Here is a 231,280-nt window from a genome sequence, read left to right as displayed (position 1 = left end):
AACAAAAAAAAATGCAATGATTTGTAAATCCTTGTTAACCTATTGTCAGTTGAAAACAGTACAAAAACAAGACATTTCATGTTCAAACTGATAAACGTCATTGGTGTTTGTAAATATACATTCTGAATTTTTTGAAAACAAAAACAGTTGAATAGGTGCAACAAAAGACTGGAAAAGTTGAGGAATACTCAAAAAACAGCTGTTTGGAACATTCCACAGGTAAACAGGTTAATTGGTGCCAGATGTAAGCATCATGAATAGGTATGAAATGGGCATCATCAAAAGGCACAGTTGTTCATAGCAAGGATGGTCACTTTTTGAAAAACTGCGTGGACAGTCAGTCCAACAGTTCAAGAACAATGTTTCTAAAAGCATAGTTGCAAAGACTGTATGGATTTCACCATCTACAATCTGTAATATCATCAAAAGATTCATAGAATCTGAGAAATCTCTGCATGTAAGAGGCAAGGCTGAAAACCAACACTGAATGGCTATGACCTTTGACCCCTCAGCTTGCACTGCATTAAAAACTGAATTGATTGTATTACTACATGGGAACACTTTGGAAAAACATTGTCAGTAAACACAGTTAATTGCTGCATCTACAAATGCAAGTTCAGACTCTACCATGCAAAGTGAAAGCCATATATTAACAACATCCAGGGCCTGAGCTCATCTGAGATGGACTGACACAAAGTGGGAAAGTGAGCTGTGGTCTGACCGGTTTCACATTTTCACATTTCAGATTGTCTTTGGAAATTATGGATGTCATGTCCTGAGGGCTAAAGTGGAAAAGGACCATCCAGATTGTTACCAGCACAAAGTTCAAAGCCAGTATCTGTGATGGTATGGAGGTGTGTTGGTGCCCATGGCATCATGGGTAACTCTCACATCTGTGAAGGCACCATGAATGCTGAAAGGTACATACAGGTTTTGGAGCAATATACTGTAAAACTTCAATTAGTAGCCCCGGCTATTATTTGCTTAAATCACTGAAGTCAACAGGTTTATATTTGGGACAGGCGTCTATATGGGACAGGCCTCTACTTCCTAACACGCAAAACTGCTGCTGCTCAGTAAAAATGGGAAAACGATCAAATTGTTTATTTTAATCAGAATAAACATCACTTGTATAAAGATTAGGCTTTGAATAACTTATTAATTACAAATAATTCTTTTAATCTAGCTCCAACAGAGAAGGCATCAGAGAGAGAGCATTACGACACTCTTTTTATAGCAGCCGAGGAGCATCCGACATACTGACACAACACCACTTTATCCTGTTAAAACTATATTCACAACTTGGATTAATTTTTATGAAGGTCATCAGTGAACCCTTACAGACTAAAGGAATATGAATAACTTACTGGGTAATCAAGGAATGGACACATATTCTGACTTTATGACAGCTTCATAGGAAGGGAGTCACATTTCTTTTTTTTATCGCCATACCAGTAAATCTGAATGAATTACCGTCTTCTCTTGTGCTCATGGTTTTGGTAAAATGAACTGAACAATTGAATTATGGACAATCTAACTGAGCTAACCATGTGTATATTGATAAAAGCTTAAACATTTATATTTGTGGGCATGATCTAAACAGCTATCTTACTTTAGCTCAAGAGTGTAGTCAACAACATGTTTTATACATCCGAAGAACTTCTATAAAATGAACTGCATGGTAAACAGACCAGGTGTCTTATTGAGACAAGCCTTTATTTGTCAAAATGTGGAGCCACACTAGGCTAGTACTGGCCTGCATTTCTCTGGCCTTGTTATTCAGTAACAATATCACTGTACCCTGGCCCTGTGATTAATTAGGAGGTACTAAGTAATTTAAAGTGTTACTTGATATCTGTCTAAACAAGGTTTCTCTACTCAGACTGAAACTGACAACACTGAGAGCTTGCCATTTTTTTATTATTAATATATAGAGTTAATGAACTCTGTCACTGATACTGTTTGTCAACAGGTTTGATATAAATCAAGACTGGATGCGGCCATCAAACTCCTGTCTAGGTTAAAAAGTATTAGCAGTGCTTTTGAGCACACTGGACCAGAAAAGGACTGTAAGATAAGAAAATACTTTTACTTTCAATATTGACATCCAAAGTCACATGAGTCAAACTCAGGTCGCACATTTGATTACTTTAGGCTTGACTTGACAAAATCAAAAAAGACTTACAACAAAAAGACTTTACTTGGACTTGAGCCCTCTGACGTGAAAATACTTGATACCTTCCCCCAAGTCCAAAGATTCATTTGTGCTACAAATCAATTTCCCATTATTCCTGATTCAACTGGTGTTAGGGGAGCTATATGTAAGAAATCGAAAGCAAATAGTCATAAAATCATCCTAATATGTCACAGAGACTAAGGAATAATGTTCATATAACGTACTGATCTCACCGAGAACAATAGTACAGCCAGAATATTCGCATTTTTAAAAAAAAAAAAAAAAATCCAGTCCGCAAATCATGTTATATGCCATCAGCGTTTAAATCAATATCTGGACTAATTTTGGATTTTTTCTCACATAGGAGAAAAGGAGGACTTGGATATGACAGATGCAACTTGGAAGCAGTGTCATACGAGAATAAAATACTCTGGGAATGCTACAAACATGAGGGCTCACCTCACACACCACCATCCAGAGATAGCATCAGCCAATAACGGCTAAGCTAACAATAAACCCACTCCGCCAAAAAAAATTAACCAATGCTGGGCACACTTATTTGACAAAACTGCAATCCAATTCTGAGAGAGCTAAGAAAATAACACAATCCATCACCTACTTCATGTGTAAAGATCTGCGTACATACAGCATTGTTCGAAAACGAAGGCTTTTGTTATATGCTAAAAACACTAGAACCCAGGTACCTGACTCCGTCCTGGCATTTTTTTCACACAGCCGTACCCAAGCTCTACAGAGAAGTGAAGCATAAAGTTGAGGAGTCTTACAGCGGGAAGGGTGGCAATAACTTGTGATGCCTGGACTTCAAGGTCAGTGGATTCATATGTGACTATGACGTCACATTATCTCACAGAGGACTGGCGACTGCTGTCTCACGTTCTCTAAACTAGTTGGAAAAAAAGGTAATGAATCGCAGTACATTTTATTGCAATACTAAGCATATTGCAATATCGCAATAATATCATATCATGACCCAGGTATCATGATAATATTGTACCGGTGGTCCTCTGGCAATTCTTACCCCTACCATTTACAAAGGTATGGCTGTAATCTCAGTGTGTTACTTCAACACAAACAGGCAGTGTTTGCAAAAGACTAAAACACTCAGGGCTCTAGTTTCCCGGCGCAGCGCAGGGTGGCGAACCCCGCGCAGAGCTAGTTTCGAGCAGCGCAACCGAGGCGCGCTCAGTTTGGTAGTTTGGCAGACCGAGGTGCACTGAGATGGGTGTGGCGGCGCAGCAGGGGGAGGTGTCGACAGATCCAGCTTGGCGCAGTGACAGTTTTGTGCCAAAAAGCTTCACCGAAGGTGCGCTAAAAGCTCGCCAGCTGAAACCAGGTCTACTGTCAGTGCAGGCGGAGCGCAGCCGGTGTAAGCCAAAGTTTGGCTGACCGGCGGACAGTGCGCACACGTCACCAAAACCTCACAGGCAGGTTTCCAGAATATCAGGCACATTAACAATGCAATAAATACCCAAAAAAACCACTATTCAATGCAACTATCTGCAATCAGCACATAAATGTATCTCTATATTGACTGTCCCGTCACATCTGGTGTCAGATCAAAGGGGATTGGCACGTTTGGCACGCGTAATGGAAACCCAACCTGATTTGATTAACACAGCTGCAAACTAATGAGTTCACATCCCTCTCAGCCAACCACAAACAGCCACAGCATCAGATAGTGAGTATATATTCAGCATCTGTCATCTTAGAAAAGTCAAAAGAAAAGAAACAGAGTGAGACTGCGAGAGAGAAAGAGAGAGCGCGCACGCACGAGAGAAACGCAACATTGATTTACAATTGTGGTGACCTCCTCCCAGGCTACCTTTGCATCATCAGCCTGTGGAGGACTGCTCGCAGTTCTGTATATTCGGACACTGCGAGCTTGGACCTCCCGGACCAAAACATCAGTTTCCTCCTGGGAGAAGTTTGGCCGTCTGACGCTGCTGCTTTCTTCTGCCATGGCGAATTGAGTAAACTCTCATTACGCCTTCGCGTGGCGCATTTAAGGGCGAGGAGAGGGGCTCATTTGATTGGTGTGATGTGTGTAAAACCCACTCCACGCCTTCTCTCCTCCCTCTTTCCGACTTGCACCGGTAGGAGGGACGGAGGTGGGATAGAAAGAGGAGTAGCTGCGCCAGGCGCACGGTGTGCCAAACTTGCAAAATCCGCCTGGCCACACCCAGGTGGCGAAGCGCAGGTGCGCCGCGCCTCCGCCGCGCCCGGTCTGTGAAACTAGAGCCCTCAGTGTTCCTACACAGAAATAGACCACTAAGAACAAGGACGGACAAATAAAGATAGGGAATATTTGCTCTGTATTTCAAGTTACTATTTCCAGCAATTTCATCAACATCAGAGAAAATTTGAAATTATAAAGAACACCTCACCATTCCCCCAGCTTTACCAAAATGTCCACATAGATACAAGAAATATAAGATACTAATGCACTTTTGTTAACAATGACATAAATATCCCCTGATTTTAATGACCCTATGACATGTCCTCCAGTGCCACCCTCAGGACAAACTTTACACTCTACACTACCACTGAGACTAGTAAGGCTGTGAGCAAAGCAACATAATCAGTCTGTTGTTTCTTCAGTCCAGCACTTTGTATCATGGTGCTGCTTCATTATGTGTGGAATATAGAGGAAGAGGAAACGTGCAACTGCTTCATTCATTTCAGATACAGTAGGATGACACACTTACAGTCTGAGTGAAGCACCTGCTGCTCTGTGTGCACTATGTGGACATCTGGTCCATTCACTAAACCAGGACGGCTTATTGTGGGATGTATCAGTGAAATCTTTTCCTGTTTTACATCTCAATAGACATCTATCTGCTGCTACTTGCCCATCTGCTTTTATGATAAGGTTTGGTAATACTGTACCCATGTTATATCCTGTAGCCTTCTAGTCCATTTTAAAGACAGTGAATGTTTCAGATATACAGATGATGATAAACTGATGTATGACATCCACCCAGAGTGAGTTGTTCAAAAAGAGGGAGAGATGTTACCACCAGTGCCTTATAAGGTGGATAGCAATGTGAATATAATCTGCAGTGTTTGGCAGTGGATAGCATCTTATACTGACAACCTTCATGCTAGAGTTCTGCCAAGTATTCAGAGTTGTCTCATGACATTGTCGAACAGCGTTTTGACTATCATTACACCTACATTACTTATAAAGTTCTCCCACAAAAGAAAATGAAAAACATCCAGAAAGGGTGAAAAAACACTTTCCTAGCTTCTTTGGCAAACTGTGACTGAGATCTGTGAGCTATGGTCAAAGTTTCAAACAAAGCTAGTAAGTGACTTTGAGTAGAGATTTTTGTGTTTGTTTTGTGAAACCGTTACATCCAAGTTGAAGAATGAACTTTCCCACAAAAATGCATTAATGCATTTTCTACACTGCAATGAGAACATCTTATTCAAATCAGTTTAGGTCAAAAGATTTTTTAATAATAATTGGCAGAACATTTGATTGATATTTTAGTTACAATATCATTTTTTACAGAATGTGAAAGAGATTCTCAGAGAACTAATACTGTACATTTTATAAGGACTTAGTTTTTATTCATGTTCTGAATTTATTCTTTCTTGAAAATATTTTATAACTATTCTCTCTCTCTCAGTTCAATTCAAATTCAATTCAAATGGCTTTATTGGCATGATATAACACTGTACATAATGCCAAAGCAAGCGTTTGGAATTAAAAATAATAATAATAATAACAATAAAGGAAAACAATATTTACAATAAATTAATTATAATCTATACTGTTGGTAAAACTTGAATATGATCGTTGTGAGTGCCACTGGTCTATTCAGGGAGGTAATGTTGTTTCTAGAGCAGCAACACTAATGTTAAAAGAGCAACATCACAATATAAACTCAAGACCACATAAACGGCTGTTGCTGTTTCAGCTTGATAGTAACAATTTGCTATTAACTGGAAAGTGCTCTGTGCTTGTCTATAACAATATTAGCGGCAGTGAATAAGAGACTGCGGATAGAGCATGTTAAAATATCCCTTTTCTACATGTTTCCATCTTTATGCTTGCTGAACAGGTGTATTGATAAAGTTGTGACTTTTACCTCGTGGAGGTTTCATTGTACTCACAGGAACAAACATAATTATCAACTCAAGTTATTGTCACTTCCCTGTCTTCACTGTGGCATCTCTACTCAGTGTTTGTGTAACTGTGTGTGTGCGTAAAAGTGGAGCAGCAGCCCCGACGCACAGACAGCAGGAGGAGAGACTGCTGTCATTAATACAGTCATTAATAATTTAGCACCAGGTCCCACTCACTACTGGCGAGATTAACAGGGTTAAAGCTTGACACATCTGTGGGAAAAAGTGTTTACTAAAAAATCAATCTCGGAATTTATGAATCGATATTGGGTCATTCAAATGAAGATCGTTTTGAATCAGATGAATCCATTAATTTAACCTAGCCCTATAGCTTACTCAAAAAAGTGGTTGAAAATGTCCACAGATTGAAAAAGAACAATGAGGTCCATGAGCTCCTTACCTTTCGAGTTGAGGAAAAGAACAACTGCCATATAACAGACAGTAAATGATTGTTATTGCCATGTTATGCCATTGTTATTGGCGATAAAGTGCTGAAAACAAGTGTTATATGTCATGCTGTTGTGTTACATGTCACACCACTTTCGCTCCCGCGATGCCAGCATGCTGTTTAAAATCACACAGTGGAGCAGCATGATGCACCATCATTTGGGTCTGTGTAAAAATGCAAAGGTAGCATAAAGAAGGGACTTTGTAGTGGCTCTATAGCGCCATCTCTGTGTTTATTCAGAGCCACGCAGTTAAGATCATTATCAATTTCATGTCTGTGCATCCTGTATAGAGATCAGTGAGGGATGTCTGTAGTGTCGCTTAGCACAAACAGTGGAGGCAGGGGGAGACCGCTAGCCTGACTCTGTCTAAAGAGAAAAAAAAAAAACAGCTGAGCATCAACCTTTGCATTGTTTTACATCACCCTCCCAATTCGGCAGTCTATTTAAACTGCAAATCTTCCCAGTTTTCCCTTTGCCTTGTCAATGCTGCTGCTGTCCTGCAGCGATGAGGCTGGAGTCAAAACCCTAAAATCTAACTGCAGTATGTTCTGCTGTTAAAATAAGCATTTGAAACCTGAGTTTGAAATCACTGAGTACAAATGCAACATATTCATGGTTTGCTGAAATATACAGTACCAACATTTTATCAACCAGGCTGGGAATATTGTTGTCGGAGCCAGGGTGGGGTTTTAGTGACATCTCTCCTAACCTTCCCTACCCCCTCAGTTCAGCCCTAAACACTAAAGTGGTGAAGTGATGAAGTGATGTCTGCTGTCACAGACAGTGTGCAGGAGGAGCACTGTCACACACAGCAGGTTTAAGTGTCCTTCATGCCTGACATGAAGAGGATGGCCTTCTTTTGAGTTTTTACAATTAACACAGGACAAGACATACTTTGCACATCCTAACAATACGCACTATGTAATAATCAATACTTTCATTTGTTATTTGTTTGTTATAAATACTGTTATAAAACTTTGTGATGTAGATTGAAGAGAGAACTTTAAAATGTAAATGTCCTTCATGACATACATGACCTGCTGCGCTAATCCCTCATCCTCCCGTTGTTACCACCAGCTCCATCAGCTGAAGGAGAAGTCTGTGGATGGCAGATACTGGTGAGGATCAACTCTGTAATCTCAGTAGAGTCAACTGTAAGGTGTAAACGTCTCAACACAAGCTCTACTTAACATCTTTATTGGAGCTTTCAGCTGCATCTCACGGTCATCATCAGCGATTTGCTCAGCTGTCACATAGAGCTTCTTGTAACATAATAGCACAAGGTTGTATGTGGGTGGATCTCTAACCCCAGTCTCTGTTCAAATGCATATGCAATTTTAATTTAAGAACAGCAGATAGAGTGTTAGTTCAGCCAGCAATAAATGAGACAAACTAAGTAAAACCACACACAACATGCAGTGTGTTAGTAAGGTGTAGTTTCACCAGGATTTATTTGTTTTATTTATTTGGATCCCCATTAGCTACCACATTAGTAGCAGCTACTCTTCCTGGGGTCCACACACAAAATTACATTGCATAGCATTAAAACACATTACATTACATTAGAGTACATAAGACAGTTAAAAACTTATTACAGGCAAAATAACATAATAATTCTTCCTGATACCTCAGGCAACAACGTAGTTACAGAACAATTTCAAATTTGCAGCACAATAAACAATAAAACAGTAAACACTTTGTCCCATAGACCCAAGAAAACTTAAACATTGTATGTGTCAACTGTAATCAGAAGCAGGTTTCATGAGACGTTTCTTTCATTTCCTTTTAAAATCTGATTTACTTGTTGACTGTGTGAGTTTTAATGGAAGACTATTCAGCTCTTTCATTGCTCTGTAAAATACTGTGTGTTGCATTGAATTGGTATTTGAGATGGGAAGCACAAAGAGACCTTGTGATGCATGTTTGATGTCGTAGGAGTGTATGACAAAGCTAAAAGTAAGTTGGTTGTACAAGATACTTGGGACCTTAGTAGATGAGATGTTTTAAACAAACGAAAGCAGAGAGATAAGAAGTCTGTCTTTCACTAATGGCCATCCTAAAGTGGCATGCATTTTGTTGTTGTTGTTGTTGTTTGTTGATGTTTGTCCTTTTTGTACAACACAGAGCAAAACATGCAGCTCTATTTTGGAGCAGTTGTAATTTTACCAAATCTTTCTTGGCAGCACTAGACCAAACCACTGGACAATAATCCAAGCGAGTGAGGACCAGTGTTTGAACAATTTGAACATCTCTTGATGACCGACAGACTTCTTCCCATCGCCGCAACAATCTTATCTACCTGCTTTGACCATGTTAATTTACTGTCCAAAATAATACCAAGCAATTTTGTCTCCTTTACCTGTTGGATCGGCGTTCGTTTAACTGATAAATTTAATTGAAGCTTATTTTTCAATGCAATATGTGATCCAAATACAATGCTTTTTGTTTTTGATAAGTTGAGAAGTAATTCATTGCTATTAACCCATGTTATTACAGATTGTAATTCTGAGTTCATCATCACTGTTAGATTATTAATTGCTCCTGCTGGCATATATAAGGTTGTGTCATCTGCATACATATCTGCTGTTGTATGATTTAGAACAAGTGGTAGGTCATTTGTGAATATGGAAAATAAACAGGTCCGAGGCAGCTGCCCTGCGGTACACCACACTGTAGTTGTCCCACCTGTGGAAAAACTGCCATTATAAAAAAAAACATACTGTTTCCTGTTGGACAAGTAGCTTTAAAACCATTCTGTGGCATTATGTGTAAAATTATAGCACTTGAGTTTGTTCAGTAGTATGTTATGATCTTTTACATTGAAAGCTGCACTAAATCTAATAAAACTGCACCCACCAAGTTTGTATTGCCAACAATCATCTCTTAACTCTGTTAATGCTGTTCCAGTTGAATGTTCTTGATGGTAAGCATACTGAAAGTCTGACATTAATTTATTCACTGTAAAGAAGCATTGTATTTGGTCAGATACTATTTTTTCCAGTAGTTTGCTGAGAGTCTGCAACAGACTGATTGGACGACTGTTTTTTCCACTGAAAGCCTCATTTGTATTTACTGGTAGAGGAACTGCTTTAGCTTCATTCCACCACTCAGAAAATACACCCCTTACTATACTGGCATTGAAGATGTGGCAGACAGGACCAGCCACCGAACTGGCCACCATTTTTAGGAGTTTACCATCCAAATTATCCTTACCTGCTGTTTTGTCATTATTGATACTTAGTAGTAGCTCTTGCACTTGTTCTACATTACTTTATTTAATTCAAAATGACAGTTCTTACCTTTCATAATTCGATCCTCTATATTGGAATATGATAATGTGTTACTTGTGGATGACATTTCACTTCTCAATTTATCCACTTTATTAATAAAAAAAAACTGTTGAAATAATTGGTGATCTCACCAGGCTGTGTTAAAAATGATTCACGAGTATCATTTATTGATACTGGAGTTGAACTGGACTTTCTGCCCATTATGTCATCTAAAGTGCTCCACAGTTTTTTCCCATCATATTTACACTCATTTAGCTTTGATTTAAAATTCATCTTTTTATTTTTCCTATTTATACTGGTGACTTGGTATCTCAGTTTACAGTAAGTCTGCCAGTCTTCTTTGTTGCCAGTCAGGTTTGCCACACCTTTTGCTACATCTCTTTTAACCATACACTCTTTCAAGTTTTGGTCAATCCATGGTGCTCTAACATTTTTTACAGTGAATTTTTTTTAACAAAGCATGTTTATTAATAATTTCATAAAATACATTCTCAAAAAATTTAATTGCCTCATCTGGATTCTCCTCCTTATATATATCAGACCAACATATATTTTCTACATCTCTACTGAACCATTCATGACAGAATCTCTTATAGGATCTCTTATAGACCACCCTAGGCATCACCTTAGGTACTTCTGCTTTTCTTGAAATGGCCACTATGTTGTGATCACTACATCCTATAGGCACTGATACTCCCTTAGAGCAGAGGTCAGCAGCGTTCATGTAAATGTGATCTAAACAGGTTGATGTAATTTTACCAGAGCTATTTATACAGATGTGTGTATACTTTTTAATAACTTGGGTTAGAAAACATGCATTAGTTATAGAGACAACTTTGTTTTTTAGTGAGCACTCGTGATAACCAGTTGATATTAAAATCTCCCATCAAATAAACCTCATTTCCAGTATCACATGCATCATCTATCATTTCACAATTTATCTAGATAGTCATTCTTAGCACTTGGTGGTTGATAACAACATCCTACCAGTAATGGTTTGACATGTGGTAAATGAACCTGCAACCAAAGAGCCTCAGTGCTGTCTGGCATAAGGTCCTGTCTTTGTTTAGTTGGAATTTGGCTCTGAATGTATAAAGTGACTCCTCCCCCATGTATGCTCCTGTCTTTCCTATAAATACTGTATCCCTCTACATTCACAGCATTATCAGACCCTGTGTGATCAAGGTGTGTTTCTGAGATAGCCAGAATATATTGTTTGTAATTAATAAATCAAACAGAGACTGCAAATATTAACATGGGCTAATTTCAGTCCTTTCCTAGGTAATTTTGTTGATATTGACATGGTTTATGGATATGACGGGTCATTTCACTCTCCTGAAAAAATCGTATGAATAGTGAATAACTAGTCCATACCCACTGGAAGCTTTGTCACCTTCTACCTATGCCAATCCTCAATGCCTATGTGCAGTTTCACATAGATTGACCATGTCAGTGAGTAGAAAAACATGGGACAGACAGAATGACACACTGACAGTTTCCATGATTATGTACAGCATACCATGCCATGACTTCGTCATACCAAAAATTAGAAAAAAACAACAACATTCGGCCACAGGGGGAGCCACAGCGACTGGTCGCATTTTAGCCATTTTTAAGCATTTTTCTGTTGTTAGAGTTAAATTTCTCCAGTCACCTTGAGTCATCCTGTTCTACATATCTACTAAGTTTAAAAAAAATCGATATGGCGGTTAGGCCTAGATAAGAAATTGGCTCTTTAGTGCCCATTTTTTATAAATGCTTCTATCAGTGCAAAACAAACAAACAAACAGTTATAACTCTCATATGAAGCAGTATTATATCCACAGATTGATATTATGCACACACAAACCCTGGTCATACAATCTTCATACACATCTGCCTGATCTAAATCCAGTGAAATGTTTAGTCACACACATTATCACACCCATAGATATCCACTAACTGCTGTTTCATCATTTCAAACATTAACTTCTCCACATATTACCCATAATGTCTTTGTTTGCATGTAAATATGCAGACTCCGCAGACCTTTTCATTGACACCTCACCTGAGCCAGTAGGACTTTCCAGTGTAGCTATGGTCTTGATAGCCAATGAGGGTCTGAGCTGAAATGGTGTGGATCCCTGGAAAGTCAATTCATGGTGTTGTACTGACGTAGTGTATTTTGAAAGAAGACAATGCATGTAACAGGCTGGAGTTGAAACAGCATTCCAGAACATCAACAACCAACACACCAAGGGTACCTTGCATGTCATATCTGGACATAGAAAGTCCATGAGCAAACGTTGGTATGTTACGAGGTCAGAGTGAGAATGTGTTTTAGAAAAACATGTATAAAATGCTTATTTTCTGTGGTATTGTTACCTGCTTTGAATTTGGATAAAGTGAATTTGGACAATGTGTTTTCCAGTTAATACCTCCCAGTCACCTGCAGCATCTTTTTTCCACGAAAATATTCAGGTGAAGACATAAAAACTTTTCAGTGTGTAAAACTCACACAACTCAATGACAGAAACACTTAACAATGATTCTGACCGTTGGGGAGAAACTTGAGAGTGTTACTTTTCAAATGAGACCATGCATGTACATGTACTTAGGTTGGATATGCCTTGGAAAGGCATTTTAGGTGAATTTAGGTTCATTTTACGGGACCTTTAAAGAGGTTTACATCATCATAGTCTTACTATAGGAGTGTTTTATAGTGTAATCAAAAAACAACTACAGAAATATTATATAGCTACTATACTAGGCCTATAGTACTAGTATGTGAAATGATATAGAAAAACGATACAGTTCTACTGAAATATTATAGGGCTACTATAGCTAATAAAATAGCACTACAGAATAACTACAGTAATACCATAGCTGGTGGAAAAGAGTACCTCTCATCAACAGACATGGTCAAATGTGCCAAAACAACACTTTGTAGCAGCCAAATAAAAGACAAGGGAGAGGAGAAACCTGAGAAGAAATAAAGAAGGTGATAATTTAGCCATTGAGCTCAAAACTTAACTCATAATATAACAAATGGGTTTTTGAGAACCAGTACTGACGCTGATATACAGGGAGTTGGCGCATACACTGAGGATATTACATTTAAGTCAAACTGCAGTCTATCTGTGTGAAGGCCCACAGGTGTGGTCACTTGGCAGGTGCACTTTTTGGGGAGGAAGAACAGCGGTGAGGGAGGAGAGAGAACATTAAAAGAATTTCAGGAGAAGAGAGGGAGGTAAAACAGAGGTGCCAGGCAGAGAGAGAGAGAAAGAGAGAAAGGACCCACAGGTTCCAGGCAGCTGGTGTAATTACAGAGCGGCAAGCACACAGAGAGAATAAAGGGAAAGAAAAAACGAAAAGTTGTCCAAGTTGTAGTGTTGGTCTCCACCTCTTCCCTGCCTCTGTTCAGCCCTCAGCACCTGTCTGCCAGCTGGACAACCCTCACTGGAAAGTTTCCCACTTTACCTGAACAGGTTTGCTCCCATCATTTTATTTTGGTCTTGATTACAATGTAAACTTCAGATGTAGTTTATTGGGTTACACTGTATCAGTAACTGTGTATCATGTGCGGATTCCACTGCACCTTTAGGGCACCAGGCCTTTGTTTTTTGTTTATTTGCATGTATTAGGTGATTCTTAGGAGAAGAAATCCTCTTACAGTCAGGGTATAGTCCGACCAGTACTCTCTCACTACATGCAGACAACAGTTGGCATGGATGATAAATGAGGATCCAGCAAAACACTTTACATACAGCACGTAAGCTAAAAGGACTTAAACGAGTCCCATTTTAAAGGGTAACTTCTGTATTTTTTAACCTGGACCTATTCTCCCATATTTTTGCTTCTGAGTGACTTATCAGAACAACACATCAGAAATTTCCAGCAGTTGCAAACAGGTTGCAGTGTAATCCTGCAGGCACCTGAGGACCGTCAATGTATGTTCACTGTAAATGTTTGTTTTTGCCACTGACAACTGTCTGACAAGATTAAAGAAAGGATCCCTACTCAGACTGAGATCCTCTTTGTTCAACTAGAAACAGCCCAGTAATTTTATCATCGTAAAAACACACTTCATTCAAAGTCAACAGAAGCAAACAAAAACTCATAAAAACCACCTTGGTTCAGCGTTTCACTATTCCAACAATGACCAGCTCTGGTTTGGTTAAATGAAACCCTTAACTCACCCAGTTAGATGTAAAAATATGCTGACTCTATACACAATAAAATTACTGTTTATTTAAATGGAGTCTGGTGGGTTTGGCAATGGTGAGTTGGCTTCTGTTTCTGGTTAAACAATAAGGATCTTACTCTGGATCTTAAAGCTCAGTTCAGACCAGTGATTCGTGACAATACAAAACTATTTTAGAACATTGCAGAGAAAATTTGCAGCGGTGCAAACTGGCCCGTCTGAGCTTGACTTAAGCCAGCTGATGGTGTCATTGGCAACTCAGCTGGTCAAATCGCCAGTGCCTGGTTTTAGAATGTAAAGCATGTCACCAGTCTGAACAGCCAATCAGCTTGTAGTGAAGTCCACTGGTCAAGTCAAAATGACCGCAGACAGCATATTTGCTTGCTGCAGCAGGTGCTCCGTCCCACCAAAATCTCTGTTTCCCCAGGATTGGACAGTTGGTCGCTACTGCTGCTCGCTGTATGTGCTTATGCCCCCTCACACACACATTCTCACTGACTGATTAATTGGTGCGAGTTATTTATATTATTGTAAGCGTATTTATTATGAATACAGTCCATCTGATGCTCGTTTTATGTTTTTCACTGTTTAATGGCTAGTACAAATGCAGCTGTAGCCAGTACCTTACTATCACTATCCTCATTCATATTTTAAGAAGCTACAAATTATATGCAGCCACAAAATAAGCCTGAAAAGCTGAACAGAAGTACAGAGAGATGTTGCATAGAGATGATACACCATCTCATCTAGTTTTTGAACAGAAGCTGAACTCAGAAGCTGCAGTGTCATTCTGTGGTTTGAATGGTTTTAACTGGGATCAATGGACAGTTGGTAGGTCTTATCCCACAAATGTAATTATGCAATCCTTATAATTAGTCTAATCTAGATTTGATTAAATGACATTGGATATGATTTAATATGGCATTTTCTATTAAGTTCCCTCAAATTTAAAACTTGTGTTTCCTTGCGTTGGACACTTTGTGGACTGTGAAAAACATCAGTGAATCAAATGAATCGAGAATAGGTCAGTGGGTACTAACAAAATAAGAACAAATCATGGATATGAACAAAAATAAGAGAAAATATGTTTGTATATTGCTTCCTGTGTGAGGCCAGCTATCGCACTGTGAGTATACAGTATACCCAGATCGTGTGACGGCATCAGCTGTGATGACAATAGCAGTGAAAGGTTATTTGGTTATTTTAGTAGAAAGTGGAAATGGCCTTTAGCTTCAGTGTTTGAGCCACACAATAGACTGAGCAGAGCCACAGAAAGCTAATAGCCTATGTGAGTCTGTGTAGGTGCTGTGGAGCTGGTTCACACACACACAGCTGCTGCCTCAGGGCATCATTACTACTGCTAGACACCAGCAGGATGGATTCACAATGTCACTGGGAAATTCCCCCTCACCTTTGAGAAGAAGAAAGTCACAGGGAGCTGCTAGTCACCCGGAGTGTTGCTGATTCATATGCCTGGGAAAGTCTCCAGCAGGAAGTGACTGAGTGGTCATTGTCCTCTGGACTGTCAGGTATCAGACCTCACAGTGCTTCACAGGACATCTTTCTAGGATTTTATTGAAATATTATTTGTTGATCTATGGGGCTGATGTCAGACTTGTGGCTTGTGCAATGATAACTTGAGTAGTTGTAAATCCTTTGGTATCTGAAGCAGGCCAGTCATTAGGAAATACCAGCAGGGGGACAATATTTTTGAAAATGGGTTCCTCATCCACACCCAATGGACAGGGAGATCAAATCAGGAGTGATCTATTTTTTTTTTCTTAATTTATTCGTGCAATCTTGATGGCTACTTTAATCATATATTGGGCAAACTGTGTGCAGAGCAATAATAGTGTAATGAGTATATGGCTGTCAGCTCTCAGTTTTCTAGTTATACCCAATTTATGTAGTTCCAGGATGGTTCAGGGACCATAGTATGCAGAAATTTTTAAATACACCGTTTTGGAAAAGGGACATTGTTCCTTTCTCTTTCACAAAAATTTAGTGTAACTTTGGAGCATTATTCACGCACCTGATCCATGTCGGGGGGAGTATTAAACACACATTAAAATGTTCTCAGTCAAAAAGAAAGTCCAGAGTGCTCAGAAGGTTCATCTAATCATGTGATGAAGGTGCTCTTTGGTGGGAATATAGACGTCAAAAAAAGGAAAATCCAAGGCACTCTTCTTTAAATGTATAGAAAGCCTTTATTCAAAAAATGGCTGTTTCATTTAGAAAAAGTTAAAACATGATGAAAGTGGGTAACAGCCCACGCGTTTCAGCACCTTCCACCCTGAGGAAGGCTTTTGTGCCGTCACATGATGCAATATGGTATGGGGTGTCGTTTGTAAAGTGGCTCGCACTGAAATTAACAGCAACATTTTGCCACATTTAGCTTCAAACAATATTTAAAACAATTTTTTTAAGTCACTTTTTACCACATTTACAGCAATATTTGAAATATGTTACATACATACATCAGCGTGATAAGATTCTACCTAAAATGACAGAAACCATGTTTGGGGAAATTTTATTTGATGTGTACTTTGAGTTTTTAGTGTCCCCTCTGAATTTCAGCAGTGCATCATAGGCGACAGCGACAGTATCCACCATAGAGCCACTGCAACACTCAGGAAGTTTGTTTTCTAACTCGCGTAGTGTATGTTCTTTATGTAAGCTATATGAAACTAGCTAACGTTAGCCCAGTAGAGATTTGGTGGAAGCCTGTAGATGCATTTACAAAATATTAGCGACATTTTCTTTAGTGTTTTGTAACGTTACTATGTCCAGTGGTCAAAAACGAAACATGCTAACATAAGGAACATATGCTACACGAGTTAGAAAACAAACTTACCGAGTGCTGTGGTGGCTCTATGGTGGATACTGTCACTGTTGCCGTTGCCAACGATGCACTGCTGAAATTCTGAATTGTGGCCAAAATGCCCCTTCCAGTGTTTTCAGCTAAATCACCAGACATGTTATGGAGAAAATGACCGACAGTGGAGTGTACCCATAAATTCTGTACCCTCCATGTTAGCAGATGGGACACTAAAAACTCAACGTACACGTCAAATAAAATTTACCCAAACAAGGGGCGCCAGTAGTGTAGTGGACAGTGCCGGCGCCCCATGTACAGAGGCATCGCCTCGCTGCAGCGGCCACGGGCTTGAATCCGGCTCGCGGCCCTTTGCTGCATGTCAGTCCCCACTCTCTCTCTGTCTCCCCATTTCACTCTCTGTCCTGTCAATAAAGGCAAAAAGCCCATAAAAATAATCTTTAAATTCTTTTTTTTTTTTTTTTTTTTTCGCAAACATGGTTTCTGTCATTTTAGGTAGTTCTTATTACACTGATGTATGTTCAGGTGTTCATTTTCTCCGATTAGTTTGGTTTTAATTTGTTATTTGAACATAGTCAGCCAGGCTTTTATTTTGGTACTTCAGCTGACCGGCAGTGTGTATTTGCATATTAGCTAAATATTTAGTTTAAATCAATCAATCAATCAATTTTATTTATAAAGCCCAATATCACAAATCACAATTTGCCTCAGAGGGCTTTACAGCATACGACATCCCTCTGTCCTCACAGCGGAATAAGGAAAAACTTTTAAGATTTAGATTTAACATTTAGACTTAGATTTAACATTTAGGTTTAACATTTAATATTAAGGTTTAACATTTAATATTTAGATTTAACTGTGACATTATATTTAACATATTTCAAATACTGCCGTAAATGTGGTAAAAAAGTGACTTTAAAAAATTCACAGCACTTTTTTAAACGTTGTTTGAAGCTAAATGTGGCAAAATGTTGCTGTTAACTTCATTGAGAGCAACTTTACAAACAGCACCCCATACCATGGCCACAGAAAATGTCTTCCCATAGACTTACATTGTAAAAGAGATGTCTGTAAGTCAGTGGATACCTTTTTTAAGAGTCACAATCAGTGTTGGTGAATATATTACGTTTTAGCAGTTGACAAAGTAATTTAATACTTTACCAATAGAATTTCAAGGCGTAATACATTACCATCCAAAGTAAACAGTTTATTGTTTTTATTATCCATTCATCCATACTGATTCACTTCCGCCTGTGTGCCAGTTGATACATCTGGGACTATGTGTATCATGTTCACTGTGTTTCCATGAATACACCTGCAACGTGTACAAAGAATCCAATTCTGCTTTTGCGTTCTAAGGCTGTTAGAAAGTAGCAGGGATAAGGAGCTGGCCTCCAGTTTCTTTTTTTTCCTCATCCCGATGATCAGCACATCTAATCGGATGTGTATACATTTACATCCCCAACAACTGCAGAGCAACGGCGGCACACTGTCCTGTTGTTATGTATATCGCTCTCTCTGGTGCTGCTGTAGCTGACCGTATTGTATTAATTTGTGCTCGTCATAGTGACTTAATTGCACACCTTTATGTTTGTTGTGCTAATGTCAATATTTGTTTAATATGTTTTATGTCACAGGCCCAATATAAATCTGTATCTCATAATTATCAGACTTGATCCACTGCCTGACCCTCAGTGTGTCCGAGGCTATTCATTTATTTTAAAAGGTGTAGGATATTTAATTGTTCTATATCATCACACTATTATTAATATAAGCAGGGGATTTTAATACAAAGTGGTAACCACTGTGTGTGAATGCATGAATAGGTCAGACCTGTGCAGCACTGGATTTGAAATGAACTGTAATAAACAGGAGCTTCTGTGCTTTGATTACCTGCTGTGAAAGAACATGACCCTCATCCATTTAAAATCAACATTAGTTCTGCTGAGCTCATTTTGTTGAAAGTAATATGAAAGTAGTGTAATAAGTAACATATTACTCTACACAGAGAGTAATATTGTAAAGTAACCTATTACCTTCAAATGAAGGTAACTAGTAATATGTAATATATGACATTTTGAGAGTAACTTGCCCAACACTGGTCACAACCTCTTCGAAATGACTTATTCTACTTATGGGATTTGAGCCATTTGGTCCAAAAACATTTCGTCAGGAAGAGCTCTTTCGAAAAACTGATCAAAAAACAGGAAGTTAGCCACTTAAGCGCACGAGACTGGTGGCTGAGCACAGCCACTGGCAGCAGGCTGGCAGCAGAAGCCTTGCCTGTATGATGCGTCCTCCAGCACTAATTGTACAGTGCAGTACATCAAACTTGTCGTACCCAAGTTTATTAGATCCATGTTGCACAGTGTACCTTCACTAAACTAATAAAATTGCTAAAATCTCAGTCTGTTGGAGGCTTTACTGCACTACAAGTGGAATGTGTCTGCAGCTATACATGCTTCTTTAATTCTCCTGGTGGTAAGTTGCACACATAACTCATTATCCATGATCCTGTTCTGCCTGTTCGGCTGTCCCTTTTGTTTCAGCGCTGATATTGCCTCGACAACAGTGCGAGACAACTCTGTCCCCCCATTCTGCAATTGTACCTTTTATACAGAACCGTGAGGCAGGAAAGAGGCGTGAAATTCACGTCTTGAAGGGGCAGTGTAAAAGGGGCTATATACCCATGTACAGCTTTTATACAGTACCCATCAGTCTGAGATAATGAGGTCATTTTCATGCAGATCTTATACCAGATGGTAAAAGGGAGCTTAACCCTGAACATGAGGCTTTTCTACCAGTTGATCTACTCTACATTCCAGCTGTGGTGAGCTATGAGGATGGACTTCGCTGAAAAATAGCACACCTCTTTAGCTGTGTGTGTAAAGATGACTCTAATGAGCACAAGGAGACGTGAACCAAGCTGACATACTCTGGACAAGCAGACACTTTTATGTGTGATTCCTTCCTTCTGTTCCTCCTGCCTGACTGAACCAGCATCTGTGATCATCCATGCTACAGCAGAGAGTGGGCACCCTGATCCACAACAACCAGCAGCTCTGTTCAAAGGCCCTGCAAACACTGGCTGGTGTGTGTCTCCCTCTGTGGCTCTGCAGCTGGAGCATGCCTCACACAGCTCCAACAGGCCTCTGCAAACTGACATAACCTGTAACAACAGACAACTGAGCTGCACTGTATGATTTCATAAAATGTCTTTCAAATCAAATAGGTTCAAAACATGTACTGTGTGGTAGAACTGCAGTGATGGAGAAATCTACCATTGAAAAAAAAAGAACCAAAGTAAGTGATATTATTTAGTAATATTATTAGTGTATCTGTTGCACCCAGACCAAACAAGTAAGCAATGCAGTTATTTAGTTGTAACCTCTCTGTCCAACCAATTTTGTATCTTCTACAGATTATAAAACTTCATGAGCCAAGAGAATTCATAGATACTGCTCCCATGACATATGCTGCTATGTAACCAACCCCCCAGAGGGAGCACAGAGCTTACACACTGCAAAGTGCATGGCTTGGAGACTTAAGAAGCAGCTTGTGGCCACTTCTTCCTGAATGTATTTTAATGAGGGCCCATCACATCCTGTAGAAACAGTTAGTATTGACATTCACCCGAAACAACAGTGAAAGCAGACAGACAGACAGACAGACAGACAGATATATTCAGAAGTAAATGTGGTTTCAAAAGTTGGTGACTCAGTTTTATTGTCATTATGCAATACAGGATTATACACTGAAATGCAGTTGTAATCCCCTCCACACTACACACAGAAAAATAAGTTAACAAATGTATTTAAATTTGAATAATGTAAAATAATGAAATAGGCAATAAGACAGAGAAAAAAACATGGATATGTAATATAGGTAATATGCAAGTTATAGTGCAAAGAAGACTGTAGGTAGTAGTGGGAATGAGGGTAGTGCAAAAGTAAAGGCAATGCGCATAAGAAGACCAACATAATATCATTCCGAGATGCAGCGCGATGTACAGAACAGTGTATAATCTAGAGATGTTAAGTTAAAATCCAATATCGTGCAATATTTAGTGCCGCCAGCAGATGTCATCATAATACCACATAACCAACAGGAACTTGTCTTGTTCTTTCAATAGCCAACCGGTTTTCCCTGCGTTCACAGTGGCTCGTTGGTCTAGGGGTATGATTCTCGCTTTGGGTGCGAGAGGTCCCGGGTTCAAATCCCGGACGAGCCCATGTTTTGGAAGGTATGTAATATGCATGCAAAACATCTTTTGGACCTCAGAGCTGTGGGTCGAGCTCATATCTGTCCAGCTCTACTGACACAAACTGTCACACAAACTGTAACACAATCTGGCACTTGTGTTTACAGCAGCAAAATTTAATTTTTTTGTGTACAATTTTATAGTTATTATACATTTGCAATTAGTTATTATCATTGTACATTTTGCCTGTATTAATTTCTATGATTATTTCTTTGATAGAAATAACACCATATTGTCCTATTTTTGCATCTATTATTGACCACTTTGCATCTGCATACTAGTACCCCAACTGATACCACTAATACAACTGCTCTCTACAACCACTTTTGTAGCAGCTACTGATACTAATGCTATTATGTACCAAAATTGGTAGTCAAATACAACTTATTTGTTAGTTTATGTGGTTCCATGCTTCCATGTTGTTTACACCAAATCCAGACTCATCAGACCAGGCAATGTTTTCCCTATCCTCTGTTGTCCAATTTCGGTGAGCTCGTGCAAATTGTAGCCTGTTGTTAGCTGACAGGAGTGGCACCCGGCGTGGTCTTCTGCTGCTGTAGCCCATCTGCTTCAAGGTTTGACGTGATCGTTGACAAGATGGTCTTCTGCAGACCATGGTTGTAATGAGTTGTTATTGGGGTTACTGCTGCCTTTCTATCATCTTGATCCAGTCTGGCCATTCTCCTCTCACCTCTGGCGTCAACAAGGCATTGTCGCCCAGAGAACTGCTGCTCACTGGATATTTTCTCTTTTTGAGACCATCCTCTGTAAACCCTAAAGATGGTTGTGCTTGAAAATCCCAGTAGATCAACAGTTCCTGAAATAGTCAGACCAGCCTGTCTGGCAACAACCATGCCACATTCAAAGTCACTTAAATCACCTTTCTTCCCCGTTCTCATGCCCGGGTTTAAACTTGAGCAGGTTGTCCTGACCATGTCTACATGACTAAATGCATTGAGTTGCTGCCTCACGATTGGCTGATTAGCTATTAAAATCACTGACAGGTGAAGTGAATAACATTAATCATTTTGTAACAATGCAATGTTCTGCTGGGAAACCTTTGGTCCTAGCACTCATGTGGATGCCAATTGACGTGCTCCACCCACCAAAACACTGTTGCAGACCAAGTACCCCCCTCATGGCAATGGCATGGCAGCTACTGGCAGTATGGCATGGCAGTAGTCCCCCCCCCCAACTAGCAGGATACACTATGTACCATGCCAAAAAAAAAAAGCTCAGGAATGGCCCAAGGAATGTGTCACAGCTCAACGTGTCAACCTGGCCTCCAAATGAACATATACATAAGCTGTATAAAGTAAAGCTGACACAGACACAACAAAATTCCTTAAAATAGAACCTTTATTATATAAAAATGCTTTTGATACAAAAAATGTCACAAGTGTAAATTACACAAAGCATTTTTAACTGAGACAACAAATACAGGTTTTTAAAGGAGTTTTACTGACACAGTGGTTTGAGGCGGGGCCTACAGCCCTTTATATAAATGAGTTGTGCTGCTCAGAGAGTTCCCACTGACACATACAGACATGACTTCAGCTATGTTATCTGGAAATCCATCTCCAGCCAGTCACCGCACTGCAGCTGTGATGTCACCTGGCAGGAGATGGATTCATCAGGAAACAACAACAAGCTTACTGCTAGTTCTTAAAGTTCCCCACCTCCCAGAACGTCCCTACAACTTCTCTATCCGAAAACTATACTGTCTACTCAGCTAACACAGATAAACCTCTGCTAGGCACACACGGACTGTTCATGTGTACAGTCACCTCTGCTAGGTGCTTGGAGGACTAAAGAGAAATGTCCCTGCCTGAAGCTTTGTTAGCATTACACTATTGAATGACATGAGAATATCCCGTGGGCACACACGTTGCTGTAATACAAAGAGGGCAGCAAGGCCGGCTCAGAGGAAGCTCAGTGTGTTCTCTTCTGATGACATGGCACACTATGCTAGAACTCACTGACAATAAAACCATTCCCCAACTCTTGTAAGCCTGAGCTAAAGTTGATTTATACTGCTATAACACCACAGCTGAGGTGAAAAACCAAAACTTTCCCCCTCTTCTTTTTTTATTTATTTATTTATTCCCAAGGAAATAATAACATCTATTTTCTTCTGTAAGTGAACAATATGTCTTTCCACTTTTTATGGCAAGGTCTTGTGTTGGTATTAGTATAACAATAAGTGCTGGACAAACACTAGACCACAACAGCACATCATGAGAATCACTGAGCTTCTATCTGAGTGGGCCTCAGAGGTGGGAGAATAACAACGAAAACACACTGACACACTGCATGAATTGGAAAAAGCTGTAATGCCCCGATAGCGCCCCCTAGGGGCTACAGTGTTCAGTAGACCCATGATCCAGACGTTTTGGACAGAACCAACACTTACATGATGCTGCTGCCCTTAAAGCCATAAAGGTAGTGGGACCAAATGTAGAGTCTGTCCCAAGAGATGATATCTTAAGACTGACTTTACACTAAAAACACTTTGAGTTAGTAAATTATTTCAAATCCTGTAGGCCAAACAAAATTCTGATGTTGTGACACTGCCTTGTACTCACGTCTGGACTTGTCATTTAAAAAGACTTAATTGCGTGGGGCAGTCTGGATTTGAATTCATCTTTTCTTTAATCAGAAGGGGATCATGTTCAAACTTAAACATGGTGTTTAGTTGCTTTTTAAAATCAAAGGTGTTCATCTTCTCAGGATGTGGCTGTGGCTCAGAGGTAGAACGGGTCGTCCACTCATCGGAAGATCAGCAGTTTGATCCCCAACTCTGCCAGTCTGCATGTCGAAGTATGCTTGAGCAAGATACTGAACCCCATATTGCTCCTGATGGCTGTTCCATCAGTGTGACTTGGGGTTTGTCGTGGTGACATTTCTTATCATCAGCAGGGTTCACTGGTCAGATTCACTGTATTGGAGGAGGTGAGCAACTGCACAACTCAAGGCCTCAGTATGCTTCAAACCACATGCTTGTTGGACTGTCTAATAGTGTGTGCGCTTGTTTTCCTACAGCTGTGGCACAATTCCACAAGCAGTGATGACAAATAGCGAGGGAGGAACATACCTCTTAAATGGAAGGGACAACATTTTAAAGAAGAGGCGTCACCATAAACAAATAATAGATGGGTCAGAGTTTATTTTGTTGGCAAGACAACAATGCCAGAGAGAGAAATGTTAGTAGTAGCATGATGTATTGTACTCCACTAATTAGGGCTTAAGGGATTTTCACACCGTCATGTGGTAACTCGCCACCTCCAGTCATTTCAGTGAGGGGAAGGCAGCAGAGGGGAAGCCGTTTCCAACTTGGCAGTTGCTGCCTGGCTTTGGCCGATCAAGTAGCAAGCATCATGGAGGCAGAAAGAAGACAAGATTTAGGAGCTGATAACGTTGGGGTCTTATCAGGTCAACCAGAAAAAAAACAGGGCCTGGGATAACATTTCTACCAAAATTTCAGATGACTGGTAAATTTTCCAAATATGTAGACATCTTTGGTAATTTCAGTGATTCCGTTGTCTTGCTACAGTATGCAGCTACAAGCTGGCTTGCATTTCTGCTGGTGTTTAACACCTGTCTGTCATTGCAGCTATGGACCCTGGCATGGCAGCGGCAACCGTGTTAAAAATGCTTTGCTTTTTGGAGGAACTCTCTTGCAGATCAGTGGTTGATAGAGTGGTTACTGCACGGTGTTGTGAAGACAGCGCAAGGCTGTAACGGCACTATTGAGTTATTGTTGTGTTTGTATCAGCCATGTGGTCGAGGTAGGTGTACACGCCACACTTTTGCCCAGTGGACATAGCTACTGTGATGTCAACCATTGGTTTGTGGACTCCAGTTTTGCAGCCTCGAGTTCGCCATTTCAGCCATCACCATCTTGGTTTTTTAGAAGCAGAAGACACCATGTTTGGTTGACAGGCTGGCGCTGTGTGGAGCAAGGGGTGGATCTGACTGAGAAGATGAGGACACTATCAGCTTGTCACACGCCCTTAGTTGTGCGTAACTTTAAGCCTTAATAAAATGTAAACAGTTGAGTTACATAAAAATTCACCCCCAATACAGTTGTGATGAAAGGGGAAATTAGCTATAGAGAGCAAAACTGTTTTTGTACCAGGCTGTAAACATGTTTATTTCTACTGTTAAGTTGGGCATTTCAGCATGGGGGTCTATGGGGACTGAGTAGCTTCTGGAGCCAGCCTCAAGAGGCCGTTCAAAGAACTGCAGTTTTTGGTACCTTGGTGTCGCTGCTTGCTTTTGCCACATGAATAGAGTGGGGCATCCTGGGTATATGCCAGCTGAGACACCTTTAAATGGTGTGCAGACTCCACCTACTTGACCCCCCACAGACACGCCACTTATGTGATGGCCAGGTGTGTAGAGGCATGGAGGTAGGCCAGGTCACCACATCGAGACCACAGAAACACAAAAAAAGAGCTCTTGAAGAGAGATGTGGGAAGATGTATTTGAAGCATACTGAGACCTTCAGCTGATTCCTGGAACAGCTCTGAATATAATGCCTCAGCTGGAACTCTTTCACTTTTCTATTTCCAAAAAGACTCCTTCAAACCAAACATGGCAACTGACACAGAAACATACATAATGATCTACACACAAACAGAAATACAAATAACAAAAGTCGCTATAAGAATAATTTGTTATTAACTGTATAATAGCTTCATGATCTACTGTCAGTATGAGAGTGGTACTTTTGGGCTTTCTGTGTAATTATAAGTCATAGTAACTGATAGAGTATGTACACAATAGCAGCAAACATACTTTTGGTAAACGGGATGATGAGGGTGAAGAAGATGTGATGGAAGAGGTTCAGATTCACAATGAAAAGCGTTCACTTCTCACAACTCAATCACTGACTTCATTACACATACTATGTACAATAGCTTTACACGTTGATATTCATTTGGTATGTTGTTGTCACACGGTGATTTCATGGGACAAAGGGGGGACTGTTGGCAGATCAGTCTTTGTCTCTGGGTTGACTTCAAAAAAGCCCCAGATTCAACTACACACTATTCACAATTTGAAATGTGAGGGACACAATTTCAACACAATGTACAAAAGATTTCACACTTTGATCTTGGCCCTGTTCCATCCATCCCTCAGTCATTCATACACATTAATTCAGTCAGCATCTACAAATTGATCTGATTTCCTACATCAAGCCGAACATTCACATGTACTCATGTACACACCCATTCATCATTCACTCATGCATACATCCACTCACCTATCTGTCGTGTGTTTCTCTTGGAGTGGTGGATCAGCCAGCGTGAATAAAATAGTAAAATAATTCCTCTCTGATTTATTTTTGTTCATATTATTTTAACACTATATACAGTCCTGCCGTTGGTCTGCCAACAAGGGCGCCGTGAGGCAGAAGACAAATGGTGTGAGGCTTTCACACAACAGCCGTGCCTACTGCTAACTCTCTCTTGTTCAATGCTGAAGAGTTTCAGGGAGGGCAAGAGCAGCATGGGGCGAGGAGTTACTGTATATTCGGACAGATGGAAGTCTCAAAAATTTGTAGTCAAGAAGTGGCCCGACAAAGGAAGTTTTTTTTCCCTTTAGATGGAATGAGAATGTAAGAGGGAGCTGCTGGCTGTATTCACTCATCTCTTTTTGTGCCCTGCAGCGAGGCAGGGAGGGCCTCAAACCTTCAACCTGCCATGACTGAGTGAATGTTAGAGCAGGAAACATGGAAGACAGACATACAACTGATCAGATGATGGTCACCCTGAGAGCTCCAAGATGACTGGAATGATGAAAGGACCAATGTGGGACAGAGGGACCTTGAACAAGGCACTTGAGCCTAACCAGCTGATATAAAGCAGCACGTGTGAGCCGGTCAGGGCTGGAAGTTGGCACATGAGTTCTTTCCCTGGTAAAGCGGCCCAGATGAGGCCAGTTCTTATAGCAAGTGGACTGCATCCTTCCTTACAGGGCTCCGGGGCTGCTGGAGGGTCACGAGGAGTCGGTGCAGGGCGAGGGAGGAGGCGGGCACAAGTGGAAGTAAGAGCGCTCGGTGGAAGGGGAGGGCGGGCAGCTCTCCTCAGCTGACAGGTACTGGGAGCGGGGGGTCGGAGGTGGAGGGTAGGGGTCCGAGTCTGAGTTAAGGTCCATGTAGTACTTGTTGTGTTTGCCGTGGCTGCCGTGGCCCGAGGCCTTCCAGCGGCCTGCTGATGACGCCAGCCCAGCCGGTGGGTGATGAGGGGTGTAGTCGCTGTCGCAGACGTCAGTGCTGCATGGAGTAGTAGGTGGAGCTGCACCACGGACTGGGTGATAGGGTCTGATGGGGAGGAAATACAGAGTTTGTCTAGATAAGGGTTCATGTTCAATCCCATTGCCATTCATCTTCAGGGTATCTCACATTCCATTATTTTCCAGACTTTTCAGACCATATTTGACATCTCAGTACAAAAAGCTAATGTTTATCATGTAAATAACTGGTTTTAAAATCGAACTGTTAACATTATACTATTATAATGTTTACTATTATATTGCCAAACAATTGCCAGAAGATTGTAGCTACTGTAGCTCATACAAATCCATTAACACCAAACCCTGACAAGTTCATCTCTGCCCAAAGAAGAAGTAAAGTAACTGGTGCAACCTATACTGATATTATTTCCCCTAAACATATTAAGTAAAAGATATTATACCATGGTCTGGGTGAATACTGATTCTGATTGGCTACAAGATGTCCATTAAAAACTGATAAGGGACACCTAATACATATTAGTATCTGTTATCTGTTTACAAATAATTTCCACCACGAGTGTCGTCCGTCAGTGCTTCATCCTCAGATCACCACAGTAGGGAGACTGCAACACACCCTGCGGGTACTACACTGCCCCTCTGAACTTAAGCAATCATTTCACATCTCATCTGCTATTTAACTGGCTACTTCAGCCTGCGGCCCACAGTAATATTACACAGTAATGTTACACACAGCGTGACGCTTGTTCGTGAAAATCTTGATATTTATTGGGGACAATGACACGGCTGGATTGCTGGCTAGCCTTGTTGTTAAACATACTGTAAAATTAGATTTACTGTTTGTCAACTGTATGCAATGTTATTGAGTCTGAATCTTGCTAGCATAATGTTAGCTTTCTGGCTAATAGCTGAGCCAAAGGGTTCCATGAGCTGGGCAGACTAGACTATCTCCCATTGTTAGTGATAATGGACACCTTGTCAGGCATTATCCCTTATATTGTTGTGTCTATTGGGGACCCAAGATTAGTGTCACCAGGTCAGTATCTGACCAAATGTCTCCCCTTCTGTTTCTGAGATATGACTTGGAGTAATGGCCATAAAAGTGTTTTTGCAGAGCATTATGATGTCCATCTCACAGTGTTCAATGCGACGTACCCTAGGTCACAGTTACCTTTGACCTATGACCACCTAAATCTAATCAGTTCATTGTTGAGTCCAAGTGGATGTTTGTGCCAAATTTTAAGAAATTCCCTCAAGGCGTTCTTAAGATATCGTGTTCTTAATTGTAAACTGAGACTACCAAGGAGCACCACAGAACGCCACAGGAGATCTTTTCTACTTGTGGCCATCAAACTGTATAACTCCTGCCCCTTCTGTAGGGAGGAGAGCTGAAACAGAAGACACTGACAACGATATAAGCCTACATTAGGTGCACTAGAACTTAAACATAATGTACAATATTACTTTTCAATATCATGATCACTTGTTAGGGTTGGGTCGGTTCTCGTTAATACCAATTCGGTTCGGTACTCTGTCTTGGACCCTGTCTTTTTTGAGACTGACCAGACCGCATACCCGCGCACCAGTGTAACACAAGACTGCTTGGCATGTATTTTTCACATCACGGGGATTTTTCACCGACGTTTTTACAGTTTTTTCACAAAAACCGGTCCGTTTTTTTTTCTCACACCGACCCAACCCTATCACTTGTCAGTGAAGTAATATTGTTTTCTCAAAATCATGTGCAGCACTACTTCTCAGTCTTATATCATATACAATAGAACATTGATTATCAGGTGCAATCTGCATTTTCCCACCATTTGAGTTCATTTTAGTTACTCTTGTACTTATCTTACTTATGTTGTTACTCTGCTAGACATTGCTTTTTGCTCCTTAAACACTCTTATATTGTATATTGTATATTTTGAAAATTTTGACTGACACTTAAGACTATTGTTTTAAAAACTGGGCCCAGAGTGTGACCCTGAACCCACTGGTTGTTCTGGTTGTTACTGGTTTTGTGAACATTAACTGTTTCTGTAATCTGAAGCGTTCTCTGGCACAAGAATTTCCTTCGGAATAAATAAAGTTATATTGAATGGAACTGAATTGAATTCACGATAATGGGATGTACGCACACACGTACGTACAGACAGACGGACACCCTGAAAACATAATGCCTCTGGCCACAGCATTGAACAGTCATAAAAAATTTAAATAAATTAACTTTCAAGGCATCAGTGTTTATTTACTGTGTCCATGGAAACAATGATGAATGTGCGGCTTTCTCACGCAGAAAACTACGTCACTGCACAGCTTCTAAATATTCAAGCTCAATATCTGACTTTAACTCAATAACGTCCATGATTTGGTCATGGATGTTCAGATTTGATTTAGTTATAAGGCACTTGGGTCACACAGTATATTTCTTTTTTTTTTTTTATAATTTTTTATTTAGAAAGAGCACTTTCAAATGGCAATGTCATAATCAGGTAAAATAATCAGCATAAAACATATATATACAATGACATTATCAAATAAGTAGTCACAGATCATCTGAGTGTATCTCCATATAGCTCTTTCAGATGTTTTTGAGCCTTTATGTAAACATTAAGTGTGAATTATTTACAAGAACACGGGGGGCCTTCACATTGGAGAGGTATAGAAACAGAATATCAGTACATCCATATAACAAAATAAAAAGTTCAGGTTAAAGGTCACAAAAAATTACCTAGGTCAATACAACACTGTTTGCCTGACCTTTTCCAATAATTTAAGAGAAGTCTGGTCTTATAGGTTTAACATACTCAGTCCATTTGCTCCAAATTTTGTAAAATCTATCTTTCTGGACTTGAAGGGAATATGACAGCCGCTCCATTATGTAAATTTCATAAATAATGTCTATCCATCCATCTATAGTGGGTAAGTGGGGTTTGAGCCAATTTCTCGTAATAACTTTTTTGCTTCCAGCCAGGAGAATTAGAACCAACTTTTTATCGTTATTTCTCCATCCGTCAAATTGAATATCTCCCATATAAACTGTATCCATAGTAAAAGGAATATTGACTCCAAATATATTGTTAATATGTTTATGGATTTCTTGCCAATAAGGAACAATGACTGGGCAGTTCCAGAAAACATGATAATGATTGGCGTCGTCCATCCCACATTGTCTCCAGCAGCTGGAACCCCCTCCCCCATGTCTCTTTTGTAAAGGTGTAATAAAAAACCTAGCAACGTTTTTCCAACAGAATTCACGCCAATTAGTGGAGCAAGTTGAAGAGTCCATTGTATGAGACATATTCTTTTCCAAGCATCCTCTGTTATAATCAAATTGCCTTCTTTTTCCCACTTTTCTTTTATATACCACGTATTTCCTGATTTGGGATGGAGTACATCTTTATATAGTTTAGAGATAATCTTAGTACACGGAGATTCTGATACTGACAAAAGAATTTTCAGAATTCCTGTTTCTACTTTACCTACATTTGGTCTCAGATTCTGGTTGAAATAGTTTCTAACTTGGAGATATCTATAGAAATCCTTTTGCTCAAGATTGTATCTCTTCTTTAAGAATTCAAAACTATGGAATGTCCCCTCCTTAGTAAATGAGTAATAGTTTGTTAGGCCTTTAGCAGCCCATTTTTTAAATCTGCCATCAGATCTGTTTGGAATAAAGTCAGTGTCATAGGCACACCATCGCAGTAGTTTAATTGAGTCATTTAAATTACAAGTTTTTACAATTTCCTGCCAGGTTTTCAATAATATATTTAACCAAGGGTTGGTTATGTTCAATTGTTTATTTAAAAGTTCATTATCTGCAATAGTAGCTTCAATAGGTATCCCTTCTAGTCACACAGTATATTTCTTCCATTGCTTTTAATGACATTCAGCTTGCTCTGGTCCAAACTCTCTCAAGCAGTGATGACATTTTGGCTGCGCTGGCTGCTTGCTCCAAACACCATAAATAACACTCTGCTTATATGATCAATTTATTTCTAGAAATTCTTAATTTCATATTTTAGAAAATAGAACAGGGGCAATAGTCTGGAAAAAGAATATTTTTCTATACTCCCTTTTAATTTTTATGTATCCAGACCAGGAAATTACTGAAATCAATTACCATACTTTTCTACACTACATGGTCTCAATTGTGCATCATTTAAGACACATTCCTACAAAATTATGCCTCACATTTTTCATGTCTTTTAAAAATTTAGGATCGTCACTAAAATTTAAAATGAAGTTGTGTAGTAATGAGCAAACTTTGACTGAACAGCATAGGTTTGCAATGTCCTTGCAGTGGGCTGTAAGATATTAGAAGAGATATATAGCAGGACATATAAAAGCAGCAAAGCCCAACATTAAACTAACAATGGGCCAACCCTTGATGCAGTTTTGTCAGCTGTTTGCTGGTGAGATGGAACTGGTCTATGTGAGACAGTGAGTGTGCGTTACCTGTATGATCTGGTGGTGGACGGACTGTTGGAGGAGTAGAAGATCTCTGTGTTGTAGAGAGAGCGGTCAGTAGCTGGGGACGGAGGAGGGTTCAGGATCTACAAACAGAAAATATATGTGTTATCTGACTGTGATCAGGAAACAGCTGACAGCATGCACACAGTGTGTGTGTGTGTGTGTGTGTGTGTGTGTGTGTGTGTGTGTGTGGACCTGAGGATAGAAGGCTCCCTTGGTGGATGATGAGCTGCTGGATGAGGCTCCAGTCACGTGGTTCCTGTCATAGAGAGGGGCTCCACTGCTGCTGCTGCCCATCAGACTCACTGAACTCATCATAGACTTCCCACAGGAAATACCTGCACACAGTGTTAGACATTTTACTAACACCATTGCAAATGAGTCATGTTTTAAGTACAGCAATAACACCACTGCTGCCATGTGGCTGATCTGACCTTGGAAGGTGCCATGCTGAGAGCTGCTGGGGGCGATGAAATTGAGGGGCACATGGGGTGTACCACTGATGTACTCGTGGGGAAAAGTTCCACTGGGGCCTTTGTAGCGTCGACACACCACACGCTGACACACGAAATAAGCTCCTCCGATCACAAAGACGAGCAGGATGATGCAAATGACTGGAACGATGGTGTTAGGCCCAGTGTTAGGGATGCCACTGGAGGGGGGAGACACATACTCTGCACATGGAAAATACAAAGATACAAAGTCAGGGAAAAGTTTTCAAGTACTTAACCAGAAATACAGTATGCTGTATTTTTAAATGGTTTTACCACAGGCAAGCTCATCTGATCCGTCAGGGCAGTCTGAGTAGTTATCACACTGTTGTTTCTTTGTGATGCACTGGTTGTCACCACAGCGGAACTGGTTGGGAGGGCAGATGGCTGGAGGAGAGCAAGAAAGAGGAGGACACACAGAGATGGAGATGCTTGTCAGTTTCTTATTAATAATAAGTTCTGGTTGGATGGTATGAATAAAAATGAATAAAAACTAGGGCTTCATTTAACAGCAGGGAAACAATACATATACTGTGCAACTGTCAACCACATATGGGTACTTCACAAACGTCAAGACCACGCCCCTTTTTGGGTGGTAGAAAACTGATTATCTGAAAGATAGACGTCAATGCAATCTGATGTGTTTAGATTATAATTTTGACACGTTTGTATGCATTTAATTCTTGTTTTATGAATATTACTAACAGTGCTGGGGATAACGCGTTACAGTAATATATTACATTTTAGCAGTAACAAAGTAATATAGCACATTACCAACAGAATTTCGGGTAATATTATTGCATTTACACTGCTCCACTTCTGCCGACAGTGTGCCGACAGAAAAAAACATCTCCCAAAGGTTGTTGTGTGTTGTCACATCACTACCTTATTAATTCAGCCTATGGTCACTATAGACTACATCATAGAAGGGTGCCGGTGATCAGCACATCTGGGTCATGCTGTACTATAAGTTATCATGTTCAGTGTGTTTCCATTAATATAATGACGTACAGCATATCCCATTTTGCTTTGTGTCTTAAAGCTCCCTGAAGACAGCAGGGATAAGGAGCTGGCCTCTGGTACGTTTTTTTCCTCATCCCAGTGATCAGCACATCTGGGTGATGTTAGTATATGTTGGATGTGTTTCCATTCACATCCTCTAAAACTGCGGATCACGCCAGCACACCATTCCATTCTTACGCATAACTCTCAGGTGCTGCTGTACCTGACGGGCACACCGGGAGCTGGCAGATGGGTTTTCCAGCTCCATACTATTAGTTTGCACTCGTCATAGTGACTGACTCATACGCCATTCTGTTTGTTGTGCGAACCTCATTATTAGTTTATTGTGTTTCATATCATAGGCCCACAAATATTTATCTATATCTCAGACATTGATCTATTCAAGGCTTTTCATGTATTTAAAAAGGTCTAGGCTATTTAATCGGTCTATATATTCTTTTGGTTTTTTTTTTTCACTTTACTACAAAGTGGTAACAACTGTATGTGAATGCATGAATGGGTCAGACCTGGTCAGCACTGGATTGGAAATGAACTGTAATAAACTGGATCCTCTGTGCTTAGATTACCTGCTGTGAAACAACATGACCCTCATCCATTTAAAATCAACAGTAGTTCCTCTGCAGCCATTTTGGTCAAAGTAACGCAAAAGTAGTGTCAAAAGTAACTTATTACTCTATACAGGGTGTAATGGTGTGGTGTGGCGCAGGGTGGCGAACCCCACGCAGAGCTAGTTTCGAGCAGCGCAACCCGAGGAGCGCTCAGTTTGGTAGTTTGGCAGACCCAGGTGCGCTGAGATGGGTGTGGCGGTGCAGCAGGGGGAGGTGTCGACAGATCCAGCTTGGCGCAGTGACAGTTTCATGCCAAAAGGCTTCGCCAAAGGTGCGCTAAAAGCTCGCCAGCTGAAACCACGTCTACTGTCAGCGCAGGGGGAACGCAGCTGGTGTAAGCCGAAGTTTGGTTGACCCGACAGTGCGCACACGTCACCAAAACCTCACAGGCAGGTTTCCAGAATATCAGGCACATTAACGATGCAATAAATACCCAAAAAACCACTATTCAATGCAACTATCTGCAATCAGCACATAAATGTATCTCTATACCGACTGTCCCGTCACATCTGATGTCAGATCAAAGGGGACTGGCACTGTTTTAACGTTTGGCAGCGTAATGGAAACCCAACCTGATTTGATTAACACAGCTGCAAACTAATGAGTTCACATCCCTCTCAGCCAACCACAAACAGCCACAGCATCAGATAGGGAGTATATATTCAGCATCTGTCATCTTAGAAAAGTCAAAAGAAAAGAAAGAGAGTGAGACTGCGAGAGAGAAAGAGAGAGCGCGTGCACGAGAGAAACGCAACATTGATTTACAGTTGTGGTGACCTCCTCCCAGGCTACCTTTGCATCATCAGCCTGTGGAGGTCTGCTCACAGTTCCGTATATTCGGACACTGCAAGCTTGGACCTCCCGGACCAAAACATCAGTTTCCTCCTGGGAGAAGTTTGGCCGTCTGACGCTGCTGCTTTCTTCTGCCATGGCGAATTGAGTAAACTCTCATTACGCCTTCGCGTGGCGCATTTAAGGGCGAGGAGAGGGGCTCATTTGATTGGTGTGATGTGTGTAAAACCCACTCCACGCCTTCTCTCCTCCCTCTTTCTGACTTGAGCAGGTAGGAGGGACGGAGGTCGGAAAGACGAGTAGCTGCGCCAGCACGCACAGTGTGCCAAACTTGCAAAATCCGCCTGGCCACACCCAGTTGGCGAAGCGCTTGAGGGACAGTAATCCTTTACACCTACGCAGTCTGAACTTTAAGTCTGTCCTTATGAAGAGAAAACTGAAAGATGGTTAGAAAGGGAGGCTGAGAGCTCCACAGACTGTTTTAATTCTGTACTGGATAAAATAAAATCTATAAAAGTACTGTGTTTTAGGAATACTTGAATTCTGCTGATTCAGAACTTTATTTCTCTGTATTGGTCATAGAACCACAAAAGGGATGGTGTAACTGCTAAAAGGTACATGTCAACAGAGCTACTGTTCACAGTTTCAGTGTGTTCAAGTGTGAGCCTACTTTCACAATCCTGTTCATCAGAGTGATCTGCGCAGTCCGGTTCACCATTGCAGCGCCTTTGAGCATCGATGCAACCTCCTTTATCACACTGGAACTGAAAGGCTGAGCAGACGGGGCAGTTCTCTTCATCACTGCTGTCATCACATTCAGGGAAACCATCACAACGCCAAGCCATAGGAATACAGTCGATCTCTCCTGTGGAGCACGTGAACTGCTCTGTGGAGCAGGTGGGAGGCTCTGACAGTGAGAAAGAGAGAGAGAGAGAAAGAGAGAGAGAGAGAGAGAGAGAGAGAGAGAGAGAGAGAGAGAGAGAGGAGGCAACATATGTTCATAGTGTGGAGGAGGAGAGAAGAGGACAAAAGGACAAAGAGGGAGAAGCTGTGAGATGAAAGGTGTGAACACTGAGTTTCACAGAGACCGAAGCCTTCAGTGTGTGAGTATCCTGGCACAGTCAGACTGTCCACCTGGTGAAATGTACTCATGTGGTGTAGCCAAAAACAGAGCAGACAGGAAACAGAGTGGTCTGGGCTGTAAACAAAAACTGTGGGAGCTAGCGTGGCTAGCATGCTAACAATAGCAGTCCACAAAGTTGTTAATTGGACAATGGAGAGCCTTACAATTTTGTGTGTCAAAGTTTCATCAGACTGGACTCTGCGCCAGGCCAAGGGGGCAGGTCAATTTATGACTAACAGCGATTGTGTTTCACCCATCTCCACATTGAAATGAATGGAGAGACTGCCATAACCCTTTTAGTGTTTTTGTTGCTTACCCCCACAGTGCAGCAGGTCCTGCAATAACACCAGGTGCATGGGACAGGAGCAGCGAGGTGTTCCGTCACCCTTAGCAATGCAGATGTGAGAACAGCCCCCGTTGTCACGGGAACAAGGGTGGGATGCTGGAGAGGAGAAACATTCATTACATCATTACACACTTTCCTGCCAAACCACAACTCAACAAAGCTCCACGAATACAGCCTGCTGCTATAAACTACTCAGTACATGTGGCAGTAAGTAATGTTAAAAGCCAAAGCCAGAAGTCCATCCATACCGAACTCTTGCGGATCCATCTCTTCCACAGCATGGATGGAAGTCAGATATGATATCCGTCCCTGTATGCGTGTGCGTCCATCTCCAGTCAGTTTGTCCACCCTCTCTATCATCTGCTGTTGCCGGTCGATCCAGTACACATGATCTCCTAGGACTGTCAGCCCCATTGGCTGGAGAATGTTGGAATCCTGGAGGACGATGCGATTGGCTCCTGGGGGAGATAGTACAATGTTATATGTCTCTCTGCAGGTCTGCAAGATCATTCTCTGTTGTAGCTGACAGTTTAACTTCACCTAATGTATTCTTTCTGTCTAATATCTCTGTGACAGTCACATCCTCTTGTCAATCTGTCATAAAATGGACTGCTTTAGTCCATGATTGGTCTTTTTAGCATTTAACTTCATGTACAATCATTCAGTCTTTACTGCAATTACAGTACAGCACTGCTCTGATGACAAGACATTTGTTAGCAGCTGACCTGTAATATTTACTCCAATGCCACAGCAGACACAGCTGGACTTGTTTACAGATCTCCTGTAGCAGCTCTACAGAGTGAAGTTCTTCTTTTCACTCTTTGGTAACATTACTGTAAACTTGCCCACAAATGTAGCCTTATATGGCAATTTTATGCTAAGCAATAATGCTCATGATGAAATCTCACAGAGTGCACCTCCTAATAAACAGGTGGAACTCATCAGTTTGAAACAAGCTGTTTAGGTTGTTGAGTTCAGAGAGTTTGGTGAATTCAACTCAGAACTTAACATGAGAAAAACTCATACATATCTTTGACATTTCTTGTTAATTACAGATATTGTTTGAATTTCGATGGCTGTGGTTGGATGAGCCAATGTAAATAAAACAGAGCACAATGGAACACAGGGTTTGTTTGTATATGACCAGAGTCACTGACAAAATCTTTTTAGCCCTTGCACAGATAGACAAAACAGCTCTGCAGTCTGTGTCTGTCTGTGTTATTTGGTCTCAGTTCAACAAATAATATCAATCTGTGTGTGGAATGGCTTCAGTAAATGTCTGTTTTTGGTCATGTTTTCCATGTGGCTGCATGAGGCTATGAATAAGTCATGGGAGTCTGGGGCCTCATTACAGAAAAATATTCCAAGTGCTTGTCCTAACTTAAGTTTCCAAGATACGAAAAATCCTATCTTCCTATTTCAGAAGCAATTTTAATCTTATGGCTGTGTCCTCTCCTATTTCAAACCTCTTATCTTGTCTTAACTTAACTTAAATCCTAATCCTAAATATAATTTTGATTCTTCCAGCTGCACCTCCTGCTCCTGTCATGCCTGCATCTATGTTCAGAATGTGCACAGACTACCTCTATCTTTGATTAGAATGTACTGGTAGGCTAGGCAAGATGGACAAGACATAATATCAACAACTCCCACTTGTCACTGGCTAGCTAGCTTTCTATTATGGACAAAATAATAGACGTTAAGTTTTAGCAATGAGGAGTCAGAGGCACTAATCATGTTGGTGGAAAAGAGGAAGCCCCACCTTTCTAGAAGCTTTCTTCTCAATTATTGAAATTAATTATTAATCCCAACTGATATGAAGCATATATTTAAAGAGGCAACAGATAGGATTCGGGTTGTTTTTTTTTAGCTTAGCGCCACCTAGCGTCAGTGGTGTTGCGTTGCACTGTCGCAACGACCGTGGGGATCAGAGATAATCAATAAAATGCAGGCTGTAAAGCCACCGGTATACCTTTATGTATATGTAGAATGAGAAGGTGCGTGGACACCCAAATAAATGAGTAAAGAGACTAAGCAACAATTATCAGAAGAAAAAACAAATAGTAATGCAAATAATTATACCAGAATGCACAGTATCAGTACAAACAACAGTAGACACAGTGGAATTAAACCAATACACACATGTAAACAGTCACGATTCTAGAATAAACGGTACCTTATGGAAACGACGTTGGAGCTCAAATTGAATGGGAGATAAAGCTCAGTGTTCACTTAGCTGGTTGATGTCTGTCGATAGCTGCCTCCGTGAGAAGAGAACAGAAGGAAGGGGTGGGGGTATCACTGTCAGAGGGCTGCCGTAGAATGGCAACGAAGATGTCAGCTGACCAACACTCGCTACCCGTCCCTGGTTACGGCAATTTGCGATGCTGGCCAGCTAGGAATTACCTAGCAGCCAGTGCAGTACAGTCCTCTCTCGTCTAGCTAACATTTAGCCGTGTTACTTACTGATCCATTAGAAAGAAAGCTAGCTGGACACCGGTGTTGAGGCCTCTTTGGTCACGGAGCTCCCTCCATCTCTTGAACGCCTGACTGAGGTTTACTCTTGTTTTTCCTCTTCTTTTATCACTCTCCTTTTTGCTCTTCTTTGCCTCCTCAGACAGACGTTTTTCCACTTGTCTCCAAACTTTGTCCATCTGCCATTGTGCTCAGGACTCAACTATCTCATGCCCAACTCCTCATAAGGACCAGCTCCAGTCCCTGAGCAAAGCAGATTTTTTTCCGCGAAATTTCAGCACCGATAGCAGAAGCTTATTACAAAGTTTGCAAAGCCACTAATTAACCTATGTAAACGGTGATAGTCTGATTTTTCTGTTGCCTCTTTAAATTTAAATCATCATCATATGGTTTCAGTAGCCTTTTTGTTCTCCATCTTACTGTACAAACTCATGAACAGGCAGATTCACTCCTCACTGAATTTCATTGAATGTTTCTGGACGTTATGTGAGCAGGCATTTGAGTTATTTCTGTTTTCAGTAACTCACCTGTCAGGTCACTACTCTCGATGCGTTTAAGGTCGGCGTCTACCCAGAATAGTTTTCCTAGTTTGTTATCCAGAGCCAGAGCGACTGGTCTGATCAGCCCAGTGGTGAACAGAGACTCTCTCTCTGTCCCATCTAGACTGGCTCCTTCAATCTTAGCTGAGCGTTCTTGCACTGTGGTGAAATACATGTACCTGCAGAGGGAGACACAAACACAGAGGTATGCCATTAAATTCACAGATAAACAGTTCTAATCATCATTTTCCTCCACACACAGAGTACAACATATGTTCATGAAACTTATTTTGTGGAACAGTGAGCTCACCCTTTCTCGGCATTAACCACAATGGCCCGTGGCTTGTCAGTGTCATCCTTCAGGACCACACCCACGGTGTGTCCATCCATCCTCTGGACATTGATGGTGTTGGTTGTCTCACAGGTCCAGTAAATATGGCGACTGTAGGGGTCCAGGCTCAGGTCATGAAGCTGGTTATCTACTGGCTGAACGCTGCTGCTCACTATCATGGAAGACTGGAGGCAAACACAGCAAGGTCACAAGTTCAACATTTGACTCATACTGATATTTAGTCATGGGAAGCTTTACAAACTGCTCCCTGTCTCACTACTGCAGCAGATCTATTAATCTGCATATAACTACAGTGTTTATTTTTCTAGGAAGCTGTATGAAGTCTACCTCAACTTCAAGTTGGCCTACAGCAGAACATTATCTTTAGTGAAGGCGAGGACACATTTAGAGGACACATTTACTGTTGAGTTGATTGTATTTTTACATGATAGCAAGCAGCTGAGTTCAAGGAGATATATGTTGAAGATCTGACACTTGTGTATCAAATGCAGTCAGTGCCTGCATCAGGGTGAATTTTACCATGGCTCCATCATCTCTGGCCCTGCGGATGTTCTGTCGTCCATCCAGCCAGTAGACCAGCCGGTCCAGCGGGTCGTAGCTTACAGCTCGGACGTTCCTCAGGACGTGGATGGGCAGGATGATGTCAGGACTCTGCTCTCCCAAGACCATCCTGCTGATACTGGCCTTCTGACTGAAGAGCAGGAAACTAGAGGGAGCTGTAGACAGAGAGTCAGAAGGGATGCAGGGATGGATGAAGGAATGAAGAGGAGTGAGTACATGGAATGAACAATGTTCACAGGAAGGTCCAAGTTTGCTCAACACATATTGTGAAACACAAAAACCCAGGGTCAAAACACACACAAACACACATCATCCCATCAGAACAGCTGAAACCGCTCTGAATGATGGTCCCAAGAGCTGAGGAAGTGTTGACTGCCTCCACTCTTTGGAAACAACACAAGTATGCTGGCTTCCCCAGCCTGTGTGTGTGTGTGTGTGTGTGTGTGTGTGTGTGTGTGTGTGTGTGTGTGTGTGTGCGTGCTCGCACGCAGATTTTCACATAGTTTGTGTGCTGGCAGTTGAGCAAGAGGCAACTGGGATTAATCCTTTAACCTTTTACTTCAGTCATTTCTGTTCTTGACTCCCAACCAAGCTGCTGAAAAATGAAGCCAACATGCCACAACCTGCAGTTACTCAAATGGCCACTTGAGGCTGTCTCCAGAAGCCAGTCAATCCTCATTCCGACCTATTTCCACCAGATGCGTGTTGGTTGCGTCTCCGCTCTGGCACGGCAGCAGAGCCGATAGGATTCAATTCTAGTCAATGTGTGTGTTTCCAGATCGTGCAGGGCAGGAAGTCGTGCACAGAAACACAATAAAACATCCGGTTAATTTTCAAAATAAAATACACAGTGTTCATGGCGGATCATATTTCCTTGCACTACACCTTGAAAACTACATAATGGGCAGAGGCAGGCCTGAAGTCAACAGGTCAGAGGTTTTCAGACGTCATTTCACCCCGTTGACACCATGGACGAGGAGATATTAATCATGGCAGTGCACCAAGATGTCTTCCATCGGAGCTGCACTGCTCCGCACAGCAAACGCAGCCGGTGGGTATTGATGGACAGCGGAGCACGCAGCGGATAACCAGCGCTGCCGTTCTGCAACGGACACGCATCCAGTGGAAATCCGGCATTAGTCTTGCATAGCCAGATCTATCTAACACTTTGCCATCACTGGAGAAAGGTCTGGCTGAAATCATCATAATAACCCACTGAGGGTGGAAAGGTACTGATTGTTTGTATTTCTTTAAACCAATCACAATCATCAGTTTTGGTCAGTATAGCTAATTTAACCATTCATGACGACTGTACAGGGGTGATTTTTTTTTATAAAACTCATCCATTTAAATTTTATTATGGCTTAGGAAATGGAGGCGTTCCAACACCTCGCTGACCAAGTGACAGACGTGGCGAAAAAACATCCAGACTCCCTGCTCATCATCCTAGGGGTTTTTAACAGAGCAAACCTCTCTCGAGCGTCCCCGATACAAACAGCACATAAAATGCCCCACCAGGGACTCTAACACACTGGACCACTGCTACACAGTTAAAGGACGCTTATTGCTCTGTCCCCTGTGCAGCTTTGGGGCTCTCTGATCACTGTCTGCTCCATCTTATCCTGACCTACAGGCAGAAATTAAAAACTTCTAAGCCTGTAGTAAGGACTATAAGGAAGTGGACTGAGGAGTCAAAGCTGGAGCTACAGGCCTGCTTTGACTGCACAGATTGGAGTGTTTTTGAAGCTGCAGCCACAGACCTAAATGAACTGACTGACACTGTGACATCTTACATGTGACATCAACTTTTGTGAAGATATGTGTGTGCAGACCGAGACAACAACAACAAACCCTCATTCACACCCAAACTCAGGCAGCTGTGCCAGGCCAAGGAGGAGGCCTACAGGAGCAAGGATCGGGCCCTGTACAAGCAGGCCAGAAACAAGCTGACAAAAGAGATCAGGTAGCCAAGAGGGGCTACAGTGAGAAGCTAAAACCCACTGCTTCTCAGTCAACGTCCCTGCGTCAGTTTGGAGAGGCCTGCAGGACATTACCAGCTACAGGAGACCATCCCCCCACCCTGTGGAAAACCTCTGATGAGCAGACGACCTGAACAGCTTCTACTCCAGGTTTGAAAAGGCCCTTTTCACACATTCCAACCACAGAAAGGAATTACCTGCACCCCCAGCTCCCCCTCCCCCCTCTCCTCTATCCCCCCGACCTGCACTAAAGGTCTGTGAAGAGGATGTGTGTCAGCTCTTCCAGAGACAGAAGACCAGGAAGGCTCCGGGACCTGACGGTCTGTCTCCCTCCTGCCTGAGAGTCTGCTCTGACCAGCTGGCCCCTATCTTCACTCGGGTCTTCAACCGATAGTTGGAGTTGTGTGAAGTAACCTCCTGCTTCAAACGCTCCACCATCATCCCGGTCCCCAAGAAGCGTTCCATCACAGGATTAAATGACTACAGGCCCATCGCCCTGACATCTGTGGACATGAAATCCTTTGAAAGACTGCTGCTGAGCCACCTGAAGGACATCACAGGCCCGCTGCTGGACCCCCTGCAGTTTGCCTACCGGGCAAACAGGTCGGTGGATCATGCAGTCAACATGGGACTGCACTACATCCTGCACCACCTCGACTCCCCAGGGACTTATGCAAGGATCTAGACACTGTCCGGAAAAGGCCCAGCAGAGGCTGTACTTCCCGCGACAGCTCAGGAAGCTCAACCTGTCTCAGGAACTGCTGATCATGTTCTACACAGCGCTACAGAGCACTGTTCGCCAAAACCACCCCTCACAAAGACAATTTCTTCCCCCAGGCTGTCACTCTGATGAGCTCATAAACGGTCACAGAGTGGCAGGTGAAACAACACTGCTTCCTTGTATATTGTATATATTCAAAAATAATTCAATTATTTTTTTATATTTAATGAATAGTTGTATATTTTTTGTATATTGTATATTATAGTATAGAGCAAGTCTACTGGAGTCAAATTCCTTGTATGTACACACGTACTTGGCGAATGAAGCTGATTCTGATTCTGATTAAAGACGCTTTGAGTGACAGTTTGTCTGTGAGGTACCACAGTCTATGGGTCAGATCCACCCAACTCCACCCTCTCGATCACATATGGTCACTTCTCATGCCAAAAAATCTAGATGCCGACAGCCAAAATGCCAAAAAACATGAATCCACAAACCAATGGGTGGCATCACCGTGGTTATGTCCGTTATTTCTACACAGTAGATGCTCCCTACTACAGCTGCATGGCAGCAGAAAGGCAGGGACAAGGTCCATCACTGGGCTAACACACGATCACTCACACACAAAAAATTCCAGCCATCTCACTGTTGATGTTTTTTGCAATTCAACTGTGAACTGAATCTTTACAGCAACTCAAAAGAGGTGAAATAATTTAATGTTTTAAATACAACGGCCAATTTCAAGGATGTTCTACAATCAGTCATTCAACAGCAGCAGAGTGGTGAGTCTGACATGACTGCTGTTGTCCTGACGTAACAAGTGTTAATTTATCAGAGAATAGCAGCAGTCACATTACTTGAAAATCAGCTTTGATTTTAGAAAAGCAGTACTGTATTTAAATGCCATGTTGAAGAACATCTCAACTATACTCATTAAAAGGATGGGGTGTTTCTCATTTGTTTTAAAAACCAGTCCTGGAATTTATCCTTTGATTGTCAGACATACTAGTGTTTCTCTCTGTACTTACAGCTACAGTTTCGTCCATCGGGGTTTAAAGTGTAGTGGGAGGCACAGCGGCACTGGGCACCAGCAGGCGTGGCAAGGCAAAGATGAGCACAGTTGCCGTTGTTATGGGAGCACTCGTTGGTACCCTCCTGACGGGAGGAGTGGAACACCAGAATGTCCAGCATCAGCTCAAGCTGGCCCTGGGGACACAGTGATGTCACGGCAAAAAAGATCAATCAATCAATCAATCAATCATTCAATTTTATTTATAAAGCCCAATATCACAAATCACAATTTTCCTCAGAGGGCTTTACAGCATACAACATCCCTCTGTCCAGTATCTCTGGACTGGATTGATATTTCAAGCAAATGTTTAATGATCATTTTAATGCCAAAAATACAAAGTATGAAGTGTCTCCCCCAGATTTTAATGAAAGTCTCTAAAAGAACAAATTAGGAGCACAATAAAAGTAGAAATCAAACATACTGGTTACTGAAGTTGCTTACACTCGCCTGTTCCCATACCTGCAGCACCACAGTGCGGTTGAGTCCGCTGCGTTTGTCTGCTCGTTCAATACTGCGCAGGTTAAAATCTGTCCAGTAGATAAAATCTCGGTACTGAGTCAGACCGAAGGGGTGAGGGAGGTCGTCTACGATGATCTCCCTCTGAAGGCCTATACAAGATATGATAGAGGTTAAAAACATCAAAAGAATTACTGGTACTGATAAAAGTTTAGGATACATGTGGCATCATGTGTTGTGCAGAGTCAGATTCACTCTGCTGAGAGATGGCCTGATGGTGGCACTAGAGGAAAGGTCATGAAGTCTCCAAAATCAATAAGTTTTTAATTTCGTTTGGTGTGAGAATGTGAACAGCAAATCTCATGCAAATCCAGCTATTAGTTAGAGATTAGTCTGACAAAGATCAACCGACACATAAACAGTAAATAATCTGCACTCATCGGTGGAGCTGAGAATTATAACTAGAAAGTCTTGAGAATGTATTAGTTTTATTTCCCTCTGTCTCTGAAGATAAATGGAGGTATCTCTGGTTGATAATCATTTTCTGGAAATTATTTCCACAACATCAGCAGCAAATACCCAGTGGTTGTGCAACAAAAATATACCATTAAATGGATCTCAGTGATGCCTATATTGCCAAGTACATAATGTATTTGATGAACGGATTTCCACTGTGCATCACATATTGCAATTTAACAATTTAGCAATCTTGTTTTGACCAAATAATCTTATCTCAAGGTTCACTAAGGCTAGTGACTGGACCTTAAATCTTTTTTAAACTACTATGTCCAAGGTCACAAATAAACTTCCACCCTCAATTCAGCAATGTAATCAATAACCAGGTTCATGCAGTATGTTAAAGACACAGTCAAATAACAAATACAAGTTTGTGTCAATTGTTTAACTACCTCTTGTTTTAGCAACTAGCTCACACTGCCTATCATATAAAACTGCAGTTGACAGTTTGCCAAGGTTGCAGTAGCTAGCAGAGAGCTATCATGGGTCAGAGGTGTGTGTTTGAATATGAACAAGCAAAACCTCCGTTGACAGAGCATGGTCTAATTTATGAATTTCATCCTCATCCTTATCCTCATCATAGGAAGGACCTTATCCAACAAAGCAGGTGACGGAGGAGTGGGTTGAGGTCAGCAGTCCTCTACACAGCTTCATACTGCACCTCTGTATTTGCGAAGCCTCGCCCACTTTTGAGGGTTTCCTATCAAAATGGTTGATGAGTTTTAAACTCAGATGAGGTCAGCAAATGCAAACTTGTGGCCACAGAAACATGAAAAACTAGAATTACCGCCTCATGTTTGTATGCCTCCACAAACTAGTTGGGTTAGTTTACATCCATGTGTGTCCAGACTCATATGTAGCCATGACAGTAGACAATTCCTCAAATATGGGAGGAATATGCTGCAAAGAGGGCGGCATGGTGGTGTGGTGGTTAGCACTCTCGCCTCACAGCAAGAGGGTTGCCGGTTCGATCCCGGGCGTGGGAGCCCTTCTGTGCGGAGTTTGCATGTTCTCCCCGTGTCAGCGTGGGTTCTCTCCGGGCACTCCGGCTTCCTCCCACAGTCCAAAGACATGCAGATTGGGGACTAGGTTAATTGATAACTCTAAATTGTCCATAGGTGTGAATGTGAGCGTGAATGGTTGTTTGTCTCTATGTGTCAGCCCTGCGATAGTCTGGCGACCTGCCCGATGTCAGCTGGGATAGGCTCCAGCCCCCCCGCGACCCTCAAGAGGATGAAGCGGTTAGAAGATGAATGAATGAATGAATGCTGCAAAGAAGCTACAAATTATAAAACATGCATGATTCAAACACCCAGCAGCACAGAAGTTCTATACAAGCAGCACAGGTGGATTAGTGTCACCAGTATCTGACCAAATGTCTCCTCTTCTTTTCCTAATGGCCAGAAAACTGTTTTTGCAGAACAATATGATGTCACAGTGAAGCTGCATATTAAAAGTCATTACTTCACAATTTTATCCTATTAGACATGAACATTTTGTCACATATAAATTCTTGAGCTATGACCAAAAACATATTTTGTGAGGTCACAGTGACCTTTGACACCAAAATCTTTATCAGTTCATTCTTGTGCCCAAGTAGACGTTTGTGCCAAACTTGAAAAAATTCCCTCAAGGCGTACTTGAAATATTCCATTCATGAGATCAAGACGAAGAAAGTCACGGTGACCTTGACCTCTGACCACCAAAATGTAATCACTTCATCCTTGAGTCCAAGCGGACCTTTGTGCCAAATTTGAAGAAATACCTTTGAGCCATTCTTGTGATACTGTGTTCACAGTAATGGTACAGAGAGACAGACAGACAACTCGAAAACAAAATGCCTCCGGCCACAGCTATCACCGGTGCAGTGGCATAAAAATACAGCCAATCACATGATGACTGCAGGTCATGTTGTATTTGGTGGTGGTAATGAGGCAATGAAAAAAAATGTCAGAAAGATGTTGCCAGCCTGCGTACACTGCTGTAACTGAAGCCAAACCTGGGGCTCATTTTTGGTCACAAACTCATCTTTGTCTAAATGAATGCTTGCATGTTAAACAAACTATTATATTTTATTTAGTTTGGAGTATATTTGGAGCATGTTTGCTTGATTGGGTTTCTCATAGCTCTTAACTTCATCTCAAAATTTAACACCCATCACACAACTATATGTTTCAAGACTTAATGATCATAAATTTTGAATATCAGATTTTTTTAAAGGATTTTTAAGGATCTGTAGGAACCATGACTGTAATAAATATATTTTGCTACCAATTATTTGATTAAGTTCATTTTAATGTGTGCTTTGAGTGTGCAATGAGGATTACCCTACTCACACAACCAACACCCACCATTTAGTTAGTGTGAGTGTTTTTTTTTTTTTTAGGTGGAAATTTTATGTTATGAAATGAGCCATAACCCTATTGATGTTCAAAGAATATTAGGATAGCTTAAAGTATGTTTTTGTGTCCAAACCTTGCATGTTGGTGCTTTCGATCATACATGTGTCCAAGTCGGTCCAGTATAGTCGATGGTCTACATAGTCAATGGTCAGTCCGTTGGCCCGGCCCACTTTATCCACCAGCGTTGTGATGGTGCTGCCATCCATGTAGGCTCTGGCTATACGAGGTCGACCACCCCACTCTGTCCAGTACATGTAGCTGTGGAGACAAAACACTGTTTCAGCCCGGGACACACACGCCTAAACTATCCATCTCTGTATGTGAGAGAGTTACGGTAGGTTCCCTAAAATCAGTTTATTTGGGGTTTTTTTGGATAAAATATTTACGTAGGTGGTTCATCTATTCCAGACTGAGAACCTGTTTCCATTTTGTAACATTTGTTTTGTTAAGTTCTGTGAAAGCAGACAACTGTGCTGTTGTCTTTATTAATGTGTGAGCATGGCTATGTGATCATTAAATGACATCAGGTGCCTCCAGGCGTGCGTGCTGACAGCTCTGCACCATGACATCATCAAGATACCACCAAGTGAGTGACATGTGTTAGGGAATTTGACACGCTGGCACAGGTACTTAGCACCCACATAAACACACAAACACACACAGGGGCAAATCAGAGTGTCTGGGGGTGGTTTGGCCTGAGATGAACGGTGATTAACAAACAGGTTTAATAGCATCATCCCTCTCAGCTGGAGGTTATGGGTGAAAAGAGGCAGGATGCTGGCTGTTGTACCCACATACCAGCACAATGACATCACTACACTCTCACTACCTCAGACAGAGTGAAGAGGCACGCTACATGAAGTCATTGGCACCAACTCACCCTTGAAAGAAGCGGCCCTTCAGCATAATACAGGTGTCTGACAGTGAATCACCTCCACAGGGCTGCTCCGCTAACTGCTCAATCAAATGTTCAGCTGTTCAAAGCGGGCCACATGCAGCCCAGAAGCAACCTCCGAGTGGCCTGAACAGGGATGGGTACCGAGACCTGGTATTTAACCACCCAGGGCAAAATTAATCAAGACCGTAATAATAATAATAATAAGCTCCAACATTATTGGCTCTTTTATCGTTACTTTTTAAAGGTTTGGTTTCATGTATTATCATGCTGCAGCCTCTCTCCTGCCCTCTGCATGTCAGGGCTGACCCCCTCCACACACACGCAGATACACAGACACACAGACACAGAGAGAGAGAGAGAGAGAGAGAGAGAGAGAGAGAGAGAGAGTAGGGGGGAAGAGAGAGAGAGAGAGAGAGAGAGAGAGAGAGAGAGAGAGGGAGAGAGGGAGAGAGAGAGAGAGAGAAAGCGAGATGACGGAAATATAACTTCAAGAATACGACATTGACGACAACTACGCTTGTTACTGTAAGTAAAATACAACCTCTCCCAGTAAAACACCAATTCTTTATCAATACGCATGATCAGCATGTGCAAAGCCATATTTCAGTCTGCTCTGTCCACAGTCTCATTCACCGCTATTGTGGTTTACGACTGTGGTCTACACAAGTACATCGTGCTAACAGGGCTAACAGCAAATTGTTAAAAACAAACTAAAATGAAAGCTGTCTGTATGTAGTAGAGGTAGGAGTAGTACAAGTATCACATAATCTGAAAATGTACCTGAGGCAGCCAAAATGCAGACAAAATGTAGCCGAGGCAGCCAACCTGTAGACAGTACGTCTCCTCAGTAGAGGGGGGACAGAGAGCAGACTGAATGACTGATACTGATGTCTGTGTTCTTCATGCTAAGATAACATTTTTTTTTTCACCCAGTATTGTGATGGCAGGAAGAATATTTATTTTATTAACATGATAGATTTGTTTACAGCGAGATATTATTGAGTTTCTATAGTGACTTTGTTGTTGCAGACTTGATAAAACTATATCCTGTGTATTTGACCTAAAAGGAAAACTTCAAGAGGTGAGGTGTGTGCATGTATGTGTGTGTGTGTGTGTGTGTGTGTGTGTGTGTGTGTGTGTGTGTGAGTGAAGGAGAGAGGGAGATGCCAGTGGAGAGACAGACTGTGTTATTAGTTACTATAGTTAGTGTTTCTGCATTATGTTGAGGAGGGATGTGTATATATATATATATATATATGTCTACATATATATATAAACCCCCCAAAAAAAGCAGATTGATAGGTTGCTGAAAATGTGGGAATTGGGAAGTAAAATGACCAAGCTGTAGGTTTGTGAGGTTTTTCATAATTTAGCAACTTTTACCAATATGTCAACCAGATTTTTAAATTGTGTTGTTTCCATTCTCACCCGTTGGCTGGGTCCAGTGCTAATGATCGTGGGTTGTCCAGTGAGCGTGGGTTGTCAAGATCCTTACAGACCAGAACCTGCCGGTACTGGCCGTCCAGCCGGGCCACCTCGATGCGGTTCGTGCCTGTATCAGCCCAGTAGATGTTTCGACCCATCCAGTCAACTGCCATGCCCTCTGGGTAGTCCAGTCCGAACTCAATGACATGTTCTACAGAGCTGCCATTCATATATGCTCTGCTGATTGTCTGAGAGGCATAGAAATTCAAAGTCAAGAAATGACCAAAAAATCCTTAAATAAGGAATCAGGTCAGATAAAATAAACAATAAAGTGCCTACATGTATTCTGACTGAATTATTTCTCATACTTTTTTTTTTTTTTTAACAGAAGTACACATATACAACCCTACTTATTTTATATAATGTTTTTTTAAATCAAAGTGTGTTTCTGAAACAACATAAATTCCAACTCAGACTCCAATAAATTTCCACTGCTCAGCCTACCTTGGCTTGTATGTCTGTCCAGTATATTCTTCTTTCAGAGACATCAAAGTCGAGAGCAGAGGCCTCTTTAACTCCTGTCAGAGGGATGGCCACATCATTGCTGTTGGTACCCAAAGAGATACTCCGGATGTTGTCCCTGAGGAAAAAACAGCATTTTGCAGATTTAATGAAGGTCAGGACCTCACCAATTCATTATGTTTTCACACACAATCATTGATGTTCAGAGTCATGAAAGGCAGGGCTATAGTCAAGACTGCTTGCACTTAGACTGAGAAGTCCAAGCTTAAGCAGTTTTGAGATCGAGTCGAAACAGGCTTGAAACTAAGTCAAGACTGACACAATGAAAAATTTAAAGAAATAAAATGAATTCTGACTTAGCTATGATGACAAAAATGTAACACAACGTCTACACAGGAGGAGTAGTGTGAGTCGCATGTCTGCTGCTGCAGACAGCAGCTGTCTGTGTCTACACAGGATGTGTTCAGGCACCATACTGAGTGTAGCTCACATGGATTTGGCCCAGCCCATAGGTAAAAAGAAGTGACCTATTGTTCTCATTTTCAGGTTCATACTTGTATTTAAGGTTCCTACAAGAAAATCTTTACTTTCATGGTAAAAAAAAAAACCTTTATTTTCCTTATACTGTCTGTGCTGAAACACCTGTTTTCACCCTCTGACATTCTTTTCAGCGCCTGTGTCTTTAAGTCCGACTCCCGAAAAAGCCCAGTCTGCTCTAATTGGTCAACGTCTTCCACATCTCAGCATCTCTGCACCATCATTGCAGCAGGGGGTGACTGTCATGGAGAATAGCAGCGTTTTCTGTTATGAAAAATCCCCAATAAAAGCTTCTACCGCACAGGTTTCAGCAGAAATATGATCCGAAATCAACATCAGCAACATGTTTCCCCAACGTTAGCATGTAGTGTAGTTACATGTACGTTAAAAGTGTATTTTCAAAAGCGAAGTGACTGTAAAGGAGAAAGCTGCATTTTTTTAACAGTGAAAAATCCCACATTAAAGCTTCAAAATACAACTAGCCATGTTCCAACAGGAATCCGATCTGAAATCAGGGAGAAATGTACAACACTGGTAACCAAGATTACATGTTTCCCTGACGTTAGCATGTAGCTTCATGTAGCAGTGTATGCTACATAATGTAAACACTTGGAGCAGATGGCCATGTAAAGAAATTGGGCACACTATGACATCATACTGTAGCCAGAGTAGAAAAACTGTTGGAAACAGAGTGTTCGTAAAAGAAGGAAACCTGAGGCTTTTGCTCACAGGCGTTAATTTTACATAAGTTTGCCTCATTATTTGAAATTTTGGCCAAGTTTAATATAAACATCCTTCACCGTAACACTATATATGACACAAAATACAGTACAGCAGAACAGGTCCCCTTAATAATGTACATGTAAACTTCAAGCTGGTAGGCGGTCTGTGCTGATAACTTGATTGATTAAAATAAAAGCATATCCATTCCGCCAGACATGCATGAGACAAACAACAGAAAAACGTGTATGCCTCTGTTCGTGTATGCCTTCACTGTTCTGCTGTACCTAACAGCGGCCTTTGATACTGTGGACCACAATATCTTAATGGCGTGGTTACGGCACCTAGTGGGCATTTGTGGTAGTGCTCTGGAGCGGGTTAGGTCTTGTCTGGCAGACAGAATTATGTGTGTCCTGCTCTGCTCCTCTGTCATATGGGGTTCCACAGGGTTCAGTTTTAGGGCCCCTGCTTTTCTCACTCTATTTACTGCCTCTGGGTTCCATCCTTAAAAAGTGTGGTATTTTTTTTCCATTGTTATGCTGACGATAGTCAGATATATGTGCCGTTGAAGAAGAAAGATGCTTTCTCACTTAAACCACTTCTGTTACGTCTCGAAGACATTAAAGCCTGAATGGCCCTGAACTTTTTAAATTTTAATGAAAAGAAAACAGAAGTGATGGTGTTTGGTCTCAATGGCTCTTGTGGACCTCCCCCCTGTTGACTTGGGCCCCTTGGCATATTATGTGAAGCCAACAGTTTCAAACTTGGGTTTTAAGATGGACGGTGATTTTAAATTGGATCGGCAGATTGGTGCAGTAGCTAAGTCCAGCTTTTTTCATCTTAGGCAGCTGGCAAAGGTTAAGCACTTTCTTGCACAACAGCACTTTGAAACAGTAATCCATGCCTTCATCACATCTTCGCTGGATTACGGTAACGCACTTTATTTTGGAGTCAGCCAGTCCTCCCTCGCACGTCTCCAGTTGGTTCAAAATGCTGCTGCTCGTCTCTTAGCTGAAGCACGTAAGAGGGATCACATAACTCCCATTCTGGCCTCCCTCCACTGGCTGCCTGTGCACTTTAGAGTTCAATAAGATTCTTTCATTTGTTTTTAAATCTTAAAATGGTCTTGCTCCGCCTAACCTCTCTGAGCTGCTCCATCCCTATGCTCCTGCTCGGTGCCTCAGGTCAGCTGATCAGCTGCTCCTGGAGGTACCGAGGTCCAAGTGGAAGCTCAGAGGGGATAGAGCTTTTTCTGTTGCTGCTCCCAAACTTTGGAACGACCTACCTTTGCGCATCAGACAAGCCCCCTCACTGTCCATTTTTAAAACTCGTCTTAAAACCCATTTTATCCCTTGGCTTTCAACTCAGCATGAGACTCTGCTCTCGTTTTAGTGTTTTTATTGTTTATGTTTGCTTTATGTCAGATGTTTTTATGTTCATGTACAGCACTGTTTTTAAAGTACTCTATAAAAAAAGTTGAGTTGAGTTAAGAGTTATCTGTCTATTCTACTTTTTTAACATTCATATTCTTCATATATACTTGTATATCTTTGAGATATGTTGCTTTGTTAACTGTGCTGTATCATTTACCTGATGTTTTGTACATGTTCACCTTGTCAACTTAAAAACAAAAAATCAGTCATATCAGCAGAAATTAGCATGTTGGCCGATTCCGATATTTCATTTTAAACCCATTATCGGCCAATACGGATGACGTGTCGATATTATTGTGCATCCCCACTTTTCAGTTCTACTGCAGGTTGACAGGTAGGTGTACCTGTTGGTGAAGAGCAGGAAGGCCTCAGGCACCACACAAGTCTGCAGGTCTGAGAGAAGCTCCATCCCCATGGGACAGGCACAGCTGACAGCCTGTCGACACCAGAAACACAGATGGCTGCATCCGCCATTATCCACCGCACAGCCGTTTGTACCTGGACACAGATCGAAGGAGGGAAACAAGATAAAAGACGTAAGATGTAAAATGTTTGACATATTTTTCTTACTTTAATTTTTGCTCCACGTTTTACTGTTGTTTTGAAATTAGCTGAAAACCTGTCCTTCTTACCATATGTCTCTGTCACTTTAGTGGCCTTCAGCCCCATTAAATCCGGCAGCTGATCGATGATGATCTCTCGTACAGCCGTAGCTTTGTGGACCCTCTCAATGCTGCGTCTTTGCCAGTCAGTCCAATAGATGTAATCACCAAGCAGAGTAAAACCAAAGATATGAGGCAGCTTGTCCTCCAGCAGAGTCTGTCTGTTACTGCCATCCACGTTGATCACCTGAGACAGGAACAGATAGAGGAGACAGGAAAACTTTCAGAGCTTTTCCAAGGCAAAGCCAACTCATTCTTACAGCCTTACATTCTTCGTGGTCAAAACACTACGAGCCACGAAATACAAAAATATTTAAGGGTTAGACTTTACAATTGTAGGAGAATAAAAAGATTGAAAGTTGAAACATTTCCACTAATGTCCCAAAAAACTTGTGTGTCATAAGCACCAAATCTACCAGCTCCATGGCTGTTATTCTGTAGCTGACCCTGACCTTTGACCTCCCAGAGGAGGTATCCATGTCCATCCAGGGAGTAATAGAAGAGCACATGCAAAGAAGGGGTAACGAAGCTGGGGAAGAGGTGGAAGAGGAAAGAAGAGCTGGAGGAAACAGGATGGAGTGAGATACTGACTGCTGAAGCAAAAGGCAAAAAATGGGACTGTCCACAGGAAGTTATGTCTACCAAAATAGCTGACATCTACAGTGCGGGACAAAATAATGGAAACACCAGCTGAAAAGTGATTTTCAGCAAGAAGGGGAATTCCACCCATTTTAACATGACCATATTACTCTTTCTGCCAGGAGAGCCTTACAGTACAGTACTGTGATGACCAGCAGAAAGTTCAACCTGACAGGCTCATCTGCGTCAGGTCACAAAAAGCATATACTGACAGAAGTGGCCCTGGTCTTTATCAGTACAGTAAAATGTGATTGTGATGCGAAGACCTGAACTTGATTATCTGGAAACAAATTGAGTTTGTTGTAATGTCTCCATTTGAATGGAAAGTCAGGAGGACCAAGAGGGTGTCACCATTTACAGAGCTGTGAGAGAGCTCAATCCACTGCAACTTACAGCAACACAAAATTAGACAAAACACAAGAAAACCACCTCACCACTTTGACAACACAGACATGACATTTAAATAAAACACTGCAAATAAGCTAAACACAAGCAGATATAGATATTCACCAATTTGACAACACATCTGTGGCATGAAGACATTTCTGCAGAAACAGAAAACAATACCAGAGAAGTTTCCTGGGAAAACAAAAAGCTTACAGACTGGAGCTGAATCGATCACTCACTTAATCAATTCAGGGCGGCAGCAGCTCAATCCATAGGGACTGGAGGGTTGCTGGTTCAAATCCCCATGCAGACCAAAAATGGAGTGTGGACTAGTAGCTGGAGAGGCACCAGTTCACCTCCTGAGCACACCAAGGTACCCTTGACCAACAAGGTGCCCTTGACCAAGGGGACCTGTCCAAGGCAGCCCCCTCACTCTGATGTCTCTCCAGTTTAATGCATGTATAGGTCCTGTTTGTGCATGTGTGTGTATTGTATGTCTGGCCTGTGAGTACATGCCAACAGACTGAAAAAAATTGAAAACTGCCGATTCCGCTTTTTGCAAAATCCAATTATCTTTCTTTTTAACAACTGTAATTGACAGCATACCCAAACATATTTTAAACATTTGTTCAAAGCCAATGGAGACTTGACTTGAAATAGTAAAAATACATATATGCTATCAAAGTTGAGAGTCTTATTAAGCATTCACAAAAATCTCAGAAAAAAAATGTTCATTTCTATAAGAAAACCTAGTTCAAAAACAGCTCACTGGGTTGCTCAAACTAGCACTCGATTGACAGCTCCCTTTAGGCTCAAGTACCTGTATTTTCCTTTTAATCATTTGCATCAAATGATTTGCTGCCACAGAGTAAGATACCGAATCTATCACATGGACCCTACTTGGTAAGAAAGCTAACTAGATTAGCATTCTCCATTCACTAACATGAAATAGTTAGCATTAGCATTTCTATGTGCATCTTTTGAGCTGATAATCAACTACCCAAGCAGTCCGCTCTTAACTAATCAGCTAACTAGCAGACCTGGGTAGATGACCCATACTTGTCTTTTTATAGAGTTATACCTCCTGGACTAAGTGTTTATGCATCTTCCATGTACTTACATGAAATGGTTTGCATTAACTTTGCTCATCTACACATTTAAGATACTTATCAGCTCAATAGTTACAGATTTGTGTGGTACAGGCCTACTGCAGTCTGCTAGTTGGCTTAACACAGTAGCTTTCAAACCATGTGCTGCATGCACTTACAACTGTTAAGCACAGGCTGCAGCAGCTAATAATAATACTATTTGAAAATTCGAAACAGAAATGGTCAGAAGAAATTTCGTGTAAACCAAAACTGAGGATGCATAGTCTAATTAAGCATATGTACCACTCTGAGCACTATGTCACCCTTAACCTGACCAGAGCTCAGATGTCTGTCTGTGCCCAGTTAAGATGTGGTATCCTGCCTCTGGCAGTGGAGACTGGACACTTTCAGAAAATTTCACTTCTGTGATCTGGGAGAGATTGAAAATGAAATACACTTTCTGTTCTACTATCCATTTTATCACAATTTCAGATATAAGCTTTCCTTAAATTGTCTGCAGAATTTCCTGATTTGTTTTCCATGACTGATGAATGTAGACGTGAGTTTCTGTCTATAGACAAAGTGTTTCAGTTAGCTCGTTTTGTGTCAAATGCTTAGGCATTTTAAAGATATGGTTCGTACCCGGAGTTGGAAATTAACACCAGCCACCAGCCAAATGCTGGTAAAATATGCAGGTGGCTGCTAGATTTTTCTTCACTCACTGGCCACAAAATCAATGGTAATCTATTGGGTGGCTGGTAGATTTTGGAATCCATCAGCCACAGAGGCAGGTTGACAAAAAAGGTAATTTCTAAACTTGTTTGTGCCATGATATTATTGCTCTTGCTAATAATGCTTTGTAGTGTAATGTAAGTTTATGTGGGCTCGGCATCTTTTTTTATATGAGAGTTAAATAAAAGATCTGAATCTGAATCATTGAGTGTCAGTTACTGTCTGTGCTGCTGTTTGCAACATGAACTGTGATAAATGTGATGGACACAAGATCAGCTGCATCTGAGACTGTCCTGTTGGTCACCAGTCATGGCCGATCAAGCTGAAAATCAGCTGATTCCAGTCACCAGCAGATCAATTGGTCCATTTCTCATTTTCTTTGACTTACATTACAGTAAATGGATCTTTGAGTTTTGAAGTGTTAGACGGTAAAAACAAGACGTTTGAAGACTATACTTTGGGTTTTATAAAACTGTAAGAGACATTTTTTACTATTTTCTGAAGATCAATTTGATTCACTTCAATTTCATATATAAAGCTCAATATCACAAATCACAATTTGCCCTGCAGGCTTTATAGTATAGACATCCCTCTGTCTTTGGACCCTCACAGTGGATAAGGAAAAACTCCCCTAAAAAAAAAACAAAAACACTTTAACAGGGAAAAAATGGTAGAAACCTCAGGAAGAGCAACTGCGAAGGGATCCCTCTTCCAGCAAAGTTTAACCGACAACATGATAAAATAATAATCAGAAAAATCATAAAGAAAATAGTTTGTAGTTGCAGCCCTGCTGACAACACAATAAGCTAACAATGTTTATTTATGATTCAGATATAAGCCGCTCACTAATTAGTTGCATGTTACTACTGTTTCTGTATTAAGCATAAAACCAACAAGCACGTCTTTATTGTGGTCTGTTCCACAACCACTTGCTTCACTCACATACCTGACTGCTAATACTTTGTTAAAGGAAACTTTAATATCAGTTGATCGCTGAAGGTGCAAGGTGGCCGAATTAAACGAGGAAAGGATGAAAGCTGCTCTGAGTGAAAGTTCCATGTAAGTTAGAGATTCTTGTTATATCGTCATTTACACGAAACAGAAACAGATGGAGACAATATTTAATCCACTGCAAATGTCCATGCTGATTACACACAACACTAATACACACATAAATTAAAACTCACTATTTCTCAGTACCTGTCTGTCAGTTTTGTATACGTGTGTGTATGTGTGTGTCACAAGGCATCTATTACTAGACCGATGAAAACTGATACAGGCAGCCCTGCCAACAAACCCCCCGCTGTGTGTGTGTGGTTGTGTGTGTGCATGTTTCTACGAACAGAAAGTGAGAGCTGCAATTGACAAGGCTGCAATTAGAACTTGTGTCCAGCCCTCCTCCTCACCGCCTGTGCTATTACTGGACTGGCGTCGACTGAAATAGACACACGCTTTTATTTTAGACACACTCCAGTCATCTGCAGCCTGCTTGACGGTGTGTGTGTGTCTGTCTGTGTGTGTCACACGCTGCCTGAAATTCTTCAGAGTGCCATGCCAGAGATTTCACAAATGGGAGGAATTCTGTTGGACAGTTTGTGACAATGCTTGGCAATAGTTTAGTGCAGATTAGATGCTAGGTGCTAACCTTAAAAAGCACAGGGAAGGAGAAACTGATTCCCACACATGGTTAAAACATGGGCCGGTCTGTGAAATGTAACTGCTATCCGTGTGTGTGTTTATTTTTCTTGCTGTGGTCTGGGTCACACAGTGTGAGTACTGGAGGGTATAAGGCCATGTTCAGACTCACAATAAAACTGCACAGAGGGCTCTGGCAGCAAGGCAACATCATCCAGCAGAGCAGTGTGTGTGCCAATCAAATGCATGCAAGCACACATTTCCAGTAGATTACATTGTAACATGAGCCGTGTTATTCTACTGTTTACCTTGTGATCATAGAGACAGCGCATTAAAATGATTATCTTCACATGAACATGTGTAGCTTGTGAAAACACATTCATCTCCAGAGACAGTAACTACTATCTATCAATAAACCAAGCGTGGTTTAGGACTTCTAAATCCTCACCCAAATTTCCAGCGCATTCAGTGAATCAAGTAAGTCAGCTGTTTTGTTCACTGACAGATGATCCTTTGGTTGGAGAAACAATCACCCAATCAGAGCTTTGTTGACAGGATTAGGAAAGGGGACGTCATCTGGTTTACTGCCTGGCTACATTCATGAAAAACAGAGACAGAGCTAGAGAAGTGCACACAGTAGAGTGCAGATCTCCACCAAGTAATTGTATTTCAGCTGCCCGAGCTGATCACCACCACTCCAGACAATTCTTGTAATTCCAGCAAACACGGTGCAGTGCGTTTCAGAGGATACAATAAAATTATAAGGATGAACGTATTTTTAATAACTTAAGGACAGCCCCAAATCTTTGACTTACTTTGTCTGTAGGCTACAGAAAGACAAAGTAACATTAACAACAATAAACACAATTTCAGCAAAGAAAGAAAGAAACAAAGAAAGAAACCATTTAAATACATAGCCTAATTACTTACTTATGGCAGAAGCACAAATATCAAGGAAAAATTACCTTATCAACACATCAGGCAGGCAAAACACTCCGCTTCTTAAACACTCAGTGGATCATAACATACCGGGTATGGAAGTAATCTGCAGATGCTCCGCTTCCAAATGAGACCAAACTTTTCTACTGCTGTTAGTTTTTGAGCCACAACAAAGACAAAAATGCAACAGCAACAAACAGTAAGGATTGTTGTTTTTAGACAAGATTTCCAGAAAACTTGAGGAGTGATGAGTCTACAGTCAATGGCAGTGTGAAACAGTCCATAAAACAGTTTTGGTTTTTTTAAAAACTGTGAATCACCGCAGCCACGAGATGTCCTTTAGCATACAGTCGTACATCTGCACACAAAATATTAGGCTGATTGGTCCGATAGTTTGTGAGATTAGCTGCAGACAGACAGAAACACACACATGGCCTCTAGACTACAGCCAGTTATAGTGTATTTCCATGTCAGAAATGTTCACCTCTGTGTAACTCAAGCAGACTCTAGAGGAATTCCACAACAGTGAAAGTGACTCTACTGGGTGACTTGCCAAGACATTAAACCTGTGCTGAAAACGGATGATGACAGAGAATTTGTCTAACCTGAAGGAGTAGAGACCCAGGAATTGCTTAATGTTTCTAAGTCCCTTGGTTTTTCTGAAACTGCATTAGCACATTGCTGTAGCCTGTAACAGAGACATGCAACTTTAGGGGTATGGGTGGGTGCGGGTTTTCAGAAATGGACCCATGCAGGACTCTGGCCTGTAAGGCTTTGGGTGCCAGTGTGGCGGTGTCTTTCAACATTCATTCATTTTCCACTTATCCTGGTGCAGGGTCACAGGGGGGCTGGAGCCTATCCCAGCTGACAATGGGCAAAGGGCAGGGTACACCCTGGACAGGTCGCCAAACTGTCACAGGACTCACACACAGAGACAATTAACCTAACCTGCATGTCTTTGGGCTTGGGGAGGACCTGGGGAAAACCCACACTGACACAGGGAGAACATGCAAACTCCACACAGAAGGGCCCTGAACCAGGATTCACCCTGGCACTCCCTTTTTGTGAGGCAACAGTGCTAACCACTGCACCACCGTGCACCCCCAACATGTTTTTCAAATTGTAGTTGCTTCCATTTAAGTTTCCATAACGTTTTAATCTTCCATTGTGGTCCCACTTTCCAGACAAAAACACTGTGTGGCCTGCAGCCTTCACTTCTCTTGTTGTGAAATCAAAGGAAACCTTACTCCACCACAGTTTACCAGGCTTTTCTTTACAGACTATCCTTCTGTTTAAAAAAAAAAAAAAACTGCCAACCATATCTTTTAATAAACGAAAACGTTTTCTGAATTTAATTTTCAATCCCTCTTTTTTGTGGATGACTGTTTCTAAGCAAAACATTACATGTACATGCTCTGGGGTTTTACCTCTAATACTGTTCATCATATTCAAAAACCAACATCAATGTTGTGCTAATAATATGGATTTGTAGGAGGTGCATATGATACAACAGCTGGCTTAATAAGAATGTATTTCCATATGATATATATATATGTATGTATACATATATATATGGTTCAGATTGCAGAGCCTCTGTGATGTTATATGTATGTATATACATATATATATATATGTATATACACACATATATATATATATATATATATATATATATATATATATATATATATATATATATATATATCATGCTTAACAGCTGTATGCAAAATTAAAAAAAAAAACATGATAATGTTTACAGAGTCCAAAATTAACTTTTTTTGACTCTTTTTGTATCACATATACATTTGTTTCAGTACATTTCATTGAGATAATAAACTATTATGTTGAACTGAAACTTAAAGAAGAGGCTGGAGCAAAATTTGAATCAAAATTATTATTGAGCAACTCATCCCCACAGCCTCAGTATGTAGGACTCTGACTGTCAAAGTTACAAACATAAGGAGTGAGTTGTTATTTGCTTCTGTGACAATATAATTAAGAGTCTGCTGTCTCGGTTCCGATTGCAGAGCCTCTGTGATGTTTTTCATTACCTTCATAATTATGGGCGCAACTCATCATCCTCAACTCAAAACGGAAGCTAGCAGCAGGCAGTTGGCAAGCGATAGTTTAGCGGCTCAGCTGATGTCCTGAACGGTAAACAGTGCAGCAAACCTCAGAGAGCTTCAGACTGTCAGTGTCATAGCACATAAAACATATCTGTAGTGTGAGTGTGTATGTGTCTGTGCGTTTGTGTGTCTGACAGCAGATCAGTGCTCCCCTAAAGGACACCAAAAGGTGGCAGAGAATCAGCATATTCCATGATTATTTTAGTACAAACATTTACCCACTTGTGTGGCAGATAGCTTTGCAAGATTTACTCACCAAACGGATTATCTACCCACATTTGGATCTTGGCGGGTGTTCATTTGGAACCCTGGAAATGTGTTCCTTTGTAAGGCATTACATCAGTTTCACAAAATTTCGCACATGTAAACTAAATTCTCCATAAATGATTTTGTTAATTGGAACGATGAATTTTGTAAAGATATGCTGTATGATATGATTTCATAGTCACCATATGATTCCATTAAATGACAATGCACAATAATATTGAATTAAAGCCCAGCCTTAATTGCTTTCTTTTTGAAATAAGAAAACAGCTCCAAAGTAATGTTTCCGACAGAATTTAAGTCTAAATGCCTGTTTCCACCAAGCAGTACAGTATGGTACGGTTCAGTTCAGTTCAGAGCACATTTTTTTCAGCCCCACTGTGAAAAGTTGTGGATGGTACCAATGGCACCGTTCCTTACCATCCCCATGTTTGGTCACTCCTCTGTTGGGGTACCTAGCACACAGATCTGGTACTAAAAGGTGGAGCTGTGGACATTGCAGTCTGTTGACTGGTCAATAGAGGACAGTCACTCTGCTCAGGGCTGAGTTGTGGCTGGTTTGAGGCTCATGTAACCACTGTTCATACCGTGCCAAGTTTTACATAAATAAGTTAACTTTAACTATGAAATGAAAGGATGTTTTGCTGCTTCACGCAGCAGCTGTAGACTGAGAAAAAAAAAATTTCAATTGACTGGGTCAACTGCCAGCAACTTTTAAGGTGGAACGTTTACTAGTAATGGTGCATGAGTTGACAATTTGACTCCATCAGGACACCTTAAATTTCAATGACAACTTAGACCATTCCAGTAGTTTTTATTGTATTGTTTTTCTTGTCCTCTTAAGTAGTGAGTGGATCTTCAAGTGTTAAAAAATATATACTAACTTTGCCTAGATTATGTGAACTGCATATATATTAATCCTCACTTGGACAAAAAAAAGGGTCGCGGAGCATTGTATCTGTGGGTTACAGCAATACTAAACCACTACGCTTGCCTGAGAAGGACTAGATGCACAAACTCGATATTTTTAAATATCCCATCGACAGAGACTCTCACTGCAGCCTGTTCGATTTTGTTCTAAAAATGTTGGCGTGCAACCCTGTTTTGTGTACAATAATCAAGGTGCAGACTTGCCTCTGTGTCACCGGTGATGAGGAAATACAATGAGTGCTGGACAGAACCGTTAAGGTGGACCTGGAATGATACCGTTAAGTTTCACTTTCAGTGCGCCTGATGATCTGCTGCTCCACCTGTGCCAAGAGTGTGCACTGCGCTCCGATTATGGTGGTTACTTCTTTGTATCTTTTACTTATTCAGTCTCACTTTCAAACTCGGTGCAGACTAATTTGGAATGATGTTTAAGCGCTGCTTTGGCAGAGATGGATGGTATTTTGTTGTGGCACGTCAAAGCATTTCATTGGCTAAGAGGCTTACATTAGCCTGGTCAACTAGGCATTGTTTTTCCATTGCTGCTGATTGAAGATGGAGCCGTAGTACTATTCTGTCAGTTTTTTTGTGAATGTGTGATTTTTGTTCACACCTTATTTAATAGCTATTATTATAGTTATTTACTGTTATCTCATTTATTTATCTTTGCCTGCCCACACTCACCCTTTTCCCACATGCATTCTCGCATTCACACACACACACACACACACACACACACACACACACACACACACATAAAACACAACACCAGAACAACATTTTGCTCTCCTGTTCAATGGTCAATCGCCCTGTCTTGTATCCGCTGTTTTGTCTGGTCTGTACTGTCTTGTCAATGTTCTGTCTTTTGTCTTGCAATTAATTCAAAAATAAAAATTAAATAAATAACTAAAAAATTACAAAAAAGAAGCTGGAGCCAACAAATACCCGGGACTACTGTAGAGCTGTTTGACCCGGGTGTGAATGCCGATTGTAACCTTTCCCACTACAAACAAAAGCAGAATGTTAGCGGGTGCTAGCCGTTTTTTGTTGTTTTCTTTTTTGTGCAGTGGGAAAGAGGCTTTAGTAATGCTAAAGGAGATGAAAAGGAAGAGAGAAGTAAAAAGAAACAGTAAGGAGAGCAATGAGAACAAACGGTTTCAGTAGAGCATGGACACCAACAGACACTGACTCATCTGTCCACACACATGTACACACACACACACACAAGAAGTGCTCGTTTGGGGGTTAAACTCTACTTTGAGGAAACAACTACAGAGACCATTTTAGCCTTCAAACCAGAGCCAAACACAACTCTAAATACACTCTGATGTACTTCCACAAAAAACAAAAGGCACTGACTGTAAAGAAGGATGAGTGTGATAACAACCGGAATGGTTTGATTTAATGTTTTCATCAAGTATTAACTCTGTATTTGTGTTGCTAAGAACCCACAAAAATATCTAAAACAAAAACATGCTGACTTCGAGTGAGTGTTGTTGCTGTGATGAGGAGCAGAGTATCCAGCTATCTGTTTAGTGAATACTCATTTAAATATCCATTCAGAGGGTGGGGGTGAGCAAACAGAAAATAAACCATTCACTTTGATGGGCCTCTGATCCAAGGGAGGTTCCTGACCCCTCCACAAAAAACCTATTCATTTATCACTGTGACACAATTAGACATGGCCATCCCAGTGAAAAGATGGCAAAGAGACTCCCTTTCTCTGTCCTCTCCTCCTCTCTTGCTTGCTCTTTCTCTGCACTGGCTTTTTCAGGAAGAATTATGCACTGGGAGTGTGATTTTTTTCCCCCGTCTTTTTTCAATTTGGGTGTGAGAACGTCTCATTTCTTGATGGACATGGGGGGAAAAAAGGACAAAAAGACAGAATGAGAGCAAACAGAAAAGTAACAAAGGTCTCATCGGACACGCAGGGAGAAGTCAGACCGTCGCAGGACAGTTCACATACGCTCACACACACGGATATTCTCTGATAAACATAATGAAACACAGGATGAATGGGATCCTGGGGAAAACAGGAGGGTCACAGTGTTTCACCTAGAACGCCAAAGCCTAACATCGACCAAGGATTGACTGAAACCTTTGACTGCTTACTGTGCGTCCATATGTGAAACTCCAGTCCACCTCAACTCATTCACTATTATTTCAATTCTAAAGGATCACCTGACGGTAGCAGTAATAAACTACATCATTTCAACTCTGGGAGGCTTACAGAGAAGTTATGAAGGGTTGCAATAAACGATTATTTCAACTACCCTTTAGAGTTGCTGATTAGTTGTTTAATCTACAAAAGGTGAGAAAACTGTTTAAAACAGTCCAAACCCTCACACAAGAGGAGCAAAAACCAGAGAATGTTTATCATCATTTTCTAAATAACTTATGTAACTGATTAACCGATTCATCAATATAAATTAATTGCCAAATCATTAACAGCACTAAACTGACGAATGCATCTTTCTGAGCAAGATTCTGCTTCAATCATACTGCGCAATGTGATACTTACTCATCAGAAAATTACTTCCCCCATTTTCACCAAACACATAACCTAACAAATGTTATTCAAAAGTTTTTAGATGAATTTCTTTGGAGAGGAATGGATGTATTTTGAGATTTTCCCACCAGGGTTCCCATGGTAACAAGAGGTCTACATGTAATGTTGCTATGGAGACAATGAGCACTGATTTTTGGCCCTAATTTCTTTTGTTTGGCAGAATAATCTTAACTCAAGGTCAACTTACTGGCTTTTTCCACAGCTCTCCTTTCTTTCATTTGAATTTGAATCTGCATCATGAAAAAATATGCTACATTAGCTACTTGTAGTTCCTGTTTGTACTGTAACCATGGAAACAGATAGCTATTCCCGGATTACTTTGATGCTGACAACAACATCTGAACATGGTTCTGAGGCAAGATCGTAAGGCACGAGGAGCACTGATGTTTATATGATTTCATTTAACAGCAATGGACATCAAAAGCCCCTTTTACACTGCCAGATTTTTCGCAAATGTTGGGCCGTTCTGCCAGCAAGCTGCGAGCGTTTAAATACACAGAGGCAGAATGGTGAGTTGATCCGAAGTGCCCAATTTTCCGCCTCGTAGGTCATACTGGCTGAACCCTTTTAGTTTAAAAAGACCGAGATGGCCTTCCGCAACGGGAGGGGCTGTTGAAAACTTGTGGGAGGAGCTGTTGATGACGCTGCACGTGCGACCCACTGGTGGTGGATAAACAGCAAACAGCTGATAGCAGGAATGAGCAGCTAGTAGCAAGAGGGAAACACAAACCTGACAGACACTGTAAAGATGAGCAACTGAGGAGACAAGGAATTGCGCACCCTCCTTGCCCTCACAAACGAAGAGGCCATTAACCGTCAGATGACGGGGACGGTGACTAACGGACAGATTTACAAGAGAATCTCCACCTCACTAGCGCTGCCTGACTAGCCGTGGCTTCCCTCCCGCGTCACTGTTTACGTTAGTCAAAAAACTAATACACCCTGACAAGACTTTTTTTGTGAGCAGGAGAGATCAATGGATATGCTTTTGATTTTACACTTGAGATTTCACTGAATTAATTTTTGTTGCTTCATCCTACATTTTCTGTTTTCTGGTATTTGGGCATCAAATTTACTGTGAAGGATGTGCTTCCTATGATTGTATTCCTCCAGAAGTATAATGTTTTCCTCCTCTGACCAGTATGCTATCTTGTCTTCTTTTCTTCTGACATTTTTTCACTATCTAACTATAGGCCAACTTTGTGTTGTGTCATACTTAAGGAGAAATCTTAAGGTGTTTTGTGCAACAGGTCCCTGAGTCTTGTCTGTACGCTCTCTTAACATAAACATAACATTCATTAATAAAATACATTATAAAAATTATTTATGTGTATGGTCAGGGTCTTAAACTAGCTATACACTTCTGATTGTTAAATTGGAAACGCTACTAAAAAAAATGTAAAGTGTGGTGAATAATTTTGACTTTGAGGTAAGCAACAGTTAAATGAGAATACACATACAGTATGCAATGTTGGCGTTTACTACTGTTGCCAGACAGGCTACTTTGCCGGCAACATTCTTTAGGTTAGCACTCCTTAATTTCTTGCTTACCCATAAATTCAGTGGCCCTCGTTTACAAAACAAAGATAAGACAGAAAACTGAGCATGCCATCAGCTGAGCATTTATCAATGTGGACGTGAGCAGAGACTACAACCAAATCTCAGGTGTCAACTGTTCACAAATTTGAGTCAGCATAGACTTGCTGGGTGCCATAGTAAATTTGGCTGGGTTGGAGAATTGTTATTAAACCATATGCTGACAGGCAACTAAGAATTTACAGCAACATAAATCACTTAATCACTTAAAATCGCCTGGCTCTGTGAGACTGGCTGCAGACTTCGTGAGGGCTGAACACCAGTGTTTTTTTAAACACTGAAAACAATTTTTATCAGTTACCGTTAAAACATTATCAAAACGTTGATCATAAATGCCTCTGTGCACGTTGGTAGCTCGCACGCCATCTATAGGGGCCCACGCCACAGTGTCTCGCACTAGTATAAACAAAGCCTAACTCAGTATACAGAGGAGAATGGCAACAACCACTGCCTTGTCCAGCAAAACTGTGCAGCTCTCATTTTCTGTTTGTGGCTGTAGTTGCTGTGGAGTTTACATTGTGTAAAATTTACTTTCCCTTGAGTAAAATCTTTTATTCTATATTCTACCTACTTGGCTGCTACTGCTGCGACAAAGAATTATAAACTGAGGAACACTTTTCACTCAGCTATGATGCCACTGCCTGTAAATTTGTAGCTTATATCACATATAGTATAAGAACAGGGGTCCGTTTCACAAAGCAGGTTTAGTGAAAACTCAGAGTCTGTTAACCCTGAAATGAGGGAAACTCTGAGTTTTCCGTTTCAAAAAGGGAGGTAACTCAAACCATAGAAAGAGGGGTAACTCTAGCCTGTTTCAGAGAGAGAGGTAACTTAAGCTCTCGGTCAGTTACCGTAGTAACAGACTCTATGAACCTAACCTGGTCGGGACCAGGTTTTTCTCAATGAACCTCGAGTTTCTCTCTGTCTCCGCCCTCTTTCAGAGCCACACACTCCATTTGATTTCCTCATTCATTCAGTCAGCAGGCGAGTTTTGGCGTAGCCTAATTCTGCCGTCTGTCATTAAAAAAATCATTAAGAAAATCAGAGTCAGTATATTAGAAGTCCATTAGGCACAGTAGGTGGCGACTTTTTTCACTAACATGACATGTCCTTTTGATAACGATCCCGTGGATGAAGGTGCAGCATTACTGCGCAGAGAATTAAATGTTCGTCGGGAGATGGTTATCAGGCCGCGCAATGTTCTAGCATTTCCACACAATTATCTTTTTGAGCTGTACCGCTTTCATGTCACAGTCCATCATCTACATACACAACCTAATCCGTCCTTACATTTGCAAAATTACCAATCGTAGTCATGCTCTCACATCCCAGCCTATATTGAGTGTTGCGCTCATAGACTGTATAAAAATGCGCTGCGTTTCTTTGCAAATGGAAGTTTTTGTACAATGTCGGAGATGCTGAGCACTTGAGTAAGGCAACTGTATGCAGGGCGGTCAGAAAAGTGTGCTCGTTTTACAGGCATCTGCCTTCTTTCTGTTGGCTGAGTAGAAGTCTGTGTTAGTTTAAATAGGCTTAATTATTTAACAGAACATGATATAGATGAGAGAAGACATGTGTGTGAAAACAGCATTATGTTGGGGATAAAACAACTGCACAGTCAAACAGCCACTTAATATTTACTTTACAATGTAAAACATGATCAAAATGAGGTACCCCCATGAGATTATGCCGAGGTCTTACCTGTTTGAACAATGTTTTTATATTTCATCCTAAACTGCTGCCAAGTGCGCTTCTCCCCCGCGGGATTGCACCTAAATGAAATAAATTAATAGGCTACCATTCAAGCAGTTTTCCCCTGTAATATTATTGTGATTGCAAAGGACGACATTTAAACTTATGCATTCTCCCACACCGTCTCCCTCTCTTTTGCAGCTGCAGCGGTGTTAGACTTCTTTTTGAAAACGTGTTCAAACTCGCCGTATGAGCGCATTAAGATTTCTAATTCTAGTGGAGTGAAAAACGCAGCGCTCCTCTTCCCCGTTGCCATGGTGACTCGTCGAATCAGGGCTCCATTGATGCTGGCTTTTTATAGTTGTGGTGCACGCGCTTAACTCCAGGTGAAACTACTCCGAGTTGATTAAACTGATTCAAATCAGCTGTTCTGGAACCGGAAACTCAGAGTTTCCTATCTCAGAGTAGATCAACTCAGAGTTCAGGATTAGACTCAGAGTTTGTTGAACTTGTTTTGTGAAACGGACCCCATGTGTATTCGATCCAGCTTCTCACACTGAGGAAACTTTTGTTATTCCTAATCGAAATGTGTTCATTTCAAAATGTGGCAATATCTGAGAATTTTCTATTTGGTATTTTATTAACAGGACAAATGAAAATATCACACAGATGTTTTTATTCCACCAACACTGAAATTAATAAAATAGGAATCAAAAATATTTAGCCCCTTAGCTGGTAACATATTAGTTACATGACACTGATCCTAAACTGCGCTGGTCTGTGGTCAGAACACACACATCCATGGCACACACCCAAAAACACACAGTGCTATCTGTTTTCTAGATAAGCAAACAGAGAAAGTAAAGACACCCTCTGAGTGTTTACTTATGTGTGTGGGTGTTTCATAAGGGAGGAATTTTTCAGGAATGCGCAACCTGAGACTAACCAATGTGTGACAGATGATACACTCAAGTCATCCAAGAAGAAAACTGGTTGATAATAACAGCCCATTGAGTTCCAACTGCCGATGGCCGCAGGTTAATCTTTTTCACCACCAATAACCTTTAAATGCTTTTTTACTTTTTTTCTTTCTGTTTTTTGACAGGGATGATACAATTTAACATAGTTCCATTGGCATTATGAGACTGATGTGTTGCACAGAGATTTTATAGCTATTGCTAATTTTCAACTCTTGTCCCTGTTTGGGCTTTTGAATATAGGCCTACGTTATTAAAAATGCACAGTTTTAAACATCATAAAACCACAATATAATATAAACATGGAAGGCACAATAAAATACATATACCACAATCCACATACTACAATACACATACCACAGTACACACCATACATACCACTATGCATCAATGCACTTACACTAATGGCCCTTAGAAGTTTGAGCGAAAGTAGCTAAGAGTGGGTACAGCTCTGGTTTGCTTTTAGCCAGCACTTGACCTTTGCTGTTAAGGATTTTCAATCTGTAATCATTTTGATTTCAGTTGGTATTGTGTTCTAGATTTGACAGCCCTTTATGGAAAAAGCAGGTTGTCCAAATTTAGCTTTACAATATGGTATTTTGCAATTGCCATTGACACTGCTCGTAACGCTATTACAGTCTTGTCTTTGAATAAATCTGGAAAGAGGCTCTGGCCTCCACGACATTCCCCCATCCGAGCACTTTACATTTTCAATAAAATATTAATCTGCAATTTCTGTGGTAAGTTTTGGTCTACAGGCAAACTGCTGCAGATGAAGGAGTTGACTGGTGTCTTGACGGTGTACTAGTTGCTTTGCCATGACCTTCTCAAGTACCTTTGAGAGGACCAGAAGAACAGATATAGGGCGGCAGTTACTAGGGTTGGGAATCTCTCTATGATAGACGATTCGGTACGTATCTAGATACACGGGTTACGATACGATTCAAAAACGATATATCTTTAATACAGAACGATTCGACACAGTGTAGGAACGTTACGATTCAATACGATTCGATACAGTGTAGGAACGATACGATTCGATACGATTCGATACGGTGTAGGAACATTACGATTCAATATGATTTGATAGGATTCTATGGTTAACATTTGTTGATGTAGACATTCATCATATATTATAAAATAAAGAAGCCAATTCCATAAAAGTGACATTCTTACAGTATTTTCAAATTTGTAAAAGACTGTTGCTGTATGGCACTGGCAAAAATAAAATAAAAAGACAAACAACAACAAAATCACACATTGTCTGTGTTTTTGTATGTATCTTATATGGACTTGAGTCTGGAATAAAGTTTATTCTAACGCTGTACAACATAAACATAAAGCAGAATAAAATAATAACATGCAATGCAGGGGCAGAATCTGACATCTCCTGTTATTAGTTGATATCATAAACTGTGATGACTAGCAGCTTATCACTGACAGCATGTCAGACTATTTCTCTGTGTTTGCTACACTCTGTGTTTGTCATTTATAAAAAGATAAATCACTTTTCTATAATACATCAATGATATTTCAATGGAATCAATTACTTATTCATACTTCAAAAACAGCATCAATAAGTGATTAACATAGGGGGGATCAAAATAAAATAAATAAATAAAATCAAAATCAACCAGCCACCCTCCTCCCCTGACAAGTAAAGAACAGTCCCTAAAGTGCGCTGAGGTTTGTGGAAATGTGAACGGCTCATTTCTCCTCTGACACGTCACATACCTGTGTGCTGGTGCTGCCACAGCTCGGCTGTTCAGGTATTTTTGGGCAGTCATGACAACGACAACTTCTTGGACCTGGAGCCCGGCTTCTCAGTCGCCGCCGCGGAGCACTATGGCCTCCGTATTTGACAGGAATACGTATTTCTGTCTGTGTCTGTGACCCCCCGTTCAACCCACAACCGGCAGGATTCGCCTTTAGTTTCTGCTGCGGCTTGGCTGCTCCCTGGTTTATCCAACCAGCATTAGCTTCTGTTCCTCATCTCCACCGGTCAAGCTGGCGCTGATGTTCACATCCATTATCGTTGTCAGTAATGCCTGCTGCCGGCTCTCGCGTTGTTTTAGAGATGCAAACTGTTAAAGCCAGTCAACCGATTGCTAGTCTCGCGATACCTGATCCATGACTCTACAATCGATTCATCTAAGGATTCATGACTGATTTGTATCGATTGAGGAGGCTGCTACCGACACAGCCATATCTCTCGCTTGTCAAACCGGATATCCAGTCGTATCAGTTAATCTTTCCCAACCCTAGTAGTTACACATCAGATCAGAATCCCCTAATTTAAGAACTGGTGTAATGACTGCCTTTTCAAATCATTTGGGAATTTGCTGGTCCTAATTGATAGATTAATAAGAGTGATGGGTCTTATCAATATAGAACTGTATTTCTTAATGGAACACATGTCCAAATTATAAATGTCTTTTGCCTTGGAATTTGATCATTGTTCTATTCTAAAAGTTTCAAGAATTCCCTGTCCTGGTTATTAAATACATTAGTTTATTTGATGTTGTTTGTGTATGCTAATACTACTTCCAAAACCTCTTCATGTTCCCTTGTTTCCTGATTAGGGACTGTATGTCATGTCATCTTTCAAGAGTAATTTTAGAGTTAATCCACTTTATTGAGTTAGTAAATTACAAGTACGGTCATTTTATTACACTGTGTACTGAATTGGGAGTTAGGATGGGCATTTAAGTAACTTCCATATTCCAGCGCTCACATTAAATTATTGAGTACTCAATAAAACAAAAAATGTAAGGTAAGAACTTTCTGCGCTGCACAGACTGTAGACATTAGCTATGCTCCACAAGTTTACAGTTACATAGCTTGCACTGCACATATTCATTTATTTTGTCAAAACACAACCAATTATTATTATTATTATTATTATTATATTATGCCTAGTTGTCATTCTGCCTCTTATGTTAGATGGAGTGACGTCTGACTGAAAAAACTGAACTGTGAACTTTTCTGTGGCTGCACAGATCTCTCATTTTTGCTATACGGATCTGTGTAGATATTGCTAGATAGCAGTTACATCACTGCATACTGTCCAAACTAGAATAACCGCTTTGAGAACTAGTTTACATACATGTCTGGGAAAGCATGGATTCTTCACAAATCTTCCCCCCAGCAGCATAGGTGATCTATACAGTCAGCACTGTTTCAAGGTGGACACCCAAGATTAGTGTCACCAATTCAGTATTTGACCAAATGTCTCCCCTTCTGTTCCTGAGATATGATTCTGAGTAATAGCATATGTCAAAAAACATTATGATGTTGCAGTGAAGTTGACTTTTTACCTTTTGGATATAAAATGTTATTTCTTCATCATTTTATCCTATTAGATATTTGTGTGAATTTGTCATATTCAATGTATGAAGTCTTGAGTTATGGCCAAAAACATGTTTTGTGAGGTCACAGTAACCTTCACCTTTGACCACTGTATTCTAATCAGGTCCTTGGACATTTGAGCCAAATTTGACAGAATTCCCCCATATCCCAGATACAAGACTGAGATAGATGCAAGGTCACAGTGACTATGACCTTTGACTATCAAACTCTAATCATTCATCTTTGACTTAAAGTGGACATTTGTGTCAAATTTGACAAAATTTCCTCCAGGCGTTCTTGACATATTGTGTTAACAAGACTGAGACAGATGAGTTCACTGTGACCTTAACCCCGACCACCAAATTCAGTTCATCATAGAGTCCAAGAGAACGTTTGTGCCAAATTAGAAGAAATTCCCTAAGGACGTTCTTAAAATATCACATTCACAAGAATCAGACAGACAGACAGACAGACATACAAACAGCTAGACAGACGAACAGCCCGAAAACATAATGCCATCAGCCACAGCTATCAAAGGTGTGGAGGCCAGAGCATGTGAGCGGAGCGGAGCTGGAGCGGAGCGGAGAGGGTAGCGGAAGGATTTTGTGTTGAGCGAGGAGCGGCTATTTTTTTTTAAAAGGTGGAGCGGAGCCTTATCTCTCACTCCAATTTCGTTCCGGTCGCTCATGCCCCACCCAGAATGCATCTTTGCACCTGCACACACCCACACTATTTTCTTTCAAAACTATGGAGTTTACTGTGTACTTCAGAAAAGAAACTGAGAAGAGAAGCAGCGGTACCTTGGAGAACAGTCCCTCACTGCGGGGAGGCGAGAGGACTTCCCCGGAGGTCGGCCACTTAACCTGGTCCGTCTCCTCTACAATTTGACTTATTTCCACCCTGCCGACAGCGGTACCGTGGAGAACGGTCCCTAACTGCGGGGAGAGGGGAGAGGGCTTCCCCGGAGAATACCAAGCTCATGTTTTATTTGTGAATAGAAGATTACAGGTTAGGGTAGTATGACGCAGTTTTTTTGAGCGGAGTGGTGAGTGAGTGGAGCGGGATAAAATTTATGATGAAGTGGACCAAAGTGGAGTGGAGAATGCGCAGAACCAAGCGGAGCGGACGAGCGGCGCAAAGTTACAGGTCTGCGAGCGAGGAGCGGAAATTTTCCGCTCCGCTCACATGCTCTGGTGGAGGCATAAAAATAGCAACAAAAATTTAGTAAAGGTTATTGAGAATTAAAACATAATATACTCATTATCTTCAAGACACTCTTTTGTTATTACAGTACAATAACATTGAGGCCATTTTATGGATTTTAAGTAGCTGTAGTTTTATAACAAATAAGCTGACTTGACCTCTATTGTGTGTCTCATCCACATGGGACACAACAGAAATAAACACACACAGCTGTGGGCTAGTAGCTCCTATTGCTTGCTCACCACAACACTGCTTACATCAGACCACAATATTACCATTCTAATAGGAGACATAAGATCAGCCACAACACACACACACACACACAGATGTGGGCCAGAGGCTGAGCTCCCAGAGGAAATGAGACATGCAGCTACTGTCACTTTGTGGTTACAGGGATGGAGGAGAGCATACAACAGGGAGACAGACAGAGAGAAATAGGATGGAAGAAACAGGGAGGAGAGAGAGCTGGCAGGACACTGTGGAAACTCTGAGCAACAACAGGTGTTTCTGTTATTTCTCTAACCTGAGAGTTACACACACACTAAGCTCAGTCAGGAGTCTGAGGAAAAATCAAACTCTCTAATGATTATGGTATTTCATAAAGGACAGACCTGATTATGATGGAGTGATGTGTCTCATACTACGTTCTATATATGATAAAGTCAAGATCAGCAGATGCATTCCAATACAAAACCCTGCAACTAATTATATACAGTATCTATGAGGCCTGACTCCGGTGGTAAATATGCTAACTATTCCATGTTATTGCAGTCCCGACCAGAAACACACCCCTGTAAACCTCTGTAATAATAGATGATATAAACAGTCTTGATTGGACTTGATCTGACTTGTCACTGAATTTCAGTGGCAATCTGTCTAAATATTCCAACCACGAGAAAGCTCCACACTGATTTCTCTTGTCATAGAATTTACAAAAAAGAAAAACACAAAATCAGGGCTGCACCATTTTATCAGCCCAACATCATTATAAGCCGATATTCCCCTCGTCATCAGCCTATCAGCAAAGAAGATGACATTCACCAATAGCAAAGACAAGCTCAACTGAGTATTATTTTACACCACTGTATCCAAGTCTAATGCACACACATGGTATACATTCCCTATGGCATATACAATTCACATAGCACATAGAGCGAACTGGGGCTAAGCTCAATTTCACCTGTTATAGAAGGACTGGTATAAGTTTCAGATATTCATCAAGCAGTTCCAGGTGATTGGTCAAACCAGTGAACAGACAACTTAGTTTTCTTGCTGCCTGTCAAGGAGTTGGAGCTTATATGCTGCTCCATTCTTACTTCTGCCAGTGTTTTAAAGAGAAGCTCCACCATTTCACAAAGCCGTCTCAAATCGTCTTTCACGGCCCTCACAGGGGATAAAGCATCAGGGCAGCACAGAGCCACTCAGAGGGGCCAACGTCCACACAAAACTTCATTTCAGTCTTTTATCTAATTGATCCATTCAGCTATGCTCCATTTGCCAAGCAGCTATAGAGTAGACCCAAACCAAACCACTGATCATCACTGTTTCAGGAAAAGCACTGAAAGAGAAAAAAGTCAAGTCTTGTTGTGTCAACATACATATGTTACATTTGTAGATTAAGATTAAGTTTCATCCTTCATACCTTTTCCCTTCACAAATGTGAGATTTATTTTCAATTTTTTTGCAGCTTTTTTCATTTATACTTCTTATGTTGAGGTTTGAACTGTTGCTTGGACAAAAAAAAACATTATGAAGGTGTCACTGTGGGCTCTGGGTAAGTGTAACAATCTCTGACTATGTCCAGATTTACAAACCAAACAATCAACTGGTTAATGGAGAAAATTCTCTGCAGATTAACCCATAATGAAACTAATCATTAGTTAAAAGTTCAAAATGAGTATTTTTACAGGGTGGTATTAAGTTACTTTTACTAGAGTAAAGGATATAAACATGTCCTCTCCTGCTCCAAACCCCTCTGGTCAGGGTGAAAGACTTCCCTCACATAACATACCTGCTGCTGTGAGAGAGCAGGTCAGATAATAACACACTGTTAAAATCCCCAAACGCGAGCTGAGCAGGAATGGAAGGCCAAATGGGTCACTATCTCATGGCGTGCGGATGCACACAGCAAGGGCACATACACACACTCACAGATAGTAAACTTATGTTGGGACAGCAGGTGGGAACATTCATTACGCACCGACAGTACCAAAACCTCGTACAAATACAAGGAGAGCCTGAGCATATAAAGCTAGCAGCGCATGTATTGTCTCCCACAGTGGTGACTGTGTGTGTGCTTAACGGCCCGGAGCTGACAGTGTGTCGCTGGTTGTAAACATGTTCACTACTTATTGCGTTACTGAAAATTTAACTGACGTGTATCACACAGATAAAACGCTACATGGGGAAGTTTATGATGCCGCTGAACATACTGCCATTTCTCCGAGGAGAGCTGCGGACAGGAGGACAGAGCTGTGGTAGCATGGGCACAAATATCAGCCAGTGGGTCTTCTCCTGCTGCGACATACACATCATCATATTTTAAAAACAAAACTCACTTCGATTCAAATCACTTCGCAATGTCTAGAAAAATACAAATATTAAGGTGTATCGTGTTACTCATCTGCAGGGCTCCAGACTACTAACGTTAGTATTTAATCGGCTTTTGCAACCATGGAGCACCACTACAGCTGCAAATATTAAGAATTTGAACTGGAGAGCTGTTACTTCGTTTCCAGCTTACAGTGAATAAGTCCTCATGTTTAACAGTGCCACACTCACAGTTTAACTTAATGAGATGAACGATAGCATGAGTTTAGAGGAGATTCCAAAATATTACAATATATATCACGTATCGTGATATAGCCTAAAAATTTTGCTTTACTATTTTTAAGCCATATCGCCCAGCCCTAGTTCTAATGGTGTTCTGCACACAACATGTCCTGGTGCAGTTAGTCATATGCTCATAGTGTCATGCAGAATGCACTATATTTATAGTTAATACATTGTAGCTTCAAAATAGTCTTGGTGGTCTTATGTCAACCCCTAACCTGATGGCTTACGGTCATCTCTGTGGTCTGTTCTTGTTGCTAAATTCTATAACCATTTCCACTTTTCAGGTGAGCTAAAGGTGACGTTTCTGTATTTGCTTATGTTTTGTCAGTGGATTGAGGTGTTTATCATTGATTTCACTAAAATCACTGTAATAATCACTCTTTTAACAAGACAAAATAGTTTTGCTCATCAATTTATTTGATTTTTGTTTTTGTTGTTTTTTTCATTTTTGAATTCCTAAATTAATCTGACCCATATGGGTTTCAGTGTGGGAGTAAATGGGAGCATCACAATAATCCCACTCAGGCAGGAAAAAGGAAGTAGCTCCAGGACTGGGTTTGTACATAGTACATAGATTTGCTTCCTGTGAGGCTGCAATACTAACTGTTACTTGCTATCAATCTTCACCTGATGAACATTTTCTAGGTAAAAAATGGGGAGAGTTTTGTGAGCTTGTCTCTGTTGCTCCTGTTTGACCAGCCAAGGACAACCATCATACCAACCACCCCCCTGGCTTCTCTCCAGCTTCTTTGCATTGAACTTGTCCGGCAATTTCATCTTGAGTTTCAGGGACTAGATTTCAGATATGAGGGCCTCGTTCTCCCTGGTCTTCAGCTGTAGCAGGACTTGGGGCATGTCCACCTGATCACGGAGCCTCACCCTAAGTGGTGGGCAGCTGTCGCTGAATAAATTAGCTTTTTTTCTAACCTGAAGCTTCCTGCTCAACTCCAGGATCTGATGCAGCAGAGCAGCATTTTCCTGGCACACAACCTCTCTCTGATCCATGACAGTCTCACACTTTTCCTCTTTGGCATTGAGTCGACAGTTTAGCAACTCATTTCTACCATCATGGAGCTTGTGTTTCATTTTTTTCATATTTTGTCCAACTCTTCCCTCAGTTTTTCTACCAGCTCTTTGTCGATAAGTCTTTTCTGCTCCATCTCTGAGGCCTTCGGCTGCAACTGCAGTAGAAATTTTCCTCTCAGAGGTTTTCACTGTGCTCCTGATGTTCTTGTTGCAGGGTATGATATTTTTGCCTCATGGCTTCGATCTCAGCCTTTAATGTTTTGTAGTTTTTTAGTCAAGGTTTTGAGTTGTGTGGCAAACTCTTGAACTGCAGCTTCTCAGAGCTCCTTTTTAAGCTCCATGGTTTCTTTGTACTCATTAATCAGTTTCCGCCTCATTTTTTTGCTTCAAAGCCTCTTTTTCCTTTTTCTCTGTCAAACACATTTTGTCCAAGAACTGAACTTTAACTTTTAAGATCTCACTTTTACTTTTTATTGGCACATTGGTAAATGTCGAATCTCACCTTGTTAACTGTCATCAGTCTATTAGCAAAAAAAGGTGACATTCACTGATGGCAGTGGCCGATATTTTCTCTTGTGTCACATCGATTTTGCGTTGGCTAAAAAGCGGGGCTCAAGACTAACACTGTCACAGTGTCCCGGGGACAACAGAGAACGTGTTTGCGATGACAGAGATTGCGTTGGATAATGTGAGTTGTTAGCTTCAGCCACAAGCTGCTAGGTTGCATTCTGTTACATTTTGATGTATTAAAGCTGTATTCAGTAAAATTGAGTATTGGATGAAGGTGAATTATGACCAATTTTGGGCATTACATATTGCTATTTACCTTCATTTGACAGTAATTAGTTACTTCACTATATTACTCTCTGTGTAGGGTAATGCATTACTTATTACACTACTTTGGCATTGGTTTATCTGTGTGCTCCGTCATTGTAGGGGATGTGAATGGAAAAACATCCAGCATACAAATGCATATCCAATGGCACCACCCTGATGTAAATGGGGAAGCCAGGTCCTCATCCCTACTGCTTTCAATTAGCCTTAAGACACTGCCGATCACTGGCACCCTTCTTCTATGTTGTCTATATTGACACAATAACCTTACAGGGATGTTTTTCTGGTGGTGCACAGGCAGAAGTGGGAAGGTGAGAATTAATAACAAAATGAAAATGATAAACAGTTTATTTCAGGTGGTAACGCATTATATGACACTGTATATGCAATAATATATATATATATATATATATATATATACATATATATATCTGTGTATATATATATATATATATATATATATATATATATATATATATATATATATTATAAATATATTATATAAATATATTATATTGGTTTGTTACTGCCAAAACATAATATATTACTATGAAGCCTAACTTTCGTAACATGTTAACCCCAACACTGATTATAAGATAAATACAGTACGATGTGTTTAAATGTAATCTTGTAAAATGTAGTTTTTGGCAAGAAACCTGAATAAATTTGTTGATGTTTTCACAGCAATATAAAACAGATAAAAAGGTACAGTAAAAAGTAAAACAAAGGTTATATTAAAGGTTGTTTCATAAATGTGTATGATTGAATTTGTGCTCATTTAAAGGCAGTGTAATGAAGGACTGAGTAGCTTTAAAACGGTTTCTTTTTTTGTAAATGAGGATTCCTGTTTTCTCTGTTACAAAAGGGGGAATGAATAAACAAAATAAACAGCAACAAAGAGACACCACTGGTTATTCGACATCAGTACCTGCATCGGCCCAGAACTTCACATTTCGGTGCATCCCTACTCGCATTCTGTTGCTGTTTCACATGGATCATTTTATTGCAACTATTTTGTTGAGCTCCTAAATGTTTTGTCTCAGGGCTTCAGTCTGTTGCTTCATGGTCTTCTTTCTTCCTTCATTTCTTCCTATTTTTGCTTTTAATTCTTTGACAGTTTCCTTAAGCTAATGAATACTGTCCTGCTGGATAGAAATCTGTCAGATCATAGCCTCCTTTTCTTCCATCGGTATATTACACTTGTCCGTCAGTGCGTTTCCATCTTGCAGCTTTGCATTGAGCCCCTGAATCCTGATCTTTAGGGGCCTCTGTTTTTTTCCACTGATGGCCTCCTTGTCTACCCTGTTTTTCTTTTCCTGCTTCTCTGTTTGTTGGAGCAGACTCTGGTATTCACCGTGCAGGCCCTTGTTGGAAGACGGAGTTCTTTCAAGTGTCAGAATAACTCGAGGAAAGTACAAGTGCCTAACATTATGCTGAAGTACAGTATTTGATAAAATGTACATTACACCACTGACATTAACACATACTGTCTGTCTCAGCTGGTGTTGTGGAGACTTAGCATGTTTAGCTGGACTGTGAGAGAAACAAGACACAGGCAGGGAGGCTAGCTATTGAAACAAGGTGCAGGGCCTTAAGCAGGGGAAATTCCACCATACACCTCCCTGCTCTCCACCTCACACACACTCACAAGCAGTTACCATATGGCTCAAGAGTGAGATTGAATGGCGCTACACACAGTCAATCTGCATAATCACAACAAAGCAGCCGTTTAGTGTGTGTGCAGAGAAAGCAACATATCAGTCAAAGCAGCGAACTCTCTCAAATATACTCACACACACACCCCACGCACACGTGCGCACACGCACACACACACACACACACACACACACACACACACTCCTCTTTAGAAGGGGGGGCGAGCGGTAACTTCAGAGGTTTTTTTTCCACAGAGGAGGGGGAGGGGTGGGAGGTTGCAGAGGGGGAATCAGATTTCTTTAAAAAAGACCTGAAAACACAGTGGGAGAGAGAGAGAGAGAGAGAGAGAGAGAGAGTCTTCAGTCTGCCTTAGTCATTTATCATTCTCTCTCTTCTTTCCAAAGGTAAAATGTTGGGCACTATTCAGTTTTCAGCTGTTTGGCAGGCTGGCTCCACACACAAACAAGCCACTATTTGAGTAAATAATATGATATATTAAAGATACTGGAATTCATACTTTCAACTGAGACTCAAAATCCAAACCATGTCCAATTTGCTATTATACAAGAGCAAGGAAGACTAATTCCCACATTTGAGAATCTGGGCACACTAAAAGCAGCTTTGCTTTAAAGGATTATCAAAATAACTGCTTACTTGTTTTCTTTTGATCAACTACTCAATTAATCAATTATTCATTGCAGCTAAAAAAAAATCAGTGTAGTCAATATTAGTTCACACTTTACTTTGGCTGTTATTACAGCCACCCTGTCTTATCTTTGATCTCCCTCACAAATGCTCCCTTTCCACCAAAATTAGCAAATTAGTGTACGTGGGTTTTTCAAACATGAGAAAACCCCTTAAAAATAATAGACTCTTCTCCCATTGCCAGTGGACCAGAGTTGTGTAGACGGCTCTGCAGCAGATGAGTATGCCTCTCTGTTCTTTTTACTGGTGTGTCACATTCCACATCATGGACAGTCCAGAAAACAGGTTAGTAATCAACAGAAAGCAGCATGGAGACCACTGAAAACTTTACAGTGGTTACTTCTATTTATATCTCTTACTATTCAGTCTCTGTTTTAAACTCAGTGCAGACTTGAAACAATGTTTGAGTGCAAATTGAGTGGAGCCAGACGGTAATGTGGTGGCATGTTATTGCATTTTGCCAGTAAAGGGCTAAAATCAGCGCATTCACCTGGGTGTTGTATTTCCATCACTGCTGATTTGAGCTGGAGTTGATAAATACCAATTACCGATTATATACTGATTGTAACTTTTCCCATTACATACAAAAGCAAGATGTTAGCGGGTCTTAGTGGGCTTTTTGTCCAGTGGAAAAGGGGCTAAACTAACTCTATGGACAGATAAACACATTCACAGATGGGACTGTCAGGTTCAAGTGTGACAAAAGTCAAATTGCCAGAATAAGCTATGTTCACATCATGTTGCTTGTACATATTTCAGAAGATTTCACAAACAGCAATAAACACAAAAAATGTATTTTTCAGCATGGTTACTTTTCATGCTTATGCTATATTGTGTTACACATGGGCTGCTGTGACCTCTCATAGACTGGAAGTTAATCAGCAAAGTAATCACAGACACTTGTTACCAGAGGTGTGGACCCGAGTCACATAAGTCATATGACTTGGACTCTTTAACTCTAATGACTTGTGACCTCACTTGAACTTGACCCTTTCTACTTATAAGTGCTTGATACCTTTTCCCAAGCCCAAAGATTAAAAAGTATGTCATTTGAAAAGTGTGCCATTAATCAATTAATTTCCCGCGCTTTTCTGAATCATCTAACATTAACACTATTCATTTCCCAGATGATCCGCTTTGTTTGAAACAGCCCGGCAGCATCCAGTCACGTTGCAGAAGAACCCTTAAGAACTAATGTTAGGTTACTGAGTGCCAGTTGAGAAAAAAGCTATAATTAATTAGTCTACAAAAAATACAGTGGTCAACAAAAACGCCAACTGCAGAATGCAAAACATGGGGATCTAAAATTACAAATGGAGATGCAAAAACTTCTAACAAACTTGTTTTAACAAATAAATACAAATTTTAAAAAGCATTTGTGGTTGTTGTAAATTTAATATATTATTACTCTGTTGGTAGAATGGCATCAGATGTGGTGCACAAGAGCATCACAGCTTGTTTAGGACTTTACAACTCAAAGTTTAGGGCTTGAGACTCGACTCGGGTCTGTCAGCCTTAACTCTGGACTTGACGTGGGACTTGAGTACCAAGACCTGATACTTTTCTTGTGCCTAGTAAAGCAGTGACATGGTCCCACCCCTGCTTGTAACATACTTTACCATGGGTGTTCAGCAATTCTAGAAACTTTTTGGAGGAAAATATAATAAAAATAATGCTTTATAACATTTTTGATGTTACAACACCAGACATTGCTAAAAACTAATTGTTTGAATTGTTGGATACCAGGGAGTTAAAGGCTAAAGTTTAAAAAATGATGCTTTGTTGATTGTGTCTCTCTGACCACTGAAATTTCAGCAATATCTGTCCCAGTATGAATGTGGCTGCCTCCTGAGTGTTGCTGAGTTTTGTTGGCCATTTGTAATTCAGCCAGTAAAACCAAATTAACTGTCTGATCACCTGATTGCTCATTTTTCTTAACCTCCCAGATTGAGCAATTCATTTAGTAAGTGTGGTGGTATTATTACTGATAATGGACAAAAGTAAGAATTAGTATTCAACTCAACTCCCAGTTAGTCTACAGTTCTGTCATCAGGATGTAATTTCAGCAAATGTGGCATCGCTTAAAATCTTACGGTTGGCATTTAGCCTTAGCTTTCATACATGTGTGTGACAACAAACGCTGAACAAAATTAGACTACACACACACACACACACACACACACACACACACACGGGAGAGAGAGAGAGAGAGAGAGAGAGAGAGAGAGAGAGAGATGTAGGCAGACATACAATGGAAATGTCTTCACACCCAGCAGCAATTTCTTTTCAACAGGATAAAAACAAGGCTGAAACGTTAAAAAAAAGCCCTTTGAGGTGGGTCCTTTCACCCTGACAGTGAGAGAGAGAGACGCAGAAAGAGAGAAGGAGAGAGAGCAGCCACCCCTTTTCAATTGGTAAGCATTCAGCCAGAAAGCTCAGGCATTCACTATTCTGTTCTAGTTTTCTCTCTTCTTCTCTCAGCTGCTATGAAAATATGTTAACACTAGTAAAATTGTCCAATTCTGCAGACTCCACAACAACCACCAAATCACAGTGACGATAACCAGATAACATCAGAGACAAATGTTGAGGAAAAAATGTAAAGAAAAAGAGTACTGACTAAAGAACAGTAACAAGCTGAGAGTGGGTAAAATAATACAGGCAGGAAAACAGCACAAGAGGGACACAGAGGTACTGTAATGTCTAAAAGAAGAGACAGTGTGTGATATTGACAGAGTTCAGGAGAATACCGATCACCTGCTTTGAAGGAGCTATAATAGGCTTGGGGAGAGGGGGAAGGGCAATGAGAACAACAACCACCCCCCAGCCCTGCCTCACTCTGATGTCCTCTGCTTCTCAGACTGTGTGTGGAGACCTCCTGGGCTCCAAATCTGACAAGTTAATGCGACTGTTACTACTTTCTCAAGCAACTAACACATCAACAAAATGCACACAAATGTCTACAGAAAGTGTGAAACATGTCAGAATTCTACCTGTGTTTTTTTTTTTTCTACCATGTTACGTTTTAATGCCTTTGTTCATTCTGTGATGTGAAAACATTAGACCTCCACACATTCAGAGAAATAAAAAGCGCGCCCTGGTTATACTTCAGTTATAAAATCCTAGCATCTCTCTTGCACGGCTGCTGATATCACTGTTAGCTGAAGAGTCAGTCACAGTGGACAGTAGTAGAGGAAGCTGTACAAGCATCTGGTGCAGAGCAATTCTCAAAACATACAGTACATTCAACAAAAAGATGGCAGTGCCGAGCCCAAACCTACTGTTCTAAAATAGTACTGACCAAAAGACAAACTGACTAAATGACAAGATGATAGTTGGAAGCATGCAGTCATTTCCTAATATGCTCCCTACAGTCACACACCAGGAAGGAGTCATGGCAATAATGTTACTGCTTTAAAACCAGCCACACAGCCATAATATCACCTTATGACATGGTACTGTATTTTCCCCTTCGGGGGTTGTAGCACCCAGAAATGTAATCATTTCCTGAAAATTGCACTTAATGTGATCAAATATGTAATAAAACCCTATAATGTAATAATTTGACCAATACTGTAATACCTTTTAGGTGTTTTTTTTAACTGATGATGTAATAATTTTCATGGATGATGTAATAATGTAAAAAAAAAAAAAAGTATGCTTTTTCTCAGAGGTGTAAAGAGGGAAAGTACACAACATTTATAATACTGTTAGTGTCATGTTAGCCGACTGAAAACATATTGACACTGATTTCATGTTTGGAAATGTAAACTCAAGGCTTGATGTAGCATTTGAAATTTACAAAATGACAAGTGGTACATTGTTGTCCGGCAAAGATGCACTGAACTAAAATCCCTATCAATGGCAAATGAATCTGCCCATACCCATGCTGACTGGTTGTTGTGCGGGGATCGTCCATTAGACCTGAGTGGATCTCAGATTAGACATCATCAGAAGATGAAAAAAGTGGCTAACGTTACACATGACAGCAATAAAGGAAAAACAGTTGATTCAATCTCCATGAAATGTTCTTGTAAAAATCTCTGCATAGGTAGAGGAAAGTTTACACACCCAAATAATAACCTAGTAAATACCAATAATGATCTTACTTAAGAAAACTAAAATTAGCGCCCTGTGGTTGTATGCCTCCCAGCAAAAGTCAAGTTTCTCTTACAGGTTACATCCACGACTATGAAAACATGGATGCTTCACACACATCTCTCCCCCAACAGCACAGAAGATCTATACAATCAGCACAGTTTCAAGGTGGACACCCAAGATTAGTGTCATCAATTCAGCATCTGACCAAATATCTCCACTTCTGTTCCTGAGATATGACATTGAGCTATGGCCAGAAAAGCATTTTATGCAAAACATTATAATGTCACAGTGAAGCTGACCTTTGACCTTTTGGACGCAAAATGTCATTATTTTATCCTATTAGACATCTGTGTGAAGTTTTGGCATAATTAGAATATGAATTATTGAGTTATGGCCAAAAACATATTTTGTGAGGTCACACTGACTTCAACCTTCGACCGCAAAATTTTTATCAGGTTATTCTTCAGTCCAAGTGAATGTTTGTGTCAATTCTAAAGAAATGTGGAAGGTCACGCTGACTTGACCTTTGACCACCGAAATCCAAACAGTTCATTGCTGAGTCCAAGTGAACGTTTGTGCTAGATTTTAAGAAATCCCACGGCCACGGCTATCACTGGCACGGAGGCATAAATACATTCAAGCACTATAATCAAACTCCCTCAATAGTTTAAGGAGGATAACAACAAGCAGGAAGAAGGTAGAGTTTGGTGTTCCGTTTAAATGCAATGATTTTTTATTTACTGTCAGCTAGAGATCCATTAACAGCAACCCGTCGTTACACCCGTACAGTTTTAATATTTGTTTTGGGTATCAGTATCAGTCAGGACATTTTATTACATAATTAGTCAGGTTATTACATTATTGGGTTTTATTACATTTTTAAGTGCAAAATGTATATAATTTCAATTATAACAATGCTTAACTCAATATTACACTTTTAGGAAGTGATTACATTATTGGATGTTTCAGGGATCTTTGCGGTCAAAAGAGTCAAGTGTTATTTTTAAAAAGATAATTATTTGATCAAACACATATTTTTTTGTTGTGGCCTCATACTCAGCTTCTTTCTTTTGCTACATCAGAATGGAGACTACAATATTCAGCATTTTCACATATGGCAGAATGTACAACAAGTCAAACTAGACCTGTGCAGTCCATACCAAATCAGACCAGACAAGAATGAGACAGGCCAGATCACATCAGACCAGTAGAGACCAGACCAGATGACAACAATCTTACACAATGGTGTGTAAGTCCAGCCAGCAGTTGCATAACTCCACATTCCCCTGGATCGCTATTAAAACACACATGCACGCACACAAATCTCATTTCTCCTCAATCCACCTCTTCTTTTTCTAATTTCTCTCCTTCCTTTCTGTCCTGTTTCAGCTGTCTCCAAGTTGAGAAGTAGTGAGTGAAACCATACACAGAAGCTGTATAGATTGCTGTTAGACATACCTCTATCTTGTCAGTTTTAGCATCTCCCCAGTATAGCTTTCCTGCTGCATAATCGATAGCCAGTCCATTGGGCCAGCCCAGAGAGCTGTTGAGCAGAACCACCCGCTCTGTCCCATCCAGGTTGGCCCGCTCGATCTTAGGATGCTCGCCCCAGTCAGTCCAGTACATGTAGCTGAAAGAGACAGGGGCAATAAGACAAGATGAGGCTTACCTCCAGTCCCAGGGACATTATACACATTTACCATGTATATTAGTCTATCAATTTCAGTTTTCAAAGATTCTTGAGTAGAAATGTGCATTGCTACTTATGGACGTCAATATCGTACTTTAAAACACACAGACAAGCTATTACCAGTAAAATTTAATGCTATGCTAGTTTGAGACTTTTCCTAACTTTTCCAAACACTTTAATCAGTCAGATTGAATTAGTAGTTGTTGATGCTGCTTGATAAGGCCAGGTATTTTCCCTCTCCAGTGTCATCCCCAGTGCTGGGATGCAGTGCTATAGCCAGTCACTAAAATGTATGAAACATTGGAATTCTTAATAGTGCTTGGTTTGTCTTTTATCCCCCAACATAAACATTTAACCCTATGGGCCCTAGGCCTTTTTGGGGTATTTTTACTGCCTTTACTTTTAAGCTCATATCACAGTCATTATAAAGGCTACATACACATGCTATATCTTGTTGTTGTTTTTTTTCAGGACAATCTGGGCTAACCAGATTTGCCATCATGCCATGTCCTTCTATGTGCCTGTATTTTATATTCATTTTTATATCAATGAAAACAAATCTGTGTTACTAAATTCTTACATTTTTACATGTATCTTAGCATAGCAAGTTAGAAGTAGAAAATTCTGCCATATATGAAGAGGGGGGACTTTCTGGAATCTGGCAATATAAGAACCATGATGCTGGGACATTCTGTCACTTCACAGCTGTCCAAAACATGTGGTTTGTGCCAGGCGTGATTGCCAGTATTTTTTCATTATTGCAAGAAATTCCACTGACTCATTCACAAGTCAAAAATGCGTTTTATCTGAAAGAAACATGCAATATTTACATCTAAGATAACAGAAAAATAGTTAACCAAGTGCAAAGATGTCCTCCAGGAAAATATTTGTTTTTCAGTTTCAGTTATATATTGGGGGGACATTTTGGGCATTGGTGGGGGGGTACGTGTCCCCTTCAATGTATATGGTGACTACGGCCCTGTCAGCACGCATAATTAGGCCTCAGTTGTCTGGGTGCGAAAAGGTGAAGTACGCTTGTCTTGTCATACAAAGTTTGATGGAGTGTCAACTGGACAATATGGAGATATTTGCATTTTGAAAGCCGGACTACAAATGTGGATAGACAGGGAGAAACACACGCAAGCTTAAGATGTGGTAAGATACAATATTCCTCACTATATGAAGTGACTGATAACAACATCTATATCATGGATTGTAAAGAAATTCGTCAGGTTTTTCTTTTGTAGACAGTTGATCTGGATTTATAGCGTGATGGGATGACAGCACAATGATGTGTGTGGTATCACTGGAAAGCTCTGCTCCTGCGCTTTCATGTGATATGCGTGGCATTTCTGTGCAAGCCTGCGTTCCCGAGTAATCCATCCAAGAGTAATGTGTGTGCAAAGCTGTATGAAAGCTCTGTTATACATCATTTTATTGTAACTTTATCAGTTTTTTTCGCTGTGAAAACATTGGGTTACCGACAAGTGGCCTTGGCCTTGTCGGAAAGCTACAGTCCCACTGTTTCATGTGATATGCGTGGCTTCTTGCTATGACACACGGTCGCGGAGAAAATCCACAGAGAAGAACAGGTGTGAATTTGGACACATTATGCGTCGTTTGGGCCCACAGGGTTAAGGGCTGCACAAGTCTTGTCCACACTAGGGCTGACTTTAAAGTACACAGAAATTTGTTTCTATTTACTCTACTCATTATTAGACTTGCACCGATTACAATTTTTTGGGCCAATAGTGATTTCCGATTTGCAGAGTTTGGATGGCTGATTCCCATTTTGGTCGATTCCAATTTCATTTTTTTCAAACCACTTTACAGCACACAAGATATTGCAATATTTTATATCTTTGCTTTATTAGAACATTTTAACCAAGATAGAACCAGCTTTTCAATAATCATCTCAAACAAACAAATAAAAACAGTGACACAGGTTAAGACGCTGTATTTGACCGGCGTTTTAAATGGGCATATTTTAGACTGACCGGCCGGTCGCAGGCCATGGCTGATCACGTGAAACCCGGCCCGATTCCGAGCACTGCCGATAAATCGGTGCAAGTCTAGTTATTATACTTGATTAACATTAAATGTAATAAGTCTAAAAAAAAATACTGAAATCGAGCATTCGTTTTTAACTACAGAGCATCAGCTCTCCCCAGAAAGCTAAACCCCCCCCCAATCAAAAAGATTGGACAACATGACCTCAGAGTCCTCAATGGTAGCTACTGCCTTGCAGAGCAGGTGAACTCTAATACATACAAACATGCTAACACCTACCCATTAATGGGGTCCAGGACAATAGCTCTGGGTTCATCCAGGTTCTCCGAAATGAGAATTTTCCGAGAGGTTCCATTAAGCCTGGTAACCTAGAATAGCACATGATGAGACACATACATATCAATACAACATATTTACAGTATTACAATGTTTGTCTTCATCCAGCCTGTTTGATCATTTTCTTTGATTGTCTTTTGTTTTTTTCCATACATAAGAATCACCAAATGATGGATGTTTTCTGTGTTAAGCTGCACAGGGATGATCCAGTGAGGCTTTTCACATTTATTTTACAATATCAAAGTATAGCTGGGTGATTGGTCTAAAATAATATCGCAATATTTTTGGCAATATCGCGATACACAATATATATATATCTCGATAATTTGAAATCTCATCTAAACCACTGTAAACTACTACAATACAAAATTATTAAATCAACTACAAGTACAATAAAGTTTAATAAAGTAGCTACTGTCAGAATAAAGTTAAACAAAGTACAAAGTTAAGTACTGTTATAATTAAAGAAATCAAAACAGAACCACTCTCCTATAGAACAGGTCTATACCTTGTCCTTTTATTAAACAAACTAAAGAGGGGCGTCAGTAGTGAAGTGGATAATGCCAGCGCCCCATGTACAGAGGCATTGCCTCACTGCAGCGGTCACGGGTTCGAGTCAGGCTTGCATCCCTTTGCTGCTTGTCAGTCCCCACTCTCTCTATGTCTCCCCATTTCACACACTGTCCTATCCATTCAAGGCAAAAGCCCACAAAAAATTATCTTTAATCAAACTAAATAGCCTTGTTTTATTTATTTTGTTTACACAAAGGCATGTAATTTCTGTTTCTACATGGTGGTGCATTTACAATTCTCCTCTGCTCTCTGCATCGCGCATGGCAGAGTTCCACCCCAATGCGCGTGCACACACACACACACACACACACACGCAGGTGAGCACACTCACACCAGCGGACAGAGAGCCCGCCTCGGTAAATATGTCGCATCAACCACCTGAAAAGCAGACAAAAATATCTGCATTTTTTAAACACTCCCAGGGTGGTGAAGATGGTGGGGAAGAAATGTTCAGATGTTAACTTCAACGTACAGTTCAAATAATTGTTCAGTTGTTATATTGATTGCTGTCATTAAAAGAAACACATGAACACCATGATTCCTTGTTTGTGTCCGTGTCCATCTGCCCCCCAAAGCTGTAAACCTAGGGGAAACACTGCTCAAATGACTCAATCGGGGGGTTTTAAAATTCCACAAACTAGGTTTCCAATACGCACAATACAGAGAGCCCTAATATAAAGATGTACCTCAATGCGGTCAGTGCCAGTGTCAGTCCAGTACAGGTTTCTGGCCACCCAGTCCACAGCAATGCCATCTGGGTGGTTGATCTCCGTGGTAACCAACATCATGGCATTGCTGCCATCGATGTGGGATCGCCTGATGGCCCGAACCTCATCATCTGTCCAATAAACGTAACCCTCAACTGGGTCATAGTCGATAGCTATGGCATGGCGAATGTCATCAACCTGCACGAGCAGAGGAACAATGTTTAAGAGTGCAAGACAGGACTGATACATTTGCGTGTGTGTGTGGGTGGTAGGGTGGGTGTGTGCGTGTGCGTGTTTGTGTGTGTTTACCTGTAGTACTATGTCAGTGAAGTCTGGCAGGTCCAGTGAGATTCTCCTCAGGTCAGTCCGTCGAGCCAGCAGCAAAACCTGCTCTGCTCCTATACAAAACAGACAAGTTTTATTAATTGTTAAGGATCAATGCATGTTGATTTCTAACAGCCAAAGAGTGCTCCCATACACACACATATATATATATATATATATATATATATATACACACATATATTATATGTTATTATCATTTTTAAATCTGCATTCACATACAGATATCTTATAGAGATTTGCCAAAATGACCGGCGCACAAAGAGGAAGTCTTGGTTCAGATGTCCCCTGGCTACACGACTTAGCCTGGAATATACACCTTGGCCCATGGAAGCTTTTTGGTAGTTAGAAGAAAGCTGATGGGCTTAAAGATTGATTAATTACTGCATATCACCACAAGCATAGCGTTGATATTCATAACTTAACCCTTAAAATAACATAATTTCTAAAACATATTTGTATCTGCTTCTATGCAGATGACTTTCACCTTTACAGAATGTCCTGGTAAAACTTGGCAAAACAGTCAGTGGTGTTGGATGTCTTAGGATTTCTTCTAAGTTAATGACACACATAGATGAAGTGGTATTGTGCATCCATAAAGTTTGGTAACAAACAAGAGACTGATTTAAAATAAATAAATAAAGGTCAAAATCAAAGCAGCAGACCCTGAGATGTCTCAGACTTTGTCTGCCTAGTAAATGTCCACATCTTTTAAACTCCACTCATTGTAATGCATGTTACAAAGTAGTCAAACAGAGTTCAAATGACTTTTTCAAACAACATTTCATGCCGGGGCTTCAGGACATTTGGATCATTACGGACGAGCAGTATGGAGATATTTTGTGGTTTCAATTATGTGTTTTTTGATGTCTGAATCTGGGGCGCCGTAAGCCTCCATTAGGTGGAGTTGTGTTGCTACCCCCTCTCCCCTTGGATCTCTGCAAGTGATGTGAGGACTCACACCTTCACCTGAGCCTCCCTCAGCATATGGGTGAGTAGATAATGGCTGAATTTTCATTTTTGGATGCACTATCCCTTTAAGTCCGAGTCCAGATACCATCATCAGAGTTATTTTCTCATACTTGACAAAGCTGTCTTCAAATACAAGTGTGAAGAATGAATTTAAGGTGTGATGCTGACATTCCCATCAATGCTTAAATGACAAAGGCTGTCTGATCTTATTTTCTTCAGATGAGGCATGACACACTAAAGTCCTTCAGCCTCTAGCCTTTTGCAGAATTTGAAGGTCATGCTGTGCACCTTGTAATACAACCAACCCAACAAAACACCATCACAAACAACAGCCCATACCACATAGTTGAATCAACACCTCTCTGACACTTTCTCAACAGCAACCAGATATTATGAGCCTCACTAACGTTCAACTGCTCTATTTTTTACTGTTACTGGGCCACCCTTACAAGGAGCATTAGGTAATCCAGGGAAAACCCTTTGAATCCAACACACTAAAACACCAACAGCTTGAAAAGATATAATAGTAGTTTGTTTTGGGATCAGATAAGCTGTAATTCCCCTTGTGTGTATATTGCGGTAGAGAAAAATTGTTACATTTGGGTCTGTCTGTAGGAAAATTAAAAGAGAACCAACCTTTCAGAACCAGCACAAATACCACATTATCTAAATGGTCCAATGCAAATATTGTGCAAGTGGCATATAAATGCTTAATGATGTTTAATGACATAATGATGAAATGACATGATAAATAATGTTGTAGGAAGGTCATGCAATCAAAAGTGAGACGTTATAAAGAGAATTAAGAACAGAAAAAAAAAAAATTACAGAAGAGGATTGGGGCTACCTGTGAGAAGTGCATTCGAATTCTGAGTTTAAAGACAGAATTCTTACTGAAAATTCTTCATGTGTTTTGAGTTAATTTGACTAAAATTTATAAAGCCGAGTTGGCCTTATTAGTTTGAGGCCAATAAACAACACTGTCCTTGTGCACTTAAAAGAATACGCCAACGATTTGGGAGTTATGCCCTTTCTCTATCATTTTCATAGTGAGACAACATGATCAATATCTTTTTTGTGTCTGTACGTCCAGTGGCTGGGTCTCAGCGGTTAGCATTGCGGCTTAGCTTAGCGAATACAATTGAAGTCTACATGGGGTCAGTAGCCTGCTCGGTAAAAGTGAACAAATAAACGTTACAGAAACCCTGAAACTGGCATTTCTGCACGTGCATTTAAAATAAACATGTTTAAACATTAATTCGAAAAACGAGAGTCCTTTTTAGTCATTTTAGAAGAAGTTTGATACACGGAAGTATAGTGTGTTTACATCCTGCGCTGTGATCCGCAGAGGGATACACCGGTGAGCAGGCACAGGCACAGACGTAGCCTGTAAACAGCCTAACGATATCTCCGGACTATAGCAGCTGCAATGGACGACTTTGAACGCGATTTTGAAGAGTTTCTTGTAGCGGACACAGACCCAGAGCCATACCTGTTTGAGCCGGAGCATATAGATGAGGAACTCCAGGTGTTGGATGCTGAGCAGGCGAGAAGAGAGACTGAATCCTCCGAGGCAGCGTAACAGCAAGGGGCCGAGGGGAGACGGAGGTCAGGGGAGGATTGGTAGTGTAGCTGCGGGGCTTGCCAACCTATGCCTATGGAGGTGAAATCATTTTGCTCCACAGAATGGGATGAGGTGCTACCATCGTTGGGTAGGCTAGAGATATATCATCAGGAGGAAAACTCCCGCAGAGAGTGCATCACAAGGAGTGAAAACTTTGCAGCAATCACTAATCCTGGCATAACTGAAACATTTTTTCATGCTCCTAAGATAAACTGGAAAAAACGCCCCAGGCCTGCAGGAGCTGATGGACAGCTTTCAGTTGAGTGAGTAATATCGCTTTATGATCGTCCCTGTCATCCCTTTGTTTGCTTTTACCAAGTGATCTAGCGTAACATTACCTGTCCCAGGGCCAGCTGCAGCTGTTGCTCACCGGTGTATCCCTCTGCGCAGGACGTAAACACACTATACTTCCGTGTATCAAACTTCTTCTAAAACGACTAAAAAGGACTTTCGAATTAATGTTTAAGCATGTTTATTTTAAATGCACGTGTAGAAATACCAGCTTCAGGGTTTCTGTAACGTTTATTTGTTCACTTTTACCGAGCAGGCTACTGACCCCTATAGACTTCAACTGTATTCGCTAAGCTAAGCCGCAATGCTAACCACTGAGACCCAGCCACTGGACGTACAGACACAAAAAAGATATCGATCATGTTGTCTCACTATGAAAATGATAGAGAAAGGGCATAACTCTCAAATCGTCGGCGTATTCCTTTAACATATTGTGGTGTGTTGGGACTAAATGGATGGAATTTCCCAGAGTGCCGTGACACAATGTGTTTAAGACCGTAAGCCAAAGAAAACTGAATTTGAATATGTTCTGAATCACTCACGTTACCCATTACGCAGTGATTAATGTTTGTGTATTTCACAATGATTCTAATGTGTTACAGTTAATGTTGTGGTAAAAGACATTTTGCACCATGAGTAACGTCGTATACACAGTTAGTGACCCCCGCCTGTGTGGATATTAGAGTATCTAACATGAAGTTGTGCAGAGGTGAAATAAAGTGCACATCCTTGGTCAGAATGTACCTCTTAGTCTTAGGTTTGCCACCATATTTATTCTGTAGTTCAATGAAATTAAAAAAAAAAAAAAATTGTAATTTCAAGGGTGAACCCTGCCTCTCACCCAGTGTCAGCTAGGATAGGCTCCAGCACCCCCTTGACCCCTAACAGGATAAGCGGTTACGCAAAATGAATAAAGAAGTTGTAAAATGTGAACTTAATGTTTTATTGTGATATGACATAGAATTAAATGCTTCAACAACAAAAAAATTGTGTTAAACTGACATAAACTTCCTGTCAGACAAGGGTAATATGACACATTTATTTTGCATCTGGTGTAGTCAAACCTTGTTACTGTATTGATCTAAACAAAAGGTTGTGAGTGCAAACTGTTTCCAAAAAAAAATAAAGTTGAGTGAGCAAATTGGAGTTTACAATGTACACAACAGCTCCACAGACAGTGGACTGATAGAAATGACTGCTTCACAGCTCTGAATCATGGAGGTCCAGGTTTAACACTTTTATGGCAAGGAGCTTTAATGTGCTTAGAAACTTAGAAACTAGAAACAGAGTCTAACGAATGGTCTTTACAACTCGAAACCCTAATAGCAGTGGTGGAAGATCCTTTAGTTAAGTAAAAGTATCAATATAATAAGTAACAAGACTACCCTACACAGAAAAGTCATGCATCTAAATCCTACTTTAGTAAAAGAACAGAAGTGTTATGAACATAAGTGTTGAATTTCCCCTCAGGGGGATTAATAAAGTATATAGAATTAACAAAAATAAATTAAATTAAAATTAGTATCAGCAGTAAAAGCAGTGGTTGTGCACTAAGATCCCTGTAACTAAAACACTGACATATATAACATTTTCAGATTGTCAATACTGTTGCATCACTGAGCAGGGTTTTACTGTTACAGCTGCTCAGATGAATTTGAGGGGTTGTGAGATGATTAATGGGAGAGGAAAGAATAATGTTCAACATATCTTAGACTCCTCTGCTGCTCAGTCAGTATCATTATAAACTTGACATATGAAGGTTTTACTCCCATTGGAAAAACCATGCATTTCTCTGACGCTTGTGTCATTAAAGTATAGATATCAAGGCACCATCCGGCCGACCCAAGTCTGAGTATTTGGTATCTGGACTATAGCCAAACCCAACAGTCCAATATCAATCAATCTGTGGAGAAAAAGATTTTATGTCTGTTTCCAAACAAAACAAAGTTCTGATACACAAATCTCTTTTGACTTTTCCTGAATCTTTGCTTTTTTGCGGGATATAGAATAATTTGACCTGTTTGGGCCTGAAACCAAAACAAGGAGAAGGTTTAGGAGGGAAATATCTCTTTGGTGTAACCGCTAACGACTTGTAGGAATCTGACATGTGGTCTAATCTCTACCAATTGAGTGTAGAAGTAGCAACTGCTAAAACAGAGTGGAGTAGAAGTATAAAGTAGCACAAAATGTAAATGCTGAAGTAGAGTTAAAATACTTCAAATTGTACAGAAGTGCAGTACTTGAGTAACCATACTTGGTTACCTCTGCTCAAAGAAGAGAGAATATGGGGCCAAGCGTAATAAAGTTTGTGAATGCATACAAAAATCTGCAAATGTGTATTTAGAATCTGTGTGTGCGTAATCAGATATCTAAATGTGAAAAAAAATTTACAAACCTGTATTCAGATTTGCAAGTGTATTGCGATTTGTAAATCTGTACAATGATCTGTAAATCTGTACACAGAACTGTAAATGCGTACAGAGATATATATGTAGAAAGATTTTTAAATACCTATGTCTTCAGCTTTAACTCAGTCGGGCCTCTCAATTGACTCTCTTTGCACACATGATTTTTGCTACTCTTCTGCCGTGTGCGATCCGCAAATGCGTGAGAAGATTTGCGTCTGTAACTCAAAGTGTGCGTCATCCTGAGCACAGGCTGACAGGCTCATGCTGCCGCCCACTAGCTTTTGCTCGGTGAGCTGAGGCTGAGCAGACAACGTCTTCATAGATAAAGTTGCCAACTTTATTTTAACAGTGCTTGGCAACACTAAGTTACTCATGACAACCACTGCAATAAACCTGAACATGTACTTACAGAGAGCAAACGAGAATCGAGCAGCCTGTCCATACAACAATAAAAACAGCGCAGCAAAGTAGCGCCTGTGAGCCTGTGCTCAGGGCAAAACAATCTGAAGGTCAGATCGCAATACACTTGAAAATCTGAATATAGATTTGTGGATTTTTTTTTACACATTTACATAGCTGATTACGCACACACAGCTTCTAAATACACATTTGCAGATTTTTGTATGCATTCACAAACTTTATTACGCTTTTACAAATTATTTTACACATGTACAATTCTGATTATGTACACACAGATTGAGATACGCATTGCAGCTATTTTGCTACCATAATGGCCCCATAAGAGAACATTAACGGCAGCATGAAAAGGTAACAGTTACCTAGCAGCTGCAGTAGAAAGAGCAGCAATATGGCCTAATAATAATAACAATAATAACATCCTACAGAAAAATAAAAGTCATACACATGGATTCCAAAAACATTGATCTATCTGTGGTCAAAGAGATTTGAAGCCTGAGCCGAGCTCTACTATTATCACATTTCTTGCCCCCTCCTTGCTCCATCCAGTCTGGAAACAAAGGGCTCTGCTGTCCTGAGGGATCCTCCGCTGTGTTTTGGCTGTTGGTTCAGATTTAACAGGAGCCAAACTTACCTCATGGGAGACAATTAACTGTTTTTCTTTGTCTCTCACACCTCTGACTCTGAAGAGCTCACATTTATGCAGTTCAAAGTGTCTCTCGCTTTCTATTCCCCTATCTGCTATGTCTTTCTTTCCTGTTTTTGTCTCACATTCACCTGAATCTTAAGGTGTACTATGCAGAAATTGTCAGTTAGTGTTTGTAAACAGCATCACCAGTGAAAGTGAAAGCCAACCCCGGACTCACTATCGACTTGGAACAACCTTTGTCTGCTTGGTGTTTCAACTCACTATATTTGCGGGGTTTTTTCAGCACTATTTCAAATAGGTCTCTAAAACTCCACATTTTTAAAATTCACAAAGACAATAACTTATCTGTAATTAAATTGTGTACTTCGAGTTCATAACCTTAAATATCTAAAATTAATGTCAGATAGCTCAGATAACAAAAACACATTGTTCTGCTATTCATGCAAATCTTTCTTCCTCTCTCTCTCTCTCTCCAGCTGCATTTTCACAACCAATCAAAATCTGGCATCTCTCAGCCCTGGCACCAATCAGATTTGACACTGAAAGTTGTTCCATCGTTACCTAAATGACTGAGGCGAGGGGGGATAAGTGAAGGGAAAGAATGAAAAGGAAGGAGGGAAAGCATCTGTGATTCCACTCTTCTCTTCGCTTGACTTCATTCTGAGACACTTAAAGACCCCTGACAAACAGTCTCACACACACACACACACACACACTCACACATGCTCTGCTGCCAGCGTAATAACAAACGCCTTCAATTTAACCAGCCAAGCAAAACAAATTAGAAGCACGGACACAAAGACATACTCACACACACACACAAACACACAAACTGTGGGCTGACACAATAGAGCATTGTTGTTTTTATTGTCAACAGTGGCTAAGTGATTGGTTGGCATGCTTCATTCAAATTTAATACATTCACATAACACAGGCTAACAGACACAGACGCACTCTAACACAGTGTTGTGTTTTTGCAGAATAAGGCTCTATTGTTTCAGCATCGTGGGAATCAACATGGCGGCTGGTCAGTTAGTGACCCACTCAGCTACCAGAGAGGTCACTTCTACTTGTTTCCAAGCTAATACACTCTGTGCTGAATCATGACATGACACACCAAAGACAATGGTGATGAAGGTTAGCAACAGCAAATACTAATTACTCTGTGTATCCACTGACACCAGTATCTCGCATGCTTATTAAATCAAGGCTGGAAATATCACATGCAAATACACTGTAGTGCATGTAAAATTTGAGCTGTTCACATAATTCTTGGCTTCATGTGCACTGCTGAACGTAACTTCCAACAGAAAATATATCATACAGGGCTACCAACTCTCACACACTGACCCTGAGCCTCATGCAAGTGACACTTTTCACACACTGTCAGACCACACATCCAATCTCTCACACAGTGAATAACTAGCCCCTTTTACACTGCCAGATTTTTAGGGCTGTCCCAAATAACATTTTTTAACATTCGGACCTTCGGCAGAACAGTCTCCTTCGGTACATTATTCTATGCTTTCTTTTGATTTTCACATTGGCTAGTCATCCTGTTTAATTTGTCTTCTGATTAAATCGGAACTGTTGAAACAAGTTGTAGGAAGCCTCTGCAAGTAATTGGTTGCTGGCAGACACTCTGAGCTGCAATAAAATGGTTAATCAGCAGTGCCGTGCACTGTAGAGCCGATGCGCTGCTGGTTCTGCCGGCCTGAATAGAATATAATGTCTATAGCTTTACTGTTGTGTACAGCCTTTATAGACTGAGCTGAGTAGTGATGCGCGGGTCGACCCGTAACCCGCGGGACCCGCAAATGGACCTGCGGGTCGGGCAGCAGTGATCGTCTGTTAAATCGGTCTGTAAATGATATTTTGACATTAATATTATAATCTATTAATCTATAATCTATTACTGTCATGGCATCTGAAGGTACTGATGCGTTGAGCAGGTGACAGTCCGCGGTCGTTTTCAAAACGCACTTGTGTCACGCACAAAAGAAACTTGTTGAAACTTTAAACAATAATTTATTGTACAAAACGGGGGAAACAAACGTTGACAAAAACGGTTCCATAATTCATATTATATTCAAAAGATAACGAAAAACAGCTACAAGTTAGAGGGAATAGTGATAAAGTGGTAAAACTTGGCATTGATCCACAGCCTCAGACGGGTGCGCTCAAGTGTGCCGTGCGCACAAGCTCCGTTGGTAGGCTATACTATATTTTCACATTTTTAACAATGCAATTTAAAAGTTTTTATTTTTATTGATAACCTACATTTACCAACAACAAAAAGACTGCATTTAGCACCAAAAAAATATGTGGAAAAAAAAAAAAATAATTAAAAAAAAGAAAGTAAATAAAAAAACAAATATCGAATACCAAATTTTCATAACGAATACCTACCCATAGAAACAAACATTCGAATATCCGAATATTTGGGTATGGCCTTACAGATTGTTGGGCCATTTTGCTCGCAAGCTGCGAGTGTTTAGACACACAGAGGCGGATTGGTGAGTTCATCCGAGGTGCCCAATTTTCCGCCTAGTAGGGTATTCATATTGGCGGAACCCTTTTAATTTAAATAGGCCTTCCACAACGGGAGGGGCTGTTGAAGACTTGTGGGAGGAGCTGTTGATGACGTGGCATGTGCAAGCCACTGGCGTTGGATAAACAGGAAATAGCTGATAGCAGGAATGAGCAAGCAGCTAGTAGCAAGAGGGAAACGCAAACCTGACAGACACTACAGTAAAGATGAGCAACTGAGGAGACATGGAATTGCGCGCCGTCCTTGCCCTCGCAAACGAAAAGGCCATTAACCGTCAGATGACGGGGCCAGTGAAGAACGGGCCGACTTAGGGGAGAATCGCAGAAGGACTGACTAGCCGCGGCTTCCCTCCCACATCACTATTTACATCGCATGCTGAGCTACACGTTCTGTTACTTGATCACACCCCCCATTGCCCCGAAAAAGGCACATTCTGTATGAACAAAAGTAGGTAGGCGGCATTTTGCCGCACTCCCCGATTTTGTTTTTATACTGCCAATGCTGAAAGAAGACTGTTGGGCTTTCCTGCAAATCTGCACAATCCCTGTTTAAAAAGGGCTCATAACTGATAAAAGTGCAACACAAAAAAGGGACATAGCGCAACAGCAGCACCGTCTAAAACCTGGTCAAGTCACCCGTCACTTACATTTTGATGCACATCTATTTGCCTATGAGCCTATCCCAGCTGACACTGGGTGAGAGGCGGGGTACACCCTGGACAGGTCAAGACAGACAATCATTCATGCTCACATTCAGACCTGCGGCCACCAAGTCACCAGTAACCTGCCTGTCTTTGGACTGTGGGAGGAAGCTGGAGAACCCAGAGAAAACCCACACTGACACTCAGTATGTTTACATCCACAGTTAAGTTGAGCTACGGTTATAGCTTGGCTAGGCCACTTAATTGGACACCTGTCCTTGTTCCAGTATACAAGCACGGGAGGGGAATCGATTTTATGATCCAAGTATTTCAGACTCCACTACGATAAGTGGCGATATGCCCCCTTTCAGTTTGTTAGCATCTGACCTTTTCCGGATTGACCTATTATGTATGACAAACAAGTTAGCTACAGTTAGCTAGCGGCAATCTGGTACCATGGTGGACTACTTTACAGCTCTGTACATTTCGTCTGTCCAAAAATGCACGGTTCTGGATGTAGATTTCACCATGTTGTTACCGGCTTCTTCTTCTGTTACGTATTTAACGCTGTTATATATGGTGGCATTTTCAGGTAGTTTTTACCACTGGTAAGTCATACTTGTCTGATAAAAATTGTATCCTAAACGTGTCGAGCACAAGCAAATTAAAAAGAAATACTGGTTGTGAAAGAAACTGCAATCAGTGCACTTCTCACAAGTTTTCCCTTTCATTTTTTCAGGATTACCAGTGGCTGAATAGCTTGTAGTCATACTGGTGTGAATAGAATCCATACCTGGTTTGCATGTCTTTCCATCTGGTTTAAGCTGGACTCCAGTGGGGCAGGCACAGCTGTAGAAAGGCTGGACTGGTGAGAGTAAGCAGAGGTGACTACAGCCTCCATTATTGTCACTACAGGGAGTGTGGACTGCAGGGACACCAACAGAGAAAGAAGAATAGACAAGTGAAGGAGAAAATATGATTAGCCTCTCAAATCAGCAAGTCCATTTTCTTTGTTCCTGGAAAGGTGAATGTATGGAGATTTTCCCTACAAGAAATTGCAAAGCTATATAAAGCAGTAACTGTGCTGTAGATAGTGTTGCAGAGCCATGTCCACTGAGTTTTCAAATACCCTAATCTACATTGCTGCAAGCTGACCTGTTACTGGTGTTCTATAATAAATATATAATTATTTATTAATCATCACAGATCAATGGCACTACTCACTTCTGTTGAATTAGTTCCACATAATGGTTAGTTGGTCTATTGATCTCACTTTAATGCACATGCGCTGTACTGGACGTACACATGGATAAAACCTTTCACTCACTGTAAGGCTGTCGATAGGCCTCCAGGACTTGGATGTCCATAGGGGAGTAAATCCCACTTAGGATCTCCCTGGTTTTGTCTCCGCTGTGCTTGTTACAGGCATGGATGGAGCGGGTCTGCCAGTCGGTCCAGTATAAGGTCTCCTCAGACAGAGTGAGTGCAAAAGGGTGGGTCAGGGTGCCCTCCACCACGGTTTCACTGCAGGACAAAATGAAAGCTTCGTAAGGATCAGAAGAGCATTTGTGTTTTGTGTTGATGTGAAGAAATGGATCTCACAACCAAAAAGGTGCGGCTACACCAATTGTGAAAAACAACTTGGCCAATAGCCAATAACAATCCCAATGTTTTTTGCTGTTGCTGTTAATGGTGTTTTTATTGTTATTTATTCCCCCTTTTGTGCCAGGGAAACAAAGAAGTCTACACTATTAAAAAACAGCACTGTTTTAAAGTCAGTCAGGCTTCATTACATTACCTTAAAATTCTTTCTCAGTATCTTTAAAAAATAACTGCTTAACATATATATTTAATAGGGGTGGGAATCAACAGAGGCCCCATGATATATTATCACCATACTTATGTCACGATACAGTACTATTGCAATTTTAAATGTGCTGCGATATGCTGAGTATTGCGATATAATATATTGCGATTTTTTTTCCAATTTGAACTGCAAATTTTGCCTCCAAAGTAAAACTATTTCAACATCTGTTTTATCTAATGAGATAAAGTTTTCAGTCTATTCATCTCACTTCGATCATTTTTATTGCAGCAAAATGTATCTAGTGGACTGAAAAGGCAACTGATTATATTATTCTGGTAGGCTACCTGAAGTTTAACTTGTATTTATAACATAAATTATGTATACAATAAAACAATTGATATTTGACGTCCATGTGACGATACTATATTGCCAAACAAAAATATCACAATACTATGGTGTATCGATTTTTCCCCCACCCCTAATATTTGATAATTCCCTCTCTAATATCTATTTCATAGTGCTGTAAAAATATCGACAAATTTCTCTTCCAAACAACTGTAATTTTAAGTTTCTTGTCAAAAACTACATTTGACAAGATTACATCGTACACATGATTATAACATTATAATTTACCTTTGCCAAACACTCTTTTTACCAAAGAGAGCTTAAACACATCATAATGTCACTAAATGCAACCTCTATGAGTTGTTTGTTGCAGGTCAACAGCTGCTTACAGCTCTTAACTTGCTTTCCTCCTGCAGACTTCAACATTTATTTATTGTTCACAATGTAGCATCTGGGAAACAATGGGGTGTGTCTTCTGACACTTCAATGGTGAGTTTACTGCGTCCTTTCATCCAGACAACATCCTGGGGAAGATCTGTTTGTCCCAAACGCCTTTTCCATGGCTCAGAAGCATACACCAATCGGAAGATCAACAGTTTGATCCCCGGCTCCTCTAGTCTGCATGTCGAAGTATCCTTGAGCAAGATACTGAACCCCAAATTGCTCCAGATGGCTGTTCCATCGGTGTGTGAGTGTGTTAAAAACTGAGTAGCAGGTGACACCTTGTATGGTAGCCTCGGCCACCAGTGTATGAATGTGTGTGTGTGTGTGTGTGTGTGTGTGTGTGTGTGTGTGTGTGAATGGGTGAATGTGACTCGTAGTGTAAAAAGCATTTTGAGTGGTCGGATGACTAGAAAGGCGCTATATAAATGCAGGTCCATTTACCATTATTGTCCCTTGACAACAGGATGCTGTTTAGGCTCATTTATATTCCCTGTATGTACAAAAATAGATACATCTGTTTCAAACATTGTAAATGTACTTCCACTTATACTTCCATGCATCCTGTATGATGGCATAGATACAGTCAATAAATGGCACTAGAGAGCAAAGTCAAAAGTTTCACACGACAACAAACTAGGCGACAGTGGACGAGGTCATAATATTGAAACTTTAAACAAAGACAGCCCTGTAGACAGCAGTGTTCTGTGGCCATGATATACATCCTGACATGTAGATGGGCAATTTTTTTCTTTGCATTACTGATCATTCCGTTTGGCCATTATTTAAATCAGTGGTTCCCAACTGGTGAATTGTGGTCCAAAAATGGTTCGCTGGCCCATTCTGAAAGGACCACAAGTGACTTTCCAACGTGTCAACGTTTGTAAAAAAAAAAAACACACTTTATTTTGAAGTGTGGGGAATTTCCGTCACAGAGCTTTTATTTTGAATTGTGTGACTAATGGACAGCTACTTGACAGAGACAGCAAACTAGCTTGACAACATGACCAAATGCAAGTATAACACTGAATATATTAAATTGTGTGGACCTTAATCTGACCAAGGAAGAATCTGGACCCTGTGGCCAGACCAGTGGGGAACCACTGGTTTAAATGTCTTCATCACCTACAGTTGTAACTCACTTGGACTACACTACACCTGCCCCCCAGAATCTCTGTTGGTACTGCTCTGTTTCATCTGTATCTGCAAGCCTTCAAAAAACATGCACAAATGCAAACAAAAAAATCACATAGTATGGACAGAAGGTTCCATTCATCTCCGTACGTATCAGTGCATCCCTAGATCTTAGAACTGTGACTGCATTTACATTATGGCTGCATTTACATTACTGCCGAAGCCTTAAAGTCTGAAGTCTCCTAAACTGCAAAGTTCATTAAACCAAAACAAAGATGTTGGATAATTTGAACAACAGAGGATTTTTCCTCATCAGCAGTAAAGCTTAAAAAGGGGTCAAATGTGTCATGAGGGTGGTACTAAAGGAACACCATGAGGTCATTAAAATCAAAAGAGCTTTTTCTCTTGGCAGACCATTTTGGCATGATGGTGGTTTTCAAGAAAAGCGCTAAAAATGACAGAACTGAAATATGAAATAATTTTTTCTCTGGGGAGCACAGATGTGTTCATTACATTTCATTATAAGGGGCTTATTAGGTTATTAGATTTCATGTGTCCAAGTGAAACTTTGGCTTGACCAAGGCTCTGGAGCAAAGGTCAGAAAACCATTTTGAATCCTACCCCTGGGACCATGAATATCTAGACTACATTCCACTGCAATGTAGACAGCAAGTTTTTTTAAACACTTTATTAATAAAGCTACACTTTTAGAAGATTGTGCAGCCGAGACGAAGGTATGCCCTCTCTCAGTCCTTAGGGCCAAACAATTACAAAACGCATGACGGCTACAGGAGTGTGTGTGTGTGTTTGAGCAAGTGTTAGATTTGATCAAGAGTAAGTGGTTCTTCTCTAAAACACACTTTAGAATCACTTGCACGAAAATACACTCACACAAACGCACTTAGGCACAGGATCAAAGGAGGGCTTGTATTTAGAATATCAACACACCAGAAACTGGCTTTCATCAATCATCATTTTTAGTCGTGTGTGTGTGTGTGTGTGTGTGTGTGTGTGTGTGTGTGTGTGTCTGCGCGCTGTAAAAGCAGAGCTGGCTGCCAGCAGCGGTTAAGGGGAAAAAAGAAAGAGCAAATTTAACCAACTCCAGATTTCAAAGCTCTGTTCAGCTTTTGAGTGGGTACGTGTGTGTGTGTGTGTGTGTGTGTGTGTGTGTGTGTGTGTGTGTGTGTGTGTGTGTGTGTGTGCGTGTGTAGCAAATGATTTCATTACTCAAGCTGTCAGGTAAATTCAATTTAAAGCCTGCCCCCTTCTAACTGAGCTGTTCGTGTTCAAGTCTCTCCTGTGACTCTGAGCATTTGCACAACAGAATATAATATCTTCCTAACATACCTACACACATTTTGGCTACACAATGAGCGCTGTGGTTATACAAAAATACTGTGTTGTGCAGCATTAAGCAATAAGAGGCAGAGCTAGTGTATATAGTGATTGCAGGACTGGCGGGCTGCTGTCATGGGAACAAAGTTGCTGGCTGAGGATACTGCATTTTTCCAACAGCGTTAAACATTTCCACTAAATTTTGGTTTGGATTAAATCCCACCTCTACACCATATTGTAACAACTGTGGAAATAAACTGCAGGTAAAATCACTCTGGTAGTTAACAAGAGAACAGCTGCCTTTTAAGACTCTGTTTTGTAGACAGTTAACTAATACATTAAAATAGAGTGTGAGTAAAGTGTGTGAAATTTTATCTTTACGTTTTTAATAGTATTTTGGGGCATTTTATGCCTTTTTTGACAACCAAGAATGGAGAGATGACAGGAAAGAGAGATGGGGAATGAGATGCAACAAAGGTCTTTGGCTGCTGGTGGTGTGTCACACGTTGTCTTTTCCAGTTTTTCTTGGTGATCCTGAAGAAGGTCTCCATCACATCTCTGTCCAAGTTAGGAGTAAAATCTTCATACATAGTAACGTACACACAAGCTCTCTCTGGGTTGGCATTGTCGACAGCTTCCAACAGAAACTGCTCGCTGAAGTTCATCGCATAAGAAAGACTCAGTTTCTGTTGGCACTGCAAAGGCACCAATAGTCCATGTTTGCTCTCCATAGCTCAGGTTCTGGAGGCTCCCTGCCGGCCATATCCTCTTGTATGACAGCTTCAGCCTCTCTCTGCTGCATTTCTCCACAGTATACTTTGGCTCTAATAAATACAGTTGAATATCCAAGTCAGCCAAAGTGCTGTAAAATGTCTATAGCATCCTCTGCATGCATTATTTGGGATGACAATTTGCTGTTGGAAATGTAGCTTGTTTGCAAAACAAGCGCAGAGAAGTAGGAAGTTTGTTTTTGAGCAGCATCTAGAGCATGCAGCCTGGCTGCCCAGAAGTGAAATCCAGCCTGTGGTTCTTCCTGCCTTCAACTACGTCACTGGTACGTCACTGGATGCAGGAAAAAGAACAGATTTTGTAGCTACTGAGCTCAGGTTTCTTGGCCAGTATAGCAAGCACTGAGGATTTTAGTGCTCAACTGACTACCAGCAACACTGACTGGACATCCACATAAAAGCCTGCAAATTTACCCTTTAAGCCCCTTTCAGACGTGCACCCCTCTACAAAACCTGGTCACTTTTACCTAAAAGTCACAACGCGAATCTTAGCAGATCGGATCTCAAACCCTCTAAAACAAAGAGAACAATAAGATGTGGAGAAAGAAGGCTGATAGATGAACTGAATGAGAGAAGGAAAGATTGAGCTATGAGCGATGCACTGGGAGTGTGTGTAATGCTGTGTGTGTTTTGACTGGGGCCTCCATACCACAGCTCTGTTTGTGTTGGACAACTCGCTCATACTCTCTCTCTCCCTCTCTCTCTCTCTCTCTCTATTTTTCTTTCATTCTGTCTGTACAGCTATTTTTCTCTTCCCCTCCTCCTTTTCTCTGTTGGAAAGAAGTTGAACAGGGTGGAACTCAAAGAATTTTCTGCTGAGATTTAAAGTTTCAATAGGGGATCCTGAAATAGTATGTTGTACTGTAACCTGTATATGTGCTAGAATTCTATTTCCATCTAATAAAACAGGAAATGTAAGTTTGTCCTAATAGCAGCTGTTTATTGACACAACCATATCAAGTAAGCTACTGGTTTACGACTTTTCTTAAATGCCCAGGCTGGACCTGATGATGGAAAGCAGCATGTGAGTATTTGGCTGGATCCAGTAGAGGAGCAGGTATGTACAAGGCAAAGATACCCACAGAATGCAACACACATTAACCAGTCACACAAACAAATTGTTCATAAATGGAAGAATTTGCAACCTAATTGGATTACATGATCAATTATATGCTTGGGGAATTCAAATTCAGTGTGTTAGGGGGTGGGTTACAGGACTAGCAACATGAAATATGCTAACTACAAAAGTACACTAAATGGAGTGTAGATCTCTGCCAGATGGACAATCAGCTGCCAGGGCTAATGGCGGCCACTCTCGACAATTCTTGTAATTCCAGTAGATGTTGACACAGCACAGCGGGTTTAAGAAGCATCCCAGAAGATAATAAAAATACAGGCCTCGTCTGTATTTGACAGAGCACTTGCACTTGAAAAAAACAACCAAAAACAACATATAAATAAATATAAATAATAAATATAAATCAATAAATGCCGTGGCATTTAGTTCCATGTCTTTCTCTTCCATTCAACTCTCTTTTTTTCTCCGCCTCATCTCCCCCTCATGAAGAACGCACTGTGTGTGTGTGTAGCCCATAGCCCCGCCTCCCCCACAGAGACAAAGACACTCGATGACAAGAGGTTTTTTGCGGCCGGAAAAGTTACCGTCTCCCTTTAAATTTACTGTGCAATTAATTGACTTATCGCATACTGCGCCAGGCCTAGGCAGAGGGCTCACCTTTGGTGGGGTTGGTTGTACTAGCCAAGGTGTTTCAGACCAGAGGTTTGGAGGCGTGTTTTTTGCAGCGGAAAGAGTTTTAGTCCAACCACCTCCAGCAAAAGTGTTCTTGTCATCTTTCCTCCCAACAGAATCAAAGTAATGGGAATATTTCCCGCCGCTAATGTAAGCGTTTCCAACCAGCTTGCAGCTTTATGTCGTGCATGCGCAGCTTGACAATTATGAAAATGAGTTTGTTGATTTGACTGTTGTATTTTAACTCAGTCATGATGTGATAAAAGTAACATTGTAACGACTTGTTCGTTTTTGGAGTAACTGTAATATTATTACTGAAATTTCATTAGTAACTAGTTACACTACGTTACTGGAGAAAGTAATAATAATATTACTGAACGCACTACTGCCCAACAATGCCCAGAGCAGGCCATGTTGTCCTGCTGACAGGCACTGTATGTTAAATATGGATATAAAACAACTCTTTTAACAATTGTGAATCACCACAACAGGTCCTTGAGCATACCGTCACATATATGCACAAAACATATGAGGCTGATTGGTCCAGTAGTTTGCTAGATTAGCTGCAGACAGACAAACAGACAGACAGACAGACAGACAGACACACACACACACACACACACACACACACACACTCAAATGCATGATCCCCTCCAGGCTTACACCTGACTGAGATAAAAACAGACCATTATCAAAGACATCCAGGTTTCGAATCCCAGTGATTGCAACTCTGGCTTAGCTGTACATTTGAACGACTGGTTGGGGTAAAACTAGGGAACTGCAAGTATAGCATAAGGTAACTTACATGCTACTTGCACCGGGCTCCACAAACAAGCGCACACCTACAAACCTCAGCTTGCATGCCTCTAAAATTTGAACGATAAGGGTCGTGGCTGCACCTACTGTGCAAAGCTCCTTGCTAATGACTGCATTGCTGGTCTGTGGGACCCCAGACCAAACTACTCAGATTACTAAAGCCTCATTCCAAAACAAACTTATTTATAAAGACTAGAGGAGAAAAGAAAGAAAGTAGAAAACAATGCTGCTACTGCACTGAGGCCACTGTAAAAGTTTTAACTGAAAACCACTATGTTCAGCATATCCTACATTCGTCTTCTATAGTAGTAGTAGTTTAAGCGGTAAAACACTGTGTTCTGCCAGAGCTGATGCTTCATTGCTCTCTGTAAATATGTCTGCTACCATCATTATTGCTACGCATCCACCTGCACTCTGATTCTAGTCATCTGGGGGAGGATATTTTCTATCATCACACCACTATCTCTGTCTGTTACTGACTTCAGTGTATGCTGCAGGGAGGGATGAGGCCTGAGCCAAGATAGCAGAGATGGACTGTACTGCCAGGCTGTATTCTCATATCAATAAACTTTTGTTATATGTGTTGGCTGACTCAACTCTATCTGTAAAAATCCTCTCCACTCTCCCAATGTAAATTCATTAAATATTACAGCTATTTAGGATTAAATTGAACTTGTTAAAATAAGTGCATAGAACTTTTTTCAATAAACTATATTCACTCCAACACACAAACACACACACAAACACAAACACACACACACACACACACACACACACAAATGGCCATACCGTGCTGATCCATCCAGGTTAGCTCTGTGAATGAAGCTGAGTTTGGCATCTGCCCAGTACAGCTTCTGTTCCACCAGGTCTATGGTAAGACCGTTGGGCCAGTATATGTCCACGACCACTATAACTTTCCTGTTAGAGACAGAGACACACAAAATGATCCTACAGCTACTGCTTTTGTTATTCTTGTAGAACTGTTACTGCATCTGTACATCTGGCTGCACTGAGAATACTGTACTATAAAAGGACTGTAAATACATAAGTTTGGTTTGCGTTACCTGTTGCTACCATCCATACCAGCACGCTCTATCCTGGGCTCCTCTCCCCAGTCTGTCCAGTACATGTAGCTGGAGGGAAAAATACAGAAGACATGTGTCAGTGAAACCAATCATTTAAAGGTAAGAATGAGTTTACTAATTGAGATTGCTGGTCACTACTTTTGAGTCAGTTACTTGGACAGCACCTCACTCTGCTGCCTTTATGAACAAATACATTGCTTCCCTCTGCTCCTCTTAGCTATCTGATGCCTTTCTGTGCTAATGCTTCTGCTAATTTCAGCTCACTGAGCCTGGGCAATACCAACATTTTACAACTGTTTTTTAACTTTCAGTATTTTTTTTTTGTTTTCCTTGAGAGCTTTCCAAAAAAATCAGACTCAACCCTACATGAAGTCTGACCTGAACCTGAAACAGCAGCAGTTTTGGGCCTGATAAAAAAACCTAAATTTCCACAATAAATAAATAGATATTAAAACATTTATACAAGCTAAGGGCTGTCATCATTACTTGCACCACTTATTTTCCTTCTCTTTCATGTGTTTTAAAAGTCTTGTCTGCTCAGTGTCTCAGGTACAACAGGTTTGGCAGAACGGGCCCCTTGTTGCTTTTCGATCTTCAAGAGGACTGTCCACATGGATACAGCGCGCAGATGATGATTACCACTCTTCACAGCACATTGCACACATCTCTCCCACTGCTGGGGAAGCAGAGGCAAACACTGCCAGCTAAGTCCCCTGGCTGCCCCCTCTCTCATTCTATTATTTTCTCTCCAGTCCAATGCAATTTTTTTTTGCATTTATGCATGAGTACTGCCACTGTCATGTGTCTCCTGTTACTGTGTGTACAGTAAATGATAATATGATAATAATGTAAATCATACATTATTCATGAAACTACACAGACATATAAGACATATATATAAGACAGTAAGATCTGTATTAAGAGCAAAACAACACAAAAAACACCACAAAATTGATACAAGCCCGACCTGAGGCCTGAGAAAATATTCTGTTGAGTCAGGCTGGGCCAAACCAAAACTCTATTTTGCCTTACTTATTTTAGTTATTTTATTGTTAGTTATCACCCCATTCCCATGTTTCTCTCCGTTTCTGTTGCATATATCATTTAATTTTCTTGTCATTTGTCATTAATTGTCTCTATTTTACTATCCGTCCATTTCTAAGGCTTTTTTTCTAGGGTATGTTTTATATGTTATATCTGTGATCACTATAATAATGCTTTTCAACAAAGAAGGTAATGTGCATTTAATGGGAAAAAAAAAATGAAGGAAAAATGTAAAGAAAGTGGATATACTGGTACTTTGGTGCAGTACTAGGAATATGTTTTTTCTATACTATAAATCAAATCTACAGTGATATGACTGGCTCTGCTCTGGTTGAGTTCACAGTAAAATAAAGTGAAGCCCAATAAATCAGCTTGTCACACAACCAATAGTTATTGGCTTGAATGCTACTTATTAAATGCTGAAGCACTGTGTGTGTGTGTGTGTGTGTGTGTGTGTGTGTGTGTGTGTGTGTGTGTGTGTGTGTGTGTGTGTGCGCGCGCGTGTGCGTGTACACCTACAGTTTCAGAATGAATGAATGTGATCTGCATTCCTTTGGCTGACAATGTAGACACGACAATTACAGAGCAGAAACCAGAGAGAGAGAAAACAGAAAAAAAGGAGGGAGATGAAGTGGTGTAATTTCATTTGTGTGATTTATTCCTGTGCATGTATACATTTCTGCAATGTTTACAATGCAAGAGTGAACTATAATACACAAAAGTAAACTGTAAAAGATCAACTTCAGCTGTTGTGTCTGCATTGGGTTTGAACACTTAACTTGTCTTGAACTAATATGAATTTGACCACCTTGACTTAAATCAGAAGATGCAAAGTAAATTGGCCTGGCTTAAAAAATGAATGTGGATGTGCTCTGAGGCCAATTTATTTAGATTTAGGCAAGACAAAACTCAAAACCAAATAGCCTGCATGAAACTGACTTGACATGAGCACGTATGGACAAGTGATGAATTAGTTCAAAGGATAAGCCAGATGTGATGTGATCTCAGCACCTGAGCCCCTTACGTATCCAGCATTTGGCTGTTTCTTCATTTAAAGTGATCTTGATTTAAATGCATTTGCACTGTTTTATCCTTGTTATCCATCTACATTGTTGCATGTTGGTGACTGTGTTTGTTCTTATGATGAATGTGTTTATATACCTGGCTGCAACTAAATGTCTTCTGGTGGGATAATAAAGTTGACTTGACTTTATTTGACTTGGTGTTTTAGATATGTGTCTTACTGTCGGCAAATCCTGTTAACAGACCCCTACCTGTAGACCCCAGGAAGACTAGCAACCACTTTGTGGAAGCTAATGGGGATCCAAATAAAGAACAAAGGATAAAGAACACCTACAATCCATTAGTACAGTTAAGCCCCGTTTCCACCAAACACCTTCCGTATGGTACCTCTGGAACCAAAAGTAACCCTTCAGACATGGTACCTAGGCCCTAATGTTTCCACTGCAAACAGTACCCTTAAATGAGGCAAGGGTTTTGTCACTTAATGCTTTGTTCAGCACTCACTGTATTTACTCATTACTGGTGACACAGATGGAAGTCTGCACTTTGTTTACTGTCCACAGAACAAGGCTGCACGCCAACATTTTATGAACAGAACAAAACAAAACAGGCTGCAATGAGAGTCTCTTGATGAGATGTTTAAAAATAGCAGGTTTGTGCAGCTAGTCCTTCTCAAGCAAGCTCGAGAGTTTAATGTTGCCGGAGCTCACAGGAACAGCACTCCGCAGTGCTTAGGATATATGCAGTTCACATAATCCGGTCGAAATTAAAATATATAAACACTTGAAGATCCACTCATTACTAAAAGTGTATGTCACATAAAATCTAATGGAATGGTCAAAGTTGTCACAGTGAAATTTAATGTGTGTTGATCGTCGTCAACTCTTGCATTGAGTATTACAAGTTAGCGTTCCACCTTAAAAGTTGCTGGCAGTCGGCCCAGTGAATTAAGTTATTTATTTCTCAGTCTACAGCTCCTGCAAGAGGCAGCAAAACATCCTTTCATTTTATCATTTCAGTTTACTCATGTATAAAACTCTACACAGTATGAACAGTGGTTTCTGCCTCAAAACCAGCCACAACTCAGCCCTGAGCAGAGTGACCATCTGGAATTGACCAATCAACATACTACAGTGTTGTCACCTTCACCTTTTAGTACCAGATCTGTGCGCTAACAGAGGGGGTACCAAAAATGAGGACAGCACAGAACAGTTCAATTGGTACCATCCACAACTTTTCACAGTGTAAACGGAAAAAAAGCGTAGCAAACTGAACCGTCTGAAACTAAACATCTACACTCTGATATGAACTCTGAATAATTCACATGCTGCTGCTGAAACTTTGTTTCCTATCTGAATACATCTTTACAAATGATGTCACTGATAACTCCCATTAATATTGGTAATAGGCTGACAAAAACACCATGGGATTTAAGTACTCTGAGGAGTGTGTTTTTGTTACCGTTGAGCAGGGTTGAGAGCGATCGCCCTGGGCTGGTCCAAGTCCATCCAAAACAGGACCTTCCTGGAGGTGCCATCCAGATTGGCCACTTCAATCCGATTGGTCTCTGAGTCTGTCCAGTAGAGCTTTCTACCCAACCAGTCACAGGCCAACCCGTCAGGACTGTCCAGCCCTGATACTACCACAGTCTGGCCAGTTCCCAACGCCTCTTTAAGGGCTGAAACCAGAAAACATACACAGTGTGAAATGATGATGAAAAGAGAGAGGGTGCACTCTTCATCCAAACACTTAGCATATGTAGCTTCTAAAGCCACAGTTAAAGTTGATCTTCATGAGGAAACCTTCACTAAGCAATAGAATAAACACAGGAAACAGTGTGCAGTCTTACAGTTGGAGGACTGATTCCAGTGCGTCTGTTTGATGGCCTCCTCGCTGACATCTGTCCAAAATATCAGGCCCTCAGAATACAGGAAGTCCACAGCTGCTGCATCCTCTAGGTCACTAACAACGATAGCCGACTCACCCCGCACACCCTCTGCATCTACCAATCGAACATCACGCCGGTTGGCAAACAGGAGGAGAGGTGAGCCTAGAAAAGAGAAGATTACATTTAAACCTTTTTATTCAAGAATCAAGTCTACCCTGTTTTGTAACCTTAAAAAAATCATTGTATCACATGTTTTGAATGCTGTTATATGCTGACGGCATAAAACGTTAAACCCATTTTAAGTAAGCTGACTACTTGCCCAACCTGTCCATATGATAAGCACAGGAATGACTTGACACTGGCTTATAGCTAAGGTGCTGCAGTTCTTATACTAGTTATTTGATTTAGGGTTGCAATGATATTGAATAAATCATACCAGTTGCACTGCATCTGCTACGACAAACAGCTGAATCAAACTGCTCATTTAAACTCATCTAATTGCAGCTCTCATAGGAGCTAATAAATTGTCTCAAACTTAAACTTAAACAGGTTCTTCTCAGCCCAACATTATAATTTGTCTCAGTCCTGATAACTGTGCCACTGTAATGCAAAAAGGTGGTGCTTTCTGGGTAGGGTTCTGGTGGTTGATTAATGCTTATTTTTGTGTGTATTTATGTGGATTGGCTCTAGGAGACTACAAATGTATAACTGAAACCCTGCTTTACATACTGGGGGTGCGGAGTCTAAAAGATGTTTAGAAAGATATTTAGCCTAACCACTGAGTTGCATTATGGGATATGTAGGATCAAGTGTTTCAGATCTAGGGCAAGGCAATATGGAAAAAATTGAATATCATGATATTTTTTACCTAATCCTCGATTGATATCAATATTGACATGATCCTGTAGGGTTGACAATTGGTGCTTTCAAAAAATATTTACACAGTGGCTATAATGACTATATGGCTATAATAAGTGGGTAAAGGCAAGTAATAGTCTGAAAAGTTCAGAAAATGATTTTACTTTACAGTAATACAGCCTTTAAAACCAGACAAAGACAACACTTACAATATTTCAATATCCAGAATCTAAGACAATATTTATCATGATCTAGATATAATATCCTTATATCATCAATATACTGCCCAGCCCTATTTGGAGCTTGACCCTTACTAAAGTAGAAGTCAGAACATCTCAGCCTCTGCAAAAGATGTGCACAATTACTGGAATAGTTGATTAAACACTGCTATCCTTGCTAGTTGGCACCAGATATACTTAAGGGTCAAACTTAAAAGGAGACCCTGAAAAAATGGGAGGAGTTAAGACTGGCAAACAAGACCAATGGCTCTGATCAACAGCTCTCCCTCTCTCTCTTCCTCATATGTGTGTCCTGACACACTTATGCAGTACCGTGTGTGTGTGTGTGTGTGTGTGTGTGCGTGTGTGTAATGCTCCGTACAAAGTGCCACACATTTACTGTGTAAATATACATAGTGATTTTGTCATTTTCATATCATTTATACGCAGTGTTGACGGAAAAAAACGTTAAAAAAAAGGTTCACTCTTAGACACCCGGCAACCATAATTTGTTCTTACATCAGATTGAAATATACATTTGCTGACACATCAAGCTGATCGTGAACTTTTAAAATACCATCATTAAGTCTGAAAAGCATCAAAGGGAGTTTATGCTGAATGTTTGAAGACCTGGTGTACCCAGATTATTACTTCAACAACCCCACAATGCCACATGCCACAGTCAAATTCTCAACAATACACCAAAATACCAAACAAGCTTTGGCACCACACGGGACTGCTGCTGATTGGTACAAAGCTCAAGTATGCATTGTCAAAAACATAAAATCTCAAGCATTATTGCCATGTGGCAACAATCTGCAGAGGCCGTTGAAAAGAAAAAAGACAAGAAACAAGGCCAAGAAGATCTACTGTATGGACAAACAAGTTTTCTGTTAATATTTATGTCCTTGAATGCATCAAACACTATCAGATGAAAAAGAAAAAGAAACTAATTGGATGATTTATGGAATGAAGATATTTACATTTCCTAATCGATATGCCAGGAAAATAAAGGTTTTAAACCTTGAGAGTCTGCCTTTAAAGTATGTGCATGTCAGGGTCCAGATTCCATAACTCTGCCTATGTGTGTGTGTGTGTGTGTGTGTGTGTGTGTGTGTGTGTGTGTGTAGCTTAGTGACTCAGGGATATTGACCTCCCACTGTTGGAGGCGGTAGCTGTCACAGCAGCTGCCACAGTGCCTCTGGGGAAGCTTGTGGTTTTGGCCTGGCAGGGTGGCAGAGCAGCTACGCTGTGGTTTGGCACAACATGCTCACTGTAATCCCACAGCATTAAGACACACTGTCTCTGTCCGTGTGGACACTGTCCCAAAACAATACCCAGTCCTTAAAAGAGACACAACATTCCGGTGAATTTCATTCATTAACTGAATAATCAAAAGGACTTTGTTACTGACATCAATGCGGATTTGAACTTTGAACTCATCTTTATGGTCTAAACAAGCATGTTTATATGACCGCAACTAAGTTTCGTGCTTTCCCCTCAGAGCTATCATGACAAGTGTATTCTATTGTTTTACAGTTAGTTTCTATAATATTTTGGTGGTCCTGTCTTCCATGTGACATATGCAAATGAGAGTAAATGGAAAAAATAACTTGTAAAATGCCAAGCTTTGATGCTCACAGTGTGAAACCTGAAAAAATGGCCAGGTTTAACAGCAATTCACAGATTTACATAATACATTATTGTAAGAGTGTAGTGTAGTGTGTCTGTGTGTGTGTGTGTGTGTGTGTGTGCAGAGTGTTGGTCAAGCAAGAGGGACAGTGTGATGGTGGATGCGCTCAGAGCAGACAGCTGTTGGCGATTGCAGCAGAGGGGAAGTAATCAGTGAACACTGAACTCTGATTTGTTACAATACTGTAACTTACTGGAGATCAGTATGGTTTGTATTTATTTTAGGAATGCACCGAAATGAAAATTTGTGGCCGAAGCCAAAGCCGAATAATATTAAACGCTTGGCCGAATACCGAGTACCGAATACCGAATATCATTGTTTAGTTTTTCATTAGTTTTTGCAGATGAACCCCCTCCAGATTAGTGTTGTCACGGTACCAAAATTGGGACCCACTGTGTGATACCAATGAAAATATCACAGTTCTGAGTAGTATCATGATACCACAGCGAAAATGAGGCAGATGTGCCTTTTGTCATTTATAAAAAGATAAATCACTTTTCTATAATACATCAATGATATTTCAATGGAATAAATCACTTATTGACTTATTCATACTTCAAAAACAGCATCAATAAGTGATTAACATAGGGGGGATAAAATAAAATATATAAAAAAAATAAAAATCAACCAGCCACCCTCCTCCCCTGACAAGTCCCTTCATAAGTAATGAACAGTCCCTAAAGTGCAGTGAGGTTTGTGGGCTGTTACTGCCGGAAAGAGAGAAATGTGCAAGGCTCATTTCTCCTCTGACACGTCACATACCTGTGTTCGGCTGGCTCGGCTGTTCAGGTACTTTTGGGCAGTCATGACACCAAGAAGAGGATATTATTGGAACCGACTTCTCCATCGCCCCGGCGAAAAAAACGTTTGTTACATGGCGATACTTTGGATTCAGGTACGGCGACGTTGAACAGAAAGACGTGCTGAAAGACGCCTGAACGCAACACAGGATCGCTCCGCTGTGTGTACAGTTCCGTGCTGCGCTGCTGTGCAATTCAGCGTGCGTATTTGCCATCAAAATGTTTGAAAGTATGGCTATACTACACACCACTCCATTCGCACTATGGGTGTGGAATGAAGTAATCTATTGTAGGGATGTCAGTTTCAGTTCAATTTGCTTTTGATAGATTTTAAAAGTTCATTTTAAAGCCAATATCAGCCAATACTGATGACATTACCCCTAGAAAATGTTTCACCTATTATTTGCCTTTTATTCTATTTTCTGTCAGCTTTGCTGGCATAGCCGGCCAGCCGTGTTAACATATGGACACATGCCCACAACCTCAGGTGTCCACTGATACCTCAGCCGCTCTGCACTCTGCACCATACAGGTCAGGATGGAGCCATGCTGACACTGCTTGTCAACAATATGACTACGGCTTTTAAAACTGAGCCACTTACTCACTGCTCATGCTAGCTAGCTCCAATCAGATTCGATTAACAGTTAACCATTGACATCCCTACTCTATAGGTAATGTTATCACTATAAAGGTACTGGTATTGGTACTTGTATCTTAATTTTTTAATTGATACCCAGTCCTAGATATTGATATTCAGCTGGGCCTGCTGTTCTACAGTTCATTGTTCTTTTTTCAGGTTTCTATTAAGCCTATCTAATATAACAAAAAGGCAACTTCTATCAGTAGACTATCAATGATGTCCATTTGTAGTTCCATAGAAAATAGTAATAGCACACAATTTTTGCCTTTTATTGACCGCTGTGTGACGTTTATCCTTTCAAATGCTGCTGATGCAGAAATAATATGGCACTTAAAAAAGGTAGAACTAGACCGCACACTCTAATAAAAGCTCTCAGGAGTTTTAATTGTGCAACGTTTCAATCTAACAGAGATCTTTCTCAGGCATTTTGAAATCCGTTAAAAAAAGGTCCACTGACCTGTTGCTGATAAGCAACATGTTTATCCAATTGCCTAACCCTACCATCAGTTCTGAAAATAAATGTTACCAGAATCAACTGTGCTGTGATATTTTCATGCACAGCACTCACTCCACTTCATCAAGCACATGTCTTATTGGCATACTACAGGTGACATATTCAAGAAAACGCCTGGATATACAGGTCACAGGGCTTCCTGAGTGGTTTAATACAAATGGTGTAAATCGTGCTATGGCCTTCATGGTCACCAGATCTCAACCCAGTTTAACACCTCTGTTAGATTTTGAACTGATGTTCTCTCCACCACCATCATCTAAACACCAAATGAGGGTTTAAACATATGAGGGAATATGTTTTGGAGTTCCAAATCCTCACGCTCAAAGACTCTATGACATGAAGCACTGACACTAACTGAAACTGAGTTTATCTAATCAATTGATCAGTTAGTCGATCAACACATATTTAATCTTAAGTCTGTTTTGGTAAGCCATTAATTGTTTAAAATGTAAGTTCCAAGCAAAAATATAGGAAATTTGATGGTTCCAGGCACTCAAATGTGAAAATATGGTGCTTCTCTTGGTCTTTCAGTGTTGTAAATTGAATATCTTTGCATTTGGGTCAGACAAAACAAGACATTTAATGATGTCTTGTGACGTCATTTATCCTTGTGCTCCAAGATACTGTGATGGGCATTTTTTTTCTGTTTTCTGATGTTTTATAAACCAAACAAAAAAACACCATATTAATCAGATAAATCACCGTTAAAAATGTTACCATCAAACAGGAAGTACAATTCTTTTACTTTTACAGGGACTACAGGGGTAAGCTTCCATCTACTAAGCTAACACAACAGCAGCAATATGACTGCACAAGCCTGCAGCTATAAAAAACTAATTGACAGAAAATGAGAGAGATGGTCAGACCACACACTGAGGGCCCTAACAGAGACTCTCCAGTGAGGATTAGTGCTGGCTCACCTCCTTGGGCCAGCTGAGAGGACAAGCCCAGACTGCTGTATCCAAACACTCACACATGGAATACTTGCGTGTATAAGGTCTGGCTTGTTAACACAAACAGAGAGGGATGTATCTCATACCCTTTCAGACATGCACCTTATAACATAGATTGACCTTGTGCAGGCAAATTTACACCCGCATTTCTGTATGAGTCACAATGGTAGCATTTCCATGACACCTCCAAACCAGCATAAGTCTGGTCAAAATGCTGTCACTACTACATAAAGACAGCAGCAGCACTAAATTAAATACATAGAGAGAGATGAAACACACATGCCATGCCAAGTGCATGGATAAAAACACTACAAAACACAGGCAAAACACTTAACAAATGCGTCATGGCAGTGGTTTTAAACTCCATCAGAGTTTAAAACTCAAACTTCATCTTCTTCCTTCATATAATTACTTTTCAACTCACCACTAGAAGAAAAAAAAACATTATGAAACACTTAAGTAACACATACCTACGGTATGTCTGAGTGACAAAAAGGCATGAGTTTAGCAGACAGATGAAGACAGTTATTGTGTGTATTCTGTCTGAAAAAAGACTTCATTTAGACAACTAGCTGACACTGTCATCCACTCCTCCTCAGTTATTATTACAGTAATAATTCCAGGAAATTATTTTTATATCATTCAACATCTGAACACAGATGATGCTCATTTACCTCATTTTGCCTGCTTAAAATGAGGTGGAGGTGGTACCATCCTGATCATGTGCACACACATGCATGCGTACCATGACTTCACCTGGCTCAAGGAAACACTTCTACAAGTGTATGTTAGGAGTTCTAATAACTACATATATTTTGAAAAAAAAAAAAAAAAGATACAGTAATTAATAAATTGTGGCCAAATGGATAGTGTGTTTCCTGATACTAAATGTACATCTGCAATTTTCTGTAGTAGTCACAATAACATTTGTTTGTATACTGCTGACACATATGGCACATGACCTGGTTAAAGGGATAGTTCGACATTTTGGCAAATTCGCCTATTGCCATAATCCCTATAGTCATATGAGTAGGTACATTACCTTTAATTGTCAGTACATGCTGTTCTGAGATTGGTGGGGCAGAGCTGCCCACTGAAATGGAGGTGAATGGTACAGGTCCCTCTCTCCCTCAAAACTAATCAAATACACCATCAAATGACTCCAAAACGCTCTAGTGGAAAACACATGGCTTGTGCATTCCCCACGCTATGAAATAATAATGTATAATTAAGTAACATTACGACACATGAAGCAAATACTCAGAACTATTTTCTTGAGTAAACCACTGGGCGGAGTGACACAGTGTGCAGCTGAGACAGTGCCGTTGTTATTGCTTGTAGCCATTTGCGGTATCATCAGCTGGACGCAGCAGAAGGTTTGAGGAAAGTCTACAAGTGTTTTTGTAAATCATGGTTTACACATGCATTGTAAAAGGTTGCAGTAACAAGCCGAAGACATGGAGCAAAGTGAAGTTTCACATAGTTCCAACCAGTAATACAGACAGGATGAAACAATGGCTAACGTTATTTGTGCTGGACATCGACCCCAGCACGCCTATGGAAACGGTCCGGAAAATGTTTGTGTGCTCCTGCCATTTTTTACTGGAAGACTACAGTGAAAGGATGGAGCGCAGAAGCTCAGGAATGGTTCAAACGCTTTTCTTGAAAGATATTATCATACCATCTGTCGGCATCACTAAACGAGCAGACGTGGTAAGTGATCGTTGTGTATTTTGCTCTGCAATCTCTCTGCTGTAACGTTACCTCCATGTTGAGTAACATTAGCCTACAACCCAAGCATGGTAAATAAGGCTAAAATGCAAATGTTGTTGTGGTTATGTCATGGATAAGTGCTTGCCCAGAGCATATAGTGAAGTGACTGGCATTACTTCTCATTGCTGGGAATAAACAGACTGCTAGGGAACATTTTATGTTATTGTTCCTTCAGGAGTTGTGGTGATTTATGAGTGTGGAGTTAGCATGTTCTCCCCGTGTTCCGGTGATTATTTTGAGGCATACTCTATATTTATATTGCACAGGTGTACCTAATAAAGTGGCTAGTAAGCCCCACATTTACACCACCGGCTCTGGGTTTCCCCTCAGCCCCTGGTTGCTCGGCAGCTTCAGCCTCTCTTCTTGCTCTCTCTTCTTCCAAAACCTGTAACTCTTCCTCTGTATATTCTGGCTTCTTCTCAACAAACTCATTGTTTTGATGACGGGAGTAACTGCACTAAACATACGCTGTTTGAAATCACTCCGCCCAGCAAGTACTGTACGTCTGGAATGTAGGGCTGTCAACGAATATTCTAAATTCGAATTTAAATTCGAATTTGAAAAAAAAATGGACCTTCGAATGTGAAAATAGATATTCGATTGTGGAGAGAGAAAAAAAACACCACCGCAGCTGTCCTCTTTGCAAGTGGGCGTTGGCATCAGACGGGGGTGAGCGAGAGGTCCGCAGTCGTTTATAACGTAATGTTATAGATAACTGTTTTATGTGTTTTAATGTGCAGGTATGTAAATGTTTTCAAAGACGTTTATGTTGAAATAAAAATACCTACAGGTAGTTATGTTTCATATACAAGTATGTTTCCTTGTATTAGTTTGCCCTCTTGTGGACATAACGCGGGAAAAAAAATATTCAAATGGTTCGAACCTATGAGTTATTTTTATAAGGAATATTTGAACGTCATTTTTGAGCAATTTTGACAGCCCTACTGGAATGTACCCTTTGCTTCATGTGTTGTAATGTTACTTATTATACATTATTATTTTATAGCGTGGGGAATGCACAAGCCATGTGTTTTCCACTAGAGCGTTTTGGAGTCATTTGATGGTGTATTTGATTAGTTTTGAGGGAGAGAGGGACCTGTACCATTCACCTCCATTTCAGTGGGCAGCTCTGCCCCACCGATCTCAGAACAGCACACACTGACAATTAAAGGTAATGTACCTACTCATATGACTATAGGGATTACGGCAAAAGGCGAATTTGCCAAAATGTCAAACTATCCCTTTAAGCTTTGTGTGAGACTGAGAACATGACCACAGATGCTGATACACTGAATATCTTATAAAACAGCTTGAGTGGGCAGAATCAAAGTATTATTTACATGGAGGTGGATCTCACATTCGTGAACCATGTACAGAATAATTTAGAAGTAGAATTACTGCCCCACAGTGGTTTGCCTCTGCACACCAGTCAAGTTTCTCTTACAGTTTACATCCACGTCTGTGAAAACACGGATGCTTCACATATATTTTCCCCCCGACAGCACAAATGATCTAAGCAATTAGCAATTAGTTTCATGGAGCACACCCATGATTGGTGTCACCATTTCACTATTTGATCAAATGTTTCCTCTTCTGTTCTTGAGATATGAAGTTGAGTAATGGCCAGAATAGTGTTTTATGCAGAACATTATGTTGTCACGAAGAAGTTACCTTTGACTTTTTGCATATACAATGTCAGCACTTTGGTATTTCATCCTATTTGAGATTTGTGTCATAAGTTTTGTCATAATTATCAAACAAATTCTTCAGTTATGGCCAAAAACATGTTTTGTGAGATCACACTGACCTTGACCTTTGACTAGACTTGCACCGATAACAATTTTTTGGGCCAATACCGATTTCGATTTGCAGAGTGTTTGGACAGCCGATTCCAATTTTGGCCGATTCCAGCCAAACCACTTTACAAGACACAAGATATTGCAATATTTTCTATCTTTGCTTTAATAGACCATTTTAGATAAGATACAACCAGCTTTTGAATAATCATCTCAAACAAACAAACAAAAACAGTGACACAGGTTAAGAAAAAAATTCCTTTTTGCTCAAATATAACTTCAGATACAGTATTAAAATAAGTAAAAAAGGCATACATAAATAAAAGCACAGATAAATATAATAATAGTTCTTGGTGTATAGCATTTTTGGGTAATTTCTTTAATAGACAAAAAAGTTAAATATCTCCTGTGGAAAATTCACACAGGTCTTCAGGACACGGACCCACGCATCTTCGGCACGTGGACATGTGCCTCGTCAGTTTCAAGCAGCACAGTGCAGCAGTGAGAGCTCCGCAGTTCAGTTTAACACGGACAATTAACAACTTTCTCCTTCTCTCTTTTAATGTGTGTGCGTGAATGATTAAGGTGAGAAGCCGCCCATGTTTCACTTCCTCACATCGCCCAAGCCGTGAGTTGCACATGTGCGTGTGCTGCTGATGTTATACGATGTCAATCATGCGGCACAGCAGAAATTTGACCGGTGTTTTAAATCGGCCAATCACATGAAAACCGTCCCGATTCCAAGCACTGCCAATAAATCGGTGCAAGTCTACCTTTGACCATCAAATTCTAATCAGTTTTTTCTTCAATTTAAGTGGACGTTTGTGCCAAATTTGAAGAAATTCCCTTGAAGTGTTCCTGAAATATCGCATTCATGAGAATAAGAGAGAAGGTTACAGTGACCAAGACCTTTAGCCTATTACCACCAAAATCTAATCAGTTTTTAGTGAGTCCAAGTAAATGTTTTTGCCAGAAGTCTCCTCGCAATGTTCTGTTAGATATCACGTTCTCAAGAATGAGATCAATGCAAAGTCATGGTGACTTTTGACCACCAAAATCTAATAAGTTCATCCTTGAGTCTATTTCTGCCAAATTTGAAGACATTTCCTCAAGGCATTCTTGAAAAAAGGATGAACAGATGGACATATAAACGTAACCCAAAAACATAATGCCTCCGGCCACAGCTATCACTGGCGCAGAGGCCAAGTAATCCCCTCACACATTTGTTGTGATGGATCCATTTGGGGTTTTATGGTGGTGGAGGGGAATGCTAAAATGTTTTCTGACCTGGCAGTGCAGAATGTTTGTGCCTGTGTGTGTTAAATCAAGGGTGTGGGTCAGGACATGGGACTTTTATTAATGGGTGCGAGCAGGTGCAGCTTTGACTTAGACATAATGACGATTATAGGTTGGTTCTGGTACTGAGCTTTATGGGTATGGGCGGGTGCGGCTTTTCAAAAATGGAACCGTGCATGTTTGAAGAAAATAGTGTTTGCTATTATGACAGAGTTTGACAGACACCGCCGCATCTTAATTGTCTATGCAAGAAAAACCCTAAATTCAATATTATAATTGAACTAACCAACATTTCATACTATGAAATGCTACAGATACTGATTTTGAGATAAAATTTAAATGTGTGAAAGCAAATGACATCACTGCACCTGGCATTGTATGGATGAATAGATGCGTGTGTGTGTGTGTGTGTGTGTGTGTGTGTGTGTGTGTGCATGCGTGCAACACAACACAAAAGAACAGACCAAAAAACTACATTTGAGTTTGTCAATGGAATTAACAATCAAAGTCGGAGGGGGGAGACGCACCCTCGGTGTGTGTGTGTGTGTGTGTGTGTGTGTGTGTGTGAGTGTGTGTTTGGGGGGAGGAGGTCGTTCTGAGGTGGCAGCTTGAAAAGAAAGAAGGGTCCAAAAAGAAGTTTCTAAAGCGTAGGCAATGCACTGCTGCACCCCTTTTTGTGCACACGCATGCACGCGCACACACACACACACACACACACACACACACACATACACACACAACTTCTCAGTTCTCCTGCTTTGTTCTGCTTAGAGAAAGCTTACAGGCTCCCTCGCTTTACATCTTATCAGAGCCCATCTTATCAGAACCCTGTGTGTGTGTGTGTGTGTGTGTGTGTGTGTGTGTGTGTGTGTGTGTGTGTAAAGGGGTTGCAAGGAAGGAAGAGATTTTCTTCACACCTCCCCAGTTGGGACAAGAAATATGTGTGTGACGAGCGCAGGGAGCATATTTACGCAGCCTGTGTGTGTGTGTGTGTGTGTGTGTGTGTGTGTGTGTGTGTGTGAGGGGACCCTAGAGAAATCAAGGTAGACTGCCACAGACTTCCCCCCTCTCTCCACCTCTGCTCCCTCTGTCCCATTTCTCCTTCTCTGCTCCTTCCCTCATCCCTTTGTCCCGCCTGTCTCCTCCCCACCTCTCCTCTTTTCTCCTCCCCTCTCTTCTTAAAGCAAATTTTCTCTCATTCCTGTCTTTTTCTTCTCTCTCTTTTCTCCCTCCATCAGGTTTGTCTGAAATCCAAACAGCAGAGAACGTCTTTGAGTTTCACACCAGAGCAACACAAACAGGAAAAGACATCAATCTCTTCCTTACGTTTCTCCTAAGCACAGTTACCAAATCTCTTCTCCTGACCTTCAGCCCCTCCGATTTCCCCCCTACAGCCCCTAACTCTTATTCCTTTTCCTGCTGCCAGGAGCTTACAAACTCATATTCTTGTGCATCTCCTTCACTGGCTATCTGCAGGCCTCTGTATCAAACCTCAATACTTGACGGTGACCAAACAGATATTTTCTCACTCAATCACAAGTGTGCCAGTTTTAGACTATATATAATATATGCAACATTCTATAAGTGGTTGAAAATTTTAACAGCTGAGAAAACAGGGCTGTTTCAAAAAAATAAAAAGTATTTTTGTGTGTGTGTGTGTGTGTGTGTGTGTGTGTGTGTGTGTGTAGGTCATTCTGATTGTTCCATTTCATAAAAAAAAGTATTACATTTCCTAAAGAATATATAAAATTCAAAAAAACATTGAGGTAAAGAAAAGTATTAGGAACTGCTCTGTTCTCAGTCGACCTCCGTCAGGTCTTGCCCCGTTGTGTTGTGTGTCGAGTGTGCCTCCATCCAAACAAAAGAACAGACTCAGTGTATGAGGCCTGAATGCAGTGAATGCAATGGCCCATATAGTGCAGGCTAATAGAGAGCAGTGTGGAAATCACCGATTGGTTGGCCTCAGCAGTGGAAAGAGAAAATATCCAGGTTCGCTGGGCAAAGAGTTTTTCTTTGGGTGGCCCACCCAAATAGACTAGTCTCCAAACAAAAAGATTAATTTTTCTATTCACAAGTCAGTAGATCTGGCAATCAAACCCCAACACCTTTTTTAGTACTGACCAAAACAGGTCCGTATGGCTGCTTGTGTTTAGACATTTAACTGAATGAGAATTCTGGACAGAAACTGGGACTGGTTGCACAAAATACCTTCGGTTTTTTCCTTCAGTAAGACACTTAAGGCATAATTTCTCCTTAGCTGAGGGACTTATCCCAGTTACACAGAACTCCTTAAAAGGTTTCCTTAGTTAAGGAAAAATATTAACTAATTTACTGCCTTGAAAGAGATTTTACAGTGGTACAAGTTTCCATGGAGACCGTTTGTTTACTTGGACTCACACTTGCGATGCCTGCTTTTGTCTCACAAAGTGGGCTTACAGTTAGATAGTGAAAAAATGTCAGACGAAAAGAAGATAAGCTAACGATATTGGTCAGAGGAGGAAAAGACTACACTTCTGGAAGAATACAATCATAGAAAGCACAATCTACAAAGAAAAATTGAATCCCTGAAAACAGAAGACTGCAGGAATTAATTGCAACGAAAATTATTTCAGTCAAGTGTATGATCAAATGCATATCCATCTCAAGGTGTGTAAAACAGAACTGTGTAAAAATTAGTACAATCTGTTTAATGATTAAAATGATCACTTCACTGCAACAGAGGCAATGCAATGCAGCAGAGCAACTTTATGTGTTTTTAAATTTCACAAAAAAAAAAAAAGCCTGTGAAAACAATGCATCCTGTTGTTAAAACGACCCAGTTAATTAATTCAGTACCAGTCATTACATACGCATCCAAACCCTGCATAACCGACTGCATTATCACTTGGCAAAAGTCAATACACACACAGTGAAGCTGGCAACATCACACATTACAAAGACGGACTCTGTGTACGCTCTGCGCCCGTGCCTTGTGTATTTCTGCTGTCCGCTGCAATGAGGCAGTTAAGTTTAAGAACCTGTGGGTTACTGTTTTAAATACTGAAAATAAAAATGTATTGTTTTCAGGCTAGTCTCACAAAGTTTTCCTATGTTTTCCTACGAAAAGCAATGGGTGGCGGGTGTGAGTTTTCAAAAATGGACCCGTGCAGGACTCCACCTCTGATGTCTTCATTCAACATAAACTAGGCACAAAAAGTAAGGAAATTTGTCTTTAGGTCTTTGTTTGTTGTAACAGTGCTTCTTGGCAATAAATCTTATACCGTTGGAAAGCCTGTTTATTTCCCTTTTAAATGGTGCCACATATGTAAGGAACATGCATCTGTGGGATAAGCAGCAAAGCTGAGTATGTGGGTTTGAGCCCATGAAACATTTGCCAAATCTTCTCTGCCAATGCCAAACAGCTTTTTTTGTGATTTATTGACAGAAGTATGTCCGGCTCCGCAACAATAGGTGGTAATAATGGCCCTTTTCAGCTTGTTAGTATTGGACCTTTTTTGAGTTGACTTATTACGTCACAGACCAAACAATCAAACAAACAAGTTAGCTATGGTTAGCTAACAGCAAACTGGAACCATGGTGGACAACTTAACAGCACTGTACATTTCGTTTGTCCAAAAATGCACCACCCTGGATGTAGATTTCACCATGTTTTTACCGGCTTCTTCTTCTGTTACACATTTAAAGCAACACAATGGAGGATTGTGCTTTTAACCTCACGGGGTCCCCATACAGACGAAAAACAGTATCGTCTGTTACAAATGCCGCAAAAATCTTTCTGCGCGTGCATTTGTTGACAAGCCAACAATACCGGTGAACTTCCTGAAGCTGGCCGTGTAATGCACGATCATCATGTCTTCAGAACAGGTAAAGTAGCCTTATAGCATTTTGTACATACATGATTAGGCCGATTGCTTTATTTGTTGATTCATTTTCGAAACTCAGAAATGAGTTGCTCTCTGTATGTCAGGGCTGACCTCCTCCTCACAGCACGTGCGCACACACATCCACAAACTCAACAGAGTGAAATCAGACAACAGCAGAGAGGCCGCAGTGCAGATGAAGGGAATATAACTTCAAGATTACTCTAGTTGACGACAGCTATGCTTGTTACTGTAAGTGTGATAAAACTTCTACCAGCCAATACTTTATCAATACATGTGATCAGCATGTAGACAGCCATATTTCAACCCGCTCTGTCCACAGTCTCTTATTCACCACTATTATGATTTACAATCGCAGTTGACACAAGCACATCGCGCTCGCAGTGCTAACAGCAAATTGTTAAAGACAAACTAAAATGAAAGCTATCTGTATGTAGACTAAACACTTTGGGCTCTAGTTTCGCAGACCGGGCGAGGCGGAAGCGCAGCGCACCTGCGCTTCGCCAACTGGGTGTGGCCAGGTGGATTCTGCAAGTTTGGCACACCGTGCGCCTCGCACAGCTACTCCTCTTTCCCGCCTCCGTCCCTCCTACCTGCTCAAGTCGGAAAGAGGGAGGAGAGAAGGCGTGGAGTGGGTTTTACACACATCACACCAATCAAATGAGGCCCTCTCCTCGCCATTACATGTGCCGCGCAAAGGCGTAATGAGAGTTTACTCCATTCATCATGGCAGAAGAGAGCAGCAGCGTCAAACGGCCAAACTTCTCCCAGGAGGCAACTGATGTTTTGGTCCAGGAGGTCCAAGCTCGCAATGTCCAAATATACGGAACTGCGAGCAGACCTCCACGGGCTGATGATGCAAACGTAGCCTGGGAGGAGGTCACCACAATTGTAAATCAATGTTGCGTTTCTCTCGTGCGCGCGCGCGCTCTCTCTTTCTCTCTCGCAGTCTCACTCTGTTTCTTTTCTTTTGACTTTTCTAAGATGACAGATGCTAAATATATACTCCCTATCTGATGCTGTGGCTGTTTGCGGTTGGCTGAGAGCAGCTGTGTTAATCAAATCAGGTTGGGTTTCCATTACGCGTGCCAAACGTGCCAAACGGTGCCAATCCCCTTTGATCTGACACCAGATGTGACGGGACAGTCGATATAGAGATACATTTATGTGCTGATTGCAGACAGTTGCATTGAATAGTGTTTTTTGGGGTATTTATTGCATCGTTAATGTGCCTGATATTCTGGAAACCTGCCTGTGAGGTTTTGGTGACGTGTGCGCACTGTCCGCCAGTCAGCCAAACTTCGGCTTACACTGGCTGCGCTCCCCCTGTGCTGACAGTAGACCTGGTTTCAGCTGGCGAGCTTTTAGCGCACCTTTGGCGAAGCCTTTTGGCATGAAACTGTCACTACGCCAAGCTGGATCTGTCGGCACCTCCCCCTGCTGCACCGCCACACCCATCTCAGCGCACCTCGGTCTGCCAAACTACCAAACTGAGCGCGCCTCGGGTTGCGCTGCTCGAAACTAGCTCTGCGCGGGATTCGCCACCCTGCGCCACCCTGCGCTGCACCGGGAAACTAGAGCCCTTTATCTTAAAATGTACCTGAGGCAGCCGACCTGCAGACAGTGAGTCTCCTAAGTAGAGGGTAACAGCAGTAACAGCGTCAGGTCACCATCGGTCAGGCATCCCTACTCCTCTTTCAGCTCTCGTCAGCATGTGAAACCCAGGCCAATAATAATCCTTGTTCGAGCTCTTGTTTTATCGCTCTCCCGTTTTCTTTTCTTTGTCTCCTCGGACAACACCTTCACCTTCTTCCTTTTATTTGTCGCTTCAGTCATGACAACCACGTCTTACTTCGTTCACCTTCGTTCGGCTACGCTACTCTAAAGAGAGGAGGGGGATATGACGTATGCCATAAAGCAGCCAAATTTTGTAGTCTTTTTTGTAAGTATTAAGGTCTGATACCAAACCTTAAAGTCAAGTTTGATACTTAAGTCTTATTTTTTATCACCAGAGACTGAAAGATGATCAGAGTAAAGCTGTCATTTGGTAAGTGTATGGCAATGAAGCTAAGGTCTGTCATCTCTAACTTTCTCTGTGATCAACAATGTTAAATGGCAATGTAGCCCAATACACAGCTGTAGTCACTAATCTGTACAATTACAACATAATTGTTGGGGGGCTTTCTGTCTGTCCCAATCCTCGCATGTTGGCTGTGCTGCAGTTTTGTTGTTTGCCAACTGAACAGACGATGTAGAAGAGACTCAGCTGTTTTCCTGTTGCTTAGGTGTTTGACTATGGACAGAAGTCTCAACTGAAACAACCTCTAAACACTAGTGTCACACAAAAACAGTGTTTGAAAGATTAGACACTGTTGTGTAGAGTGAGTGTCATTTGTGAAAAAAAACATCATTTTACTGAGTGATCTGGTAGTCTCACACACGCATGCATACACACACACAACTGTGATGTTTGCCTTGCAGTGTACTGACAGTACTTTGGTGGTTTTGGCCAGTGGGTGTGAAGTGTGGCTGCAAGTGTTCACCTCAGTGCCAAACATCATTCTTCTTCTTCTTTCGGGACCAGCAAGAGCCAATCACTTCAACCACATCAGTATTCAGTCCTATGGCTCCCAGCGGAAGGCCAGTTTCCTTTGCACAGTTTAGTCAGACTAATGCGTTCACTGGTGTATTTTACTGTCAATAAACATAGAAATAGTCGTGAGCCTTGTGAGCAAAATGAGCTGTAATGCTTAGCTGCCTGTTGCTGTGGCGATATGAGTAATGTCTGCATGTGTGTTCAGAGACACATAGTAGTTGCTTGACATCCTCCCAGAATCACTCTTCATATGTGTTTACAGTCTATCTATAATTTTGTTAACCAGACTCTATACTGTAATTTCACTAGTTGGTCTATTCTGTACACACGACATCCATTACATGACTGTCCATCCAGGGAGAGGGATCCCTCCTCTGTTGCTCTTCCTGAGGCTTACTCCATTTTTTTTTCCTGTTGAAGGTTTTTTTCCCCTTATCTGAGGTGAGGGTCTGAGGACAGTGGGTGTTGTATGCTACACAAACTGTAAAGTTGCCTGAGGCAAACTTGTGATTTGTGATATTGGGCTATATATATAAAACTGACTTGACTTAAAGTTCTTCAGTGATGTAGCGTTCTGAAGACAGGAAGAGGCTGGAAAGAGTTGACTGTTGATGTATGGATGGGGACGTGATGGTGGAAGGCACTGGGGTGTTTCACTACAGACATCTTGTAAGTTTTTTGTTTACTTGTTGAATTGCACTGTTCTTTCTGTCAGAGAATCAATAAAAGACAAAAACATAAAATGTTGAGATTCCCCACCTGTTAGTAAATGTTAGCACAAAGACAACTGACTTGTCTAATATTTTATTTTAAAATGTGAACCAATCATCCAGGCATGAGTGTTCCTACGTTTTTACACACCAGGAAGTGATGTGTGTATTGATAACGTGTAAAAGTCATGAAAAGGTCTTGATATGTGTTTGAGCACTTACAGCACCTCACTTCATAGAAACAGGGACTATGTTCCCTTTGTCCTTTTACCCACATGTTTTCAGTGGTGTAATGTTTCAAAGTAATTATACTTTGTTAGAGTGCTTGCGTAGTTTTTGGAGTATCTGTACTTTACTTGAGTTTTTTACATTTCTGCCAACCTTCACTTTTAATCTACAAAATTTCCAAAACAAAATATATACTTTTACTCCAAAGAATTCCCCTAAAAATTTTACTTACTGTAAGATATGGGAAGGAAGGGAGGAAGGAAGGAAGGAAGGAGGGAGGAAGGGATGGACAGACAAATGAAAAAGTGGGAGGAAAGGAAAAACTGGATTTTATTCTTTAAATGCTTTAAGTTGTGAAAAGACCTTGTTTTTCTTCAAGTGTAATGTACCCTCCATTTTTACAAAGGGGTACATGTAAAGAAGAAATAAACTTCATAATTGTTTTTTTTATTAGCAGCATTTACTTGCACTTTTACTTTAAACACTTAATTATATTTAATATAATAAATTACTTTTGATACTTAAGTACAATAAATATCAGATACTTTAGGACTTTTATTCGAGTAATATTCTAATAGGTGACTTCTACATAAATCTTTTTTTTTTCTGGTAAGATATCTGTACTTTTATTCAAGTATGGCTTTCAGATTCCACATACAGAGTGTTAAAGATAGCAACTATTCCTGAAATCATACCTTGTAAAATAGATAATGGCTTCAGAAAATGGGCAGATAAAGGGCTAATTATCGTGAATCAGCTTTTCTGCAGGCAGCATTTAGAATCATGTGAACATCTACAGAAAGAATTTGGCTTGTCTGGGATGGATTCCTTTAGATTTCATCAAATATGACACTACTAATCGACATACAGAGATTGGGGGCAAATATGTAAACTACATTTTAATTTTGAAAGGATCTACCTGCTGACCATGGAGAGAGCGATAAAAAACACTCTTAAAGCCTATTTATCCAGAGGACTTCAAGAGAATACAGGAAACACTATAAAAATGAAATGGGAAATTAGCCTAATATTACTATTACAGATTAAATGTGGGAAAAGGCGTGCCAGGAGGATCACAAGCTAACAAGTAGCCCTTCCTGAAGGGAGTCTGAATGGAAAACCTAAATGAGAGTATTTAAGACTCCTCTTATGTTAGCGAGATACAGCAGCACATCTGATTTATGCTGGAGACAATATGAAAAACCTGGCAACCATACCCACATTTTTTGGGATTGCCCCACATTAGATAAATATTGCAGAGACATTCAGGCGAAGATTAAGCAAATCATGGGGCAGGCTTACCTCTAGAGCCAGCATTCTTTATACTGGGAGAGACTCCAGACGACACCAAAAAACATATATTTGTTTGGGGTGTTGCTGATGATCGCAAAGAAGATGATCACAGTATTGTGGAGAAATGTAAAGCCATCAACTGTCCAACAATGGAGGGAAAGATTGAAGAGTGGATATTTGATGGGAAGTATAATGGCCAAACTCCAAATAAGTACTGATGTTTTCAACATTAGGTGGGCACCAGCAATACTGCAGCTGCTGAGTTTGACCAATTCTGTCCACATGTAATTACAGCCATATATACAGATGTGATTGTGATTGTGTATAAGTGCATGTTCCTGTCTCTACCCTCCAGAGTTTCCCAAGTGTCTTGCTAAACATACTTGAGTTCTTGTGCCTGTGTTGCTTCTGTGAACAGAGTATGACCGAGATTGGTCGATGTGAAGCTTACATTTGTTATGTGATACATTATGTTTGTTTGTTCACTGCTATATGATCAGAGTTAGAAATCAGCACCAGCCACCACCCAAATGCTAGTAAAATATGCATGTAGCTGCTAGATTTGCTTCACTCACCAGCCAAAAAAACAATGGTAGTCTACTGAGTGGCTGGTAGATTTTAGGGATGGGGGGAAAAAACTGATACAGCATCGTACTGTGATATTTTTGTGTGGCAACATCTTGTCGTCTCACAGTGCCAAGTATCAATTTGATTATGTAAATGATTAAAATGACAAATACAAATTAAATTGCTAAAAAAAAAATGGCTAAAGTGAGATAAAGAGACTGAAAACTTTAACTTATTGGATAAGACAGATGTTGACAAAGTTTTCCCGTGGGGACATAATTTACAGGGGGGTTTGCTGCATGTTGGAAATTTTATGTAATGTCATTTCTACCCTTAAATCAACCTGAGGTCACTTCAGAATTTAACCCATACACAGTGAAACTTCAGTCCTATTTGAGTTCTGACCTTTGGAACTCTTTGCAGTGATGTTTAACTTGTTCAGAGAAACACTGTATAACCTTCACTAAACGGTATTTCAGCCTATGATGGGTAAACTCAAGGGTGACGTGTACCTTTATAGTTTTTGGGTGCTGACAGGCAAAGCAAAGATTATGTTTTAATGGAAATGTTACGATCATCACCATCAGCTCTGGATTTGAAGTTAGTACCTGCATCTTTTACTGAACCACTGAGTGATCGAACAGGGAGTTAGAGAAGTAGTCTGGTTGGGTTGGACATTAGCTATTATAGAGCATAAAATATGTAATTTTAGTTTTAAGATGCAGCTAGCCTTTAAGACCTGATGTAATGCTTTGCATCCATATGAGAGAAAGCTAAGCTCCGCCTCTGACTGGCCACTTTCACATTAAATAGTAAGACCGCAAATCAGCCAATGGAGCAAGTAAAGCTGTATAAAGAGACTGACCCAAAAGGAAAAAGTCTTAAACGTGTACAACAGTATTTATCTTTCTATTAAGTTAGACATTCCGGCTTCTTTATCACTATCAAAGCAGAAAGTCTGCGTGACACCCGACACCGAGCAGGAATGGCTGGAGCTGCCGAGGCCGAGAAAAATAGCCCAGGCTGGCTTCAAACTTCATTTCTACTCCGACACATAAACTCATCAACTACACCGGCTGTACAAAGCATGAGGGACTGTTCAGTCACACCGGCTTTATCCTCCAGTGAGTTGCACACAACAATGCAAAGTTCCGAGAGTTTCATTGCAACTACTGTGTTATTATATGCTCCCCTTGGGACATAAAAACCTCAACTTTCAGAGAAGGAATCACAGCTAGCGTTGTAGTTGGTCCCACTGCGAGGACCATTAGAGGAAAATGAAGCACACAGATACAACAGGAGTGCAGCGTGGTAACTACTGTGTTCTTATCATTTCTCCTCCCGGTGGCTCCTCAGCCCTTGTTCCCTAAGGATCCATGTTGTGAACAAAAAGTCAACGTACCGTCAACCGCCGACAGCAAGCAACTCCACAGCAGCAACACCACCACCAGCAGACCGCCCATTTCAAGTCCTCTCCGCGTTAAATCCATAACTCCCGCTCCATTTTCAGATAGCTACTCCTTGATTAAGTTGTAAAATTGTCCACTTTTCTGTGTGTGCATAAACACACATGGGCCAATGTTCCGTTGGACAGCTAGATGTGCGTCTGCATGCGTCTATGTGCGCTTCTCTGTGTGTCCCCCTCTGTCGACTATACTTTTTTTCCCCCTGTTAAGGCGCTCGTGCTACTTTATACTTTGGACTGTCGAGCTCGCGCACGGATAGAAAGGGCAGGCGGACGTGGTGTGACGTCATCCGACACGAGGCATCAAGATTTTTTTATTTCACTACTAATTATTGAAATAAAAAAAACCACAAATACAAAGACATGTCTGTGTATTGATATACACAAATGTAGCATAGTCTTTTGAGTAATAGTTGACATGTTGCTTTAACCCTGTCATTGACGAGTTATGGCTATTTCAGTCAGTTATTCCGTAAGTGTTTTAAATCTTCTTTGGCATTAAAAAAAAATGAAGTTCATTTTTTTAAATATGCATTTTTCAAAAGATTTTTCACATGTCCACACACAGCATGCGTTTAAGTTTTCAATTGAAGAAAACCAATGAATAAAATGATTATTATGTAACAATATAGAAATATATTTTAAAGGCTGTTAAACTAGTGTATTCACCTATTTTAACATATTCTAATACTGTTATTGGCAATGCAAAACAACCTTGCTCCCAACTGAACAACTCAGCCTCTCCTCTCTCTCTTTGTATTCCAGTTTTAGTGTATATATATATATATATATATATATATACATATGCTACCACAGTGATGCTTATTCAGCTCTTTTTAGACTTTACAATGAACCTGGGTACAAATCCTAGTTATCTCAGATTAGTTATTTGTGGTGTCAGAGTCAAGTTTTTCAGAGCATAAATAGAGAAATGTTAAGCTTTCCAAATGTTGAGCAGTAAGTGTGTGCTCGTAAATCACCCCTTAAACCTGTCAAACACTGCTGGAGAAATGCAGGTTTCTCAGCGTGCAAAACTTATTTGTAGTTGTTGAAAAATATTGTCTCAGTGAAATTTTCATACAACCTGTCACCTTGATTCTAATTTCTGATACATGAATAAGCCTCACTGGATTAGTTTTAAAATACATAAAAAACATATAGAAAACATAATGACTAAAAGTTGACCAAAATATCATGAATATTTTTTGACAAAATATATTTTTTTAATTTTATGTTTTGAAGAATAAAAATTACTAAAATGTGACTAATAAGCATTTTCTTCCCAAGACTTAGACTAAATCTAAAATAGCTTTATTAATTAACACTGAAATGAAGAATATGCAGTATAAAGGGAAGTGAAAATCCCTGACTTGACGGGCTTACCAACAGGGCAAAGTGAGCACTGTGTGGCAATTAGTTTGTGTAATTATTTATTTTTTGATAATTCAAATTTGTTTGTTAATGCAATATGCACCACAAGCACTCTATAAACTGAAACAATAAAGGCCTTAAGGCAGGCTTGTGGTCCGTGGACCAATTCCAATTCCTTCAAATACATGACAAAAATAACCCAACATGTATTTGCATGTTTTCCTTCCTCAGACTGTTCACACACAATGAACCTAAATGAATAATTCTGCACACCTGTTTAAAGTTGAACCCAGTATGTGCAAACACATAACACCAGGAACTGTTGTGGCCAAGGTCAGAACAACATAGTGTGTGAACCACTAGAGGACTGTACAGTAGCTCATGTGTGCTTTTGTGAAGTCTAGACTGCCCACATCACTTTTTGTGGTGTCAGTGTTGTATACTTTTTTTTTTTTTTAATTTCTACTGCCTAAACAGCAGGCGGGATAAAGTTGTTAAGCTTTCACAAACCCAGTGAACATTTTTCTATTGAAAAAATGTTTTAAAAACGTCTGTGGTTCCTGGTGGGAAAAAAGGTAATTGTGAAAACACATCCAGAAAACCACAGAGTATTTGAAGACGGTGATTGAGCGTTCACATCTAGACTATATGTCACCGGGATTTGCAATAGTGAGTTTTTTTTGTCCTCTACAGTGTGCAAATTATACCCTACCATCATTTTGGAGACTAACTAACAATTCACATCCAAATTTCTATGTTGAAAGTCAATATTGCAAATCCCAGTGAAATATGGTCTAAATGTAACTGTTCAAACTTTTTCAAATAGTCGTGAAAAAACTTTAACTTTTGAACCCATTCTTAATGTCTTTTCACCATCACTGTTTAAACGCCTTTTAAATATCAATATGCTCACTGTAATATTTTACTGTAAAAGTGGTTCTGGCTTTAGGATGACAACTATAGCAGCAAACAAGTTACAAACTTAGCCATACTAACACATTTAAAGTCTCCACTTAAAGGACAAAGAAGACAATATGACACACGCTACAATATATTTGTATTTATTATGCAACAATTTAAACATAGCATGAAAATGCTCTTTAAATATAATTACAATGAAATAGAAAATGCATAATTGTTGCAGGATCCTTCTAGTTGTAGAAAGAAGTTTGATGTGGTGAAAACCTGTAAATAAAACAACAGTATTACAAAGAAATATATTTTCACTGAGATAAGGGTGATTGTCCATCAAGGGTTTGATATATATTTTTGAGCATAACTGTAATTTCTGTAACTGCAGTATGTAATACATGACAAGGATAAAACAAATTATATTACACAATGTTTGGATGTTGTTGTGTATGTTATGTGTGTATGTTAAATAGCTTTGAGTGTATGTTAAATAGCTTTGAATGTCATTTTCTGTGTTTATATTGTTAAATGTAATGTTGTTGTCTCCTGTCCTAACTTTCGTAGTTGTTATGTCATGTGGGATGTATGTTTGTTTGTTTTTTGCTTTGTTTTTGTTTTTTGTCTTTTGTCCTGATGTGTGTTTGTTTTTATGATGTTGCAAATGGAGCTACTGAGATGTAAAGACAAATTTCAGACCTGTTCTGACAATAAAGTATCAATCAATCAATCAACTCCCTTCCCCATCCATTCTGTATGTACCCTCTCACTTTATGTATTTTTGAGTATTTTTTAGCTAAACTGCCTAAAAATTCAATTTACAGGCTACAGCGACAGTCCATAACACCAATCACATGAGCAAGCCAACACTACACACACATGGCACAGCCTAGGCTGCACTGTGAAAGTAAGAAACTAAAACTAATCGTGCTGATTTCTGGTTTGCTTTATTAATACAGTAGCACAGGTACTTTAAAAATATGTAGGTAGCATGAGGAATCACATTTATTCGTCAGCTTCTTCACCTCGGTCCGAAGCTTTAACGGCCAAGTATTTGTGCGTGTGCATTAATGCTGCAAACTCAAGTATTTTTATTTCACATGAATGATGTAGAATGTACAGATCTGAAACTGAAAATGTCCTGAAAGCTTCTTGCTGGCAATACACAGACTATACAGTTACATATTTGTGACATGTTATATTAAACATTGAATATGTTGAAATGACGTCTTCGTGTAAACCACATTTCCAACACCAGTGCAATGAGTTTGGCACATAGATGCTGTAACCGCATTTTAGCTGGTTGAAAATAGGGTGAAAATCAGTCCTAGGACCGAATGTCTCTCTGGTTTCAACTAGAAATCAACATGAAATCCTGGTTGATGTTCACTGGGAAGGTTCAGTTTGGGACAGAGGGTTTCTAAGTGACACAGATCTACACCTTCCTATAGCTAACCATCATGTTGCAGCCTCAGCTGACAGAACAGTTGTTGCTACTCAATGGAAACAGACGCCCTCCCTACTCATGATGCGTGGCATTTCTCTTTTTTGGACACATTTCTTCCAGTAAATTCAGATGTTAGAACACACACTGCCAAACAGCGTAATATTAATCTGTTAGATAAAGCCAGAGAAAAGATCAAAGCTTTGATTATGCAGCTTGTGTTTATTCGAACCACCTGTAGATTTTGGAAGGTCGTCTTGTTTTGTGTGTGTTGAGTATTAACTGGCATCACACAGCAACCAGTTCAAACTGTTATGGTGTAAGGTTGCTGAAAATCCTAATTCACTTTTGTTAACTTATATAAGATAAGATAAACCAACCCTAACATGTTGTGTGGTGTGCCTTGCAAATCTGTGGCCTTGTTATGTGGCAAGCCTGGAAATTCTGTTGTGCACACAGAGCTTTGGTTAAAGGTTAGGAAAAGACTGTGATTTTGGTGATTTTTAATAATAAAATGCAAATAAAATATTGAATACAAACTCAATATTTAACCAGGATCATAACACCATGATCATTTCCAAATTTTAACCAAGTGCTGTCAGAGCTAAAACAGAACCATTGAAAACAATATCATGCTTTAGTTGCTACAGGCCTACTCTAAGACTGAATTGTTTGAACTCATGAAATACACTGTCAGTGGAAATATGTTCTGCATGAATATTTTGAAACTTGGCAGTTGTGTATGTTGAAAAATGAACATAACTTGTGTAATTGTGCAAAGTAGTAATACATAAATGTCATTTCCAGGACACAAGGTTATCTTGGCCCTTTAGTTCCATTTAAAGGATTGGAAACTAGTCTTCTTTTTCTCCCTTTGACTTATATTAGAAGACAAATATCAGTTTCATGTCTTGTGGCTGAGGAGTTTAGATGCTGATCATGATCTCTGTTGCATATCATTCCATCTCTTAGATAAATATAACTCTGATCTGTACTTCATATACAGACATGTATTGATTTATGACCCTCTGATTTCACTCTCACAAAGAAAGCGAATAGGTGGATTTCCCCAAATGTTGGCTTGTTCCTTTAAAGCAAATCTTACTGACAGTGTTCTCCCCGCTATGTGCCAACAGTTTGTGTGTGTCCCTTTCCTGTTTCAACATGACCCCATGCACAAGACCAGCTCCATAAAGAAATGTTTTTCCCAGCAGAGTTATTAAAGTTTTGTAATTTTTATTGGTTTTTACTTTTACTGTAATTTTGTTTTAAGTGGGTTTCCTCTTTTCAGTTTAGTTTTTATTGTTGAAAAGTGTTCTTTTAGTTAAGATTTATTAGTTTCAGTATTAGTTTCATTTATTTTTTTATTGAAATATGGAGGATATTTGTCAGGGGCGAGATGTGAAGGCAAGTAACTCAGTTACATAGACATCCCAGTCTCAATAAACATAAGCATCGACTCCTCCTCCTGCTTGATGTGTCAACAGATTTCACCAAATTGACACAGACTAAAATTAAAGACATATCCTGTATATTTTTATCGTACCTTAATCAGTATTTTAAGTATATAATATAATTTCAGTTAATTTTCAGAGCTTTTTTTTTTAAAGTAGTTTTTCTTTCAGTTAACTAAAATGTTTCTCCACACCTAGAATTAGTTTTTTGCTGAGTTTAAGTTGACTATTGCTACTTTGTTTCCCAGTAGGTTGTGAAAGAATTTATAACTGGCCTGCACAGTGCCCTGAACTCAACCCCATATGACACCTCTGGGATGAACTGGAATGCCAACTGTGCACCAGACCTAATCACCAACATCAGTGTTGGACCTCACTGATGCTTTTGTGTCTGAATGAGAGTAAATCTCTGCAGCAGGTTGAACATGTGGTGGAAAGACCAAAACCAGCAGAGTGGAGGCTGTTTCAGTGGCATATTAAGGCTCATTAGTAATGGGGGAATTGTTGAGGTGTCCACATAATGTACACTAAAAACTTGTACAAACCGTGTGCGTGCGTGCGTGCGTGCGTGCGTGCGTGCGTGCGTGTGTGTGAGGTAAGCATTTTTAATGAGTCTTTGTAGCTTAGATAATAGGGACTGAGCTTTCCATGTCTCAACAGAAAAACATTTTGATTGCTTGACTACACATCTGGACGGCAATGCTCTTCACTGCACTATGTAACAATAGATCTTCTATAACATTTTCCAAGAATACACAGTACAACAGCAGAACATCCCGAATAATGAGGATGAATTACTTGGTCAGTGTTTAACACTGCACTCCACAGCAGTAAGACAAGTGAAGGGGCTTTGTAGCATAGAGACAAACACCACCCCTTGCGCACTGATGGAAAGTGAGGTGAAACGTCCCAGATCTTTGTCTTCACATACACCTAAAGCCAAGCCAGCGCTGGCATTTCTCCTCTCCTTTCTGAATGCCTTGTTTCTCTGCTCCAACTGGCCTCCACTCTAAAGGCTCTGTAAACTCAAAGCACATGTTCTCCTCCTCTGGCTCTCCATTTACATGTGAGACAGGCAGGCAGTTATTCCACACCATAGAATATGCACAACAGACCAGGTATCATTGTTTTGGCAACTGTGGAAGTAGAAGCTGTGGCTGTAGTGGCACGGCTAGTAGCAGCCCTTTTCATTGTTAGGAGCATTCTGATTCTTTCAAAGTAGCAAAACCACAGCATAAAAATATTATAAAGTAAGAGTGAGAAAAGATCGACATAGCATTGATATTTAACATGATTTTTTTATTGGCAAAATCATATCAATACATAGATGCCAAGGATCAGTTTTTTATATATTTAGAATATTAATATTGCAAATAGAAATGAGACTTTTGGTAATCTGTTAGACTGAAAAAAATCAATTGCCTTTTCAGTGAACTAGATACATTTTGCTGCAATAAAAATGATTAAAGTGAAATGAAAAGACTGAAAATTTATTCTTATTAGATAATACAAAAGTTTTCTTTTTCGGCATAATTTGCAGTTAAATAGCACAATGAATTGCAATATAACTCGATATATATTATCACAATACTCAGCATAACACAACACATTTAAAATGGCAATTATATGGTATCGTGATTTTAGTGTCGTGATTATATGGTATCATGGGACCTCTGGTGATTCCCACCACTAGTTTAAAGTCCTACCTTTTATATTTTAATGAAGCACAAGTACAGAGGTATTATCAGCAGCATACAGCTATAAAAGTAAGTACACATTATGAAGTGATGCCTCCCATCAGAGTGATAAATTCAAGGATAGGTTCATAATTTTTCAAGTCTGTCTTTAACCATAGTAAGGTTCCCATACTTCATCTACAAATTATGTATATTCAAATTACTTACTGTGATTATTTCTCCTGTTCAAGTCAAGTCAAGTCAAAGTTTATTTATAAAGCACATTTAAAAAACAGTTGACCGAAGTGCTGTACAGTTATGCTGTACAGTTAGATACAATATAAATAATCAAGCACAAATACAGTAATAAATAAAACAGTAATAAGAAATCAATTTAGAACAAAGTTAGAATAAAACAGAAAGTAAGACAGAAAGAGCTGAGAATACTTGCCTAGCATGGATTGAACGCCAAGGAGAAAAGATGGGTTTTCAGCAGAGTTTTAAAGTGCTCAACAGACTGTGCAGATCTAACCTGGAAAGGCAGGCTGTTCCACAGCTTTGGGGCCGCCACTGAAAAGGCTCGGTCCCCGAGGTACTTGTAGTCTTGTGAGGCTGAGCAAGCTCTGATAAATAAGATGGTACCAAACCATTTAAACATTTAAAAACAATTAATGAAACTTTGAACTGGATCCTAAAATTAACGGGCAGCCAGTGCAACGATGCAAGGACAGGACTAATGTGATCAAGCTTTTTCTTTCCACTCAGCAGGTGGGCAGCTGCATTTTGGACTATCTGTAAATGGCGCAGTGCTGACTGGTCAAGACCAACAAACAAAGAATTACAATAGTCTAAGCGTGATGTAACAAAGGTATTGATAACTCTCTCAAAATCATTTCTTGGGAGATATGCCTTTACTTTTGCTAATAGTCTCAACTGAAAAAAGCTTGTTTTGACTATAGAGCTTATTTGTTTGTCAAATCTAAAATCACTGTCTAAAATAAAACCAAGGTTCCTTGCAAAAGGATGACAGTGAGACTTAAGGGTCCCAATGGCACTGTCATAGCCATCCAAGAGGTTTTGTTGGCCAAATAAAATTATCTCAGTTTTATTTCTGTTCAAGGAGAGAAAGTTTACTTCCATCCAGGATCGGCTGTCATTGACGCAGTCTAATAAAACCTGGACAGAGGCTCGATCATTTGTTTTTAACAGCAGATAGATTTGAACATCATCTGCAAAGCAATGAAATGAGACACTGTGCTTTCTAAACTTGGATCCCAAAGGTAGGATGTATATTAAAAAAAGGAGAGGGCCCAAAATGGAACCCTGAGGCACCTCACAGCTCATGGGGGAAGTGGCCGAAGAATACTGGCCCAGCTGGACAGAAAAGCTTCTATCTGAGAGGTAGGATCGAACCACTTCAGAACAGTACCCCTAATGCCCACACAAGTATTTAAGTGTGACAGGAGAATATTGTAATCGACTGTATCAAAAGCAGCTGTCAGATCCAGAAGGACCAGGACAGCAGAGTTACCAGAGTCAGCTGTTAAAAGAAGGTCATTTAAAATTCTTAAAAGCGCTGTGCTAAACCAGACTGGAATGTCTCAGAAATGCCATTTAGATCAATAAAAGACTGCAGCTTTTCATATACACCTTCTCCAAGACCTTAGAAAGAAAAGGAAACTTGGAGATGGGCCTAAAGTTGGAGAAGACTGTGGGGTCAAGATTGTGTTTTTTTTTATGAGGGGCTGGACCACAGCATGCTTAAATGCAGCTGGAACACAGCCAGTCAACAAAGATGAATTTATCAGATCCATAACACAGGGCCCAATGATATGGAAAACATCCTTAAAAAGATGAGGTGGGATGCTGTCAAGGGAACAGTAGGAAGGTCTGAGGTGTTGAACAATACCATTGTCGTGAGAGACACTTGCTCAAAACTCTCAAAAACAGCAGGACAGATGGGAGAGACAGCAGGATCTGATAGAGACGGCAAAAGAGAAGACCTAATATCATTCACACTTGTTGTTAAATGGACTTGCATTTGTTTAGTGTCTTTCTATTCTTCTGACTACCTCATGTCACATTGGGTGCAGTTACATGATGGCTTCTCATTCAGAATGAAATAAATCTGAATGAAATCATTTGTCTTTCCAGGTAGTTTACGTGGATTCATTCCGAATGAGGGTTTACACGGGAGATCAGTTTAATCGCCTTTTAATCGCCTGTATTCAGGTCCGTGCAAGGTTTGGGGCAGGGAAGGTTTCTGATTGGATAGGGGGTGGGGTGGATGTTGCGCATCTACCTTTACCAGAAGAAAACACAATCCTCTTTTCGGATAACAAGATGGTTGACGACACCATTCTTAGTGCCTTTTTCTGGCTTGTTTTGCTTGTATTCTTGAAGCAGCAGTACCACAACAACCTTGTTCTGCTAATGCTTCGTCTGTTGAGGAGGAGAAGGGAGGTAGAAGGTAGAAGGTCGAAGAAGGGAGTTAGAAGACTGTGCTTTGGTGAATGTGCAACGAGTCCGACTGCTCTATCTCAGCCCATTGCTACGCGCTATATACGTCATCACGCCATAAGGGCAAGGAAACGAGCATGCACATAAAGACTGGAATGAATTTAAAGAGGAATGAGTGTATACAAGTGCAAGAAATTCTTTCATTCGGAATTAGAAATTAAATATTCCATCCCCTTACATCGGATTGACTTTTCAATCGCATTGGCCATTTTCATTCTGAATTAGGTGTTTACAAGATCACTTTTAATAGGAATGAACTTTCATTCCGAATGAAAAGGGAATTAAACTGTCCATGTAATCACACTCATTCACCTGCTTACACAAACATTTATGCACTGGTGGCCAAGGCTACTATACAAGGTGCCTGCTACCTGCTACTCAGGTAAACATTTACACAAACTCTGTTTGTGGGGTGAGCTAGGAATTGAACCATTGAGCTTCCGATCAGTGAGTGACCCGCTCTACCTCTTGCTGCTCCAAATCGGACAGTGAACAAAATCCACAGTCCTTGATCTTCTTGAATTTTGTTCTCCTGCATTGACAAACTTATATGAAGATTCCACAGTTATATTCATTCAACAGGAAAGAAGAAGGCAAAAAATACAATGGGCTCTAGTTTCCCGGCGCAGCTCAGGGTGGTGCAGGGTGGGGAACCACGCACAGAGCTAGTTTCGAGCAGCGCAACCCGAGGCGCACTCAGTTTGGTAGTTTGGCAGACCGAGGTGCGCTGAGATGGGTGTGGCGGCACAGCAGGGGGAGGTGTCGACAGATCCAGCTTGGCGCAGTGACAGTTTCGTGCCAAAAGGCTTCGCCGAAGGTGCGCTAAAAGCTCTCCAGCTGAAACCAGGTCTACTGTCAGCACAGGCACAGGTATATTCGGACACTGCGAGCTTGGACCTCCCGGACCAAAACATCAGTTTCCTCCTGAGAGAAGTTTGGCCGTCTGATGCTGCTGCTTTCTTCTGCCATGGCGAACTGAGTAAACTCTCATTACGCCTTCGTGCGGCGCATTTAAGGGCGAGGAGAGGGGCTCATTTGATTGGTGTGATGTGTGTAAAACCCACTCCACGCCTTCTCTCCTCCCTCTTTCCGACTTGTGCAGGTAGGAGGGACAGAGGTGGGATAGAGGAGTAGCTGCGCCAGGTGCACGGTGTGCCAAACTTGCAAAGTCCACTTGGCCACACCCAGTTGGCGAAACGCAGGTGCGCTGCGCCCCCACCTCGCCCGGTCTGCGATACTAGAGCCCTATAGGTGTAAATTTTCTTAAATTTTTTTATTCTTATGTTACATTATTTACTTTTAAACAGAGGTGTGGACTCGAGTCACATGACATGGACTAAAGTTGGACTCAGTCACAAATTAGATGACTTCAGACTCGACAAAATTAAAGAAAAAAATTGTGACTTGACTTGGTCTTTAACACCAATGTTTTGTGACTTGACTTAGATTTGAGCTTTTCCACCTTGAAAATACTTGAGACCTTCCCCTGAGCGTTAAAATTGTTATTTAAAAAGTTAATTTCATGAATCAACTAACATGAACATTATGCAACCTGGTCTCACTTCAAAGTCATCAAATACCGGCACTTGGTCAGTGACCTCTGGTGTCAGATACCAATGAAAAAAAAAACGTCCTTTTACGTCCTAAACCCAACCATGAGCTTTTGTTGCCTAAACCCAACCATGTGTGTGTGTGTGTGTGTGTGTTGTTGAAGGAAAAACACATGAATTCACAGTACTGTACCGATGTAGTGCATTTATTTTGAAAAAGAATGTGTGCAAACTGTACATTTCCTGGCAAAACGTGTATTTTGAAAACACACAATGCATGTAACAGGCTGAAGTTGACAGGACGTCCACAACCAATGCACCCAGGGTACCACGTCAAATGTGGATGTGGAAAGTCCATGACCAAACGTCGATATGTGACGGGGTGATATCAGGAACTAACTTTTTTTTTTTTTTTTTTTGCATACAAAAAACTATTGGTGGTCAACAAAAAATTAGTTGCAAAACATGCAGATCACAAATTATAGACAGAGAAACAAACAAATTTTAAAAGAAACAAAAAAACATGACAACAACAGGAGAAAAAAATAAACATTGCTGTAAATATGTGCTATGCCACTGTCAGCTGTTAATGTGATAACTTTCTGTTGTACCTGAAGCCTGTCCCTTTTCCTCAGTAAATATTCTTTTGGCTTCCCAACACATCCCTGCTGCTCTGTGTTTAAGTGTCTCTGGAGCTTCGATGGTTTTAGCGTCTCATCTGACAGGATCCTTTACAATCAACACACTGTGTTTATTTGCTCAGCATCACTGCCCGCCAATTCAATCCAGATTTAATGTATTCAGGGTCATGTTTCCTCACCACATGCTTTGGAGCTTTTTCTGGCACAGGGTCATCTCCTACATCACTTTTTTTGTTTCAAAAACAGATCAGTTTTGTGTCATCCAGGGTAACCTTGGCAAGCTAACAGTGGCAAAACACTTTGTGTCGTGATTGCCGTGGGGATATTCAAACATAACTGGCCACTGAAATTTAACATTTTTATTTGATGTTTTATATTTATGTGAATTCTTGAGCGCATTTACGTTCCTTTTACACTGCCTCTTCAAAGTGGAAATTTCATGCTGTTATTTCACATTGCCATACTTTGTAAAAGGTACAATTGTGGAATGGGGGACAGAGTTGGGACAGCCTGCAAGACAGCTGATAAAAAAGCTGGTAAGACAGCTGGCAGGACGGGCTCATGGGCGGCATGGGTGTGACATTTTGACAAAGTATTATGCATGCGATCCACTGCAGGAACTTTAAAAAGTAACTTGTAGCAGTTAGCAGCTAATTCAGAGAATTAGCTGCTAACTGCTACAGTGGCTAAAAATGTCCACAAATTTGGAAAACAATGAGGTCCAGGAGCTCTTTACCTTCCCAGCAGAGGACAAGATCAGCTGCCATATAACAGAGAGAATACATTGTAGTTATTTCCATGTTAATACCATTGGTATTGTTTATAAAGCTTTTGCTTCCGCGATGTCAGCCTGCTGTCTAAAATCACATACAGGAGCAGCATGATGCTGCCATTGTTTGGTCTGGTGTAAAAATGCAAAGGTGGAATAAAGAGGGGACTTTGTAGTGGCCCTATAACGTGATCTCTGTTTAATACGGGTTTTAGTTATCAGAAATAAGCTTTGTATATCTAACAAAAAGTAATCGTTACTTTAACTGGCAGAACCTCCACAGCCCACTACATGGCTCGCACTGGCCCACCAGTGGGCCACAGTCCCACTGGATAAGAATTGCTGATGTATAAGGTATTATTTGTGGGCTTTTTAGGGACATGGGGTTGTGAGGCTTTTTTGAAAAGTAATTATTGTAATGAGTAATAGGGATGTGATAAGTTCCAACACGTTGGACAGCTGTTTGCTGCTATTTTTCCACTGAGGATGTCTCATTTTATCAATAAAGTTATGTTCCAGTAAGTTACTTATTTTATCTACTGTTAACCGTAACAAGCCAAACAATATACCTTCTACTCATTCTGTTTCTATGCTCTCAGCCTGGTGCTGGAATTCTGTAATGAAACATATTTTTTTCCCTAGTCACCTGCAACCCACAGCCGCCGGCCCCGCTTTGATCCACTCACTGCTCTGTACAAATATCAAAACGATCTCTGCATTGGTCTGCGTTCTTCGCTCTATAAAGACGGAGGCTTAGGAGTAATATAGCTGAGTGTAACAAATACCTTTCTCTTTCTCCGTGGGTAACAAGGAACAGGTGAGGCTCCCAGCTGTCTGAGGCCGCACTAAGGAGAGCTCTTTATGAAACACAACTGTTTTACATGTGGCAGACAGTCACATAATCAGACTGCTTTCACAAACCCCTGCATTACATGTATGACAATATGACATTGAATAAAATATTTCAAGATATAGATATGGATCAGATTACCAGCATCTACATCTCTTTATGAACTGTTGAATATATGACTACAACACTGGAGATTCTCTCTCTTTGTCGGCAGAGTGCAATAAGGGCTTTCAATTGTTTTGGTCCTGATATGTTTTTTATGTGTATATGAGTGTTTGTCTCATCAGTGGCGCTTTCAACTGATTCATACATCCACTAAGTCAGAGCCTGCCATACTAACGTAATTTACGTAACGCCATACGTAATTTGTAACCTGCTGACTGAAGCTTGTCCACTTCTTAACACTTTAATCAGTTTTTGCAACTTAAAATAACAAGGGTGACAAAGCTGCTGCTGACAACACACTTTTACAAATATTCAAGTTAGAGTTAATTCAACTGAGCACATTTTTGCATAAACCATACCTACCATATGAAGCCAGGTATATAAGATTAAGATTATTTTTGTGGGCTTTTTGCCTTGAATGACAGGACAGAGAGTGAAATGGGGAGACAGAGAGAGTGGGGACTGACACGCAGCAAAGGGCTGCAAGCTGGATTCCCGTGGCCACTGCAGCAAGGCAATGCCTCTGTACATGGGGCGCCGGTACTATCCACTATGTACCGACGCCCCAAGCCAGGTAATTTCAAAGGAATGGTTTGAGGGGTCATGTCATGAAGTAGACTTATGAACTGCAAGTTCCCAACTTTTTATGCATAAATAAGTTATAATCCGTGTAAATTATCTGAATAAGTGACTTTTCATTTTGATATTTTGAAAGTAAATGATGTATTTCAGTTTTTGGGAAACAAAATACCTCTCAAACCTATTAAAACCGTACAAGCTAGGTTAGTAGCTAAGGCTAATGATATTAGTAAGACCATTTGGACAAAAACATGCTACAGATGCTCGAGAGATAGCTAGTCAGAGAAGTTATTCAAGAAGAGAGCAAGTGTCTAGGAGAAGAGATCAATTGAGCCATGTCTCAGATTAAAATCACCCCTGATGAATGTAGTGACAAACTGCGCTATCATGAAGGACTGAATAAGTTTGATGTTCACTTGCAGGCCATGCAATCATGATATGTGTAGTTGAATGGTGACTATAAAAACTACAGGTGAAAACTGATGATCTGGTAAACACGAGAAGACAGTACAACTGACGTATTATAGGTGTACCTGAAGGTTTGAAAAAGGGAAATCCTTCTCAGTTCATCACTGGCCCTCTATAAGACAAATCTGGGGGTCCTAATGGCTTGGAGGGGCCCAGATCTTGGACAGGGCACATTGTGCTACTGCACAGATGCCTCAGGAGGGGGACCATCTGCTGCAGTCATTCAAGTTCACTACCACTACTACCAGGAGAAAGAGCAGGATCCAGTGTCTGGTCAGGCAGAAGGGACGGTTGCAGACTTCCAGTGAAAACTGGTCCTAATCTTCCTAGATTACAGTGCTGACTTGAGTGGACACAGAGCAGTATTCAACAAGGTAAAAGTGGAGGGGATATGGTCTCATATATCCAGCCGTGTCAGGATCTCTTTCAGCAGGCAGGTAAACATGTTTGAAACCCAGCAGGCAGGGAAGGACTTCATTATGACCAAGATCCAATCAGCCACAGCTGAACACCAAAAAAAGTAATAATATTAGTAACCTTACCTTAAATACACGGGTAAGTGCACTTTGGTCTTTTGGACCCCAAATAGTTAAGTGTGTTCAGTGTTCAGTCTTTTGTTTTTTGATAAAGAGCAGGTTCTCCCAGTGTCAGCATGGGTTTTCTCTGGGTAAATGTAGGTTAGGCCAATCGGTGCCTCCAAGTTGGCCATAGGTGTGACTGGGAGCATGAATTTTTTTTTGTTGTTGTTGTTGTTGTTGTTGTTGTTGTTTTTGCCCAAAATGGCAACTACACTCATCTTGTTCTCACCTCTCGATATGAAAAACATGTTAGGAAACCACTGACTTACACAGCAGCAGCATTAGCATGCATTAGCATGCATTTGGAGTTGTGTTTGTGTCCACCTGATGAAAACGGGGGTGGCACAGTGGTTTGAACCTCCCAGTGCAAAGTAAGTCCAATATTCACTCTCTTTTAGCTTTGTTTTGAGAAGAATATCTGTCTCTTTAGTTGCTAAATGCTCCACTATGTTTACCAGCTACTCTCTAACTGTATTGTTGTCCCCTTGTGTTTTTGTCAACAGCTTGGTTGGATTATGGCTATGATAGGAATGAGAATAAAGGGAACAAACAAGCATATCTGGTACTGGGCCATTCTCACAGGGTGCTGGCAGGGTTACGTGTTGTTTTCAAATCTAAATCTAAATTTAGGAACAATAATCAATCAGCCTGAACCATCTGGGCTACTTTGGAGCAAACCTACTAATGAAAACTTGGATGAAGTGTGTGGCTTTCTAGTTATAGGATGGTCTCTGTGAGCACTGGGTCAATGTGTCATCTGTCAGCTGGTCTTAAATCACCCCTGTTCTCTGAACAGAGGTAAGACAGGCTCCTGTGTGTGCATGGTTAAATGTTGTTGTGACAATGTGCAGCAATTTTGGCAGTTTGGTGTGTACAAAAAATGAATGTACTTTATAGTTTTAGTAAATTATTATAGTGTATGCTGATGGAGTTGATGGAACCACTGCTAAGTTTCAAGTCAAAATTTCAAAAAGGGCTAAAACATATTCTTATTTCATTTATAGGTTTATTGCTGTTAGGATTGGGGATGGAAATCAATACAGCATTGTTTCACAGTGTTTTGTATGGCAATATTGAATCTATATTTGGAAAAAAGGATCAATATTTTTATTATATAAATTGCTAATACTGCAAATACAAATTAAACTTTTGATAGCCTAGTATAATAGTAAAAAAAAAATGCTTGTCATTCCACTAGATACATTTTGCTGCCATAAAAATGATTGAAGTGAGGTATTTAATCTTTAAAACTTCATCTGATTAGATAAAATAAATGTTGATTAAAAAAAGGTAATTAATCAAACTATATTGCAATATGAGTTATCGTAATACACAAGATATAGTTAAACATATTGTTTAAAATTGCACTAATATTGTATTGTAACTTAAGTATCTTGATAATATCTTATCATGGAATCTCTGGTGATTCACACACCTAATTATTGTGTGTTTATTCTCCCTCTGTTGTTATTTTGCTGAGCTGTCCCTGCAGCTGTCACACCACCATCCAAAGTTTATTCACTTTTGCCCTCCTGTATCTCCAACATTTATGTATTGTGTTGTATGTTGGGAAGAGGTTGCATAAAATTATTGCAATCAATTACTTTGCAACAAAATGTGTCACAAGAAAAAGTGCTGGTCCAGGCTACACTGGCATATATGCATATGAATATAATCTAATCATTTGTTTCTTGTTTTCTTAAGTGTATAATCACCTGAAAATAAGAATTATTGTGTTTTCGTTACCTTAGAATGGGCTGTTCAGTGTTTTTACTGATTTAAATCTGGTCAGTTTGTTTTGGAGAGGAGGAGACCACTGTGGATATTTCAGCTTCTGCTAAAAACCTCCTGAACCTCTGGATCAGCACAGACTTGCAGGTGCTGGCCTAGTGGACTGCCTGTGATGAGCTGAAGAGAAATACTGCTGTGTAAAATGAAACTGCTTTATTCAATGTTTTTACCGGTTTTAAATCACCGGGTCTGTTTGTTTTGGAGAAGAAGAGACCTCTGCTGATAAATCAGCTCCCAGTGAAATCCACCTGATGTGCGTGTATATTGATGGCTCAGACCTTGGTCTGACCATTCAGCTGACTTCTCAGGACTTGCCTTACTCTCTGGAGGTGTTTGGTTGTGGTCGACTTCCTTGCAGCCTCTTCATGATTTCCATTAGCCTGTGGGATCCCAAGGTACTTGTAGCTGTCCTGGATATCTCCTATGTTGCCCTCTGGTTGTTCGACTCCCTCAGTTCTGATCATCTTGCCTCTCTTTGATACCATCCAGCCACACTTATCCCACTAATCCCAATGACATCCCTATGTCCTTGCTGTAGATCCTGGTGGTGTGGATCAGTGAGTCGATCTCTCGCTTATTCTTGGTGTACAGTTTGTTGTCATCCATGTAGAGCAGGTGGCTGATTGTTACTCCACTTCGGAATTGGTATCTGTAGCCAGTCTTCTTGATGATCTGACTGAGGGGATTCAGGCCTGTGCAGAACAGCAGTGATGACAGTGCATCCCTTTGGTATATGCCACATTTGATGTTGATTTGGGCAATTGGCTTTGAGTTGGCCTCTAGGGTTGTCTTCCACATTCCCATGGAGTTCTTTATGAAGGCTGTTAGTGTCCTGTTGATCTTGTATAGTTCAAGACATTTCAGTATTTATGTATGTGGCACTGAGTCGTAGGCTTTCTTGTAGTCAATCCAGGCGGTGCACAGGTTGGTCTTCCTTCTCTTGCAGTCCTGGGCGATTGCTCTGTCGACCAGTAGCTGGTGCTTGGCTCCTCTGGTGTTACTGCCAATTCGTTTCTGTGCCTCGCTCATGTATTGGCCCATATGCCTAGTTATCTTAGCTGCTATGATGCCTGACAGGAGCTTCCATGTTGTGGAGAGACAGGTTATCGGTCTGTAGTTGGATGGGATGGTTCCCTTCTGGAGGTCTTTTATGATCAGGACTGTCCTGCCTGTGTCAGCCATTCTGGGTGGGTTCTTTCCCTTAGCAGCTGGGTCATCTGTGCTGCTAGGCGTTCATGGAGTGCAGTTAGCTTCTTCAGCCAGTATATATGGATCATATCAGGGTCCGGTGCTGTCCAGCTCTTCATCTTTGACACTCTTTCCTGGATTTCTGCCATTGAGATGGTTACTGGTTCTTGTTAAAGGAGGTTGCTTTGGTTGCACTGGGAGTTGTGGGATGCTTCTCTTTCCCATATGCCCATCGAGTATGTTTCCATCTCAGCTCTTGGTAGGTCTGACCTGCTGTTATTTCCCTGCACCGAGAGAACACCTTATCTACTTCTTTGGTGTATCTCTTCAGCTGGGTGGCCAGAGCTGTTAGTCTTTGTTTGGCAGTTTCGAGTGCCAAACAAAGGCGATTGGAGAGTGTTTCCCTGGTAGCACTTTATTCACCATGTTCCCTCTTTGTAGCTCTGCTAGTTGGCTAACATCTCTCTGTGTTGCCCTTATCTTGGCCTGCAGCTGTCTCTTCCATGGAGGGTACTGGTTCTTATGTACCATGTCCACCTTGTATCGAAACATCTCCAGGATTACTGTTGCTATCCTGTGAATCAGCTTGTTGGTCTCAATGGTGGTCCTTGTAGGGATGGTATTAAGGGCAGCAATCACATCTTCTAGCAGATCATCTGAAGGTACTTGGCAACTCAGCTTTGGGGCTCCAGGTTTCCAGTTTGCTCACGATCTTCCTTCTCAGGTCAGCTGCTCTTACAATTTGCCTCAGAGGGCTTTACAGCATACGACATCCCTCTGTCCTTGGACCCTCACAGTAGATAAGGAAAAACTCCCCCCAAAAAACCCCGTAACGGGAAAAAAATGGTAGAAACCTCAGGAAGAGCAACTGAGGAGGGATCCTTCTTCCAGGTTAGACGTGCAATAGATGTCGTACAGAACAGATCAACATAATAAATTTACAGTAATCCATATGACAAAATGATACATAAAGAGAAAGAGAGAGAGAAATTGAGACATAGAGAGATGTAGGGCAGACAGTAATGACAACAGCTACAGTCACATTCATTTTAGTCAGAATATTGTAATAATAATAGTGGTAATTGTGGTACAATATGTTGTAAGTATATATTAATATATGATAGTATGTGTATGTGACAATGATAATCATATGTGTATAATAACAGTAAAAGTATGACTAGTAATAGCAGCAGTAGTAGGAGATAGAGTGCAGAGAAGCTAAAACATAAGGAAATTGGAGCTTATCCAGGTTCTTATGTCTTTAAGGCATTTTTGAAGTTTACTTAAAATGCCTTACTGCCCCTTACTGGGGCTTGGTACCCAGTCTTGGACTGTGGGGGTGATAATGACATCCCCCCACTGACCTGTCGTCCTGGCTCCCCTTGCCGTAGCATTGTTGAAGTATTTCATCAATCTCTAGTTGTGATAGTAATTGGCGGTTGCAGATGTTGGAATACTGGTGCTACCAGATGTTTCTTTTTTAGTTTTGATTGTGAGTTTTGAAGTATCCATAGGTCCCACATTCTCTGCATATATCCCCTCTCTCTGGTATTGCTTGTATAGTAGCATTCCATCAATTCCATATTCTCCGTGCTTGTCCATGTATGTCTTGTTCTAGTAACCTATTTGCCATCAGATTGCCCTGATTCCCTAGCAACTGACACGGACTTTGTTGACCCGGGCGACGTCCGAGCCGATATGACTCTATCAGGATTATAATCGCTCATAACATTGACTCCACCATCAACCATTAAAAACATAAGCAGCCAAATGAACATTTGAGCATACATCAGTGTGATAAGAAGTAGAGTCTGGTGGGTTTGATGATAGCAGTTTTGGAGCTGTTTCCGGATAAACATAAAGGATCTTTCTCTTTAACAAAAAGGTCCACCTCTGTAGGTATCCTTTCCATAATGTTGTCAGACACTTCTAATAACCATCTGGTCCTGTTAGTGGCAGAAACAAGCACTTTTAGTTGACGTACATTTACAGTACTCAATTAACTGCAGGGATTACTTTGCAGCCTCCTTTACTGCTTCTAGCTGCAGCGCTCTTTCTCAATACTAGATCAGTTTCCAAAAATGTCGTTCTCATTAGTCACTAAAAAATAGGAAAACAGGGTGTAGGCTGAAAAATACCAAAGTTACCTATTAACTTTGACTGACTGTACTTCTCATTACACCGTTTTCCTGCAGTGCCCATGTGTTCCTAGATTACAGAAGTAAGGTTTTACCCTAACTGATATATATGAATATATATAAATAGAAAATATGACGATATATAAATGATGTGACAAACTAGAAAATTAAGACTCAAGTTGTAACATCTTTAAAAGTACTGGAAGCATATCTCACACACCAGCCTAACATGCCCTCTGTGGGCTGAGAAAACTCTAATTCCCTTGCTGGTTTTTCATAGCAAATGCAATTGACGAGACTTCTTGTCTATGTATATATATATACATATATATATATATATATATATATATATATATATATATTATTTTTTTTAAGTATATTTCATTTTATTATTTTTCCTGCACACTGCTACACACCACATCCCATTTTTAAGTAACTTTTCTTTTTATTTAGCATAAAGACACTTAAAGAAGGCCAGCTCTTTATTGCATGGATTGTGCTGCTTGACAGAAATGAATCAGAGATGCTGTGATATGCTTGAATGAAATGTATCTGTTTGCCTGTTTTGCTGGAAGAAATTCCACAAAATTAAACTTAAGTCATTCCACTAAAACAATGCAAAACTATACATATTCACTATCACTATACATACTTGTTGTTCTGTATGTCATCTATTGTACGTCTGTCCGTCCTGGAAGAGGGATCCCTCCTCAGTTGCTCTTCCTGAGGTTTCTACCGTTTTTTTCCCCCATTAAAGGGTTTTTTTGGGGAGTTTTTCCTTATCCACTGTGAGGGCCCTAAGGACAGAGGGATGTCGTATGCTGTAAAGCCCTGTGAGGCAAATTGTGATTTGTGATATTGGGCTTTATAAATAAGATTGACTGATTGATTGATTGATTGATTGATTGATTGATTGATTGATTGATTGATTGATTGATACTTGTATAGGGCAGATACAGATCTAGCCATAGATATAGTTGCAGAAGTACGCACTCTCTCCTAGAAGACATTTATAGCGGTGAACTCTGTTGTTCACACTTGACAAGTTATGTCTACAAAAAGATCAGAACCTTTGAAATTCCCTTTGATGCTACTGAAGCGGACACAATCACACTGGAGATGCTCACAGTAATTAAAAAAAGATATGACAGATGATAGGGCGCAGCTCAATCTAGAAATAACACAAATATATCCATCCTCAGCCATCCAGAGGTGAGGAACCTCCCTTAGTACCCCAACTCCCCATAGGCAGTGGAACTACGAGCATTTGTCAAAGCAGCCTACTGTATAAATTTACGTTTGCTGGGATGTACATGAAATCACCCTGTACTAGGGGTAAAGTTACAACTTGTCCCACAACAAAACTAACTACTTGTGTGCAAAAAGATGAAAGGATTATCATATTCTAGGACCTTGGGGCCTCATTTATTTAAAATTTCAAAATGGGCTGCTTTGCACAATGAGTACTTTGACATCAGTAAAACTTTGAAAGCAGGACTTCTACCTGTAACAGGATTTTTTAAAACTGTGGTATTGTTACTTTTACCTAAGGAAAGAATCTAACTACTTTCTTCACCACTGCCTGCAGGTATGTCATACAGCAGAGTTGTAATGGTGAAGAGCGGCACCTGTTTGAAGAGATATTTTCACATTGAAAAGTTGAGACAAGTTCAACTTGGCACCCACTGAGGTGCCAGAATGGTTGATTGGAGATACGCACCTGCTGTGACCAAACCATTGAAAACAAGTGGTGAAAAAAATGCCCTGTGGTGCTGTGGAAAAGCATCAGGCTGACAGTGCAGTAATCACATTACTGAGGTGTCATCTGTTTCACAACCTGGCCCGGAGACGAGGTAACCTGAAACAGGCCTTTGAAGCCAAAAATGTTGTGTTCTCACAGTTTTCACACTTAATGGCTCCCATGTTTTCCTCTTAAAACTTTTGTTTTCCCTGAACTTGAAAAGCCCACCTGCTGTGTGAAGGTTTGTGAAGTTAAGCTGTCATTGTGGGTGTGCTGGTCATGTTTTTGGGTGCATGTATGTGTGCATGCAGAGAGTATTCATCCAAATGGTAAATTTTCAGGAACACAGACAAGAAGTCTTGTCCCCAAACCATTAGAGATTAGAATTATCAATTGCATTTGTTCTAAAAAAAAAAACAAACAGCAAGGGAGTTAGAGTTTTCTCAGCCCACAGAGGGAGCGACACATGGGCATGTTAGGCTGGTGTGTGAGAGATAGTCCTAGTGCTTTTAAAGAGAATATTGGCAGTTTGTCACATCATTTTTAGCAGTTAGGGTAAAACCCTACTTCTGCAATCTAGGAACACATAGGCACAGCAGCAAAAAGATAAGACAGGTCAAGAAGCATGGTCAAATGAGAACAGTTTAACGGGCACCTGAATGCATAGAAGTAGGCCTACAGTCAGTCAAAGTTAATAGCTAACTTTGGTATTTTTTTCAGCCTGAACCCTGTTTTCCTAATTTTTTTTGTGTCAAAGTGACTAATGAGAACAACAATTTTTGAAATTGATCCAGTACTGAGAGAGAGTGCTGCAGCCGGAAGCAGTAAAGCAAGCCGCAATGTACTCCCTGCAGTTAATTGAGCACTGTCAATGTACATCCACTAACAGTGCTTATTTTTGCCACTGACAGGATCAGATGGTTATTAGAAGTGTGTGACAATATTATGGAAAAGATCCCCACAGAGACAGACCCTTTAATTTAAAGGGAAAGATCCTTTTCGTTTAGCTGGAAACAGCTCTGAAATTGCTAGCGTCACACCCACCAGACTCTAGTTAATTATTCTACGTGTGCTGTTATTTATCTGTATATGTATATATGTGTGATGTGTACATTTCTTTTATAACTTGATGTGATGTGTATGTGTATATATATATTTTGTAACTTTTTATCTTTAGATTTTTATACTTACAATGTGTGATATGTATTTATTTTTTATGTTTAGATTTTTACATTTTGTAAGTGTATGATGGCACCTTGGGGCAGAGAGAAAGCACAATTCCATTCCCATGTTCTCTGTATGTGTGTATGTGGAAATGACAATAAAGTTGAACTTGACTTGACTTGACACTGATGTATATTCAAATGTTCATTTGGCCGCTTATGTTTTCTTTATGGAGGTGGATACGGTTGATGGTGGAGACAATGTTAAAGGGACAGTTCACCCCAAATTCAAAAATACATATTCCTCCCTTAGCTGTAGTTCTATTTTTCAGTCCAGACAGTTTTGGTGTGAGTTGTCCAGTGTCTGAGATTTCAGCCGTAGAGTTGTCTGCCTTCTCTCCAATTTTATGTAACTACGTTGCACTTGGCTTGTGGTGCTCAAAGTGCCAAACAAATACATTTGAAACACTCAGTATAAATGTCTTTTCCAGAAATTGTGACCCAATAACTCAAGATAACCCACAGACCTTTTTGTGAGCAGTTTCATGTAGGAACTATTTTCTTTCCACTGAACTACACCCATCAACCATATTAGACCATGCAGAATGAAGCGTTCATCCACTGCAAGCCCACCTAGCACCACTGAGGTAGCCAATGTTACAGCTCAGTCAAAGAGGATGCTGTTAATGTTTACATCTTGTTCTGTCATGAGCACAAGCGTCTTGTCCATAAGTAGATGCATGCTTCCCTGTGTGCCGTGACACAGTTGGCTGGTGTGGTTCAAAAGAAAGAATCTAGTTCCTACATGAAACTGTTTTCTGTACTTTGAGCACCACAGGCCGAGTGCCATCTGCAGTTTTATTATATTGGAGAGAAGGAAGGACATCTCCACGGCTGATATCTCCAACACTCAGCAACTCACACCAAAACAATCTAGATTGATAAATAGCAGTACAGGTAAGAGGAAAAATATGTATTTTTGATTTTGGGGTGAATTGTCCCTTTAAGGAAATTGAAGAAAAACTCTGTTATGTGCTCCCTTATAATAGCAAACGTGTCCACCACAATCACCAGCTTCACAGAGGAAACAGTGTAACCACAGCCATTGCACTTGTTTTCTATTCAGTGATGAGACGAGGCAAAATAGAAGTTGCCTGGATGCAAAGCCAGTTCTGTCAGTACTCCGTTACGGCTCCACTCAAAAAACATTAAGGGAGCACGTAATCATCACAGTCTAACACAGACTCAGTTAAACTTTAGGGATATCAATGTGTCCATTTAGGAAGCAAAAGTGATTGTGAATCAGTTTCACTTGCTTTGGTGAAAATGAAAGTGACAACAGGTGCAGTGGAGAGGCAAAAGCAAGACAACCCCCAAAAAGGGAATGGTTTTACATGTGGTGGCCACAGACAGTTGCTCTCTCCTTATCCTTCCTGACTGATTCTTCTTTAGTTTTGCGTTCTGCTAGTGTCCTTGTCACTACTGGTTGCATGAGGCAGTACCTGCAGTCCAATCAGATTGTACAGGTAGTCCAGCTCCTCCAGGATGGCACATCCTTACGTGCAGTTGCAAGACGGTTTGCTGTGTCTCCCAGCACAGTCTCAAGAGCATGGAGGAGATACCCGGAGACCGGCCGTTACACAAGGAGAGCTGGACAGGGGGGCATCAACTTAGCTTCAGGACTGGTATCTGCTCCCTTGTGCGAGGAGGAACAGGAGGAGCACTGCCAGAGCCCTACGAAATGACCTCCAGCAGCATGTTTCTGACCAAACTGTCAGAAACAGACTCCATGAGGGTGGCGTGAGGGCCCAACGTCTTCTAGTGGGACTTGTGCTCACAGCCCAGCACTGTGCAGCTTGATTTGCATTCACCAGAGAACACCAGAACTGGCAGGTCCGGCACTGGTGTCCCGTTCTCCTCACAGACGAGAGCAGGTTCACACTGAGCACTTGTGACAGGAGCTCATGTAAAGAGTCTCAAGATGGTAAAGCGGGGCGTTATGTATCGGAGCGTCTGACACCGCCAAGTACCATCACAGACTGTAGAGGAGCTCACTGATGCACTGATCCAGGTCTGGGAGGAGATCCCCCAGGACACCATCCACGGACTCATCAGGAGCATGCCCAGATGTTGTCAGGAGTGGATACAGGCATGCAGGGGACCATACTACTGAGTCACATTATGAGGTGCCGTGATAAAATTCACAAGTTGGATCAGCCTGTGATTTCAAATTTTACTTTGATTTTTGGTGTGATTTTAAAACCAGAATGATTCGTTTATCAAGATCTGGTGTGTGATTTAAGTGTTCCCTTATTTTTTTGAGCAGTGTTAACTGTTGATTCCATTACTAATAGTAAAAAATATGACTTTTTCAACAGAATTCAGTACAGTCAGAATTTAACTACAGATGAACAAATAGTGTTAGTTAATTGGATATCTATATTTCCAAGACATATGCATGTATCTGGGCATAACTGAAATGGACTGTATAATGACAGCAGAATAGGTACAATATGAAACATGTAAAAGCAAAATCAAAAACACTATGCGCCCCAAATGTTCCAGCATCACTGAAGACTGACACATATTTTATTCAGTTTACATCATCTGACTGTAAAATACATTTTAATAAATAAATGAAGTTAGTCAAGGTGACAGTGTGTAAAATATAACACGTGTTGGACCCCCTTAAACACACACACACACACACACACAGGTCTGTCCATGTTTGTCTGCCAACCAATTAACTCTCTCAGATCTTCAGAACTGCCTGATTTCCAGCAAACAGGACACGCAGAGCAAGCGCACTGCTTTCAGGAAGTAATCAGCCCTCTGCAGATGGCTCTTTGTTTGTGCCTCGACCTCCTTGATTATTGTGAGACATGACTCATATAAACTGCCCAATAAAACACACCCCTGAAACTCTGGGAAACAACACTTTCTAACCAAATAAAAATCCACAGCAAACACACAGAGTATCAGTGCAGGGAGGCAGATGATGCAGATGTTGCTTTGATTAATGAAGGATTTTGGAGAATAACCGGCTGAGCTCTATTCACAGTTGACAAGTTAATCTCTGAACTGCATCCATGGGTAGCATTCAATGAGGCGTTCAAAGCTGCAGTATTTATGCTGGGCTTAGACTAATATACAATGCATGTGAACACAGTGAGACTAAACTGAGAGGTGTGAAATAACTCAAGCAGTTTACTTTACCGACCCTGCCTCATCACTGTTTTCAGTGTGAAAACCTTTCTGTTTAGAGGTTACACTTCGAAGGAAGGATGCCATGCTACTGTGTAAGTGTTGTCTCAGTTGTGCTGGTCACAACCTCGGGACCCCAACATGGAGCTAGAGGCACAAGTGCAAATTCTGGTGCACTACGGCAACAGCTGAAGATGTTTGTTTGTTTGTTTGTTTGTTTGTGTGTGTGTGTGTGTGTGTGTGTCTGTGTGTGTGTGTGTGTGTGTGTGTGCGCGCGTGTGTGTGGATAAGAAATAGAGGGTTTGGTATTATTATATCCAATACGGTATAAAAATAAATATATAAATAGAGTAAAAATAAAAAATAAAATTAAATAAAAAGGAAGAAAGAAAAATCTATATCTCGAATTTTAGATGTTAATGTTAATGTTGGAGATGGTTCAGTTTTTTTTGAAAACGGGTTGTATGGGTTACTTATCCATAGACAGTATATTACATACAGCAGATGTCAGTTGGCACACCCCCAGTTTGGAGTAGGAGGCTGTAGTCTAACATGGAAGGTAAGCAATCTAGTGCTGTGGAGGGGTCATGAACAAAACTTATTTTAGCCACCTAAAAAAATCCAACATCAGTTCAAGTGAACGCTATATTTATGTTAATGTTAGACAATGATTCTAACTGGAAAATGGAGCCGTTATAGCTCTCTCCTCAAAGCCACACTCCACTGAGGAAAAGAATAATTTATCATTGCTTGAAGACAGGAGCTGCTGGTCTACCACTGCCTTGATCAGTTAGTTTGTTTGTGTAATTGTGTGAGTTTGGTGTTTTAAAGGGTTAGATCAAATTCACCAAAGTCTTACAACATCAGTGGCATACCTGTTAGAATGGGTTGTCTGACAGAAAAGTAAAGCAGTGAAAATACTCCCAATATAGCATCCACTGAATATGGATAACCCCCCAACAAATCCAAAACTATCCTTTTAATATAAAACATTTCAAATATGCTTCGGAGGGCAGATGTTTTACTACCCTGGTCCCAGGAAGTTTGATGCAGTCGCCCAGTAGTGTATTAAATGTAAGCTCTTAAAACTGAAAGTACTGAAATGAATGGCAAATGATTACAATATAATGCATGCATTTCATGTCATGTTGGAGGGCTGCACAAAATGTTTGTGAGGGCTGCCACTGGTGAAAGCAACAACGCTCTGCAAAAGGAGGGTGTAAGAACTAGGGGGATTTAGTGGCATCTATTGGTGAGGATTGTAGACTGCAGCCTGCTGAAACTTCTTCTAATTCCTTCAGTGCTGATTGTTTAGGAGGTTTTTACTGGGGGCCAAATTATCCGCAGAGGTCTCTTCCTCTTAGACAGATTTGGAGTCTCATTTATAAAACAATGGATAGGATCCATACTAAAAATGTAAGTACAGCCAAAAGCCAAAAATGGCGTTCACCAAAAAAATAACCGGCAATTTCTACAATCAGACTTCCACCTCACCATCTGCAGCGTCAATTTCCCATCTCCAAAATGTTGGATCATGGATCACAGTTTCTCCCATCAAGTCTGTTTTATAGATCACAACTTTTCCATTGAAAGTGGCATACAGATCTTTAAAGCTTCATTTTGTGTGTATACACAATGTTTATAAATAAGACCCCAGGTGATTTAAACCGGTAAAAACACAGAATAAAGCAGTTTCATGTTTCAAATCAATGTTTCTCCAATGCTGTTTGGCCTGTTTTTGATGAGCATCTGCTAATGTGTGCTCACCTTATGTTCCAAGGTTTTTAGTGAGAGCCACATTATCTCCAGAGGTCTCTTCATCTCCAAAACAAAAGGACCAGGTGATTCAAACTGTTTCATGTAAAAAAAAAAAAAAAAAAAAGTTTTTCCAATGCTCTTGTCATGGAGGGGCTGCTAATTATGGTGCGAAAAGCAAAATTATCTAGCGTTTGGTGTGTTTGGTTTGTCTGTTCCAGTCTACTGTAGAAATATGGTGAGCTCCTTATATAAACAACTCATTCTAGAGCAGTGGTTCCCAACTGATCCAACCAAGGGGTCCAGATTTCTCCTTAGTCATTAGTTCAAGGTCCACAGAGTTGATTACATTCAGCGTCATACCTGAGTTTGTCCACTTCGTTGAACTAGTCTGCTGTCTCTGTTAAGCATTGGGAATGTTACTTTAATAAAGTAATTAGTTATAGTTACTCGTTACTTTTCCCAAAAAGTAAGGGTTAGTAACTGAGTTACTGCACTATAAAAGTAACTAATTACCTGGAAAAATAACTATAGTGTTACTTTTTGTTTTAAAAAATGCTCAAATATGTCGGATGCAGCGCTGTTGTCATGCGGTGTCCCGCAGGGTTCTGTTCTGGGTCCCATGTTATTTTCCCTGTATATGCTGCCTCTTGGACACATTATTAGTCAGTACAGCGGAATCTTTTATCATTTTTATGCTGATGATATTCAGCTATACTGCTCTTTTAAAACTGATGAGTCCAGCCAATTGTCTATTTTAAATGATTGTTTGGATGCTATTAAAAGCTGGATGTCTGACAACTACCTCCAGTTAAATTTTAAAAAGACAGAATCACTTAGAATTGCCCTGGAACTCTCCATTCCTGTCATTAAGCATTCTTTGGGGCCTTTAAGTGCTCACGCTCAGCGTACTGTCAGAAATCTAGGTGTCATTCTTGACCAGTCCTTGTCCCTAGACAGTCATGTCAGTCAGTTTATTAGCTCTTGTTTTCTCCATTTGAGGAATATTGCTAAATTAAGATCTATGGTGACCAGAGTTGAGATGGAGATGATTATTCATGCTTTTATTTCCTCTCATTTAGATTATTGTAATGCTCTTTTTACCTGTTTAAACCAAACCACTTTGAACCGGCTCCAAATTGTCCAAAATGCAGCTGCTTGGCTTTTAATCATTAGTAACAAGAGATTACATATCACGCCAATTTTATCCTCTCTGCACTGGCTACCAATCAAATTCCACATTAATTTTAAAATTTTGGTTTTAACTTTTAGAGCTTTACATGGTCAGATGCCATAGTACATTGCCAATCTCCTTCTCCCGTACTTGCCCAATCTGACTCTTAGGTCCTCTGACCAGATTTTACTCACCATCCCTAGGACCCATTTTAAAACCCGAGGCGACTGTGCTTTTCAAGCTGTTGCTCCCAAACTCTGGAACGCTCTCCCCTTCTCTCTGAGATCCACAGATTCCTGTACTTTTTTTATGAAGTAACTTAAAACATTTTTATTCAGACAGGCCTGTGGCTGACTGATTAAATGTTTTACCTCCTTTTATTGCTTCTTATGGGTTTGTTTTATTTGTGACCTTTTTTATATTATTGTATTTTCATTGTATTATTGTCTATGTTTTTGCTTTTATTGTGAAGCACTTTGTGATTTTATATCTGTGAAAGGTGCTAAATAAATAAACTTTACTTACTTACTTACTTAAATATGTCAAATTGCTTGGACACCCCCCCTTAATGGAACTGTATGTAATGAAACTCAACTGTATGTAACGTTACTTTGACTGTAACAGTGCCAGTATGCTGAACAAGATCTGAATGATGAGTACATATTTCACACAGAATCTGAATCTGCACACTGCCTTTGAAATGTCCCCCTCTTGAAGTTGAATCTTTTAATCCTCTCTTTCTACAAATCTTTATTGTATTCTTTCCATATTTCACCCACTTGTTGGCAAAATAGTTAAAGAACCTCCATTAATCGTGCAATTTAAATGTGAAAAGTTTCATTGACTGACCGTCACCTGTGTGTATGCAGAGAAGGAAAGGGGCGGAGGGAGCAGAGCTGTGGAAACATCCTGCAGTCCAACATACTATCATGCATTTAAATAACTTATTTATTATTTATCATTCTATTGTGAGTAACAGTAAAGGCGTTATAACGGGGGAGACGGTAGCTTTTTTGATTACTCGTTACTGAAAAAAGTAGCGCTGTTAGTAACGCTGTTTATTTATAATGCCGTTATCCTCATCACTGCTGTTAAGTAGCTGTCTGTTATTCACTCACTCTACAGCAAGAAATAGCACTTCAAAATAAAAGCTATGTGCCTTAAATTCACTACACTTCAAAATTAAGTGTGATTTTTACAAACTTGAAATATTTGCAGTTCACATATGGTCCATTCAGAATGGACCCACGACCCACTGTTTGACCACGACCCGCCAGTTGGGAACCACTGTTCTAGAGTAATGAAAACACGTTTCTTATTTTCAGGTGATTATACACTGAAGTAAACATACTTATTATATGTCAATATATCCCCCTGTATCCTACATACTGGACCTTTAAATGCATTTGAGGTAAAAAGTTATATCTGTGCGGACTCAAAAGGCAATAATACAAATGGGCTGTAATTTACAGACCATTCTCATCTGCAATATTTTCTAATATTTATAATAATGAGATACAACCAGACCTATCAGTGACTTCTGAAGACTTTGCACATTCAGGTGCACGGTCTGATGGGTCAGGTTTCCTGTCATTATCTGCCAAAGAGTTTAAGTTGATTCAGTGGAAATTTGCCAAACCACCATTGCACTCATTACAGTAAATGGGTGGAAAATGTGATGGCACATTTCAAGAGAATTTGAAATAATTAGAGTTTTTAAAGTCTTAAAGCCTTTTCTCTCCTACTTTAAACCAAACTTTGTCAGAAAAAATTAAGCATAGTTTGCCTTTAACGCATTGGCTCTCCTCAGCGTATCAGGCAAATCTTCTGAGACTATCTATGCATTGGGTATAACACTGTAACTGCCATAGACCTATGGCAGTTACAGTGTTGTTTTTTGTTATCTGTATTTTTATGGAATGTGAGTATATTTAAGATACAATAGTGTTCCCTAAATGATCCATCCAGAGAACACAGGCTGAAAGGTTGCATGTTTGTGGCTGTGAACTGCACGAGATGGCTGAGAAACGTGTTTACTGTGTGTGGTGTTTAGTCTGTGTGTGGCTTGCTGTGTTTGGACTCCCATGCACCCTGACTGATGTGTTGCTGTGTGTGTTGTCTTTGTTGTGGGTGTATTGGCAGAGTTATGGCGGATGACTAAGATGAAAAGCACTCGCTGATGCTCTGGAAAACACATCAGCACAGAGGTGAAGTATAGCAAGCCTTGCATTGCTGCAACATGCCGTGGTACATATGGAAAGTGTATCATTCATATGTAATTTTAGTGGTTGAGAGTGTTTGGACCACAGTACAGTTTGGCTGATGTGAAGATCTTTCAGCTGTGTTTGTATTCATGTAGTGGTTGTTTTGGAATCTTCCATCAGTCCATGGATACATTTAAACCATAAGGAGAGAAAGCTGACAAGAGGTTCAACAACCAGAGGTCAGCGAAGACAAGTTTTTGAGGGTTGTTAAGTTCTTCACAAAAAGGACAACCATTAATTTGCCTTCTCAATGAAGTAACTGATTCACTGTATATCTGTGTTTCAAGTCATATGCACAACAATTAGTACAGAGGCAGTCCCTGGCAATAAAATTCTTAGATCTCAGGCTCCCTTCAGCAATAAATTAAATAAATCAATAACAAAGAGAGCACACAAGCAAAAAACGAAAACACGAAAACGAACGAAAATCTGACATATAAAATCAATTTGTGGTAGAGAGTGATTGCAAAATAAATAAACTGTAAATGCAGGAATGCAGTAATGAAGAATTTATATATATATATATATGTGTGTATATATATATATATAGATATAGATATAGATATAGATATAGATATATATCCATATAGATATAGATATATATATATATATATAGATATAGATATAGATATAGATATATACTGCTGAGCAATAGAGGTAAGTTACAGCTAATCAGACTGATGTCAGCAGGCAACTGCATCACCAAAGCTGGCAAAGCACTATTTTGGAGTGAATGAATCACCACAGACCTGTGGATGAAACTAAACTGGAGAGGTTAACTACAGCGCTTGAAAAATGGGTGGAAACTGACAGCAGACCTTCGTTTAAAGTCTTGTGTGTGATTTATCCTTGCTTCATTCATAAAGAAAATTTCCACGAGCTGCCACGCTACCTTATAGGCTACAATGTAATGTACCATAGGTCTGTGCTAATAATGTTAGCACGTTGTATTTGTGTGAGTATTAATTAAGCTCAATTTTGTAATGTTACCTTTATTAAATGTTGCTGTTGTCCTCATATGAGTAGAGGGAACCTCTCTAGCCGCTAGGCTAATTAATACAATGTAAAATGCCACAGGCTTGGGCTAATAACATTAGCATGTTGTATTTGTGGGGAAAATGCGACAAGTGCTTTGTCTGTGAATCATGTACGTTTTTAATGAAGCCAATTTGCGCACTTGTCTCTAATAAGCCATGTTTAATGTGTCTTTTAGGTGTGTTTTCCATCAGTCAATCTACAGCACTTCACAGAAACCCCCCACCGACAAGTGTTTTGGAGGTGTAACTGCAGAGCAACACTGACACACCACCGCACAGGTACATCATGTATTAAGGAGATGTTCTCAGGTTGACGTGTTGTGGCCAGTCATATGTCTGACCACAACAGAGAGAGAGAGAGAGAGAGAGAGAGAGAGAGAGAGAGAGAGACTGACTCTGCCAGATCAGCCCACCATAGGCGTGGCATGTCACAGATGGGCCGTAAGCCCATCACCTGCTTATGTGTGCTCACCTTTTTTTCTCTAATAACTTAAGATCAAGACATTCAGAGTGTTGTCAACTGGGTGAGTTTCTCACTAGATGAAGTGACTTTTAAGACCCCTTTAGCAACTTTAATTCCAAAAAGTGACCAGTGACAAATTTAGCAACTTAATCCGACCATCAGGGAAAAAGCAAGAAATATGTTCAAGTATACTACATTGTAATTCATCTACCCCCTCTCCTGAGCAGTGCCATAGGTATGGGGCAGACAGGAGGAGGGGAGACACTGCATGCTACAGAAGTGGGAGCTATAGTGAGTTTCTGTGGTTAACTCTCTCGCTCTTTGGACTGAAAGCGTGAGAAAGTGGTGCACCATAGTATAAACTCCATTGCCCTCTTGCATTCACATGTTTTGTTGAGAATTTTTCTGTTGACTCTAACTGTAGAGAGTAGCACAATGCTTCCTTTATCCCAAATGAATATGGAATGATGTCACTTGTATCTATCTATGGTGACTTTTGGAGATGATGCTAGTTATTTTCATTGAAAAAGAATTGGCAACAAAGCGTCCAGTAGATTTTTAACAGAAGTCGAATTATCAGCAGAGGTCCCTTCCTCTCCAGAACAAATGGACCAGGTGATCAAAACCAGTAAAAATATGATACTTATTTTCAGATGATGATACACCAAAGAAAACATACTTAATTTATTATATTCCATTTCTGCCAATATATCCTCCTAAATCCTACACACTGGACCTTGAGCTCTAAGTGCAGAAGAGTTCATGTGTTGATATCTCAGCAGGACTCAGATTGGCATTGTTTCAGTTTGTGGCCACAATAAAAGCATCTTCTGGGCATGAGGTCTCAGCTTTGTATATAGCAGCTGGTGTCAGCGTTGGGTCAAATGTACACTGCTGTGAGGATGACTGATATAAAATCCCTCGGGGAAAGATAGGGGCAGCATCTGATCATAAGTTACCCTTGATTTGGAAAACAGCCTATAGAAATTATTTCCACATCTGAGTACTACTTGTTGTGTCTGTGCAAAAAAAAAGATGAATAGAGATGGTGAAGTTGATCTCAGCTCCTTTGTGTCTGTTTCTATGTGTTTGCTCATAAAAAAACGTAGGAAAATTCCCACACATAAAATTCACCCCTGCAATGCCTTTTGATCATTTTACAAAGACATTTCTCATGGTACACTTTTACGTAACACGTAGCATATGTAACAGTATATAGCAATGAAAGAGATTTCTTTTCTGCGGGTGTTTTTATGTGATTGGGAATCTTGAAGATCAATCGAAATACCTGGTTATGGTTTGCATGTTCCACATTTTATTGTACAGTGGCATGCCAAAGTTTGGGCATCCCTGGTCAAGATTTCGTTTACTGTGAATAGTTAAGTGAGTAGACAATGAACTGATCTCCAAAAGGTATTAAGTTAAAGATGAAGATTTCCTCAATATCTTAAGCAAGATCACTTTTTGTAACTAGCCAAGAGTCTTTTAATTCTTGTTCTGGGGATTTTCACCCATTCTTCCTGCAAAAGTCTTCGAGTTCTGTGAGATTCTTGGGCCGTCTTGCATGCACTGCTCTTTGAGGTCTATCCACAGATTATTAATGATGTTTAGGTCAGGGGACTGTGAGGGCCATGGCAAAACCTTCAGCGTGTGCCTCTTGAGGTAGTCAAGGTGTGTTCAGGTTCATTGTAATGTTGTAGAAGCCATCCTCTTATCATCTTATGCTTTTTTACAGATGGTGTGGAATTTAACTGAATCCATTCTTCCCTCTACCTGTGAAATGTTCCCTGTGCCACTGGCTGCAACACAAGCCCAAAGCATGATCAGTCCACCTCTGTGTTTAACAGTTGGACAGGTGTTCTTTCTGTGAAATTCTGCATTCTTTTTTTCCGAACTACTTTGCTCATTGAATCAAAAAGTTCTATTTCAACTTCATCAGTCCACAGGACTTGTTTCCAAAAAGCATCAGGCTTGTTTAGATGTTCCTTAATAAACTTCTGAATTTTGTGGTGAGGACACAGGAAAGGTTTTCTTCTGATGACTCTTCCATGAAGGTCGTATTTGTACAGGTGTCATTGCACAGTAGAACAGTGCACCACCACTCCAGAGTCTGATAAATCTTTCTGCAGGTCTTTTGCAGTCAAACAGATTTCTGATTTGCCTTTCTAGCAGTCCTACAAGCAGCTCTCTCAGAAAGTTTTCTTGGTCTTCCAGACCTCAACTTGACCTCCACAGTTCCTGATAACTGACCTGTCTTAATTACATTATGAACTGAGGAAACAGCTACCTGAAAACACTTTGCTATCTTCTTATAACCTTCTCCTGCTTTGTGGGCATCAGTTATTTTAGTTCTCAGAGTGCTAGGCAGCTGTTTAGAGGAGCCCATGGCTGCCAATTGTTAGGCATTTCTTAACAATGATTGTGAACAAGCCAGAGCCTTAACAAGTGAATTAAGGTTTGAGATCCTGGTAAAAGTTGTCTGAGAGCTCAAATGTCTTGGAGTGCCCAAACTTGTACATGGTGCTCCTTTCCATTTTTCACTCTAAAAATCTTGAAAAGCATGTTTCATCTTTAACTTTGTGCCTTTTGGAGATCAGTTCATCTTCTAATTACTTTACTATTCACTGTAAACTAAAGTTTGACCAGGGATGCCCAAACTTACACAGGCCACTGTAGAGATGAATGAAGAAGCATTTTAATTTTTTTTCTGTGGGTGTTTTTATGGGGTTGTGAATCTTTCAGAACAATTCGAGTGCCCATGGTTTGCATGTTCCACATTTTTAAATGCGTCATGCAGTGTGGGACTCGAAAAAAGATGATAGTATCAAAGGTATACAGGCCTTAAAAAAACTTTAAAAAGGTCGATTTGCAGTGAGTGGGCTTAAGCTTACAAAACTGAAAACAAACAAAAAAGGCATGTCACTTTAAGAAGCCAACTAGAAGCATTTTTAATCTACAACGGGTATTGGAACAGCCACTGAGGTAAGTTTGGAAAAAACATCTCTCCTGCCAAACCTCCTGCAGGAACCACTGTTAAACATGCATGAGAATTTTATTAGCATTCATTTTGCTGTTGGATTAACAAGAAAACAACACCAATAAAAATATTTCACCTTTTACAAATACATGGTACAGATGCCAAGTTTAACTTGTTGTGCATCCCTGAGGCAAAGGTGGAGCTGTGAGCAATCAGATATGCAGACTGAACAGACCCATCCACACTAGCTGAACTGCTGGCTAAGCCTGGCACAGCTCTGCACTGCAGCTTTGATCAATGAGTGCTCTCTTCATGCAGAATGATGGTATTACACTGTATGTGCACTACAGCTCACAGCTCTGAATTAAACATAAGATTAGGCAGCACTGATTGACTCAAACACCACCAAGATCAATTTGGTTCTTTTTTATTATTTATTCTCTGCAAGTAAAAATATCTCTTTAAAGTGCATTGGTACAATGTTGAGTTGGCACATGGCATGTCATTTCTTGACATTCTGCACATTAGTTACTGCAAACACAAATCTACCAGTGATGTTTCCAGGACCTTGAACTGCTGACTTTAGAACTACTGACATAAGACACTCTAAACAGTCACAAAACCATCAAATCTTAACAAAGCTTCACTGACATACTGAACACAGTGACATCATCAGTATGTTCTACATTCTAATTGTCACGAGAGCAATTTTGTTCATCAGACCAGACCTCAAGTCAGTCTTACAGAGAAGCCTTACAATTTGTTTCCGATGATTGCTGAATGCTTTTTTGGGATCCCAGGTTAACCCAAACAGTGTCTTGTGATCATTAGTGAACAATGCATGACAGTGCACAACGGTAATCATCTCTAAATACCAGACAAGGTAGTGATTACCTCATGTCTGAATCTCAAACATTTTTATCGAATGATTTGAATGTGGTTTGTGTTATGCTGACATCATGAAATAATCACTTTGTGATGATGAGAAAACAAAATTTGTCATGCTGAGATTGTAAAATTTAGTCTGTGATCACCGGAAAATAAAACTGAAATAATTACACACATGTAAGGAAGTAGAGAGCGGCCCAATCATTTTTTTCCTAACTCCTACCTTCAGATCATTAGTTAATGATCTCAATGTTTTTAATAACAAGTTACTTTGTCTGAAGATATTCTATCTGAAGATAACACAACAGATGTTCATGTTTTCTCATGATAACAGGAAAAGAAAAACTAAAGGGTATTTACAAAAGCATAGTGATGCCACACCAGAAAAAACTGATGCTGATCAGTTTTTTAAAAAAGATATTTACATAACAAGATACTCTTCTTGTAAAATTATGACCTGACCTTTTTTTTTATTTTTTGGCATGGCAGCTCTACGCCTCTGTAGCTCATTTTTCGAGATAACTGACAAAACAAAACAAAAAACAGGCATAAACATGACATAAAGGAATAAATGTCAAATTTTCAACTTTTTAAATAAGAGATATCGTTTTCTCAGTGTTTAATTTTCTCAGGATGCAAGTCTTGTTTTCTTGAGACATTGGAATACAGCAAATTTTCATTTGAAAACAAAAGTTGGTTTTCTCAAGATATTGGATTCTAGATATTAATCCTGAGATAACAGGCCAAACATCATAGGAAAATACAGTGATGAAAAGCAGGTCTCTGCTCTCGTACCGATCTCATCTCTTGTAAACATATTTGAACACTCCCTGCATTTCTAAAACCAGACATCTTTCAAATTATATTTCAGAGTTTTTTTTTCCTCTTAAAAAAAAAAAAAAAAAAAAAATCAGTTATGGCATGAAACCAACTTTAAAGGCATGGAAATTTTACACAAAATTGGCAGGTCCAATACAAAAACAATTAGGGTCGAAACCTAATACATTCAATATACTAGAGAAACACTCAGCAGCAGAAACTTTATTTAACTTGAAAACATCCTCTGCTGTGTGAGCTTTAGATCCACCCATTAATCTTCCTTTCATGTTGTAGCATACACTGTCATATCATCCTTCAGTCAATCAGTCACATATTGATAATGGCTTTATGTTCCCCTTGGCTTTATCATACAATAATGTGCTTCAGTGATTATTTGGTGATTGTTCATCTACCATGAACCCCCCAGGAAAAGAAAACTAATAAGACTGCTCAAGAAAAGAGAAAAGGCAAAAGTAAGTCAGTCTGTAGAGGATACTGTTTTTGTTTACATCGTAAAACCATTGAGAACAATTTAAGGACTCGTCTGTCCATATTCTTCATCATCATCATCATCATCATCATCATCACATATTGTTCAGAACTGTAACAGATGCCGCTGAGCATTTGTTCATCACTCTGTCAAATGTATTCAAACTTTTAGACAATTTTCTGTGCATTAACTTTTATATAACTTCCATAGTACTGAACTGTGACTCATATTTGTGAGATTCTTATAGTAATCTATTTCATGAGCTGCAGTATATCACTCATTATGGCAAACCTCATAATTTTGATAACACCTAGGATAATTATAAGTAAGCTAAGTCAGAAAATATTATATGGAAGTCATAATTTGTAGTTTGTTTTTTTTGCTGAATGTGATGTTTCCAGGAATGATGCACCTCCAAAATGCATTCAAAACAGTGGATGAATGGCTTAAGGTCCATGTTCATCAGTGATGTCTAAAACATACTGACAAAAACAGGAGAAAATGTACATTGAGGTACATACTAAGCTATATGAAGAATCTGTTTAGGAATTATGGACAAAACATCATCCAAAAACAAAACAGAAAACACACACCTCAATATACTCAAAATAGTTTAGCATTTAAAAATATATTCACCATTAGCAAAAATTATGCATTATATTGAAATAAGCAATCTAGTATGGCCCTGTTCCCATGACTCACTGCAGGATGAGCGTGCAAAAACATTAAACACTGAAAAACAGCTTAAATGTCATCAGCATTGATGAAAGTTTGTGGAACTAAACTGAAATCATAAGACTTTGAAACACAAAGAAATGTATGGGAAATAGACTTATGTGCTGCTAACCTCAGTTGGATCCGGATGATACCATATCAGATACTGTATCTCCATTAAGAGTGAGGCCCTGGATGTATTTAGCTTGAAAAGTGCTGGCCTAACTCCATCACAAGAGAAATGCTAGCAATTGCCCGTTTTCAGTCTTTATGATAAGCTATGCTATTAATACAGCTGTGTCTTAAAACATGAAAAAATGTTTACCTGTTCGACACTGCGAAGCTGTCATTGGCTAAACCGTGTAAGGTTTTAAGATTTTCCTTAAACCTGTACAATAGAGTGTTGACAGCAATAACGAGAAATGAGAAAGAAAAACGGAATGGCAACAAGTGTCCCCAGCTGTACTTAAAGCAGCGGACGTGGTGGTTCATGCACAGTAATTTAAACCCCTAATCCACCAGGGCACCCCAATTAAAGTAATCTCTTCTCCTTTTGTCTATTTTAAGAGTACGATGATGATGAACTTCATAGCTTTTTCTCATGTCTGGATGCAAGGGGCATTCAGAAAACAGAGAGCCCCAGGATTGAGTCCTACAATCCATAAATGCCTTTGGATTTTAGCACTCCTGGTCCCCTCTTCTTGAAGTCAATGGGTTTTTTGAATGGGGTTTTGGTTAGATGCCAGAAATAAGGTCTATGATTAACGCAAGCTAAAGAGACTTTCACGTTTTGTTCTACGACATCAAATACATCAGCAAATACCCCACTCATGAATTTTGAGGCTTTTATGGGTCTTAAAAAAGGTGATTGCTAACAAGTGGATAAATGACACTGCAGAATGTCACCACACAGAACATGGCTTTACAGCCTTGTTGTGTTGGTGACGTTTAGTCATGTGACCATGGTGTAATTTGTTCATAACCTAATATTAGCTTTTTACTTTCAGCAATTGCATTTAGGCTTTAATTATCATAAAAGCGGCGTTCATTTGTGAAGAGTATCTTGCCGAACAAAGCATGTAAGTATCATAAACATTTGTTTACTACAAAGATTATTTTCTGCAATTATCCAAAATCCAATGAAAAAATCCCATAGGCTTTTGGCAGGGGAACCAGGATGATATTAATTTTCATGTCGGCCTACAAAAAAATATCGTTGGAAAAAACTATTTTCAACATCCTACTTTCCATGACTTAGCATTTTTAAGACCCTAAAAGGGTTGATTTAAGACATTTTCATATCAGTTAAGGCCTTATTTATGGATTCATGAATTCAGTGCCATTAATACTTTGTAAGGAAGCCCTGTGGGAACCATGTACTGTAACTGTGGGTTTTTACAGGAAACTGATTTCCCAAAAGTCTGATTGTTTCTTTAAAGCAATGAAATAAAGGGATGCTTTAAAGAAGGCCTTAATTTTAGATTCACAAATATAATGCCTTTAAGAATTTTGAGGGAACTGCAGAAACCCTGCACATACTATGACTGTGGGTTTTACAGGAAACTCATTTCCCAAAATGTCTGAATGTGTCCGAATGTGTAGTGAAATGAAGAGATGTTTAAAACAAACCAAAACAACAATAAAGAAATGCCACATAAAGGGGGCTCCACATACCACTGCAAATCATATTTCACATGGTTACACAAAGGTTTACTGTTTTCTTAACAACAGTCCTCTCCTTAGTTATCTCTAGACTTTTCCTTGCCATTTGGAATATACTGTAATGTTTTCTACAGAAAGCTACAGTGAAAAAGTGATGTATGACTATTTCCACAAGTCGCCAATCCAAGCTACAATGTTTAGTGTGTGCAACCACATAACGAGGGTGGGTATGCACAGCTACCTTTGTAATGGGCAGATAGAAAACCTTACAGCTGTTCTGCCTGTGTCAAATCTTTGAAATCACTGATCAAGTTTATGAAAAAAGTGGAATTAATTTAACCGAGGATGATTTGATTCATTCTCAGTGTTAACTAAACAAATCAGTTTGTTTTAATGTGTCTGCCTGAATGTCTTTTTTTTTTAAAACACCATCACTAAGCAAAGCAGCTGCCATCCAAATAAACACACCTCTGCTGCTCGTAACATGCACACACAGAAAACACTAAGCCAGCGTCAACACACTGACAAGACAATGAAAAAATCTCCAACTTGATGATTTGACTGAGATGACTCTGTGGTCTCTCTCTGGCCTACCGACTAAACCAGACACCACACAGTATATACTTTGGCCCTGACACACCAGGCCACATCTGGAGAAACTTAATGCAGAGCGATGGAAATACATCTTCCACTGCATTCAGCTGGCAGGAGTACCTGTGTTAAATCCTGATGTCTTTCTAAGAAAACTCCTCTACCTCTGTGGAATCATGTGAAGTTTTTCCACATAGTTATTTACTTTTAATTAAAGTGTGGAAGAAGCTGGTTCAAGTCCAGCTCTCTGTGCTGTGGAGTCACGCAGGTCAGATCTTTTTCGTGGCACACTACTGCTACTGAAGGGACTGGTATTTCATTGGCAGCTACATTCAAAGGATTATTCAACTGTTTGTAGTTTTGGCCATCTTTTCTATCAGTTACAAACACACTTTACCTATCAAAGCAATTGTAGATTGTAAAACTAACAGATGATCTAAACCCCTACATTTAGAGGTCAACTCAAAGTGAGTGCACCTGAAATGTTGGTACTAATCTCTTATTTGAAAGCCACAAGCCCAAATGGGTTGGTCTCACAATAAAGTTGTTGTTATACTACAAATGTTCTTGGAGACCTTTTCCCTTTCTGTGCACCTTGGATGTTGGTGAAGCTGGGGCAGAAATTAAGACTCTGCTTATAATCTCTCATCCATATGAAAAACAAAAACCAACCTGTCTGATCATCTGACCCCATGTATTTGCTGTGTAACCACAGGAAACAGTGATATCACAGTGTCCTCCTGACACACACTGAAGTACACTACTACACCACTGCAGGTCAGCAAAGGAAGATTTTCAGGGGTGTTGAGATGCCGTGTTTGCAGGTCTCAGTAATTTACTTTGAGCACAATGTTTCTACAGTTCTTTTTACACAGATATGGCATTATAGGGCCACCTTGAAGTCCCTTCTATATGCCTCCTTTGTATTTTTACACAGAGCGAAACAATAGCAACATCTTGCCGCTACAGTGTGTAATTTTAAACAGTACACCAGCATCATGGAAGCAAAGAGAACATATTCGGCTGCTTCTTCTTTGGGTTAGCTGCTAACTGCTACCATCTACTTTTGAAATCTCATGCAGTTGGTTACACACTAACAACTTGTCCAAACGTCACAGCCGTCACATTCATGGTCCCATCCTGCTGGCTGTCCAGCGCCGTTACAACTTCCACTGCTGGCTTAAAGGTGAGATAACTCTGTCCCGGTATTCCACAGTCATACTTTTTGTAAAGAACTTTGAAGCAGACTAACAGTGTGACATTCCAGCCTTGAACAGGCAGTGTTTAAGGGGCTTGTGTCTGAAAGATATGATGGCCAAAACTGTAACAGTGAGTCTCAAGTTATAATAAACCAGAACAAACTTACATTTAAAAAGGTAAACCTGTGACTCTGAGCCCTGAACTCCCCAAATTCTGACTAAAACTAAAGCAAAATGACAGAGTTTATGTCATCTCAACTACTGACAACAACTGAAACGACCAATCACTGCAACCGTTACTTTGTGCTGGTAGTGAAAATATCTGATGGGTAGAAATGTCAACACATCTAAATATTATATATATATATATATATATATATATATATATATATATATATATATATATATATATATATAATATTCAATTGTGCAAAACAAAATTAGAAGAAGCCCATTTGTTTCAGAGTAAATTCTCAAATATACTAAATAAACACCCAGCCCTAGTGATGTGTTATGTTGCACATATATGGGAATTTTTCATGATACGCATCTTTGTTCATTTCCAATGTGATGTGTTTGGGACGTGCTAAATGAAGAGCCTGTTAGTCAAACAGTCAATCAGCCAGTCTAGGCTGACTAAGAAATTTCTTATCAATGGGTTCCCACTTCTATGTTTTTTCTATTTGTGGCTGTGGGATAAGTCATTCAGTCCATCACTGGAAAATGACTAGTCTAATCTCCAACATAATATTCACAAAAATGCTTTGGTCCTTTATAGGGCTGTCACTTTTTTTTTCATTTTATTATAAAATGCATTATGCTATAAATTAACTTGAATGAATGAAAAGGTGTCAGCCCCAGTCCTTAATGAGCATTAAACTTCTGTGTGACTACATTCATCTGCAAAAGTACAATAATTCAAATATTATGACACCTTTTTTTTTTTTTAAGTCAGACATTGAAAAAAAAAAAAATCACCTTTTTTTAATCACCTTGGAAGCATTCTGATTGGTCCAGCCACCCTGGAACCAAGTACAGCTGGACTGACATGATTCTGTCATGGGACGATAGCAAAGTCCAATAGAGGGCTTTGCACGTACACACAGAACTGAGTTACACCAAAGTAACCTTGATTTCTGTTGCTCAAAATTTGGCAAAACTGGGACAAGCCAAACTCTCCACATTCAAACCATCCAAAAGAAAGAGAAGCAGGAAGAAACAAAGCGTTAAGTGGAAAAGTTATGATAGAAACAGATCAGTGACTGCTGTAGGGTCAGTTCAGTGAACTGCTGGTCAGTTTAGTCCTTTCCTACTTCTCTCTGAACTGTCTAATAGTGGTGATGAATCACCTTGTGAATTCACTGCACTACTGTCTTACCCTCCACACCATCTTCTGTTCTACAACCTCTGACTCCAAGCGCACAAACAATCTCCATGCGATGTGCTTCCTCCCTCACACCCCAGAGTCTGTGTACATGCCATTGATCAAGTAGTCCACCTGGGTGTAGTCCTTCCGCCTATAGCTCTCGTAGGCCTGTGTGACAAACACAGCCACCGTGACCAGGAAGAAGAGCAGGCCGAAGAGCAGGACGGCCAGTAAAGACGCTGTATCCACCAGCTGCCTGGTCAGAGCAGCTCCAGCTACATCTACCATGCCATCTCGCGTTCCCAAGGTGACCGGCTGGTTGGGATTGGCGGGAGCACTAGTGCTGGTAACAGGCCCTCTGGGTAAAGAGGTCTGAAATAGTGGCTTGTGAGTAGTTGGGGCATTTGGTTGTGTTGTGACAGCTGGTGGCAGTGTCATCTTTGTACCTGTGGTTGTAGTAATAGTAGCGGTTGTGGTGGCTCTTGTAAGCGTGGTTGTTGCTGTTACAGTTGTTGCAGGGTGTGGTGGTGGTGGTGGTGCTGCTGCTGCTGTAGATGTTGGTGTCACTGTTGTTGTGGATGTTGCGTTTTTTTTTGTCGATGTTGCCGTTATTGTAGTAGTTGCTGGTGTTGTTGTGCCTGTAGAAGTCACCAGCACAGTGGTTGTGGATACATTCCTAACAGGTTCTGCAGTTGTAGATGTAGTTGTAGTTGTAGTGCTGGATCCAGTATGAGCAGTCAGTGTGGCTGAGCCTGTGGTGGTAGGAGGAGGAGGAGCTGCAGGCTGAATGACTGCCTCTGGTGATGGACTCTGATTGTGTGATAGTGCCAGCCGCTGATTGGATGGTGGGGTTGTGGATGAATGGTTTCCTCCTTCGGCTTGGTTGAGTGAGGTTGAGGATACTATAGGCTCATTTAATTCGTGGCTGACAGAAGTGTGGTTGATGGATGAAGACAAGTTGGAGGAGAATTGTTCCTGCTGTGGTCCTTCTGCGGGAGCTGTTTTCAGATTTAGATCTGTTGCATTTTCACTGACAGCATTATTATCACCTGGGGAACAAACAATTCCATAAATGACTAAGCTTAAAAAGAAGGACAAAAACTTATTATTACGATTATTAACTTAATATAGAACATATAAAATAACCATGTTATAAATAACATAACGAAAGCCTATGTAAACAGACAATACTGGACAAAACAAACTATGATGACAGAAGCTTTGTAAAGTATGCAGACCTGTTCCACTGACATTTGGGTAAACATTCCTAAAATTGATGTAAATGGATATTTATTTTGAAATCTCCTTCAACCTAAATGCAAACACTTTTGAAGAAGTATTTCACTGTTGGAAAGATGGCCTTCCCACAAAACAAGGCTGTCAATACAGTAAAGATGCAAAAACTTCTGAAACTGTGGCTACAGGACCAGGGAAAACAGAGGAAAAGGGCTGCGTCATTGCTTTTGCTCATGAGATAGAAAACCTACATCTTCCAGAATGCACTGCGCCACACCCGACTAAACGTTCCTGCTGGCGGGTGATGTAATGCAAGATGCTTGTCCGAAAAACAAACAAACAGTCTCAACAAACAATGTCATATTACAAACAATAGGTAAAAGTGTGTTTCTGAAAGCGTTTTTGGTGAGAATTAGGCAATGCAGTAACAGAATCTTGATTCATATCTGGTCAGCGCTGCCTAGTCTAACAGTTTCACTGCAGTTCAGGAGCAGTGATTTGACATGATTGACAACTATGTTACAGCAGTGGTTCCCAACTGGTGGGTCGGGGTTCAGAAGTGGGACCCAGGCTCATTCTTAGGGTTGGGCCGGTGTGTGAAAAAAAAAAAAACGTCCGGACAGTAACAAGTTGTTTCTTTTATTCCTTACAAGTAAATTTTGCAGCTTACTCAATCAGTGCAAACAAGGGTTCGCTGCTGATGTGAAAAATACATGCCAAACAGTCTTTTGTGTGACACTGGTGCGCGGAGTGAAGTCCGCGCAGTCGTGCTTTGCGCGCACAGGGCTTGCGGACGTCCACTTTTAGCAGGCGGACCTCTGCGGCGCCCACTCCGCGTACGTTCTGCCCGAGTATGCGGTCTGGTCGGTCTCAAAAAATAAAACCCGGTCCAAGACGGAGTACCGGACCGAATTGGTATTACCGAGAACCGACCCAACCCTACTCATTCTAAATGGATCCCAAGTGACTCGCAAGTGTGTCAAGATTGTAAAAAACACTATCTTTAAGTAAAGTGAATTTCCAGTACAAAGCTTTTATTTTGAAGTGCCATTTCCTGCTGGGAAGTAAGTCACTAATGGAGAGCTACTTGACTGAGACAACAAACTAGTTCTACAACATGGCCAAATGCAAGTATGACACTGTACAGTGGCATGCAAAGGTTAGAGGACCCCTGGTCAAAATTTCTTTTACTATGAATAGTTAAGAGACTAGAAGATGAACTGATCTCCAACAGGCATAAAGTGAAAGAAGAAACATGCTTTTCCACATTTTAGGCAAGATTACTGTATCATTTTTGTTTTACTACTTTTTTGTTACTACTCAAAGTCAACAAAATTTTGACCCAGTGTGCCCAAACGTTTGCATGCCACCATCTTTATTGAACTCTGCGGACCTTCAACTAATGACTGAGGAAAAATGTGGACTCCGTGGCTGAACCAGCTGGGAACCACTGTGTTACAGAGTCCTAAGCTCTAATTGGTTGTTTTCATTCACACACAATAAGGCCATTAGAAATGCCACAATCCAATAGAGTAGGCAGAAGAATGATTTTTTTTTTTTTTTTATCTGTCTCATTTAGTGTTGTGTGTGAATATAGCAACAGTTTCAGCAAATATGGAAAAAAAAGTTTTTGTTTTAATAAAAGTTACCATCTGGATCTTGAAATCATTTGAAGACATCACATTGAGCTCTGGGAAACTATGAAAGGTATTTTTCACTGTGGTCAGACATTTCATAGAGTAAATGATTGAATGAAAAATGGATTCACGCAACAATCCTCCTACAGCCCTAATCTTTTGTTTCTGCCCTTTGGCCTGTATAAAGATTTATAGAGCTTGGCAGTTAGGGTGAGGTATATAACTAAAGTATGATATGGCCAGATCAGGCGATATATTGTTTCCATGGTAGTGTTAAATGGTGAAATCTAATGCTGAACTATAAAACAAAACCTACACCATGAGTGTCTCTGGTAGGACTCATACTCACATGGAGGGGTGCAGTTACCTTGTGTCTTGTTGAAATGGGTTAAGGGCTCAGCCATGCCTGGGTCCTTTTTAGGTACTGAGGAGGAGGACGCAGTGAGGAGCAGCAGCAGCAGGCAGAGGAGATGAAGACACACTGATGGACACAGCTGGAGCGTTGAGGGATATGGGGACATGGTGGGCTGGGGGGCACTGACACAGACACACACACACACTCACACACTCACATACACTGCCCTAAAGCAACACACTCACATATATAGGTCTAGAGTGTATTTACACACATGCACACACTATCAACTTGCACAAACAAGGAGCTGACGCTCAGCTGAAATGGGAGGATGGAGACCAGGAGGACGTGAAGGCAGCATCCACTCTCTGGACCTACATGAGACATCAACACCAACACAACAGCAGCCATTAGAGATATCAAAGAGATCATTTTGTTTTAGACTTTCTATGTTCCACACATAGATTGTACATAAAGATGGACGACATAACAGCTCCCCAAAAGGTGAGCCAGAGCCTCTCGATTGCTCCCTGGTGGCTGGCTGCAGTACAGGTCATAAGCATCACCCCTCTTTGTTTGCATACAGGACATGAGCCAAACCAAAAACCTTTAAGTACACCTTACATAAATTCCACAAATATATTTTTCCCAAAGATGGTTTCTGTCATTTTAGGTAGTTTTTAATCCTACTGCTGTATGTTCAAGTGCTTATTTGTCTGATTAATTTGGTTTTAATTAGTTATTTGATGCTATAAAACAGGATTTGATGACATGATTGACAGCACTATGTGCCAGTTGGTGTGCTCACAATCAGCGAAACTGCTGGCAATTAGATCGGACGGGCTGGGAACTCTACACCGCGGAGATGGCTACTGCAATATTCTGGGTACAAATGACATCGCCACTGCAAGATGACAGAGGCCATATCCAGGATATCGTGGCTTAATTTCTGTACAGTGGGGGTAAGTGGAGCTGTGTCATCCATCTTTATTTACAGCCTATGGTTGAACTTGTAGAGACGCTTGTGATAGATAATACGTAATAATACACTTAGATAATACACTTATATTTAGAGTTGTACCGATACCGATACCAGTATCAGAAATGCCTCCGATACTGCCTAAAATGCAGTATCAGGTGTTGGCGAGTACAGCCTATGACCAATCCGATACCACGTAATGCCTCACGTCATTATGCATACGCACGCTACAGGCAAACAAAACGGTACGGAGTTTAAAAAGAATTCTACTGTAGCCTTTAAAGTGTCTTTTTTTTACCAAATTATTTGGCTGCACGTTAACCTTTGTCTTGATCTGTGTCAACACTGGATAATAATAATAATAATAATAATAATAATAATAATAAAAGGTTTTATGGCATTCATCTTACTATTATGTATTCATTTCATAATATTTTACATAGAGTCTTAGGAATTGAGACATACAACAATTCATATCCCATCCTTTTTTTTTTTTTTATGCGCTTGTATCGGATTGGTACTCGATATCTGCAGATACCTAAGGTTCAGGGACTGGATTCAGTACTGGGAAGGAAAAAGCGGTGTTGGTACATCTCTACTTATATTAATATTAGGGTCCAAGCAGTGGCACTCACTCAGTACGTTTACATGCACAGCTTAATCGAGCTATGCTCAAAATTCAATTTTGGCATCTAATCGGACTTCTGTCCTTGTCCCAGTTTACACGTAACTGAGAAAATTGAATTACTGACAGGAACGTGTCCTCCTCTTCAACACTAGGTGGCGATATGCGTTGTTTCAGCGGGTTAATACGGCCTCCTTTCCGGTTGACCTATTACATCACTTAATAATAAACAACTGGAGTCAGGCGGCAGACCGGCATTTTCGAACAACAGCAAGATGGATAATGTTCACCTCGTACGTAATGTAAGCGTTACTGATTGTGCAGATAAGGTGCATGCTATCCCTCGTGGTCATGGTGATTTCAAGAGGCAGACAAGAACGCCGTATGCTGTTGGAGGGCTACAACAATAGCATGTCTTGTCTGTTCCGGGGTCATATGCCAGCACGGGGGGTGTGGAGCATGCACACATGCATTGTCTAGTTTATCTCCGATTAAGGCATATATATATATGCCGGAGAAAATCGAATTCTAATTGCATTATCTGGGTGTCTTAATCGGAGCTGGAGAACTCCGATATTAGTCAGAGTAACGCGTTTACATGCACTTCAGTTGTCCAGTTACAGTCGGATTAAGGCAATAATTCGTTTTTTTCAAGTGTCATGTAAACATACTGACTGCTGCTGCTTGTTTTTCATTCCTTTCACTACATGTGTTCAAAAACCTGTAAGACCAGAAGTCACTATAATTGGCAGGTGGGTTGCATATTCCGCCCACTACTCAGGCACATAAAATGATGCTCATTGACCTCAAGGTGGTGCTGTAACAATCAAGTTTACCTTTTCACAATTCTCTCAAAACCGGCTTGATTTAGGGTTACACTCTTCTACCATTTTAATCTCTGAATTGATCCACATCTTTGCTTCAGTGTCCCTCTGCACTAAAAATGACATATGTTGTGACCCATTCTCAAAATATTATTTACTGCACCATTCATTCAGAAACTTTGCAAGGATCATCTATGGACTTTGCTAATTCAAATCTATCAAGAAAACTGAGATAAATCAGTTTCAAATTCTATATGTGTAAACATGTCTTTAAGTTCATTCATTTATCTGTTGTCAGTAACCGCCTGCTTCTTGCCCAGCAGAGTACACCCTGGACAGGTCGCCAGACTGTTAAAGGATTGCCACATAGAGGCAGATAACCATTCACACACATTCACACCTGCGGCCAATTAAGTCACCAATTAACCTGCATGTCTTGGACTGTGAGAGGAAGCCAGAAAACCTGGAGAAAACTCAGTCTGACACAGGGACAACATGTTAACTCCATACAACGGGGCCCCAGCCAGTCAGTGGGTTTGATTCCTGAACCCTCTTGCTGTGAGGTGACAGTGCTAACCACCGCACTACTGTGCCGCCGTCTTTCAGTTCAATTTTAAATAAATGCTCATAATTCAAAATTGGCTTCAGCAATTGTAACCAAACTTGGTATATGCATTCAGATGCTAGGGCCAAGCTTTGCTACACAGTCTTGGGATATTCTGCGACTAGGTAGCTCCACAAATGCCAACAGTTTATACCTCGTAATGTGCTACAGGGATTCATACAAAGTTATCATAATAGTGAATAGTAGACGTTTTTTGCAATAGTGATAGTAATAGTAAATAGTTACTGGGCTAACACATGTAAAACCGCCATTATGGTTGTTTGCGTTAAAGCTGACAGCAATCACTGAAATCATTTAATTGACAGTATAATCTTGGACCTCAGATTTTAAGTTCTTACAAATTTAGAAATTTGATCAAATCCATTCATCCATCCGTTATCTATACCTACTTATTCCTTCACGGGAGGCTGGAGCTGATCCCAGCTGATATTGGCTGAGGACAGAGTACACTCTGGCCAGAATGCCATCAGTCACAGGGCCAAATAAATTTCTGCGTTTGTAAATGATGCTGAAAATCTGTTGAGTTCTTGTGTGCCGAGAACAAATCTCATTACTGTCTGTACTGAGGGAGTTCTCTGATACAAACTTCCATCACAGTCAGCCTTCAGGTCAGGATTTGACAGGCCACCACCACTGAGGTTATGCAGCAATGACTTACAACAATGTGGAGCTTCTGGCATGGCAACTTTCAACTGTTGAGGAATATTCGGCCATCAGAGCTCCAACAGAAGCATTTTTATTATCATATATGTTGTGCAGATTATGGAGCTACGTGATGTGGGCATCATCTGTTGCTGCACTGAGCAGCAGCACTGAGCAGTAGCTGACTGATATCTTTACAATCTGACTGAAATCTAAAGAATCCTATATATTTCTTCCATCAAAGTCACATCACTTGTGGTTAGTGTGGCCTTACACTACACAAGAGTGGAATTTGCAAATACAAACAAATTTATTGGGAAAGAAACTGGACTCCAGGATCTGGGAGCACCCAGGCCAGGCAAAGGCTCCAGTAGCCAGCTACCAGCTACTACTGCATACCCAGAATCAGCTACCATCAGGCCCAGCAGCAGCTACCATAGGGCCCTGTAGCAGTCACCACCAGGCCAAGGAGCAGCTACATCCAGGCCCAGCAGCAGCTACCATAGGACCCTGTAGCAGCCACCAACAGGCCAAGGAGCAGCTACATCCAGGCCCAGCAGCAGCTACCATAGGGCCCTGTAGCAGTCACCACCAGGCCAAGGAGCAGCTACATCCAGGCCCAGCAGCAGCTACCATAGGGCCCTGTAGCAGTCACCACCAGGCCAAGGAGCAGCTACATCCAGGCCCAGCAGCAGCTACCATAGAACCCTGTAGCAGCCACCACCAGGCCAAGGAGCAGCTACCTCCAGGGCCAGCAGCAGCTACCATAGGACCCTGTAGCAGCCACCACCAGGCCAAGGAGCAGCTACCTCCAGGCCCAGCAGCAGCTACCATAGGACCCTGTAGCAGCCACCACCAGGCCAAGGAGCAGCTACCTCCAGGGCCAGCAGCAGCTACCATAGGACCCTGTAGCAGCCACCACCAGGCCAAGGAGCAGCTACCTCCAGGCCCAGCAGCAGCTACCATAGGACCCTGTAGCAGCCACCACCAGGCCAAGGAGCAGCTACCATCAGGCAGCCAGCACCAGGCCAAGGAGCAGCTACCCTGCAGCAGGTAAAACAGTCAGCGACCTAGCTGGCAGTAGCAGTGTGGCTTGCTTGTAGCCTAGGTCTGCTGCAGATCTCCACTTGTTGCTTTCCATTGTGAAATTGCTGTTTTTGGTGGCAAGATGGCCACTAAAGAAGTTAAGAAAGACAATGAAGACTTAAAAAATGCGGTGAACATGATGTCTGATGAACTGGCAAAAATAGCCAACCAGCAACGTACAATAATAAATCTGATGAATGAAATTAAAGAACTCAAGAAACAGAACGAGGAGCAAACGAACAAGATTAAGTTCTTGGAGAACCGTGTATCGGACTTAGAACAGTACTCGAGTCAAGTCAAGTCCTGTCATAGGTCAAGTCAAGTCCAAGTCAAGTCACCTTATTATTGTAATTTTACCTGCAGAATCTGATCTTAATAAAGTGAAAAGACAAGATATAAGTAACTGTCAGTAAACACTGACTTCACCGCTGCAATGTTTACTTTGCAGGGACGACCCCCATGCGTGCACACGCGCACGTGCACACACACACACACACACACACACACACACACACACACACACACTAACCAAGGCAGCGGCCAAAATCACCCATTTAGCTCATTTAACCCTGTGTTGCTCGTTCATAAAACGTATAGCCGGTCTTGTGATGAACCGGTCGGAATGTTCGCCCATGTTTTCTGGGGTTAATGTTAGCAAATAAATTAAAAAACAAGTTCCAGCAAACCGAGTCAAGTCTCAAGTCTTTTTATTTTTTGTCAAGTCAAGTCACAAGTCATCAAAACAGCGACTCGAGTCCAAGTCACAATGACTCGAGTCCCCATCTCTGAGCAGGGCAGTAAGTTAAAGGGCACAAATGTCTATATTAATGAGCATCTCACCAAAGCAAATGCTGATATAGCAAAACAAGCAAGGTTCCTGAGAAAGAAGAAGATATGAACTTAATTGCATTAATAGAGGGAGTAGAGCAGGAGGAGGTGTGGCTCTATTTGTTGACAAAAGCCTCACTTAAAAGGTTGTGGACAATATGTAAGTAATCCTTGATGATGTAATGGAGTGTATCACTATTGACGTGTGCGTGAAAAAAACAAAAATGTCATTGTCAGTTGTGTCTACAGGAAACCTGGATCGAACACAGAAATATTCATAGAAAATATGGAAAGGGTATTTACTAAAGAAAAGCAAAAAGTCAAATATGTCTGTGGGGATTTTAACATAGGCTTGTTGAATCCCAACAGGCATAAAATGACAGATGAATTTGTTGAAGCAATGTATAGCATGAGTCTATTTCCAACAATTACAAAACCAACCAGAATAAAATCTCACAGTGCCACTCTGATTGAAACATTTTTACAAACAATATGGAGAGCATCACTGTAAAGGGATTGTTAGTGATATTAATGATCACCTGTCTGTCTTTGCGATCCATGAATGTAATCAGAAGAGGAACTGGGAATGTAATGAAATTAAATACAGAAGAGGAATCTATAGCTGCATTTAGGAATGATTTAATGAATTATAATTGGAAAGATGTTTATGAAGAAACTGATGTTAATAAAACATATGAATTATTTTTTAGACATATTCAAAAATGCATACAACAAAAATTGATTGCCCCATCAAAGAATGTAGAAACAAAAATAAGTATTCTGAAAACCCCTGGATGACTAAGGGACTACAAAATGCCTGTAAGAAAAAGAATACTCTCCATAGGCATTTTATAAATTACAGAAGTAAAGAGGCGGAAATTAAATATAAGAAATACAAAAACAAATTAACTAATATTACGAGGGCATGTAAGAAGGATTATTACAATAAATTATTAGAGAAAAATAAAAGCAATGTAAAAAGTATATGTAATATATTAAATAATATTATTAGAAAAAGCCAAACCAAACCAGATTACCCTTATACAGATAATGGCATAACAATTATTGATATGAATGAAGTGGTTGATAGATTTAACAGTTTCTTTGGTAATGTGGGACCTAAACTGGCCAAAGAAATAAATAACTCTGGGAAAAGATGTGCTGAGGAGAAATGTGTGGAGACAAATCCAAACTCAATCATATTGGGTACTGTAGAAAGTAAGGAAATTGTCGATATTGTAAATAAGTGTATAAGTAAAACTTCAAAAAATTGGAATGATATTGATATGTTTCTTGTAAAGAAAATAATAAATGGAATTGTGGATCCACTAACATATTTATGTAATTTATCATTCAAAACAGGAACATTTCCAGATAACATGAAAGTTGCTAAAGTCATTCCATTGTATAAAGATGGTGACAAACACCTTTTCACCAACTATAGACCTGTATCCTTGCTTTCTCAGTTCTCAAAAATAATTGAAAAACTTTTTGTTCCGGGGTGCCGGTGGCTTAGTGGTAGAGCAGGTGCCCCATGTACAAGGCTGTTGCCGCAGCGGCCCGGGTTCGACTCCAGCCTGTGGCCCTTTGCTGTATGTCACTCCCTCTCTCTCTCCCCCCTTCACGCTTGTCTGTCCTATCCATTAAAGGCTAAAAAGCCCCAAAAAATATCTTTAAAAATAAAAAGAAAAACTTTTTGTTCCGAGACTGGATAACTTCATTGAATAAACAATATACTAATGGACAGTCAGTATAGTTTCAGATCAGGCAGATCAACTTCTATGGCATTAATTGAGTTGGTAGAGGAGATAACAAACTGTATAGATGACAAAAAATATGCTATGGGAATATTTGTGGACCTAAAAAAAAGCATTCGACACAATTGATCATGAGATACTACTTAAAAAACTGGAGATGTATGGCATCAGAGGGGTTGCATTGGATTGGATTAAGAGTTACATTGAAAATAGGCTTCAATTTGTGCAGATGAGTAACAATAAGTCAAAGAGTCTGAATATTACATGTGGTGTACCACAGGGGTCAGTCTTGGGCCCTAAGCTATTTATTTTGTACATCAATGACATTTGTAGAGTCTCAAATATACTTAAGTTTGTTGTCTTTGCGGACAACACAAGTATTTTTTGGTCTGGGGAAGACTTGCAGCAGCTCTTGAAAGTGGGCACGAAAGAAATGCATGAATTAAAATGTTGGTTTGACACAAATAAGTTATCATTGAACTTTAACAAAACTGAATTTATGTTATTTGGGCAGCGTAAAATGAATGATGATATTCAAGTGGAAATTAATACTATTGCAATATAAAGAGTATTTCAAAACAAATTTTTGGGTGTTTTAATAGACCAAAAGTTCTGCTGGAAGGCCCACATTAAGTACTTGTGTTCTAAGATGGCAAAGAGCATTGGAGTGCTGAGTAAATGTAGATACATCTTAAATCAAACAACACTACACTCTCTGTACTGTGCACTGATATTACCATATCTGATCTATTGTGTTGAAATCTGGGGTATAACTTACAAGAGCACGTTACAAAGGATATGCACATTGCAAAAAAGAGCAGTAAGGATAATTCATCATGCTGGGTATTTCAATCATACCAATCCTCTATTTTCCAAATCACAGATATTGAAATTTATGGACTTGGTGAAGGTTAGAATAGCAATAATGGTATTTAAAGCAAGAAACAATGCAGTGCCTGAAAACATTCAAAAAATGTTTCAAAATAGAGAAAGAAAATATCATCTAAGGGGAAAACTAAATTTTAAACAACCTCGTGTACATACTACTCTTAAAAGCATGTGCATATCAGTCTATGGGGTAACTTTGTGGAATGTTCTTGACGAGGGAATCAAACTAAGCACTTGCACTATACAGTTTAAAAACAGATACAAGAAAACAATTCTTGCCAAATATAAAAAAAATGACCACTTAACCACTATTTATTTTTTCTATGTATTTCTTTTATTAAATTTCTGTTCCTTATATGAAGCATCATGTATAAGTTGAGTTTAAGATATTGCAGGAGTATAATTAAATTATGTCTTGATTTTTTTTTTTTCTTACTACTTTATTTATTTTTGTTGTTGTAATTGTATATTATTTTGTCAGGGATAAAGGACTTTATATCTTTTTTGACTTTTCTTTTTGGTTGTTATTTGTATTATATATAATAACGTGAAGAAGGGGCAGGACTAAATAAGCTCTTTGCTTCCTCCTGTTTCCTCTTGAACACATTATTTTATGGGTTGTTGTTTTTTTCCTGGATAAGACTGTTTATTTGTCGTTGTGCTTTTTATGACATTTTGTTACTTTTATTTTTATGGTTATTTGTTGTTCGAGAAAAACAATAAACTAAACTAAACTAAACTATAGCCTGACAGCTTTTACAATTGTCATTGTAAAAAAACAAAAAAAACAAAAGCAACCTTTGTATTAGCTTTTCATTAGCTAAAAACAAATTGTACTGGAGGCTACCAGGCTTTTGCAAAACTCCTCTGTGTTATCTAGTATGACTTTGCATACCTGTAGTTCTGAAAGAAAGCTTGGTTTACAGATGCAAAAATGAATCCAAACTGCATAGCAAAAACTATGGTGTCACATGATTACAAATTACTGCAAACAAATTACATTTAGTCTTTTACTACAAAATGTAAACAAAGCTGCGTGCAGCAAGGAGTGTGGTTCAACAGTCTATGGGTTCAACTAAGAATTTTTGCAGGGGACAGAAGGCAGCACCACAAAACAAATGTGATGACTGACTGCCATCTAGTGTCGCAACAATGAAAGCTGCAGTTAGTGCGGTACAACCTGTCATTAATGTTTATTTTATGGAAAAAGCCTAAAACCTTTTCTGCAAGTGTATGATTTCACATAAATATGAAGAAATAATTTTTTGTATGTTATTTTACTCAAGGATCAAGTTATGGAAGTCTGAAGCTTTATGAACTGAAATGTTAATTCAAACTGGAAATGGAAATGCAGTTTCACAATATTAACGCTTTTACACTGCACATTTAAACACTATAGTTGGAGCAAACTTGAGTAAAAAGTGACACACAAAGTAAGTAAGAGAAATAATCTTTTTTCCTTTTCAATTTTCATGAGGTCATAATTTTGAGGATTTTCTCTACTTTATGATAAGAGATACTCAAATGGGAAAAAAGAGAAACGACACCATCTTTCACAATTTTCACAGCCTTTGAACCCTTTTTAAAAGTCACTCCAGTGTTTCTGAATACAAATCAAATAGCTGTGGTTGTTAATTGTGTTGAAACCTTCCATTGACAAGGCTGTGCCCACAGCTTTGGTTCATATTTTACTACAATTTCTGCTTCTAATCACCACCTACACTGCCTTAATAGGGCCCTGAATTGGTGTCAAAGCTCAACAAGTGATAACCAACATTAAAGAAATCGCACCCGTCACTGTGTTAAAAAAAAAAAAATTTTTTTTATAAACCTCACCCGTTTCAATCGAAACATTTTTTGTCTACATGTTAACCTATGAGAGTGTTATAACGTGGTTTGAGTAACAAGAATGGCCGACCATTCAGGAGACAGGGGCCCCATACTCGACACCCACTCCACAAGCTCTTTTCTTTTTCTTTTTTTTTTTTTTTTGAGTAAAGCAAATCTAGCAGCCACTTGCATATTTTGAAAGCAATTGGCTGATGGCTGGCTCCTTATTCCAACCCTGAACCAAACCTACTTCTGTTTACCTACTTCAGTTCCATTAACCTTGCATAAGGTGAATTTGCACATTTTCTCCCACTGTACCTCACTGCATTCCTAAAACTTCAACAAATTTGCACACTTGTCTAATGTACATATCCATAATATATTATCCTACGTATATATTTTATATCTTAGTAGATGTAGTTGAATATACTGTGTATTCTAGTATATTCTTTTTATTGTGTGTTCTATAGATATTTTATATGTGTGTGTGTATATATATATACATATATATATATATATACATATATATATATATATATATATATATATGTACTTAAAGAGTATGCTGTTTTTTCTCTTGTATTTTAAAGATTTTTTCATTGATTTTATGTGTTGTGTTTATTTTTCTCTTGATCTATATCTGTCTTCATACGTTTCTCTCTTCTAGTGTTGATATGTAGACTATATTTACAGCTCCGATGCAATGCCTGATTAACCTGCTGCTGAACCAGAAGAATTTCCCAATTTGTGATCAATACAGTCCATCCCTCCATCTGCGATGGCATGTATAAGAGACGTGTTTTTTCGACATTTCAACCAAATTTTGAGTATTATTTTTGTTCTGTGCAATTTTAGAGTGAAAAAAATTAAAAAAAGAGTACCCCAAGACATCTGAGCTCTCAGACAACTTTTACCAGGGTCTCAGACCTTAATTAGCTTGTTAGGGCAATGGCTTGTTCATAATCATTGTTTGGAAAGGCCACGTGATGCAAATTTCAAAGCTTTAACATTCTGACCTCTTTCCATTTCACAGGTAGAGGGAGTTCCGCTAAATTCCAGCAAAGTCGGAAGCAATCCTCACACCATCTGTAAAACAGCTTAAGATGAAGAGAGGATGGCTTCTACAACAGGACAGTGATCCTAAACACACCTCGAAATCCACAATGGACTACCTCAAGAGGAGCAAGCTGGAAGTTTTGCAATGGCCCTCACAATCCCCTGACCTAAACATCATTAAAAATCTGTGGTTAGACCTTTAAAGAGCAGTGCATGCATGACAGCCCAAGAATCTTACAGAGCTAGAAGCCTTTTGCAGGAAGAATGGGTGAAAATCCACCAAACAAGAAGTGAAAGACTCTAAGCTGGTTACAACGTGTTCAGAGGCTGTGATACTTGCCAAAGGAGGTACTTCTAAGTACTGATAATGTAGGGTGCCCAAACTTTATCTTGAGGCCCTTTTTTTGTTATTTTACAACTGAGGTTTACAAAGGTTTAAATATAAGAGTAATCTTGTTTATAATACTGAAGAAATGTGTCATCTTTAACTCTTTGCCTTTTGGAAATCAGTTCATCTTTTACTTGCTTAGCTGTACACAATAAAAAGCCCTCGCCATTAAAGTCACTGGGCCCCAAAACTGGACATAACTGATGGAATTTCAGTTGGACTGGTTTCATTTGGCTCCTGCACAAAACGTTGCATAGTGACCTGCCCTAAATGTAAACAGTAACACTCACAGGTCGTTAGAGATGCCAACGTGGAGAAAAGCGGTGAGACACGCGAAGTGCGCGGTCTACATGATCTGCCGCGTGTCAGCACTTAGTTACGATAACAATGAAGAAGCCTCAGGAGGACCAAAGCCCATGTAAAATCTGTCTGTTTTGACGCTGCCTCATGCACTGAACAGAGCTACACCTAAGGACACCCAATAAAATAACGATACCAACCAAGGCCTAAATTTAGTTAAACAAGTATCTTATATAATCAAACCATTCCTCAAACACACTGTGACTAACCCAAAGGCAGCTAGCACTGTGTGAACATTAACAGAAGCTACCAGTTTATCTTAAATGTGTTGTTGGGTCCGTGGTGCGCTAACATAACACTGAGCAGCTGACGTTACGGTAAAGGAACTGGGTGACTATGTGCCTGGTGGGACGATAAATGATGAGGCAAGGCGGAGCTATAGCTCACCGACGCCGCTAACACTGGCCTGAGGACAAGTTGTAATTATGGAAGTTTGTTCAGCGTTCAACGTCAACGTCAGTTCAGCTGGGTAACACCAAAGTTTAGCACACACTCAACCACTGCTAACACGGTGGCAGGAGCCAACACGTTAACAGTTAACCCTCAAACTGCTACGATAACGGCGTAACCTGCTAAGTTACCGGCGAGGGAAACATATTTAACGGTGTATTAAGAATAAGCTGGCGTTCAATAATGAATATATATTAACAGATGAGACAGTTAACATCTACATTGTAGCCTAGCTAATGCTAACAAGCCATTTTCATAAGGGTGGGTTTTCTGGATAATCTAATGCAATCACTAACATGCTAACTACAATAAATTAGACTTCGGGGACTTACCAGAGATATGTTGCGACCGATTTAATGAACCCGACAAGCACAGACAGCTACACAGGCTCAACTCAACACACACTCAACACTTCCTTTAAGCAGGAGGTAAGCTTCTTCTTCTCCGGCTAATTTGTGGCAGCGTGCACTCATCATCGGCGTGTTGCTGCCCTCTGCAGTTAACAACAAAGTAAAACAACATAAGTTCAATATGCTTACAGTGGTTGCAGTTTGGTATAGCAGTGTATTCAGGTTTGGGCTATAGGATATACACAAAGCTCTGCTGAACCCCACAAAAAGGCAGAACAGTCACAGAACTAACTAAGTGTAACTAAGAAAAGCCATTAAAAGACAACTACTTGTCTATATATATTTTAACCAGACTTAACAGCCCATAAACTTTTTTGTATCAACAAATAAAATATTCACAGACACTGTGATAACATATGAATAGCATTAGGCCTATGTGTACTATAAAAGTCATATAAATAAAAACATCAAGCTCTGCACAGAAAAATGAATAAAAATAAACAGTTAATGAATACAAAAGTGAACAGGTAGGCTAACTTAACAACAAGTGAGTAGCCTATACATTTCTCTCTTTCGTTGGCCAGTGGGATGGTAGTAGGGTTAGGGTTAGGCTATTTTGGTTCTTGAGACCCAACCATTGACAACAACAGACAACTTTACTGATCCCACGTGAGGCAATTAATTTGTAGCATTCTCATCACAAGCATCAACCACAACAACATACAATTTCCTATGTTATGCACAGTCCAGTAAAACAGACCACTAGGTCATTGATGGGCACATTGAATGGCCCAAGTTTAAAAAAACATATCGATAAAAATATAAATATAAATATAAATATATATATATATATATATATATATATATACAGTACAGGCCAAAAGTTTGGACACACCTTCTCATTCAATGCGTTTTCTTTATTTTCATGACTATTTACATTGTAGATTCTCACTGAAGGCATCAAAACTATGAATGAACACATGTGGAGTTATGTACTTAAAAAAAGGTGAAATAACTGAAAACATGTTTTATATTCTAGTTTCTTCAAAATAGCCACCCTTTGCTCTGATTACTGCTTTGCACACTCTTGGCATTCTCTCCATGAGCTTCAAGAGGTAGTCACCTGAAATGGTTTCCACTTCACAGGTGTGCCTTATCAGGGTTAATTAGTGGAATTTCTTGCTTTATCAATGGGGTTGGGACCATCAGTTGTGTTGTGCAGAAGTCAGGTTAATACACAGCCGACAGCCCTATTGGACAACTGTTAAAATTCATATTATGGCAAGAACCAATCAGCTAACTAAAGAAAACGAGTGGCCATCATTACTTTAAGAAATGAAGGTCAGTCAGTCCGGAAAATTGCAAAAACTTTAAATGTGTCCCCAAGTGGAGTCGCAAAAACCATCAAGCGCTACAACGAAACTGGCACACATGAGGACCCAGGAAAGGAAGACCAAGAGTCACCTCTGCTTCTGAGGATAAGTTCATCCGAGTCACCAGCCTCAGAAATCGCAAGTTAACAGCAGCTCAGATCAGAGACCAGATGAATGCCACACAGAGTTCTAGCAGCAGACCCATCTCTAGAACAACTGTTAAGAGGAGACCGCGCGATTCAGGCCTTCATGGTCAAATAGCTGCTAGGAAACCACTGCTAAGGAGAGGCAACAAGCAGAAGAGATTTGTTTGGGCCAAGAAACAGAAGGAATGGACATTAGACCAGTGGAAATCTGTGCTTTGGTCTGATGAGTCCAAATTTGAGATCTTTGGTTCCAACCGCCGTGTCTTTGTGAGACGCAGAAAAGGTGAACGGATGGATTCCACATGCCTGGTTCCCACTGTGAAGCATGGAGGAGGAGGTGTGATGGTGTGGGGGTGTTTTGCTGGTGACACTGTTGGGGATTTATTCAAAATTGAAGGCACACTGAACCAGCATGGCTACCACAGCATCCTGCAGCGACATGCCATCCCATCCGGTTTGCGTTTAGTTGGACGATCATTTATTTTTCAACAGGACAATGACCCCAAACACACCTCCAGGCTGTGTAAGGGCTATTTGACCAAGAAGGAGAGTGATGGAGTGCTGCGGCAGATGACCTGGCCTCCACAGTCACCGGAACTGAACCCAATCAAGATGGTTTGGGGTGAGCTGGACTGCAGAGTGAAGGCAAAGGGGCCAACAAGTGCTAAACACCTCTGGGAACTCCTTCAAGACTGTTGGAAAACCATTTCAGGTGACTACCTCTTGAAGCTCATGGAGAGAATGCCAAGAGTGTGCAAAGCAGTAATCAGAGCAAAGGGTGGCTATTTTGAAGAAACTAGAATATAAAACATGTTTTCAGTTATTTCACCTTTTTTTGTTAAGTACATAACTCCACATGTGTTCATTCATAGTTTTGATGCCTTCAGTGAGAATCTACAATGTAAATAGTCATGAAAATAAAGAAAACGCATTGAATGAGAAGGTGTGTCCAAACTTTTGGCCTGTACTGTATATATATATATATATATATATAGTTGCATCCAATATTATAAGAATGTGTAGCCTATTATTGTTGTTTTTTGATTCGTGGAGAAAGTATTTTGAGTATTATAAATACAAAATTACTCCACTCAAAAGTATTTTGTTACAAATTACATTTGCTTTTTATCAGCCTTATCAAATACAAATTACAAAATACTCAAATGTAATTGTAATACGTATTTCAAATACAAGTAATAGAAATACTGCCCATCCCTGAGCACAGACACAGGTCAGTTCTCTCAAACGGGCATTTATTTGGGCTTTTCTGTTTCTCTGAAGCATCTCCTCCTTATCAAGCCATGAAAACTATTTTTAAGAATAAACACAACAGAGAGTGCATCTATACAGTGTTCAAAGTGTAACATGACAGAATGGAAAACAAAATGGCGGTCAGTAAGCTCACGAATGTCAAAGTGAAATAAAGTACCTTGGTGGCTGCTTCTCATGAAAAGAGTTTTCCAAAGTTCTTTTAGTCCTACGTCTCTCTGACCATCTTTCCGACAAAAAGTCGAGCCTAGCATGACATTCTCAACACCGCATTATACACTGTCCCCACATCAAATTCTGCCATAGCGGCACACTTGACAACGAACATTACAGATAAGTAAACAATGAACTAATGCCTGAGCTTCAATCTTTGTAATCATGTATATTTTACCTTTCATTCATCAACTCAATCACAAGATTTACATTTTAACCTTAATTAATTAATTTGTTTGTCCATGTATTTATTCAACTATGAACTTAGTTGGTTTGGTTCATGCACATTTTAAACTAAACATTTTCAAACAGCACTTACATGCAGCTCACATTATGTTATTGATAATGAGTTATATTCTGCCTGCTGTGCCAAAAAGCCAAGTAGAAATCATCTGAAACAAATTAACTCACAATTTAAATCCAAAAGTAGAAAGTCTACATTCACAGTGGAAATATGTCACTGTAACACAGAGGCACGGATCAGTGTGTGATCACTGAGTGCCTCACTGATGATCCACTATGGTGTAATTACTTCAGCAGTACAACTGTCCTGCCAACAATGCCACCAGCGAGACTGGTAAAACTAGTATTATCTCATCCTACTGGAACCATTACTGCTACTATCCCTACTTCCACTGCAAAATAAACACGTATCAAATAAAGAGCTAGAAACAAGTTTGCCTTTGCTTTCAGTTTAAATGTCAGATGTTTTGAATCTGCACTATGAGATTTAACCTTTAAATGTCCACGTGTGTAGGATTTAATGGCAGAAATGGAATATTAGTATGGTTTCTTTAATGTAGTTTCACCTGAAAATAAGACTTGCTGTGTTGTTACTTGAGAATGAGTTGTATATATGTATATAGGAAGTGAATCCTCATTTACAGGGATCGCCTTGTTGCACTGCCATGTTTCCATAGTAGCCCACAACGGACAAACCAAACACTGGCTCTAGATAGGACCATTCATGTTTTTGTGTCAACCACTGTAGTTAGCTGCCCCTCTGCAATGAGCAGTGTCAGAAAAACACTGGTTATTAGGCTACTATGAAACTGCTTTATTCAGTGTTTTTACTGGCTGAAATCACCTGGTCTGTTTGTTTTGGAGAGGAAGAGACCTCTGCAGATAATTCAGCTCGTGGTAAAAACCTCCTGATGGTCTGGGTCCTAAGTTATCAGTGAAAAGAAGGTGAGCACACATTAGCAGGTGCTGAGCTAGCAGCCTCTCTCTGTTATACCAAACAGCATCAGAGAAACACAGATTTGTTGGGGCTGAAGCCCACTTTTTGTTTAAACCTTCAACCTGCCTGTTGCTCTGCATTTGGGTCCTTTTCTGAACTGATACACAACAGGTCCTTTACATTTTTATGTTTTTATCCTTGTTTTTTTCTTCAGTCTGTACTTTTTGTCATTTACTCCGTGTCCGTGTTTAGTAAGTGTTTTGAATTGATCTGTGTATAGAGATTGTGCTACACTTACAACATCTGGTTACAACTGCAGCCACGGCTGAAGTCAGGTAATTTGTGACCTAATTTGTATGTGTGTAAAATGGGACAAAAAAAGACTTCTTGGGCTCTTTAAATACACTATTAGCAATCAAACATGCTATTGCATTGTTACTACAAATGTGGTTTACATGAAACAATCATTTTGATTGGTCTGAAATGATTTGCTCCAGGATGAGTGGAGCAAAGAGTCAAAGAATTACTGGTCTCTGGAAAACAAAAATGATTGTAGGATGTATCATTTTTAGTGGGGCAACATAGCTCACAGAATCAAGTCGTTCACGTTGTGATAAAAGCAGCAAATTTGGTACATATATATCTTAATATATGTAGAAGACATCTGGATATCAGGGTATCGCAGATTGGCATTCTGATGAGTATGGTGGCAAAATCCAATATGGCTGCCACCCGAAAACCATTTTGGCTATAACTTTTGAACCAGATGAGCTACAATTGCAAGCTTGGTGTCTATTTTACAGTTTTTGACCATAAGAAACACATTGGAATGCATGCATCAGTACTTCTAATTTGCATATTTCCAAGATGGCAGCTATAGCTAAAATAAAGTTGTTGTCAAACACATTGGAATACTCAGATTTATGATTATTTTTGTGGGCTTTTGCCTTTAATGGATAGGACAGTGTGTGAAATGGGGAGACAGAGAGAGAGAGAGTGGGGACTGACATGCAGCAAAGGGTCGCAGGTTGGACTCAAACCTGCGACCGCTGCAGCGAGGCAATGCCTCTGTACATGGGGCGCCGGCACTATCCACTATTCTACCGACGCCCTAGATTTATGATCATTTTCAATTTATTTTTTCACTGGGACATTTATCTTAAGTGAAACCAGTACCTGTTTTAAAGCTACCGGCCATAACATTTTTTTTTAAAAAAAATCACAACTTAAAAAAAATCAAGGATGATGCAGTGACTCCATGTCAGCTACAATAGTCCAGAATTAGCCATCAATGACAGACAGACAGACAGACAGACAGACAGACAACTTTATTTTCCACCTCAGTGGAAATTTTTCTTTGGCTTCAAACACATCAAAGGTACATGCAGACATGTGACATAATACACCATTAAAAACTTACAATTTCATGATATATATGCTACATGAGTGCAAATAGGCACGTAAGAGCAACAAATAATATAAATAAAAGAGAGCACATCCTATAAAGAAGCAGTGTTCCCTGATACAGTCATTCTGTGTTCATTGTCTGTATTGCATAAGGAATAAAGGACTTCTTATATAAGTTCCAACTGGTTCTTGGGACCCTAAATGGACGCCCAGATGGGAGCAGTTCATACTCTGAGTGTAATGAATGTGAGGCACACCCAAGCAAACACATGTCCACTGTAGACTAAGTATGGCAGAAATGTTGGAGGATCTTTTTTCAACACAAAGTGCGGTTACATTTATGATTTAATTAATTAATGACAGAACTGATAATTGATTTAAAAAACAAACAAACATAACTGTCCCATTTTACCTTACCAGCAGGCTCATTTTACCTGAACATGTCAGTGGTTTGAGGTTTGAGGTTTATTTTACCTGGAAACATATTTTCTTTATGAAATCAGAGACCCATAACAAGTTCTATGAGTAACACGCAATGTAGTCTTTAGAGTTTTAGGTGGTTTTCTTGGTAATCTACCAAAAGTGTCCCACATTACCTGACTTCACCCTGGTACATCCTACTAGTACTCTACTACAGCTACTACCGTTATCATTTTCTCTGCTACTGCAAGGTTTCTGCTATATCTACTAGTCACTACTACTGAATATATTTGTCATGTTTTATATAAAATGTTCATCTGCAAAGCAGCTGCTAATGCAGTGGGGTTTTTTTCTTCATTCAGTATATAGGTACACAAAATGAAAACACTCCAATAAAACATCAATGGCATAAACATTTAATCTTGAATGAATGTGCATTGTATTATGTTGTAATAGTGTAATTTTTAAAGATGTGATTTATCTATAATGCTGAGACACACACTGCTCAAAATAAGGGAAAACTTAATGGTCACAGTATGACACCAGTTATGTCTCAGAGATATCAATGTGTCCATTTAGGAAGCACAAGTGATTGTGAATCAGTTTCACCTGCTTTGGTACAAATGAAAGTGTCAACAGGTGTAGTGGGGTGGCAAAAGCAGGACAACCCAAAAAGGGAATGGTTCAGGGGCGTAAATATAGACAGTGCAGGCAGCGCGGTTGCACTGGGGCCCAAGGGGTGGAGGGGCCCGACTGCCACCTGGAAATACGTCCGTGTTCAAAGAAGAACTCACATTAAAACAAAAATGGTGCTATTTCCCATACATGCCCTAAATAAGACAAACCCATCTCCATCATGGTTTTCTGGTTTTGTGAAAGTGTCAATCTATAACAAATTATAAACTTATTCTGCATAAACTATTTTAAAAACTGTAATTTACCAATAAAAAACTATCGAGTTAAACTAATAATTTCCTATTTTCTTTTGTAGATTTGTCTTATACAGATATGTAATGATGATTACTGTGTAATATGTATGTTAATGTGTCCAATATCAAGTATCTGCAAGTGGATGTAACGTAAAAGCGGCAGTAAGACACACTGTTGCTAAAATATATATATACACACCTAAAACTGTGTGTGTGTGTTTTGTGTTCTGCTAGTGTCCTTGTCACTACTGGTGGCATGAGGCAGTACCTGCAGCCAAATCAGGATGCACAGGTGGTCCAGCTCCTCCAGGATGGCACATCCATACATGCGGTCGCAAGAAGGTTTGCTGTGTCTTCCAGCACAGTCTCAAGAGCATGGAGGAGACACCAGGAGACCGGCCGTTACACAAGGAGAGCTTGACAAGCAAGGCCATAGAAGGGCATCAACCCAGCAGCAGGACCGGTGTCTGCTCCTTTGTGCGAGGAGGAACAGGAGGAGCACTGCCAGAGCCCTACGAAATGACCTCCAGTAGGCTACTGGTGTGCATGTATCTGACCTAAATGTCAGAAACAGACTCCATGAGGGTGTGGTTAGGTACAAGGATTATTGTGGCTTCCAAATAGGTTAAAAAATAACCACCAACAGACGCCATACTGGGAGATATGATGAACTTTCTGTCTTTGGTTTAGTTTTACTCACTGTTTGATGATCCAGGGTGCTTCGGTTGGTTTTAGTGTTGACTGATTTGCAGGATGTATGGAGAATTGTAAGATGACGCTATGAACTGATTGTCTTGACTGTCCTGTTCAAAAAATGCAAACAAAAATCCCCAAACAAACATTACCCAAATAAATAGGCCTTTACAAAAACAAAGTTCAAATCAACAGGGTATTTAACGACTTTATCAAGATTAACCAAAAGCACGACGGTTAAAGAGCCGCATCTTCCATGCTCCACACTTGCTCGAGCTCACATGCCTTCAATAAAAGGTTCTCCTGATGCCATGTCAGGTGGCCGTTAAAGTGACTCAAAAAATAATAGGAAACTAGGACTTGCTAGAAATGGCTCTGACAGGGATGAAATCCTCATAGTGATTGTCAGACCTGATGCTGGTGCACTGGGCCCTGGGTTCCTCCTGGTGCAGGACAATGCCCGACCTCATGTGGCCAGGGTGTGTAGGCAGTGGATGAAGAAGGCAGTGATGCCATTGACTGGCCCTCTCCTACCCCTGACCTAAATCCAACTGAACACCTATGGGATGTCATGTATTGGCGCATCAGCCTCCACCAAGTACCGCCACAGACTGTCCAGGATCTCACTGATGCCCTGATCCAGGTCTGGGAGGAGAACACCATCCGCTGACTCATCAGGAGCACGCCCAGATGTTGTTGGGAGTGCATACAGGCATGCAGGGCCATACACACTGCTGAGTCACATTATGAGGTGATGTGAAAAAATTCATGAAATTTGGATCAGCTTGTGATTTCAAATTTTACTTTGATAATTTTGGTTGCCACTGACCGTTGTTATGTCATTTTGTTCTCAACAAATTATACAGTTACATTAGTAAAGATTTTCAACTGGAATAATTTCTTCACCAAGATCTGGTGTGTGTTTTAAGTGTTCCCATAATCATTTTGAGCAGTATATTTGTGAACCAACTGCCGCAGATCTCCTGTCTGCAGTGTAAGGAGGAGGAGGAGGCCTGTGTGTATCACCAGCAGCTGCATAGTGTTTACACTGTCTGAAGGAAGGGGTGATATGAGGACACATCTCGCGCTGCTCGATTAGTTCGGTCACGGTGTCAGATACCCGGAGGTGCAACGGCCAATTAAATTCCGACGCTGCCTGAGGGCTGTCAACGTAACGCTCCCCCCCTCCCTCACGCACGCAGACGCACACGCCCACACACACACACACACACACACACACACACACACTGCGCCTGGCACTTGATGAAAAACAGAAAGTAAGAGCAGCAGTGACAATAACAGCAGACCTGCAACTTGTGTTGTCCGCACTTGTCCCTCAGTCTCCGGGCTCACAGCATTGAACCGTCGCTATGTCTCTGACCACCGTGTCCCGGTTGTTCAGGACCGCACTCAGGACTCAGATGGTCCCTGCGGCTAATTGGTCCTCCAAACCCGCCAAACACCACATCACTGCAGGGGTGAGTCCATGTTCACTGTACGGACCTAACATGAGCGCAGCAGGGGAATAATGTTATGTCCCCTCAGCAACAGGCTGTAATGATGAGCGTCAGCTAGCTTTATTAACGCTGGGGTTAAAATTAGCGCATCTCGGCCTGATATGACAGAGCAGAATCTCTCCTGCAGAGCTCGCTTTCTCCTAATTGCGTCAAACTATACATTTTTTTCTTCTCTCACACTGGACTTTCTCATATGGACTGTAGATGAAACTATGTGTCCGTGCACTGTGCTTATGCGACATTTTCTTATCAAACGAAGTTATTTTGGGACAGGTGCGTCAGTATCTCGCCATTATTCTGCCTGAATCTAACACGTAGACATCTGCCCGCTGTGCGGAGACATAAACAGCAAAATACAGACTATATACACCGAAATGTTCACATATCTTACAGACGAGTATGTACAACTCAGTATTCTTCCATAATGTTTTAATCAACCCTACAAAAGTTTAATATTGTAGTCTAAGTGTGAGTTAAGTATGTCATGTGGGCAGGTGCCAAGTGACTGACCTTGATGTTGATCACGGTCAACATGTCTGATTTCACTCTTAGTCACACGGACTTATTAACTACAATATTATAACTCTATTCAATTAAATGTGCCCCTACATTGAGCTCATTTAATGCCCAAACTTTGAGAGGGAATAGCTTAATAATAAACAGAGAGCACTGTATTTAACTTTAACACATATTGAGTCGGTAAGGCTCCATATTGACTTTGAGGAGAACTAGGGGAGGCTGGAGTCAGTTGAAACATTTTTTAGTTTCCTCAAGTTACAAGTAGGAAGTTATTGTATGCTTGTGTACTGCTGGTGTTAACATGGACGCATTGAGAAGTGTGTCTTATTATCTTCATTCTTCTACAGGCCTGTTTCGTTGTTTTTGTAAAAACTCCAGTTACAAAAAAGGACATGCTTTAACACGCTTGTTTTTTTTTTTGCTTTAACATCAACATTACCTTACAGTATGCTGTTAAAGATTTACACAGAGCCAGACTGGTGTGGGATATTTAAGACATCCACAGTGATGTTGATAGGTTTACAATGTGGTGAGTCTCCGGGACCCATAGGTGCTCATTTGAGTGAGTCCCTGTTAAAATTTGTTTTCTGTGTTGTATGGTTGTAATTATGATTGTATTCATTCACATATTCATGTTCTGTTAGCATTTCATTTTTAACCTGCTGTGCATTTTGTGTGTTATATTTTCCAGCATTACTTACTCTTTATTTAACACAGCGTTTTTACTTTTAAGCACCTTCTACAATTAAAAAAATACATATTTTTTTATTTTCATTATATTTAAGTATTAATTACTCCTGCACTGCTACACTGCAGTACCTGCACTGTGCCCCCACCTAAATTTGCATTACCATCATAAGCATATCAACTGTAGTAACAGCTCTCTGTAGTAGTCCTGGGACCAGACTATAATTTCACTACTGTGTGTCTTTATTCTTACACTTGAATTCTCTATCCCTATGTGTATCTCTGTTTTTGTATGGGTTGTGTAATAAGCTACAAAATAATTAAAGTATCCATCGATCCATCGAGCTATCATGTTGAAGATGTATCTGAGAATTAAAATGCCAAATCTTAAAATTGTATTAACAAAACCTTAGATTTAAATGAATCTTGATATAGTCTATTTACAAAACATTACACAAATGTCACATATTTAGTTAAGTATAGAGAGCCCCAAAATCATCTACCCAGTATCAAGTCAAACAAATGTGTTATGTGATTATCCTAAGAAAATTAAACAAGATACTGTATAAATGTGATGATCTAACATTCTAAGAACTATGCTTGTTCTCCTTCGTTTAGTTTTTATCTTTTCACTTATTGAGACGATGAACAAACGGGATCATTTCATCTTGCATGAAATACACATCTGCTGGACAATAAAGCATTGTCGCTTCATCATTGACATGAGTAAATACAGCATCTGCCGTCACAGCAGGCGTTGCAATGTAACACAACAGTCTGTAGTAATATCCTACATATTTGTGAATACAGGTAAATTATACAAACCTAAAATATAAGGATATTGTCTACCAGTGGTCCCCGGGACAAAACAAAAACACAGACACATTACAGACAGTAATAACATCCAAAACACAAGTTTCACAATCAGTTGTTTCTGTGACATGAGAAATATTTTGAAAATAAGTTAAGTCACAAAAGTAGTGTTATCAGAAGAATAGGTTGCACGCTCTAAACGCATTGATAGTGAGTATACTGGGTGCTTCATATTTTAATGTGCCTGAGATGCAGGATGCCAATCTAGGATAGACTATATAAAGATGGCCGACATGAGAGCTCCCCAAAAGTGAATCCAAAACACCCCAATCACCCCCTTCTGGCTATCTTAAGTTTAAGTCCTAAACCCGTCCCCTCATGTTAGTGGATGGGACAGGGGCCAAGCTAAAAACTCAAAGTGCACCTCACATAAATTTTTCCAAAGATGGTTTCTGCCATTTTAGTTTTTCTGATAAGTTTGGTTTTAATTAATTATTTGATGCTATAAAAAGGGGATTTGACATCATGATTGGCAGCTATGTGTGCCAGTTGGTGTGCATGCTGTAAATGGCTCTACTTGTGATTGGTCAGATTTTGGGATTTGGTTGGGAACTTGATACTGCGGATACTGCTTCAGCACAGATTCTGGCTCCAAATGCCCCCACCAGCGCAAGATGGCAGCAGCTGAATCCGGAATATTTTTGCTTCATTTTTGTACAATGGGAGGAAGTGGAGATGGGTTGTCCATGTTTATGTACAGTCATTGGTACCTAGCAACATCATTGCATCAATATTTAAGTTTATTAACATTTAAACCATGATAACAATCATTCAGCATTTATGTATTTCACAATTAAACTATATTATCTGAGATGACAGTTAGGGATGCACAATAATATCGGCATGTCATCAGTATCCGCCAATATTGGCCTTAAAATGAATTATCAGAATCGTCCAATATACTTTTTCTTATTTTGCACAATGAATGAATATTACATACATTAAAAAGTATTGTATTTCATGTCTCAATCTGCTGGTGGGCCATCATGATAAGAGTATGCATGCATAATATGATGTTAATTCCACTACAGAAGAGATTTGATGATCACTAAAATTAGGTGGGGAAAAAAAGTGGATATATTGACATCAGTATTGGTTATCGGTCAAATGAGTTATTACATATTGGCATATTTGATATCAGCGAAAAATCCTATATCGTGCATCCCTAATGACAGAACATTTTGAGTGTAAAGCATCTTTGTGGGCGAGATACAAATAAGACATGGGCCATCTCATCAAAACATTGCTCTATAGCGCCGCTGGAGGCCATAAACTCCATAGCGTACCTTTAAACCCATAACATCTGCTTGCATATCTGTTGGGCTCTTGCAGCTACAGCTGACAAAAGCTTTGTGTTCCTGCTGCTATTTTCCTTCCTATCAGAGAGAAAGACAGAGAGACAGAGTGCTTTATAGAGTTTATCTTCCATTTAGAACACTAACCAATCTAGGCCAGGGTCCTGATATAGCTTTAATAGTTTATGTGTAGTCTAATTACCAGAACAAGGAGCAGAACAGTAAGTACTGTCAAACATATGCTTGAAAATCATGACAGGCTGGATTTATTCAGGACATCTGGACTGTAGATCTGAAACAGCAGTGATAAGTCACTGGAGATGTGTTTCATTAGAAAAACTGGTGTGCCTGGGTTGCTGCCTCTACTCAGAGAACATTCAAGATTTGAGTCTTGAATGTTATTTTTGGATTGAATCCTTACAGACTACAGAGTCTAAGAAAAGTGGGGGGGTTTCTTGTGTGTGTTTCCTGCCAAAGATAAAGCAGCCTTCTTCCTCGTATGACCAAATATGCTCACAAGTCTAGTAAACAACAACTACTATAGTGAATCACAAAATACAGCTCCAGAAACAGTGTTAGTCACACATCTCATCAGAGTATAGGCTTAACTATTCTCTTCCCCTTGTTTTGGAGTTTTATTAAGGTTGACAATGACAATGCTACTGTGAAGAGATGAAGCTATTCATTCTACCTATCCTATTTCATTACATTTACCTCAAACATTTCTCTACTGAAAGTGCAAAGAATCTATTATTAGAGGTTATTATTTTCCTACCATGCAGTTGCATTTTTAGGGGCTTGGGATGCTTGAAAACTTGTGAAAATTGGCATACACATCAGAACTGGCATTAATTGCAAAGTTCTACAGTGATTGGGCTCTGGCATGGCTACCTGGCTCCATAGCACCCTAAACATACACCAGGGTGGGGAAAGGGTAAAGTTATTTTAATGGGTCATTGCTCGTATCTTCAGATCGTACGATGTTTTTTTTTTTGTTTTGTTTTTTGTTGTTTTTTTTTTTGTGAAAATGTATCTACTGACAGAAAGTCAGCCATCTTGGATTTTGTGCGTTAATTTTCATTGTACGAATACATGTTTGAGGACTTTAGGATGCTCAAAAACTCACAAAACTTTGTACCCACATTCAAGCCAGTAATTATTTAAATTGCATGTTTCAGATGGGGCTTGGACATGGCACTTCAGCTCTATAGCACCCCCAATTACTTTAAGTGTTAATGCGGTTTGGTGCCCTTGGTACAACTGAAAAATCATCAAACATGGCACACACAACATGTGAACTTTACAAGAATATAGAGCCATTGGGTGCGTGTCTGTTAAGTGGGGTCTATAGCACCCCCTAATGTGTTGTTGGTTGTAGTTGGGTCAAAGTTGCTTTGATATTCACCAGATTTGGTATGGGGGAGAGGTTCCTCTCATCATTTGGATACACTTCTCATTGGGTTTTATACACTTCGCCCACCCAGGAGTCGGCCATTTTTAATTTTGCGCGACCTTCATGATAGCAGAAGTTTTTGTTGTTGTTTTGTTGTTTTTGTTCAATGGCATTGCTGTGGTGAAGCAGGCAATTTGCATGTTTCGCCATGACATAGGAAGCTGTTGTAACTTGTATTTACATAGTCTAATCTTCCCCCATTTACCACGCAGAGAGTCCAGGCCTGAAGACATCTACAGGCCCCTATCAAGTAATAGTAATAGCACCACCTTCTGACAATAGGAAGTCAGCCGTCTGTGACAAAGATAAACTAATTTAGATGAATTTACATGGTGTGTCCTACACACGATATACAGCAACATGGCTTATAATTTGTGCGTTCTCTCACACCACATAGTGGACACAGGAAGTGGTACTTTATTTACAGTACGTGATTTTCAGCACTACACACTCCTGTGCAGTTTTAACTAAAATTATGTTTGGGGGCATTAGATAAAAAGAGGTATTCTTACAAGCTGCTAAGTAATATGAATTCAACCATCTCTTTGTTTTTGTGTCCCTCAGGAGCAGGCGATCGCTCTGACAGTCATGTTTATAACCATCTTGGGTCCCTCTGGCTGGATACTGGCTCACCTGGAGGACTACAAGAAGAAGGAGTAGAAGAGGAGAAAGAGGAGGAGGGAGAACAGAGTATCATTCCGGCCCAGACGAAGATGCAGATCAGCCGGCCAGTCAGCCCACTCTCCCTCCAGGTCTCTCACTCTGCTCCGTCTTTCTTCAGCTGATGAGACCAGATGCTTCCAAGTTGTTGCTGCACTTCTGACCTGTGATAATTTACGTCTGTGCACCTATCAACCTCTTACCAATAAATACATGTTTAGTATATATTAATGTGGGCTCAGTGTGTGCTGTTGGATTGCAGATATTCCGCTGATTTTGTTATTAACTGAAATTGCACTGATAAGACATATAAGGCTGCAACAAAAGATGTCTTTCATAATAAGTTGATTGATAAAGAAATTGAATTTTTAAATAAATAGATTAATTTTTTTAGTTTAAAAATATCAGGAAATACGAAAAACAAAATCACTGTTGGCATCTTAAAAAGTCTTGTTTTTTAAGATTTACACTTACACTATAATTTACACTAAGTCCTCATATAGGAGAAGCTGACACCAGAGCATGTAAAACATTTTTGCTTCATAAAAAGCTTAAACACGTGTCTAAAGAGTTGGGGATTTATTTTATCTCAATCAGCTAATGGATTCATCAACTTTTTGTTTCTTCACCAAAGCTTTAATGTGTTATAAACATATCATCATCATCATCATCATCATCATCACAGCATGATAATCACTGCACAAAAAGGACACTAAATGCAACAGTATTTTGATTGGTGGGGTATTAAATTGAATGTTACTTGCTGTTACACTGAAAGTGAATTAAACACTTTATTTTCATTTGGTACCAAATGACTTAAATTACTTTATTTGGTTGAAATCCTTTCTAGAAAATGATTCCAAAATAACAAAATGGTACATTAGGGCATTACCTCATAGAAAGATAATATTTCAAACAGTGTATGTAGCATTTATGTAAGCATGTGTTCATATTCATATTACAAACCTGTGCATTCATTTATTTTATAAACATGTTGTCATATACAACAGTTTACATGCTCACTATGCAACAGACTATTGTGCACGGTATGCTTACCATGTATCTATATACTGCATGTATATATAGAAAAATGATAAGTCCATGTCACGGTGTGCACTTCCGATCTGCCATACATGCCACTCTGTCAGTTAACCCAGTAAATTTCCACTCACCCCTCCTCTCCACCACACCTACCTGCCAGCCTTATCACCTGTCCACACATCTCCTACTCCTGCGTGTCTACTTCACCCAGCTCATTCAGCCAACTCTGCTCCCCTGTACCTCATTACGCCCTGCCATTATTAATACTCCAGCTTCACAGACGATCATTGCTAGATTGTTCTTCGTTATTCCGTGCAAGACTTTCCAGTGTTCATTCCTGGACTGCTTCCTTGTTGCTGAACTCCACTGCCTCGTCTCCTCTCATTAATAAATATATTAATACATAAATCACTCATTAAACATGAGTCCCCGGCAAAGCCTGTTAAACATGTGTCAACCCTGTCCCTTCTCTTAGCTCAGCTTTCTTTGTTCCTCACTAACAGAGTCTTTGTAGTGTTGTGAAAAACTCTTAGGAGGAAACTCCTTGCTGGGGCCTTTTAGCGCCCTTCCAGAGGACTGTTAGTGGTAAGATAAGTTTGTGAATATAGCCCCAGGTAAACACAGCCACCCTCGCACTCTAAGCCTTTGTTATTCAGAACCTTGTAGGCACTGTGGGGCAGACTTAGCAGGAGAAAGGAGGGCCAGATTGAATATCAAAATGAATGGTAAAGTCATAATAGTTTTAATGGACTACACAAACATTAAGCTCAATATAATGTGCAACAGCTTTTTTAGTTAAACTCTAAATTCCAGAGGCTGTAGAGTTCCTGATATGGTCTTCTTCAGGGGTGAGGAAATGACACTGTCCCAGGCTATTTCACCACAATGTTTAAGTGTCAAATCATATGTGGGTTAAGTTGTCACATTATTCAAATGTGCACACGGCTTTCACTGGTTCATCTGCAGGTCACGCTGCTAATCCAGGCAGTTTATATCTGCCAGACACAACACAGACTTAAAGTGTAATCCACTGACCTCTCATCTGTCTCCCCTCCTCGTTAGCTCTTTATTTATATACTTTATTTATATACTTTATTATTATTATTATTATTCTCACTTCTGTCCATTTAATTGTAACTTTTTCTCGTCTCCTGTCTCCTTTTTAATGTTTCCTGGCATAACATATGGTCTAATATGCAATATATTGTATAGACCAAATCACTGTGACATCACACTAATAGCCCAACAGTCAACAACCAGCAGCTGATTTCAATTGCGGAAATATGTAAAATCAGGAAGCATGCTGGTTTCAGTTGTCATTATTCGCTATAATTGTAACATTCAGAAGTATAGTTCAACACGATGATCTGATATTTCTGCTGTGCCTCTTTTACATACTGCATTGCTTTGCTATCATAATTGATTAACCAAATCTACTGCTAAGGAAGCTAAACAATGTACTGCTGTGGATGGGGCCTCAGCAAAATCAATATCAGTGTAAGTGTGTGCTATATATGAATATTTGCTCCGCTTTACCTTACTACCGGATCAAGTCTTCTGCTGAAGTTTTTGTCAGTGGAGTCTGGTGGCTTTGGTTAAGGGCTTCAGTTCCCTGTTGGAAAAGACTGTCTGACGGTGAAGTAAAGCTGTGAAAGTATTATAAATATGCCGTACACTTACAATGACATGATTTTTTTAATGTGCCTTTTGTAGGTGGCTAAAACTAACCAACTGAGGCAGGGTTTGCTCAGCGCTGTTTGATTTTATGTATGTGACACAAGGATTTTCTAGCCAAAAGTTACTGGGCTCATTTGAGACGAAGTGTGCCTCGCCTGGGAAGTGGATGTCGAGATGAGGCGGCTGCAGCAGGACGTGGTGACCCATGGTGGTGACAAATAGCTGCAGTGAAGTTGAACAGTTTCCCGAAAGAGTCCAGCAGCCTTCAGTCTGTACAGGAAGTCAAGGAAACACTCACATCCTGTTAGATGTGATGCCGATTTATGAAAATGTTATCAGACCCAAACACCAGTTTGTTATCAGTCTCCAACTGTTTTAATTGTAACAGAGTAGACTACTAAAACGCTTCACTGGTGATCTATAAGTTATGTTCATGGTTAAACATAGATTTTACCTGAATTATCATGTAACATCAGCATCATATCAGTTTGCTGCTGCAAATCAGACTTGTCCCCTCAACTGCATAAATAAATTGGAAACATCAGTCTAATTGTTAAACACGGAGGAAAAAAATACAAGGCAACAGTTTTCATTAAAGATCAGTCAGATATAATCAGGGCTTCCCATCTGTACAGATGTTGTTTTAAGAATCCTCACATCCCACTGACCACAAGTCTCTGTGATGCTAAATACTTTAATAACTAAAACATTCTCATGTTAATATACAGTAGACTCTGTGTAGTTTATGATGAATGTATTTAATCCCTGACGACTAAACTTGACCATCAGTCACACAACATGTTTTCTGTTCACAGAATAAACCATATCAAACAAATAAAATTCAAATCTCTGAAATTCAACCAAAATTGCAACCATATTGTTGAGTCAAACCAATCAGCTGTTAGATCAGGTGAGAGCCAGGTGTTTCCCATCATGCCCTGGGTCTTGCAGTCGGTGGAGAGCAACTGCAACACCTGGCTCTAAAAACTGTGGCTGCCTCACCCTTGCGATTTAATCGCCGCCCACTTTTGTAATATGTCAGGGACAAGTCAGGATGAAGTCGGACACAAATCTAACCGGCATGAACTATGTGCCAATCACTGGTGATTGAATGTGTGCAGGCCTGGCTCATCTTGAATGAGCCTATTGTGAAACTGTCCATAGTACATATAATTGACCAGAAGCCAACAAAATATTCATCATCATCATCATCATCATCATCAATTTTATTTATAAAGCCCAATATCACAAATCACAATTTGCCTCACAGGGCTTTACAGCATACAACATCCCTCTGTCCTTATGACCCTCACAGCGGATAAGGAAAAACTCCCCAAAAAACCCTTTAATGGGGAAAAAGAATGGTAGTAAAAATGGTAGTAATTCAGTATTCACTTGAGTAAAAGTATACCTAGCACATTGTATATATACATATACTATGAGTCTGCTGCCTCAGTCAAGTAACCAGTGAAGACTTTGACCTGTGTGATTGCCCATACAGGGCAGCTGTATTGATCTTCTTTCTCTGAGGGTTTGTAACCTTGCAGTGTGTGTTCAGTGTCACATGGCAGACGAGTATCATCTGGGCAAGGACCTCACTGTCTTTCTCTGCCTCACCTCATCTCGTGGACTTTAGTGCGTGTGCCGGCACACCCCTATCAGTTTTCTCTCACCAACTCTCCTGACACGCTGATAATATGAGTAAAATATGAAGATAAAATGTGTTAAGTTGCCATTGGGGTTAGCTGTAACACTTTTTAAAAAGGCACTGGAACCATCACCACCCCTGTTGGCTATTGTTCAGCTAGCCTCAGCAGCATGGAGGTTTGAAATGAGTGAAGATGAAATGCCTCACATTTTAGCCAAGCGACTGCCCTCTAATGTAATACATAATACATTATTATAATTTAAACAGAATCAGAACTAATTTAAATATAGACTTGGTTCAAGAGATTACTTTTATGCGTGATAATCTGTGTTTTAGCTGTAAAATCTGCACACTTCTTCACACAGCCATGAAATTTCACATGCAAGGTCAGGAAGGAAGTGGTCAGGGGTGTAAATATAGACAATGCAGGCAGGGCAGTTGCACTGGGGCCCATGAGGTGAGGGGGCCCATGGTGGGCCCTCCATCCATATGTTAGGCAGAAAACAAGCCCTTGTGAGTAATTATGCCACCGTAAATGTCTAAAATTACTCATAAGTCATCACTTCTAGGTGAAAGTGGTGCTGTTAACAATCATCCTGTTATAACCATACCCAGTCTCCCCAACACATACTATATCAAAAGTAAAAGTAATCAAAATAGTTATTGTCAGAGTATTTCATACAGTAATACTTTAATAATACATAATAATGTGATACTGACTGGGCCCATTCTGCTATAGAGGAAGTAGTTTTTGCTGATGTACTTTTACTTTAATGCAGTGTTGAGTGCAGACTTGTAACAGTAAAAATGGAAGTCTTAATTTAAAGTGACAGAATAAAAATTAGGTAGCTGTGAACATCAGGAGCATTAGGGACTGTTCAGTATTTATGAGGGGGTAGAGGGTGATGAGGTGAGGGGCACACAAATGTTCATGGCTGTATTTTGTTTTTATTTTTTTTTTTAAGATTTTTAAAGAATGTGACTTTTATAGAAATCATGGCTTCCAAACTTGGGTTCATACTCATAAAGTACATGCAATCATTCATTCCAACTTAAATGTAAAGGGGCTTTAAAAGTACCAAAGACACTTAACCTTGGTTCTCACAGCTGAGTCTTGTCAGCTTGTGCTGGTTGTGTTCAAAGTCCTCAGCTCTTGAATACAGAGCTTTAGTGCAGCAGCAGTGGGTAGACCTGCTGACTGGATGCTTATGGTCACAGGGATGCACTCTGGTCACATCAATGCCGACTGTAAGCCTCATAGCTGATGTCATGCTGTGATGTCATGAGTAACTAAATATATCAGTAAATGGCTATTTTTTGAAACGGTTCTAAAAACCCTTTTGTATCATTTTATCGTTTAATGTAAATTTATTTCTTAAAGTGCAAACTCCCCTCTTAGGAAAATATTTGATTAGAATCACAGTTAAGTTAAATCATTCAAACTCATCTGCAGCTGTATTTTAAAATCTTCCACTTACAATGTGTCAATGTCTTACAAATATGCACTTTTATATACAAGATCCTATTTAGGGGGGAAGGATCATTTCATGTCTCATTTCAAACTAGGAAAGGAGGGGAAACCACGCATTCCTAACTTTGATTTTATCTTGTGCAAATCATTGTGTTTGATGCTGTGTTTATGATGGGAAGGAGGGCCAGAATAACCTTTGCACCAACATTCTGCTTTTCAAGACACAACCCCTCTTAACAGAAAAGAAAATATAAGATAAGAAATGCAAGTCCACTGCAGTAGATCTCTCTTTGAAATTAAAACACACAGCAGAAGAACAGATTCTTTGTCATGGCCTGTGACACACGCACACACACACACACACACACACACACACACACACACACACACACACACACTTATGTACTGATTAACCAGCAGCCAACAGTTAACCTTTGTGCTGTTGCTGATTATAGAAAGTCCACAGCTGACTTCCAGTAACAGACTTCCAGTGAATCAAATGTTGTCTATTTTATACACTGAGGATAATCAGTTTTACAACATAAGAAATGCCACATCTATACTGTACAACCACATCTCCACAGTTTTGCTATCATTAAGTCATACAAACAACTGTCTTTCAGTTACGTGGACTATGTGATGTGGAGTTTAATGAACTGTGATTTGAAGTTATGAAAGCTGTTTATAGAGCTGCAAGGTTTGGATGTTGTGGAAGTCATGTTCAAACCACAATGAACAACATCTCTGCCAAGGCCAGAAATAACTTCTGATGAAAGAGTAACCCTACAGGGTCAAGTACCATTGTTATGGAGTAAGTAGTTACATGTAATCATTAATTGTAATCAGTTACAGGTACTGGGAAAAATGTGTAATTTAATTACAGTTACCAAATGTTGATTATTTCAAAAGTGTTACATCAAAATGTTTTTTTTTTTGTAAAAAAAAAAAAAAAAAAAAAAAAAAAATTTAAGTAGAATATAATATTTATTCTGTTGCTTCGCCGTCCAGGAATGCCAGCAACAAATGCCGCGCCGGCAGCCTGAAACACCTTTAAACATGTTGTATTCTTTTGCAAAGATTTAGCATTATTAGTGCCAGTGTTTACCTCTCCACCATCACAAGTCCCCTTTGGACACTGTTTGGCAAGGGCAGTGTTGCTTCATCCTGGGCCAAGCACTTGCAAACAACCCATTTTTTTTTTTTTTTTTTACACTTTTTGCAGCGTTATGATGGTTCAGCCAGACCTTTCTCAGCACTAGTACAGCACAACAGGTTTGCCTCAATAACTGTATGTAAAGTTGCACAGTGCATCTCCACTTCCACTGTACAAAAATGAATCTGAAATATCCCGCTGCTGCTATCATCTTGTGCTTGTGATCATTTGGAGTCAGAGTCTGCATAGTAGAGATATCTGCAGTACCCATACACCCATCTACCTAATAGAGGGCAACATCACTGATCACAAGTATTGTACACACAGCTGTCAATGATGATGTCAAACCCTCTTCTTATAGCATTACATAACAAATCAAAACCGAACTTCTCAGAATAATGAATACTTGATCTGAGCTTGATCTTTGACCGGCGACCACAAAATTCTAATCAGGTTATTCTCCAGTCTTAGTGGATGTTTGTGCCAAATTGATGAAACTGCCTCAAGGTGTTCTTGAGATATCACATTCACAACAATGAGACAGATAAGGTCACAGTGACCTTGACCTTTAACCCTTGACAACCAAAATGTAATCAGTTTATCCTAAAGTCTAAGTAAATATTTGTGCCAAATTTGCAGAAATTCCCTCAAGTTGTTCTTGAAATCTTGCATTCACAAGAATAAATGGATGGTAAATGGTAAATGGACCTGCATTTGTATAGCGTCTTTCTAGTCATTTGACCACTCAAACCCCTTCTCTACAGTACAAGTTACATTCACCCATTCACACACACACATTCATACACTGGTGGCTGGGGCTACCATACAAGGTGCAATTTTCTACTCAGTTATTAACACACTCACACACCGATGGAAGCAAAAACAAAACAGCTTGGCGGTTAACCACCAAGAGTAGCCACTGGGATTAGCCACAGTCTATGGGACTGACTAGCTTACTGTTACTTCCGCTATTTCACTGGAAGTTGTGCATATAATCATTTCTACAGTAGTGCCCTCAGGAATAAGGTGGACACCAAAGACATGACCTTGGTGTCCTCAGCTGCAGCCCTGAAGAGGGGGCAGATGGTGCCCTCCCAGTCACCGCTCCTTTAAGCTGCTTCACATGTATGGAGCTTTTTTCCTATATACATATATATATATATATATACACACATATATATACCACTTTGTATATACTACTCTTTTGAATATAGATAGGAAAAAAGCTCCATACATGTGAAGCAGTGCGTCGAGTAATCCAGGAAGTGTTTCCGCGATGCGCGTATCGAGGCTTGTATCGTTTCAGACGAGTGACGTCATTGATGACGTCCGAAGCCTCGCTGCCCGGCTGTACCATGTGACTGGTTCGGGAAGCGGTTCAGATCTTGGTGTGAGGTTTGCACAGAAGTGACACAGAACACGAATATTACCCCTTTTGTCATTATTATATTATATGACACTACACCACAATACAATTTTTAGCCAAATGATTGGTTTATACACACAGGATGCATTCACAAAACAATAACAGTTTATTGTAGATGTAATTGATACAGTATAGTCATAATATACTCACTAGAAAATACACTATATTGATTAAAAGAAAGTTATTATTATTATTATTATTATTATTATTATTATTATCAATAGTCATTCCCAACAGCTATTACTGACACAAAATACCATGTATCACAGATTACATGGTTAAGATCACAGCTGCCTGTTTTACACACTTTGGCCAGCAGGTGGTTTCGTGTGCACATGAAGCCTCGAGAAATGAACCCTTTTCTGAACCAATTTGCTGGAAAGCTTCAATGCTTCATGAGGCTTCATCTCACCATCACTACTGCCAGGATACAGCTGAGGAGACTGCTAATGCTATGTACTGGGACACTGCTAATGCTGCTTGCCTTGTTGCTGTTGCTCAGTCCTAACTGTAACTGATGCTGAGACTTTAATGACTGTGTGACTGGTAGACGGCGGTGGGTGGCGCAACAGGCCAGAACACAAATTCAAAACATAAACATGATTTGCGGACCGTAAAAATTTTTTTTAAATGCGAGTATTCTGGCTGTACTATTGTTGTCGGTGAGATCAGTATGTTATATGAACATTATTCCTTAGTCTCTGTGACTATTATATTATATATTAGGATGATTTTATGACTACTTGCTTTAGATTTCTTACATATAGCTCCTTTAAAGTTATGGACCACTTGCCCTTCACTGAGATCCAATTCTCCCATCACAGCCGTCACTCTGACCAGTAGAAACACAGAACGATCTGCTGCTGTAGACAACTGTATGACAACAACACCCCAGCGTTTTTAATATTTCCTCTAGGGATGTTACCACACAGAGTAAAAGGGGGAAATGATGGTGTGAAACAGCAGAGGCACTTTGTCAACCCGCTGAGTTACCGTTACTGTCATTAGCATCAAGCTAGCAAACAATGGTACATCCTCACGGTCGGACATAAAGTAATAACATTAACAAATAGCGGCGGGGCTTTTACTCACCACAACTGCAGAGGCTCCCAGCTTCATTTGAAACAAACTACATTATAGACGCTCCGTTATTTATTAATCCCTCTGTGTGTTTATATATTTACTTTTTATCCTCTCTGTTGTCTTTGTAAAGTTAACATATCGCACTGTCATTACAAACTCAACACTTCCTAAATTTGTTTCAAATTAAAAGGCCCTTATAACCTCAGCTGAGAGAATCCCTCCATTTTCTAAATAGGCTTTTATTGTGAAACATTTGTAGGAACTTGTTGTGGAGGATACAGTAGCTTGAATGTTTACATACGGTACTTCAAATGGAGCTCTGGTCTAGATCTGGGGCCTGTATCACGAACCGAGATCAACCTTTCCTGGGTTACCCAGACCTATCCTGGGTTGACTAACCCTAACAATGGCAATCAGGATAATCAGTATCACCACGCTGGATATCAACTCGGTAACTCAACCCAGGGTTGCTTTATCAAGAGCCATGAACGCGCACGCAGCGGACCAATCACAATCATGAGAGAAGTGCAGCGTCACTGAGCATCCTCACAGAGCGCCGTATGTGAGGAAAAAAAAGTATTTCTCGTGAGGATCAGAGATTAATTCTACTAAAATATGAGGAGGAGAAAAGCAACATTAAAGAAAAGGCCAACACAGTGGCAGCTGCAGGAGGAGGAGACATGCATGGCAACACATAACGGGATGAATAATGTTTAGTTTTAGTTTAGATTAGTTTATTTGCACATAATGTTAAAAACAGACTATAAAATTTACAAGATTAAAAAAAAGAAAAGTGCCGGAGAGGTTAGAAGCCACTAAAAGCTTATCAAAGAAATTCCCCTGTCAAAACATCAATGAAATCACATAACAGAGAAGAAAATCAAACGCATAAGGAAAGAAGAAATAGAGGAGGAGAGAGGGAAAAATCAAGACAAAACAAGGTAGCAAATAAAATTATGTGTAGGTTAAATTATTCATCACTGGTTTAAGTAGCTACAGTACCTGTACCTGTATATCTGACACTGATCACACCCTTGAATCCCATGAAATCAATGCTGTGCAGATGAATTGCATGTATTACAATTATCATTTAACATCTTTGCGTCTGATAAACTGGTCTTCTTTGTCATAACGTTATATATGCTACAATAAAGCTTAAAGCTGAAGTCACAATTAAATCATATCAACACCAAATTGATAGTCTGAATAAAATCATCCTGATATTGAGCTGTGTTAGAAATTAACAGCTGCGCAGAAATATACCTAGTCTCCCTCTTTAAAAAACAAAAAGGAAAATCCCTCAAACACCATGAAGTGTAGACATGATAGGCTACTTTCCACATTTCCAGCAGCAAAGCTGTCAATTAGGCCCATTCTCTTTAACAGGGATCATTTCCTCCAACAAAACAAAATGTTGCCACTAATTAATGGTGCTATTAAGTGTCCGCAAATGATCAGTTTCTTTCTTATGAAGGGGTGGGATGAAATTTCGACTTCTTTCCACTCCTTTTTGAACAATCTTTTCATTGTCTGTTGTTGCTTTCTTTTCTTTTTTGATTTTCAAAATAAACTTTCAAATCAAAATCAATCAAATTAATTCAACTTCCCGTCATGACTGGGCTGCATTTCTGTCAGCCGAGTCAATTTTTTCCGAACAGCTGATTGGCCAGTGGGTGGTGCTTTTTATAGGATCAGATTCAACCCTGAACTTACCCTGCTCCAGAGCAGGATAGCCGTTCAGAGTAAGTTACCATGGTGATCTACCCCGATAAGAACTGACCCGGCTTTGTGAGACCGAAAACCCAGGGTTAACCCTGAAGTTACCTCGCGTTTAACTAGCTTGGTTGTAATGTTACATTCGCTCTCCTCTTCCGTGTATCTAAGGTTGCCTTGCCAACGCCTTCATCTAGGCTATGTAATGAGGAGGTAATGGAGGAGGGGTGTGTAGGCCTTTGGAGGGAAGTATTGTGTGAAATGCAAGAAAGGTAAGAGTAGCTTTAACAGGCCCCTTATTCCAAAAGTCATAAAGAAAGCAAGGGAGGAACATTTAATAAGGCACTGGAGGCCGGGAGTGGATGAACCCCGTTAAAGAGTACCCGCGAGCGTGCCCGCAAGGACGCAGGGATCATTTCATTGGTCAACAATAAACCTGCCGTTCTATTGGTTGGGGGATTTTGACAGGGTTGTTACACAAAAAAAATCAAGCGCAGGGCAGGAACCTGAGAGCAGAAGTTTGAGCACAGAGGCAGCAGATTAAGCACAAGCAGAGGCTATCTGAGTGAGAGGGCAGGGTTTTGAGGGACAATATTACAAAATCTGAACATGACATCAATAAATAATGCTCTCAAATTGATATACCACTCTCTTGAATAAAAAGGGAAAAAAAGCTCCATACACATGTACTGCACTGTATTGTGTGAGGCAAACAGAGCCAAATCACCAGTAGCGCTTAGTGACCACAGGGGGGCATGCAAACAGTCTCAGGCCAGATGCTAACCAGACCCATTTCCTGAGCCTGGACTCACCTGCACCCTTTTCAACATGAGGAGATACTTCAGTGGTCTGCTGATACCTTGATATCTAACAACAACAGAACAAGGTGGAGCTGATCACATTAATCAGCAGAAAGTATCTGATACACTCTGAAACTGATGACATTAAAACTACAAGTAAAAACAAGTAATTACAACTACAAGTAACAAAATATCACAATGCCATGAATTCTTTAACCAAATGTTTGTTTGCATTATTTGTACACTTTGCGATACGGATATTTAAGTTTAAGTTGTGAAACTGATATTTAAGTTTAAACACCTTTTTATTATAATACATTTTTATCATATGGATTATTGTATTGTTATGAAACTCACTTAAGTTTTATTCATGTCTATGCTTTCAAAACAGAATCTAGTATTTGAATACTGTTAGTGTTGATGAACTTGTAGCAAACACTAGTCACCACTAGAGGTGGATAAAGGACACGAAAATACAACACACTGTAGTTGAAACATTTTATTCCATGAAAATATTAACCATTGGCACTTAATTTACTCTAATAAAATCAACTTTTAAAACCTTTTCAACCAGGTAAAAATGAAACAAAATCAGTCCAGAAATGTGGACAAAATCATGAGGAAAGAAATGGTTCTATTACAGCAGAAACTCAGCCTCACCTTGACATTTTTATTTTCATTCTCACATTTACTTTGCTGACCATCTAGCTAATAAAACAGTCCTGCAATAAATCCTCCTTCATGGCGGTTCTACTGTTTGTGTAGAAACATTTTCAGAGACATGCTGATTTAACTGTATGGTCATTTGAAAGGCTGTGGTTTGTGGTGCTGCTGAACCACACTGCATTATACAGGAGAGTGTCTCTGTTTTGTAGCCTGGCCTCACTGATGTAAATGGGCTGGACAAATATTTGACATACCCTCCAGTATAAAGCTATACAATTGAGTATAACCTTCATACAGGCAGGATTCATTGCAGAGCTGTTGTATTAGGTCCACCTAGCTAAAACTAATGCAGTCTAATAAAGTGGCCAGCATCATGACAGATATGGTACATCTCACAATGTTGACTTGATATCTTGTATGTTTGACTTAGTATGAGTATTTTAATGTTCCACTGCCTCCTCTCCCCTCATGTTGCTTAAGGTTCTTTTAGTCTTGGCTGTCAGTCCCTCTCCACTCAAAAATGTGTTTTTTTATGTTTATGTCCCATCAAATATCTGACCTGTATCTGTGCAGTTTGCAGCAAGATAGACCTGATATGGCAGCTAATAACTGTCTAATGCAAGAAACGTATATCAAAGGGGGAAGCAATTTCTACAGAACACTGCCAAGAAAGAACAGATCTGCGGCCACAGGCCCTAAGTTAAATATCACTGGTCCAGTGTGTAGGATTTAGTGGCATATAGCGGTGAAGTTACAGAAGTAAAATGTCCATTGGCCATTGTGAAAACACAAATGACGTTATCTAGAGCCAGTGTTTTATTTGTCCATCTTGGGCTACTGTAGAAAAAACATGGCAGACTCGGCAGAAGAGGACCCACTCTGTACGTAGATATAAACAGCTCATTCTAAGGTAACAAAATATGATTATTTTCAGGTGATTAAACACAACTCAAAACACAGTTATGAATATCTATTTCTGCGAATGGATGCATCTCAATTCTACACACTGGGCCTTTATGTGGAGAAACCATGTTAAATAAAATAATAATTACAGCAGAGTAAATCATGGCTGGAGAGGAACTTTAACAGTTTTGTGAATCCACATTTTCTTGCGTGTTTTATCCTCCTGCTTTAAGCAGCTTCAGTAACGTTTATACATGGACTTTAACCTCATAACATAAAGGACTCTAAGACAGCCTGTCTGTATGAATAGCCATTTACTGCTGTCACAAACAGCATTTGCTTTGGACCTCTGACCTTTTTCTATCTATACAAGAGTACAACATGGAAAATTTGTGTTTACTGTCTTAAGCAGGGTAAGATGAGAAGATTGATATAACTCTATGTCCAGCACAGACACAGATGGCTTCCATCAAAACATATGAAAAAAAAAAAAATAAAATACACCATCTAAACACTCCAAAATAACATTCACATAGGCCACCCAGCTGATGAAGACGCCAGATCAGTTTAAATAGTACATATCAAAAACATTAAGATAAGTACAAGCTGAAGAAAATATCCAGACCAAAGTTTTCAATGTCAAGGTTCTAACCCCCCAAAATATGTGCTGCTGTAACAGAACCAGAGAGCACACACACTCAAAGAGCTTAATTACACAACCATAAAAAAATAAACATTCTCCAAAATGTACAGTGTACAAGCAAGGCCCAGGGCTCAACAAGACTTAATTTCAAACAATGCTCATTTGTTCCTGCATCAGCCACACATTTTAATGAGGTGCTTTGATTTTCCAATGCATCACCAAGTCTTTGTAGAACAATAACGTATACTTTCATTTAACTCCTCTCAAATAACACACTGAGCTTTTCACAGTTGAAAATAAAACTCAAATGTTCACCCGAGTTACAATTTTGAAGAAAGAAGGAGTTTGGTGCAGGAGAGATAATTCAAATGTATCCAAAAGAAGACACAAGCAAAAATAATCCAGTCTTCAGGTTAACTACCAGTTTGGGCACTATCCAGAGACCATTCCTGGCCCAGTGTTGGTCCCAAGGGTGCTAAACTTCTGTGTTGTTCTGTGTTGTGTGTGTTTTATCAGAGTCAGTGTTACTTATTTCAACCATGGGCTTTCTATATTTTACATCTTAGAGCTAAACACGAGTCAAACATTCTTGATTTGTCGCACATTTACATGCACTCTGAGACTATTCTGTCAGATGTGACAGCTTAAGTGTAGCTAGTGAAGTACAGGGCACACATGAAAAATTCAAGCCATCTTTGGTTTGAAGGGTTAAAGGAATTCTTTGAGGGGATTCGATTTGCTCTCTCTTTACTTGTGCATGAGTTATGCAGGCTCCCAATCCTGGGATCACTGGGATTATTATGATATAGGCAGCGAAATGTAGGAAAACAATATTTCCAATTGGAATGTGCAACACAAACTGCGGCAACATAAACCATGAAGGAAGAAACATTTTAGATCTGACAGAAGAAAGTACACAAACAGATTCTACCCGTGGCCAGATGAGTACTGATACATACACACAAAAACCACGCTTACAACATTTCCCACACATAAACTGGTATAACTAGAATAAGAATGTGCAGTGAGAATGCACGCACACACACACACACACACACACACACACTTCAGACCAGTGTTTCTAGAGTTTTCTAGGGAGAGCTGTGGGTGATATGATTAGGAGGAGATGAAATATAAGGTGAGAGATGTAGCCTTATCATAAAACACAGTTTAGGTTGGTTTATGCAGTCTACAGTGTTCTGTAAAATGTCAAAGGGGCATTTATAAACTTACTTTTTAATAATTTACTGGTTTACATGTGATCTGTCGTTTAATTTATCTGAAATGTGAAGCTTTGTATGGAAATATGCACCAATAAAGCACAATCTAATTCAATGATAAAGCCCTGTCTTTCTTTCACTTGATATTATGCTTACAGAGTACATATTAGGGATGGCAACATGAGTGCCTACACAGAAGCTGAGCAATGTACTGCTATGAACAGCAGGTAGCAGCAAAATGTATTTGAGTGACCTAAAAAGTCCTACTTAAAGAAAAAAAAAAACAGTTAAAGTGTACGCAATATTCAGAGTATTTTCACCACTTAACTTCTACGTCAGAAAGTTCCTTCCAACAGGGAAGCCATTAATGGCTTCAGTTCCCCATCTATGCTCTCTTAAGAAAAACAGTCATTTTAGCACACTGAACACAGCAGCTGCTGCTCTACTGTTGCTTCGATCAGTGAGTTTGTCTTTGATTGCGTTGAATCTGAACTAATCCTTTTAAATGCCAAAGTCACACAATAACACAAACAAAATAACTAATCAAGGCAGAAGACCAGCAGCTCACATGTTCAGTGAGCTAAAATTACTCTTTTTGTCAGTGCAGTGAGTCTGGCTTTGAAGAGACAGCAGAATGGCTTAACTTTCCTGTTGGAAATCACTGTCTGGCATTAAGATGAAGCAGTGAAAATATTCTCAGTATAGTATACATTTAAATTGTTATTGATTTTTAGGTGGGACTTTTTTTAGGTGGCTAAAATATTTCTTGTTGCTGACCCTTCCACAGCAGTACAGCAGCTTAGCCTCCATATCAGTCTGTTTCACCGAACAGGGGTATGCTGACTGAGACCTACTGTATTTAATGCACTAACTTTGGATACGTGCCATATACAGCCACACTTCAAAAGATCTTACCTATCCCTATGCAACTCTAAAACTAACTTGGGGAACCGGGGGGCCCGTAGCCCATTTTTTGCCATGGGCTCTCTAATAGATTAATTCAGCGCTGTTTATAGTCAAGTAAAGACATTTTCATTGAATTCATTGGAACCAAATGATGTGTGGCTGATGCCAAAATAATTCCTTGATTTTTGTGTCAACATGTTGTTTTGTGGAAATGAATCAATACAGTGTTGACAGAATCAGCTTTTCATCAAGAAAGAGATACAAAAATTAAATATCAGACTAAAACAAACAAAATGTCAAAGTTCTACAATAAATACATTTCTGGTAATGGTGTCAGCAGCTAATTTGAAATCATTGCTAAGCTAATACAGAAACAGCAAACCGCATCACTTGCAAGCTTCATCTTTTGCTTTAACAAATCAAAGTATATGTAGAGTTCATCTATGTCTGTATATGCAAGTTGCACATGACATTAATTCAAAAGCACTTGTCAGCTACCAAAAGCAACTAAAGGCAGTCACTGGGGACTGTGGGAATTTGATGATACACTTCTTTTGAACCATCTTCTGCACATTCAATGCAGAAAAATAAACCAGCAAATCATATTTGGTCATAAAGATTGAAAGTCTACAAAGACCTGGAAATAATTTAGAATATCTACAAATCAGTTCACTGTCACAAAATGACACACCTGTAAATTCATTCAAAGAGAGAAAAGAAACAATCATAATCTCCTCTCATATTTGGGGTTAGTTTAATTATCTGACCATCCTGGTGGCCCCATGTTCATACCTCTCATCTATCTCAGAAGAAACAAACAAACCAAGAAACTGAAGACATTCTCTAGGCTGCATTTGCAGGGCAAAATGTCATGTCCCATAAAAAACGTTATCTATAAAAACCTAAAATAAATGAGCTGATAAAACTAGAGGGGGACATGTTGAAGGTGCTTCTAACTCATTTGGAATTAACAATAACATACAGGCAGTCAGACTTGGATCAGTCTGAACCAAACATATGAGGAAGAACAAAAGGCGCAGCAAGAGACAGTGTTAAACAAAGACAGCCCTGAAGATAAACACCACTTTGGAAGTTAGAAAATAGAAATTAAGGCATCAAGGAAAAAAAGCCAGAATCTTGCATATAACCAACATCTTCCTGTCTCAACAGAGCATCAGCCTGTTATTCTGCCTCGCTGCAGTCACTGCATGGAGTCAAACTGTTGTCAGACTGATAGAGAAAGACACACAAACACACATACACTCAGCCCCTGAGAAAGGTTAGTGTCATCCTGCTGCTAACCTGTAACCCCAGCAACAGGGGAGAACAGCATCTTGCTGCCTTCACATCATACAGGAATAACTGCAAAGTTATTTCATTATGATTATTTAAAAATGCTGCTAACTCTGGGACAGCATCCTCAAAGTTGTCCAAAGTTCTGAGAAACTTTGAATAAAGAGCCTGTAGTGTATGTTGTATGTAGTGTGCGTTTGCCCCATGATGTGAATGCAGCATTGTGCTGTCCCACAGTAGACATCATACGGATGGCGAGCAAATCACAAGGCTTAGTGCTGCATAACACACAGCTCTGGTTTACACACTGCTCATTCTTTGAGGGTTGAATAAAATCCACTCCGGTCTTGGTCCATCAGTAGGAAATGACATCATGTCCTGGGTCTGACTGGTGTACATGTGTCCCATGATTTGTCAGGGATCTAGTCTTGTACCATGTCAACCTCAGGTCCTGTCAAGAGAAGGTGCGACTGGTGTCAGACTCACCCAGCAGCGTCAGGGCCAGCCAGGTGGGCCCCAGTACTGCTAAAGGGTGGCAAGTACCCTGAGGAAGGAGATGATGAGGACACAAAATGACTGTCCTACACCAAAAACAAGAGCCTCCAAAGATATCATCGTCTTTCCTGCTGCCTTGTAAACACCTGCTATGGCTGCACCTTTAAAAAAAAAGAAAAGAAAAGAACACATTATTCAACAGATATAATGTTTACTTTGATTTAATGTTTGATAAGCTAACCATGCCACAATTTTGTATCCAGTAAGACAGAAAAAAAATTAAGGAATTGGGTAATGAATAGATAATTGAAACAATCATTCTTTGTCACTTTCCCATAACAAAATCAGCTTTCAGAAATTATCATGATCAAGAGATGTCTGAAGCCAATTCAAAGGGTGGACTTTACTAGTTAGTATTGTCTTAATTTAGGGATGCACGACATGTATTTTTTTCAGCCAATACTGATAACTGATAATTACCTACTTCTCATGGCCAATACCAGTAAGATAACCTATAATTACCTTCCTCTCATGGCGATAATTTCACATATATTTAATTCAAGAATAAATTCAAAAGCTGTAGTTTATGCACACCTAAGGGTAAAAAAGACGAAAATGCTGTGCTTGCTCTTCTTCTTCTTCTCTGTGTTTATTGGTGGTGTAGATACTGTGCCAAATAAATCAAGGAATAATGTAATAATATAATACAATATAATACAATAATGAATAAGAAAAAATTCCCATTATCAGACAATGATCTATCGGCCTGATATGTAGTGTGCATCCCTATCTAAAGTAAACCAAGAGCCATCACTGAACCAAACAGAATCAAACACTGCCCCACCATTGTGTTGTGAACTATACTGAGAATCATTAAGCTTAATTCAAATGTGCAATAATAGGTCAACTTGTGCAATACTGTTTTTAATGTTGCTTTTTTAATTTATTGATTGGGTTGATTGTGTACGTGTATGTGTTGTGTATATTACTGTCTATTTTCTATTTTTTTATATTTCAGACATGGCACAGCAAATTCCGTTATACTTCTTGTGCAATGACAATAAAGTCTATTCCATTCTAAACCTGAAGCTGATGCTTTCTTCTCTGTGATATGTCCACCTCAGCCTGCTAGCACTGCAAATCTGCCATCCATTTAGACAGCTGGGCTCTACAGTGCAAGCATTTCATTCAAATACGTAAGTAAAGATTATTACTCTTCAAAGATCATTTTTTAGGGAAGAAAGTCCACTCTGCCATGTTACTGTACCATCATGAGTAGATGGTTTACAACCTGACATATAGATAAGTAGATAGGTAGAAGACTTACTGGTGAGGACTCCCCCACAAACTGGTCCCAAGATGCCCATGAGGAGGATGGCGATGGGCATGAATCGGGCAATCTTGTGCTGGCGAAGCGTGGCGAGTGAAAGCAGAGCTGCAGGCACGTGAAAGACCAGAGAGGAGACGGCTGCCCATAGAAACACTCCATACCACATCTCTGGATAAACATAAAGTCATGCAGCCACACATCACTTCATGCCAATCAAGTACACATTGCGTACAGTTCCACAGTGCACTAGGAAAATTCAATTAGATCATTCAATTATTCATTAATGTGATCCGAGCTCTCTGGCTCCACGCCCTTTATCCCCTCCGTGGAGAACAGAAGTATGGCAAATGAAAGTCTGAGTATATCACATGCTTAAAAAATACCTCTATAGAGATAACAGTGGTCCAATGTATGGTTTGATGAGTATGTAAAGGATGTAATTCTATGGCCTTTACAGTCACCAGATCTTAACCCGACTGAACGCATATGAGAAATTACAGAGCAACGTGTTAGACACTCATGGTGGAACAGACCATTTAAGACCTTTATGTCCTAAAAAAGTTAAGAGTATGTTCTTTATCACTTTAATCGCCGTTTCAAAATGTGCACACCAACATAGTGGCAGTTAGTACATTAGTTAGTGCATTAAATCAGCATTAATCATGATTGCTTTCTAATGTTATTTTTAAAAAAGTTGGATCATGATAATACACAGACAGTCTTGTCTGAGATACTTCAGTACACCACAAGATTTAAAGACAAACAGTCCATGTCTCTGTTAGACGCACCAGACTGAGAGTGGTTCAGACCCCTGCTTGACATTTTATATATGAACTTTTTTATTCAGGAATATAGACTTTTTTCAGAGTATATTAACTGATAATGTAAACAATAAACTGTGGTCACTCTTAATTCAATGCACTCTTCTGGAATGGTGAGAATACTAGAAACTATCACTGAGATGTAATGCATCCTTTAGGACAGGGCATTAAAGGTATGGATACAAGACTAAGGTAGATCCAGTCTCATAGTGCCATGTGCGAACAATTGAGTGCATCATAAACACAATTACACAATTAATTTACAGTAAGTGCCACATCTCTTGCAGAATAACTGCAGATTTGGCTGCTCATCCTTTCAGCCACGATATAATGGACAGTGCAGGCCATTGTGTTGCATGTCACTGTGTACACGCCTTTGTATTCACTCTGTATCTTACATAACCCAAATAGCTGTTAAGGTATGTTAGTCTCTTACACTAATACGACCACTACGCATTTGTAAACTCTACTAAAGACAGATTTAGCGAGTGACTTTTAACTTCCCCGAATACAGAAGCAGTAAGAGACAATTCATTTAATAATTATACAGTAAACACGTAAGTGCACAACTAAAATAGCGCAGAACAATGCAGTGCACCTTCATAATAATAATTATAATAATAATAATAATAATAATAATAATAATAATAATCTACTATACACGTTTTTAAACGACGATTGGGATTGGAAGTTAGCACAGTTTTGTTAACCTTTATGCCATCTTGGCATAAAGTCCGACTTCTACAACAACCGTTCGGATGAAGTCGGAAGTTAGCTAGCTTCACTATTGGTAACCCTCAACAATACTAACAAACAAGCGTCCAGTGGCTAACGTAACGTTACCCTATGGGTATACACTTTCATTGGAACTGAGCACGTTTTGACGTTTCCCATGTTCGTTAAAAGGAAAACACTAGACTCAACTTGGTACGATATCATCCCTCCTTTACAGCAGCTTATACACAGTTTGAATGGCTAACAAGCTAGCAAACATTAGCCTACCTGAGAAGTCGCTGAGAGATGTGTCGTTCCCTCGGTGTGTGCCATTTTTTCTCGGCACTAAACCGAGTATATGCTGGACAAAACTGTCACTATACCTGTCCTGCATGTTTCACACTGATACTATATGCTGCATGAATAAAATGTGGCCTGAAGACCTGTAAAACCATGAGAGTCGGTAAGGGATTTGCCAAGGCTCGGTCTTGACGCAAGACTACCTAGCATCAAGCTAGCTGAGCTAGCTGTCAACACAACTTGCTTTTACGTCATTTAGACACAATTTTGCCACCAGCGCGGTCTGTCAGGTAGCAGCGCTTCCGGTTTTTACAACAAGCTCTAACCGGAGCGAAACTTTCAGAAGTCATAAAACTGCAGATTAAACGATTTAGAAAATGGCGAGTATATACCAACGTTACTGTGGTTGGCTAGAGTTATTGTTTTGTACGGAAACCCGGACGAGCTGAATTTGTACGTCGCTTGGAAGAACGCTGCCTGTGAGTCTGAACCCCGGGAAAGACGCACGTAAAACATAACAAGAGCTTCATTTGAGGTGGTGCACACTGAGTGGGACACACCACAGCAAAAGTCATTATAACCCAAATGCAAATTTTCTTTCTGTGTAATTTTTAATGTCAAGTTTGCAACTGTTTGTTTCACGTACTCATAACCATAAAATGTTTTAGAGAAAGGCTTCTGTGGCTAGAAGGATTTTTCTAATCTGTATTAGCCCTTTTATGTCCATAATACGAAAGAAGCGATGAAGATTTTTTTCTTTGCTTTTTTTAATGCTTTGGAGCAATAATAACAAATATCTTTTTTTCTAACAGACTGCATTTTTTTAAAATGAACTCCACTGTTACTGTAAAACAAAGAAAAAAAAAATCAAA

General features: G+C 40.1%; 4 protein-coding genes and 1 non-coding gene across 7 annotated transcripts; 2 read left to right on the top strand and 3 right to left on the bottom strand.

Annotated features, from left to right (window-relative positions):
• Positions 1 to 21,245: 21,245 nt before the first annotated feature.
• trnap-ugg (transfer RNA proline (anticodon UGG)) lies at positions 21,246 to 21,317 on the top strand. Its single transcript has one exon. It is a non-coding gene; the product is annotated as a tRNA-Pro (tRNA).
• Positions 21,318 to 22,694: 1,377 nt separating this feature from the next.
• lrp5 (low density lipoprotein receptor-related protein 5) lies at positions 22,695 to 135,172 on the bottom strand. 2 transcript variants are annotated; one of them, XM_049574395.1, is made up of 29 exons: positions 134,895 to 135,172; positions 113,638 to 113,838; positions 113,250 to 113,466; positions 109,701 to 109,769; positions 109,426 to 109,554; positions 101,548 to 101,744; positions 101,014 to 101,145; positions 90,636 to 90,724; positions 90,306 to 90,524; positions 88,990 to 89,078; positions 86,469 to 86,640; positions 53,702 to 53,918; positions 53,414 to 53,567; positions 50,362 to 50,497; positions 49,861 to 50,105; positions 47,608 to 47,792; positions 44,620 to 44,768; positions 44,117 to 44,294; positions 40,347 to 40,543; positions 39,786 to 39,991; positions 39,464 to 39,654; positions 36,710 to 36,919; positions 36,432 to 36,557; positions 35,663 to 35,899; positions 32,846 to 32,956; positions 32,513 to 32,752; positions 32,274 to 32,416; positions 32,064 to 32,161; positions 22,695 to 27,675 (listed from the first exon to the last, which is right to left on the bottom strand). In XM_049574395.1, the coding sequence occupies exons 1-29, from the start codon at positions 134,980 to 134,982 to the stop codon at positions 27,351 to 27,353; spliced, it is 4,950 nt and encodes a 1,649-aa protein (XP_049430352.1). In that variant the 5' UTR covers positions 134,983 to 135,172; the 3' UTR covers positions 22,695 to 27,350. The 2 variants fall into 2 exon arrangements, with proteins under 2 accessions (XP_049430352.1, XP_049430353.1); XM_049574396.1 differs by lacking the exons at positions 88,990 to 89,078; positions 90,306 to 90,524; positions 90,636 to 90,724; ... (2 more) ...; positions 109,426 to 109,554; positions 109,701 to 109,769.
• Positions 135,173 to 171,237: 36,065 nt separating this feature from the next.
• wu:fa25f02 (integumentary mucin C.1) lies at positions 171,238 to 194,560 on the bottom strand. Of its 2 annotated transcripts, none has more exons than XM_049574496.1 (3): positions 194,454 to 194,560; positions 181,778 to 182,157; positions 171,238 to 179,604 (listed from the first exon to the last, which is right to left on the bottom strand). In XM_049574496.1, exons 2-3 carry the CDS (start codon positions 181,947 to 181,949, stop codon positions 178,643 to 178,645), a joined length of 1,134 nt encoding a protein of 377 aa, XP_049430453.1. In that variant the 5' UTR covers positions 181,950 to 182,157; positions 194,454 to 194,560; the 3' UTR covers positions 171,238 to 178,642. The 2 variants fall into 2 exon arrangements, with proteins under 2 accessions (XP_049430453.1, XP_049430454.1); XM_049574497.1 differs by having other exon boundaries at positions 181,796 to 182,157.
• Positions 194,561 to 203,322: 8,762 nt separating this feature from the next.
• Positions 203,323 to 209,336, top strand: LOC125887580 (cytochrome c oxidase subunit 8B, mitochondrial). The gene is made up of 2 exons (XM_049574540.1): positions 203,323 to 203,579; positions 209,010 to 209,336. The coding sequence occupies exons 1-2, from the start codon at positions 203,472 to 203,474 to the stop codon at positions 209,103 to 209,105; spliced, it is 204 nt and encodes a 67-aa protein (XP_049430497.1). The 5' UTR covers positions 203,323 to 203,471; the 3' UTR covers positions 209,106 to 209,336.
• Positions 209,337 to 221,601: 12,265 nt separating this feature from the next.
• tmem170a (transmembrane protein 170A) lies at positions 221,602 to 230,803 on the bottom strand. The gene is made up of 3 exons (XM_049574534.1): positions 230,397 to 230,803; positions 228,571 to 228,741; positions 221,602 to 227,404 (listed from the first exon to the last, which is right to left on the bottom strand). The coding sequence occupies exons 1-3, from the start codon at positions 230,500 to 230,502 to the stop codon at positions 227,274 to 227,276; spliced, it is 408 nt and encodes a 135-aa protein (XP_049430491.1). The 5' UTR covers positions 230,503 to 230,803; the 3' UTR covers positions 221,602 to 227,273.
• Between the last annotated feature and the right edge of the window lie 477 nt (positions 230,804 to 231,280).

The sequence above is a fragment of the Epinephelus fuscoguttatus genome, linkage group LG4, assembly GCF_011397635.1.
Source record: "Epinephelus fuscoguttatus linkage group LG4, E.fuscoguttatus.final_Chr_v1".
In the NCBI taxonomy this organism is placed as follows: Eukaryota; Metazoa; Chordata; class Actinopteri; order Perciformes; family Serranidae; genus Epinephelus; species Epinephelus fuscoguttatus.
Note: the sequence above shows the minus strand (reverse complement) of the source record. Positions and strands in the feature narration are given on the sequence as shown.

Excerpts from the sequence above, each read along its gene's own strand:
- lrp5 (XM_049574395.1), bottom strand. The coding sequence starts at position 134,982 with ATGGATTTAACGCGGAGAGGACTTGAAATGGGCGGTCTGCTGGTGGTG. Across the intron at positions 47,793-49,860 it reads GCACTGGACCCAGCCAACGG|CTACATGTACTGGACAGAGT; the intron begins GTGAGAATGGAA and ends TTGTCTCCACAG. Across the intron at positions 27,676-32,063 it reads TCCACCACCAGATCATACAG|ACCCTATCACCCAGTCCGTG; the intron begins GTAACGCACACT and ends CCTCCCCATCAG.
- wu:fa25f02 (XM_049574496.1), bottom strand. The coding sequence starts at position 181,949 with ATGTCCCCATATCCCTCAACGCTCCAGCTGTGTCCATCAGTGTGTCTT. Across the intron at positions 179,605-181,777 it reads AGGTAACTGCACCCCTCCAT|GTGATAATAATGCTGTCAGT; the intron begins GTGAGTATGAGT and ends TTTGTTCCCCAG.
- LOC125887580 (XM_049574540.1), top strand. The coding sequence starts at position 203,472 with ATGTCTCTGACCACCGTGTCCCGGTTGTTCAGGACCGCACTCAGGACT. Across the intron at positions 203,580-209,009 it reads AACACCACATCACTGCAGGG|GAGCAGGCGATCGCTCTGAC; the intron begins GTGAGTCCATGT and ends TGTGTCCCTCAG.
- tmem170a (XM_049574534.1), bottom strand. The coding sequence starts at position 230,502 with ATGCAGGACAGGTATAGTGACAGTTTTGTCCAGCATATACTCGGTTTA. Across the intron at positions 228,742-230,396 it reads ATCTCTCAGCGACTTCTCAG|AGATGTGGTATGGAGTGTTT; the intron begins GTAGGCTAATGT and ends ATGTTTATCCAG. Across the intron at positions 227,405-228,570 it reads TTGTGGGGGAGTCCTCACCA|GTGCAGCCATAGCAGGTGTT; the intron begins GTAAGTCTTCTA and ends TTTTTTTTAAAG.